Source organism: Manis pentadactyla, chromosome 13 (genome assembly GCF_030020395.1).
Source record: "Manis pentadactyla isolate mManPen7 chromosome 13, mManPen7.hap1, whole genome shotgun sequence".
Classification (NCBI taxonomy): Eukaryota; Metazoa; Chordata; class Mammalia; order Pholidota; family Manidae; genus Manis; species Manis pentadactyla.
This window is the reverse complement of record NC_080031.1, coordinates 53,267,062-53,555,419: the sequence shown is the minus strand read 5'-3', so window position 1 is coordinate 53,555,419 and position 288,358 is coordinate 53,267,062. Positions and strand designations below refer to the sequence as shown.

Here is a 288,358-nt window from a genome sequence, read left to right as displayed (position 1 = left end):
TCCATACTGCTTTCCACAATGGTTGAACAAGTTTACATTCCCACCAGCAGTGTAGGAGGGTTCCCCTTTCTCCACAGCCTTACCAACATTTGTTGTTGTTTGTCTGTTGGATGGCAGCCATCGTTAATGGTGTGAGGTGATACCTCATTGTAGTTTTAATTTGCATTTCTCTGATATTTAGTGATGTGGAGCATCTTTTCATGTGTCTGTTGGCCATTTGTATTTCTTTTTGGAGAATTGTCTGTTCAGTTCCTCTGCCCATTTTTTAATTGGATTATTTGATTTTTGTTTGTTGAGGAGTTTGACCTCTTTATATATTTTGGATGTCAATCCTTTATCGGATCTGTCATTTACAAATATATTCTCCCATACTGTAGGGATCCTTTTTGTTCTATTGATGGTGTCTTTTGCTGTACAGAAGCCTTTCAGCTAAATATAGTCCCACTTGTTCATTTTTGCTGTTGTTTTCCTTGCCTGGGGAGATATGTTCAAGAAGAGGTCGCTCGTGTTTATGTCTAGGAGGTTTTTGCCTATGTTTTTTTCCAAGAGTTTAATGGTTTCATGACTTACATTCAGGTCTTTGATCCATTTTGAGTTTACTTTTGTATACGGGTTAGACAATGGTCCAGTTTCATTCCCCTACATGTAGCTGTCCATTTTGGCCAGCACTATCTGTTGAAGAGACTGTCATTTCGCCATTGTATGTCCATGGCTCCTTTATCAAATATTAATTGACCATATATGTCTGGGTTAATGTCTGGATTCTCTAGTCTGTTCCATTGGTCTGTGGCTCTGTTCTTGTGCCAGTACCACATTGTCTTGATTACTATGGCTTTATAATAGAGCTTGAAGTTGTGTAGTTAGATCCCCCCTACTTTATTCTTCTTTCTCAGGATTGCTTTGGCTATTCGGGGTCATTGGTGCTTCCATATGAATTTTTGAATTATTTGTTCCAGTTCATTGAAGAATGTTGCTGGTAATTTGATAGGGATTGCATCAAATCTGTATATTGCTTTGGGCAGGATGGCCATTTTGACGATATTAATTCTTCCTAGCCACGAACATGGGATGAGTTTCCATTTGTTAGTGTCCGCTTTATTTTCTCTTAAGAGTGACTTGTACTTTTCAGAGTATAGGTCATTCACTTTTTGGTTAGATTTATTCCTAGGTATTTTATTCTTTTTGATGCAATTGTGAATGGAATTGTTTTCCTGCTTTCTCTTTCTTTTAGTTCATTGTTAATGAATAGGAAAGCTACAGATTTCTGTGTGTTAATTTTGTATCCTGCAATGTTGCTGTATTCCGATATCAGTTCTAGTAGTTTTGGGGTGGAGCCTTTAGGGTATTTTATGTACAATGTCATTTCATCTGTGAATAGTGACAGTTCAACTTATTTACCAAACTGGATTCCTTGTATTTCTTTGTTTTGTCTGATTGCCATTGCTAGGACCTCCAGTACTATGTTAAATATCAGTGGGGAGAGTGGGCATCCCTGTCTAGTTCCCGATCTCAGAGGAAAAGCTTTCAGCTTCTCACTGTTTGGTATAATGTTGGCTGTGGGTTTATGATGTATGGCCTTTATTATGTTGAGGTATTTGCCCTCTATTCCCATTTTGCTGAGAGTTTTTATCATGAATGGATGTTGAATTTTTTCAAATGCTTTTTCAGCATCTATGGAGATGATCATGTGGTTTTTGTTTTTCTTTTTGTTGATGTGGTGGATGATGTTGATGGATTTTCGAATGTTGTACCATCCTTGCATCCCTGAGATGAAACCCACTTGGTCATGTTGTATGATCCTTTTGATATACTTTTGTATTCAGTTTGCAAATATTTTATTAAGTATTTTTGCATCTACATTCATCAGGGATATTGGCCTGTAATTTTCTTTCTTGGTGGGGTCTTTGCCTGGTTTTGGTATTAGGGTGATTTTGGCTTCATAGAATGAGTTTGGGAGTATTCCCTCCTCTTCTATTTTTTGGAAAACTTTAAGGAGAATGGGTATTATGTTTTCTCTGTGTGTCTGATAAAATTCCGAGGTAAATCCGACTGGCCCTGGTGTTTTGTTCTTGGTTAGTTTTTTGATTACCTTTTCAATTACTTTGCTCGTAATTGGTTTGTTCAACTTTTGTGTTTCTTCCTTGGTCAGTCTTGGAAGGTTGTATTTTTCTAGAATGTTGTCCATTTCTTCTAGATTTTCCATCTTGTTGGCATATAGGTTTTCATAGTAGTCTTAATAATTATTTGTATTTCTGTGGAGTCTGTCGTGATTTTTCCGTTGTCATTTGTGATTCTGTTGAATTGTGTTGATTCTCTTTTTCTCTTAATAAGTTTCTCTAGAGGCTTATCTATTTTGTTTATTTTCTTGAACAACCAGCTCTTGGTTTCATTGATTTTTGCTATTGTTTTATTCTTTTCAATTTTGTTTATTTCTTCTCTGATCTTTATTATGTCCCTCCTTCTGCTGACTTTAGGCCTCATTTGTTCTTCTTTTTCCAGTTTCGATAATTGTGATATTAGAATATTCATTTGGGATTGTTCTTGCTTCTTCAAATGTGCCTGGATCGCTATATACTTTCCTCTTAAGACTGCTTTTGCTGCATCCCACAGAAGTTGGGGCTTTTTGTTATTGTTCTCATTTGTTTCTATATATTCCCTGATCTCTATTTTAATTTGTTCGTTAATCCGTTGATTATTTAGGAGCATGTTGTTAAGCCTCCATGTGCTTGTGAGCCTTTTTGTTTTCTTTGTAGAATTTATTTCTAGTTTTATACCTTTGTGGTCCAAAAAGTTAGTTGGTAGAATTTCAATATTTTTGATTTTGCTAAGTCTCTTTTTCTGGCTAGTATGTGGTCTATTCTGGAGAATGTTCCATGTGCACTTGAGAAGAATGTATATCCTGTTTCTTTTGGATGTAGAGTTCTATACATGTCTATTAGGTCCATCTGCTCTACTGTGTTGTTCAGTGCTTCCGTGTCCTTACTTATTTTCTGCCCGGTGGATCTATCCTTTGGGGTGAGTGGTGTGTTGAAGTCTTCTATAATGAATGCATTGCAGTCTATTTCCCCCTTTAGTTCTGTTATTTTTTGTTTCACATATGCTGGTGCTCCTGTGTTGGGTGCATATATATTTAGAATGGTTATATCCTCTTGTTGGACTAAGCCCTTTATCATTATGTAGTGTCCTTCTTTATCTCTTCTTACTTTCTTTGTTTTGAAGTTAATTTTGTCTGATATTAATACTGCAACCCCTGCTTTCTTCTCCCTGTTGTTTGCCTGAAATATGTTTTTCCATCCTTTGACTTTTAGTCTGTACATGTCTTTGCGTTTGAGGTGAGTTTCTTGTAAGCAGCATATAGATGGGTCTTACTTTTTTATCCATTCTATTACTCTGTGTCTTTTGATTGGTGCATTCAGTCCATTTACATTATGGTGACTATTGAATGATATGTACTTATTGCCATTGCAGGCTTTAAATTCGTGGTTACCAAAGGTTCAAGGTTAGACTCTTTAGTATCTTACTGCCTAACTTAGCTCGCTTATTGAGCTGCTATATACACTGTCTGGAGATTCTTTTCTTCTCTCCCTTCTTATTCCTCCTCCTCCATTCTTCATATGTTGGGTGTTTTGTTCTGTGCTCTTTCTAGGAGTGCTCCCATCTAGAGCAGTCATTGCAAGATGTCCTGTGTAGGTTGTTTGTGGGAAGCAAATTCCCTCAGCTTTTGTTTGTCTGGGAATTGTTTAATCCCGCCATCATATTTAAATGATAGTCGTGCTGGATACAGTATCCTTGGTTCAAGGCCCTTCTGTTTCATTGCATTAAATATATCATGACATTCTCTTCTGATGTTTAGGGTTTCTGTCGAGAAGACTGATGTTAGCCTGATGGGTTTTCCTTTATAGGTGACCTTTTTCTCTCTAGCTGCCTTTAAAACTCTTTCCTTGTCCTTGATCTTTGCCATTTTAATTGTTATGTGTCTTGGTGTTGTCCTCATTGGGTCCTTTCTGTTGGGAGTTCTATGTATTTCTGTGGTCTGTTCTTTTATTTCCTCCCCCAGTTTGGGGAAGTTTTCAGCAATTATTTCTTCCCACATACTTTCCATCCCTTTTCCTCTCTCTTCTTCTTCTGGTACCCCTATAATACGGATATTGTTCCTTTTGGATTTGTCACACAGTTTTCTTAATATTGTTTCATTCCTGGAGATCCTTTTATCTCTCTCTATATCTGCTTCTATGCGTTCCTGTTCTCTGGTTTCAATTCCATCAATGGCCCCTTGCATCTTATCCATTCTGCTTATAAACCCTTCCAGTGTTTGTTTCATTTCTGTAATCTCCTTTCTGGCATCTGTGATCTCCCTCCGGACTTCATCCCATATCTCTTGCATATTTCTCTGCATCTCTTTCAGCATGTTTATGATTTTTATTTTGAATTCTTTGTCAGGAAGACTGGTTAGGTCTGTCTCTTTCTCTGGAGTCTCTGTTATCTTGGTTTGCCTATAATTTTGTCTTTTCATTGTGAGAGTAATAGTTTTCCGAGCTGGGACAAGTGACGGCTGGAAGAACTTCCCTTCTTGTTGGTTTGTGGCCCTCCTCTACTAGGAGAACAGCGACCTCTAGTGGCTTCTGCTGGGTAGCTGGCACAGACAGGGCTTCTGCTTTCTGCCCGGCTGCTAAGGAGTTTGTCTCTGCTGTTGCTGTGGGCGTGGGCTGGCTCGGGCCACTGCTCCAAAGTGGTGGAGTCGCGTTGGAGGTGGAGCGACCGGGAGGCTATTTATCTCCATAAGGGACCTCCATGCTCCCTGCAGCCCAGGGGATTAGGGTGCCCAGAGATCCCTGGATTCCCTACCTCTGGATTAAGTGTCCTGCCCTGCCCCTTTAAGACTTCCAAAAGCACACGCCAAAACAAAACAACGACCACAAAAAAAAAAAAAATTTTTAATAAAAAAAATAAATAAAAAATGGCTGCTCGTTTTTCTTTATTCTCCAGCGCCAGCCTCAGGCATCTGCTCACCAGTCTTGCTGCCCGGTTTCCCTAGTATTGTGTTCCCTATCCCTTTAAGACTTCCAAAAAGTGCTCGCCAAAACAAAACAACATCAAGAACAAAAAGAAAAAAATGGCCGCTCGCTTTTCTTATGTCCTCCGGCACCAGGCCTCTGGTACCCACTCACCATTCTTGCTGCCCTGTTTCTCTAGAATCCAGGGCCCCGCCCCACACTGTGTCTGCGCTCTGGTCCAGATGGCTGGGGCTGGGTGTTCAGCAGTCCTTGGCTCCCTCTCCCTCCCGCTCTGCCTACTCTTTTCCCGCCAGGAGCTGGGGAGAGGGGCGCTCGGTTCCCGCCAGGCTGGAGCTTGAATCTTACCCTCTTCGTGAGGCGTTTGGTTCTTGTAGGTGTGGATGTGGTGTGGCTGTTTTCCTGTGTCCTCTGGTCTCTATTCTAGGAAGAGTTGTCTTTGTTATATTTTCATAGATATATGTGGTTTTGGGAGGAGATTTCTGCTGCTCTACTCATGCCGCTATCTTGGCTCCCTGCTCTCAGCTTTTTGAGACATTTATCAAACCAGGAAGTGTGGTCACCAGGTGTTGCATGACAACACTGTGGTACCATGGAAGTTTCCTGCCTGGGAACCCCGTTTGGTTATATGCTCTATCCTGTTGCCTGCAATAATTGACCGTTGATATCATGGAAATTTGCAATGTATGGATGGAGTCCAGAAAATCCCCATGTTTGCTTTGGACATTGGCATACCTGATAGTAGAACTTAGTGAAGATATCATTATACGGTATCCAGAAACTCAAATTCGGGCACTGAATGCTCAACAGTTAAGGCTGGAGCTCCAATATGAGGTAAATGACTTTGACAAAGGCAGGTGACACCAAACTTCATCATTTGATCTATCCTATTGTATGAACTGTGTAGAGGATGGTCTTATTTCTTCAAAGTTTTTAAAAATAAAATGCCGTTCAAGTAAAGACAAGTGCATAAACACATTGAGGTGTTTATAATAAAACTTTTTAACCCAAACACAAATTGTTTCATTAGTTCTATGTCTATCATTTTAATTGTTGTTTGTTATTTTCCTGTATGAATGTGCCAAAGTGCATTTCTCCATTCTGATGTTGATGAACATTGGAAATGATTACCATATCCCCTTTACAAGTGGCGCTGTTTCTCAACATCCTTGGGAATGTGTTTGTAACCCACATGCAGGTATTTCAGTTGGGTAAGTACAAGGGTGGAATTGTTGATTTATGATAACCATATATTCGAAGTTATTGGTTATCAATATATTTCTCACCAGTGGCATAAGAAAGTTCTGTTTGCTTCAGATCCTTCACACCATTTATCACATATCAAAAATGTCATTAAATTTGACATTTTGGGTAGAAATGTAATGGTGTGTCATTGTGGTTTTAATCTGCAATTCCTGACATACAATGATGGTCGATGCTGAATTGGAAGCTGTTGACCCCTTGCCCACATCCACGTATGTTCACCATTCTGCTTCAAAATGATGACCTCTTACTATAATCCCAGTGGGTATCATTCAGAGAGTTGTATCTAATCCTGTGAACACACTTGTTGCATTGTTAGCACAAACTGGGGATTCAGTGCTCCTAGGAAAACATTTCTCTCAACGACAAATAGGGCTAATAATGAGTGCATTGCTCCCTGGGTGAAGCAACTGAGAGACTTGTAGGTGTTGCCCAGAAATCGCCAGTGAGATTGAATTTAGATAGTTAAGAAGAAATTTTCTCACTTTTTGATCTATATTTGTTGGGTAAAATCTCAGATAATCCATCTTGTAAATACAAAAGTGAACAAAATATAAAATTTATCAGTAATCCACTATATTTTCCCCACTTTAAATATAATTTTTCCAACTTGTGGAAATCTAAAGCTATTTTTAACTGAGAAATAAAAATACTACTGGAGACCCTGATATGGAATTTAGGAAAGTGGAGTTTTAATTAGTCACGTGCAGGGAGCGGGAACTAAGAAAATCAAGTGGTGTTTACATGGGAGTAATCTGCCTTTCGGCTTCCCTGATGTGTGTGTGTGTGTGTGTGTGTGTGTGTGTGTGTGTGTGTGTGCGCGTGCGCACACATATACACTCCTGCCCTTTTGAGTGTATATGTTTTTTATATTTCGGTTTATATTTTGAATAGTAACCTTAATTTGGGGACAAGGCAGACAGCAGTTGTCACAGCTTAGGCACGTGAAATAAATCATGAATTGCCAGTAAGAATGTCACTCACAATATAAAGCTCTCTATGTTATTTTGCTGTTTTGTCTCTTAACTGGAGACCAATTTCTTTACCTATTTTTATTTAGTTTTTTAATCGGAAGTCTTCACTGTTTTTTTTTTTCTTGGATGACATGGAGAGTCTGCATCCTAAATGCAAGTAGGACTGTACATCCCGCTCCATTTATGCCCAAGGGAAATGACCTGAATGCTGCATTGGCTGATTTGAATGTCCACATCCATTACTCTTCAAAATCCCAGTGCTAAATGCAATTTAGTTAGTTTTCATTAAGAAAATTCATTTGTTATTGCTTTTAAGATAATGAGTACATAAGTTTTTTCAGTTCATATTTTTGTGGTCATAGTTTTATCTCTGTTAAGTCCTAGATTACATAATGATTCATAAAAAATTCTGATGGGAGAATCTTATCTTATTTTTAAGTTACCAAGAGAATTCATGTTAAGAAACAGCAAGGGTGTTTGTCATGTCCATATTCTAATAGGGAAAGACATTAAAATCACCAAGAGAATCAGCTTTGATGTTGAAATATTTAGTATAGAACTGTGAAAATTTCCATTTCTTCTCCTGCCGGTACATATTTCCCCTCCTCCCTCTGTTCTTTAGACTTTCTCCCACCATCTACTCTGTCTATCACTCCATATGATACTGTTCCCATAAACAATAGACTTGAAAGGATAAAATGCTATCAACAGTAGTATTTTTTGAGAGAGAAGTCTTCATCAGGGCAATCCTTTACACATACCATATCATTTCTGCCAGCACTCTGGAAACAAATTAAAATGCTACTAATTAACAAATTCCTGGGACCAATATGTAATTTGAATTTACAGTGGATTGAGAATGGAACATTTAGATACAGGAATTTTTGTGGAAAAATGGAAACACATAATTTATAATGGCATTATTTTTCCCTCCTGTTACTGAGGTATAGTTGGTGTAACATTGTATAAGGCTTAGGTGTACAAAATTATAGCTTGATATACATACATGCTGTGAAATATATGCCATCATAAGGTGGGCTTACATATCTATCACCCCTAGTTATGACACTATCCTTTCTCCACCGTGTTTCTTGGGTGTTTTATCAGATATTAGCTGTCCATCCGGGTATGCTCATATCTGGGATCTTGATTCTATTCCATTGGCCTATGTGACTGTTGTTACAGATTTTCATTAACTGGTACCATAATGTTTTGAATAATGTAGTTTTGTGATATAGTTTGAGTTGAAGAAGAGTTATGTCCTCTTTGATCTTCTCTCAGTATTCTGGAATTTAAGGTTCTGTTTTATTCCATACAATGAAGAGAGTTTTTGCTTCTATTTCTGGGAAAAGTGACATCAGAATTCTGGTAGGAATTACATAGGATCCATAGTTAACCTTGGGTAGTATTTACATATTAGCAATATGAATTACTTGAATATATTATCATTGGATATTTTACATGTATTTGTATATTTTAAATTTCTTTCATCAGTATTACACTTTACAAAGACTTACACTTTTCAGTAATGATCATACACTTCTTGGTTCAACTTATTCAAAATAAGTTTGTGTTGCAGTTTAAAATGGGAATATCATTTCCTTTATAGACAGCTAATTATTAATGTATCAAAATGCATTGGATATTTATATGTAGATTTGTATTCTGTGAGTTTAGTTTATGGGTTCAACGGTTTTTGATTGAATCTTGGGTATTTTTTTAATTATTCATGTCAATTTATTGATGTACATACAATAAAATGCACAAATTTTAGTGTACAGGTCTATAATTGGATAGTTTCAGATTGTTTCTTTGCTGTGAGATAAACAGTGAAAAGTAAAAATAATTATCTCATATGTTATGTTTATTCTCATCTAATGGATGATGTCCATTTTCCTTTAAGTAATTAAAAGTCGGATGCTCATATTTTATGAGCACCATTTTGAAATATTGACATTACTATGTATTTTGTGGTGGTAGAATCCACACTACTATGAAGAAAGTTTAAAATAGTGATTCCAGCACTATAACATCTCGGTCACCCTCCAGCACATCACCGACCTAGAGTGGTTTGCTCAGCCACCCAGAAATGTCAGGGTTTGTACCCAGAATACAACAGACCCAAGTACAAGAGTACTAACGTGTCTGCCTGGCTATAGGATGCCGTGGCAACCGCACACCCCTGTTCTGGGGTTGAAGAAGCAGCGCTCAGCCAGCAGCTACAGCAGCCAACTGAAATGATGGTTTCTTTGGAATTAGAGTCGATGCCATCATTTTGTTGCTGAGTCCTACATACCCCACTGCCAGCAGGTTTATTCTGTTTATATTTCTGACTTCCTGATGCCTCTTTCATGTATTATGGTTGCTGTCAGTCTAGTTTTAAAGTAGTCAACATAAGATGCCATATTATAGATACATAATAGTTACTAAAACAAAAAATTCATCAACTGTCTAGTGTGTCTTGTTATTTACAGGGGGACTGTTTGACACTTGAATATGCATCCACATGGCTGTTCAAGTGCCAGAAATGTCAAATGAGAATTTGTTCAGGAATTTGTCAACTAATTGGGTCAACTTTTCTCAGATGATCTTAAATTTCAAAGATGAGAGGATAGGTCAGAATTAGATTTCAGGGTGGTTGTTCAAAGAGTGTTACATTCTAATAAGGGGTGAAATACTAAACAAATATTTGAGTATTGGGAAACTAAAATAAGCAAATGGTTGAGTTTTTAAGATTTTATTCAATTTTATATGGCAATATATTTAAAAATATTCATGCATTTTTTTATACAATGTGGAATGGATTCCTTCATACCACATTCAAACTCTATGATAGGAAATAAAATGAGAAAACAAAACAAATATAATATTTATAATACTAAAGTAGTACTATTACTTTATTTCATTCCTCAGGACTATATGGATTTTCCCACAGTATAAAATCAAATGACATGCAGTTGACCTGCCACTACTATGGAGAGCCCTGGAATGCTGCAGATGATGTATTTCAGGGCAATGCTGAGCTTTGAGAAATGAATTGTTTCAGAAGCATGGCAGGAGACGTGCACAAAGCCTAGCTGATGTGGAACAAGTTACATATGATGAGGCAATCATTTCATAAAGATTTGAAAATGACTTGGAAAATTAATTACAGTCCAGAGAAGGAATTAACAGGATGTCTTTGAATAATGTACGAACAATTCAGTATTGATAAAGGAAGGACAGAACACAGAAAAGAAGAGAGAAGATATTGAATCCCAAGGTGAAAAGAGAGTTGGAAATGCAGAGAGAGACCATCTGACTGGGGACTAAACCTGGAAGGTACCTGGGATCCCCAGGTTGAGAAAAACTCTGGAGAAAATGATCCATGATTGTAGATAAAGCAAAGAATCACATAAGTGTTAGTGAACAGAGAAAACATTCCCATTTCTAGAGATGACAGGGAAATGGTATGAAGTAAGAAAGGTGCACCATCCTGTCAGAACCAGCTGCTCTCTAATCACACTGAACAGAAGGGCTAGTCTTTGAGGCATAGTCCAATTTAAGATATTTTAGTCTGTGTAATTGGGAACAACTGGTACCAAAAATACATGGAAGCTGATAAGGGGTGTGTGTGTGTGTGTGTGTGTGTGTGTGTGTGTGTGTGTTAGAAGATGTTGCTTTCAGTTTTGGAAATATAAAGTTAAGAAGACAATAATATAGTGAGCTGAATTAGATAACTAAATCAGAGATAGAGAAAGTAAGTCCTCTTCTTGGAGAGACAGGTAGATCTGAGAATGGACAGGGTTATCTAAAAAAGAGAAAAGAAGAGATCTATACAATCAGCAGAAGCCAAAATTGAAAGACAGGATAAGGGAAGTGATAATATTCTGGCGACTTATCAGCATAGGCAGTCTATCACAAGAGGCAAAGAAATAAAACAAACATCATGGATAGATGCTTAGACATAGATTTAAAGTGGATATAAAAATAAAGATGGTATAGGTATAGCTATAGATACGGAATTACACATGAAAAAAGACCCAAGTTAACTTAAAAATGGGCTCATGTTATACCTGTTATAATAGTGTAATTAATGTTCTCTGCTAGTTATGGAAATGTCCTTTTGGGGACAATACATTTTTAAGTTCCCCTTTGAGAGAGATAGACATACACCCATACAGATAGGTATGATTAAAATTATCTGTATGCTTGCATGTTTATAAAATACAGTGTATATGTAGGTATTTATTCTGTGCCAAATAAAAATTATTTCTATAAATTCTTCTCATCAATGTATTCTAAAATGAATATTGACTCATTCTGTTAGTGCTACAATTAATGTAAACATGGTCTATGACATAAGACCCTGCCGAGTGCCCCTTTCACCTCTGTGTTCCTCAAGCTGTAGATCATGGGGTTTAGCATTGGGGTGATAACCCCATAGAGCATGGCGATGAGTCTGTCCCTGTCTGGGGAGTGGTGACTTGAAGAGGGACGAATGTAGGTGAAGATAGCTGTGCCATAGAACAAACAGACCACCAGGAGGTGGGAGGCACATGTGGAGAAGGCTTTGTGCTTCCCTTCCACTGACTGGATCTTTAGGATGGTGGATATGATGTAAACGTAAGAGTTGATGGTAATTAGGAAGGCACTGATTGCCAAGATACCTCCTACAATAAAAACAAGCATTTCTGCCATGTAGGTGGATGAGCAGGAGAGGGTCACCAGTTGGGGGATGTCACAATAGTACTGGTTAACATGATTGGACTTGCAGAAAGACAGTCGGAAGGTGGACACTGTGTGGAGGAGGGAATTGAGAAACCCTGTTGCCCAGGTCCCAGCTGCCAGCTGTGCACAGTGACCCTTTGTCATGATGAGGGTGTAATGGAGGGGGAAGCAAATGGCCACGTACCGGTCATAAGCCATGGCAGCGAGAAGGAAGACCTCAGTCCCCGTCAGGGCCACCAGGAAATAAAGCTGCAAAGCACAGCCCAGGAAGGAAATGCTGTGATTCCCAGTCAGGAGGTTGTCCAGCATCTTGGGGACGGTAGCTGATGGGCAGAATATGTCTAAGAGGGACAGATTGGCCAGAAAGTAATACATGGGTGTGCGCAGCTTCTTCTCTGTCCTGATGGCCAAGAGAATGGCCCCGTTTCCCACCAAGGTGACCTGGTAGGTGATGACAAAGACAACAAAGAGAGGATAGCGAACCTCAGGGAGGTCAGAGAGCCCCGCGAGGATAAAGTGAGTCACGGGGGTGAGATTGTAGATGTCCATCTTCTCTCTCCACCGGTGTCTCTCTGGAGGGGAAGGAAGTCAACAAGCACAGGTTAGAGAAAAGACAAGGGAACTACTTATTAGAAATTTGAAAAACACTGTGTGTGGTTGGTGATGAGTATGTTAGCTTTATTTAATTAAAGATTCCAATTATTAAAACTGTTGTGAAAATCATTTTCTGATTTCATGCTGTTTCTTTCAATATTCATCTTCAGATCCTCTCACTAAGGAAGCCCTCTGAGACCCTGAGAAGACGTTTAACAGTTCACCTTCTCAGTAAAAATCATTGTGGACTTTTCCCCAGTGTTTGGGATTTCACAATTCAGTGAGAGCTATCTGTGTTTTCTTCACACCTACTTGGTCATTTACTTATTTTGCTTTGTAGTATCTCAGTGTGTATAATTTTATGCACTGTCTCAATTCTAAGCACCTCTAAGGCAGAAGCTATGTATTTTCCAAGGTATATAATTTTTTGCAATATACTTTTTATACAGTATTATGTTCATATTAAATGTATAACAGAGTGAGTCAATAATTACACACAATACAAGGTGCTTGCCAGAGTAAATGTAGATCCCCCTGTTACCCCAATATTGCTGTATTATTGGTCATATTATCTATGTTGCACTTCCATTCCTGTAAATAATTCATTTTATAATTTGAGGTTTGTAACTTTGTATCCCCTTCACCTTTTTCAGTCCTCCTCCTACCCCCTGATTTCACTTATATGTACAAAAAAAGGCCACAAACAATAATAAATAAATATTGGTATATATTTTAATAGCTGGTAGCAATGAGCAGACATATAAAAAAGAATAATTACCAAAATTTTTTGTGTGGAAAAGAATGAGTAGTGTGTCTCCTGCTTACACAAAATATATTGGTGAGAATAAATATGTAAATGCTTTTATAAATTAGAATCCTATTCATTGAAGTATGAATTTTAACATGATGTCTAGGATGACTGTATTTTTAAAAATTTATTTATCTTATAAAATGTAAACTAAGAAAACAAAAAGACTCATAAACACAGAGAACAGATTGCTGCTTACCACTGGCGATGCAGATGTAAATATGTGTAGGATGAGACGTACAAACTTTTAATATTAAGATAATTTAATCAGAGAGATGGAGGCACAGCACAGGCAGTAGAGTGCACGAAACTGTCATATAATTCCGTGGGGACACAGGAGCTGCGCTCACCGTGGTGAACATTTGGTCATGGGTACAATTTTTGGGTCACTTGGGTGTTCCTGTGAAACCAACATAATATTGAATCTCATCAATATTTCTTTAAAAAATTAAATTAAGAAATCAAATAAAACTAGGTCAGTAGTGTCTAAATGTGAGTGGAACTAGAAACAAATATATTCACATAATATTCAAATCCCATTGTCCTTAAAACAAATGTCAACATATGTGTAATTATTCAAGGATATATGAAGGTACAAAATTTTATATGATTGAAGCCCTTGTTCTTACTAAGACAATTTAATTTTTGAATTACATTTGTATTTACAATAATTTTAACTGAAGATCTAAAAATCATTACTTCTATATATGCTTCTGTCACTTTGAAAACTATATTTTTTAAATACCACATGTGCATAATAGGAAAACAGTTAAGATGATTATAAAATAAAATATAAACATTTTCAGTGGTTCAACCTCCATACTTATTTTATCTACTGGAAATTATTAAGAATATATTTGGTAAGATTAAATGTATAATATAAATGATACAAATTATCTGTAAAGATTTATTCATACAGATTAATCAAATTATTATCAATCATGTTTTTTGTAATACAGAATTTCTTTATATCCTTCCTTCTTTTCTTTCCTTTCTATTCTTCCTTGGTATCTTCCCTTCTCACAGCCTTTCTGCCAGCCTGTCTGTCTATCTTTTGAAAACTGCAGAAATTATTCTGGATGTCAATCTTTTCAAAAATTTTACTATTTCTTATATATTACATAAAACTAATAAAATATTGAATAGCTACCTGAGGGCTACTGCTCCTTAGCCTTACTTAGTTGAAATATAGTTAGTGTACACTTTATATTGTTTTCAGTGTACAACATAGTGATCTGACAATGTTATCCTTTGCTAAATGCTCACCATGAAAAATGTAGATACTATTTGTAGATACTATACAAGTATTCCACAATACCATTTATTATATTCCATATACTTTACTCTCATCCCATGGCTAATTTATTTTATAATTGGAAGCCTGCACCTCTATCTCTCCATGACCCACTCTGACCACACTGCCATCTGACCACACATTCCCCATGCTATATTTAATAAGAATCTCTGATGTTATTGTGGGATGGTTTTACTCTTCCTTCACATAGCCAAGATCTGTATCATGCTTTCGAGAAAAATCAAAGTATTTTCATGAAATTAAAGTCATGAAACTTAGGAAAGAAAATGATTATACTAACAACAATGTACTTGGATATAATTATTCAATCAGTGGGTGTTTAGTGAGTGAATAAGAAAGTGTGAAACAAAAAACATCTACCCTGTCAGTTCACAAAGATCAAGGCTTTACAGAAGCACAATTTCAGTTTTCTACATCTTTATATATTCAGTTTAAGAAAATTTTGTAGTAAATTTATGAAATTTTAAAAGGTACTATTACAAGAAAATTAATGTCTTGAGGCATTAAATATTAAATTGGCCAAGATTAGCTCTCTCATGGATACTATCCAGAGAACAGCTTTCTTAATTATATACCTTACCCCTTTGCCTGCGTTTAAAATGAAATTAACCTCATCTGAAGCTCTGTTCTTTTATCAAATGTTTACTTATTGGATTCACTATATGGAGAAAAAGTAAATTAGTTAATTAAGCAAAAATAATCTCTGATAAATCTTGAATTTTTTAAGATAGTTAAAATATTATCATTTCTTTAGTATAGTAATATCAAATATAATTACATTAAAAATTATGCACAGGAAGGTGTTTCTTATTAAGGCTCTATTGATAAAGAAGAAATGCATATCCTTCCTCTTTAACCCAGTGGATTGATAAGTAATCATTTAAAGCAGTCAAAAACGTCCTGAATTTCATCACTCTTCCTGCTTTGTTGAATCCTTACTGCCTGTTAGGTCCATGGACCAATATTTTAGGGGACACACATTCAGGTCTTTGGGTCAGAGAAATCCGTTTGATACAGCAGAACTTCACAGCCAGAGGATCTGGATGCACACTTGCATGTGGATGCACAATTTCTAGGGCTGAAATTAAACAATTACAAGCATTTATTTACACACACACTCTGTAATAGTAGAAATTCCACAACATTTATCTTCCCTGTTTAGTATTAAATTTTAACTAATTTATCCAAGGTATACATGTTAATACCATACTAACATCTTGACCAATATCAAATTATTGATTTTAGCTTAAAAAGTGCAGAATTTACTTCACATTTTCATTGCCTTTTCAGAGAGCTCATTCCCAATAAAAACATTCAACAGAGGGAAAGTAAAATAATCTGCCTAAAGGAAAAGAGGAACCAAAGCTAAAGCAAACTCCTCACTCACATACAGTGTGAATATTACAACTTATATTAGTTTATAGTAACCATGTTTTTCTTAGAAAAAAACAATAATTCGTCTAGGGAGAATATTATTGGCTTCTTCATAAATGTAAATTGTTACCACCCTAATAATTGGCCCTTGGAATATTCTAATAATAAGCACTTACTTATTTTATACTTATTCAATTTAACGTAAGTTGAAAGAAAGCTAAATTACAGAAGAGTAAAATTTTGTTTGTTGTAACTGTCTAGGTAAAATTTAACAAAGGATATTCAAGAATTGAATTGCAAGATAAAAGTAAACAGTTAAATAATGTTATGACATTTTTTCTGTAATCAGCTAAATCATTCTTTCAAAATATAATTATACCATCCACTTGTAAAAATTTGTATTTGTCATGCCAGACAAGTAAACTTTAACACAACCTTTACTCATTATTACATATCTTTATATCATTAGGACTATCCAAATGGAGTTTTGTTACAACACTTCAGGTCAAATTGAGCACAACTTCAAACTTATTTCAACCTGTAAAGTATAATACTTAAGTTGCTTTCTATCAGAATAATGATTTAATGTAAAACTAGTTTATATTCACTTAAAAATACATGTGTGCAGATGATACAATGTATATGTGCATTTAGTGAGTTTGGGTGAAGGGAGTATAAATATCCTATGGCAAAATGGTGTATTATGCCATTCCGATTTTTCTATATCTGTGTAACTGTTCAAGATAAAACATTAGGAAGAAATAAAGCATGAACATAAATATTACACTGACAAAAATGTGTTTCACAATCCAGCCCCTTGACCCCATTCCTATTCGATCTCCCTGTGATTGTAAAATTCTAAACTTTACCCTGTATTTTCATCTGGAAACATGCTATTTCCATTTACCCCAAGTAATTCAGCTAAATGGGCATCCTATGTTAACCATTTTTCTTTTATTTTAAATTTCTCTACTGATACATTAGAAGATTTGTAGTCTTTTTTATGTTTTTATGGCTTCTACTGTACTTTATGAAATAGATTTTATCTTCAATTGCTTTTTCTGTTACCTTCACCTTTTACAACTTCAGACAATAGAAATGGATACCCTATTATAATCAGGAACTGCCTATATATTTTCTCCGCTATCCTCTCAAATCCTCTTTTTCTCTCCTTTGTTGGAAGTTGCTTGACTAATGCATTCGTTGGAAACCATAACTTTGAATCAAAACACACCCATAAAAAATGTGGCTGAAGCAAAATTAGAGATTTTCTTTCACAGTAAAGAAATGGGTGAGATTCCACCATCAAACATGACCGGGCACCTGTAGGTTTCTCCTCAGCATTCTAAGCACGTGGCTCTAATTCTCAGGAATCAAAGCAAGTCTGGCAGCTGCATCCATCCCTGCACCCATCCACTGTAGCTCCAAACGTTTGCAATCAGTGGACGGCAGCCCCAGTCGTCGCATCCGGGTCCTAGCACCTGCATGGAGGAAAGGGCATGTGAGCTGCACTGAGACCCTTGGAAGAATGCTTTGTGGAAGCAGTTCTAAAAGTTTCTACTTAATGTATATTTGAAAAGGTCGTGTTATCTGGACACCTTCAGATGTCAAGGAGTCCTGGACATATGGTTTTCATTTGAGTCAAATCTTTGTAAAGCGACCAGCAGTGTCAAGACCTGCATATATTCTAAGTTCTTACTCATATACTTATACTAAAAAATTAGCATGCTCTCTATATACATACATATGCTTATACATATATATTTAATTTTAAACTGTATATATTCATATCCAGGCAGAAGTATTTGCTTAACCATCAGGCTTACATAACACATTACAATCTCCTTTAGTCTGACTTTTCATTTGTTAGTTTAGTAAATTATGAGTTGTCCACTAATATTTACTCTCTTTTTAATGATGGGCTTATGGTTGGAGAGGTAGAATTATCTATGCAAACCTCATCAGCAAAAAAGACATCCAGAATAATGGGTACAAGTTCCATTATCTTGTATTTAGATGGTCAATCTTATAAAAAGTTCAAGTTGATGCAATATAGCAAATTTGATATGTGTATATTCCATGTCATAATAGTAAACAAGGTAGGAAATTGAACACTACATTCTTATTTGTAATATGTTAATATTTGTATATTGTCAAAATAATTGCTTTTATGCACCTATGATTTAACATTTCGTTGTTCATAAATAGTTCCTTATCTATGATTATATATTCAACTCTTAGTTTTTTGGACCTGTTTCTCTGAATTTCTCCCTCAATGAATGGAACATTAAAGTTACAATTCTTGTTTAAGAAATAATAGCGATTTTCACTATTAAAATCACTACTAAAATAAAAGTACATAAAAAGAGTATGGAAACATAAACTCATGCTGCTTGTTTCACTCAGCGTTAATTCTTTTGGATTTCATACAAATTATTGCACATATTGTAGTAAATTTTTATTGCCAAGCAGTAACTTTTTATATATGTATCTTTGAAGAACATTTGTATTATTTCCTGATTTTGATGATTCCAAATAAATGGCTATTGATTGATATTGTATGCAGACTGGTATATATAATTTTATACTTCTCCAAGAAAGCTAGGGCTATGATTTCTGGGTCATGAGTATATGTTCACGGTATTAGAAACTGACCACATTTTTCAGATTAGTTACAGCATTTTACATTGCCACCAACAGTGCATGAGAGATTCAGTTGTTCATCCTCACACCCATTTGATATGGTCACTATGTTGTATTTTACTGCTGGTTCCATATGTAACCTTGATTTGCATTTCCATGTCTATTGATCCTGAACATCTTCTTTTCCTTACTTACCATTTATCACATCAGTGAAGTGACTATCCATTTTTTTAATTGTGTCATTTAGTTTATACTGGAATACAGGGTGATTTCTTTCTAATTTATTTTCATTAAACTATAGCAGAAATAAAATATTATATTGGTTTCAGTTATGCAATACTATGATTCTACAGTTAAACCCACTATTAAAACCTCATCCCAACTAGTACACTTACTATGTGTCAACATAGGAAGATGTTAAAGAATCACTGTATTCTGCATACTGCACTTCCAACTTGTGATCAACTTATGATTGAGATTTTGGGCCTATTTATCTGCCTCACCCACACTATCCACCCACACTAACCTCTCCCCCATGGTAACTTCCAGACCTCTCTCGGTGTCTATAAATCTACTTTTATTTTAATTTTGATTTCTTTTTTTTCCAATTCCATACATAAGTGATATCACACGGTATTTCCCTTTATCCACCTGGTTTACTTCATATAGCATAATACTTTCTGAATCCATCCATATGGTTGCAAATGGCAGGATTTCTTTCTTTTTTATGGATGAATAATATTCCATTGTGTATATGTACCACCTCTTCTTTATTCATTAATCTGATTATGGATGCTTAAATTAGGTTGCTTCCATATACTGGCTGTTGTAAACAACACAGAAATAAACACAGGGATGCACATATCATTATGAAACAGGGATTTTGAATTCTTTTCGTAAATACCTGGAAGTGGACTTACTGGGTCATATGGAATTTCTATTTTTAGTTGCTTAGGACTCTCCATATTTCTTTCCATAGTGTCTGCATCAATTTACATTCCCACCAGCAGTGCAGGAAGGCTTGCTTTTCTCCACATCCTCCCCAATGTTTATTTCCTGTCTTTTAGATAGTGGCCACTCTAACTGGCGTGAGATTAGAGCTCCTGTGCTTTGGTTTGCATTTCCCTGGTGACAGACAATGTGCCAATAACTGTCAGGAATGAAAATAAAATGAAACATTCCCAGATAAAGGAAAATTATTCATCATGAGAAGACTTATTGTAAAACAATTGTAAAATTATTAGAAACAAATTGGAAATTTTATCAAAAATAAATATGGAATAATAGAAGAAATGAAGAGTGGCAGAAAAGCTAAAGAGATTATATTTGCTTGAGTTCTTTGAAATAAGGTTGTCGATAAATTTCAAGAGCTCAAGTTTCTTCTGTAGGTTTACAATGGTTATATTTTAAAAACATAGAAAAACACAGAGAGGTAAGTAAAATGGCTTAGTTTTAGGTAAAATTCTACACTCAACTTAAAATGGAAATATACTATTTTGAGGTTATCTGTGAAAAAATGAACGTATGTCATGCAAAGAAATATTCCTTTTAATTTTGTTTTATCCTTATTGAAATATAATTGATATACAATATCATACTGATTTCAGATGTGCAGCATAATGATTTAACACACACACACACACACACACACACACATGCACGTTAATGTACATACCTAATGTTCACTATGAAAAGTGTAGTTTTCTGTCAACAGACAACAGAATTAGAATACTGACATTATTTCCCATCCTTTTTTCCATTCTTGTGATAAATTTATTTTATGATCAGAATGCTGTACCTTTTCATTCTCTTCACTGATTTTGGCAGTCTCCCCAACCTCCTGCTCATGACAATACAGACTGTTCTTTGTGTTCATTAGTCTATTTCTGTTTTGTTTGTTGTTTTTTGATTCCACATATAAGTTAAATCATGTGGTATGTGTCTTTTCCTATTTGACTTATTTAAATTGACATACTCTCTAGGTCCAACTATTTTACTGCAAATGACAGTATTGATTTATTTTATATTGTTGAGTTGCACACATCCCTTATTTTCTTCTTACATTCATTTATCAAAGGACACATATTTCTTCCATATCTTATTATTGTAAATTATGTCACAATAAGCATAGTAGTACATATGTAATTTTGAATTAGTGGTAGGAATATTCTGAAAATTCTCCCTCAAATTTCTGTGTCTATCACTGAAACCTGTGAATATGATGAGATGTCAATTCCATGACATTGTGATCTTATATGGCACAACTGACCATAAGATGAGAAAATTACCCTGCATTATCTATGTATTTTCAAAGGAATTTCATGATAACTTAAAATAAGAGAACTTTATTTTACTAGTATCAGAAGAATAAGTCAAAAGTATGTGAAATATGAGAATTATGACATGTTGCTCTCTTTGAATACAAAAATGCCACAAAGAAAGTACCATAAAAGTTAACATACAATAGCTATGAGAAGTATAGGCACACATGTCCTCAACAATGAGCAAATCATATCCACCAGCATACAGAAGGTGACAAATATCATTTACATGAAAACAACTGCATTTGATATCAGACTTATTGCAGAAAGACTAAATAATAGATGAATACCTAAATACTAGAATAAGGAACAAGGTAAAGATGTCAATCCCTATGAACCGCATTCAACAGTGTGTAGTATATGTCCTAGCAATTTAATAAGATTAGAACTGTAAACAGAACGATAGAATTATAAAGAAGAATATAAATGTTCCTGTTATGAGATAATATGACTTTCAATGTAAAACAATCAAGAGAAATCTGCACCAAAATTACCTCCTAGAATTAGTATCAGTTTAGTAAAGTCACAGGACAGGTTTTCAACATGAAAGTGCATCATATTTCTCCTTGGTAGCAATAAGAATTTGGTAGGCAAACAATACAGTTGACAATAACTCCAAAGCTAATTGAAATATCAGGTAATTATGTAAATAGGTTCAGGATCAGTATGATGGAAACCTCCAAATATCAGTGAAAGATATGAAACAATTAATTAAGCAGAAGGACATACCATGTTCATGAACTGTAAGAAAACACAATAAAGATTTTATTTCTTATCCTATTAATCTATGCTTTTTTCATAGTTACAGTCAATTCACAAATGGATTTTTATACATCTAGACAAACCGACAGTAATGCTTATGTGGACTGGACAGAGAAACTCTAATATATGAAACAATTCAAAAAATAAAAAGTTTGGATGTATCAGTCTATCCAATTTCAGACTTACTATGAGGGTACAATTAAAACTTTGGGGTATTAGTGAATAGATAGAGAAATAGGTCACTGGACACATGTACATAGTCCAGAAAAAGATCCATGCACATGTGGTCATTTGTTCATTGAGAAAGATACTATAAAGCAATTTAATGGAGACTGGTTACCAAATTAATTGAAAAAAGAAATCATAAAATTATAACACTATAAAGAAAGCACAAATAAAATTTTAACTACCTGATTACAGAGAATGCCTAAAATGACACCAAAGAAAAATTGATAAAATGACTGAAAAAACATACTTTATCAAAATTAAAATTCAGTGATCTAACAACTGCAAAGGCACAATCCAAGAAAGTAGTGGTTGTAAGCATAACTTTATTAAAATTTAAACATCTGCTCTCCAAAAGACAATGTCAAGATAATGAGAAGACAAGCCATGAATTAGGAGAAAATATTTTCAAAAGACATAGCTGACAAAGGACTGTTCCCTAAAACTACAAAGCACACTTACCACTGGGAAAATTAAACACACCACCAGTAAAAAAATAGTTCAAACATTGGTTTCAAGTATACAACATAATATTTGACAATTATATACATTATTAAATCCTCATCTAACTAGTACAGTTATTATCAATGTAGAAAGATACTATAAAACAATTGACAATATTCTTTATGTTGCTTAAGCAATATTTTTCAGGGGCATTCTTTGATTCATTGGTATTATTATTTTCAAATAACGCAATAATCAAGCAAATGCTAGCAATGGAGAGGAAAAGTGGATTTGAAAGGATGTAGAAAGAAATATATAGGGATTTTCTGGTTATAACCCAGTATCCACTTCTGTTGCCCAAAGGCCTAACAGGTAACCTAAAAAACTTAATGAAGTAAAAATCTATTTAATAAGTTCAATAGAAAAAATTAAAGATCTAAAAAGAGGTTTCAAATTAATGTGTGAATAAATAAATTTAAAAAATGAAAAATGGCTCACATAGATGCCCATATAGATCAATCAGAAATTGAATGTTTCTCAGTGAAAACAGTGGGTAAAGCAGAGTTTCACAGCCATAGGAAAGATTGAGTTGAAATGTTGGCATGGAGCTGCAGTGTGAAATTCAATTTTCTCAATGTCTTTTGTATGTTCATGTTTAAATTTTTCCTAATATTTTATTTTGAGCATTTATCCAATTACAGAAAATTGGAATGGTATAATGGACATCTATATACTCTTCACCTGAACTCACTAAATGCACATATATTGCTTAATCTACATGTATCTATTCTTAAAATTCATAGACATAAATTTTTTACATTAATCTATCATTCTGGTAGAAAAATAGTCAGCAATTATAGGTGGAAATAAGTTTGTAATTGCACTCAATTTGAGCCTGAAGGATTGTAACGACACCTTTCATGTGCATAGTCTAAACAGTAGAAACGTGTAATAATGCATAAAAATTGTAGTAAAGTTTACTTGTCTAACAATGAAAAATGCAAATTTTTATAAGTCAATGGTATAATTATAATTCGAAGAATGATTTAGATGATTACAGAAAAAAAGCATTATTTTACTCTTTATTTTTATATTGAAATTCTATTCTTGAACATCCTTTGATAAATCTAACCTTACATTACAACAAACAAAATTTTCACTCCTGTAGATTTCAGCTTTTTAAAATTTACATTAACTTGACCAAACATAAAATAAGTGCCTATTATTATTAATAAATTCTTCCTATTAGGTTGGTAGTAATTTATGAAGAAGACAAGAGTATTCTCTCTACAGTCCTCATTATTATTTTTACTCCCTAAGGGGAATATGGCTATAATATCAACTTTAGAATAAATTACAACATTCATCCAATATATACATGAGATTTCAGTTTGAATTTTGATGTTTCCTTTTATTGATTAGACCATTTCACTTTTTTTTTAATGCTTTATATCGGTAGCGAGTACTGTGAAACTGAAAAGACAATACAGATGTCTTAATTTCTGGACTTTTAAAGCTAAGATAAATAAGTAGGTATTTGTAAAGATGTTAATATGGTATAAAAATATATACATTTCAGAAATAGTTAACATAGACTATCAAATGGGTAAGACAAAGGGAATAATAAAAAATTTTGGATAGTTGATGTATAAATTAATGCCTGAAATTGTCTAACTAGAGCCCTAAATATTGTGCATGCCCAGTCAGGTACATACCCAAAATCCTGTTTATAAAATTCTGCTGTGTTAAATAAATTCTTCTGAACCATAGATGTGAATGTATGTTCCCTAAAAAACTAGTCCATGAGACCTAACAGACAGGAAAAATGTTACAAATCAAAAAGAGATACTAAATTTATAATAAATCAATAATAACAGAAAGACATTTTGATTACATTATAAGCAATCAATCCACTGAGTTTTTCAAAAGGAAGAATATAAACATCTTTAGAAATATAGATTTAGTAAGAACATCCTCCTATTTTTAAAGCAATTTAATATGTAATTATCTGTGATATTGACAAAATAATTATAAAATTTTAATTATCTTGTGGTCCAAGACTAATAGTGATTAATTTTGCTTCATTAATTAATGTTCTTTTTCTCTCAAAAGCAGATCCTTGAAGTAACTATTTACTAAAGGAAAAGGCTTCTTATATGTTCCATTCAGATTTGACCACATACAAATTGGTAAGTTATGTACATACAAGAGCTTGTTTTATGGATAATTCCCAAGAGGACCATAATCTTTGCCATATATCCCTTGCTATAACTCTCCTTATGTCAGACTGTTTATGAAAAGAAAAAGCAACTGATTTTAACATGTATTCTTCGTATACATATATGAATACAGTTACACCAATTAGTCTCACAAAGAAGGTGAGTAATTACTCTTCATAAGGATTTCTCTGAGTCTTTATTATATTTGCTATCACTCTCGGGTTAATAAGGAGTGTTATGGAACTTCTTTAATGCATTATTAGGAATACTATCACCCTTGCCTTTCTAATGAGGTGGCAAACACCTGTTTCATTATATTTGATTCACAAGAAAGGTGCTCTTAATGTGAACACAAGTTTTCTCCACAAATGAACAAACTCTGCACATTTTATGCCAAGAACAGAAGTTTGATTTAAAATTAAGGCAACAAAGTACAAAATTTAGAGTAGTATATTATTTGAAATAATGCATATTGATTATATAACCTGATGTAGAACTAACTTACGTATTTCTTAGAATGTTTTGGTTTATTTCTAATAATCCTTGTTAAACCAAGAGTCAAATTAATAAGTAGAGGTTTAAAGTAAAATGAACATTTCACGTAGAACTTAATATTTAATGCATCAAGATATTAATTTTTCTTGTAATAGAAAGTACCTTGAAAAATTTCAAAACTTTCTAAAATATTTCCAGAAAATGAATTTGTAAAGATGTAGAGAAATGAAAGTGTATTGCTCTGTAGAACTTTGACATTTGAGAATTTGTGAATTGACATGTAAATTGACAAGGTAGATTGTTTTTGTTTCAATCATTTTAATTCACTCACTAAAAACCTGCTGATTGAATAATGATATCCAAGCACTTTGTGGTTATTATAGTCATTTTCTTTTCCAAATTTCACAACTTTAACATGAAAATACATGTTCCTTCCCTCCCAAGCATGACACAGACCTGCTGTGCATTGAGGAAAGAATAAAATCATCCCCCAAGTAACATCAGAGTTCCTCTATTAAATATCACATGGGGAAGAGGGATGGGAGGGTAGTCAAAGTGGGTGAAGTGGGTAAAGAGGTGCAGGCTTCCAATTATAAAATAAATTAGCCACAGGGATAAAAGTACGGCACAGGGAATATAGTAAAAATTATTGTGGAATGTTTGTATGACACTACTTACAGATATTATCTACATTTATCATGGTGAGCATTTAACAAAGTATGAATTGTCAAAACACTATGTTAGACACAGAGACTAATATAACATTGTAGATTAACTATATGTCAATTAAACAAAGTTAAGGGGAAGTAGCCCTCAGGTAGATATACAATAGTTTAGGAGTCTTATAAGCTACATCAGATAGAGTAAGATTTTAAAAAGATTGCCAACCAAAATGAGTTCTGCAAGTTTCAAAAGACAGACAGACAGAAGGAAGGAAGGAAGGAAAAAAAGGAAGAAAGAAAAGAGATACAAAGAAATGTTGCATTAAAGAAAGCTGGTAGAAAATGATTTCATTCCGTTTGTAAAAATAAATCATTATATATAATTTGTATTACTTATACTATGCATTTTATCTGAGCAAATATATCATTAGCAATTTCCAGTAGACAAAATAAATGTGGAGGGGAACCATTGAAAATGAAGTTTGCATTTTATTATCTAATCATCTTCCTCTATCTCCGTCATCCATGTCTGATACTAAAAATCATATGGTTTACAATGTGACAGAACTATCCACAGAAGTATGGATTTTGAGACCTTCAGCTAGGTTGTTTTCATAGTCTTGCATTTATGATTATGAGGACTTTTTAAATACATACAAAAACAATTTAAAAATTAAAGGAGTTGATATGAACAAGAGCTTCAATCACCCATGATGTTTGTGGTCTCATATTTCCTTGAATCCACACATGTTGAAATGTTTGTTTTAAGGAGAGTGGGCATTGAGTGTCATGTGAATATATTTGTATTTAGTTTCATTCACATTTAGACACTAGCAACCATTTTATTCCTCCTTTATTCCTAAAAAACAGTATTGAAATATAGATGATTAACAATATTATGCTGGTTTCAGAAAACAATAAAGTGATCCAACAATTGTATACATAAAGAAATGCTCATCACAGTAAGTGTAGTTATCACAGGTCACCATAAATATATTGCTGTATTATTAGTTATATTACCTATGCTGTATTTTCATCCTTGTGACTAAATTAATAGAAGTCTGTGACTCTTTATCTTCTGCAACTATTTCACTTGCCTATCATGATAACCAGCAGTCTATTTTCTGCTTATGAGTCTATTTCTGTTTTGTTTTGTTTAATTTTATATACTTTAAATTTATCAAACTATACTAATTCTGGAAAATATCTGTTAAAATTAATACTCAAATGATTAAAATTCTAAGTCATAAAAGCATTTCCATATGTATTATTATGAACATATATACTTTGTCTAAGCAGAAGACACAACATTAATTCTTCTACACACACAAAAATAATTATTATTTTGTTATATGTCTATGTCTACTAGTTGCTAACAGTTATTAATATTAAATAAAATGCATATTTATTATTTAGTGGGGTTTGTGTTGTACATATAAGTGAAATCAGGAGGTGGGAAAATGGCAGAAATTGTGAAAGGGATGAAGAGGTAAAACTTCAAATTATAAAATGAGTTAGTCATAGGAATGGAAGTACAAATAGAGAATATAACCTATAATATTGTAATATTATGGTATGGTAACAGGGGATCTACACTTACTATGTGTCTTACTACTGAGTCACTCTGTTGTACAACTAAAGCCAATAAAATATGGTGAAAGAAGTATATTAAAAAATTATATACCTTGTAAAATACATAGCTTCTGCCTTCGAGGTACTTAAAATTAAGATAGTGCATAAAATTATCATGCTGAGATACTACAAAGGAAAATAAGGTAAATGACCAACTAGGTGTGAAGAACACACAAGTAGCTCCCACTGAATTGTGAAATCCCAAATATTGGTGAAAGGCTCACAAGAATTTTTACTGAAAAGATGAATATTTAAACATTTCCTTAGGGTCTCAGAGGGCTGACTCATTGTAAAGAACTGAAGTTGAGTATTCCAAAAACGACATGAAATGAGTAGGTGTTTTTAATAGTAGTTCTAATAGTTGGGCTCTCTAATTAAAATGGCTACCATATCATCATCAGCCATCCAAGAGTGACTTACCAAATTTTTAATCAATAGCCCCCTTGGCTTTTGTCTCCAACCCATTTTTTGCCTTCCTTCCCTCCAGAGACACTGCTGTGGAGAGAGGAGATGGACGGCTACAATCTCACCACCGTGACTCACTTTGTCCTCGCGGGGCTCTCTGACCTCCCCGAGGTGCGCTACCCTCTCTTTGTGGTCTTTGCCGTTACCTACCAGGTCACTTTGGTGGGAAATGGGGCCATTCTCTTGGCCATCGGGATGGAGAAAACGCTGCAGACACCCATGTATTACTTTCTGGCCAATCTGTCCCTCTTAGACATATTCTGCCCATCAGCTACTGTCCCCAAGATGCTGGACAACCTCCTGACTGGAAATCACAGCATTTCCTTCCTGGGCTGTGCTTTGCAGCTTTATTTCCTGGTGGCCCTGGCGGGGACTGAAGTCTTCCTTCTCGCTGTCATGGCTTATGACCGGTACATGGCCATCTGCTTTCCCCTCCGTTATGCCCTCATCATGACCAAGGCTCGCTGTGCCCAGCTGGCAGCTGGGACCTGGGAAGCAGGGTTTCTCAATTCCCTCCTTCATACGATGTCCACCTTCCGCCTGTCTTTCTGCAAGTCCAATCGGGTTAACCAGTACTACTGTGACATCCCCCAAGTGGTGGCCCTCTCCTGCTCATCCACCTATACGGCAGAAATGCTTGTTTTAGTGGTAGCAGGTATCTCGGGAATTGGTGCCTTCCTAACCACCTTCATCTCTTACATTTCCATCATATCCACCATCCTAAAGATCCAGTCGGTGGAAGGGAAGCGCAAAGCCTTCTCCACATGTGCCTCCCACCTCCTGGTGGTCTGTTTGTTCTATGGCACAGCCATCTTCACCTATGTCCACCCCTCTTCAAGTCACCACTCCCCAGACAGGGATAGACTCATCGCCATGCTCTACGGGGTTGTCACCCCAATGCTAAACCCCATGATCTACAGCTTGAGGAACACAGAGGTGAAAGGGGCACTCGGCAGGGTCTTATGTCACTGAGCATGTTTACAGTGAGTGTAAGAGTAAAAAATAATGACTCAATACTCATTTTAGAATAAATTTATAGGAAGAATTCATATAAAATAATTTTAATTGACACAGAATAAATATTTAAAGGCACATTGAAATTTATACAGATGCAAAGATAGACATAAATTTGATCTGTTAGTCTACATATGTATGTATGTATATGTCTATCTCAATCTAGTGAAACTTAATGTATGTCATCCAATAACAGAAATTTTCATGAGTAGCAGAGAACACTAATAAAGAAAGATAAACTGAGCCTTCTCAGTTAATTTGGATTTATGATCACATCTATACCCATAACCATAGCTATACCAATACCATCTATAAGTTTTTATATCTACTTTCAAATCTGTATCTAAATGTCTACCCATAGATTTTCTTCAATTCTTTGCCTTATGTGAGTGAATGCCTATGCCTTCTGTCCATAGCATTATCATTTCACTCACCCTGTCTTTCAGTTTTTGCTTCCACTCACTAGAAACCTGCTTTTCCCCCTTTTCTGGTGACCCTGCACATTCTCAGATCTGCTTGTCTTCCAGAGAGGACTTACTTTGTCCTTGATTTGGATACTTACTTCAGTTCAGTATATTACTGTCATCTTACCTTCAACGTGTTCAAAATCAGAAACAGTATCTTCTAACACACACACACCTTACCAGCTGCCATGAATTTTGGGTTCAATTTTCCCCAACTACACAGACTAAAATTCCTGAAAGTAGACTCTGCTTTGCCTTGAGACCAGATGTTCTGTTCAGTGTGACTAGAGAGCTGTTGGGTCTGAGTGGATGGTGTACTCTGCACACTCAATTCCCTTTTCCTGTCACCTCTGGAAATATGAATATTTTCTCTCAATGCTTCTTATGTGATATATTTTTTATCTACAATCATGGATCATTTTCTCCAGAGTTTTCCTCAACCCTGGAATCCCAATTACCTTAGAGATTTAGTCCCTAGTCAGATGGTCTCTTTCTGCATTTCTGTTTCTCTTTTTACTCTTTGGGTTCAATATCTTTCTCCTCCTCTTTTCTGCATTCTGTCCTTCCTTTATCACTTCTGAATTGTTCTTGCATTACTCAAAGACATCCTGTTATAACCCATTCTCTGGACTGTAATTAATTTTCCAAGTCATTTTCAAATCTTTATGAAATGATTGCCTCATCATGTGTACTTGTATCGCATCAGCTAGGCTGTGTGCACCTTGCCTGCTATGCTTCAGAAACAATTTCATTTTCCAAAAGTCAGCATTTTCTTGAAATATATCATGTACAGCATTCCAGGGATACTCATAGTAGTGACTGGTGCTGCAGTCGGGGACCGCAAAAATAAGAAACCGAGTCAGAATGACGTTTAATGCAGAGGGCTTAGACTTCCTCTGGACACTGAGTGCCAAGTCCGTGCTCCCGCGCTTTAACTAAGTTACAGCAAGCAAAAAGACAGGCATCGATTCATGAACATAGGATGAGCTTTTTCATCAAGCTAAACAACTGTAAACTAATCACTTCTTAAAGTTTCTTGTGTCCCGTAAAGTCATCTGGAAACGTGAGCCTCACGGTGTGCTCCTCATCTGGGTTTGCCTCAGAAAGGATCCCGAGAACTGTTTGCAGTTATTGTCACACAGCTCATGACTCACACCAGATTCCAAGAGGCAGCACCTATTGTTCTTTTCTCTCAGATTGGTTTTGGCTACAGATGAAGCTTAAGCAGGGACTAAATTGCAGCAAGGTTAACTGCTGGGATATCTACAGACAGGTCAACTGTCTGTCATTTGACTTTATACAGTGGGGAAATCCATATAGTCCTTAAGAAAGAAGTAATGTAATAGTGCTACTTTAGCATTTTAAATCTTATATTTGCTTTGTATTATTTCTCATTTTATTACCTGTCATAGAGTTTGCATATGGTATGAAAGAATCCAGTCCTCATTATATAAAATAATAATACATGGATTTGTTAATTACAAAAAGGAAATGGAGAGCATTCCATTAGATGAGAACAAACATATTAACATGAGACATTTACTTTTCTTTTTTTAATTTTTTTTATTAAAGTATGATTGATATACACAGTTATGAAGGTTTCACATAAAAAAACAATGTGGTTACTACATTTACCCATATTATTAAGTCCCCACCCACACCCCAATGCAGTCACTGTCCATCAGTGCAGCAAGATGCAAGAGATCAACTATGAGACATTTACTTTTATGTCTCAGCTTTTAATCCCACAGCAAGAAACCAAATTGACCATCCAATACAGACCCTGTACATAAAGATGTGTGCATTTTATTGTATGTACATCAATAAATAGACATAAACAAGAGAAAGAAAATCCTTAAGATTCAAGCAAAAACTGTTGAATCAGTAAACTAATAAAGTAAACTCAGAGAGTGCAAATACACATATAAATATCTAATGCATTTTGATAAATAAATAATTAGCTAGCTATAAAGGAAATGATATTCCCATTTACAATAGCATCACAAATATATTTTGAATATGTTTAACCAAGAAAGTATAACATCTGCATACTGAAAAGTATAAGACATTAGTGAGAGAAATTTAAAACATACAAATATATAAGATATCCCATGTTCATATACTGGGAGAATTCATATTGTTAACATGTCCATACCACCCAAAGCTATCTACAGATTCAAAGAAATTCATATCAAAATTTCAGTGTCCTTGCTTACTTAAATAGAAGTCAAAACTCTCCTCATCATATGGAATATAATAGAAAGAAAATAGACATCATTCTTCTTTAATTCAAACAATATTATGAAGCTGTGTTATTCAAAACAGTATGGAACCATTTTATAAAAGTGTATAATAACAGACACATAGACCAATGGAATAGAATTAAGATGCCAGATATGAGCATACACGTATGAACAGGTAATGTGTGATAAGGCAGCCAAGAAACATGACCGATAAAGGATAGTGTCATAATACAGGTGATGGACATGTTAGCCAACCGGATGGTGGCAAATATATCTCAGAATATATGTGTATCAAGCTATCATGTTTTACACCTAAGCCTTACACAGTGTTATATCGGCTTTATCTCAGTAATGCTAAGGAAAATGATGCTATTATAAATTATGTGTCTCCATTTCTCCACAATAATTCCTATACCTAAACGTTCCATTGTCAATCCACTGTAAATTCAAATTACATATTGTTCCCAGGGATTCATTAATAATTAATTAATTAGTAACTTCTTAATTAGTCTCCATGGTACTGGCAGATAAATGATGCACTAATGTGTAAAGGATTACTCCTGATGAAGATTTTCTTCCTTAAAAAATAATTTCTACTGTTGAAAGTCTTTTACCCTTTCAAGTGTGCTGCTTATTAAAACAGTATCAGATGGAGTGATAGATTAAGAAAGAAGCAAGGACAGTATCGAGCAATACGAGGTGGAGACAAATAAGAGCAAATCCAAGGAGAAGGGAGAAGGGGAAATACGCACCTACGGGAGAGCAAATGGACCTTCTGCATGTCCATAGTCACTATTTCAGCATCAAGACTATGAGTCTGTTAGTGGCTTTAATGTCACGCCCTGCTAGTATGTGGGCATGATAAACATCTGCGCTGCTTTTTCAACATGAATTCTCTTGGTAACTTTAAAATCCCATAAAAGTCTCCCATAAGAATTTATTTATAAATCATGATGCTTCCTAGGCATCATGACTAACTATGCATTTCTATGACTAACTAAATAACTAAATCTATGACTACAAAAATATAAAGTGAAAAAAGTAAAGTACTTATCAGCTTCAAAGCAATGAATATGGGTTTTCTTAATTAAAACTAAGTAAATTGCACTTAGCACTGCAATTTTGAAGAGTAAGGATGTCAACATTCAAACTAGCCAATATGGCATTTAGACCATCTCTTTTTGGCATAAATAGAGTGGGACTGTATGTTTCTAAGAGGTTTTACTTCAATATAGGGTCACATTCTCCATGTCATACAAACAAAATACTGAGGATTTCATATTCCCCCAAAACAAGATAAAAATATATAAGAAGTGGATCTCTGACCAAGAGATAGAAAAGCAAAATAAGAAAGAGAGCTTCATATTCTGTTACACTCTTACTGGCAACTCAAAACATGCCTATACTGTGACAATCGCTGTCTATGTCTTGTCTCCAAATTAAGGTAACTATTCAAAATATACATCCAAAAATAGAAAGTACATGCACACACAAGTGCAGGAGTACATAAGTGTGCTTGTGCACACACACACACAAACACAGTCAGTGAAATGAAGACAGATTGCTATGGTGAAAAAAACACTTCCTTTCCTTAGTCCCTGCTTTCTGTACCACACTTATTAAATCTTCACTCCCTTCCCTAAATTCCAGTGTCAGGGTCTCCATCTTCCTTCGTATTTCCCAGTAAGTCTTTCCTTCTTATTTCTCAGTTAAAAATAGCTTTAGCTTTCTACATGTTGTAAATATGGTAAAGTGGAGAAAATTAAGTGGGTTACTGATAACTTTTATACTACTTTTACTCATTTTTGTGTTCACAAGCTGAATTATCTGAGAATTTGCCCAACAGATATGGACCCAGTAGGCAGAAAATGTCATGTTGTCTAATTAGACTTAATCCCATTGGTGATTTTTGTGGAACATCTACAAGTCTCCGAATTGCTTCACCAGGGAGCAAGAAATTGTGTAATTGTTATCAACTCTATTTGTAATTGGGCAAGGTTTATCCTAGGGGCATTGAGTCCCCATTTTGTACAAACAATGGGACAAGCATGTTTTTAGGACCGGATGCTACTCTCAGAAGGACACTAGGATTACAGTAAGAGGTCATTTTGAACCAGAATGGTGAATATACAGAGATGTTGGCAAGAGGCCAACAGCTTCAAATTCAGCATTAACTACTATTATATCTCAAGGAATTGCAGTTTGAAACAACAATCATGAGCCATTACATATCCACCCAAAATGCCAAATTTAATGACAATGATAGATGGTGTGACGGATGAGAAGCAAACAGCTTGTATATGCTACTGGTGAGAAAATAGGTCAGTAACTGCTAACTTTGAATATATGCTTACCCCAAAATCAATAATTCCACTCCTTGTATTTACCCAACTGAAATACCTGTTGTGGTTACCAAGCACATTGCTGACTGTGTTGAGACACAGCATCGTTTGCACAGGGAGATGATAAACACTGTCAGTGTTCATCAGCATAGAATGGGGGAATACACTTTGGCATATTCATTCAGGGAAATAATATACAGTAATTAACATGATAGATCTAGAACTAACCAAACAATTTGCATTTGGTTTAAAAAGTTTTATTATGAATACCTCATTGTGTTTATGCACTTTTAGTTACTTGAATGGCATTTTATTTTTTAAAAATTTGAAAACATAACCATGTTCCACAGAGTTCATACAAAAGAATAGATCAAATGATGATATAAAAGGTAATTGTTGTAACATCTATGTTTATATGTGACATAAGGAAGAGAAAAATCTCAAAGATTTTTTCTATGCTTATGCTTCTGCTTAAGAGATTTACCAAAACTTTCTATAGAACTGATATCACCTTACATTTTCAAAGCTATTTAACTGCTATTGGAGTTCCAAACTTAATTGTTGAACACTTAGTGTCCTAGGTTGGCTTTCTGGATATCATATCTGATATCCTCACTAATTTCTACTATTGGGTATGCCAATGTCCACAGCAAACATGGGAATTTTCTGGATTCCATACAGACATTGCAAATTTCCACAGTATTGAGAACCAGTTATTGCAGGCAACAGGATAGGCCATATAACCATATGGTGTACCCAGGTAATAAGAATTCATTGGTAATATAGTGATGGCCTGGAACACCTGGGCAACTACCCTTCCTGGTTTTGATAAATGTCTCAAAAAGCTGAATGCACATGTCAGACTGTTCACCTATCCCGGACATTCTTCAACTTACATTGGAGAAAGGCACAGTAGGAGCAGCCACAGGAATCCTGTAGCACAGCTCAGGCCATTCCACTTCACCTGTGCCGTGTCACGAGGGATGATGGCATTGCAGTCGGAGTCACGGCAGTGCAGCCACACTCCATGCTCTCTCTTGGGATGAATGCAGCCTTAACTAAGTATGGAGTGAGCAGAGGAGATGTGTGATGGCTCTGGGAAGCGCAAGGCAGCAGGATAATTGTGCAAAGAAGACCAGAAATTGAACTACTAATGAACCAGTAGAAAGTTTCCAATATTTCCTCCACCTTTCTCTGGCACTGATGCAAGTTATTGATCCAAAATGTACAATCGGTACCAGACATTTACAGAGACATGTCTAAGATAGTCTTCCCACATCTACCTCAAGGACTAAGGAAACTCCTGATGTCCCAGAAACTATGTGGAATCTCCCCTTGCAGTTACCTGGGTCCTCCTGTGCCATCCTCCGCCAGCACACGTCTGCATGATGGAAATGAGAGCAGCAGTGCCCCGAGGACCAGGGACTCTTTATTATTCTCCAGAGATGCTGTGTTCTCCAAAGGATGTGAAAACCCTCACATTTTCTTCCTTTTCAGTTTTGCCACAGACATCATGTGTTAGTAGAAAATACATGGTAGAATAGGATATCCAAAACTCCTTCTTTGGGCATGAGACAGAAAATGGACATAAACGAATCAGTTTCCAGAAAGGTGGTAGAGCCAGGAAGCCTCAGGTGAGTGATGCCGTGAAACTGTGCAGGCGCTCATCTGACCCCAGAGAGGACAGTGAGGACGTGGAGTGCTGAGCTTGACTTCTAGACTCTCGGACTTCTCCCTGGATGACAGACATGGGAACCGACCCAGACAGCACTGCAAATACTCAATGAGAGGCAACAAAACCACAGCACAGAGGTGGCAGGTGAAAACTGCTGACATAAACCCACAGGATGACTTCAGAGAAAAAATGTTTTTAAAAAGACATTCAACATTCTCTGTAAGATTTAAATGAGACATCACAGTCTTTACAAACTACGAAGAACTGTGCAAAGTGAAGTCCAGAATTACCTGGTTCCTAAAGGAACAGAAATCTTCAAGTTCCCAAGGACAAAGCAACCACAGGAGTTGATGCTGAGATGGTGCCTGTTGGAATGTTTCCACAAAAACTTTAAAGAAGCTTTTATAAAAATGTTCCACCAGGTAAAGCTCATACATGCAAAGGTGTAGAAAACATAACAAAACAAGGAAATTTTAAAAAGACAAATAAAACACAAAGTACAAGTCTTAAAATGACTTATTAGTTGAACTCAAAGAGGATGAAGATCATAGAGGACATAAACAGGAAAATCTGTAAGATAGCTCACTAGAAAAAATCAAAATGAACAGCACTCAGGGAAGTTTGGGAAAAACAGCAAAGAAAAACAATCTGCCAGGATTATTCCTTGAATCATAGGAGGAGATGATAAAGAGCTCAGGAAGAAAATGTTTTAAAAGAAATTATAGCTGAAAACATCACAAATTTAGAAAACTGCATATACTCACTGATGCAAGCAGTTAAGAAAGCCTTAATTAGGCTTGATATCCTTGAAATCAATCAGAGAAAAATGACGTATTGCATGATGTTAAACAATGATTTAAATAATTATGAATTTGATCAAGTGTAGAGTACTGAAGAAAGTGACAGAAAATATGTATACTCTAATAAAATGTAGTTAATCCAGAATTCTCTACCCAGTCTCAATACCCTTCAGGAATTAAATTAAAATAAAGCATTCCCAGATAAAGGAAAATTAAGATGTTCATCATGAGCAGATTTGTTTTTAAACAATTTCTTATCAATTAGTTTGAACAGAATGGAAATTTCATCAAAAATGCATATGGAATATTAGAAGAAATGAAGGGTAACAGAACAGCTAAATAAACTACATTTGCTGGAGTTTCTTGAAAAAAGTTTGATGATAAAATACAAGGTAGAATTTATTCCATAGGTTTACAAAAGTTGCAAATGTAAAATCTTAAAAAAAATCAGAGATACATAAAATGGCTTATTTGCTGGTAAGATTCTACATTCTAATTAAAATGGAAAAATACTGATTCCAGGTTATCTGTGAAAATATGAGTGTATGTCGCTGTGCTAGGAAATATTCTTTTTATGTTTATTATATCTTTATTGAGATAGATTTGATATACAGCTTTATATTGTTTTCAGATGTACAACAGGGATTTGACATACATATGTGCGTGTGTCAAATCACATATATATATCAGATATTTATATTCTTAAATGTTCAACACATAAGTGTAGTTATCTCTCTTCATACAAAGAAATTAGAACATTATTGACTTTATATCCCATGCTTTATTTACATTCTTGTGTTAAATTTATTTTACAATGGAATGTTATACTTCTTTATTCTCTTCACCAATTTTGCTGGTCTTCCCATCCCCCTGCCCATAACAACCCACAGACTGTTCTGTATTTATAAGTCTATTTCTGTTTTGTGAGTTCATTTGTTCATTGTTTTTTGTTTCTACATATAAGTTAGATCATATGGTATTTGTCTTTTCCTGTTTCATTTGTCTCAATTGATATAATACCCTCTAGGTCCACCTATATTGCTGTAAATGTCAAGATTGAATTCTTTTATATGGTCGAGTTGCACACATGGCCCATATCTTCTTCCTATATTCACTGATCAAGGGACACTTATGTTGCTTCCATATTTTCATATTATAAGTTATGTCATAATAAGCATGGTAGTGCACATATAATTTTGAGTTAGTCATAGGAAATATTCTAAAAGTTTTACCCCAAATTTTTGTGTTTATCCCTGAAACCTGTGAATATGATGATATCACATCCATGACACTGTGATCTTACATGGCACAGTTGACCTTAAGATAGGAAGATTACTCTGCATTATCTATGTAGTTTCAAAGGAATTGCATGAGACATTAAAATAAGAGAACTTTCTTAGACTAGTATCAGAAGAGTAAGTCAAGAAGATGTGAAATGTGAGAATTATTTCACTCCATATTGCCAGCTTTGAATACCAAAACCCACAAGGAAAGTACCATAAAAGTAAACAAATAACTTTCAGAAGTATAGATACAAATGTCCTCAACAATGAGCAAATCATTTCTACATGTATAAACAAGGTGGCAAACATCATTTACACACCAACTATGGTTAATGCCAGACTTGCTGAGAACAGACTGAATGCTTTCCCCCGACAACAGGGAAGAAGTTAAGGATGTCAATCCCTATGATTCCCATCTGACATTGTAGTATACATCCTAGCAATGTAATAATACATGAACTGTAAACAAAAAACAAGAACTACAAAGGAGCTAAAGGGCACCTATTTAGGGATGGTAAGAGTGTCAATATAAAAAATCAAGAGAAATCTGCACCAAAATTACTTCCTAGAATTAATGTCAGATTGGAAAAGTCACAGGACACAGATTTTAAACATAAAAGTGCATCATATTTCTCTGTGCTAGCAGTAAGAATTTGGTAGGAAAACAATACCATTGATAATAACATAAAGCTAATTGAAATATCAGATCAGTATCTAAACAGGTTCAGAAACTGTATGATGGAAAACTCCGAATATGAGTGGAAGATAGGAAACAATGAATTAAACAGAAAGGCACATCATGATCATGGGCTGTAAGAAACAACACAATAGAGATTCGTTCCTTATCCTATTGATCCACACCTTTCTCACAGTTACGGTCAATTCACAACTGGCTTTTTATACATCCAGACAAACTGACAGTAATGCTTATGTGGACTGGGCAATGAAACTATTGTATATGAAATAGTTTTGAAAATTAATCAATTTGGATGCATCAGTCTATCCAATTTCAAATGTATTATGAAGGCATAGTTAAGACTTTGGGGTGTTAATGAAGGGATAGTGAAATAGGTCAGTGGACAAATGTACACAGTCCATAAAAGGATCCTTGCACATGTGGCCATTTGGTTTTTGACAAAGATACTAGGAAACAATTAAATGGAGACTGGCTGCCAAATTAATTTCACAAGGAGCCATAAAATTTAACACTCTTAAGATAAAACAAAAATAAAAATTTAGTTACCTGACTACACAGAATGCTTAAAATGACACAAAAGCAAAATAGATAAAAGGACTAAAAAACATACTTCATCAAAGTTGAAAATTCAATTATCTAGCAACAATAAAGGCACAACCCAAGAAATGGGTAATTTGAAGAATGATTTCATTAAAACTTAAATATCTGCTCTCCAAAAGACAATGTCAAGGTAATGAGAAAACAAGCCAGGAATTCAGAGAAAATATTTTCAAAAGACATAGCTGACAAAGGACTGTTCCCTAAAACTACAAAGAAAACTTTATACAACAGTCCAAAGACCTAAAAACAATACCAAGGATGATATACAGAAGACAAATACATCAGATTTACATTGCTGGCAGAAGTGCCAAATGGCACGCTTAGGGAGTCTGTTTGCCCACTTGTTACAAAACTTAACACACCCTTCCCATGTGCTGCTGCAGTTGTGCTAATTGGCATTTACCAAAAGGAGCTGAAAACTCATGTCAGCACAAAAACCTGCACACACATAGTTGGGAAGCTTAAATCATCAATGGCAAACTTGAGATCAACCAAGAGCTTTTGGAAGGTGAATTGATAAATAAATTGTGGTAAACCCAGATGACAGAATATTAATCATGGTGGAAGGAAATGATATATCAAGTCTTGAAAAGCCGAAGAATCTTAAAGCCACTTAAATTTAAAAAAGCCAATTTTGGAAGTGTACATATTGTATAATTCTAACTATAATTGATTTGTGGAGATTGCAAACAGCTGTGTCGGGCTGGTGGGAACTGAGTAGAACAGGAGACGTTCAGGGCAGTGAAATTACTTCATATGACCCTGTAATGATACACATAACAACAATGATGCACAATTTGAAGCACAGAGTCAGGGGTTTACGCTGTGTCTATATCAGTGTGTCAACAGCTCAGAGTTCAGTCCTCTTCTAGGGGCTGCTGGTAATGGTGAGGGATGTTCAGGTCTGGGCTTGGGGCTCTGTGGAAATCTCTGGGACTCCCTCTAAATTTTGCTGTGAACCTAAAAGGCTCTAAAAATATTGAACACAATAAAAAGAAATAAATAAATAGATTTATGCAAAGGGTGGTTATAAGACCATGACTTATAAGATGCAAGGGAAGAAAGTCTTAACAAATCACAATCTGACAATGGACATCTATTGAGAATAAATAAAAATTACCTAGTATTCAAGAAGTGTAATATAAATGATACCAAAAAGAAAAACACTTTACTAACATGATGAATGGATGGTAAATAAGCACATGAAGATGTTCAATAGCAATATACATTATTGAAATACACATTTTAGATAACATATGAGAACATGATTAAAATACAAAATATGGACAATGCCAAATGACTGTGAGGATGTACATTACCTGGAATTCTCACCCATTGCTGGTGGTAATATAAAAATGCTACAGCTTCTCTGGAAAATGTGCTCAGTTTCTAATGTAGAAATATACTCATGACCCAGAAATCACACCTGTAGAATTTTTAGAGAAATTAAAAAATCTTGTGAGAATAAAAATGTATGTGTGAATATTTATAGTCACTTTATTCAGAATCATCAAAATCAGGAAACAATCCAAAGGAACTTCAGGGATGTTTAGATTAACAACCTGTGATACACCTATAAAAAATTACTGCTTAGCAATAAAAATGTGCTACTGCTATGTGCAGCTAAATGAGTTCTCCACATGGCAAAACTGTAATGATGAAGAGACAGGTGGTTCCCAGGAGCCAGGGATTCAGGGAGGGTGTGGCTACCAAGGACTATCAGAGGGATAAGGGAAACCATTATGATTCTGATTATTGTGGTATTTACCAGAATCTAAACCAGTGACAAATTCATGGAACCAAGTATCAAAAAAGAATATTAATTTTCTTATAACAGTGTTAAGATACATAATTAAAAGAAGTTAAGAAGATTCCATGAGCTAGGTTTCCATTCTAGTTTTATGAATATTTACTTCAACAATGATTTTAGTAATGAAAATTGTTATTTTTAATTGTTATACTTTAAACAAGAATTATGACTTTAATACTCTCTTCTTTGAGGGAGAAGTGTGGAGAAGCAGGTACACCACCGAAGAGATGAATGTATAATCACAGTTAAGGAATTACTTCTGAAAAGTAAAATGTTAAACCATAGACTTATAAAAGATATCGATTTGACAATAGAAATATTTTCTTATTACAAGTAGGAATGTGTTGTCAATTTCCTACCTTGTTTATAATTGTAACATGGAATATATATATACATCAAATTTGCCATATTGCTGGAACTGAACTTTTTCTACGATCGATCCATCTACATACAAGAGAGAGTGACAACTGTAATCATTAGTCTGGAAGATGTTCTTGCTGATGATGTTTGAATAGGGAGTTTTATCTTCCTAACCCTAAACTCACTGTTAAAAAAAGAGTATTAGTGGCAACTCATAATTTACCAAAATAACAAAAGAAAGTCAGACTAAAGGAAGTTATAATGTGTTATGTAAGCCTGATGTTTGCACAAACACTTCAGTCTGGGGGTCATTATGTACACTTTAGAGATAATTATAGTAAATAATAACTAAACTATAAGAACTCAGCATACACACAGCCCTTGACACTGCTGGCTGCTGTTTAACGATCTGTCTCAGATACAAACAGTAGGCTCAGGACTCCCTGCCACCTGAGGGAGCCCAGAGCGCTCAACCCTTTGAAATACAAAGTATTTGGGTATTTTAAAAACTTTTCTCACAAAACATTTTTCAAAAAGGTTCAGCGCAGCTCCTACGCCCTTTCCTCTTTCCGGGTGTCAGGACCCTGACGCGGTGACCAGGGCTGCAGGCGGCTGAGTGTACCTGGCTGGGGCCGCGGTGGGTGTCCGCATGGAGGGGTGCACCACCATGCTCGCTGTGGTGGCCGAGAATGAGGGCCACGTGACCAGGATGCGGAGGAGAGACCTGGGGAAGCCCAGGTGCAGGGTCATGTGTGATGGTGCTATTTCACGCGTTTCTTTTCCTTTTTTTTTGTAATAGTTCTGTAATTTTATTTTTGCCAAATTAGTTTAGATAAACACAAATTTACTACCCTCCTACACACAATAATCACTTATTTCTCAAGATATATTACCAGGGTAAAAGCAGCTTCTTAGAGAAAAAATAAATTATGAACGCTAAATTTAAACACTCACCAAAAACAAGACCAGCCTGATTTCAGAAATGTTAAAAGTGGAAAGAAAAGTGCAACTTAGAATTGAGGAAGTAGTAAATAATACATCAGGGCTAGTTATCTTCAGAAGTTTGATCATAGGCTTTACAGACACCTTTATATATTGTGCTCTTCTTTATATATTATACATATGTTTGCATGTTAAAATTTCAATAAAAAATGTTCCATTAGTAGGCATAAATCCCACTTACATCATTTGCCTCAAGAACTTATTGAGTGTACAAAGCTAGGCTGAAATTTATCATCTATTTATGTCAGACGGGATTAAATTCAGAGGCACTATCTGTGTGTTCATTAATTTCTTTAGTGTGGAAGAAAAATATCTCTAATTTTGCTTAAGCAACACTTTTTCATATATTTTTAATTGAAGTTTAGTTGATATACAATATTAAATTTATTTCCAGTACACAACATAATTTTATGATTACATGCATTATTAAATCCTCACCCAACTAGTGTACTGACTGTCAATGTAGAGATTGCTACTGAACTACTGATTGTATTCTTTTGGTGTTTAGGCAACATTTTTGAGTGTATTCTTTGATTCAAAGGTATCATGATTTCTAAATAACACAATAATTAAGCTTATTACAGCAGAGGAGAGGAAAAGTGGATTTGAGAGGATATAGGAAGAAACATATAGGCATTTCTTGATTGTAATAGGGTATCCAATAGAAAATAAAATCTATTTCATAAAGTACAATAGAAACAATTTAAAGACTTAAAAAGAGATTGCAAATCTACTGCATTAGTAAAAGAAATTTTTTAACTGAAAAATGGCTCACATAGATGGATTCTCAGGATAAATAGAAATAAAATGTTTTCCAATGAAAACATTGGGTAAAGTGAAGAGTTTCATAGTCATAGAGAGTCATAGGGAGATTGAATAGAAATGTAGGCATGTGGCTGCATTGTTAAACTCATTTTTCTCAGTGCCATTTTTTTGTTCATGTTTGCTTTTTCCTATTATTTAATATTGAACATTAACACAATTCCAGAAAAATTGAAATGGTACAATAAACAGCTGTATACTCTTCACCTGAACTCATTAAATGCACATATATTGTTTGCTCTGCCTAAATATCTATTTTTGAAATTCCCAGGCCTAAATTAGCTTCATATTAATCCATTATTCTGATGGAAAAATTAGCAATTACAGGTGGAAATAAGTTTGAAATTGCTCTCAATTTGAGAATGAAGGGTTGTAACAAAAAATTTTTCATTTGGATAGTCTTAATAAAAACATTAAGTTATAATGTGTAAAGATTGTGCTAAAGTTTACTTGTCTAGCATGAAAAACGCAAATTTTTACAACTGTGTGCAGTATAATCCTACCTTGAAAGACTGATTTAGCTGATTACAGAAAAAATATAACATTATTTTACTATTTACTTTGACTTGAAATTCAATTCTTGAACATCCCTTGTTTAATCTTTCCCTGCACAGCTCCAACAAACAAAATTTTCATTCTCAAATGTAGCTTTTAAAAATTTACTTTAACTAAATACAAAATAAGTGTCCAGTATTATTATTAATAAATATGTATTATTAGGTTGGTAGTAATTTACACTTATGAAGAAGACAATAATATTCTCTCTAGAGTCCTTATTATTGTTTTTATACCCTAAGGGATAAGTGGTTATAATATCAACTATAGAATAAATGACAGCATTCACACTATATATACATGAGATTTCAGTTTTTATTTTATGCTTCTTTTCTTGGCTAGACCATTTCACTTTCTTTTCTTTAATCTTTTTTATTGGAAATGAGTTCTCTGAGACTGAAATGGCAATATAAGTGTATATTATCTTCTGGACTTTTTAAGCTAAGTAAGTGGGTGTGTACAAAGATTTAATATGGTATAAAATGTATACATTTGAGAAATAGTTAAAATTTGACTATCAGATGGGTAAGGTAAGTGGAAGAATTTAAAAGTTTACAGAGTTTGCCTCTAGGCAGATATAGTAAGAGAAGAAGAGAATCAACACACATCAACAGAATCAGAAATGAGAAAGGAAATATTACGACGGACCCCACAGAAATACAAACAATTATTAGAGAACACTATGAAAACCTATATGCTAACAAGCTGGAAAACCTAGGATAAATGGACAACTTTTTAGAAAAATACAACCTTCCAAGACTGACCCAGAAAGAAACAGAAAACCTAAAAAGACCAATTACCAGCAACGAAATTGAAGCAGTAATAAAATAACTACCCCAGACCAATATTCCTAATAAACATAGATGCAAACATACTCAACAAAATATTAGCAAACTGAATTCAAAAATACATCAAGAGGATGATACACAATGAACAAGTGGGATTCATCTCAGAGATGCAAGGATGGTACAACATACGAAAATCCATCAGCAATATCCACCACATAAACAAAAAGGACAAACATCACATGATCATCTCCATAGATGCTGAAAAGCATTCGTCAAAATTCAACATCCATTCATGATAACAAAACGGGTATGGACTGCAAGTACCTCAACATAATAAAGGCCATATATGATAAACCCACAGCCAATATCATACTGAACAGTGAGAAGCTGAAAGCTTTTCCTCTGAGATCTGGAGCAGGACAGGGATGCCCACTCTCACCACTGTTATACAACATAGTACTGGAGGTCCTAGCCATGGCAATTAGACAAAACAAAGAAATACAAGGAATCCAGATTGGTAAAGAAGAAGTCAAACTGTCACTATTTGCAGATGACATGATATTGTACATGAAAAACCGTGAAGAGTCCACTCCAAAACTACTAGAACTGATATCGGAATTCAGCAGAGTTAGAGGATACAAAATTAACACACAGAAAACTGTGGTTTTTCCTATGCACTAACAATGAACTAATAGAAAGAGAAATCAGGAAAACAATTCCATTCACAATTGCATTAAAAAGAATAAAATACCGTGGGTGGAGCCAAGATTGCAGCGTGAGTAGAGCAGCAGAAATCTCCTCCCAAAACCGCATATATTTATGAAAATATAACAAAGACAGTCTTCCTAGAATAGAGACCAGAGGACACAGGAAAACATCCAGACCACATCCACACCTGCGAGAAACCAGTGCCTCGTGAAGGGGGTAAGATACAAGCCCCAGCCCGGTGGGACCTGAGCGCCCCTCACCCCAGCTCCCGGTGGGAGAAGAGGAGTCAGAGCGGGAGGAAGAGGGAGCCCAGGACTGCTAAACACCCAGCCCTAGCCATCCGCACCAGAGGACAGACACAGTACATGCGTGGGGTCCTGGATACTAGGGCAACAGGACAGCAAGACCTCTGAGTGGGTACCTGAGGCTGGCGCTCGGGGACAAAGAAAAGTGAACAGCTTTTTTAAAAAATTATTTATTTCTTTAATTTTTTTACTTTTATTTTTATTTTTTTGCGAGTGGTTTTAGGATGTCTTAAAGGGACAGGGACCCCAAAACCGGATGGAAGCATCCTGGGACACTTAGTCCAGTGGAAGGGAATTGGAGGAACTCTGGGCACTCTAACCCCCTGGGCAGGAGGCAACACAGAGGCCCCTCACAGAGATAAATATCCTCCCGGCCACTCCCCCTACAATACGGCTCCACCATCTCGGAGCAGGAGCCCGAGGCAAACCACGCCCACAGCAACAGCAGAGATAAACTCCATAGCAGCCGAGCAGGAATCAGAAGCCCTGTCTGCATGCAGCTGCCCAGCGCAAGCCACTAGAGGTCACTGTTCTCCCAGGAGAGGAAGGCCACAAACCAACAAGAAGGAAAGTTCTTCCAGCCGTCACTCATGCCAGCTCTGCAAACTATCTCTATCACCATTTAAAGGCAAAATTACAGGCAGACAAAGATCACAGAGTCAACACTTGAAAGGGAGACAGACCTAACCAGTCTTTCTGAAAAAGAATTCAAAATAAAAATCATAAACATGCTGACGGAGATGCAGAGAAATATACAAAAGCTAAGGGATGAAGTCTGGAGGGAGACTACAGATGCACGGAAGGAGATTACAGAAGTGAAACAAACTCTGGAAGGATTTATGAGCAGAATGGATAAGAAGCAAGAGGCCACTGATGGAATAGAAACCAGAGAACAGAAACACATAGAAGCTGACATAAAGAGAGATAAAAGGATCTCCAGAAAGGAAACAATATTAAGAGAACTGTGTGACAAATCTAAAAGGAACAATATCTGTATTATAGGGGCACCAGAAGAAGAGAGAGAAAAAGGGATGGAAAGTGTCTTTGAAGAAATAATTGCTGTAAACTCCCCCCTAACTGGGGGAGGAAATAATAGAACAGACCATGGAAATACACAGAACTCCCAACAGAAAGGACCCAAGGAGGACAACACCAAGACACTTAATAATTAAAATGGCAAAGATCAAGGACAAGGAAAGAGTTTTAAAGGCAGCTAGAGAGAAAAAGGCCACCTATAAAGGAAAACCCATCAGGCTATTACCACACTTCTCAACAGAAATCTTACAGGCCTGAAGAGGATGGCATAATATATTTAATGCAATGAAACAGAAGGGCCCTGAACCAAGGATACTGTATCCAGCACGATTATCATTTAAATATGATGTAGGGATTAAGCAAATCCAAGATAAGCAAAAGTTGAGGGAATTTGCCTCCCAAAAACCACCCATACAGGGTATTTTAGAGGGACTGTTCTAAATAGGAGCACTCGTAAAATTAAACAGATGTCGCCAGACAAAATAAAATCACAGCAAAGAAAGCAGACCAACAAAATACTAACTAAAGTAAAAAAAAATAAAATCAACTACCCACTAACAGCAGTTAAAGGAAACACAAAAGAGCACAGAATAAAACAACCAACATATAAATAATGGAGGAGGAGGAATATGAAAGGAGAGAAGAAAAGAAACTCCAGACAGTGTATATAACAGTTCAATAAGCGAGCTAAGTTAGGCACTAAGATACTAAAGAGGCTAACCTTGAACCTTTGGTAACCACAAATCTAAAGCCTGCAATGGCAATAAGTATATATCTTTCAATAGTCACCCTAAATGTAAATGGACTGAATGCACAAATCAGAAGACACAGACTAATAGAATGCATAAAAAAGCAAGACCCACCTATATGCTGCTTACAAGAAACTCACCTCAAACCCAAAGCCATGCACAGACTAAAAGTCAAGGGATGGAAAAACATATTTCAGGCAAACAACAGAGGGAAAAAAGCAGGGGATGCAGTACTAATATCAGACAAAATAGACTTCAAACCAAAGAAAGTAACAAGAGATAAAGAAGGACATTACATAATGATAAAGAACTCAGAGCAACAAGAGGATATAACCATTCTAAGTATATATGCATCCAGCACAGGAGCACCAGAATATGTGAAACAAATACTAACAGAACTAAAGGGGGAAATAGAATGCAATGCATTCATTTTAGGAGACTTCAATACGCCATTCACCCCAAAGGATAGATCCACTGAGCAGAAAATAAGTACGGACAAGGAGGCACTGAACAACACAGTAGAACAGATGGACCTAATAGACATCTATAGAAAGCTACATTCCCAAAGCAACAGGATATACATTCTTCTCAAGTGAACATGGAACATTCTCCAGAATAGACCACATACTAGCTCACAAAAAGAGCCTCAGTAAATTCCAAAATATTGAAATTCTACCAACCAACTTCTCATACCACAAAGGTATAAAACTAGAAATAAATTCCATAAAGAAAACAAAAAGGCTCACAAACATATGGAGGCTTAACAACATGCTCCTAAATAATCAATGTACCAATGAACAAATTAAAATAGAGATCAAGGAACATATGGAAACAAATGACAACAACACAAAGCTCCAACTTCTGTGGGACGCAGCAAAAGCAGTCTTTCCAGAAAGAGGAAAGTATATAGGGATCCAGGAACACTTGGAGAAGGAAGAACAATCCCAAATGAACAGTTTAACATCACAATTATCTAAACTGGAAAAAGAAGAACAAATGAGGCCTAAAGTCAGTAGAAGGAGGGACATAATAAAGATCAGAGAACAAATAAATAAAATAGAGAAGAATAAAAAAATAGCAAAAATCAATGAAACCGAGAGCTGGTTCTTTGAGAAAATTAGCAAAATAGATAAGCCTCTTGCCAAACATACTAAGAGAAAAAGAGAATCAACACAAATCAACAGAATCAGAAATGAGAATGGAAAAATCACAACAGACTCCACAGAAATACAAAGAATTATAAAAGACTACTACGAAAACCTATATGCCAACATTCTGGAAAACCTAGAAGAAATGGACAACTTCCTAGAAAAATATAACCTTCCAAGACTGACCAAGGAAGAAACACAAAAGATAAACAAACCAATTATGAGCAAAGAAATTGAAATGGTAATCACAAAACTACACAATAACAAAACCCTGGGCCAGATGGATTTACCTCAGAATTTTATCAGACACACAGAGAAGACATAATACTCATTCTCCTTAAAGTTTTCAAAAAATTAGAAGAGGAGGGAATACTCCCAAACTCATTCTATGAAGCCAACATCACCCTAATACAAAAACCAGACAAAGACCCCACCAAAAAAGAAAATTACAGACCAATATATCTGATGAATGTAGATGTAAAAATACTCAATAAAATATTAGCAAACCGAATTCAAAAATATATCAAAAGAATAGATCATACACAGTGACAAAGTGGGATTCATCCCAGGGATGCAAGGTTAGTACAACATTCAAAAATCCAAAAACATCACCCACCACATCAACAAAAAGAAAGACAAAAACCTCATGATCATCTCCATAGATGCTGAAAAAGCATTTGAAAAAATTCAACATAAATTCATTATAAAAACTCTCATCAAAATGGGTATAGAGGGCAAATACCTCAACATAATAAAGGCCATATATGATAAACCCACAGCCAACATAATACTGAACAGTGAGAAGCTGAAAGCTTTTCCTCTGAGACCGGGAACAAGACAGGGATGCCTACTCTCGCCACAGTTATTTAACATAGTACTGGAGGTCCTAGCCATGGCAATCAGACAAAACACATAAATACAAGGAATCCAGATTGGTAAAGAAGAAGTTAAACTGTCACGATTTGCAGATGACATGATATTGTACATAAAAAACCCCAAAGACTCCACTCCAAAACTACTAGAACTGATATCGGAATACAGCAAAGTTGCAGGATACAAAATTAACACACAGAAATCTGTGGCTTTCCTATACACTAACAATGAATCAATAGAAAGAGAAATCAGGAAAACAGCTCCATTCACAATTGCATCGAAAAGAATAAAATACCTAGGAATAAACCTAACCAAACAAGTGAAAGACCTATACAATGAAAACTACAAGTCACTCTTAAGAGAAATTAAAGGGGACACTAACAAATGGAAACTCATCCCATGATCGTGGCTAGGAAGAATTAATGTCAAAATGGGCATCCTGCCCAAAGCAATATACAGATTTGATGCAATCCCTATCAAATTACCAGCAACGTTCTTCAACGAACTGGAAAAAAGAGTTCAAAAATTCATATGGAAACACCTAAGACCCCGGATAGCCAAAGAAATCCTGAAAAAGAAGAATAAAGTAGAGGGAATCTCACTCCCCAACTCAAGCTCTACTACAAAGCCATAGTAATCAAGACAATTTGGTACTGGTGCAAGAACAGAGCCACAGACCAGTGGAGCATATTAGAGACTCCAGACATTAACCCAAACATATGTGGTCAATTAATATTTGATAAAGGAGCCATGGACATACGATGGGGAAATGACAGTCTCTTCAACAGATGGTGCTAGCAAAACTGGACAGCTACATGTAGGAGAATGAAACTGGACCATTGTCTAACCAATTACACAAAAGTAAATTCAAAATGGATCAAAGATCTGAATGTAAGTCATGAAACCATAAAACTCTTAGAAAAAACATAGGCAAAAATCTCTTAGACATAAACATGAGTGACCTTTTCTTGAACATACCTCCACGGGCAAGGAAAACAATAGCAAAAATGAACAAGTGGGACTATATTAAGCTGAAAAGCTTCTGCACAGCAAAAGACATCATCAATAGAACAAAAAGGCACCCTACACTATGGGAGAATATATTTGTAAATGACAGATCCGATAAAGGCTTGACATCCAAAATATATAAAGACGTCACCCACCTCAACAAACAAAAAGCAAATAATTCAATTAAAAAATGGGCAGAGGAACTGAACAGACAATTCTCCAAAAAATAAATACAGATGGCCAACAGACACATGAAAAGATGCTCCACATCGCTAATTACCAGAGAAATGCAAATTAAAACCACAATGAGGTATCACCTCAAACAAGTAAGGATGGCTACCATCCAAAAGACAAACAACAACAAATGTTGGTGAGGATGTGGAGAAAGGGGAATCCTCCTACACTTCTGGTGGGAATGTAAATTAGTTCAACCATTGTGGAAAGCAGTATGGAGGTTCCTCAAAATGCTCAAAACAGACTTACCATTTGACCCAGGAATTCCACTCTTAGGAATTTACCCTAAGAACGCAGCACTCAAGTTTGAAAAAGACAGATGCACCCCTATGTTTATCACAGCACTATTTACAATAGCCAAGAATTGGAAGCAACCTAACTGTCCATCAGTAGATGAATGGATAAAGAAGATGTGGTACATATACACAATGGAATATTATTCAGCCATAAGAAGAAAACAAATTGTACGCTTTGCAACAACATGGATGGAGCTAGAGGGTATTATGCTCAGTGAAATAAGCCAAGTGGAGAAAGAGAAATACCAAATGATTCACTTATCTGTGGAGTATAAGAACAAAGGAAAAACTGAAGGAACAAAACAGCAGCAGAATCACAGAACCCAAGAATGGACTAACAGGTACCAAAGGGAAAGGGACTGGGGAGAATGGGTGGATAGGGAGGGATAGGGGGGGGAAGAATAAAAGGGATATTATGATTAGCATGCATAATGAGGGTGGGAGAAAGGGGAGGGCTGTACAACACAGAGAAGACAAGTAGTGATTCTACAACGATTTGCTATGCTGATGGTCAGTGACTGTAAAGGGGTTTGTGGGGGGGACCTGGTATAGGGGAGAGCCTAGTAAACATAATATTCTTCATGTAATTGTAGATTAATGATAACAAAAAATAAAAGAGAGAGAAAGAAAAGGGAGATTACTCCCTGATAGGATAAAACTAACTGCAAATCACTGATTAATGCATGCTTTAAATATCCGTAATTTTGATCATTTAAAGGGTGTGAAATGATTAGCTATGGAAGTACATTTTTCTGATAATATTCCTTTCTCTTAAAAAAAAGCAGTTTCTCTGCGGTGATCTCCAATAAGTTCTTCACAATGGTATAAAGGGCATATCAAAGTTTGGGCAAAGGGTTTGTTTGTGTTTATACACAGGATCAAAGCCTAATTTGGCTACCCAGAAAACGAATTAAGATATGATATGAAGAAGAACTTCCAACATCAACATTCTCTGGAAGAGTCATTCCAGATGATTATCATCAAAAAACTTCAACAAAGATCCTGGCGCTGTTCCAGTTGTAGCTGCATTCATCCCACCGGTTCCTGGACTTGCCATTGGAATGAAGAAGGAGATATCTAAGCTGGCCTGTGCATACAGTAAAACAACAAATTTGACTGGATCTATACTGTTGGAACTCAACCAAGAATTAGGAAAAGTGCAAATTGCAGTGCTCCAAAATCTTGCGACTATTGACTATCTACTGTTAAAAGAACATATGGGATGTGAACAGTTCCCAGGAATGTGTTGTTTTAATTTGTCTGATTTTTCTCAAAATATTCAAATTCAGTTAGACAATATCCATCATATCATTGATAAGTTTTCACAAATGCCTAGGGTGCCTAACTGGTTTCCTTGGTTTCACTGGATTGGCTGGTAATTGTAGGTCTGCTTTGGTTATGTAGCTGTATTCCTATTATGTTAATGTGTGCACGCAATTTAATTAGTAGTTTAAAACCTATAATGCTTATGTTACACTACAAGAAAATATGTCAAAGAAATAATCAATCTTCCCATGTTTTCTTCCATCTGCTACTTCTATAGCTTTTCTTCTTCCTTCCTAATTATAACACTTAAGTAGAATTCATGCCTCGTATCGAAATTACCGAGTATCATAATTCTTCCAAGTGGTAAAGATACCTCAAGACAAATGCTGGGCATAGAAGTACAGGGCATAAATATGCAAAGAAATAAAAAGCTAACCATTTCAAACAATAAGGCTTCTCTCTCACTTACCAACTTTACATTTCCCTGTATGGCCCCGGAAGATGGCTGGTTAGCCAGAGACGGGTAAGATTCCTCAAGGGAGGAACAACCTAAGACAGGCACAGTCGCAGGGGGGCCATCAGGTGAGAAATTGGGGATCAACAGAGGTGAGGCTTAGAACCTCACCCCCCCTGTTTTGAGAGAAATATTCTGCATTTGTGGATGTTTTGTTGCCCTTCTCTGTCTTGGATTAATACTTAGTCTATAGGCACACATCTGATCATCTACATTTCCCCTCTTACAGCACTAAACTATGTTTTCTACCTTTATCTTGCATCTGCCTACCACTTCGCATTTTATTAAAATAATAATAATAATAATAATGGAGAAATGTGGGATTCACATATAAATCAATTATAAAAATCAAATGAATCATCATATTTGACCTGATTGTTTATAGTTCATGATGCGTGATCAAAACCGATAGTTTCTGTGATGACTGCCCTTGCACTGTTCACCATATAAGAACTAATTCACTATGTAAGAACTTGTTCACCATGTAAAAACTTATTCGTTATGCTTCAGAAGATTGGAGACTGTTGAGAATTAGGCTTGGAGTGGATTAATGATTGTACATTGAGTCTCCTATACAGAATTTTATTGTTAACAACCATATGATCAATAAATATGAGAGATGCCTTTGCAAAAAAAAAAGGAGTAAAATACCTAAGAATAAACCTAACAAAGGAAGTGAAAGACCTATACCCAGAAAACTACAAGACACTCTTAAGAGAAATTAAAGAGGACACTAACAAATGGAAACTCATTCCATGCTCCTGGCTAGGAAAAATTAATAGAGTCAAAATGGCCATCCTGCCCAAAGCAATATACAGATTCAGTGCAATCCCTATCAAATCACCAACAGCATTCTTCAATGAATGGAACAAATAGTTCAAAAATTCATATGGAAACACCAAAGATCCCGAATGGTCAAAGCAATCCTGAGAAGTAAGAATAGAGTGGGGGGGGGGATCTCACTACCCAAATTCAAGCTCTACTACAAAGCCACTGTAATCAAGGCAATTTGGTACTGGCACAAGAACAGAGCCACAGACCAGTGGAACAGAATAGAGACTCCAAACATTAACCCAAACATATATGGCCAATAAATATACAATAAAGGAGCCATGGACATACAATGGGGAAATGACAGTCTCTTCAACAGATGGTGCTGGCAAAACTGGACAGCTACATGTAAGAGAATGAAACTGGATCACTGTCTAATTCCATACACAAAAGTAAATTCAAAATGGATTAAAGACCTGAATGTAAGTCATGAAACCATAAAACTCTTAGAAAAAAACATAGGCAAAAATCACATGGACTTAAACATCAGTGACTTCATGAACATATCTCACCGGGCAAGGGAAACAACAGCAAAAATATACAAGTGGGACTATATCAAGCTGAAAAGCTTCTACACAGCAAAGGGCACCATCAATAGAACGAAAAGGTATTCTACAGTATGGCAGAATATATTCATAAATGACAGATCCAATAAAGGGTTGACATACAAAATATATAAAGAGACCACACACCTCAACAAACAAAAAGCAAATAATACAATTAAAAAATGGGCAAAGGATTTGACCAGACAGTTCTCCAAAGTAGAAATTCAGATGGCCAACAGACACATGAAAAGATGCTCCACATCACTAGTCATTAGAGAAATGCAAATTAAAACCACAATGAGATATCACCACAAACCAGTAAGGATTGCCACCAACCAAAAGACAAACAACAACAAATGTTGGCGAGGTTGTGGGGAAAGGGGAACCCTCCTACACTGCTGGTCGGAATGTAAATTAGTTCAACCATTGTGGAAAGCAATATGGCGGTTCCTCAAAAAGCTCAAAATAGACATACCGTTTGACCCAGGAATTCCACTTCTAGGAATTTACCCTAAGAATACAGCAGCCCAGATTGAAAAAGACAGATGCACCCCTATGTTTATCGCAGCACTATTTACAATAGCCAAGAAACGGAAGCAACCTAAGTGTCCATCAGTAGATGAATGGATAAAGAAGATGTGGAACATATACACAATAGAATATTATTCAGCCATAAGAAGAAAACAAATCGTACCATTTGCAACAACATGGATGGAGCTAGAGGGTATTGTGCTCAGTGAAATAAGCCAGGAGGAGAAAGACAAGTACGAAATGATTTCACTCATATGTGGAGTATAAGAACAAAGAAAACTGAACGAACAAAACAGCAGCAGACTCCCAGAACCCATGAATGGACTAACAGTTACCAAAGGGAAAGGGACTGTGGAGGATGGATGGGAAGGGAAGGATAAGGGTGGGAAAAAAAGGGGGCATTACAATTAGCATGTATAATGTGGAGGGGGTACAGGGCGGGCTCTACAACACAGAGAAGACAAGTTGTGATTTTACAGTATCTTACTACGCTGATGGACACTGACTGTGATGGGGTATGTGGGGGGGACTTGGTGAAGGGGGGAGTCTAGTAAACATAATGTTCTTCATGTAATTGTAGATTAATGATACCAAAAAAATGTTAGTAGAGTGAATTAAATTGATTTATTTGGTGTTGTACAAACTGTGTATTCCTAGAAAAATACTATTTTTGTTTGTGGTGTATTATTTTTTCTTTGCTAATATTTTGTTAAGACTTTTGCTTCTCTATGTTCATGAAAGACACGGCTTTGAAGTTTTCTTAAGATGCCTGGTTTTGGTGTCAGTGTAAAACTGGCCTCATGAGTTTGGGGTGTTGCTCTTCCTCTGTTTTTTGAAAGTTTTTATACTGTTGCTACAATTTCTTCCTTAAATGTTTCATACAATTGACCATGGTGTAGTTTGTTAGTATAAAGCTATTGACTTTTCTTTTCTAAAGAAGTTTTATAAGTATGTCAATTCTCTTACTTGGTATAGATCTCTTCAAGAATTTCTATTTCTTATTGAGTCAGTTCAGATAATTTGCCCATTTCATTTATGTTATCAAATTTGTTGGCAAATGTTATTCATGATATTCTCTATGGTTCTGTATGGATATTTCCTCCCTCATTGCTGGTATTGGTAACTTGCACCATCTTTTTCTCTTATCAACCTAGTAAAGAGTCTAGTTACTGGTTAAAAACCTATGTGTGATTTTTCAGACCTAAATGAAGGTTTTACTTTGCAAGCCTCGTGGACGAAAACTGCCTTCCCTATGCCAGACTTGGCACACAAACAATGCACTGCAGTCTCTGACAGCACTTGAAGTCAAGACCTCAGGTGCCCCTGGCCCATGATGCTCTTTAACTAGGCTCTTCCTAGTCGTGGTGTCTTTATTCCTAGGCCTCTTTACCTGAGGCCCTGGGCAGAGTTCTCTTGGACACCTCTGCCCAGGCCATGTTATGCAGGAAACAATGGGAAACCTTGAAGAGATTTTTCCCTACCCTGTCTCAGTACCCAGTGCTTTTCCACTCCTACTCTTTCCCCCTCATCCCCTCTCCACCTCAAGAGTCCATAAAACTGCCAGAGCCTTTTATTTGGAGTTCCCTCAATAGATCCCCATGTCATGTCTGTACTGATCCACCTGATCGTCAGCAAGTGGGCCATTTCATCCACAAGGGCAAATGGTGTAGGGGGAGCTGGTGTTTCCTCTGGTTTTAGCCTCTTGATAATACCACCACAGCAAGTGATTTAAAGTACTTACTCTGTTAAATTTTTTACTTGTTACTTCAATTAGCTACTCTGACACCTAGCAGCTCTGTTCTTTTATCTCTCACAGCTGAGAGCTGAGCTCCTGACATTTAGGTTTCTCCATTTTACTGATCTTTGCAAAGAACCAGATTTTGGACTCACTGATTTTCTCTACTATTTCTCCATTACTATTTTCTTGGTTTCTGTTCTGATTTTTATAATTTTCTTTCTTTTACTTGCTTTGAATTTAATTTGCTCTACTTCCAGCTTCATAACATAGAAATCAGATAAATGATTTAAGACTCTTCTTTTTAAATATAAGCATTTTAAAGCTTTATTTATCCAAGAACTTTAGCAGCATCCCACAATATTACTGTTGCATTTTCATTTTCTAATTTCCATATGATTTCTGCTTTGATATATAAATTATCTGGAAGTGTATTGCTTAATTCCCACACAGTTGGGGATTTCCATATTTCTGTTACTGATTTCTAATTTAATTCCATATGGTCAGAAAATATGTTGTATGATTTCAATTAGTTTAAATGTATTGATACTTGCTTATGGGTTGGCATATGGTATATTCTGGTGAATGTTGCAAGTGCACTTGTAAAAAATATGCATTGTGCTATTGTTTGGTGAAGTGGTCTGTGTAAGTCAATTATATGATGTTCACTTGAGAGTATTGTTCAGGTCTCATTTACCTAGTTGATTTCCTGTCTACCTGTTATTGACTGCTAAGAAAGAACATTGAAAGCTCCAGCTAAAATTGTGGACTTGTCTATTTAATTCTGTCAATTTCTGCTTTATTTAATTTAGGGTTTTGTTGTTTTGTGTATATATTATTTACAATTGTTACATCTTCCTGCTCTACTGAGAGAGGACATTTATTTTCTAATGAACTTGAGAGAATGGGAACTAATGGTAGAAAAGTAACATTCTTTCATCTTTATGATTGTAAATCCAACAACGGATAAAAATTAACAAAGGTGTACATAAATACAATTTTTTTCCTTGTGTTCATAGGCTACTTCAGTATTATGTAGCAACTTTTATGAAGCAGATGTTGAGTCCAAATGCAAGTCACCAAAATTAAAAAAAAAACTAACTGAGGAAAATCTATGAAAGAACAAAAATTAAAGAAAAGTTTCTTATTCCTCTTTATCATCTGACTTAGACAAAACAGACAAGAGTGACAGATTATTCTAACCAAAGAAAAACTCATGAGATACTTTTTTTAAGATCTGATAAATAATTTTTCTAATTGTTTTCATTTACTAATTATTTTCAATAGAAGCATTATGTAACAAGGAGGCCATAGTAAAGAAAATGAAATGGTTCCTAAATATGGAAAATGCACAATTAGGAGAAATACAAATTAAAACTACATTGAGATATATTTTACCTAGACAAAGATCTAGAGGCAAAAATCAAATAGCTTTATAACACACTAAGGAGACATAAGTATAGGACAACTATCATATATTAATGGTGTTAATGTAATTGGTACAATTTCAATGAAGGGCAGTTTGATAATAAGCATCAAAACTATAAATGTATTTAAAGAGCAGACACAGTAAATCACTTCTAAGAATTTACCTTACAAATACAACCAAAACCATACAAAATACCTTGTAGTATTATTCATTGTGGTACTGTTTATAGATAGCAAATGTAGAAATTGCCCAAATATTGATTAATAGGGCACTGATTAAATACATCCTGGTACATACTCTGAATTTATAAAACAAAATGCAAAGGTCTTCATGTATTGAATGTGAAATTATCTCTAAGATATACTGCTAAGTGAAAAAAAAATGCAGTATGTAGAATAATGTATAAAACGCTCAAAGAAAAAAAACACTCTCCTGCACATACTTTCTTTGGTATACACATAAAATGTCACCAGAACAATACAGGCAAAACTGACAGCACCAACAACTGAGTGGCTAGAAAAAGGGGTAGAAACAAATTTTTTTCACAGAGCTGTTTCAGCACTGTTTGAATTCTGAAAAATGTGACTACATGACCAGTTCAAAAAATAAACACCTTTTTATCTTCTCTGTAATCTTAACTATTGAAGTAACATACTTCCACTATTTAAAATTTAGAAAGAATAAAAAGATCGTTTAAAAAAAAGTCTCTCCATAATTCCTGTTCCCCTTCTATCCAAATCTCAAACTCACCACCTCAACTCCTAGGTAAGAACTGACCAGAGTATCTTATATACAACTGACCCGTGAACAACATGAGAGTTAGGGGCACCAAACACCTACACAGTCAAAAATCCACATGTAACTTGGACTCCACCAAAACTCAACTATTAATGTCCTGCTGACCAGAAGCCTTACCGATAATAAAAAGTCAATTAACACATATTTTGTATATGTTGTTATATACTCTGTTCTTACAACAAAGTAAGTTAGAGAAAATGTTATTCAAATTGTTGCAGAAAATTTTTCCAGTATTTGAATTGAAAGAAATCCCCAAATAAGTGGACCTGTGAAATTCAAAACTGTGTTGCTCACAGGTCCAGTATATATACAAGCAAGCACGAATACCATTATTTCCCCGCCATCTGCATTTAATACAAGTACACCATGACTTTAATTACATAATATATTTTGATATTTTTTCCATTTTAGCATATAGGAAACTTTCTATTATTTTCTTTTCCGCAGATTATTGGATTGTATGCATAAACCACAGTTCATTTAACCAGTTTCTCATTGATGGACACTTGAGGTGTTTTTTATTTTTCACAATTCCAGGATGCTATTCAGCTATCAATAAATCAATCACCATATTATCACATAAGAAATGTTTATAGGTGGAGTATAGTTATATGAAGATCAAAGAGAGTACAATATGTGATATTACAGTGGTTTTTATAGACTTTATACTAGAAGAAAGTCACCTGTACCCCGCAAAAAAATGTTTCATGCAGCAAGCAGTAGTAAAGTTCAGATGTTGATAGTGCATATTTGGCATCCAGATCAAATGTGCTCAAATCCTAGCTGCTTTATATACTAGCTGTGCATCTTGGGTAAGTTATTAATCTCTCTGTGCCTGTTTCCTTGTCTGTAAAGTGAGAATTTTAACAGCTACCTCATAGTTGTTGTAAAGCTTAAATGAATTTTAAATGTAAAGCACTTGAAACAGTGGTTAGCACGTAGCTAATGTATAATTAATGCTAGCTCTCATTGTATATTTATAGGGAAACTATATTTGACATATAGGAAAGAAATAATTAAAGGAGTTATATTAGAGTAGTGGTTTTCAACTTCAGGGGAGAGTGGATAATCACGGTTCCCTATAAGAATCTGAAAACTATTTTCTTCCAAAAAAATATATACACAAACATTTGTAAATAATGCAAAAGAATTTAAAAATTACCTGAAGTCCCTCTGTTAAGAATACCAGAGTTTGAGGACAAATAAGAGAGGATGCAGTTAAGTAGGAGAAAAGATGAGAGAACTGGATAGGTTACCACATTTAGCCCTATATGGTAGTAGAAACAGTGTTGGACTAAGACTTGTAACTAAGTTAGGAAGGTCTAATATATTACTGTGGAGAGCAGGCTTATGGTGTCGCAACATGTACCAGGTACCATTCTCAGTGACTTCCCATCCTTAACAAAATTTCTGATTAAAAAATGTATTGTGAAACTCAAGGGTCTCCTGGCTATCTCCTAGCCAGAAACAAACACTGGATTTATTTTTATTAGCAAAGTAGCTAAATGTAGAAGATTAATATTGAAAAATTCCAACTTGGATTTTTACATTTTATCTATGCATTAGAAATATAATTTCTAAGTTGTTTTTATTTATAATAAACAAATAAAAAGACATGCACAGGAGACTTTGGAAGCATTCTCTTTGTCATGGGGCACAATAAAAGGGTGCTGCCTATCTTACTGCTCAAGACAGCGCTGGGTGCGCATCAAGGCAGTGACAGAGAGGCAAGGATCTGAAAGGAAGGGGCAATGTTGTCATTATTTTCAGATGGTGTGATCATAATGACACAGAAAACCTAAAAACAATCAACAGGCAAACTATCAGCACTGATAAGGGAGTTCAGCCAGTGGCGAATCACAGGAACACACAAACATAGTAATATTCTAAACCAGGAAGAAGTAATTTGAGAATATTACAAAAATAAGATACCATTTAAATAGTAACTAAAACCATAAAGCCTCTAGGATTAGCTTTATAAAGAATGTTCCAGATGTTAAGATGACAGCTTAAAAATTCTATGAAAGTATTAAAAAAGATATGAATAAAGGCACACACGGTACACTATGTTCTATATGTTCTATATGTTAATACCTTAACACCATATATTCTAACCAACTCTCATCTAACATCTTTTGGAAGAATTTTGGATGAAAATTTACAAATTGATTATAAAACATATATATGAGAATAAAGATCCATATACAGCTAACCAGAAAATACACTCTGCATGAAAGTGACATAAAGAAAAATGTCAAATCCACAAAAGTTAGTGTAATATTACATCCATCTATACCATACAATGGTTAATAGAAACAAACAGCTGTGAATAAAGTGTAAGAGCAAAAAAATATGTGTCCATATATTTATATATATTACACATTTTATATTATGTATCTATTTTATATATTACATACATATGTGAAAACAAAGATTACACAGACGACAGAAATCTAAACAGAAACAGAGTAAACATCTACTTATAGCTGTAATCCTGTTTTGCCATTTCAGTTGAATACATCCACTTAAATGGTCCATCCAACCCCTCAACTTAAATAAGTGCAAAATATTTTCAGGCCCCCACAAATATGCTCCCTATTTCCTCCTCCTGTTAACTGTCCCACAAAGGTTCAGCACCCCAGGCTCAAAACCCAAGTACAGCATGATTCTTTCTCCTCCCGTGACTCCCACGTGTTCAACTAGCCGTCATATCTTGACACTGTTCCACCTCTGAAAGCTCTAATTGCTTCCTATCCTCTTGTTTCTAATTATGTCCTTCCCCAACTAGCTTTTCTGTTTCCAGTCTCTCCATTCCTCACACCCCATAGTCTGTTTTATATTAGAATGAGGTTTTATCCTGAAATAAAATTTGAATCATGTCACATTTTTGTCCCACATCAATGGTGAATTCAAGATCCCCTACAACTTCACCTTTATCTTTCTGACACTATGTTGCACCTTTCTCCTTCATGCCTCCAAATCAATGAATTTATTGCTTCACTAAAGCACTACAGGCATTGCTGTACACCCAAACCCCAGACCGACTTTCCATGCCCAGTTCAAGACCTTCTTCCTTCAGGTAAGTTCCAGCTTATGGGAGGAAAATACCTTCCAAATAAAAACTAATGACAAAGTGAACCACAGGGTAAGAAGAACACAAAGAACTACAGCCTCTGGCTTTTAGATGTGAAGAAAGCAGCAGCTGATTAAGAAAGTAGTGGAGTGGTTTTCGGGTTAACCTTCTCCACGCTTGAGGATGTTCATACTTAAGTCCTCCCTTACTTGTGTTTCCCTTTCTGTGGTTTCAGATACCTGTGGTCTAGAAGCAGATAATCCTTCTCACCATTTGTCAGAAGGTCAGTAGTAGCCTAACACTACATCAAAATACCTGCATCATTCACCTCACTTCATCTCATAGCGTAGGCATTTTACCATCTCACAGCATCACAAGAAGGGTGAATACAGTGCAATAAGGTATTTTTATACACCACATACACACATCTCTTATTATGGTATATTGTTGTAACTCCTGTACTTTACTATTAGTTATTGTTGTTAATCTCTTACTGTGCCTAATTTATAAAAAATCTATCATATTGGTGGCGTGAGTAGAGCAGCGGAAATCTCCTCCCAAAACCACATATATCTATGAAAATATAACAAAGACAACCCTTCCTAGAATAAAGACAAGAGGACACAGGACAATATCCAGACCACATGCGCACCTGAGAGAACCCAGCGCCTCGCGAAGGGGGTAAGATAAAAGCCCCGGGCCGGGGGGAGCTGAGTGCCCATGCCCCCAGCTCCCGGTGGGAGAAGAGTAGGCAGAGCGGGAGGGAGACGGAGCACAGGACTGCCGAACACACAGCCCCAGCCATCTGGGCCAGAGTTCAGACACAGTACGTGCCCAGGGGGCCCTGGATGTTAGGGAAACAGGGCAGGAAGAACAGTGAGCGGGCACCGGAGGCCGGGTGCCGGAGGACATAAGAAAATCGCGCGACCATTTTATTTTTTTTCTGTTTTGTTTTGGCGAGCGCTTTCTGGAAGTCTTAAAGGGATAGGGCCCCCAATACTAGGGAAACAGGGCAGCAAGACCGAAGAGCAGATGCCTGAGGCTGGCGCCGGAGAATAAAGAAAAACGAGCGGCCACATTTTTTTTTTAATTAAAAAAAATTTTTTTTTCTTTAATTTAAATTTTTTTTTTTTTTTTTGGTCATTGTTTTGTTTTGGCGGGTGCTTTTTGGAAGTCTTAAAGGGGCAAGGTGGGACACTTAATACAGAGGTAGAGAATCCGGGGATATCTGGGCACGCTAACCCCTGGGCTGCAGGGAGCAGGGAGGCCCCTTACGGAGGTAAATAGCCTCCAGGCCGCTCCCCCTCCAACGCGACTCCACCACTTTGGAGCAGAGGCCTGAACCAGGCCACACCCACAGCAACAGCGGAGATAAACTCCATAGCAGCCCAGCAGGAAGCAGAAACCCTGTCTGCACGCAGCTGCCCAGCACAAGCCACTAGAGGTCGCTGTTCTCCCAGGAGAGGAGGGCCACAAACCAACAAGAAGGGAAGTTCTTCCAGCCGTCACTAGTCCCAGCTCTGCAAACTATTCCTATCACCATGAAAAGGCAAAGCTACAGGCCGACAAAGATCACAGAGACAACACCAGAGAAGGAGACAGACCTAACCAGTCTTCCTGACAAAGAATTCAAAATAAGAATCATAAACATGCTGACAGAGATGCAGAGAAATACGCAAAAGAAATGGGATGAAGTCCGGAGGGAGATCACAGATGCCAGAAAGGAGATCGCAGAAATGAAACAAACTCTGGAAGGGTTTATAAGCAGAATGGATAGGATGCAAGAGGCCATTGATGGAACTGAAACCAGAGAACAGGAACGCATAGAAGCTGACATAGAGAGACATAAAAGGATCTCCAGGAATGAAACAATATTAAGAGAACTGTGTGACCAATCCAAAAGGAACAATATCCGTATTATAGGGGTCCCAGAAGAAGAAGAGAAAGGAAAAGAGATGGAAAGTATCTTAGAAGAAATAATTGCTGAAAACTTCCCCAAACTGGGGGAGGAAATAATCGAACAGACCACGGAAATACACAGAACCCCCAACAGAAAGGATCCAATGAGGAAAACACCAAGACACATAATAATTAAAATGGCAAAGATCAAGGACAAAGAAAGAGTTTTAAAGGCAGCTAGAGAGAAAAAGGTCACCTATGAAGGAAAACCCATCAGGCTAACATGAGACTTCACGACAAAAACCCTACAGGCCAGAAGAGAATGGCATGATATATTTAACACAATAAAACAGAAGGGCCTTCAACCAAGGATACTGTATCCAGCACGACTATCATTCAAATATGATGGTGGGATTAAACAATTCCCAGACAAACAAAAGCTGAGGGAATTTGCTTCCCACAAACCACCTCTACAGAACATTTTACAGAGACTGCTCTAGATGGGAGCACTCCTAGAAAGAGCATAGCACAAAACAATCAACATATGAAAAATCGAGGAGGAGGAATAAGAAGGGAGAGAAGAAAAGAATCTCCAGACAGTGTATATAACAGCTCAATAAGCGAGCTAAGTTAGGCAGTAAGATACTAAAGAGGCTAACCTTGAACCTTTGGTAACCACAAATTTAAAGCCTGCAATGGCAATAAGTACATACCTTTCAAGAGTCACCCTAAATGTTAACAGGCTGAATGCACCAATCAAAAGCCATAGAGTAATAGAATGGATAAAAAAGCAAGATCCATCTATATGCTGCTTACAAGAAACTCACCTCAAACCCAAAGACATGTACAGATTAAGAGTCAAGGGATGGAAAAACATATTTCAGGCAAACAACAGCGAGAAGAAAGCAGGGGTTGCAGTACTAATATCAGACAAAATAGACTTCAAAACAAAGAAAGTAACAAGAGATAAAGAAGGACACTACATAATGATAAAGGGCTCAGTCCAACAAGAGGATATAACCATTCTAAATATATATGCACCCAACACAGGAGCACCAGCATATGTGAAACAAATACTAACAGAACTAAAGGGGAAAATACACTGCAATGTATTCATTCTCGGAGACTTCAACACACCACTCACCCCAAAGGATAGATCCACCGGGCAGAAAATAAGTAAGGACACAGAAGCACTGAACAACACAGTAGAGGAGATGGACCTAATAGACATCTGTACAACTCTACATCCAAAAGCAACACGATATACATTCTTCTCAAGTGCACATGGAACATTCTCCAGAATAGACCACGTACTAGGCCACAAAAAGAGCCTCAGAAAATGCCAAAAGATTGAAATCCTACCAACCAACTTTTCAGACCACAAAGGCATAAAACTAGAAATAAACTGTACAAAGAAAGCAAAGAGGCTCACAAACACATGGAGGCTTAACAACACGCTCCTAAATAATCAATGGATGAATGACAAAATCAAAATGGAGATCCAGCAATGTATGGAAACAAATGACAACAACAACACTAAGCCCCAACTTCTGTGTGAAGCAGCAAAAGCAGTCTTAAGAGGAAAGTATATAGCAATCCAAGCATATTTAAAAAAGGAAGAACAATCCCAAATGAATGATCTAATGTCACAATTATTGAAATTCGAAAAAGAAGAACACATGAGGCCTAAGGTCAGCAGAAGGAGGGACATAATAAAGATCAGAGAAGAAATAAATAAAATTGAGAAGAATAAAACAATAGCAAAAATCAATGAAACCAAGAGCTGGTTCTTCGAGAAAATAAACAAAATAGATAAGCCTCTAGCCAGACTTATTAAGAAGAAAAGAGAGTCAACACAAATCAACAGTATCAGAAACGAGAAAGGAAAAATCATGACGGACGCCACAGAAATAAAAAGAATTATTAGAGAATACTATGAAAACCTATATGCTAACAAGCTGGAAAACCTAGGAGAAATGGACAACTTCCTAGAAAAATACAACCTTCCACCATTGACCCAGAAAGAAACAGAAAATCTAAACAGACCAATTACCAGCAACGAAATTGAAGCGGTAATCCAAAAACTACCAAAGAACAAAACCCCCTGGCCAGATGGATTTACCTCGGAATTTTTTCAGACATACAGGGAAGACATAATAACAATTCTCCTTAGAGTTTTCCAAAAAATAGAGGAGGAGGGGATACTCCCAAACTCATTCTATGAAGCTAACATCACCCTAACACCAAAACCAGGCTAAGAGCCCACCAAAAAAGAAAACTACAGAACAATATCCCTGATGAAAGTAGATGCAAAAATACTCAACAAAATATTAGCAAACCGAATTCAAAAATACATCAAAAGGATCTTACACCATGACCAAGTGGGAATCATCACAGGGATGCAAGGATGGTACAACATTCGAAAGTCCATCAACATCATCCACCACATCAACAAAAAGAAAGACAAAAACCACATGATCATCTCCATAGATGCTGAAAAAGCATTTGACAAAGTTCAACATCCATTCATGATAAAAACTCTCATCAAAATGGGAATAGCGGGCAAGTACCTCAACATAATAAAGTCCATCTATGATAAACCCACAGCCAACATTATATTGAACAGCGAGAAGCTGAAAGCATTTCCTCTGAGATCGGGAACTAGACAGGGGAACTAGACAGGGATGCCCACTCTCTCCACTGTTATTTAACATAGTACTGGAAGTCCTAGCCACGGCGATCAGACAAAACAAAGAAACACAAGGAATCCAGATTTGTAAAGAAGAAGTTAAACTGTCACTATTTGCAGAGGACATGATACTGTACATAAAAAACCCTAAAGACTCCACCCCAAAACTACTAGAATTGATATCAGAATACAGCAAATTTGCAGGATACAAAATCAACACACAGAAATCTGTGGCTTTCCTATATACTAACAATGAACCAACATAAAGAGAAATCAGGAAAACAACTCCATTCACAATTGCATCAAATAAAATAAAATACCTAGGAATAAACCTAACCAAGGAAGTGAAAGACTTATACTTTGAAAACTACAAGTCACTCTGAAGAGAAATTAAAGGGGACACTAACAGATGGAAACTCATTCCATGCTTATGGCTAGGAAGAATTAATATCGTCAAAATGGCCATCCTGCCCAAAGCAATATACAGATTTGATGCAATCCCTATGAAACTACCAGCAACATTCTTCAATGAACTGGAACAAATAATACAAAAATTCATATGGAAGCACCAAAGATCACGAATAGCCAAAGCAATCCTGAGAAAGAAGAATAAAGTAGGGGGGATCTCACTCCCCAACTTCAATCTCTACTATAAAGCCATAGTAATGAAGACAAATTGGTACTGGCACAAGAGCAGAGCCACAGGCCAATGGAACAGACTAGAAAATCCAGATATTAACCCAGACATATATGGTCAATTAATATTCGATAAAGGAGCCATGGACATACAATGGCGAAATGACAGTCTCTTCATCAGATGGTGCTGGCAAAACTGGACAGCTACATGTAGGAGAATGAAACTGGACCATTGTCTAACCCCATATACAAAAGTAAACTCAAAATGGATCAAAGACCTGAATGTAAGTCATGAAACCATTAAAGTCTTGGTAGAAAACATAGGCAAAAACCTCTTAGACATAAACATGAGTGACCTCTTCTTGAACATATCTCCCCGGGCAAGGAAAACAACAGCAAAAATGAATAAGTGGGACTATATTAAGCTGAAAAGCTTCGGGACAGCAAAAGACACCACCAATAGAACAAAAAGGAACCCTACAGTATGGGAGAATATATTTGAAAATGAAAGATCCGATAAAGGCTTGACATCCAGAATATATAAAGAGCTCACACGCCTCAACAAACAAAAAACAAATAACCCAATTAAAAAATGGGCAGAGGAACTGAACAGACAGTTCTCCAAAAAAGAAATACAGATGGCCAACAGACACATGAAAAGATGCTCCACATCACTAATTATCAGAGAAATGCAAATTAAATCTACAATGAGATATCACCTCACACCATTAAGGATGGCTGCCATCCAAAAGACAAACAACAAATGTTGGCGAGGCTGTGGAGAAAGGGGAACCCTCCTACACTGCTGGTGGGAATGTAAGTTAGTTCAACCATTGTTGAAAGCAGTATGGAGGTACATCAAAATGCTCAAAACAGACCTACCATTTGACCCAGGAATTGCACTCCTCGGAATTTACCCTAAGAATGCAGCAATCAAGTATGAGAAAGATCAGTGCACCCCAATGTTTATCGCAGCACTATTTACAATAGCCAAGAATTGGAAGCAACCTAAATGTCCATCGATAGATGAATGGATAAAGAAGATGTGGTACATATACACAATGGAATACTACTCAGCCATAAGAAAAGGGCAAATCCAACCATTTGCAGCAACATGGATGGAGCTGGAGGGTATTATGCTCAGTGAAGGAAGCCAAGTGGAGAAAGAGAAATACCAAATGATTTCACTTATCTGTGGAATATAAGAACAAAGGAGAAACTGAAGGAACAAAACAGCAGCAGAATCACAGAAATCAAGAATGGACTAACAGGTACCAAAGGGAAAGGGCCTGGGGAGGATGGGTGGGTAGGGAGGGATAAGCGTGAGGGAGAAGTAGGGGAGCATTAAGATTAGCATGCATGGGGGGGTAGGAGAAAAGTGAGGGCTGTACATCACAGAGAAGGCAAGTAGGGATTCTACAACATTTTGCTATGCTGATAGACAGTGACTGTAAAGGGGTTTATAGAGGGGACCTGGTATAGGGGAGAGCCTAGTAAACATAATATTCATCATGTAAGTGTAGATTAGTGATACCAAAAAAAAAAAAAATAAGGGCATTTCCTGTGTGGTAACCTCCAATGAGTTCTACACAAGAGTATAAAGGGCATATAAAAGTGTAGGCAAAGGGTCTGTTTGTGTTTATACAGAGGATCAAAGCCTAATTGGGCTACCCCGAAAATGAACTAAGATATGATATGAAAAATAACTTCCAACATCAGCACTCTCTGGAAGACTCATGCCAGAAGATGATCATCAAAAAACCCCAACAAAGATCCATGCACTGCTACAGCTGTAGATGCACTCATCCCACCAGTTCCTGGACTTGCCATGGGAATGAGGAAGGAGATATCTAAGCTGGCCTGTGCATACAGTAAAACAACAAATTTGGCTGGATCTATACTGTTGGAACTCAATCAAGAAATAGGAGAAGTGCAAATTGTATCACTCCAAAATCTTACAACTACAGATTATTTACTGTTAAAAGAACATAATGGATGTGAACATTCCCCAGGAATGGGTTGTTTTAATTTGTCTGATTTCTCTCAGACTGTTCAAGTTCAGTTGGACAATATCCACCATATCATAGATAAGTTTTCACAAATGCCTAAGGTGCCTAACTGGTTTTCTTGGTTTCACTGGAGATGGCTGGTAATTACAGGTATGCTTTGGTTATGTAACTATACTCCTATTATGTTAATGTGTGTGCGCAATTTAAGTAGTAGCTTAAAACCTATACATGCTGAAGTTACTCTACAAGAAGATATGTCAAAGAAATAATCAATCTTCCCATGTTTTCTTCCGCCTGCTACTTCTATAGCTTTTCTTCTTCCTTCCTAATTACAACCCTTAAATAGAATTCGTGCCTCATATCAAATTTACCGAGTATCATAATTCTTCCAAGTGGTAAAGATACCTCAAGACAAATGCTGGGCATAGAAGCTACAGGGCATAAATATGCAAAGATATAAAAAGCTAACCATTTCAAACAATAAGGCTTCTCTCTCACTTACCAACTTTACATTTCCCTGTATGGCCCCGGAAGATGACTGGTTAGCCAGAGACGGGTAAGATTCCTCAAGGGAGGAACAACCTAAGACAGGCACAGTCGCAGGGGGGCCATCATGTGAGAAATTGGGGATAAACAGAGGTGAGGCTTAGAACCTCACCCCCCCGTTCTGAGAGAAATCTTCTGCATACGTGGATGTTTTATTGCCCTTGTCTAGCTTGGATTAACACATAGTCTACAGGCACACACTTGATCATCTACATTTGCTCTCTTACAACACTAAACTATGTTTTCTACCTTTATCTTGTATCTACCTACCACTTCAGCATTTTATTAAAAATAATATTAATAAAGAGAGAAATGTGGTATCCACATATAAATCAAGTATAAAAATCAAATGTGTATTCATATTTGAACTGACTGTTTATAGTTCATAATGCATGAGCAAAACCGAAGTTTTCTGTAATGGCTGCCCTTGTACTGTTCACCATGTAAGAACTTATTCACTATGTAAGAATTTGTTCTCCTTGTAAGAACTTGTTTGTTATGCCTCAGAAGATTGGAGACTGATGAAAATTAAGCTTGGGGTGGATTAATGATTGTGCATTGAGCATTGACTCCCCTATACAGAATTTTATTGTTGTTAACAACCATTTGATCAATAAATATGAGAGATGCCCTCACAAAAAAAAAAAAAAAGAAAGTATACACTTCCAATGGTAAAATAATAAGTAACCGGGATGTAATGAATATAGTCAAGATATTGTAACAGCTTGGTATGGTGATAGCTGGTACCTAGAATTGTCATGTATATAAATGTAGAATCACTATGTTGTACACCTGAAACTAATGTAATGTAATACTGTGTGTCAACTACCCTTCAATAAAAAAACGATTATCTACAAAAAAAAAAAAATCTATCATAGATATGCATGTATTGGAAAAAACATAGTATATATAGGGGTTTGATACTATCCACAGTTTCAGGCATCCATTGAGGGTCTTGGAATGCATCCCCTGTGGATAAGTGAGAACTACTGTATGCCAAAAGGAAAAACACTTTTAACTTGAAATATAAAAATAAATAACTGTGGAAGAAAATATCTAATGAATGAATATTTGAATTTGTTCAATATCTTATAATTCTAAATAGAATGCTTTGGAGACAAATGTAAAATGATAAAAAACAAAGACTCCAAACTATTTAATGCAATGGTTAATTACTTAAGGAGCAATTCACTACTTAATTCTGATATATTGCAGGCTTCAAAGACCCATAAATATGGTAAATTTCTTAATTCCCACATCAAATTCCCTGGAAACAAATGGCATATAAAGTCAGGATCATAGTCCTATAAGCACAGTTTGTTTTACTTACCTTCTGGTTTCCTAACCTGTCACTTTCTTGCCTACTGACATTGACCCACAGTTTTATGAAATAGATTAAACCAGTTCATTTATCCAAGTTTTAATATAACTGGCTACAAATTGAATATTTTGCTTTTCTAAAATTACATAAATGTCATCATACCTTCAAAAACCAGCTTTCTGACCAACATAATTTTTAAAAGAATTAAAAAATAGATGATGATTAGTGGTAAAAATGGCAATATGATGAAAATAAATAAATATATGAGTACCCTGATCCTCTTAAAATATTGAGTATTTATCACCACTGATCTAATCCAAAACTGCTCAAGTATCAAATATTAGTAATATTATCATAAAAATGGGCAGAAGCTTATAAATACAATTGTTGTTATTTTATTTATTCACTTGAGAATAATAATTTATTTATGTCCTTATATACTTGTATGACAGTTCTGTATAATGATATAAGTATTATACTATGTAAAACAGCATGTTTCAAAAAAAATTAGCTAACTGTAAAAGAAGGCTTCCTACTCTCTACCCCAAATTATACCTGGCAGCTAGGTAAATCTTCCCCAAAAAGGTGGTGTTGAAGAAGGCTAGTGATTCTGAGGAAAGGTAAGCAGAAGTCCTCTAAGTATTTTTCTATACATTCAGTAGCCCAAATAATAGGGCTAATCTAAAGTTAAAGAAGAAAATTTTAACAATTCGTTCTGTAATAGATAAAGCTTAAAAAATTATATTCATAATTTCAACAAAACCCAAACTTTAACTACTATATCTGATCTTAGAGCATAACATTATACACTCCTGAGTTCCTTCTTCATGGTATAACTTCCCTTTAGATAGTTCACTTATCATAAAGCTTAATTACACTTCATAAGACTTTTCCACATCACATGTATTCTGGAAAAAAATAAAATTAGTTTCATCAGTCATTGAAAATTACAAAATAATTTATACTGGAAAAAACACTTTTCAATAGAGTAGAATTCTGATTATGCCATTTTTCAAGCATGTAAATTTCAGTTCCTCAACATCTGTGTACAACAGTACACCTCTAGATTCACAATAAAATTGGGTAGGTGATTAAAGCCATTCCAACAGTTCTTTAAAAGACAGCATATAAATTACAAACTGTATGTGTAAGTGAACGTATGTAAATCATCTCTTTTGACCCTTTAATTCCCAGGCTTGGAAATTCTTCCTGCTAAACTAATAGGAAAAAGTAGCTATACACCCAAGACATTCACTGCAGCATTATAATAATGAAAAATTAGAAATGACCAACAAAAGTGAGGCAATTACCTAAATTATGACAAATATGAGCTAGATGAAAAAGTTTCTAATAATATGATGTGAAAAAAGTAAATTGAAGTATATATACTTATTATAGAGGCATAAATAGTACATGAATGAAATAGAAGAAGAAAATATGGACCATAATATTTTCTTTTACAATTTCCTTCAAATTCCTAGAATAGGATTTGTTAAAACAATATACTATTAAAAAAATCAGACTATGTTTCTTATAGAATGTACTGATAATTACATTAAATAAGTTTAGAAATTAAGCTTTATGATTCTATACTTTTTCTAAATTCAAACTTATCAATAATATTTCACACATAAAAGAAATGGGCCTGTTTTTACAGTCACTGAAATATTAGGGGTTGTTGAAAATTAAAGTATGAATTGGGATAAAGTAGTAATTTTGCTATGATGTCATTTATACATTAACTATACTTTTTAAACAGTAAAACATAAAAATTGAGTAAACACTGTGGGATATAAGAGTACCTTGAATTTTTAAGGCATTGTTAGTCTGGACCACAGGAGTTTGTTATTTCATGATACTTAATTTTTCTACAACCCCTCATTGTTCCTCACATGTCATTGTGCTCTCTTAAACTAGACTGTAAATTCCAAAATATCAGGAACTGTGCTTTGTATTTTTCATATCTCCTTTTGCATAACAAAAATCTGAGCAATAAATATGTGCTAACTGATGAAATCTGATTCAGTAATGTTGGAATTTCTGAGACTGGAAATTTCTGGATGTACCTCTTTTGAAAATTAATTCTTTGAATTAATTTAAATTACTTCTTGCTTTCTGCTAAATCAACTCAGCCATGATGTGTTATCATGTCAGAATTCCAAACTTTAAAAATGTTCCTGACTCTAAAACTGCTCACTTTGTCATGTGATCCACCCTACCATTGCCTGATTAAATCAACATCCTGCTGAATATCAAAACAGCAGCGTATTTATATTTTTAAAATGGATTAACCACAGTAATACACAGAGTTTACTTGAACTCAAAATGTAGAAAGCTCAAAAGAAAATATTACTATGATATTGCTGCTTATTAATCAATGTGACATATTTAGGTTTCTGAAACGATAAAATTCAGCCTAAAAGTTTCCTAAATTCAATAAAGTATTTTGAGTAAAAGATTAACAGTATGAGAGAGATTAAGGATGGTGGCATGAGAGGTGAGACAGGCCTCCTCCCAAAACCACGTATAATATGAAAATATAATTAATACAACTAATCCTGAAAAAGCAACAGGAAAGAAGGCTGCACCAGACTGCATACACCTGGAGAAAAGAACAGACCTCTAGGAGCAGGGTAACATACCAAAACCATATTCCAGCCAGATCCAAGCCCTTCCCCTACACCAACTCGTGGGCAGAAGGAAGAGAAATTGAGCAGGGAGGGAGTTGGAGGCCTAGGACTGCAGAACACCCAGCCCTTGAGATCTGCTCTGGGAGCACGAACCTATATTGCATGGTGTTCTGGATATTAATGTGGTTTGGAAAGCTAAAACAGGTGAATACCTGGAAAGACTGAGATTCCAGCTGCTTGTGGAAAACAGGGATCCACCTCTGGCTTCTCTGGGACAAAAGAAAGATGGGTAGTCTGGGAGGTTTCCTAACAGTGAATGGGCTGAAAAAAGGGCAAGGATTGCTCAGAGCTTACTGCTCAGGAGAAAGGAAAGGGGGACAAAATTGTTCGGGTGAACTAGTACGAGCAGGTTGGGAACTTTCAGAACCTTCAGGCACTCCATCCTTCTGGCTGAGTACACAGCTCCAAGGCTGCCCATGATACACAGCCTGCTACACCTTCCTGTTGGTCAACGCACACCGGCTCGCAAAACAGCAGCTTCAGTCTTCAGGCAAGGCCAGCCAGAGGGAATCCCTGCCTATGGCGGCTACAAATGCAAAGCACAGAGGCTTACACCTCTGTTCCTGGCCCACTTCACTGCAGCCAGGAAGCAGGAAACAGTTCTTTCCACCCACCAGGCAGTAGTGCCAATCCCCTGTGACCCCGATATCACTCCAGGGACTGAGAAGCACAAGAAAGTAGAGCTTCTGGGCACTAGAGCTCACCACCTACAAATATGAAACATCAAACGAACCTGGTTCAACCCAAAATCCCACTAACAACAGAAAGAGGAACAAGTGAAACTGAACTCTACAATCTCCCTGAAACACATTTCAAAATAAAAATCATAAACATGCTCATGGAGGTAAAGAAACATATTCAAGACCTAAGGGAAGAATTCTGAATGGAGATTCAATCATTACAGAACACAGTATCAGAAGTGAAATATACAATCGAGGGATTTAAAAGCAGATTAGATATAGTGTAGGAGACAGAAAATGGAAAAGAAATTAGAGAAGAGGAATACAAAGGAGCTGAAGCACAGAGAGAAAAAAGGATCTCTAAGAATGACAAAATATTGAGAAAACTGTGTGACCAATACAAATGGAACAATACTCACATTATAGGGGTACCAGAAAAAGAGAAAAAGGGAAAGTGTCATTGAGTAGGTAATTGCTGAAAACTTCCCCAGTCTGGGGAACGAGATAGTTTCTCAGAACATTGAGGTACACATATCTCCCAACACAAAGGACCCAAGGAAGACAACATCAAGACATACAATAATTAAAATGGCAAAGACCAAGGATAAAGACAGACATTTAAAAGCAGCTAGAGTGAGAAAAAAGATCACATACAAAGGAAAACCCATCAGGCTATTATCATATTTCTCAACAGAAACATTACAGGCCAGAGGGGAGTGGCATGATATATTTAATGCAATGAGGAAGAAGGGGATTGAACCACGAATACTCTACCTGGAAAGGCTATCATTTAAATTTGAAGCAGGAATTAAACAATTTTGAGATAAGCAAATCTGAGAGAATTTACCTGCCACAAACCACTTCCACAATACATTTTGGAGGGACTACTATAGATGGAAGTATTACTAAGGCTAAATAGCTGTCACCAGGGGAAATAAAACCACAGAAAAGTAGAACAATTAATGACTAAGATGCAAAATCAAATCAACTATCCCAAAGTCAATCAAAGGATAGGGAAAGAGTACAGAATATGATAACTAATATATAAAGAATAGAGAGGAAATGGAAAGGAGAAGAAAAAAAGAAGAACGTTTAGGTTGTGTTTGTAATAGTATATGAAGTGAGTTAAATTAGAGTGTGAGATAGTAAGGGACTTACCCTTGAACCTTTGGTAACCATGAATCTAAAGCCTGCAATGGCAATAAGTACATACCTATTGAAATTCACCCTAAATGTAAATGGTCTGAATGCACCAATCCAAAGACATAGACTCACTGAAAGGATAAAAAAAAAACACCTGTCTATATGCTGCTTACAAGAGACTCACTTCAAACCCAAAGACATACACAGACTGAAAGAAAAGGGATAGAAAAAGATATTTCATGCAACTAACAGTGAGAAAATGACAGGAGTTGCCGTACTTGTAACACAAAAATTAGACTTCAAAACAAAGAAAGTAACAAGAGACAAAGAAGGATATTACATAATGATAAAGGTTTCAGTCCAACAAGAGGATATAACTATTAAAACTATGCACCCAACACAGGATCACATACATATGTTAAAAAATACTAACAGAATTAAAGGGGGAAATAGAATGCAATGCATTCATTTTAGGAGACTTCAAAACTCCACTCACTCCAAAGGACAGATCAAACAGACAGAAGATAAGTAAGGAGACAGAGGCACTGAACAATGTATGAGAACAGATGGACCAAATGGACATGCAGGGAAGACTCCATCCAAAAAATCAGGATACATATTCTTCTCAAGCGCACATTGATCATTTTCTATAATAGATCACATGCTAGGCTACAAAAAGAGCCTCAGTAAATTTAAAAAGATTGAAATTGTACCAACCAGTTTCTCAGATCACAAATGTATGAAACTAGAAATAAATTACACAAAGAAAATGAAAAAGCCCACAAACAAATGGAGGCTTAATAAGATGCTCCTGAATAATCAATGGATCAATAACCAAATAAAAACAGGGATCAAGCAATATATGGAGACCAATGATAACAATAATTCAACATCGCAAAATCTGGGAAGTATATTTCAATACAGGCCTACCTGATGAAAGAATAACAATCCCAAATGAACAGTCTAAACTCACAATTAACATAACTAGAAAAAGAAGAACAAATGAGGCCCAAAGTCCATAAAAGGAGGGACATATAAACATTAGAACAGAAATGAATAAAATCAAGAAGAATGAAACAATTGAAAGAATCAATGAAAGCATGAGATGGTTCTTCAAGAAAATAAACAAAATAGATAAACCCCTAGCCAAACTTATCAAAAAAAAAAGAGTTTAAACACATAAACTGAGTCAGAAATAGGAAAGGAGAAATCATGAAGGACACCACAGAAATACAAAGAATTATGAGAGAAAACCATGAAAAATTATGTGCTAACAAACTGGATAACCTAGAAGAAATAGACAACTTTCTAGAAAAGTACAACCTTCCAAGCCTGACCCAGGAAGAAATAGAAAATCTGAACACACCAATTACCAGTAAGGAAACTGAAGTGGTAATCAAAATACTACCCAAGAACAAAACTCCTGGACATTATGGTTTCAGTGCTGAATTTAATCAAACATTTAGTGAAGACCTAATACCCATCCCCTTTAAAGTTTTCCAAACAGTAGAAGAGGGGGGAATACTCCAAAACTCATTCTATGTGTCCAATATCACTCTAATACCAAAACCAGGCAAAGACCACATAAAAAAAGAAAATTAGATACCAATAACTCTGATGAACATAGATGCAAAAATACTCAACAAAATATCAGCAAACCAAATTCAAAAATACATAGAAAAGATCATCCATCACGAACAAGTAGGATTCATCCCAGGGAAGCAAGGTTGGTACAATATTCGAAAATCCGTGAACACCATCCACAACATCAACAAAAAGAAAGACAAAAACCACATGATCATTTCCATAGATGCTGAAAAGGCATTCAACGAAATTCAACATCCACTCATGATAAAAACTCTCAACAAATTGGGTATAGAGGGCAAGCACCTCAACATAATAAAGGCCATATATATGACAAACCCACAGCTAATATTATACTTTACAGGGAGAAGCTGAAAGCTTTTCTTTTAAGATCAGGAATAAGGCAAGGGTACCCACTCTCTCCATTTTTATTCAACATAGGTCTTGAGTTCTAGGCTATGGAAATCAGACAACACAAAGAAATAAAAGGCATCCAGATTGGCAAGGAAGAAATTAAACTATCCCTGTTTGGAGATGACATGATATTGTACATAAAAAACCCTAAAGAATCCACTCTAGAACTACTAGATCTAATATCTGAGTTCAGCAATGTTCCCTGATAGAAAATTAATACACAGAAATCTGTTGCATTCCTATACACTAATGATGAACTAGCAGAAATAGAAATCAGGAAAAGAATTCCATTCATATTTGTACCAAAAAGAATAAAATACCTAGGAATAAACCTAACCATGGAAGTGAAAGACCTATACTCTGAAAACTACAAGACACCCATAAGAGAAATTAAAGAAGATACCAATAAATGGAAGCACATTAAATGCTCATGGATAGGATGAATTAATATTGCCAAAATGGCCATCCTGCCTAAAGCAATCTATAGATTCAATGCAATTCCTATCCAAATACCAACAGCACTCCTCAATGAACTAAAGCAAATAGTTCTAAAATTCATCTGGAACCACAAAAGACCCCGAATAGCCAAAATAATCATGAGAAGGAAGAATAAAGTGGGGGAATTACACTCCCTGACTTCAAGCTCTACTACAAAGCCACAGTAATCAAAGCAATTTGGCACTGGCACAAGAACAGAGCCATAGATGAATGGAACAGACGAGAGAGCCCAGATATAAACCCAAGCATATATGGTCAATTAATATACAATAAAGGAGCAATTGATATACAATGGGAAAATGAGAGCCTCTTCAACAGCTGTTGTTGACAAAACTGGACAGCTATATGCAAGAGAATGAAACTGAATTATTGTCTAACAACATACACAACAGGAAACTCAAAATGGATCAAAGTCCCATATGTAAGTCATGAAACCATAAAACTCCTAGGAGAAAACATAGGCAAAAGTCTTTTGAATACATACATGAGCAACTTTTCCTGACCACATCTCCTTGGGCAATGGAAACAAAATAAAAAAACAACAAATGGGACTACATCATGCTAAAAAGCTTTGGTACAGCAAAGGACACTATCAGCAGAAAAAAAAGACATCCTACAGTATGGGAGAATATATTTGTAAACGGCATATCTGACAAGGGGTTAACATCCAAAATCTATAAAGAACTCATATGCCTCAACACCCAAAAAACAAATAACCCTATTAAAAAGTGGGTGGAGGATATAAACAGATAATTCTCCAGAGAAGAAATTCAGATGGCAAACAGACACAAGAAAAGATGCTCCACATCGCTAGTTGTCAGGGAAATACAAATTAAAACCACAATGAGATATCACCTCACACCAGTTAGGATGGTCAACATAGAAAAGAATAGAAACAACGAATGCTGGTGAGGATGTGGAGAAAGAGAAACCCTCCTACACTGCTGGTGGTAATGTAAACTACTTCAATGATTGTGGAAAGCAGTATGGAGGTTCTTCAAGAAACTGAAAATGGAAATAGCATTTGACCCAGGAATTGCACTTCTAGGAATTTACCCTAAGAATGCAGGAGCCCAGTGTGAAAAAGACATATGTGCCCCTATGTTTATCACAGCACTATTCATAATAGCCAAGAAATGGAAGCAACCTAAGTGTCCATCAGTAGATAAATGGATAACGAAGATGTGGTACATATACATAATGGAGTATTATTCACCCATAGGAAGAAAACAAATCCTACCATTTGCAACAACATAGATGGAGCTAGAGGGTATTAGGCTCAGTGAAATAAGCCAGGCAGAGAAAGACAAGTACCAAATGATTTCTCATCTGTGGAGCATAAGAACAAAGCAAAAACTGAAGGAACAAAACAGTAGCAGACTCACAGAACCCTAGAATGGACTAACAGTTTGCCAAAGGGAAAGGACGGTTGTGATTGGGTGGGAACAGAGGGAGAAGGGTAACAAGGGGCATTACGATTAGTACACATGATGTAGTGGGGCGGCACATGGAAGGCAGTGTAGCACAGAGAAGACAAGTAATGATTCTATAGCATCTTACTACGCTGATGGACAGTGACTGCAATGGGGTCTGTGGTGGGGACTTGATAATGGGAGGAGTCTAGTAACAATAATGTTGCTCATGCAATTGTATATTAATGATACTATTAAAAAAAGATTCCTATGTGAGAGGTGGAAAAGGTATATGGGTTAAAGAAAGAAAAGAATCAACGGTGAGAGAAGCTGTGTAGGATAGTTGTTTTGTCTAGATTATAGTGTGTCTTAAACTTCTGGGGGAACATCCTGTTTGAGTATATGCTGGATGCTACCATCCTGTTTCTCAGCAAAACAAAACAAAAAATAGAGGGAAAGGAACCCAGATTAAGTAATCCTGGTATAAAGACTCTTTTAACAGAAATTCCACTAACTAAAATTTATACTAATTTTATTGATGATTTTTTTCCAGCACACCTAAACCTCATTATCAAATTAACTCTAATATCCCTTTGAAAAACTACAAGTACCCATATTTTTATTGCTCTAGGTGAGATTAAATCTGGCAAAAGTCTGTTTTCATTGGAATTATTGTACCTGAGGATAAGGAATCATAGGGATTGGATGAATGAGTGAGGCTGAATGAAGACAGAAAAGTAGGAAGAAATAAAAAGTGAGAGAAAAAGGGAAGGAAGAAGGAAATGGGAAAAAGGAGCAATGAACAATACAGAATAGTCACAGAAACCACAGTGATACATTTCATTACTCAAAAATACTGTGGTTGCCATTATTTACAATCTGCTATATACCTAACATTTAGATCTACTGTAGAAAAAGTTCTTAACATGAGACAAACCAACCTAGAGAATATCATTTTCATTCACTGAAATGATTCATATGGCTGTACATTTCTGACTTATGTTCTGATAACAATCTGTCTCATGGTAAATGTTAATACTTTTAAAAATAGCTAACAATTTTCAAATTGAGAAAGAAAATGGACAGAAGAGTTATCTAAATTAATTCATGATCCTTCCATCATAGACTGATAGTATTCTAATTTTCTGTCATTAGGTCTTATCTTAGCAAACAGTAAGATGAATAAATTTAGACCCAAATTATATCAGAAAATATTTTAAATGTGTTACTCTTTCATGACTAGACTAATTAAGGAAACATATTTAAACAATGACACAGGATAGAAATCTAATATATACTTGAAATGACAACAAAGAGTCCAAATATCAGATTAGAGTGCATTTAGAGAAACTGAAGTAACATTTAGAAAATAAAAAGATAATTGCAGAAGGCAGAATTATCCAAGAATCAACTAGGAATAAGGAGGGAAAATCATTAAAGGAAAATAATAGAAATCCATTTTGAGAACTTAGAATTTTAGGGACAGAACGACCCTCATAAATCATATGTTCAAAACCTCTCATTTACCTTTGAGAAAGCTGAGGTTCAGAGTTTTTATGTCTTGACCAAAAAAGGAATATGTCTGTTTAGGGGCCATGAACTTGGACTAGTACTCAGGTTCAATGGCCAACAATCAATATCCCTAATTAAGACATAACAAACTTTGTGATAATACTTCCTAAATTTGTGCACACATAACTGATTTGGAAGTAAACCTGTGAAAAAAGTAAAGGTTACTGAATTCATTTCAAGTATGTATAGTTGGTTTTCTCTTCTTTCTAAAAGAAGATATGATTTTAACAAAAAATTTCAATGAGGTTTAAAACGTTTTTAAAAGTCTTTATAAATCAAAAGGTTCAATTTAAACCACACCTATCACTTTTTCCTATAAACACTGAAGTGATTTTCTTATATCTTTCTCTAAGCCAAACCACACAGTCAATCCTTTGGTACCATTTATCCCATTTATCCTCAAGTCACTGAAAATCCTTACATTTAACTAAACTTGCATAATTTTTCTAACATGTTTACATAATTTTAACTTAAAAAGAACTCCTTTAAATTTTCTAAGAATATATATATATATATATATATATATATATATGTGCGTGTATATATATATATATGCGTGTATATACACACACACACACACACACTTGTTTTAACATGGGGAAAAAAGCAGTATTTAGAGAAGCATAATTAAGAAAAGGCTAGAATTCTTACATTTAGAAGTGGTGACTCAAAAGCCACCTTTGAATTGTGATTGGAGACAAGAACAAGAAGAACAGATGGCAGATAAGTAAAATAGGTAAGACATTTTATTGCAGATATTTTGTTATTTATTCACTTTGTTAGCCCAATTTTTATAACTTTTCTAAGTTGAAAGTTTGCAGCAAAAGCAAAACAAATCTGTCCAAATGTAAAGGGAAAAAGGCCAAGGTTTACAGACAGGTGTAGAAGACCTCACTGTGCAGGAAAAACATTTTTAACTTTTTTAGCCTGAAAGTGCTGCATTTTCTATTGAAATACTGTTAATAACTCATTTTGCCTTTCAAACACTTAATCTCACTCACTCATATCCCCAACTTGTATTAATTCACCAAACTACTAAATGATAAATTCAGGCAAGCCCAACACACTAACATTTTTAAGAGCTCCCATGTGTTTCCAGGCTGACCTATCTTCTTCACTGCATTTAACTCAAAGTGCCACAAGAGCTTGTGTGTACACTAGGCTAAAAGCACCCTCACAATGCAGGTGAAGTGGTCTAGAAGAGAAAAAGAAGATCATTATTTCTTCGGAATCTAGACATTTTTTACTCAAGCTAGTTCACGAATATATGCTTTCTTTGCATGTGTAACTGGTTTTCATTCAACAGGTAATAAAATTATATTATAATGCAATACTGGCTACTCAACAGATTTGGAATTATGAAAGCAAAGTTCCCTTGTTCATCCACAGAATATGTAAATGAGAAGAATTTAACACAGTGCAAAGTATGCTCTATTTTAGAAGACCAGAGTGCTAATGTCACTCAACCTCAGCATAGCTATGTAACCTTAGCAAATGCCCTTACTGGACATCATGTGCTTAATAACAATGTCTGGGAATCTGAATATTTAAAACCAATACTTCATCTATTTCTGTATGATAGAGATCTTTTAAAGAATAATATCATACACTATATCAGAACTTCTACAGTATAAAAGAAAAGAAAAGAATCCCAGTATTTTAGGTACTCTGAACTTAAAACTCAATGAAAACTCTTATGAATCAAAGAACAGTAGTAGCAATATGGAAAATGATTGGAGGCTTCTGGGACATATTAGGTACCAGTGGTAGATTAGCAATCATAACTAACATTTATATGTACCTAATAATTTAGAAAATTTCATTCAAATGGCTCACTTAATCCTCTTAACAATCTCAGTTGGGTAATTAAGCTTCAAAAGGATGAGCTTGTGATAACAAGGTTAATAAGCAACCAAGTCTGAACTTCAATCCATGCAGATCATTTTACTTTGGATTCAGTATTCCTTCTATTATATTTGCTGCTCCCCTATTAAATGGATACCACCACTTAATCAGTTGCTGAAGTCAGAAACTTACAGACATCCTTAATACTTTGCTGTCTCTTTCTCCCCACATTCAAACAGTGACCAAGTACTGTCAATCCTACTTTTACAATATTTCTCAAGTCAGTTCCAACACCCTGGACCAAACTTCCATCTTTTGTTGCCTAGATCTATAATTCCAGCCTAAGCAGCTGTGTTGGGGTCCCTAAGACCACTGCCATGTTTGGTGATTCACTAGGAGGACTCACAAGACTCTGCATATAGTCCTATAATTTATTACCAAAAAATGATACAATGTAAAAGCAGTAAACTCAAAAGGCACATTGGGTGATATCCAGATTAAATTTCCAGAGTCTTCTCCCAGAAGAGTCACACAGGACATACTAATTCCCCAGTAATTAACTGTGAAAGCATGTATGAAATATACACCAGGGAAGCTCATTAAGAGATTCAATGCCCAAGGTTTTTATTGAGGACAGGACTGGTAGGCATCCTCTGCTTAGCACATACCAAACTTCTAGATTCCTAGAAGAAAAGCAGATGTGTTCAGTATAAACCACATTGTACAGTATACGCATAGGGAGCCATTCTTATCAGTTCTGGAGATGGTGGAAACCCTCACCAAACCATAAAGTTCCCAGAGGCCAGTCAAGGCATCTTGTTAAGCAGGTTAGCAGTCAAGTCTTCTGTTAACTTCTTCCTGTGCAGTGGATTAGCTGCATCACTTTCTAGCCCCTTGCAATCTACATTTTATGATTATTACAGCCAGGTTGATTGTTTTTTTTTTAAATTGGCATCCTTCTCCTGGGACTCTGTATAAGCTGAAACATTCTTTGCTTCCTTGTAGCCTGAATAACCATTAAATTAGATGACATCTAAAAAGTCCCTTCCTAAGGAAAATCTCCCCTTATTTTAAGTTGTATGTGTGTCTCTTATCCATGTTGATAGGTTGAGATGGGGACTTGACATAAACTGAGCCAGTCAGAGTACCTACCTGGGACTTTTCTACCTGGAGGTAAAGGGAGGCTATAAAGATGTGTCTGGAAGTGTCAGAGGTCACACTCCAGACCTATGGTAGAGACTCTAAAGCAAGACTGAATGGAGCAGATCCACAGAGAGGAGAGACCCAGGATGGCAAAAACCCTGCCAGCATCCAAAGCCCTGGTTCCTGTTACCCCTGAGGCCACCCTCAACTCCTACAGGTCGGTCATGAGTCCATCACTGCTCTCCCTTTGCACTTAAAGCAAGCTCTGCATAGACAGTGTGATATACTGAGTTATAGGAAATACATTTTTGGGCATTCATATGATCAAACATCTATTTCCCAGGCATATTTGGTCTTCATCAACAGTTCCTGAAAACACTGCAGAGCCTTAAATGTAAAATGGGTGTTTTGTCATGTTAATGAGAGACTTTTGCACCCCCCACCCAAGGGCAGGGCTGCAGGCTGAATCAGCCAATGGCCAATAATTTAGTCCATCATGACTGTACAGGGAAGCCCTCACAAAAACCCCTGAGAAGAGCTTTTTGCTCTCTCTCTGTTTGGCTCAGTTGGATCTGGCTTCTTGGTCGGAGAGAGCTTCTATGCTTGTTGCATCAGAACACACCCACGTGTCAGGGAGCCAGGCCCCAGGCTCCAAGAGGACAGAAGCTCCTTTACTTGGGACCTTGCCCTGTGTATCTCTTCATCTGGCTGTTAACTTGCATCCTTTATGGAAATATCCTTTACTAAACTGGTAAACATAAGTGTTTTCCTGGGTTCTGTGAGTCACTCTAGCAAATCAATAGAACAGAGGAGATCGTGGAAACCTCCAATCTGAGGCCAGTGGGTCAGAAGCATAGGGAGCTGCCTGGGGCTTGTGCTGGCATCTGGAGTTGGGGGTGGGGGGCAGTCTTGTAGGACGGAGCCCTTAATCTGGGAATCTGGTGCTGTCTCTGTGCAGATGGCATTGGAATTAAGTTGAGTTCTCCAACAGCCTGCTGGTGTTCAAGAATTGCTTAGTATTAGTGTGTGTGGGAAGCCACCACCCCCTGCCACATACATATACACATTGGAATCGGGTCCAGGAACCTGAACAAAGTTATCTTACTATTACTGCTGTGTATAATGTTGTTATTGTTCTACATATATGTAGGGGAAAAAAACACAATTTCATCTGGAGTCAGATGAGAGGGACTCACAGATATCTAGATGTCCTTAATACCCAGGTACTTAACACATGCCAGCATATAAACAATGAGAACTTATAGTCTGGGTAAAGAAAAAGACAAATTGCTATAAGTGTGTAGAGAGTGTAATAGGAGCAAATAGGAGGAGGAACCAATCTAGACCAAAGGCAAGACACAAGGAGCAGAAAAAAGCTTCCCACCCGAACCAGGCGAGTTAGTCTTGAATGACGAGAATAAATAAACGATAATAAGGAAGGCAGGGATGGGATGAGGTAAGGGAAGGGAATTCCAGACAGAGGAAGACATTTGTACAAGGGGACAGAAAAAACCTAAAGCTTACAAGAACTGTAAGGTATCCAGTAGAACTAGAATATGAGTAGTGATTTTGGAGAGATGAAGCTAGAAAAGTAATTGTCATGCTGAAAACCAAAGGTTGCAAACTATAGGCTAACTGTCCAAATGCAGCCTGTACAGATGTTTAGTTTCCTTTTATCCTGTTTTGTTTTTAATTACTGACATTTAAAAAATTGGATATTTCTTAACAAAAGTCCAGAATTCCACTTACTCTTGGAAAACAGGAAGATGTGGACTATCCTGGGCTCAAATTCTTATATGCCAACAGGTATCTGGAGCTAAGTGGTAACTGGCCTTTTTAATCAAGCAATATTCTCCAGCGTGTAACAGTATCCCACTCCTAATTATATCAAACAAAAGACTATTCACAAGGAGTCAGAATATAACATTACTGTTAAGAATGAATTTAGGTTAGAAGCCAAGCTGTCTAGATTTAAATCCTGATGCTTCAGATCTTAGGTAAGTTGGCAAAAATACTAAAATCCTTTTATTTCCTCATCTGTTAAATGGAAATAATAATATAACCTACCTTAAAGGGATTAAGTAAAACAAGGTTAAACCCTTAAATGGTCAAACAGTGATTGGCAATGGCAATCAATAAATATCTGTTGTTGTTATTACTATTTATGTTGCATGATATCTACAGGCATTTGATTGTAGACTAGCATCTAGACTGGCCAAATAGAAGTCACTGACGCATTTTAAGCAGGACAGTGATAATATGAGGTTTACAATTTAAAATGTTCATTGCTGCTTCCTAGGAGAAAGGGACTGAAATTAGACAAGTGAACAGGGAAGGACACCTATTAGCAGATAACAAAAGTACTGTATATGTGAAATTAGATGGCCAAAACTAAGGAGGAGAAGTGATGATGGAGAATGGGTCAAATTAGAGAAATGTTTAGATTACAGAAGTATAGAATCTAGTAGACCTTTGGAGATAGAGGATGATGGTAGTCTCTTACTGCTAAAAAGAGTGGAAAGCAATAGCAATGACTAAAATGGAAAACAGGAATAGAGCAAATCTGAGTGGGAAGAAAATGAATTAATGTTTTGCATGTTGAGTTTTAATTGTATATAGGCATTTGTGTCTGGAGCTCACTAGGGAATTGTAGACTGAAGCTAAATATTTGGGAATCACCAGAGAATAGGTGAGTTGAAGCTATGGAAAAGAAGACAAAATTGAGAAGGGGACAGGAACTGAGGAATGACTCAAAGGGTGGTGATAAGGGGAGGTGAATGAAAAGGAGCCTGGAAAATGAGAAGAGAGACAGGAAGAGAACCACAAAAGGAGATGGTATCATCAAAGTCAAAGAAAGTATCTCAAGGCTTAATTAAATGTTTTAATAGGAGTAGGAGTCAAGACTGTGGCATGTGTAGGGCAGCGGAAATCTCCTTTCAAAACCATATATATTTTTGAAAATACAACAGATACAACTATTCCTAAAAGAGAGACCAGAGGATACAGTATAACAGCCAGGCTAAATTTACATCCACAAGAACTCAGCATCTCACAAATGGTGTAAGATACAAGCCACAACCTGGCGGGACCCAAGCACTCCCCTCACCACAGCTCCCTGGTGGGAAGAAAGGAGTTGTGGTGGGGAGGGAGTGGAAGTGCAAGACTGCTGAATAACTAGCTTTAGCAATCTGCACCGGAAGCACAGACACACATTGTATGGTGTGCTGGATATTATAGAAACGGAAAAGTAAAATCTGCGAGCAGGTCCCCACAGCTGGCTCACCTGGGACAAAAGAAAAGCAAGGGCTTTTTGAAAGCCTTAAATGCACAGGGACCCCACAGCTGGAAGGAAGTGTCCCAGCACACTCAGCCCAGCAGCTGGGAATCCTGGAGAAATTCAGGCACTCCAGACTCCAAGGAGGCAGCACAGCTCTGAAGCCCCTCACAGCAATAAACAGCCTGCCAGACATTCCCCCTCTGGTGCGGCACCGCTGCAGCAGCAGAGCAGCTGGAGTGGGGCCCTGCACACACACAGTGCGGTGGACCAGTTGGGTAGCAGCCAGGTGCAAGCACACAGTGTGAGAGCAGCTGGGGAGCAGGTGCACCCACAGGAACAACCTAGAATCTCCTCCTTGTGCTCAACTGTCCAGTCTAGACCCAGAGGCCACTGCTAATGTGCAGCTTCCCTGCACAGGCAGAGGAAACCAGGGAAAGGTGTGAAGGGGCACTGTTCTCACAGGAGAGCAGACCCAGTGCACCTGCCACTCCCAGCAGGGCTCTGGGCTTCCCTGACGGTGATCCCACCCACAGCAGCTTAGGGGATTAATCCAGAGGAAGAGCCAGGTGTGTGGGTAACTGACACAGGGAGTGGAGAAGGGCAAGGCAACCAACAAAAAGGAAAGGGCTTTGTTGTCCCAGATGACACACATACTACCTGCCTACAAGTACCTAATACCATGAAAAGGCAGAAGAATTTAGTCCAGTCCAGAATTACCCAAAACAACCCCCGAGAAAGGGCCTGGAAAGATAGATTTAACCAATCTTTCACAAAAATAATTCAAAATAAAGGTCATAACCATGCTGATGGACCTGCAGAGAAATATTCAAGAGCTAAAGGATCAAGTTGTAAGGGAGCATACAGAAATAAAACAATCTCTGGAAGGACTTAAGAGCAGTTTGGATGAGATGCAAGAGGCTGTTAATAGAATAGAAATCAGAGAAGAAGAACACAGAGAAGCTGAGGCAGAGAGAGATAAAACGATATCCAGGAGTGAAATAATATTAAGAGAATTGTGTGACCAATCCAAACGGAACAATATTCGTATTATAGGAGTACTGGAAGAAGAGAGAAAAAAAGGGATAGAAAGTGTCTTTGAAGAAAAAATTGCTTTAAACTTCCACAAACTGGGCGAAGAAACAGTCTCTCAGACCCTGGAAGCCCACAGAACACCTAAAACAAGGAACTCAAGGAGGACAACACCAAGACATATAATAATTAAAATGGCAAAGACCAAAGACAAGGACAGAGTATTAAAGGCAGCCAGAGAGAGAACAAAGGTCACCTACAAAGGAAAACGCATCAGGCTATCATCATACTTGTCAACAGAAACCTTACAGGCCAGAAGAGAATGGCATGATATACTTAATGCAATGAAACAGAAGGGCCTCGAACCAAGAATACTCTATGCAGCATGATTATCATTTAAACATGAAGGAGGGATTAAACAACTCCTAGACAAGCAAAAGTTGAGGGAATTTGCCTCCCACAAACCACTTCTACAGGATATTTTAAAGGGACTGCTCATTATGGAAGCATTACTAAGGCTAAATAGATGTCAACAGAGAAAATGAACTCAAAACAAAGAAAGCAGATCAACCAAATACTAACTAAAGTCAAAAAATAAAATCAACTATTCACAAAACAAGTCAAAGTATACACAAAAGAGTACAGAATAAAACACCTAACATATAAAGAATGGAGAAGGAGGAATAAGAAGGGAGAGAAATAAAGAATTATCAGACTGTGTTTATAATAGCTTAATAAGAGAGTTAAGTTATATAGTAAAGAAGCTAACCCTGAACCTTTGTTAACCACAAATCTAATGCCTACAGTGACAATAAGTACATATCTTTTAATAATCACCCTAAATGTAAATGGACTGAATGCACCAATATAAAGACACAGAGTAACAGAATGGATGAAAAAGCAAGACCCATCTATATGCTGCTTACAATAGACTCACCTCAAACCCAAAGACATACACAGACTAAAAGTGAAGGGACAGAAAAAGATATTTCATGCAAATAACAGGGAGAAAATAGCAGGTGTTGTAGTACTTCTATCTGACAAAAAAGACTTAAAAATGAAGAAAGTAATAAGAGATAAAGAAGGACATTACATAATGATAATGGGGTCAGTCCAACCAGCGGATATAACCATTATAAATATATATGCACCCAATACAGGAGCACTAACATATTTCAAACAAATACTAAGAGAATTAAAGGAGGAAATAGAATGCAATGCATTCGTTCTAGGAGACTTCAACACACCACTCACACCAAAGGACAGATCTACAAGACAGAAAATAAGTAAGAACACAGAGGCACTGAACAACAAACTAGAATCGATGGACTTAACAGACATCTACAGAACTCTACACCAAAAAGCAGCAGGATACACATTCTTCTCAAGTGCACAAGGAACATTTTCCAGAATAGGCCACATACTAGGCCACAAAAAAACCTCAGTAAATTCAAAAAGATGGAAATTCCACCAACCAACTTCTCAGACCACAAAGTCATAAAACTAGAAATAAATTGTTCAAAGAAAAGAAAAGATCTCACAAACACATGGAGGCGTAACAACATGCTTCTAAACAATCAATGTATCAATGACCAAATTAAAATAGACATCAAGCAATATATAGAGACAAATGACAACAACAGCACAAAGCCCCAATTTCTGTGGGACGCAGTGAAGGCAGTTCTAAGAGGAAAGTATATAGGAATCCAGCCCTACTGAAAGAAGGAAGAATAATTCCAAATGAATAGACTAAACTCACAATTATTGAAACTGGAAAATGAAGAAGAAATGAGGCCCAATGTCAGCAGAAGGAGGGACATAATAAAGACCAGGGAAGAAATAAATAAAATTGAGAAGAATAAAACAATAGAAAAAAGTCAATGAAACCAAGAGGTGGTTCCTTGAGAAAATAAATAAAATAGATAAGCCCCTAGCCACATTTATTAAGAGAGAAAAAAGAATCTATACACATCAACAGAATCAGAAATGAGAAAGGAAAAATTATGACAGACCCCACAGAAATTCAAAAAATTATTAGACAATACTATGAAAATCCATAAGCTAACAAGCTGGAAAACCTAGAAGAAATGGACAACTTCCTACAACAATATAACCTTCCAAGACTGACCAAGGAAGAAACAGAAAATCTAAATAGACCAATTACCAACAAAGAAATTGAATCAGTAATCAAAAAACTACCCAAGAACAAAATCCCTGTGCCAAATGGATTCACTGCTGAATTTTATCAGACATATAGAGAAGACATAATACCCATTCTCCTTAAAGTCGTCCAAAAAATAGAAGAGGAGAGAGTACTTCCAAACTAATTCTATGAAGCCAGCATCACTCTAATACCAAAACCAGGCAAAGAGCCCACCAAAAAAGAAAATTACAGACCAATATCCCTGATGAACATAGATGCAAAAATATTCAACAAAATATTAGCAAACCGAATTCAAAAATACATCAAGAGGATCATACACCATGATCAAGTGGGATTCATCTCAGGTATGCAAGGATGATACAACATTTGAAAATCCATCAACGTCATCCACCACATCAACAAAAAGAAGGACAAAAACCACATGTACATTTCCATAGATGCTGAAAAAGCATTCGACAAAATTCAGCATCCATTCATGATAAAAACTCAACAAAATAGGTATACAGGGCAAGTACTTCAACATAATAAAGGCCATATATGAGAAACACACAGCCAACAACATACTTAACAGCAAGAAGCTGAAAGCTTTTCCTCTAAGATCAGAAACAAGACAGGGATGCCCACTCTCCCAACTATTATTCAACATAGTACTGGAGGTCCTAGCCATGGCAATCAGACAAAACAAAGAAATAAAAGGCATCCAGATTGGTAAAGAAGTCAAACTGTCACTAATTTCAGATGACATGATAGTATACATAAAAAACCCTAAAGACTCGACTCCAAAACTACTAGAACTAATATCGGAATTCAGCAAAGTTGGATACAAAATTAATACACAGAAATCTTTGGCATTCCTATACACTAACAATGAACTAACAGAAAGAGAAATCATGAAAACAATTCCATTCACTATAGCATCAAAAAGAATAAAATACCTGGGAATAAACCTAAACAAGGAAGTGAAAGACCTATACCCTGAAAACTGCAAGACATTCTTAAGTGAAATTAAAGAGGACACTACCAAATGGATACTCATCCCATGCTCTTGGCTAGGAAGAATTAATATTGTCAAAATGGCCTTCTTACCTAAAGCAATCTACAGATTTAATGCAATGCCTATTGAAATACCAACAGTATTCTTCAGTTAACTGGAACAAATAGTTTTAAAATTCATATGAAACCACAAAAGACCCCTAATAGCCAAAGCAATCCTGAGAAGGAAGAATAAAGCAGGGGGTTCTTGCTCAGCAACTTTAAGTTCTACTACAAAGCCACAGTAATCAAGACAATTTTGCATTGGCACAAGAGCAGAGCCACTGACCAGTGGAAGAGAATAGAGAGCTCAGTTATTAACCCAAACATATATGGTCAGTTAATATATGATAAAGTAGCCATGGACATACAATGGGGAAATGACAGCCTCTTCAACAGCTGGTGTTGGCAAAACTGGACAGCTACCTGTAAGAGAATGAAACTGGATCATTGTCTAAAACCATACACAGAAGTAAATTCGAAATGGATCAAAGACCTGAATGTAAGTCATGAAACCATAAAACTCTTAGAAAAAAACATAGGTAAAAATCTCTTGGACATAAACATCAGTGACTTCTTCTTGAACATATGTCCCTGGGCAAGGGAAACAAAAGCAAAAATGAACAAGTGAGACTACATCAAGCTGAAAAGCTTCTATACAGCAAAGGACACAACCATTAGAACAAAAAGGCATCCTACAGTATGGGAGAATATATTCATAAATGACAGATCATATAAAGGGTTGACATCCAAAATATATAAAGAGCTCATGCACCTCAACAAACAAAAAGCAAATAATCCAATTAAAAAATGGTCAGAGGAACTGAACAGACAGTTCTCCAAAGAAGAAATTCAGATGGCCAACAGACACATGAAAAGATGCTCCACCTCACTAGTCATCAGAGAAATGCAAATTAAAACCACAATAAAATATCACCTCACACAAGTAAGCATCACCACCATCCAAAAGACAAACAAGAACAAATGTTGGCAAGGATGTGGAGAAAGAGGAACCCTCCTACTCTGCTGGTGGAAATGTAAACTAGTACAACCATTGTGGAAAGCAGTATGGAGGTTCCTCATAAAAACTCAAAATAGTAATACCATTTGACCCAGGAATTCTACTCCTAGGAATTTACCCTAAGAATGCAGCAGCCCAGTTTGAAAAAGACAGATGCACCTCTATGTTTATCGCAGCACTATTTACAATATCCAAGAAATGGAAGCCACCTAAGTGTCCATCAGTAGATGAATTGATAAAGAAGATGTTGTACACATACACAATGGAATATTATTCAGCCATAAGAAGAAAACAAATCGTACCATTTGCAACAACATGGATGGAGCTAGAGGGTATTATGCTCAGTGAAATAAGCCAGGCAGAGAAAGACAAATATCAAATAATTTCACTCATCTGTGGAGCATAAGAACAAAGCAAAAACTGAAGGAACAAAACAGCAGCAGACTGACAGAACCCAAAAATGAACTAACAGTTACCAAAGGGAAAAGGACTGGGGAGGATGAGTGGGAAGGGAGGGATAAGGTGTGGGGGGGAATAAAGGGTGCATTATAACTGGCATGTATACTGTGGGGAGGGGGCACGGGGAGGGCTGTATAACACAGAGAAGACAACTAGTGATTGTACAACATCTTGTAGACTGATAGGCAATGACTGCAATGGGGAATGTGGGGGGAACTTGGTGGTGCGGGGAGTCTAGTAAACATAATGTTCCCCATGCAATTGTAGAGTAATGATACAAAAACAAAAATAAATAAATAAAAATATGTAAATAAGTAAATAGATAAATAAATGTTTTAGTAGAAAGAGAAAAGTACAGAATTTGTCTAATACTAAGCACAAACAAAATGATCTTAATCAGGAAATCATTTAATGTTGCTGAGGAAAATCACTCTTGTAGCTTATTTTCATTGCAAACTATACAAAATTTTTTTTACATTAAAACAAAGTTAATGCATTTAAAGAAATAATACTTACCAGAGGCATAAATTTAGATTTTCATTGTAACAAAGTACTAACTTCTGTTTTCAGTCACTTTATCATAATTTTTCAAGTATTTCAAGTGGCAGTTTAAAGTCACAACATAAGTTCTCAAATTCTCTCACTCATTTAATAAATACTATTTATTGAATGCTTACAGTGTATGAAATCAGTACCTTTTAGGGACTTTAAAAGAACAAAGAATCACTCCTAAGAGGTGTGTATTAGGTCAACAGGCTGCTATCTTCCAAGGCTGCAAAGGAGCAAAGCCCTTCAAACAAAATTATCAGAATTTAAAAAGGAGAAAAAAATTAGACATCTACTCTCAGCCATAGTGTTTTAAAAAACAACAAAATAAAACATCCACTATGAAACCACCTGAGGGTGAACATAGGCTGATCACTGCTTAATTGAAATGCCTTAGAAGCAAAACAGGCTGTAAACAGTGGCACCGATTCTAAGCTGTATAAGGCCACTATGGCAGCATAGGGGGAGCAGAGAAGCATTGCACTTTCAAGGCTGCTCAGTAATAATGAAACAGATAATGTAAGATATATAAGTATGGCACAGTAGAAATATCAGCATATGTCTTGTTAACAAGTAAATTTTTCCTGAGAAACACAAATGAAAATTGTATTTTTTACTTCCTATTCTAAACTGCTATGAGGATTGAACTACTAAATATTTTAGGTGCCACATCCACTTCATTGTATTTCAGAAGATCAAGTCATGAATTTTGTTATTTATATGCAATTTATCATTTAAAGAAATTTGAAATACTATAACTCATGAAATTAAAATATTTTAGATACCATGTGTAAATCTTTGACCATATTTTTGATTAATTTCCATCAAGATAAAATCCAAAAAGAGAAATAAAAAGGTCAAAGGGTACTGACATTAACTGAGACAACACCACAACTGGAATGATGCCAACAAAATTTGAGTAAACCAGAGTTTCTTCAGTAAGGCATAAAAACATGATGAGAAATTTTAAAAAGTTGGGCAACTAAATATTTAGTAAGTACTCTCCTTATGCAATAGCATTTCCACTGGATTTTTCAAGAGTAATCCAAGGAATCTATAGTCTCCTGGGGGGAGGCAGTTATTCAACAAACATAAACTTACTTGCTTGTCTATAGGTATTGTGCTTAGTGTTGGTGATAAAAAAATGAAGACAAACAGGATTCAGATGCTTGCATAAATTCCTTTCCCATAAGGTGTTTTACAGTTTAATGCAATACAAAATGCTTCAGGTTTCTTTTAGGACAAGGTAGAGTATATGTAAAATAATAAAACCCTAAGAGGAAAAACAGGTGAGAAAATTGAATATCATCTAAGGATGTTATTAGACAATTTTTTCCTAAAATTACCATGAAAAATTTTTGTAAAAAAATTACTATCCCTCTGTTTCCATAAGGCACTTTGCACATATCCATGCAAACATCAAATCTTCTTAGTCTTCCTTCTTATGATCTGAGTTTCATGTGCTCTGACTCTCTCCAAAAAGTCTAGTCTACAATAATAATCAATCTGTGGTGTGTTTTGTGTGATATGCTCGAGTCTATTTTCTCTTTAATGAGTGAAAAACCCAATCAGTTTAAAAAGACTTTCTTTGCCTTAATCAACACAGCACAGAGAAAATATCCCAAGTCCATCTAACAAAAAGATAGTTAAAGTTGTTCCTTTGGGTATACTTCAGGGCAGTTATGGCTTGGGTCTGATAAACTGCCAACATCTTCAAAAAACGTTGAATAGAAGTAATCACAATATAAGATATAAAGATTCAAATCAAAGCAATAGCTTTCTTGAGTTTCAAAACAGAAAATAAGCAATTTACCAGAAAAATAAGACAATTATACGTTTAACTTATCCATTCAGGATACGTTTACAGAGCATATTTATGTACCAGGTAGGCACTAGGGATACACATAAAATGATCCTGGGGAATTGGTAGCTTAGAGAAAGAGCTATTAAAGAAAATCTACTATTTTGACTGTGAGACAAGTATCAAAAATAGAAGTCTGGACAAGTTTTGGGAAAGGAAAAAATGGACAATTAATCAAAAGGCTTCTAGGAAAGGGTAACATACAAGGTAAAAGTACCACCAGGAGTTATTAAGTGAAATAATAGAGAAATGGCAAACATCTCACATTTCTACCTTAAAAACAAAAAGTAACCCCTTTGAATATATCCATATAGCTTCTGCTTTCGCTCCATGTTCATTCTTGACAGTTCTATCTCTGTTCTCTTATCTTTCTCTCATTTTCCATCCCTTTGTAATCTGCATCTGATTCTACAACTACACAAGGCCATTTTCTTATTGTTACTCCTTATTACAGAACTATTTATTTGTCCATAACCAGGAATCCTCAGGACAATTTGTAAATAACTCACTTTTAAGGGTTAAGATCCTTTTGAAAATCCAGTAAGAGCTATGGAGTTATAAAAATGCACAGACACATACCAAGTTTTCCTATATTACTTTAGAAGATAAATAGATTCCTTGAAACCCACTAATAAACCCACAGATTTTTAAAAAGCCTTGGTCTGAAAGAAGCTATTAAAGGCTGTGGGGCCAACACAAACCAAACACGTGTTTAAATAGTTGCTGTACACTAGGGCTGAGAGACATCAGATTTGTTAAAATATATGCACTTATAATAAAGCTAAAAAACAAAAAAGCAATCTTTTGGAGGATGCTTTAAAAATCACTCACTTTTCAAGAACTGGTAAATAGAAAATCAAGTATTTAAATTGCTTTCCTATACCAACTTTACCAGTGGATGAACAAATAGTGATACGGAAGAATTTCTTTATTAAGAATTCCACCTAACAAATTAAATAAAGAACAAATCCAGGCAATCACCAATAGCCTCTAATGTCACAAAGAGAGAAACTGGAAACTGTTTCCTGATGAAAGTATGTGTCACCATCCATGAGATAGTTCTGCAAAAAGAGTTATGAAAATGAATCCAATTCCCTAGATCTATTTATGTCTATAGGAAACACATGGGGGCAGATCATGTTATTACATGATACCATGGGGATACATTAGCAAAATGCAGACAAAAAACCCAGATTCTTCCAACAAATAAGATGTAAGGGAAAAAAAGGCACTGGGAGAAAACCAAAAGATTTAAAAGAGAAACAGCGAAATCCAATGTGCAGGCCTTGTTTGAATTCAACTGTAAGAAATCATTTATAAGAAGCAACTACAGAAGTCTGAACACTGACTGAACATTTAATGATATTAAGGCAATGTGTCATTTTTACAAGGGTTCATAGTATTGTGGTTATGTTTATTCAAAGAATCTCTCTCTTTTACATATATACTAAATAAAGACTATGGATAAAATGCTATCATTTCTGAGATTTGCTTTAAAAATCCAGGGTAGGAAGGAGGCTAGACTAGGTGAAAAGCATAAATGAGAGGATTGGCCATGAGTTGATAATGGGTGGGTGCATGTGGACTCATTAAACACTGTGCTTTATTGTTATATATATCTCTGAGATACTCTAAAATAAAGTTTCTTTTTAAAACCTTGGTATATAAGAAAGCAAAAATTAGATGTTTCATTTCTTAAAGTGAATGGCAAATAATAAGCATCCTTCCAGCTTATTGGGGCTTGGAAACAGAAGATAATCTATAATCACCAGTACCAGTTGTTCCACAGAATCTTGGAATCTCTGCCCTAAAAGGCATGACTTGGACAGAATCATGAAGCTCCTCAGTGACAGGTGGGAAAAACCAGCAGCATGATCTGAACCAGAGTAACTGACCCATCCCAAAAAAGATGATGATTTCATATTTTAAATCCTGGAGGTTCAGAAAGAAGGAAGAGTTTTAGCCAAAGAGATACAAATTTTATGTGGAACTTCCAAGGGGGCTTTTTAAAAAGAGGGTAAAGCTCCTCTTTCGCCTCTCCATCCTGCTGCTTTAAGACTGTGGTGGCTGGAAATCTAGCTGCTGCTATCTAGGAACACGAAGCAGAGATGCACCATAAGGAATACAGTGCCATAACACAGAAGGACCTGACCTTCAGACTTCTTTCTACATGAAAGAAATAAACTTCTCACTCACTTAAGCTACTGTGTTATTTGGGGTTTCTTCTCTTTTATATACAGCCAAACCTGACCCGAAGTTATAAAAAAAAAAACACATGAATACCTGAAAAACAGTGATGTATCAGAAGTTGTTTAAAAGCTTATTCTTTGGAAGCCAGTAATGTGATGGGTATTATAATGAAGAAGGTACAAGGACATAAAAAGAGATGAAAGGAAAATAAATAGTTGTCTTTAATATATTAATTCAAGCTTCTAATGGGACAATTGGTGTAAAAAAACTGAACATAGTACTGAACACTGCAAAGCTTAAGGTAGGTTTTTGTGTCACCTAGTTTCAGTTAAACCAGGGAAGCATTTAACATTCCAATATATACAAACAGTAATATTTCCTTCTCTTTCCTTTCCTTTTCTAATAAATACCAGTAACCAAATACATATTCTTAGAATAAAATCACAGGTACAGTAAAGACCACAAATTGTTAACTTCATGTCAATAGGGGGTAGAAAAGAAAATTTTACATAACAACTCTACCTTCCCTAATCTACAAATTCCCACCTTCGAAAAAAAAGTTATCTGAGGAAAATTAAAATAACAATATAATCAAGTTCTGAACTTCCTAGAAATCAAAAATAGATCTATACCCAGTTAAATATAAAGTTAAAATAAAGTTATCTATCCAGCTCCCAATATGTGACAGACTGAAAAAATTTAATAAAGAATGGCAATTTTTTTTCTGGTCCTAGATTTTTAAAAAGTGCTCGTCACTGCAATGATGGCAAGTGACATATTGCACAATGTGTTTCAAGTTGTTTTATAAAAATTCAGATCATCCAATCTAGAATTATTATGAAGTTTTAAGAAATAATATAAATCATTGGCTTTTAGAAGTAATTCTAATTTGACTAAAGTTAATCACTGCTAAATATTTAGCTCTCTGGTTCCCCAAAGGCAAAGTCCATGTTTTATTCAGCTTTGTATCTCCACCACCTGGCAAACAAGCATAACCACCTGGCACATAGTAGGTACTCATTAAATATTTTTTGAATCAAGCAATGACTTTACAACCAACTAGTAAATACTTGCTATTAAACAGAAGGAACAAAATAGCAGTAGACTCATGGACACCGAGAAGCAACTAGTGGTTACCAAAGGGAAGGAACTGGGGAGGATGGGTGGGAAGGGAGAAGGGGATTAAAAGGCACTGTAATTCACAATCACAATATAGGTAGGTCACGGGGACAGTAGTACAGTACAGAGAACAATTAATGACTCTAATTTCTACTATGTTGATAGTGACTGTAATAGAGGGGGTGAGGACTTGATAATATGGGGGGATGTTGAACCACTGTGTATTTGAAACCATCAAAAGACTATATATTAATGATACTTTAATTTAAAAAATAAGATAAATAAAAAATATTTGCTTGATTAAATCTGCCTACCACTTTTTAAATGACTATAGTTACTAACAGTATTATAAACATTTATGTATGTTTTCCTGAATCTGTTCTATTCATTTAACTATTATTAAATTACATAAATCAATTTTCTTGACATATTTTAGTAAATAATTTTAGGATGTGTTCCTACTGAATTTAATTTACTAGGTTCAGTTAATTCAATGTATTATACCCACTTTCAGCATTAACTTCACCTTCTGTTGAGACATAGTGCCAACAGTTATCTAATGATGGGGAAGATACACCAGCTACAGAACTCAAACACTAATATAATATGTCCTTTACAATTACCTGAAATATTTTTCTCTTTAGATAAATACTGATTATGGAAATAAAATTACTTCTATATATCAAGTTTCTCTCACTTTTAGCCTCTCAGGTTTGTGTAATAATTATGCTTACAAGTAAAATGTATATTTAAATAAAATAGTTAACTATTTTGAAGACATTATAAAGCAAAGCAATACTTTATATATTTCAAAACGTTACTACTACTAGTATAATTAGAAGAGCACAGTCAAGGAAACCAGCATAACTCCAAAGCAACTATTTCCTTAAACTAAGGAAAACTAAGCAGGGTAACACAAAAAACCTAAACAGTTTATACTTTTGCAATGAGATGAATTTCAGTAAGGCCCCTTGATAGGTTTATACTTTCAAGTGTGCAAAATAAATGATGAAATTAATACACATAGCCAAACCTCAAAAGGGAACATTCAAAAATATCTAGTTTGGCAGTCTCTCAAGAAGTTAAACATAGAATTACCATGACCCAGCAATTCCATTTTTAGCTATGTACACAAAAGATTGAAAACAGGTATTTAAACAAAAACTTACATATGAGTGTCATAGCAGCACTCCTCACAAAAGCCAAAAAGTAGAAACAATCCAAATGTCCATCAACTGATGAATGGATAAGATAAACAAAAGTAGTATATCCATACAATAGAATATTACTCAGCCATAAAGAGGAATGAAGTTTGACACATACTACAACATGGATGAACCTTGAAAACCTTTTACTAAGTGGAAGGGGCAAGACATGAATGGCCACATATTGTTTAATTTCATTAATATGAAATATTCAGTGTAGGTATATCTACACAGACAGAATGCAGATTAGTGGTTTCAAGGCTTGGGGGAAGAAGGAAATGGGGAGTGACTGCTTAATGGGTTCAAAGTTTCTCTTTGGGATGATGAAAATGTTCCTGTACTAGATAATGGTGATGGTTGCTCAATATAGTGAATGTACCAAATTGTACACATTAGAATCTTTAAAATGGTGAATTTTATGTTTTGTGAATTTTATAATTAAAAATATTAATCCAAAATTCACAGTTATAGTATAAATAATTATGCTTGTTTCTAATGACATTATTCAACTCTTTACAGAATACCAGAATTTGCATATCAATTTGCCTGTACTTAAAATAAATGATGCTTTTCATACCCACAGATGTTCTTTGTGGTGTAACTTATAATGTAGCATAAGAACATAGTTTTCTACTAAAGAAGAATGGTTAATTATTTGATAGAATTTTATTTCATTGAGGTATAGTTGTTACACATTATTAAGTTGGTTTTGAGTATATCACACCATGGTTCAACAGTTACACACTTTATTAAATCCTCACCACAACTAGTGTAGTTACTACCTGTCAACACAGAACAATGCTGCAGACCCACAGGCTATATTCTCCATGCTTCACTTCCATCCCGATGAAAAAATTATATTTTGATTGAGATTTCTGTGCCCTTTCCTACCTTTCCCACCCACTCCAAACCCTCCCCCAGGGTAACCATTAGTCACTTCTTAGTGTCTCTGAGTGTACTGCCATTCTGTTCATTTTGTTTTGTTTTTGTATTCCACAAACAAGTGAAATCATACGGTATTTGTCTTTCTCTCCCTGGCTTACTTCACTGAGCATAATACCCCCTAGGTCCATCCATGTTGTTGCAAACAGCAGGGTTTCTTTCTTATGGCTGAATAATATTCCATTGTGTATAGTAACCACACCTCCTTTATCCATTTGTCTATCGATGGACACGTTGGTTGCTTCCATATCTTGGCTACTGTAAATTATACGTCAATAAACATAGGGGTGCATATATCTTTTAAAATCAGGGACTTTGTTTTCTTCCAGTAAATTCCCAGAAGCAGAATATTGGATTGTATGGTTGTTTTTTTTTTAGTTTTTTGAGGAACCTCCATTTTGCTTTCTGTAGTAGCTGTGCCAATTTACATTCACATAAACAGTGTGGGAGAGTTCTCTTTTCTCTGCATCCTCGTCACCACTTGTTATTTCTTGTCTTTTGGGTAGTGGAGAGAGGTGATATCTCACTGTGGTTTTGATTTGTATTTCCCTGATGATTAGCGATGTGGATCATCTTTTCATTTGACTGTTGGCCATCTGTACTTCTTCTTTGGAAAAAATGTCTGTTCATGTTCTCTGCCCATTTTTTAATCGGGTTATTTGGGTTTTTTGGTGTTCAGTCATATGAGTTCTTTATGTATCTCAGATATTAACCCCTTATTGGATAAATCATTTATAAAAATATTTTCCCATACTCTAAGATGCTTTTTTGTTCTGTTGATGGTGTCCTTTGCTGTACAGAAGCTTTTTAGTTTGATATAGTCCCACTTGTTTACTTTTGTTTTTGTTTCCCTTGCCCGGGGAGACATATCCAGAAAAAAAAAAATGCTCACACTTATGTTCAAGAAATTTTTGCCTATGTTTTCTTCTAAAAGTTGTATGGTTTCATGTATTATATCTAGATCTTTCCAGTTTACTTTTGTATATGGGGTTAGACAGTAATCAGGTTTCATTCTCTTGCCTATCGCTGTCCAGTTTTCCTAATACCAGTTATTGAAAAGACTCTTTTCACATTGTATATTCATGGCTCCTTTATCATATATTAATTGACCATATAAGCATGGGTTTATTTCTGGGCTTTATGCTGTTCCATTGATCTAGGGGTCTGTTCTTGCACCAGAACCATACTATTTTGATTACTATAGCTTTGTAGTTGAGCTTGAAGTAAGGAGCATAATACCCCCAAACTTGTTCTTCTTTCTCAAGATTGCTTTGGCCATTCAGGGCCTTCTGTGGTTCCATATGAATCTTAGGATTATTGCTCTAATTCACTGAAAAATGTCATAGATATTTTGATAGCAATTATACTGAATCTGTAAATTGCTTTGGGCAGGATATCCATTTTGACAATATTAGTTCTTCCTATCTATGAGCATGGGATAGATTGTCTCTTATTTGTGTCTGCTTTAATTTCTCTCATGAGTAGTTTATAGTTTTCAGAGTGTAGGCCTTCCATCTCCTCGGTTTGGTTTATTCTTCGGTACTTTATTATTTTTGATGCAATTTTAATGGAACTGTTTTCCTGATTTCTCTTTCTGCTAGTTTGTTGTAGTACATAGGAATGCAACAGACGTCTGTATATTAATTTTGTATCCTGCAAGTTTGCTGAGTGATACAATATTACAAGCATCTCAAAAGGAAAACTACAAAGACTATGGAACAATAGTTCAAATGTTGCTAATATAATGTTAATGCTGTTAGTGTCATAATATAATAACATCATAATATTATGATAACTAAAAATGATGGGATATCACATTTTAAATAACTGTGATTACTACTATATCAAAATATGTATGTATCTGGACAGGGTAGAGGAATTAAGGCTAACATTTTGCTCTTTTTTTCATATTTTTGTATAACCACTTTTTTTTAAACAAAGGTTTTCAGAGTCATTTCCCCATGTCTTTTCCTTACACCTTATTATTGACTAAAAGGTGAAAAGAATAGAACTACAAGGGAAAAAAAATCTTTACTTGTCATCTTCTTTTGATATATATGATTACTATTTACTAATAATAGGTAAACAATAATGTCATTTACCTCAAAACATTTCCATCAGACTGACTGCTATATTGGTCCTCAAAACATTTCCATCAGACTGACTGCTATATTGGTCCCCAACATTTTTAGAATATTCAGCATATATACTATATAATTCAAGAACCTTTATTACAAAGACATATCTTTGCATAAGGGTTGTGGCACCATTAAGATCTGGATGAGCAAGAGGGATGTAACGTCATGGTAAAGGATTGGAACCTCAGGCTGTTGTTCTTCATTTCCCTGCCTAAAAGAAAAATGCAGAACCACTTTAGGTAGTACTGTACATATTTTCTAATTTCATTTTATATTTCACATACATGCCTTTGGAACTGAAATGAAACTTTCATGAGAAACTGAGAACTCTCAAAAGAAAAAGTTAGGGGCTGCATTTTTTTCCTCAAAATATAATCTTTTGGATCCCTTTATTTCTTCGATTCTCCCTAAAGTAAAAAAACTACATAGAAAATTTATTAGGTCTTACTAAAGTAAACAACTGGAATATTTTACCTTGACTTGAGTCTTTCTGATCTCTTATGTTACAGAAATCAAATGAAGCATTAAATGGAACTTAAAATTAGTTTCACCACAAATGGGGTGGCACATAAGATGCTTGCTATCATAAACTTCACACTAAGGAGTAAATTTCACATTATGAAAAGAACAAATACAATTCACAAAGAAGTTACACTGAAAAGTCTTGGTTAATATGTTGTTTAAAAGTTGTTTCAACTGTATATACAACAACCATTTGATCAATAAATATGAGAGATGCCCTCTCAAAAAAAAAAAAGTACACACTTTCAATTATAAAATAAATAAGTAACCGGGATGTAATGTATAGCATAAGGAATATAGTCAAAATATTGTAACAACTTTGTATGGTGATAGCTGGTAGCTAGAATTATCATGTATATAAATGTTGAATCACTGTGTTGTACACCTGAAACTAATGTAATACTGTGTGTCAACTACCCTTCAATAAAAAATAATTATCTACAAAAAAACTTTATAATTAACATAAAGTTCAAATAAAATCTTTAACATTTATCTTCAAAGTTTCAAAAAAGATAATAATAACCAAAGCAGAACTTAAAATATATTATAAAAGGCAAAGGATTAAACCTTAGGAATGTCGTACTATGAAAAACTTAGGATATAATGTAATGAAGCTTATTTTGTTCTCAAATTTTTTAAACTTCTTTAGAAGGTTAAAGTTTTTGATCATAGGTTTAATTTTTAATGTCAAAGAACAAAAATAAATCTTAAGCTTCCAGAATTAGCTAAATTCTAAAGCTACCCTTCTGACTAGACTTGAGATGAACAAAAATCGCTCTTTTTATTAGGTCCATCATTCAACAAATACTTACAAATTACTTACTATATGTCAGGCACTGAATACACTGGTGAATAAACTAAAACCTGGTGCTATGAAGTTTATAACTGCCAGAGGAAGACAGCTCTCTGAATATCTCTATTCTCTACAAATATCCCATTAATTTACTTGTCTTCCTCTCTGAAGTCAGCCTTCCATTAATGCTAATGGATCCTACTCTTTCTTGCCTTTCGAGTCTCTCCAGCATCTCTGCTTTGCAAGCCCAAAAGTTTTTTTAAAAAAAGAATCTGAATGGAGGGGCACCACTTCTTCACCTATTATTCAGATCCCCACAGAAATTGTTTTCCACATGGTCAACAACGATCCTATAACTGAAAATTTAATGGACATTTTTCAATCCTTATCGTACTGATCCTCAACTTTGGATATAGCTGAACATTCTTGTCTGGAAAATTCTCTTGGCTTTGTGAAACACTCTCTCAGCTTCCCTTCTACCTTTCTGTTTACTCCACTTTAATCTTCTTGATAGGTTCTTCTCCTCTGACCAGTAGAAATAGTGCTGTTCCCCAAGGCTCCAATTATCACTCTAGTTTAGTATGAAGGACTCTTTTTGAAAGATCCTGTAGCCCATGACTTCAATCACCAGCTGTATCCCAAGTCTGTATCTCTAGCCATAACTCTCCTGAACACTCTATCTGAATATCCACTTGTACATTTGACAGACAGATTAACCTCAACATGCTTGAAACTAAACTCATCATCATTCCATTTTATCCACACATGCAATCCCATCCGAGTCATAATCAATATGCTCTCCCTGTTATAGTCTTAGTCTTGATGTGGCTTGTTTATTATAATTTTTAGTATTCAGCACATGCCTGAAATGTAATAAAAGTATAATGAATAAGTAAACTAGAAACTTGGGACATCCCAAACCCATATCCTTTCACTCGCCCCATATTTAATTGGCAGTAAGACCTAATGACTCTGCCATCCCTATGGCTGTTTAAGTATTCAATCTCCCCTAATTTTATGTCCCTCAAATTCATCCTTTATACTGTTAGTACCCTGAAAAAAAAGCCTCCATAGGAACTGTATCTTGTTTGCCATTATTTCCTAGATGTCCAGATTTTAAAAATTAATAAAAACTAGCTGAATAAACAAATAAATGAAAAATGTGTGTATGTATGTATGTATGGATGGATGGATGGATGGATGGATGGATGGGCAAAAGAACAAACAGGTGGCAAAAGAAACAAAAACTAGACTAGCTTAGCTACACTAGAGCATAATGAGACTGACAAAACAAACCAAGGGAAGACACATCATAGTAAATTACAACCTTACTGATACCAGGGCCCATAAGTCCTACACATTATCCTTTGTATTTCAGTGGTTTTATCACATTCTCTTTAATGAAATTAACTAAATAACTCAAAAGGAAATATGCAGAAAGGGTGAAAAGACCCGAACAAAGGGGCGAAAAGAGTAAGAGGAAAGTAAAATTGAAAAACCCTTGCTGTAATATGGATAAAAAAGAAAATGGTAATAATAAACAAGTCCTTTAAAAACTAAATAAAAATGATTTCGGATTATCAAATCCTACATTATAAATTTAACAGCTGATTAAGACTCAGATTTATAAGGAACTGTATGGATCCATTTAAACCAGGCCAATCTCACCCTTACACAAGGATCCACTTTACTGCACAAAAATCAAAGAGGCTTGAGAACTTCTTGCATCATAACCTAAAGACCAACAAATTACAGAGCTTTCAGATACAGAAAAGCATTCCCAAACAAGTAAATTAAATATAATTTCTTAAAATAGGGATATTACAAGCAACTGAAAAGCTTAAAGAACTAACAATTCTAGATTTTCATTTCTTATTATGTCAACAGTTTTCTATAATAGAATCAATCTTTCTCAGAATTGGAGGTGGATTATTTGCTTTTCATTATTATTGCAGTGTCATTCAAATTTCATTTAAAATCATTCTAAATCCCCCTGTGTGTGGAAATCTATACAAAAATTATATCCTATTATGGTTATTCATACACTCGTTAAAAATTTAGCAACTTTTATATTAAATACAATTAAGAATGTATAATTGACAAGTGTTTCAAACTACAATGACACCAAAAAATGAAAGAATGGGAAAGGTTTGAGGAGACTGTCTACTATAAAGGTAACTAATTTTCCCAGATTAATTTATGAGTTTAAAATACTTTCAATCAAAATCACAAGTATTTAGAAAATGGTTCTAAAGATCACCTGGAAAAATAAGTGAGAATAGCAAAGAAAAACTGGGAGATGAAGGAAAGAATGAGAGGAACCTAGCCCAACTAGAGGTATACACATATTTCCTCAGTTAGTAAACAGCATGGTTTTGTCACAGAAATAGGCTTGTAGGTCAACACAACAAAGGGAAAAGTCTCTAGTAAGAACTACAATAAACACACACTTAGTATATAAAAAAGTAGGATATAAAATTGCTAAAATTTAGCCAGATATTTTAAAACAAATATTAAATCTTCACCCACTAGTACTGATGAAAATTAACTTTGAGTAGATTATGCATTAAAAAAAAATCATCCCATAAGAAAATTCTACAAAGAATATATAAGTAGATATGGCAAGTCCTAAGATGGGAAACATTATAAAACTGGTTATAAAGGTAAACATCATTATCTTGGAAGGGATAGATATGCATTTTAAGTATCAAAATAATCAGGAAAAACAAGAAATACAAGGTCTGATTGGTTTGACTACATGAAAATTTTAAACTTTAATATGCCAAGAAAAATAACTATAAAATTAAAAAGCAAAACATATTTTTGGGAAAAAATCTCAACACCTATGATAGTTTAATATTTTTAAGGTACAAAGAATCAATCAAATAATTTTTTAAAATAAAATGCCAACAGAAAAATGGATAGATTTTCTGAATAGATCATTCACAGAGTATATACAAATAGCTAATAAACATGAAATATTTGCATAAAGTTAACTTCACCAGAAATTAAATAAATTTATATTGTGATCCCATTTTACCTACCAAATTAGCCTCTAAAAATTTTTTTTAGGTGGTAATATGCAGATTGACAAATGGAGACATTCCTACACTGCCTGTGAAAGTTTATGTATACCATATTTCTGGAAAGTATTGTAGCACTATGTAACACAGTACTTGACACTCAGTGAATATTTATAAAATTAATGACTGAAAATATAAAACATTTATATGCTTTCATGTTATTCTGCAATTTCTGGAGTCACATCTAAATGTTAAGAACTGCTTAACACATCATCTGATATTATGCTGGAAAAGGAGAAGCAATTTAAATCAATAAATAAGGACATCATTTAAAGAATTTTAATGATGTAAGAATTTGGTTGATATGTGTGAATTTTAAAAAGCAGATTCTAAAACATATAGTATGATTCAAATAGTATTTTAAAATCCATAATATACACACAGAAAAAAAGGGACTGAACAGAAATTTATGAAAATGTTAACAGTATTAGGGGAATTCTGGAAAATATAGTTGATTGTTTTCTCTCATATTTGCTTTCACTTTTATGGTTCATTTGTTTATTAAATTATAATAAATTAAATGTAACATGTACGTTATAAGATTTTAGAGTATTTCACTTTTTTCTTCAATATTTTTGTATATTCTTAACACTATACAATAAATACAATTTTTATTATCAGAGAAAAATTTACAAAAACAGTAACCTAGAGCTTATTGGCTACTAAGATAAAAACAACCATTCTGAGGACACAGAAATGGATCTTTCCTGGCACATGGTAGGCACATAATCAGAATAAATGAAAGAATGGATATACCCCACTGTAGAGAAAAGAACCAAAGATTTTGACTGTGGGATTTAGTGCCATCATTATGATACTATCCTTTAAAATGTTTAATATTTTAAAATATGAAATTGTTTCTATCTCTTAAATCTTTTAGGTAATCTTAAAATCCAGACTCTAAAACTGTAAACTAGTAGACTCTATGGATGATAAGAGGAAATGGACAGATTAGAGTTAATAGGCCTAATTTTACCATTACATTTTAAAAGAAAGTAATTATCAATACAGTTAAATTAAAAGGAAATAAGGAAATAATTTTCTTGAGGATTACTGGAAAAAGGATATATTTGAAACTCATCAAACATAGATTTTTATATTGGAAAAGTACTAAGTGAAAATTGAAAAAGATACTTTAATTTTTTAAGAATCTAAGATTCAGATATGAAACACAGATGACATATTACAATAAATTATATTACAAGGTAGAGAACTAATGAACTATAAAATGAGAACAAATGGAGGGGTTGGGGAGATTATGCACAAAAATCAACCAAACTTTCTTGAAATTCCTGATTTCTTTGTTCTAGGAAAGGAAGCACCCAGTAAAAATTAAGAACTTAGGTTCTGGAATGAGAAAGATTTGATTCAAATGCCAGCTATCCCTTAACAGCTTTGTGCCCCTAAAGAACATGTTAACTAATGTTCTAAACCTCAGGTTCCTCTTCTGTAAAACTTGGAATATAATGGTACCTAATGCATACAGTTTTGGTGAAAAATGCCTAGCATGAAGTAAGCACCGGGTACGTGTTCACAGCTTTACCACTATCCTACTGAGTACTACATCGCAGGACTTGAGAAGAATACATCCCAGCAATCAGTATCATGGAAAGCACAGGACCTATCCTGTTCTTTAAACTTTAATTCACTGATACTATACTTAATAAACCTTTTGTTTGCTGATTATCTTTAGACTCAGAGTTAGGCATTCTCATATGTTATTTGCAAACCCTCCCTGTCCTTGAGTTTATAGTCTACAGAGGAAAGAAAATCACTAATATCAAGAAAAGTGACTTTTCTTAGCTGTAACATGCAAAATACTCATAGCTTCCCAATTTTGTCTATAAAGAAAAAACACACGCAAAATTTTATTTTGGCTTTTTTTTTTTTGAAAAGTAAGAGGGTATACAAATAGCCTCAAAGCAGTTCCCCACAAGATTCTAACTACAAAGGAAAAAATATTACAGTGGAAAAACCCTGGCAGATACAATGTTAGACAAATGATGGGAGTTATTTCATAAATAACAAGACAAATCAGTAACATGGGCCTATTGATATGATACACTAAAAAGAACGCAACATTACTGCCATGGTATTTCTGCCAAAAGTTTATAACCTGAATGTAACCATAAGAAAATATCACACAAAAATAAATTTACAGCTGAGCTCTTCAAATAAAAGAGTCAATGTCAGAAAGAGAAGAAAAAGTCAGGAACAAAGGAAATAAAACATGGTAACTATATGTAAGCTCAATCTTGAATTTTCTTTCCATTGACTTTGCATTTCTCAGAACATTACAGAAACAACTGACAAAATCTGAGTACGTTCTGTATAAGGTAGGGGTCAGTATTAATTATTTCTCATATAAATATCCAATTAACTCATCACCATTCATTATAAAGACTATGCTTCCCCCACAGCTCCTCATTGTCATCTATGATATTTTCAGATATGTGTGGGTTTGGTTTGTTCTGTCTTAACAAGTAAATATAATTTAGTTTCATTTTTTCATTAAATTTATCATTGATATACAATCTTTTGAAGGCCTCACATGAACAACATTGTTGTGTCAATAGTCACCCATATTATTAAGTCCTCATTCCCCCATTGCAGCCACTATCAGCATAGTAAGATGCTACAGAGTCATTACTTGTCTTCTCCGTGCTTATACAAATTTATTTTTTCATCCTCCCTTGATTATACAAGTAGTGGCATAAAGTACACATTTTCTGCTCCCAGATTTTTCTCTTAACATTGTATTGGTGTTGATCTTTCCATATCAGTATACAAAGTACTTTCTCACCTTTCTTTTCTTTTAGTTCTATTTTAATTTACTATTGTAGAAAAGGCAAAGTAGTAGGACATTTGATAGCTAGCTATATGGAAAAAAACTAAATTGTATCCACTTCTTATATAACACATTATGAAAATTTCCAAATGATTAGAGATCTAAATGTAAAAACTGAAGCCATGGAATTATTAAGATATGTCTGATACGGGTTTAAGATCCAAAATATATAAAGAACTAATATAACTCAACAGCAAAAAAAAATCCAATTTAAAAATGGGAGGAGGATCCAAATAGGCATATTTTGAAAGAAGACATATAGATGACTAACAGGGCATCAACTTATTTCTTTGAAAATTCATAAATTGGAAATAATTAAGCTAATATATTTAAGGGTAACCAAATACCTGATATGGACAACACTTCTTTATAAAAAGATTTAAGCTAATAAATCAAAAGGAAGCCTTTTTGTTGTTTATTTTGTTGCACCTAATGAAATACTGCATTTAGGCAAGAATCATCAGGGCTTGCAAAAATCATTAGGTGAAAGGCTGATGGGGAACTTTACAATAGAGGGATTAGACTAAGGCTACCTGAACCCACTGCTTAATTCTGACATAAAAAGAGAGACAACTAGCCATTATGTGCCTCCATTTGAATGTTTTATCTGAATAAAAACTAATGGGATTCTTTAAAATTTTTTCTCACTTGATAGGAATTTTTAAGCAATTTTTACAAAAGGTATAATGGCCTTCAACTTTTATTAAATATTTCTGTGTTTACAAGGAAAAGCACACTTTTATGAAGAATTGCAATCTATTTTTACACTTATTTTTCAAAAACAGTTTTAATTTACTTTAATTTTTTAATAACACTTACTGTGAATTCATGTCTTCTAGGAACTGTGTAAGCTTTCTCCAGGAATTATATTCACAATCAAGACTATAGAGCCACATGTACAAGGCTAATACATGGAACAGCTGATCTAAATAAATTGAAGAAAAGGTAAAATGCACACAATTCCTACAGAAAAAAATTCAGAGACAATTTCCAGCTAATTCATAGGGAAATGTTTCCTATCTTTATAATTCAACAAGTTTAAGTACAAATTATTTCATGCTCTCTTTACAGTACACTGAAATGTAGATCCAAATAATTTCTACTAGAATCTGAACTGTCCTTATGCTCAATCTTAACACAGGAATGTTTTTCTCATCTCCTGTCGAAGACCTACTTTTCCTTGGCTTTATGGTTCAGCTTTGACAACTTGCAAAACTCTTACTATCATGGTCACCTCATAACCAATATTATTATTATTTTCCATACCCTACCCTAAGTTATATGGACAATAACATCCATATAAATCACTGTTAGGTGAATTTCTCTTTTTACCTAATATTTTCTCTGAAATTCTCTTTAGACTGAATTGTGACTTCATCATCTTTTGATTCAACATAAAGAAAAAGTAATTGAAATAAAAGTATTTAGAAGAACTTACTCTGGCTATTTTCATTTCTTCTATCTAAACCATAATAATCTACCTGTCTTAACTTTCAACAAAATTCTGCTCACACCATTTAGAAGAAAAAATTTTATTAAAAATATTTAAATTATTCAGGAAAAAAAATCCTGAATTTTGCTTTCATATCACATCTTTTTTTTGGTATAAAGGACATGATGAATTAAATTATTTTACCACAAATACTCAAAAATATTTCTGAATCAAAAGACATTTTCTAGAAAGTCAGATGACAAACAGTTCTTGACATACGACTGAAATTAATTCTTAAAACCAGAAGGAAAATAGTTAGCCATATGGCACAAGCATATTGTCCTTTATTCTCTAAATTAAAATAATCAAAACTAAACAAGATTTTGTTTCTCTGAGCACTTAACTTAGAAATCAACGATATTTAAGATTAACTTAAGATCCATCAGTATTCTTCTTCTATGTTGGTGGTATATGGTAGTGGTGGTGGTAGCAGTAGGTGTTACTTTGGGAAGCTATTGAAAGGCATATGAGAGCTCTAAGATGAACAAAATAAATGTTCTTCTACTCTGTGGGGCACGGTAGAGGACACAGGAGGTGGGCGGGAGAGCTGAATCTTAACACTCTACACACAAATTTACGTTTCAATCTGATCTGTCTATAACAAACAGAAAAATCCAAATACTTCACCCTGCCTCACCTCTGTCTCTAAGTCAGTGTATAGTCTATAATCATCTTTTAAAATTTCTTTATCCCATTAACAGCTAACAGTAGCTCAGCATCTATCATGTGCCAAGCACTATTTAATAATCACTTTACACAGGTTATCTCAATTAATTTTCACACAAATTCTACCAGGTTAAGTAATAGTGTTATCTCCTGCTGTGAGACAAGTCTCCCAAATTTCTAGTTTTTCCAGTAACCTGGTTCCATTGGTTCCACTGATTACAGTGAGAACAAGAGTCATTGTTAGTAGAGAAATAATACAATGAAAGATATATTGATCATTTCTATTTTATTTCAGTTCAATCACACATAAGAGACTGCTTGGATCAAGCATATACTATTTAAAGGGTCTTAAAACCTAAAAATATTTTTAAAATACCTAAATTCCTTTTGCAGAAAAATATTAAATCAAGTTGCAAGATGGGGAGCTTTGCAATTTGTTTATATAAGTGTTAACAAAATCAACGAGCTTTAAAACATATCTCCTTTCAAAATCAATTACCTTAAAGTACCTAATTAAATCAAAAGCATAGAAGTTGCAGTTTTATTAACCTGTTTCACACTGAAAATCACAGCCAGCATACAAATAATGTTGCAATCTGCCTATTTTCCTAGCCTCCACCATAATTAAAGAAACATAAATGTTAGAAGGAAACTTTTTACCTTTTTATATTCCATCCTCCTGCAGGTGAGGAAATAGGCCAAGAGAAAGGAAGTACCTTGCCAAGTTATCATAGTATTTACAGGAAAAGCTTAAAAATAGAATTCGAGATTGGCTACTTCCTAGTTCTTTCTATCACTCCCAGTCCAGTTCTCCTTGGAGTTTTTATAATTAAAAGAATAGTACAAAATTCCTTTTTTAATACACACACACACACACACACACACACCCCTTTCTATTCCTATGAAAACCCTGAGGCATCTTCTAAAGCTATTCAAACAATATATGACAAAAGTCTTTGGTATTGGCTTTAACTAGAACTGAAGAATAACAACATATCTAACAAGTTATATTTACTTTCCAAAAACACTCCTAGAAATTGCAGATAACTTCAGTAGGAAACAGAATTGGCCAAGTAACAATCAATACCTTTTACTGTGTTTATACAATGCACTGTTTTCAAAATTTAGTCTGAGACCTATTAGCAAGACTAAACTTTAATATTCAGTTAGCTGCAAAAATATCTCTAATACTAAACAAATATTGACAGTAGTACACACAGGATAAGGAAAACCCTAAGATCATAATCAAAAGGTTAAAAACTAAAAAATAATGAGAAGATGTATTGAACTTCAACTATGTGCATGGTATTAAAAAGTTGAAAATAATCATATTAAGAAAGTATATTATTAAAATTTGAACAGTAGTAAAATAAAAGGATAACTCCTTCTCTGGAAGGACACATTTTAAAGCTCTAAAGTTTGATCTATATTTATAAAAGAGTTTGGAAATAAGAAACATTATTAAATTAACTTCTGGGTGTGTTGTGCTTTCAACACACATATAGGAGGCACCACTGTCTAGCAGGAGCCAGCAAGTTCTGAATTTGAATCCAAGCTCTGTACTGGCCCTATGTGTCCTAGGGAAAATCACCTTAGTCTTACTATCTGTCACATGGGGTTAATATCACCTTTCTGGCCTGTTACATAGTGAGAGCGATTACCATAATAGCATACATTTGCAGTGTATAGACAGGTATGCTTACATACATGTATATACATATGGTTTTTGAGATTAAATTCCAAGTAGTAAATTTAATACTTATAAACTTGAGATATTAGAACTAAAATTAGAGATTATAACTACAGTAGAAACATCAGGTATCCACATGAAACTACCACTTAAAAGAAAATATTAACATGCATTTTTAACTCTTTCTCACTCCTCCCCGGAACTATTGGTACCACTCTTCCCTGGTTCTCCCCCATTTCCTTCTCAGTTACTTTTACACACTCTTCTTCCTCTACTGAACCCTAAAAGGTGGCATTCTCTGTAAGAAAGGATAAGGAATTTCTTCTTAGTCCCCTTTCCCTCTTACTCTACACACACTACTTCACTTAAGTTCAACTTCTACTTCTACCTATAAGTTTACAATTCACAAATTTCTCCAGCACTTCAGATGTTCAATAGGTACCATAAAATCAATATACCCAAAACTAGGCTGATTGAATAGCCCAGCCTAGCTCCAATGTTCATTTCCTTTTATAGTCCCTGCTCAAGTTAATGACATCACTGCCATGCAAACATCCAAGGAAAAACTTGGGAGCCATCTTCCGCATCCTTATCCTCCATAGCCAACTGGTTACCAGTCCTACTGGTCCTGCATCCTATGATCCATCCTCTGCTCCACTCCACTGTGACCATCATTTCTCAGATGGATTACTCAACTGAGTGCTCACGTAGCTTTACATCTTAAGTTGTACCACTGTTAAAATTTACTTAAGGTAAAATTAACTGGGTTGCATTTCCAGACCACTGAGGATTTTAGTCCTATCAATACAGTTATCACTGGTTAAATAATTTTCAGTGAAAAAAATCTCAAGTAGCCAAATGACTTTCTGAATTACCATGAGGAAAAAAAAATCTCAGTTTCTCTGTAACTGAATAATGAAAGTGAGGAAATGTTTCTGATCCATTTACCCAAGAGGTGAATGTAACAGGTGTGGGTATCCTCTCTCAGCAGAGTCAGCTTCCCCTGGTTCCTCTACACACCCATGTGAAATCAGCCATGGAAAGATAGGAGGGAGCTCCTCAACTGAGGTCTGGGAACAACTCTAAGGAGGAAAGATCTGCAGCTCTCCTCTTGGTTCCCAAGAAATAGGAGGCTCATGCCACTGGGTGGCAGGAACTTTCCGCATGCCACTCCTCCCCACTCCAGGAAGGGCAGGGCAGGGCAAGCAATAAAGTGGCAGTCATGGTAGAAATTTTAAAGGTTTAAAATTTTTGTAATAATAGTAATAAAAATAAAGTAATATATATAAAATACTTTAATTCATAAGATATATAGCATCAGATAATACCATTTGAACCTTTCATTAATCATGGTATGTTAGATAATCAACACAGGTATCATCATCCCCATTCCCACAATAAGGTAAAATGTGAGGGGTGGGGAGGGGCACAATTCTGCTTCCAAATATAGGTAGCCCCAGGAAGTGTAAAGAAACAGGCCAGTTCTTAGGATTCCTAATTTACTTCTTACCAAAGAGGGCACACTTCATGAATCTAGGTCTGATTGGAGCACCTCATTTAAAACTGAGGGACAGAGAATAGAGTTCTACTCACACTGAAGAAAAAAGGAGCTGGATGCCTTGTGCCTATGCCCTGACAGCAGAAATTATTATATGGTACCTAGGTCCTGGAATATGCAAGTCATGAATGATGAATGCAGGGAGTCTTGGTTTCCTGGGCCACAAAGCAAAGGACCTTCAGAAAGACTAAAGAATTGTCAAAGCCACAACTCTGATCCCAAATATTAAAGCTAAAAATTCCCTGAAATTAACCAAACAGATGAGCTATATCAGTCTTTGGAAATAAATCCCATTCTGTCTTTTCTAACATCATCTCTTAACAGATTGAAAGACTGTTGAAATCTTATTAAAAAAAAAGAGTTAAAAATTAACTTTCATCTTGCTTCTGGTCTCATCACCACCACCACCACCACCACCACCATCACTAATTTGATAATGGTAGTGTTGAAATAGCAGAAATAGTAATGGTCGAGATTACAATCTATGAAGACTTAAATATGCACTGTAAAATTGAGGTCTTATATAACAATCTTCTGGGTTGAGGACCATGAGGAACACAATCGATGAGGTGAAAAAGCTCGCACCTAAACCATGTCTACCATAAATAATGGTGTCAGGAGGCAAACTCCACATTTTTCTATTAATTTATGCACACTGACTTATAAAATTTGGGGGACAAACTCTCCACTAGTTATGAGGTAACAAAAAGAACAGAAGTTGTGATTAAACATATTTGCAGAATTCATAATTTTTAAATCTGAAAACAAAAACTTAGTAAACCATATATACCAGAATTTTACCAGTGTTCAAGAATAAGGTTAGACTACATAAGAGCAATTTTGGGATTTTACTCAACAAGACCTTTATACAGCCTTACTGCAGGGTGAAATTAACATCAAAATAATCTTCCATACTCTGAACTCACAAAAAATTCACTCTTTGAGCAACTAAAGCTACTTTAATTTGCCTGCACACATTTAAGATGGATTGCATTCCATGAAAAACAAATACAGGGGTCAGTTTTTCATATTTGCATCATTTCTTGATAAGATTGTAAATTATATCACAAATAAGTTAGAGCTCCTCAAATGAAAATGTCAGAGAGAGGGTTTGCTTACTCTCTCTTAACTAAAGTTTCATTTTTAAATCTCTGCATAAAATCATGAAATCCATTTGTGATACAAATTGAGACTTCTTAAAACTACAGTAATAAGCAGAAAGTCTCACCCAACCATGTGCAAAGATGCTTTTTTATCTAAAGATAACGTTTTAAAACTTATCCTTTAATGTTAATAATTTACCAAATGACATATCTTTCCTCCAGCCACTGGTTTCAACAATTACTACATGAGAAATACACTAAGAATGTTATAGCAAAAAAGTGTTGAAAGCCAAATTACTTGAACGAAGAAATTCACTGAGTAATTTTAATAATATATTCCTTTTTTTAAGGTATCATTGATATACAATCTTACAAAGATTTAACATGACCAACATTGTGGTTATTAAATTCACCCATATTATTAAGTTCCCCTCCACACAAACGCAATTGCAGTCACTGTCCATCAGCACAGTAAGATGCGAGATTCACTACTTGTTCTCTCTGTGGTGCACTGCCTTCCCCGGGACCCAACGACACTGTGTATGCTAGTTATAATATCGCTTAATCCACTTCTCTATCCCTCTCCACTCACCCATCCCACCCCCTTCCCCTTGGTAACCACTAGACCCTTCTTGGAGCCTGTGAGTCTGCTGCTGCTTCATTTCTTCAGTTTGGCTTAATTGTTACGGTCCACAAATAAGTGAAATCATTTGGTGCTTGTCTTTCTCCGCTTGGCTTATTTCACTGAGCATAATACCATCTAGATATATCCACGTTATTGCAAATCGTAGGATTTCTTGTCTTTTTATGTCTCAATAATATCCATTGTGTATTATGTACCACATATTCTTTATCCATTCATCTACTAATGGAAACTTAGGTTGCTTCCAAATCTTGGCTGCAGTAAATAGTGCTGTGATAAACAGGGGTGCATATGTTTTTATGAATCTGGGATCTTTTTTCTTCACATAAATTCCTAGGAGTGGAATTCCTGGGCCAAATGGTATTTCTATTTTTAGTTTTCTGATGCACCTCCATATTGCTTTCCACAACCATTGAACTAATTTACATTCCCACCAACAGTGTAGGATGCTTTTCTGTTCTCCACCTGCTCACCAGCATTTGTTGTTCCTTGTCTTTTGGATGGTGGCCATCCGGTGTGATTTTAATTTGCATTTCTCTGATAATTAGCAATGTGGAGCATCTTTTCATGTGCCTGTGGCCATCTGAATTTCTTCTTTGGAGAATTGTCTATTTAGATCCTCTGCCCATTTTTAATCAGTTTATTTGCTTTTTGGGTGTTGGGGCATGTGAGTTCTTTATATATTTTGGAAGTTAACCCCTTACAGATGCATCGTTTGCAAATATATCCTCTATACTATAGGATGCCTTTTTGTTCTACTGATGGTGTCCTTTGCTGAAGAGAAGCTTTTTAGCTTGATGTAGTCCCATTTGCTCATTTTTGCTTTTGTTTCCCTTGCTGAAGAAGATATGATCATGAAAAAGTTGCTCACGTTTATATTCAAGAGATTTTTGCCTATGCTTTCTTCCAAGAGTTTTATGGTTTCATGATTTACATTCAGGTCTTTGATCCATTTTGAGTTTACTTTTGTGTATGAGGTGACACAATAATCCAGTTTCATTCTCTTACATGTAGCTGTCCCGTTTTGTCAACACCAGTTCTTTAAGGGACTGTCATGTCCCCATTGTATATACATGGCTCATTTATTGTATATTAATTGATCATATATGATTGGATATATATCTTCACTGTATACCCTGTTCCATCAATCTATGGGTCTGTTCTTGTGCCAGTACCAAATTGTCTTGATTACTGTGGCTTTGTAGTAGAGCTTGAACTCAGGGAGCATAACTTCCCCATCTTTATTCTTCCTTCTCAGGATTGCTTGGCGATTCAGGGTCTTTTGTTGTTCCATATTAATTTCTTTTCATTAAGGTATTATTGATATACACTCTTATGAATATTTCACATGAGAAAACAATGTGGTTACTACATTCATCCATTCATCAAGTCCTCACCCATACCCCAATGCAGTCACTGTCCATCAGTGTAGTAAAATGCCAGAGATTCGCTGTTTGCCTTCTCTGTACTACACTGCCTTCCCTGTGACCCCACACACAATGTGTACTAAACATAATTCCCCTCAATCCCCTTCTGTGTCCCTCCTGACCTGCCCTCCCACATCCCTCCCCTTTGGTAACTGCTAGTCCTTTCTTGGAAGTCTGAGTCTGCTCCTGTTTTGTTCTTTCAGTTTTGCTTCTTTGTTATACTCCACAAATGAGGGAAATCATTTGGCAATTGTCTTTCTCCACCTGGCTTATTTCACCTAGCATAATATCCTCCAGTTCCATTCATGTTCTGGCAAATGGTAGGATTTGTCTTTTTTCTTATGGCCAAATAGTATTACATTGTGTATATGTACCACCTCTTCTTTATCCATTCATCTACTGATGGACACTTAGGTTGCTTCCATTTCTTGGCTATTGTAAATAGTGCTGCAATAAACATAGGGGTGCATGTGTCTTTTTGAATCTGAGAACTTGTATTCTTTGGGTTAATACCTAGGAGTGGGATTCCCGGATCAATTGGTATTTTTATTTTCAGTTTTTTTTAGGAACCTCCATATTGATTTCCACAATGACTGAACTAGCTTACATTCCCACCAGCAGTGTAGGAGGGTTCCCCTTTCTCCACATCCTCAGAAACATTTGTTGTTGTTTGTCTTTTGGATGGTGGCGATCCTTACTGGTGTGAGGTGATATTTCATTGTGGTTTTAATTTGCATTTCACTGATGATTAGTGATGTGGAGAATCTTTTCAAGTGCCTGTTGGCCTTCTGAACTTCTTCTTTGGAGAATTGCATGTTCATATCCTCTGCCCATTTTTTCATAGGGTTATTTGTTTTTGGGTGTTGAGACATGTGAGTTTCTTATATATTTTGGATGTTAACCCCTTGTCGAATATGCTGTTCAAAAATATATTCTCCCATACTGCACGATGCCTTTTGTTCTGTTGATGATGACTTTTCCCTTACAGAAACTTTTTAGTTTGATGTAGTCCCATGAGTTCATTTTTGCTTTTGTTTCCCTTTCTCGAGGAGATGGTTTCAAGAAGAAGTTGCTCATATTTATATTCAGGAGATGTTTGCCTATGTTGTCTTCTAAGAGTTTTATGGTTTCATGGCTTACATTCAAGTCGTTGATCCATTTCAAATTTACTCTTGTGTATGGGGTTAAACAATAATCCAGTTTCATTCTCTTGCATGTAGCTGTCCAGTTTTGCCAACACCATTTGTTGAAGAGGCTGTTATTTCCCCATTGTATATCCATTGCTGCTTTATCATATATTAAATGACTATATATTGTTGGGTTTATATCTAGGCCGTATAGTCTGTTCCATTGGTCTGTGTGTCTGTTCTTGTGTCAGTACCAAGTTGTCTTGATTACTGTGGTTTTGGGTAGAGCTTAAAGTCAGGGAGTGTAATCCCCCCAGCTTTAGTCTTCCTTCTCAGGATTGCTTTGGCTATTTGGGGTCTTTTGTGGTTGCATATGAACTTTAAAACTATTTGCTCTAGTTCGTTGAAGAATGCTGTTGGTATTTTGATAGGGATTGCATTGAATCTGTAGATTGCTTTAGGCAGGATGGCCATTTTGACAATATTAATTCTTCCTAGCCATGAGCACGGGATGTATTTCCATTTATTGGTATGTTCTTTAATTTCTCTCATGAGTGTCTTGTAGTTTTCAGAGTACAGGTTTTTCATTTCCTTGGTTAGGTTTATTTCTAGGTATTTTATTCTTTTTGATGTAATTGTGAAAGGAATTGTTTTCCTGATATCTTTTACTGCTAGTTCATGGTTAGTGTACAGGAATGCAACAGATTTCTCTGTATTAATTTTCTATCCTGCAACTTTGCTGAATTCAGATATTAGATTTAGTAGTTTTGGTGTAGATTCCTTAGGGTTTTATAGGTACAGTATCAGGTCATCTGCAAACAGTGATAGTTTAACTTCTTTCTTACCAATCTGGATGCCCTTTATTTTTGTGTTGTTTAATTGCTGTAGAGAGATCCTCCAGAACTAGGTTGAATAAAAGTGTAGAGAGGGGACATCCTTGTCCTGTTCCTGAACTTAAAAGAAAGGCTTTCAGCTTCTTGCTGTTAAGTATGATGTTGACTGTGGGTTGTCATATATGGCCTTTATTATCTTGAGGTACTTGCCCTCCATACCCATTTTGTTGAGAGTTTTTATCACGAATGGATGTTGAATTTTGTCAAATGCTTTTTAGGCATCTATGGAGATGATCATGTGGTTTTTGTCCTTCTTTTTGTTGATGTGGTGGCTGATTTGATGGAATTTCAAATATTGTACCATCCTTGTATCCCCGGAATAAAGCCTACTTGGTCATGGTGGATGATGTTTTTGATGTATTTTTTAAATCGGCTTGCTAATATTTTGTTGAGTAGTTTTGCAGCTAGGTTCATCAGGGATATTGATCTGTAATTTTCCTTTTTTGGGGTGTCTTAGCCTGGTTTTGGTATTAGAGTGATGCTGGCCTCATAGAATTAGTTTGGAAGTATTCCCTCCTCTTCTACTTTTTGGAAAACTTTAAGGAGGATGAGTATTATGTCTTCAGTAAATGTTTGATTAAAATTCAGCAGTGAAGTCATCTGGTCCAGGGATTTTCTTCTTAGTTTTTTGACTATCCATTCAATCTCGTTGCTGGTAATTGATCTGTTCAGATTTTGTTTTTTTCTGGGTCAGCTTTGGAAGGTGGTATTTTTCTAGAAAGTTGTCCATTTCTTCTAGATTATGCAGCTTTTTAGCATGTTATTTTGCATTGAAATCTCTGATAATTCTTTGTATTTCTCTGGTGTCCTTCATGATTTTTCCTTTCTCATTTTTTATTCTGTTTATGTGTGTACACTCTTTTTTTCTTGTTAAGTCTGGCTTGGGGTTTATCTATTTGATTTATTTTCTTGAAGAACAATCTCTTGCTTTCATTGATTCTTTGTATTGTTTTATTCTCCTCAATTTTATTTATTTCTGCTCTAATCTTTATCATGCCCCTCCTTCTACTGAACTTGTGTCTCCTTTGTTCTTCTTTTTTCTAGTTTCATTAATTGCAAGTTTGGACTGTTCATATGGGATTGTTCTTCTCTCCTGTGGTAGGCCTGTATTGCAATATACTTCCCTCTTAGCATGGTTTTCGCTGCATTCCACAGATTTTGGGGTTCTGAATTATTGTTTTCATTGCCTCCATATATTGCTTGATCTCTGTTTTTATTTGGTTATTGATCCATTGGTTATTTAGGGGCATGTTGTGAAGCCTCCATGTGTTTGTGTGATTTTTTGTTTTCTTTGCAGGATTTATTTTTAATTTCATACCTATGGGGTCTGAAAAGCTGTTTGGTACAATTTCAATCTTTTTTAATTTACCAAGGCTCTTTTTGTGGCCTAGTATATGATCTATTCTTGAAAATGTTCCATGTGCACTTGAGAAGAATGTGTGTCCTGTTGCTTTTTGGTGGCATGTTCTATAGACGTCTCTTAGGTCCATCTGTTCTAATGTGTTGCTCAGTGCCTCTGTCTCCTTACTTATTTTCTGTCTGGTTGATCTGTCCTTCTATTGAGTGCTGAGTTCAAGTCTCCTAAAATGAATGCATTGCATTCTATTTCCCCTTTCAATTCTGTTAGCACTTTTTCACACTTTTGGGTGCTCTATGTTTGGTGCATGGACATTTCTAATTATTATATCCTCTTGTTGGACTGAACCCTTTATCATTATGTAATGTCCTTCTTTTGTTTTCTCTTGTGACTTCCTTTGTTTTGAAGTCTTTTTTAATCTGATACAAGTACTACAACTCCTGCTTTTTTCTCCCTATTTAGCTGCATGAAATATCTTTTTCCACCCCTTGATTTTTAATCTGTGTAGGTCTTTGGGTTTGAAGTGAGACTCTTGTAGGCAACATATGTATGGGTCTTGTTTTTTTATCCCTTCTGTTACTTTATGTCTTTTGTTTGGTGCATTCAGTCCTTATATTTAGGGTTATTATCGATAGATATGTACTTTGCCATTGCAGACTTTAGATTTGTGGTTACCAAAGGTTCAAGGGCATCTTCTTCAGTATCTAACAGTCTAACTTAACTTGCTTATCATGCTATTTCAAACACAATTTTAAATATTTTTTTCTCTGTTTTCTTCCTCCTCCACTCTTTATATACTAGGTGTCATACTCTGTAATCTTTGTGTATCCCTTCACTGATTTTGAGGGTAGTTGATTTAATTTCCCATTTGCTTAGCAATTAATTGGCCTACTTTCTTTACTGTGGTTTTATTTTCTGTGGTGACAGTTATTTAGCCTTTGGAGCACTCCCATCTAGAGCAGTCCCTCCGAAATGCACCAGAGAGATGGTTTGGTTTCTGGGAGATCAATTCCCTCAACTTTTGCATTTCTGGAAATGGTTTAATACTTCCATCAAATTTAAATGAAAATCTTGTCAGGTAGTGTATTCTTCATTTGAGGCCCTTTTGTTTCATTGCATTAAATGTATCATGCCACTCCTTTCTGGCCTGTGAGGTTTCGGCTGACAAGTCTGATGACAGCCTGATGGGTTTTCCTTTATATCTAGTCTTTTTTCTCTCTCTGGATGCTCTCAATACTCTGTCCTTGTCCTTGATCTTTGCCATTTTTATTATTATGTGTCTTGGTGTTGTCTTCCTTGGGTCTCTTGTGTGTTGGCAGATCTGTGCACCTCCATGGCCTGAGAGAACATTTCCTTCCCCAGATTGGGGTGTTTTCAGCAAATATTTCCTCAGAGACACTTTCTGTCCTTTTTTACTTTTCTTTCTCTCCTTCTAGTACCTCTGTAATATGAACATTGCTCCTTTTGGATTGGTTAAACAGTTCTCTTAATACAGTTTCATTGCTAGAGATCCTTTTTTGTCTCTCCACCTCAGGTTCTTTGTATTTCTGTTTCCTAATTTCTATTTCATTAATCATCTCCTTTACCTCATCTTATCTGCTTTTTATATCCCTCCATTGTATGTTTCATTTAGATGCTATATTTTTCAAAGTTTCTGTCTTTTGTTGAAAACCTCCCTGAGGTCTTGAAAATTTTTCTGTTGCTCTGTGAGCATGTTTATGATTTTTATTTTGAAATCTTTATCAGGAAGATTGGTGATTCAGTTTCACTTAGCCTTCTTTCTGGTGTTTGAGGGATTTTGGTTTGTACCAGGTTTTTTGCCATTTCATATTTCTAATGAATCCTACTGAATAATAACTTTATGTAGGCAGTGGCTTCTAGTGCCCAGAAGCTCTACTCTCTAGAGTTGTCCAGCCCCTGGAGCAAAGGTGGGGGTCACAGGTCCACAGGGCCAGTGCCTTCTGGGAAAAAGACCGCTTTCCCATCTTCCTGGCCACAATGCCTGCCTCCAATGCCAGGGCCAGTGGGCCAAGAGTGCAAGATGGATTCTTCAAGCTACACCCTTGTTGGTGCTGTAGATGGGGCTGTCATCTGGATGGCCTGGGATGATGGTGGGGTCAGCAGGTTTGTGAACTAGTGCTGGCTGGGAAGAAGGAGCCACAGGCTGCATATTGCACTGGGTAGGCCTTGGCACTGCGTTGCCAGCTAGGGGGATGAAGTGCATGGGGCTTCTGAAAGTTCCCAATCTGCTCTGCTGAGTGTGCCAGGATGATTTTGTGCACCTGTCTTTTCTCCTGGCAGCAAGCTCTGATAATCCTTGTCTCTTTAGCAGCCGTTTCGCTGTTAGGAAGTCTTTCAAAGTACCTGCCTTTCTTTTGTCCCAGCATACCCAGTTGTGGTACCTGTTTTCCACAAGTAGCTAGAATCTAGTCTTTCTGAGTATTCTGCCTGTCTTTGCTTTCCAACCCCTCTAATCTCCAGAGAATCATGTAATGTGGGTTCATCCTCCCAGAGCAGATCTCCAGGGGTGGTTATTTAGCAGTCCTGGGCTTCTACTCTCTCCCCCCATCCATTTCTCTTCCTCCTGCTCGTGAGCTTAGGTGGGAGAGGGCTTGTGTCACACTGGATCACAGGTTTCTTTACCCTTTCCATGAGGTCTTCTCTTTTTCCCGTATGTAAGCTGTCTGTTGCATTCTTCTTTCTGATCACTCTTTCATTATTAGTTGTATTTGCTGTATTTTCTTGTTATACATGGTTTTGCGAGGAGGTTTCTGTCTCACTTCTCAAGCAGCTGTCTTGTTTAATCCCCATAAGACATTATTCTTAATAAAAATTTTGCCTTCAGTTTTTCCATCACTTTGTCCTATATCAGTTGCTAACCAAGTTGGTAGTACTTACCAGTATATACACCAATATTTAACAAAAACTCTGAGTTCACTTATATTTCAAAGGCTTGTTTATATCCCATGTCTACCATAATCTTCACTCATTTTACCAGCTAGATATGATCCCAAACCTCCAAATTTCCTAGAACTTTATGCATATCCCTCTTTAGAACTTAACACTTTCTACCTTATAATAAATGATCTAGAACCAGCATTATCTGCTGAACCCAAGGTCCTTAAATCTGATCTTCTAGTGGATAAGCAGGAGGTCTAGGCCTCTGAAGCAGGACTCAGTAGCAGAGCTATATGTCGGAACTGACACAGGTGGTGCACAGCAGAAGCGAGGAAGAAACAGTCACCAAACTGGTGAAAAATAAGGAAGAACAAACTGGTATTCAAGGAAGAAGGAATCAGGACTTGAGAAAATATCTGAAGGAGTGGCCCAACACAAAAATAGGATCCACAGAGAAAGGCTGGTAAGAGAAAACAGAGAAGGTCATAGGAGGGTTAGTATGGCAGAGCCTGGAAAGATCCCATGGCAACAGTGTAGCTCAGTCCTTGACTAAGCCCATTGGTTAAGGCCCTAAAGGTTCTGCATCCTTTGGAACACTTAAGGGGAAGGAATATGTCTTAAAAAACTGAATTTAGAGTCAGAAGAGCTGGGGTGAAGTATGAGCTTGACATTTTCTAGCTGTATGACTTGGCAAGGCAATCACTCTGAACTTCAGTTTCCTTTTCTACAAAAGAGAGAGAGATTAACACCTGTTCACATGGTCATTCTAAAGAATAAATAATTTATGTGAAAGTACTTTACAACTTTAAGAATACAAATGTAAGGTATTATTAAAATACCAGAGTATTCTGCTATGTAAATTAATTTTGCTCATTTTTTTTAATGTGGAATATTTTGCAGACCCATATTTAAGAATGAACTTTTTTTATGATTGGATAGTGATCATTTTACCATAAAACTTAAAAAATCTATTTGAATATAAATGTGTTGAAGGGTATTGTTCCACTATAATATTATTTGATTTCTCAGTATGAATTTAGCTATTATATTTTCTGCTTTTATTATGCAGAAAGAACAATCCTTGATCTCCTGTCCACCTCTGACCCCTCTTCACCCCATCCCTGTGGATGTGTGTGTGTCTATTAATCACCTGTCAGGCCTCTGAAGCCGTTCCAGACAAAATTTATTAAATCTTACCTTGACTAAACTAACCTTCAATTTCATCAAGAAGTTGTGGAGTATTCAAAAAATCTAAGTTCCCTTTCATTTGTTTAATTAGTGGATCATTTTCAGTCTTTTCTCAAAATATTATGAAATTTTAAAAAGACACATTTAAAATGACATAGTTAATAAAAGGTAATGGAGAGCAATGAATGGGAAGAGGAAAATACTGACATATGAGGAATCTCTAGAGAAAAGACAGAAATTTTTGTTTAATAGTACCATTAAAGTTCTACTGGAAGATGAAAAAAATGAGATATTTGACCTATCATCCTATGAAACACCATCCATTTAAGTTCTGGTGTTCAATGTAAATGAGGTTTGAGTTAAGCATGAGTGAAAAACAAGTGCTTAAGTTTATACACTTGCAAAAAAATAGTGGGATTTTATACAATATATTCTACATACATGATTGCTTTTATAAGTATTAGGATAAATAACACATGAGCTATTGAACAATAAATCAGATGAAAATGAAAGAAGACATTATGTTGTGAATCCTAAACAAATAAACTTTTCTTTGTCCATCATACCTCAAAAAGTTGGGGGAAAAAAAGAACTAGTATTAGTTAATAAGAAAAGAAAAGAAAACTAAAAACAGTATTAACTTATATTTAGAATGAGCTTCATCACTACTTTTTCTATATTGGTACACTGTAATCTCTTATTACCTAAGGGGAAAATAAAAAGAAGAAATCTGAAAATAACTATCAATTTAATAATTTAAATTAAAAATTGAGGATGATGACTGAAGTGGCTGCTGCTAGAATTTTACTACTACTTTAGGATTCTGAATAAATTAATAATTTACAAGCCTCTGAATAAATTTGAATAATTCAGAGAAAATAAATAAATGAAAGAGTGTTTGAACATAAAACTGAAATTCCCTTACTAAATGCTTCCTAATGTAACATTTTCTGGAATATTATCATCCAATGCAAAGCATCAAGTATGAATAAATCAACAAGAAAGAATAATTTATGTAAGTGCAATGACAGTTTCAGCTAATTCAAACAGACTTTGAAGCTAAAGCCCTTAGCAGTCAGCATCTTCCCCTTTATTTAAAAAATAATACTAAATCACTGATTAAGCAGAGTTTAAGTGTGTACATCAAAGGATCAATAAAGACTGAATACTCAGTAAAAAATAACTTTCAAAACCTTAAACTTGTAGGAATCAAGTGATAACCCCAAATAAAATATCAAAATCTAATACAACTGATTAAATATTTTAAAGAAACTCAGTTGAAATCGCACAGAAGTCTGTATCTTTATGTTAGAAAATGCAAGATGTTTTTGATCAGTCTTTTGCTTTGAAATCTTTCCAAAATTTAAAAGATATATATCTTCTAAAAATATACTAATTTTAAAAAGTATTAGTAATATTTAATAACTAATAATTTAATACTTAAGAAAACATGTTCAATTTTTAGAAAGAATACATTATTTGTTTTAAATAATTTTTATTTCCTATACCAATCACATTAGTTAATATTTTAATGTCAGTGATTTGGGACCAGTAACTAGCTGTATACGACATTGAATAATATTACTCCTAGTATTCACACTAATTCTCTAAACAATGACTAATTAGTGATATTATCAAAACCATACTCATGAAAAATCTACTTCAAGTTCTAAATGGCATTTCTCTCAAATTTACCCTTACAAAAAGTATTGAATCATCATGCTCATTTTATAATATATACTCATAAACAAAAGCAAACATCCACAATTTTAATATATTTTATGTGCACATCAAAATACAGTACACTTTCATTAATTAACAGCAGCTATATCTACAGGAATGTTTAGGGAACAGAAATTGTCTTTATAAAAAGATATTCTTAAATCCACACAATTTAAAAATTCTTCAAAACAATTTATGTTTGAGGACAATTACAGCTGAGAATACTACATTATTTTTTATTTTGAACCAATGTAAATCTGATTAGTTAGTATGACATCAATTTACTGAGTAATCATAGTATAGAAAGAGCTAAATATTCATATGACTCTTTTAAGTACAAGATTAATCATTTAAAGCATAAAATCACTAGTAAAACTGATTATAACATAAAGGTAAGTTGAAAATATAACAAAAAAAACTTTGCCTGTATATACTTCAAAAGTGATGTAATTAGACATTTTAAGAAGGTAGCTCTCTTCAATACTTACTTAAACAAGACCTTTTGCCAGCTGTGCTTGCACCACCTGAGCACAAATTTCCTCCTGGATGAATTAATTCAAGTTCCAAACTGGTTCTGTAAGTAAAACATTAAAATATATCTTAGTCATTAGGCTGAAGCAATATTTTAAAATTTATTTTATTGATATGTCTGAATCAACCCAAATAGTAAAGTTCTTCAACTTTATTATTTGCTGAAGTATAGTATAAGCATATCAGTAATAATGATATTTTATGTATTTAGAACTAAAAAGGGAAATAGTTCATCTATCCTTACTTACATGTTCATATTTATACCTGCATAACTGCACACATTATGGGGTAATTGTTGCAAAACCACAGCTGTTGGCAAGTACTAGAATGTAGGCCTTAAGAAAAAATGCTGTAACACATTTCATAAACCTGCATATGAATCAGATGAAAGCATTTGCACTCCAACTGTTAGCCACTAATTAGGTAGTTTCTGTCACATAAGACACAAAGGCATACCAATTTGCCTAGCAGAGAAATGGTTGTCACTCACTGGAGCTTAGATAGTATCTAGAAATCAGCTTTAAGAAACAAAATCACTAAAACTAAAGTAGCTATGAACAACACATTTAATTAAAGACAGTCTCTTTTATGGACCTCTAATATTACAGTTTAATTAAAATATACTGTGTAACTATTAACACTGCTAAACATCAGTACCGTTCATACAGATCTGAATTTATAATACTTAGTGATTATTAGCTTACAGGATAGAAATAATTGTTAAATTGACATTTCAAAAATCAAATTGATGCAGAATTCACAGATTTATACAAAAACAGTAACAGTAAAATAGCCAATTTTACCAAAATAAATGAAAATTCAGAAACATAAGTTGTATTTTTACTTCAACTAATAAAAAACACACATTTACTTGCCACAATTAAAGATGAATAAGCTAGTTTATATCGAAGATATGAATTTAACAGTAGTGGTTAGACATCCCCCATCTTAACAACAAAAAAGGGCAAAGTTTCAAGCTTGCACTTTGCAAGTGAATTCAAGAAAGATAACATGTTTGATTTAAAACAAAACATTTTGAACTGTTTTCATTTTATTTTGAACACAGAATGTCTGAAATGTTATTTTCATGTATTTACTTACAAATACAAACTGTTAAAAATAATATTCCTAAGTCTGTATGTTTGCCACCCATTTCTGAAGGAATGCTTTAATGCTCTGTACTGGGTGGGGGGGACAATTTAATATTGATAATTTTCCTGCTCAGAGCTCCATCTGGTTGCTGCCGATAAGGGCATCTGTGTGACCAGGGAATTTTCCACCCTTCAGGCGATTCGCATTGCTCCCTGAACTTCTAAAAACCTACCAGCAAGGAAACAGCGACAAGGATTTCATATCAGTGGACAGAAAGCGAGCGGAGACCAGCATGTGTTCCTTCATCAAGGGGAATATAATTGAGAACAATACATTTTGTTTTCACAAATCTTCTGTTGCCTAATCTGTAGAAAAAAATTAATGGCTATATTGTCTTATAAAAACTAAGATTCCTAGATAGTACTTTTAAAAGAGCTACAGAAAAATGATCAATTTCTATAAATGAATGTCAGAACCAGAATGCCAACCTTATTTCAACCTACTTTGCAAAAATATTCATTTTAATATAAATACAAGAACAATTCTGCTTATTCAATCATCAAGTAAGATATTTTAAAGGATGACAAACATGTTACCATGAATTTTATTTTAAAGAATAACTGAAAGAAAACTAACTACTAAATGTAATTATTTATGATTATGGTTGGAAGATCTCCAACACAACTTTTCATGTGAGTTAAAAACACAAAAACTACCTATCCAAAGGATAAAACTCTGTATGTCAGAGGCCCTACCCATCAGCTTGCCCATATTTCATTTTATCAAAATTGTTCCTTTGACACTTCCTGGAGGAAAGAAACACAACTGCCTCACATGCCCCACGTCTGATTTTCCCTCACAGCTGAAAATCCCAACACATTCTTTGGCTCCTGTCCCCCTGGATGGATGCTGTAAAAATAAGATGCCCTGGGAGCAGGAGTGTTCTGGGCCTTTTTGTTCTCAGAGAAAAACAGACTCTACTTTCTGTATTTTCTAACACAAAATCCTTCAAATTAGTTTGGAAGGGAAAAAAAGAGAAAATGTGTACATTGGAAAGAATGACGAGAAAGACTGCTTCCAGATTCCCATAGTGGCCACCTAGAAACCCCAGACAAAAACTCCTCCATGTCCCAGCTTCTACTTACATGACCAAGGTCTGCTTTTCCCTTCTACCCCCATGTCGGTACTAACTTCTATTTTAAGAGCTATAATTTGAAAAAGAAATGGGTATGTATACGTACACACACACAGAGACACTGAGACACATACTGGCATAGTATCCATTCAAGGCCTGAGCTTACCACCTACTGTCTGAACCAGTTACTGGTTTTCAGAGAAAAAAATATCTTCATCCATACAAGACTCAGCTCAAGCTAACTCCTTCAGGAGTTAGCAAGAACTAACTCCTTCTTCTTAGGACAGGAAATAAGCACTTCCACATATTTTATATTTCAATTTGCTCATTTTTGCTTCTGAAGATCTTCAGCACTTTGTCAATATGGTATAGTTTTTTAACAAACTATATTCCATTTTACACAGATTGGTGTTTATTAGTTTTGTCTGTCCAACCAAATATAAATTCCCAGAGAGCATAGACCATTTCAGGTAACAGCTTCTAAATCCCTGATGGTAACTAGCAAATTATTCAAAAAATTCTTAGGAACTGACAACAACCTCTTTGTTTTGATATGTAACCAATGATAAGATTCTCTTTAGTCCCCACTTCATTTTTTCTTTTGATGATCCTTCCTTCCATTCCCTTAAACCCAGCGGTGAACCAACAAGAGAAAGGGGTAGGGAACAGGGGGAGATAATTTGTTTTTACAAAATAAATTTTTAGTTTTAAAAAGGATTCATAATTTGGTATTCTAGCTAGCATTCCTTTTATTTCACATATAGTTTAGTTTAAACTTACAATTTAATTAATGTATAAAGCAAGGTCCATTCATTCTACTGAGTCGGTCACCCACTGTGATTTAAAGATGTTTCCCCATCTACATCTCAGCTACTTATGTTTTATTTTCTTTCCATTTCCATGTTTCTGACTATATGAAGGCCAAGTGCTAGTCACCAGTACCTCTAGGCTGTATGTAACTTTCATACAAAACCCTTGGAAAAATCAGTGGCATTCTTTGTTTCAATAATGAAAAACTGAATTGGCATTGAAGTAAGGAAAGCTTTCTACTCTAAAATTAACTTCCCATAATCCATTTGAATGACACATATTTGCAACAGAAGGTTTTTTAGAAATATGTTAAAACTTGAATATAGTGATTTTAATTAATTTTTATACCACAAAATGATATCATTCTGACAAATTCTTCTCTGCTACCCTCAGAAAATCTTCCAAGGTTTCAGCATGCAAATAAAGTGAGATAGAGATACATATTGTCCTACAAAAAAAAAAAAAAAAAACAGCTCTAAAACAATCACTGAAGAAAACAGCTTTACAGGCTAGTTTAAAACAATCACTGAAGAAAACAGTTTTACAGGCTAGTTACCCAATAGAAATAGTTGGTTTCTAAACATCAAAGAATTTAGCTCTGAAAGAGCAAACAAAGTTATTTATTCACTTTGGAGTATTCAGTTCTGGGAAACTAGAGATGTATTCCATTCAAATTACTAATTTCAAATACAAACACACAGACAGCTAATGAAGTACATTTTAAAGAGTCATATTTAGTTCAAAATTTAAATAGTTAAAATTAAGTTCATTTCAGAATATTTTATATAATCATGATCTGTAATCATGATATTTTATGAAATAAGGTTATATGCTAGGCATAAAATAAAGACCTGGTTACCTAGCTTGCAAAAACTACATCGTATTCAAATAGGATACACATACTTCTTTCTTTCAATTCATGTTTTTGTTGACTCTTCAGTCAATTTGCTTTTTGTTTTCTTTTTAATGATTAAGGAAAACTTAACAGAAGGCACACAATCTCACTGTGAGAACCCTGCAATGAATGGTCTGGGTAATTTTAATTTTAACCAAAGGATAATGAGGTTTTTAAAGGTTTTAAACTTTCTCTTTTAGACTCATTGCGTTGCTGCTTTATACTTTATCGTTAGGGATCAGAGAAGAATTGGAGAGGGGAGAACACATTTTGTTTCTCTACATACACCCATAGTAAATGACATTTGATATCTGTCCCTGCTTTTCTATAAAAGAAAAACTGAAAAGTGCTGAATCAAAGTCTCCCATTATCACAACATGCTTTCTTCTATAAAATATATATTTAAACCAAGAAACAGGAACTTCCACTAAACTAAATTTAAATCAAATTATTTGATATATCATGCTATAGAAAAAGTTCCATGCACAGATCATTTCCATTCAACCAGGATTTTCTTATAAGGTCAATCTTAATAAAAGGTCCATCTTAATAAAATTAAAGGCATAAATACATAAGCAACATAAATGTGTGTGCATGTAACGTGTATAGCATAACCGAGGTAGTCTTCAGTCATATGAAAATCTTCTATAACATTGCCGTAATACTGTACATAAATTTTGTACAACTTGAAACCTTGGAAAAATTAAATTCTATTCAATTTAGTTTTCACATGAGGTATATTTTGTTCCAAGTATGCAACTGGTAACTCTCCAGAAACAAAATGTTAAATTAACCAGTACAACTTCCCCCAAATATTGTTTTTATTTATTCACAATAAAAACAATAGTCCAGGAATGGCAGACTGGAAAGTTATATTCCCATCCATTAGATCCTTTTACATCAATCTGTATCCAGCATTCACATCCTTAGACCAAAAGTTAATGTTTCCTTATGCTGAGCTGTAACTTGCGTGCTGCAGTTTCCCTAAGTCTGATTCCATTTTTCCTGGGTTCTAAAGACTACATATACATAGTTCATCTACTCTTTTGTTACCCTCTGTTCTGGGAATAAGGCAGAGAATGTCCATGATGAATTGCATGCACGTGACCTATAAAAAGCTGAACACAGGAGAGGAAAAAGGATAGTAATTGAAAGAAAACTAGACCTTTATTCAAGATTTGAATTCCAGTCCTATTCTACCAGTAACTTGCTGCATGACTTCAAATCACATTATCTCTCTTCATTTTACCTATTATGTAATAAATAGTACTTGGACAAAACATAAAGTATGTGTCTAGAGATATCCAGGGGTCTGCAATGCTGATGCTGGCAGAATATGTTTTTAAGTTCTTAATTGTGCCTACTTCTCCCCAATTTCATTTTTGTTATGGTTCTCATTCAATTAAGTTTTCTAAAATTCCTATTTGGAACTGTTTCCTAGGTACTGAACACATATTCAGTCAATCAGACTAATCCTACTGAATTTGAAAAATGAAAAGTACTTACCTTTGTTTTCTTGAGCCTGCTGCTGGCTACTAATAGAAGCTTAGAATGTGCCAGTTCTCTTGCTTTTCTCCCTTACCTGATTTTCTAAACTACCTGCAGTATTTTTGGATATTACTAGATTTTTCACTAGCTTAAATGAAACAAAGTAAGATCTTCTTATTTTTTTATTTTAAAAATAAATTAAAGTGGTTTACATATTACAATCTTTTAATTCTCAGTATTACCACTTTTGGGCAGTACTTCATTAGGGATTTCTTAACAACACACCGTATATATAATATTCCCATGCGTTGAGGTAGGTATCTGTCCCCAAATGCTACTAATATATTTTTTCCCACATATCTTATAATGTTTAATAAAGCTTAACCTAATAGCTCATTAAAATAAAAACTTCAGAAAATGAAGGAAGACTACACTTTCATACTTTTAGGAGGTTTTAAAACTAGCCATAATGTCTACCAACATTAAAAAAAGGCATCCTTTCTTCAAATAAATATGAATGAAAATAATAAAACCAATTACTTCTAGTAACTAAATATAGAAGTGTATAGTATTATTACCTACCTAGCAACAGAATACATAAAGAGAAAATCATTGTCTGGCGAGCCTGGGGTCTTGCTATAGTCTCTGTATTTCTTCTGAGTGGTATTTTTGATGTCTTTCATTACAGATTCCATTTCTTTACTTAAGTTGTTTTCTGACTGCAAAAAATGCAAACATACATGTAAAGTTTATTTATATTCATTTTCTCATATAGTTTAACAGTACAATGTTTATCATATGAAAACACTAAGAAATTAAAAAGTCAAATGTACATTAGCTATCTACTATATTTAGTGCACAAAGGTAAAACAGATCAAGAAACATTTTCTCTTATTTTAGAGATCTTTCATTATAATTCTACATTGTGATTGGTAACACTATAATCCAACCATGAACTAACCACATAAATTTATATCCTAAACAAATAAGTGGATGTCTTTAAAAATATATTTTAGGACAGTTTCCATATTTATAAAAAACCAGACTTTCATTTGAATTCATTTTTCAAAGACTAATATCAATATCCCTTACTTTAAGCCTATTATTAACACAAAATTTTCAGTTTATGAAGAAAAAAATCACACACACTCTAAGAACAGTCTTCAACTGAGAAAAGGAACTGCCAGGAGAGAAAGCTTTCTGAGCAGATTTCAATGATGAATTTCTGTTTCAAAAGTCAAATATTCATAGCTTTCATTAATTTACTCCATAGAATAGACACAGCTGTCACTTCTCTCAGGGACCATATCATAGATCTATAATGAAGGTGAAATATTTAAGAATTTAAATCAAATAAACAAATCTTACTGGATGAGATTAAAGAGGAGTTCACTTACACCAAATCCCACAGTAAAATTGACTGACTTACGGTAAATGGTTCAATCAAGTATACAATTATTTCTCCAATACAAAGATATGCACTCCCACGTGTGTAAATCTATAATTGCCCACACATAAAGTATGCATGTGTGTGGAAATATATCATCTTAATCTAATGTGCCTAATTCGTATATTTTTATGTATTTAGATTGTGCTTTACATTGCAAGGTACATATATGTAATTTGTTTGTTTGGCTTTGTTGTTAAATATTTCAACATATTAAAGGAGTGTAACCATATCTAAGCTGATAGGATTTTATGATCTGGAAGATATATATTAAAACTATAACAATTCAGAATATGGAAAAGCATATCCCTTAGTTCTAATGCCTTTGGTTCTATAATTTGTTCTGTTACTCTTATTTTTGTTTTTAATAACCACAAACAGAGGAGAAAAGCCTCTAACAGCAATTTCTACTAAATGTACAAAGTTCTGCAGTAATTTAGAAACAGAACGAAAATGAAAGCTGAAAAGCAGAGCTGAGTCAACCAGGATATTTCAGCCTCACACTGATGCTTACTGGGAAGGCTCCCGGCCGTCCCTGCAGCTCCTCCACTTCCTGTATGAGATCTTGGATGCTTTTGTTACTAGGACGCTGCCAAAGGTTATTTTTCACATTGCTTCCAGAATAACAAGGAAGGACACTGTTAGCAAACTGCCTGCAGAGAGGACACGTGAATTCTCCTTTGTCCACTGAGAAGCCCTGGAGAACCTGGTCATTCTAAAAAATGAAATAAACTTACGGATGTAAGATGAACACCATTCCACAAAGAAAATTGACACCACTACCTTTTATAGTAAATAAAATGAATCGCACAAAAGAGATACATCTAATATATGTCATAAAAACACAAAGTCTCTTATTTAGTTGCTCTTCATTCAGGATAAGACATTCAAATCATCATGCAATCAATCTGAAATGTGGATTTTAGATAAAGAATAACTCAAGAAGTAGGCCACATTAAAGTGGATCTCTTTCCTCTTACTACATGCCCCTGTTTTCACAGTCTACAATCACTACTGGGAAGATTCTCCTAGTACCCATATTCTTTGAAATAGGATAGACAGTGTTTGAGAGTACATTAAGGCTAAACAATGTGCTGTGTCATTTAAGGTGTCTAATTGCTGAATTAAACTGACTGAATTTTATGCAGTGGGTTTAGGTTTAATTGATAGGGGGAAGATTTAGTTAAATTACTCAGAACATAAGTGTGATAGGAGGTGAATTAATTTAATACCTCTACTTCACATGCTTCTGATAGCAAGAGGAAGAAAAATAATTTTTGGGACAGATATATAATGTGCACACACTTAGGAGGAAACTCTTGCTCATAAGAGATGGCAATGTATGCTGACTAAACAGACAACTTAAGGCAGGAATTCTGCCTGCTACATCTGTTCCTTTCTTTTGCCTGACACCACCCCTCATCTACTTTGCAATTTAAGAATATTGCTATTGTGTAGTCCTAACATCTATATTAATCTTTTCCAGGTAGTCTGTCTCTTATTTTGCCACTGGCCAAATGCTTTATCTCAAAACTTGTATTTAATGCACTGATGTATATGTATGAATCCTACAATATGAGCATTACTACTAACAAGACAAAAATAATGAGAGAGACTGACACAAAGAAAAGAAAATGAATTACTGCCTATGGTTACAAAGGTAGTTAATGACATCAGAATGAACTTAGGTTTCCCAACTCTTAACTAGGTGCTCATTTGACTATATTTTGGATCTCAAAAACTTTTTCTAAAAAGAACTGAATTCTATTTTTTTTTTTACCTTCTGACATTTCTTCAAGTCTTTAAAAATGTGACACCATGTCTTTTTAAATCCACTTCTACAAACATTTACTAAGCTCCTATCATGTGTCAAATGCTGTGATGACATAAAAAAGGAAGACACATCTTCGCTTAAAAGTATCAACCAATTAAAAGCAAACAGAAACAAAAATATTTTAATAAGAGTGTAATAAATACAACAGAGAAAGCTTCCCAGAGAAGGAGACTTGTGAGCTAAGTTTTAAAAATACACAAGAAGAGTGTTTTTAGAAGGTTGGGGCAAGGATCCTGGTCACTGAAGGACATTCTGTGTTAAGTTTCCATAGGGCCTTAATTTTAAAGAAGGCTAGATCCTCCTCTTTGCCTTGATTGACAGGAGGTTGTTTCTTGAAGCCTCCCCACAAGCCCTCTCAACTAGGCATTACTCATTCCCCTACATCTGTCACACCTCAGTGTCCTTCTCATCTCCAGTGCAGGCTGGAGATTATTACTCTTGCATTGTTCTGTCTTTGCGGCTCATTTTATTTAATGATACCACACTTTTCCTTCATTTTCACTGAAATCCATTGCCCTCAATTCCTGAACACTTTGGTGCCTAGATCAGTTTTCCTCTTCACTCCAAACCTGCCATCCTCCTGTGCATGTATATATGTCTGTATGTGGTCAATCAATCTTGTATCTTAGTCGGTCAGCTCTTTGACCTCACCAAATTCTATAGCTGTGGCCTCCTACTCCAGAACCTATTACTATGACCATCCCCTTGTCCTGCAATGACCTCCAATTGTCCATATCTGGAAATACAAAATTCAAACATCTTACATTCTGATTGCCAACTCCCCCTATTGCCTATAGTCCCTCCTTTTTCTCCCAGTTTATCAGGACTTTCCTACCCTGCCTAAACAACATGATCTACCATTTCAAAAACTCTCGTCAATGCTTCTCGTTCCCCATCCATATGTCCTTTTATCACATGTATCTAACAAAACTTTCACACAACATTAATCCAATGTATGACTTCAATTCTGCATGCAAACTGAGTGCTGTTAGAGAAAATTGAAATAACTTCTTGTTATAACCTGTTTCCATCCTCAACTAAGCCATGAATAGTGCCTGGCAATCTTCCCTTACATCTTCTGAAGCACTCTCTAATCCCCATTTCTAACCACTTCACTAGTCAAGTCCCTTCACCTACCCAAGCCTTGCCCCTTTTTACTAGAATAGAGCTACATTTCCTACCTCAGAAAGAACAAAGTCATGCAACTCCTTCAGATTCCTCAAATATCAAATTAATCACTCCCATCAGCCCTTCCATCCACATTCTTCTTTCTACCCCCTTTGCTGGCAATCTCCTAACTAGTCTCCCAACCATACAACTGCAAATATGATCTATGTAATGTGAGACTCTTTTTCCTAATCACAGTTTTTCAAGGATCAACATTGTCTCTCACAGTAATTACTTTTTGTTTGTATGCTCCACATGCATTCTCTCACCAAGTCCAGAAGACTCTTCTGTTAAATATATTTCAAATCTATAACCTCTTCACTATCTCCACTGCCTTGACTAAGCCTGAGCCACCATCACCTCTTATCTTCTAAATGATATCACCACATTCTTTTTACTCTCCTGCAATCCCACAGCAATCCCTGCAATATATACAACTGCTGCAATGGCCTTTCTGAACATGTCTAATTTCTGCTTACGAGTCTTTAAAAGCTCTCTGTAAATAATCTGTCTGAAGTCCAAATTCTTTACAGGGACCTCAAGGCACTTTACAATATGACCCCTACTTACTTCCCCCGTCTTCTCTCTCATCACTCAAGCACCTTACTTCATCAAATGTTCCAACACTTGGCAGATGTTCTAATAAAACCCTGTGCACGCTTCATAATACTCAGCACATACACTGCAACAGTTTATTTCTGTCGCATATAATGCATACTAAACTACTTTAAGGAAGAAACTGTCTTTTCACTGCTGTATTCCCAGTGTCTATCATGGTATCTGGAACACTGCAAGCAATGAATAAATATTTGTTAAATGAACAAATTGGATACAAAGGTATGAAAAATGCATAATGTGCTTAGTGAGCTATTAATTAGCTTATTAATGCTGAGCTGATGGAAGATAAAGGTAAAGTAATAGGTAAGCCCAGATCATGGAGTGCTGTGAATGTCATTCAGAGAAGAGTGAACTTTTATCGTGTCAGGAAGAAGTCAGCAAAGGATTTTTAAGCCAATGACATGTCATCAGATTTACATCTTAGAAAGATCTACCGTACTGAATAAATTAGACTTGGAGTAAAGAAACTGGTAAGAAAGCAATTGCAGAAGTCAAAATGAGAGATGAAGGCATATACAAAAAGCCTAAGTGGGAATAACAAAGACATGATATAATCAAGTAAAATTTAGAAGATAGAATCAATAGAATTTGGTAAGTGACTGAATGTGAGAGGTAAGAAATAGGGAGGGAAAAGCAGAAATCCACTGTTTCTGAGTTAGGGATCTAAGATCAGAGTAGAAAATGCTGTTAGGAAGACGATCTGAGAGAAGGAGAAAGACTGCAGTTACAAGGGAATGTAAGGTCAAGCGAAGGAATTTTGAATAGCAGGGACTTGAGTGTCTTTATGAGCTGAAAAGAAGGAACAGAGTAGGCAGAAACTGGAGATACAGAAGAAAAATAGGTTACCTACTGATAGATCAAGGCCTCTGAGGTGATGGGGAAAATGTAGTAGTAAAGTATTAGCAGAAAAATTATTCCTGAACAGAAGAAGGAATACTGCCTCAAGGAGTAAAAAGGAGAGGTTTGGTTGGGATGCAGGGACATTTATCAAGAACAGAATAATAAGGCAAGAAGCTGAGGTAGTATGTGAGAGACAACAATCTCTCCTTGGGTTTAGGCAAAGAGTCTGGGATGAGGGAGGGAAAGATTTGCAATATTTGCTGAGGAAAGAGAAGAGAGAACTGATCAAAGACAGGCAAATGAATTGATAAGTAGTATGTACAGGCCAGGATCCTAGTCTAAGCTACTATTATAGGAAAGTACAAACTTGTAGAGGTACCAGTTCACTTAGTTTTATAATTTTACTAGCAGGACTAGCTGCCTCGGTCTAGAATCAAAGAAGGTAGATTTAATGACCAGTATTAAGAACAGGATGGGGATAGTACAAGAAAGTAAGTTTAGGGAAGAGCTAATGCTAGGAAAAATGCAAAAGGGTTTAAAGGACTAGAGAGCTTCATGTAAGAAGCAAAACAAACATTTGAGAGTGAAAAATGAGAATGTGAAGAATAATCATATAATAAGAGGATATGGTAGGGCATTAAAACTTAGTATTTTAAAGCTAGAGTAGCAAAGTCTAAACTTATAGTTACAGAAGTCAGTTGCTAAAGTGAAGTAAAAAAATGAAATCCCTGAAGTTGTAGAGGCAAGGAACTCTCAGGCTGGATAGTTCAAACAGTGAAAAATCACTCAAGAGGAAATGGGATGTATTTGCTGTAAAAATATCTAATACCTAGAAAGATACATACCACCAGAAATGTTTCACTCTACTTACCCGTAAAGATTCCATGTAAGATTTATGACAGTCTGTATGCAATGTGTAGCCACGTGTCTGTACATAAACACGACTTTCCCAGCCAACTGATACTGCCAAGAGACAAGAACTCTTAAAAAAAATAAAAAGAAAAAAGAAAAATACAATTAATTTTAAATAAGTTTAAACAAACCTAAATATACCCACATAAACCTCTGAATGATTTTTTATTATACTACTGTGAACTTTGTATTTTTGTGACAGAACACTTGACTTGACAGCCAGCCCTAAGCCAGTATCTTTAAACTTGAAACTTCATGAAGTTATAGCTTCCTAATATCTCTGTACATAATGAAAGAAAAATTTTCTATTAGTCTTTCTCCACCCCATAAAATACAAGCTCCCAATGTTATACCACAGTTCAGTGTGAACTATACTGCTGCTGATCACTTGACATGGTCTACGTGGTATTTACCCACTCTACAGCAGCTGACACTAACAGCTTTCTTTGCCTGCCTATTTCCCTCTGGCTTCTACAGTGCTACTCTCTTGACTTTTCTCCAATTTCTTTAACCATTTAGTTTACACCTCCTTTTAAGACTGTTTCTTTGCCTGCCCCTTCAATGTTTATATTCCTCAAAGTTCTATTCTTAGTGCTACTCCCTTCTCCTTCAAACTATTTTCCTTTCCCTGAGTGATTTAATCAGTAAATTTAACTATCTTCCAAGCCTACATCTCAACAGAACTCAAAAAAAGAAACTCAGCTGCCAACCAGAAATCTCCACTGTGATGTCCTTCAGATAATATAAAACCAGTGTGTCAAAAACTTGTCATTTTCTCCATGCATCTTTCTATTCATTTTAGTTAAAAAACTCTACAATCTATTAAGTCACCAAATCAGAAAACTAAGAGTTATTTTCTATAATCACATCCTTTCCTTACACTAATACAACTATATGTATTAGTTCTCAAGCCACAGATTTTGACCTCTATTCATTCCCACTATAACATTCAAGTCTGTATCATTTTTTGTGGGGGAGAGAGTTCTTTAAAATAAAGTTCCTTAACTGGTCTCCTTGACTCCAATTTCTGCTCTCCATGATGTGTCCTCCACACATCTTATTAAAGTAAAAATGTGCTCATAAGAATAGCCCTACAAAGTATCTTAACATTAACAAGGGTTTCATATAATATGCACAAAAAAGAGACCAAGATTATGTAATCAAAATACATATCATTTTGAAAGTTAATTGCCTTCTTCTCCTCCTTTCCTGCTAATTCCTTCCCTTTAAACCTATAAACAGGCTTAAACTTTTCTTCCTAAAATAATTTTCTTTGAATTTTCCTTTAGCCTCTGTCAAATGGCATTTGGGCCTGAACTTGACTTCACCTCCCTGAGTCTGTAGTACGTACATGGCCAAGCCAGAGCAACATTAGGCCCAAGGTCTGACATGAGACCACATAAGAAGAAAGATTTGAGAGCCATAAAAACGGAGTAAAACTTTATATTTTACTTTTATGTTGAAAAGAAACATATGGTAATATAAGATGACCAAATTATTTTTAAACAATAGTAAACAAAGTTCCAACATTAAATCAAGACTCGTCATAAGCATCTAAGAGTTGAAATTATTACACGGTGAAAAATGCCTTCCCAGTTTATTTAAAGATGTGCAGCAACAGAAATAAAATCCTCACAGCAGGTGGGCCAGTTTTTAATGTTAAAAATCAGAAAAACAACAGGAGACCTGTTCATCTCTGCTTTATGCTTCAGAGCTGCTTGAAGTAGAAGCAGATACTCGTATTAGTTCATTTTAGAATAGTTGGTAGTCAGTTAATAAACAAGCTGTTCTCTTTTGCAATGTCTTATGAAAATGTAATTAATCTTTTTAATTAAAGCAGTTAGCTTCTAAAACTGAAAATAGCATGTCATTTGTCTATGCAGCTTTAGATTTCTTATTTGAAATCTGCTACCGTCAAAAAAAAGCATGAAAACACTTACTAACATGAGACAAATATTTTAGGAAGATTTCAATGATATGCCCAGCTACTGCTGTGCTAACTGCTTAACACTACATCTTCACAACCTCAATGTTTATTAAAACCTTGTGGTATTATCCTTGTTTACAAAAAAGGAATGAAAAGTTTACCAAGATCACTCAGTTATAAGTGATAGAGACCAACTTCAAACCCAAGTCTATCTGACTCTAAAGTTCAGGTTCCCTTGCTACTACGTCACCTCTTTCAAATAAAATGCTTCTAGTGTCCACCATAAATTCACAGTCTTCCATGACTAAAATTCTACATGTCAACTTTGTAACATTTGATCTGAGGAAAGAAGAATCTACACCGTGTAATTCCATAATCAGGACCAGTGCCCTTTGGTACTGCTCTAAGCAGTATCTCTGGCTACAAAACTCTGATAATCTATGCTAGAGTAATTCAAGAAGAAATCCAGTAAGCATTTATAACACACGTACCATGTGCTAGTCTCTGAATGGAATATAAATCCAATACAAGAAATGGCCCTAAACGTCCAGAGGTATGTAGTCCAGGGAACACACCATATATACATACAATAACCATTATGAATGTACATAAAAGTATTAATACAAGAATAGACTCTCACAATCACTAGCAGAAATATAACAGAGAATCAGACAAGTTCAGAGCCTTTTTACAAAAAAGATTTTTTTCTAAAAATGAGTAACTATCCTTGAAGCAAAAAAGGATACTACTGTTTCTCTCTGTCATTAGATCACTCCTTCCCTCAAAATTATTTTACTCCTAGGTCTGTATCATATTTTGATTGAATCAAGTTATTTTTCTTTCTATTTGGCTTTAGGATTCACTTTTACTCATTTACTCTAAAGTGATTCAAAATGTTAAAATTAAAACCAAGGTTATGACAGGAAACTAAAATCTAAATGAAGGTTGTAGTAAATTTCTGCAAAAGCAGAACTTAGCACAACTGTACAATTATCTTTAAAATGAATATATCTCTTAGTGTCGAAAAATAAAATAATATATATAAGCTTTCAAAAATTCAAAGGAATAATCAAGAAAACAGTGTTAGGAATGTTAGGTAGAAAGACAGACACGAGCCACCAGAAAAGGGAAAGACAAGGTTCAAAGAAGAAGCTGCCCAAAAACGCTGCCCAGGGAGGGGGTTCCATGTGGAGACAGCAAAGGCTTTGCAGGGAGATAACTTCCTCCCCTCCCCAACCAGACCACAACAGAATAAAAATGCTCTCTGAGAGGGGTGACTATAAAGAAGGACCTATAAATCAAATAATCCCACCTTGCCAGTCAAACAGGTGCCTCCCAAATCAGAAAACTAAGAGTTATTTTCTATAATCACATCCTTTCCTTCCACTAATACAGAACCAGAATTCAATAGACAAGCCTCCCACCTAACAAATCGAGGCCTTTATCTACCTTGACGCTGGCCCACTCCTCCCTTGGAGTATATTCAAATAAAACTTGCCCTCTGCTTTGCTACTGTGTCTCCGCCTTTCAATTCTTCCTGCAAGTGGGGACAAGGACTCAGGAGAATGCACTCAACCTGCAACAAATGTATGAAAGACATCCTTTTTCAAAATAATGAAAATTTCATTTAAAAGCTTCTGAAAATATGTGGAAGGATAATCCTTATTACCTAACCCAAACTGCATTATAAAGCCTAACCTGAGCCCTCCTAAATGGGCTACCTTGAATATCAAAAACAACACTTTACATTTACACTGACCTTTATGATGTATCAAGGGATCTAAAGAAATTTCTAACCTGGTGGATTACTGCATCAAAGACCACAATATGCCCTATTTTGCAGATAAGGAAATTGAGCCCTTCCGTGTTTATATAGCCTAGCTCATATTGCTAAGAAATGGAAGAAGCAGAGTGACAACCCACTTTTTCTGATCTGGGACTCTATAATCTATACAACACCTCTGTAGCTAGAGACATCATCTCCTCAAGAATCCACCAAATTTTTTCTCCTCTGTCCACCCAACTGAACCGTACCACTCTGACTGTTAACATCACTAGGCCAATTCCTGTTTATCTGATTAAGTAATCTTTCTTCCACCTATACTACTAGTTTCTTATAATTAATCTAGTGTATTGTGAGCAAGAATCTCATTAGCTAACCAAAAATAATGTTGCACTTTTTTTTAAGCATTTTAAGTTATTATTGTATGTTTACTTAATTCAAAACACAGTAGATTCAAAAAAAAAAAAAACAGGTGAAAGAACACTTCATTTGATAATCTACTCAGGAAACACTAGAAGTGGTATGGAAATTTTACAAAGAAGTTAACAATGCTTTTGCTACTAAATAAATAAAGTTGATCTTCTGAGGTTTAGGACGCCTGAGTGCTAGAGCCCCTAGGTAAAAAGAGCTGGAAAAAAAACAAGCTCACAACAAGAAAACAGAAAAGCATGAATTAAATCTGACCCTACTTTACATTTTAGAAGTATCATAATGAGAGAATACTCCGTCATCCTGGCAGGCACCAGTGCCACATGCCTGCAACCAACATTAACACCCCAGAGAGTAAAGATCCTGGTCACTAAAGGGAGTGAATCACACAAAGTTATCATTCCATAGGATTAAGGTAGGAATGAAATGTCAAAATAACCTTGCTCAATCCAAAATCCCTAAAACACCAGAGAGGAGAGTGAAACCAAGATAACCAATCTTCTCAATAAAGATTTCAAAGTAAAAATCATAAACATGCTCACAGAGCTACAAAAACATATTCAAGATCTCAGGGACTATTCAAGACAGACATGGAGACTTTGAAAAATACAATAGCTGAACTGAACCATACAATGGAAGGACTTGAAAGCAGATTACAAGAGTGACAGGAGACTCAATGGAATACAAATTACAGAACAAAGAAGCTGAGGCAGAGAGAGAAAAAACGATCTCTAGGAATGAAAGAATATTAAGAGAGCCATGTGACCAATCAAAAAGGAACAATATTCACATTATAAAGATACCAGAAAAAGACAGAAGAAAAGGGATAAAGAGGGTCTCTGAAGAAATAATCATTGAAAACATCCCCAATCTGGGGAAGGAAAGTCACACAGACCATGGAAGAGCACAGATCTCCCAACAAAAAGGACTCAAGGAAGATAACAGCAGGATATACAATATTTAAAATGGCAAAGATCAAGGATGAGGACAGAATATTAAAAGCAGCCAGAGAGAGAAAAAAGATCACATACAAAGGTAAACCCATCAGGCTATCATTAGACTTCTCAACAAAAATGTTACAGGCCAGAAGGGAGTGGCAGGATATATTTAATGTAATGAAACAGAAGGTTCTTGAACCAAAAATACTCTACTCAGAAAGATTATCATTTAAATTTGAAGAAGGGATTAAACAACTTCCAGATAAGCAAAAATTGAGAGAATTTACTTCTTCCACAAACCATCTCCACACTGTTCCTAAGGCTAAATAGCTGTTACCAGTACAAACAAAACCATAGTAAAGAAAGTGGAACAATTAATTACTAAATAAATGCAAAATTAAATCAACTACCAAAGTCAGACAAGGGATAGACAAAGAGTACAGATTATGACACGTAATATACTAAATCTGGAGGAGGAAGAAAAGGAGGGGAAAAAATAACATTTAGATTGTGTTTGTAATAGCATTACATGAGTTAAGTTAGACATTGAGATAGAAAGAAAGTTACCCTTGAACCTTTGGTAACCACAAATCTAAAGCCTGCAATGGCAATAAGTACATACATATTGATAATCACCCTAAATGTAAATGGTCTGAGGGCACCAATCAAAAGACATAGAGTCACTGAAGGGACAAAAAATAAGACCTGTCTATATAATGCCTACAAGAGACTCAGTTCAAACCCAAAGACATACACAGATTAAAACTGAAGTTATGGAAAAAAATATTTCATTCAACTAATGGAGAAAAAAGCAGGCATTGAAGTACATGCATTCAACAAAATAGACTTCAGAAAACAAAGTAATGAGACAAAGAACACATTAGATAATGATAAAGGGGTCAGTCCAACAAGAGGATATAACCATTATAAATATCTGTGTACTTAACAAAGAAGAACTCAAAAATGTGAAACAAGTACTAGCACAATAAAAGAGGGAACTAGATTGTGATGCATTCATTTTAGGAGACTTCAACACATCACTCACTCCAAAGGACAGAAAAACCAGACAGAAAATACGTAAGGAGACAGAGGCACTGAACAACACATTACAACAGATGGACCTAATCGACATCTACAGAACACTCCACCCAAAAGCAACAGGGTACACATTCTTCTCACCTGAACATGAAACATTTTCAAGAATAGATCACATACCACAAAAAAACCCTAAAGAATCCACCCCAAAACTACTAAATCAAACATCTGAATTCAGCAATGTTGCAGGATACAAAATTAACACATAGAAATCTGTTGCACTCCCATATACTAATGATTAACTAGCAGAAAGAGATATCAGGGAAACAATTCCATTCATGATTGCATCAAAAAGAATAAAATACAGAGGAAAAAACTTAACAAAGGAAGTGAAAGTCCTATACCCTGAAAACTGTAAGACAATCTTGAGAGAAATTAAAGAAGATACCAATAAATGGAAACACATCCCATGTTCATGGATAGGAAGAATTAATACTGTCAAAATGGCCATCCTGCCCAAAGCAATCTACAGATTCAGTGCAATCCCTATCAAAATACCAGCAGCATTCTTCAATGAACTAAAGCAAATAGTTCTAAAATTCATATGCAACCACAGAAGAACCCGAATAGACAAAGCAATCATGAGAAGGAAGAATAAAGTAGGGGGAATTATGCGCCCTGACTTCAAGCTTTACTACAAAGCCACAAAAATCAAGACAGTTTGGTATTGGCACAAGAACAGACCCATAAACCAGTGGAACAGAATAGAGTCCAGATATTAACCCAAGCATATGTGCCCAATTAATATACAATAAAGGCACCATGGATATACAACGGGGAAATGACAGCCTCTTCAACAGCTGGTGTTGTCACAACTGGACAGCTACATGCAAGAGAATGAAACTGGATCATTGCTTAACCCCATACACAAAGTAAACTCAAAATGGATCAAAGACCTGACTGTTAAGTCATGAAACCATAAAACTGTTAGAAGAAAACAGGCAAAAATCTCCTGACTATAATCATGAGCAACTTCTTCCTGAATGCATCTCCTTGAGCAAGGGAAACAAAAGCAAAAATGAACTTTTGGGAATACATCAAACTAAAAAGTTTCTGTACAGCAAAGGACACCATCAACAGACAAAAAGCCATTCTACAGTAAGGGAGAATATACTTGTAAATGACATATCTGACAAGGGGTTAACATCCAAAATATATAAAGAACTTACACACCTCAACACCCAAAAAGGAAAGCAAATAACCCAATTAAAAAATGGGCAGAGATATGAAGAGACAGTTCTCCAAAGAAAAAATTCAGATGGCCAAAAGCACATGAAAAGATGCTCCACATCACTAATCATCAGGGAAATGCAAATTAAAGCCCCAATGAGATATCACCTCACACCAGTAAGGATGGCCAGCATCGAAAAGAGTAAGAACAACAAATGCTGGCAAGGATTCGAAGAAAGGGGAACCCTCCTATACTGTTGGTGGTAATGTCAACTAATTCAACCATTGTGGAAAGCAATATGAAGTTCCTAAAAAAAAAAAAAATAGAAATACCATTTGATCCAGATTCCACTTCTTGGAATTAACCCAAAGAATACAAATTCTCAGATTCAAAAAGACATATGCACCCCTATGTTTATTGCAGCACTTTTTACAGTAGCCAAGATATGGAAGCAACCCGTGTTCATCAGTAGATGAATAAATAAAGATGTGGTACATACACACAATGGAATACTATTCAGCCATAAAAAAAGAAACAAATCCTACCATTTGCAGCAACATGGATGAAGCTTGAGGACATTATGCTCAGTGTAATAAGCCAAGCAGAGAAAGGAAAGTGCAAAATGATTTCCCTCATTTGTGGAGTATAACAATGAAACAAAACTGAAGGAACAAAATAGCAGCAGACTCAGAGACTCCAAGAAGGAACTAGTGGTTAAAAAAGGGGAGGGATGTGGTAGGATAGGTTGGGAGGGAGGGAGAAGGGGATTAAGGGGTATTATGTTTAGTACACATGGTGTGGGGGATCACAGGGAGAACAGTGCAGCACAGAGAAGGCAAATAGTGACTCTGTAGCATCTTACTACACTGATGGAGAGTGACTGTGAAGGGGTATGTGGGGGGGACTTGGTGAAGGGGGGAGCCTAGTAAACATAATGTCCTTCATGTAATTGTAGATTAATGATACCAAAATAAATGAATGTATAAAGATGTAGAGAACTGAAATTGGGCAGCTTTACAGCACCTTGACATTTGAGAAGGTGGGTGTTTTTGTTCAGTCATTTTCATTTAGCCACTAAACAGCTGCTGATTGAATTATATCCAAACACTTTCTGGTCAGTACTGTAATTTTCTTTCCTAAATATCATGACTTTAATATCACAGAAATACATTGTCTTTTCCTCAAAAGCATGATACAGACCTGGGGTGGTTTGAGAATATAAAAGATAAAATCATCCAAGTAACATCAGTGATTCTTGCTTAAATATACATCACATGGAGAAGAGGGACGGAAGGATGGCCTAAGTGAGAGAAGGGGTCAAAGAGGTGCAGGCTTCCCATTGTAAAATCAAGTTGCCACAGGGATGAGCACAGCACATAGAATATAGTCAATAATATTGTGGAATATTTGTATGATATTATCTACAGATATCTACATTTATCATGGTGAGCATTTAGCAAAGTGTACAATTCTCAAATCACTATGTTGTACACTGAGACCAGTATAATATGTACATTAACTATATTTCAATTAACTTTATTTCAATTAAATTTAAGGGGTAGTAGCCCTCAGGAAGATATTCAAGAGTCTATTAGTTTAATGAAACATAAGAGAAATAATAAAATAGAAAAATTTGTCAACTGAATATTTTCTGCAGTTTTCAAAAGACAAATGGGTGGAAGGAAGGACAAAAAGAAACAAAGTAAGAAATCAGAAGATGGATAAGAAGGAAATAATGAAATATTGCATTAAAGAAAGGTGGTAGAAAATTTTATTCCATTTGTAAAAGTAAATCATTATATATAAATTTGTATCATTTGTACATTTTATCTGAGCCAATATATCATCTGTAATTTCCAGTAGACAAAATAAATGTGGAGCCAGAAGCACTGAAATGATGGTTATATTTTATTAGCTAATCATCTCCCTCTCTGTCATACACATTTAATACTAAAAAAGTAGTTTTCAATGTGACAGAACCATCCATAGAAGTACTGATTTTTAGACCTTCAGCTAGGTTGCTTTTATAAATAGTTTTGAACATGAATATAAGGACTTAAAATACATACAAATGTAATTTAAAAATTAAAGGAGTTACAATGGCCAAGAGCTTCCATCACACCTAATTCTGTGATCTCATATTTCTTTGAACAATTAGACACATGCAGAAATATTTATTTTAAGGAGAATGGGAACTGAGTATCATGTGAATATATTTGTTTCTAATTTTCTTCATACTTAGGCACTATCAAACATTTTATTTGTCCTTTATTCTTTAAAATTTTTTATCGAAATAGATGATATACAATATTATGTGGTTTCAGATGAACAAAGTGATCCAATAATTGTATACATCACCAAATGCTCATCATGATGTGTAGTGATTATATGTCACCAAAAATACATTGCAATATTATTAGTTCTATTACCTATGCTGTACTTCCATCCCTGTGACTAAATTATTTAATACATTGAAATTTGTAATTCTTTATCTAATGCACCTATTTCATTTGCCCCTGTCCATGGTAACCAGCAGGCTATTCTCTGTGTTTATGAGTCTGTTCCTGTTTTCTAGCTTGTTTAGTTTATACTTTGTATGCTACATAAGTTTATCAAACTATACTAATTCTGGAGAACACCTGTTAAAATTCATTCTTAAATTATTGTGATTCTATTATAAAAAACATTTCCATGTTTATTCTTAACAACAGATACAATTCATCTCACCAGGAGATGCACCATTTATTCTTCTGCACCTATACAAAAAAGTAAATTATTCTTTATTGTATGTTCATTGGTGAAATTTATTAAAATTGTTTACCATGTATTTGTTTTTTATTGTTTGTTTTTTTGTACTTAAAGTAAAATGGGGGTGTGAAGATGGTTGAAAAGGTGACAGAAAAAGAGGTACAGACTTCAAATTATAAAATGAATTGGGCCTAGGAATGGAAGTGAAGAAAAAGGATTATAAAATATAACACTGTAATATGGTGGTTGGTAGCGGGGTGTACATGGACCATGGCAAGAATCGCTGGGAATGTGGGTAAGTACTGAGTCACTGTGTTTGTTGTACATCTGAAACCAATATAATATTGTACATGAAAAATATCCCCCCAAAATTACATACATTATAAAATATATAGCTACTGCGTTTGAGATACTTAGAATTGAGACAGTGCATAAAATTGTAAACATTGAAATAATAAAAACAAAATAAGGTAAATTCCCATCAGTTTCAAGAATCCAAAACAGCTATGTCACTGAGTTGTGAAACTTCAAATGCTAGTGACAGGTCCACAATGGTTTTAATGAGGAGGTGAATTTTTAAACATCTCCAAAGTCTCAGAGGGCTTCCTCGTGGTAAGGAACTGAGGATGAGTATTCCAAGGAAGAGCATGAAGTCAGGAGATGTTTTTAACAACAGATCCAATAAATGGAATCTTTAATTAAAATATAAGTAACATATTCATCACCAAGCACACACAATGACTTGCCAAATTTAGAATCAATAGTCCCCTTGACTTTTTTTCTCTAACCCATTTTTTGCCTTCCTTCCCTCCAGAGAGATCCCCGTGGAGCTAGGGGGTGGATGGCTACAATCTCACCACCGTGACTCACTTTATCCTCACGGGGCTCTCTGACCTCCCCGAGGTGCACCATCCTTTCTTTGTGGTCTTTGCCATCACCTACAAGGTCACCTTGGTGGGAAACGGGGCCATTCTCTTGGCCGTCTGGATGGATAGGAAGCTGCACACACCATGTATTACTTTCTGGCCAGTCTGTCCCTCTTAGACATATCCTGCCCATCAGCTACTGTCCCCAAGATGTTGGACAACCTCCTGACTGGGAATCACAGCATTTCCTTCCTGGGCTGTGCTTTGCAGCTTTATTTCCTGGTGGCCCTTGTGGGGACTGAGGTCTTCCTTCTCGCTGTCATGGCTTATGACCGGTACGTGGCCATCTGCTTCCCCCTCCGTTACACCCTCATCATGACAAAGGCTTGTTGTACCCAGCTGGCAGCAGGGTTTCTCCATTCCCTCCTCCACACAGTGTCCACCTTCTGCCTGTCTTTCTGTAAGTTCAATCGGGTTAACCAGTACTACTGTGGCGATCCCCCACTGGTGTCCCTCTCCTGATCATCCACCTACATGGCAGAAATGCTTGTTTTAGTGGCAGGAGGTGTCTCGGGAATTCGTGCCTTCCTAACCACCTTCATCTCTTACATTTACATCATATCCATCATTCTAAAAATCCAGTCGGTGGAAGGAAAGCACAAAGCCTTCTCCACCTGTGCCTCCCGCCTCCTGGTGGTCTGTTTATTCTATGGCACAGCCATCTTCACCTACATTCGTCCATCTTCAAGTCACCACTAGCCAGACAGGGACAGACTCATCGCCATGCTCTACGGGGTTATCACCCCAATGCTAAACCCCACGGCCTACAGCTTGAGGAACAGAGGTGAAAGGGGCACTCAACAAGGTCTTATGTCACTGAGCATGTTTACACTGAGTGTAACAGTAAAACAGGAAAAGTCAGTAATCCTTTTAGAACACATTTATAAGGAGAGTTCATAGACAATAATTTTATTTGACACATAGAATACACTTATTCACACTGAAATTATAAACATGCAAACATACACATGATTTTAGTTTATCTGAAAGCCTACATATCTATATATGCATATGTTGTATCTCAATCCAACAGGAACTTAAAGTATATAACCCCAAAATAAACCTTTTCATGAGTAGCAGAGAATACTAGTTACAGTAATATAAGAATAAACCGAGCCTATCTTTTAAGGTAATTAGAATTTATGTTCATAGCCATATCCATAACCATAGCTAAACCAATACTATTTTTATATCTACATTTACATCTATATCTAAATGTCTATTCATAGATGTTTGTTTTTCTTCTTTTCTTCATGTGATTGAATGCCTGTGCTCTCTCCATAAAATTATCCTTTTGCTCATCCTGTCTTTTTTTCTTCTACTTACTATGTATTTATCTGCTTTTATCCCTCTTTCTGTGACCCTGTACATTCTTAGATCTACCTGTCTATCCAGAGAGGACTTATTTTATCTCTGATTTAGTTATCTAATTTAGTTCAGTAAAGTACTCTCATCTTACTCTCAACATGATCAAAATTGAAAGCACCATTTTCTAACACAGACACACACACACATACACAAACCACAAACACTCCTTATCAGTTGCTGTGTATTTTTAGTATCAGTATTCTCCAGCTACAGGGACTAAAATCCCTGAAACTAACCTCTCATTTAGATATAGTAACCATTATGGAGAAATGGACACACATAATTTATAATTGTATCATTTTCCCCACCATTACTGAGATAGAGTTGACATATAATGTTGTATAAGTTTTGGTGTGCAAAATGATAATTTGATATATTTGTTGCAAAATATTTGACACCATAACGTTGGTTAACACATCTACCACCTCTATTTTATGACACTATCCTTTCTCCATTGTGTTTCTTGGCTGCCTTATCAGATATTAGCTGCCCATATATGTATGTTTACTTCTGGCTTTTAATTCTATTCCATGGGTCTATGTGTCTAGTATAAGGTTTTGTTGGCTGGTACCACACTCTTTTGCATAATATAGCTTCATAATATAGTTTGAGGTAAAGAAGAGTGATACCTACTCTGTACTTTTTTCAGTAGTGTTTGTAACTTAAGGTTCTTTTTTATTCCATATGATAAGAGTTTTGATTTCTATTTATGTGGAAACTGACATTGGAAGTTTGATGGGAATTGCATTGAATCTATAGATAACTTTGGGTGGTGTGTACATTTTAACAATATGAATACTTCTTATACATGATGGGATATTTACATGTATTTGTATCTTTTTAAAATTTCTTTCATCAATGTCTAATAATTTTCAGTTTATTGACCTTACACTTCCTTGGCTAAATTTAGTCTTAGTATACTTTTGATGCAATTGTAAGATATGTCTCATATCTTTTATACATAAATTATTAATGTATCAAAATGCATTAGGTATTTGTATGTAGATTTGTATCCTGTGAGTTTAGTTTTTTTGTTTAATACTTCCTGGTGGAATCTTAGTGATTTTCTGTCTCTTGTTTATGTCAGCTTTTATCAATGCACATACACTAAAATGCACATTTCTTACTGCACAGATGGAAGAATTTTGATGTTTATATGCTCATGTAATGATCACCCAGATTAGGATTAATAATCTCATTAATTTTCCCCTTTGAACTATTTCATCCAATCCCCTACCTTCCTCCACTATGTCAACCACCAGTCTCTTTCCTGTGCCTATGAGTCTATTTATAACGTGTTTGTGTTGTTTTTAGATTACACAGGTAAGTGAAATCCTTCTGGTGTGAAAATGATATTTTTTCTTCTTTCTCTCTGAGACTTATTTCATTTAGCAAAATACCCTCTAGGTCAATCCATGTTGTTGAAATGCAAAAATCAATTTCTGGGTTTTTTTTTCGTCTTAAGTACTTTTCTACAAAAAATACATCATCTACAGAAACAACATTAATACTTCTTTCATTATTTGGATATTTGTAAATTTTTGTCTTGCATAATTGCTAGGATTCCAATGTTTTGTTGAATGAAAGTCACAAAAGTCAGAACCTTTTTGAGATTTTTGCATCTATGTTCATCAGGGATATTGACGGCAGTTTTCTTCCTTGTAGTTTCCTTATCTTGCTCTGTATCAGGGTAATTATGTCCTTGTGAAATGGATTTGGTGATGTTCTCCCCTCTTAAAATTTTTGCAAGCCCTTGAGAAGTATTGGTATTAATTCATTAATGATTACTAGAATACACTAATAAATACATTAGTCCTAGGAGTTTTCTATTTTTAAGATTTTATTATTAATGGTTCAATCTTACTATTGGTCTGTTAACATTTTCTATATTTTCATGATTCCCTCTTGGTAGAAAGTGTTTCTAGGAAATGTATCCATTTGTTCTTGTTTAGACCATTTTTAGGCATGTAATTGTTCATGTTAGTCTCTTATGATCCTTTGTAATTCTGTAGGATTAGTTGTAATGTATCTTTTTACATCTACTATTGTATTTTTATATTTTGATAGCCTAGTTAAAATTTTATTTATCTTTTCAAAGACTCATCTCTTAGTTCTCTTTTTTCCTACTTAAAACACTATTGTTTGATGACTTTCCTTTTTGCTATATTGTATTCCTTTTTCTGTGTTTGTATATCTATTATAGGTGTGTGTTTTGTACTTACCATGTGTTTTATATATGACATGTTACATAAATAGCAGCCTATGTTATTTTGTTAGTTGCTTAATTTTGAATACCTTCTAACAGCCTACATTTCTGTTTCCCCCTCCTCCACTGAATATATAGATATAGATATAGATATGTATATGTCAACTTTATCACCTTTAACTTCAGGATTCCTTCAAATAATCTGCAAAAGTAGTTGATTTTGCTACTTTTGTATTTTAACTTTCAAACCACATTCAAAAATACATTGAAAAGATCATTCACCACGATCAACTAGGATTTATCACAGGGAAGCAAGGATGGTATAATATCTGAAAATCAATCAATGGGAAACACCACATGATCAAAAGGAAGGACAAAAATCATCTCAACAGATGTTGAAAAATCTTTTGACAAAATTCAACACCCATTCATGATAAAAACTTTCAACGAATATTAAAAAGGACATGTATTTCAGTATTATCAAGGCCATAGATGGCAAACCCACAGCCAACATCATACCATACAAATAACCAACAGGCACATAAAAAAATACTTCATATCACTAAACATCAGGAAAATGCAAGTCAAAACCACAATAGATGTTACCCCACACACCAGTCAAAATGGCCACATTGCAAAAACAAGTATTGGCGATGATGTGGAGAAAAGGGAACACTCTTTTTGGTGCAGTCACCATGGAAAATTGGTGAAGACATGGAAATCAGTATACTACAAATAAAATACTACAAATAAAATACTACAAATAAAAATCACCTATGACCATCAATTCCATTTCTAGGAATTTACCCAAAGAAAACAAAATCACTGATTTGGGAAGATGAATGCGCTCCTGTGTTGCCAGCAACATCACCTACAATAGCCAAATGTGGGAGAAACTAGCATGTCTATCAGTAGACAGATATATGTAATGATATTCGGCCATAAAAAGAAAGAAATTTGGTCATTTGCAACAACATGGATGGAACTAGAGGTCATCATGCTGAATGAAACAAGCTAGGTGGAGAGAGACAAATACCATATGTTTTCACCTATATGTGGAATCTAAAAACAAAACGAAGTGAAATTAAATTGAATTGGTAATGAAAAACCCCCAAGAAACCAAAGTCCAAACAAAATGAACCAAATAACAATAGGCATAGACACTGAGAACACACTGATGGTCCCCATGCGGGAGGGTCTGGGGTGGGTGGGTGAAACGGGTGAAGATGATAAAGAGGCACAAAATCTCAATCATCGTATAAATTAGTCACAGGGATTAAAGTACAGAATAGGGAAGCTAGTCAATAGTTCTATAACATCTTTCTGTGTAGACAGACTCTACACCAGTTGGAATGAACATTTAATAATGTAGAAAATGATTAAATCAACTAAGTAATATACTATAAATCAATATAATACTATACATCAACTATACTTAAATTAAAATTATTTTAAGTTTTGTATAGTACATTCATAATCTCACAGAAAACAGAGTAACCCATTATGTTCATAAGAGTTCAATGGTTTCTTTTACACAATAAGAAGAAACCTTATTTGCCATGATTTCATGTTTATAAAAAAAGACAGAAAATTGTAGTCCTTTATTTTTCTTCTTCTAACCATTATCCAAAAATCTTTCTATTGTTGGCCAAAACCTGAATTGGGCAAAAAATGTGAGATAGCTACTGTTTTTTAAGAGATAATTATATTTCAGGGTGGTTTGTGTAACACAGATGTGACACCATCACCACAAATAATATTACATTCAAATAAAAGGTAAAATATTAAGCAAACATATGAATATTTGTTAAAATAGACAACTAGTTGTGTTTTTAAGATTTTATTCAATTTTATATAGTATTACATTTTAACAAAATCTTTGGGTTTTTATACAATGCAGAACTGAATTTTTAAAACCACATGCAAACTCTGTTAGAATAAAATGAGGAAAAAAAACAAAATAAATATCAGGTTTCTAATAGTATAGTTGTATTATTACTTTGTTTCTTACTTCAAGTCTTTATGGATTTTTCCACTGTGTCTAAAATCAAGTAACAGTGAGCTGCCACTGCTATGGGCAACTCTGAAGTATCATAGAGGATGTGTGTCTGGGCAATGCTGCGTTTGGGAGAATTTAATTGTTTCCATAAGACCGCATGCAAAAGTTCACATACACTGTCTGATGTGGCACAAGTTCATATGATGAGGCCATTATTGTGTAAAGCTTTAAATTGAATAAAAATATCAATAACATACAGAAAAGGAAGTAACAGGATTATTCTAAATAATGTAGGACCAATCACTAGTGCTGTGATCACATCACATAATGACAATGGAGGACAAAGTGCGGGTAGAGGAGAAGAGAGGATAGGGGATGCCATAGACCGAGGAGAATCAGAAGTGCAGAGGCGGTAGATATTCACAGTGACCACCTGACTGTGGACTAAATTCCAAAGTTGTTGGGATTCCCAGTTTATTAGGAAAACTATAGAGAGAATGATACATGATTGCAGATTAAGCAGTGTATTACATAAACATAGAGAAAACGTTACTTTTTCTGAGGTGACAGGAAAAGGGAATGGAGTGAGAAAGTTTCACCATTCCCTCAACAACAACAGCTGTCTAATGACCCTGAAAAGAAGTGCTGGATTTCAAGGCAGAGTCTAGTTTCAGAGATTTTAGTCTATGTACCTGGGGAAAACTGGTAACAAGAATACATGGCAGCTGATTAGAAGGTGTGTGTGTTTGTGTGTATGTTAGAAGGTGCTTTCAGTCTTGAACATGTTGAAGCTAAGAGGGCAGTAATATTTTAAACTGAATTAGATATCTAAATCAGACAGGAAAAGACAGTGCTCTCCTTGGAGACACAGGTTTTACTGAAAATGGATAGGGTCACCAGAAAAGGGGGAGCAGCAGAGGAATACAGAGTGAGTGGGAGCAGAAGCTGAAAGACAGGGTGAGAGAGATCATAACGTTAGAGAGACGTATCAGCCTAGGCAGCTGGTATCACAGTGGAAAGAAGGGAAAGACCTGTGGATAAATGTTCAGATATAGGTTTAAAAATAGACATAAAATATACAGATGACACAGGTATAGGTACAGATATGGATATGGATGTGGATGTGAACACACACCCCAGTTAAATGAAGACACGCTCATTTACACCTCTTACTTGTGTGATCATTAACAGTTCTCTGTATACACCTGAAAATACCTACTTTTGAATGATACACTTTACGTTTCAATTGGAATGAGATAAAGATGCATACAGATATAGGTATAAAGTTACATGTATCTGTGTATCTATAAATTTATGTGTATTGTATGTATGTTCTGTAACAATTGAAAATTACTTTCTATGAATTTGTCCTATTTAAAAGTAAGCATTAAGACATTCTCTTTTACTGTTGCATTTCCTGTAAACATGCTCCATGACAGAAGACACTGCCGACTACACCTTTCACCTCTCTGTTCCTCAAGCTGTAGATCATGGGGTTTAACATTGTGGTAATAACACCATAGAGCATGGGGATGAGGCTGTGGCCAGCAGGAGAGTGTCCACCAGAAGAGGGTTGCATGTAGGTGAATGTGGCAGTGCCATAGAACAAGCAGACCACCAGGAGGTGGGAAGCACATGTGGTGAAGGCTTTGCGCTTCCCTTCCACAGACTGGATCTTCAGGATGGCAGATATGATGTAAATGTAAGAGATAAATGTGGACAGGAAGGCACCAACCCCCAAAATCTCTCTTCCCACAAACACGACCATGTCTATCAGGGACTTGGATGAGCAGGAGAGGGCCACCAGTAGGGGGATGTCACAGTAGTACTGGTTACTCTGATTTGACTTGAAGAAAGACAGGCAGAAGGTGGACAGAGTATGAAGGAGGGAATTGAGAAACCCTACTGCTCAGGTCCCAGCTGTTAGCAGGGCACAGCGAGCCTCGGTCATGATGAGATTGTTTCGAAGGGGGAAGCACATGGCCACGTACTGTTCACAAGCCATGACACAGAGAAGGAAGAATTCAGTCCCTACCAGGGCCACCAGGAAATAAACCTGCAAAGCACAGCCCAGGAAGGAAATGCTGTGATTCCCAGTCAGGATGTTGTCCAGCATCTTGGGAACAGTAGCTGATGGGCAGAATATGTCTAAGAGGGAGAGACTGGCCAGAAAGTAATACGTGGGTGTGCACAGCTTCCTCTCCATCCCGATGGCCAAAAGAATGGCCCTGTTTCCCACCAAGGTGACCTAGTAGATGGTGGCAAAGACAACAAAGAGAGGATAGTGCACCTCGGGGAGGTCAGAGAGCCCCATGAGGATAAAGTGAGTCACGGTGGTGAGATTGTAGCCATCCATCCCCTCTCTCCATGGGGTCTCTCTGGAGGGAAAGAAGCCAACAAATGAGTTAGATTAAAAAGCCAAGGAGCCCAGTGATCAGATTCAGAAATCTGGTGTGTAGTTGATATGAATCGTTAGCTCTATTCTAATTAGAGACTTCAGTTTTTAGAACTACTGTTTAAAATATCTCCTACAGCAGTTTGTTTCTTGAAATTTTCATCTTCCAATCCATTTCAGGACATAGCTCTCTGGGACCCTAAGGAGATGTGTAAAAATTCATCTCCTCAGTAAAAGCCATCATGGACCCTTCACCAGTGTTTGGGTTTAACAATTCAGTGGTAGCTTCCTGTGTGTTTGTCACACCTCCTTGGGCATTTCCTTGCTTTGCTTTGTATTATCTCATTGTGCACAATGTTATGCACTATCTCTATCTCAATTGTACATTCCTTAAGGGTAGAAGCCATGTATTTTGCATGGTGGGTAATTTTAATAATTATTAAAAACTAGCAAACACATAATAAAATAAAAATTATCTAAATAAGTTTTGTGTGAAAGAATGAATGATGTGGCTCTTTCTTAGACAAAGTGTAAGTATTGATAACAATACATATGGAAATGTTCTTACAGATTCTTAATCATAACCAGTTAACTATGAAATTTAATAGTTATTTTCCATAATTATTATACTTTAATAAATAAAATGTGTCTATAAAATATAAACAAAACCAAAGAACAAACAAGCAAAGCAGAAAAAGACTAAAAAACACATGGAACAGATTGCTGGTTACCATGCAGAGTGGGGAGAGCAGGAGAATTAGGTGAAAGAGATAAAGAGGTACAAACTTCAAATCATACATTGAATTTGTCACTGGGATGACAGTATAGCGTGGTGAATATAGATAATATTGTTATGTCTTTGGTGGCAGATGGTAACTACACTTACAAGGGTGAGTATCAGTAGTACATAGAGTGGTCAAATCACTATGTTGTTCATTTGAGAGCAATACAATATTGCATATCAACTGTACTTCAAAATCATATTTAAAAAAGGAAGGATACAGCTTTGTTGATAGTGTCTAAAGGTATCCCAAACTAGAAACAAATATGTTCATATTATATTTAATTCGTATTTTACTTAAAAGAAACATTTGATCATGTTTCTAATTATTTAAGGAAATAAAGGATTTTCAATATTATATATGATTGAAGCTGTTGGCCATAACTTTTAATTTTTGAATTGCAATTGATGTATTTTAATGACCCTCATAATCATATAGTTCAAGAGAACTTCTTAAAATCACTTCAACTGAAAGTCTAAAAGTCAATATTTTTGTGGATTATGTCTTCACTTTGAAAACTGTATTTGTTTTTTAATATCAAATGTGTATAATAGAAAGGGGATATGTGATAAGAAAATTAAATTTTAAAGGAATTTTCAATGGCTCCCCCTCTATATTTACTTTTGCCTCATGGAAATTGCTAATGATTTCTTTCCTCAGATAAAATGCATAATATGAATAATACAATTATATGTGTTGATATGTTTAAAGATATGGAATGAAACTTTTCTATCACAAGTTTTTCCACGTAGTAGTTCTTTATATTAATTTTTGATTGTTTTTAATAAAAACAGCAGAAATTATTCATTAGCAAACTGTTTTCAAGTTTAATATTTTATTTATACTTCACAAAACCAATAAGCTCTAGAACATCTATTTGTGAACTATTGCTCCTTACCATTTTTTAAAACTGAAATGTATGAGGGGCATTATTATATCGGTTTCAGGTCCACAACATAGTGGTTCTATATTTACATATATCACTGAATGCTCATCACAGTAAGTATAGTTACCATTTGTCACCAAAGTTACTAAATATTATTGACTGTATTCCTTTTGCCATCCTTTAATCCCTGTGATGAATTTATTTTATAGTTGGAAGATAGCAATTATCGCCTGACCCAACTTTGCCCACATTCTCACGGTCCTCTCCCATGTACTATTAAATAAGAATCTTTGATATTACCTTGGGGATGAGTTTATTCTTTCTTCAAGCAGGACCAGGTCTGTTTCATGCTTGGGAGGAAAATAAAATTTTTTTTCTTGATATTTAATCATGAAATTTAAGAAAGAAAATCACTATATTAACCACAAATTGCTTGGATATCATTATGCAAGCTGGTGTCTAGTGAATGAATTAAAATGTATGAAACAACATCTAACTGGTCAGTTTACAAATTCTCAAATTTCTAGGTTCTACGGAGCTCTACAATTTCACTTTTCTGCATCTTTACATATTAATTTTTGAAAATGTTGCAGTAAATTTATGAAAGTTTAAAAGGTACTTTCTAATACAAGAAAAATTATACCTTGTGACATTAAATATTGTTCTATATGAAATGTTTATTTTCCTTTGAACTCACACTTATTAATTTCACTCTTGGTTTTAATATGGATTATGGCAAATAAGTCAAAATATCCTGATAAATATGTAACCTAGTTCTACATCAGTTTCCTTAATCAATATACATTCCTCAAAACACAATAAAATTTCCAAATATTTATTACTTCATTGTTCACATTTTAAATCAAACTTCTAGCATATAGAGTTTGTTCATTTGGGAAGAAAACTTGTATTCATATTAACAATACCCTTCTTTAAAATCAAACATAATGAAATCTTAATAATTTGCATCTCATTAGAAAGATGAATGGTACTTTTCTTGATAACATATTGAAGAGGAAGAACTTTTATAACATTGTTATTAACCCGAGACTGATAGCACATATACTAAAGATTCCAACAAATTCTTAGGAAGTGCAATAGCTCACCTCTTCTGTGAGATTACTTGGTGTAAACATAAGAATATGAGTATATGAAAAACACAAGTTGAAATCAAGTTTTTTTGTTTTTCATTTTGTTTGGAAACAGTCAATCATATAATGAGAATTGGAGGAAGGGATGTGGAGCTAAGATTATCTTTCTCTTGGAAATTATCCAGAAATCAAGCTTTCTTATTATGTATATAACTTACCCTTGTGCCTATGTTTAAAATGAAACAAACCACATATGAAGCTCTCTCTTCTACATCAAATAGTTTATGTCAAGGATCTAGTATGTGTCAGAAATGAAAATTAGTTATTCAAGCAAAAATAATCACTGAGAAATCTCAGATCTTAAAATAATTAAAATGTTATAATTACTTCAGTATGTCAATATCAAGGAAAATTACAAGTAAAATTTCTTTATGAATAGGGGGATATGCCTTATTGAGGCTATATAGATAAGGAAGAAGTGAGTAGCCTTCCTTTTTAACTAAGTGGATTGACAGCTAAGATTTTAAAGCAATCAAAAATGTCCTTCTACACATCCTTATTGCATATTAGGAGTCATGGACCATTCTTGTAAGGAACATACATTCAGGACATTCAGTCAGAAAAATTCATTTGACACAGCAGAATTCTGCATACAGAGAATCTGGATACACACTTACAGGGGGATGAAAAATTTCTAGCAATGAAATTAAACAATTGAAAGCATTATTTACACATATACTGCATAATATTTAAAATTTCACACCCTTCATCATACTGGTTTAGCATTCAATTTTAACTAATTTATCAAATGTATACATCTTTACACCATATTAATATCTTTACAAATATCAAATTATTTACACTAAGAAGTCCAGAATTCACCTTTCATTTTCAATACCTTTTCAGTGTGAGAGTACTCAGTACCAATAAAAACTCTAAACAGTGAGAATGCAAAATGATCTTGCCAAATAAAAGGAAGCTTCAAAATGAAAAGAAAATTTCTTACTCATACACAGTATGAATATAGTAACTTATTCTATAGTTGAAATGATGTCCTGTTTTCTCTAAGGAAAAATATTATAGTAAATACTCTATAGGGAATATTCTTGTCTTCACAAATATAAATTGCTACCAACCTAAAAATGGGGACTTAATAATAATAGGCACTTACTTATTTTATGTTTACTAAATTTAATATAACTTGAAAAAAAGCTAAATTATAGAAATAAATGAAATTTTGCTGTAACTGTTTAGGATAAGAATAAACAAGATGGGTCAAAAATTGAATTGCAAAACAAAAGTAAAGAGTAAAGTAATATTATGAATTTTGTTTTATAATCAGTAAAGTAACTCTCAGTTATATGACTGTACTATCCACTTACATAAATTTGCATTTTTCATGCTAAATAACTAAGCTGTAGCACAATCTATTCATTATATGCATCTATTCAAGAATGCATTATTCACTTGTTAGTATTGTTAAGACTATCCAAATGAAAAGGGTTTTTTTTTTGTTTTAAGATTTCATGCTCAAATTGAGTGAAATTTCAAATTCTTATGAAACTACAATTCCTAAATTGTTTCATCTCAGAACAATGGTTTAATGTAAAACAAATTTAGATCTAAGAATGTTAAAAACACACATCTATAAATTAAAAATATACATGCACTCAGTGAGTTCAGGGGAAAGATATACAGATGGTCATTATGCCATTCTCATTTTTCTGTAACTGTATCACTTTCCAAGGTAAAATCAAACATGAACATAAAAAACGAATTGAGAGCCAACATGGTGGCGTGAGTAGGACAGTGGGAATCTCCTCCCAAAAACATATATATATTTGAAAATATAACAAATACAACTAATCCTAAAAGAGAGACCAGAAGACACAGGACAACATCCTGACTACATCCACATGTGCGAGAGCCCAGAGCCTGGTGAAAGGGGTAAGATACAACCCCCGGCCCGGCGGGACATGAGCACACCTCCCCCCAGCTCCCGGCGAGAGGGAGAGGGAGCTCAGGACTGCTAAACATGCAGCTCCAGCCACCCGCACCAGAGCACAGACACAGTGCATGCTTGGAGTGATGGAAACTAGGGAAACAGGGCAGCAAGACCTCTGAGGGGGTGCCAAAGCTGATGCCCCTGTGAAAAAGAAAAGCCAGTGCTTCTTGAAAGTCTTAAAGGAAGATGGATTTAACATCTAGACAGAAACAACACAGGTCACAGCACAGTGGCTGGAAATTACAGGGAAACCGGGCACACTAACCGCCTGGGCAACATCTCTGAGACCCCTCACAGGGGTAAACAGCCAAACAGCATGCCCACCCCCATCCATTAATGCTCCGGGCACTGCGAAAGCAGAGAAACAGCCTAAGGCAAAACGCCTACAGAAAGGAAAATTCCTACAATTCGGCCAGACAAGACACAAAGACCCAGCCTATACACAATTACCCAACACAAGCCACTAGGGGTCGCAGTTGACCCAGTAAAGAAAGGTCAGTAGCAAGTGAAAAGTATGGCCCTCCCAGCTGACAGTCAATAGCACCTGTCAACATGAAAAGGCAAAAAAATATGATCCAGACAAGACTAACCCAGACAGCTTCAGCATCTGCTACATCTTCCCTTGAGAAGGAACCTGGGGCGATAGACTTAGCCAGTCTTCCTGAAAAAGAATTCAAAACAAAAGTCATAACCATGCTGATGGACTTGCAGAGAAATATGCAAGAACTAAGGAAGGAGAATACAGAAATAAAACAAGCTCTGGAAAGACTTCAAAACAGAATGGACGAGATGCAAGAGACCATTAATGGACTAGAAAACAGAGAACATGAACGCAGAGAAGCTGATGCAGAGAGAGATAAAAGGATCTCCAGGAATGAAAGAATTCTAAGAGAGCTGAGTGACCAATCGAAATGGAACATTATACGCATTATAGGGATACCAGAAGAAGAAGAGAAAGAAAAGGGGATAGAAAGTGTCTTTGAAGAAATAATCGCCGAAAACTTCCCCAAACTAGGGAAGGACATGGCCTCTCATACCACAGAGATAGACAGAACTACCATGACAAGGGATCCAAGGAGGGCAACACCAAGACACATAATAATTAAAATGGCAAAGATCAAAGACAAGGACAAAGTATTAAAGGCAGCCAGAGAGAAAAAAAAAGGTCACCTACAAAGGAAAACCCATCAGGCTATCATCAGACTTCTCAACAGAAACCCTACAGGCCAGAAGAGAATGGCATGATATACTTGATGCAATGATACAGAAGGGCATCAAACCAAGACAACTGTATCCAGAACGATTATCATTTAAATATGAAGGAGGGATTAAACAATTTCCAGACAAGCAAAAGTTGATGGAATTTGCTTCGCACAAACCAACTCTATAGGACATCTTACAGGGACTGCTCTAGATGGGAGCACTCCTAAAAAGAGCACAGAACAAAACACCCAACATATGAAGAAGGGAAGAGGAAGAATAAGAAGGGAGAGAAATAAAGAATCATCAGACCATGTTTATAATAGCTCAACAAGCGAGTTAAGTTAGACACTAAGATAGTAAAGAAGCTAACCCTGAACGTTTGGTACCCACAAAATTAAAGCCTGCAATAGCAATAAGTACATATCTTTCAATAATAACCCTAAATGTAAATGGACTGAATGCACCAATCAAAAGACACAGAGTAATAGAATGGATAAGAGAGCAAGATCCATCCATACGCTGCTTACAAGAGACTCACCTCAAACCCAAAGACATGCACAGATTTAAATCAAGGGATAGAAAAAGATATTTCATGCAAATAACAGAGAAAAAAGCAGGTGTTGCAATACTAGTATCAGACAAAACAGACTTCAAAATACAGAAAGTAACAAAAGATAAAGAAGGACATTACATAATGATAAAGGGCTCAGTCCAACAAGAGGATATAACCATTATAAATATATATGCACCCAATACAGGAGCACCAACATATCTGTAAACAAATAATAACAGAACTAAAGGAGGAAATAGAATGCAATGCATTCATTCTAGGAGACTTCAACACAACACTCACTCCAAAGGACAGAACCACCAGACAGAAAATAAGTAAGGACACAGAGGCACTGAACAACACACTAGAACAGATGGACCTAATAGACATCTACAGAACTCTACATCCAAAAGCAACAGGATACACATTCTTTTCAAGTGCACATGGAACATTCTCCAGAATAGACCACATACTAGGCCACAAAAAGAGCCTCAGTAAATTCCAAAAGATTGAAATCCTAGCAAGCAACTCTTCAGACCACAAAGGCATCAAACTAGAAATAAACTGTACTAAGAAAGCAAAAAGGCTCACAAACACATGGAGGCTTAACAACACTCTCCAAAATAATCAATGGATCAATGACCAAAACAAAATGGAGATCCAGCAATATATGTAAACAAACGACAACAACAGCACTAAGGCCCAACTTCTGTGGGGCACAGCAAAAGCAGTCTTAAGAGGAAAGTATATAGCAAACCAAGCATATTTAAAAAAGGAAGAACAATCCCAAATGAATGGTCTAATGTCACAATTATCGAAATTGGAAAAAGAAGAACAAATGAGGCCTAAGGTCAGCAGAAGGAGGGACATAATAAAGGTAAGAGAAGAAATAAATAAAATTGAAAAGAATAAAACAATAGCAAAAATCAATGAAACCAAGAGCTGGTTCTTCAAGAAAATGAACAAAATAGATAATCCTCTAGCCAGACTTATTAAGAGGAAAAGAGAGTCAACACAAATCAACAGTATCAGAAATGAGAAAGGAAAAATCACGACGGACCCCACAGAAATACAAAGAATTATTAGGGAATACTATGAAAACCTATATGTTAACAAGCTGGGAAACCTAGGAGAAATGGACAACTTCCTAGAAAAATACACCCTTCCAAGACTGACCCAGAAAGAAACAGAAAATCTAAACATACCAATTACCAGCAACGAAATTGAAGTGGTAATCAAAAAACTACCCAAGAACAAAACCCCTGGGCAAGATGGATTTACCTCGGAATTTTATCAGACATACAGGGAAGACATAATACCCATTCTCTTTAAACTTTTCCAAAAAATAGAAGAGGAGGGGATTCTCTCAAACTCATTCTATGAAGCTAAAATCACCCTAATAACAAAACCAGGCAAAGACCCCACCAAAAAAGAAAACTACAGACCAATATCCCTGATGAACGTAGGTGCAAAAATACTCAACAAAATATTAGCAAACCGAATTCAAAAATACATCAAGATGATCGTAAACCATGACCAAGTGGGATTCATTCCAGGGATGCAAGGATGGCACAACATTCAAAAGTCCATCAACATCATCCACCACATCAACAAAAAGAAAGACAAAAACCACATGATCATCTCCATAGATGCTGAAAAAGCATTTGACAAAGTTCAATATCCATTCCTGATAAACACTCTCAGCAAAATGGGAATAGAGGGCAAGTACCTCAACATAATAAAGGCCATCTATGATAAACCCACAGCCAACATTATATTGAACAGCGAGAAGGTGAAAGCATTTCCTCTGAGATCGGGAACTAGACAGTGATGCCCACTCTCTCCACTGTTATTTAACTTAGTACTGGAGGTCCTAGCCACGGCAATCAGACAAAACAAAGAAATACAAGGAATCCAGATTGGTAAAGAAGAAGTTAAACTGTCACTATTTGCAGATGACATGATACTGTACATAAAAAACCCTAAAGACTCCACCCCAAAACTACTAGAACTGATATCGGAATACAGCAAAGTTGCTGGATACAAAATCAACACACAGAAATCTGTGGCTTTCCTATATACTAACAATGAACCAACAGAAAGAGAAATCAGGGAAACAACTCCATTCACAATTGCATCAAAAAAATAAAATACCTAGGAATAAACCTAAAAAAAAAAGTGAAAGACTTATACTTTGAAAACTACAAGTCACTCTTAAGAGAAATTAAAGGGGACACTAACAGATGGAAACTCATCCCATGCTCGTGACTAGGAAGAATTAATATCATCAAAATGGTCATCCTGCCCAAAGCAATATACAGATTTCATGAAATCCCTATGAAACTACCAGCAACATTCTTCAATGAACTGGAACAAATAATTCAAAAATTCATATGGAAACACCAAAGAACCCGAATAGCCAAAGCAATCCTGAGAAAGAAGAATAAAGTAGGGGGGATCTCACTCCCCAACTTCAAGCTCTATTATAAAGCCATAGTAATCAAGACAATTTAGTACTGGCACAAGAACAGAGCCACAGACCAATGGAACGGACTAGAGAATCCAGACATTAACCCAGACATATATGGTCAATTAATATTTGATAAAGGAGCCATGGACATACAATGGCGAAATGACAGTCTCTTCAACAGATGGTGCTGGCAAAACTGGACAGGTACATGTAGGAGAATGAAACTGCACCATTGTCTAACCCCATATACAAAAGTAAACTCAAAATGGATCAAAGACCTGAATGTAAGTCATGAAACCATTAAACTCTTGGAAAAAAACATAGGCAAAAACCTCTTAGACATAAACATGAGTGAACTCTTCTTGAACATATCTCCCCGGGCAAGGAAAACAACAGTAAAATGAATAAGTGGGACTATATTAAGCTGAAAAGCTTCTGTACAGCAAAAGATACCATCAATAGAACAAAAAGGAACCCTACAGTATGGGAGAATATATTTGAAAATGACACATCCGATAAAGGCTTGACGTCCAGAATATATAAAGAGCTCACATGCCTCAACAAACAAGAAACAAAAAACCCAATTAAAAAATGGGTAGAGGAACTGAATAGACGGTTCTCCAAAAAAGAAATACAGATGGCCAAAAGACACATGAAAAGATGCTCCACATCGCTAAATACCAGAGAAATGCAAATTAAAACTACAATGAGGTATCACCTCACACCAGTAAGGATGGCTGCCATCCAAAAGACAAACAACAACAAATGTTGGCAAGGCTGTGGAAAAGGGGAACCCTCCTACACTGCTGGTGGGAATGTAAATTAGTTCAACCATTGTGGAAAGCAGTATGGAGGTTCATCAAAATGCTCAAAACAGACTTACCATTTGACCCAGGAATTGCACTCCTAGGAATTTACCCTAGGAATGCAGCAATCAAGTATGAGAAAGACCAATGCACCCCTATGTTTATCGCAGCACTATTTATAATAGCCAAGAATTGGAAGCAACCTAAATGTCCATCGATAGATGAGTGGATAAAGAAGATGTGGTACATATACACAATGGAATACTACTCAGCCATAAGAAAAGGGCAAATCCAACCATTTGCAGCAACATGGATGGAGCTGGAGGGTATTATGCTCAGTGAAACAAGCCAAACGGAGAAAGAGAAACACCAAATGATTTCACTCATCTGTGGAGTATAAGAACAAAGGAAAAACTGAAGGAACAAAACAGCAGCAGAATCATAGAACTCAAGAATGGACTAACAGGTACCAAAGGGAAAGGGACTGGGGAGGATGGGTGTATAGGGAGGGATAAGGGGGTGTGTAAAAGGTGGGTATTAAGATTAGCATGCATGGGGGGTAGGAGAAAGGGGAGGGCTGCACAACACAGAGAAGACAAGTAGTGATTCTACAACATTTTGCTACGCTGATGGACAGTGACTGTTAAGGGGTATATAGGGGGGACCTGGTTTATGGGAGAGCCTGGTAAGCAAAATATTCATCATGTAAGTGTAGATTAATGATAAAAAAAAAAAGCAGTTCCTGTGTGGTGACCTCCAATGAGTTCTCCACAATTTTATAAAGGGCATATAAAAGTGTAGGCAAAGGGTCTGTTTGTGTTTATACAGAGGATCAAAGCCTAATTTGGCTACCCCGAATATGAACTAAGATAAGATATGAAAAATAAGTTCCAAAATCAGCACTCTCGGGAAGACTCATGACAGAAGATGATCATCAAAAAACCCCAACAAAGATCCACGCACTGCTACAGGTGTAGATACAATAACCCACCAGTTCCTGGACTTGCCATGGGAATGAAGAAGGAGATATCTAAGCTGGCCTGTGCATACAGTAAAGCAACAAATTTGACTGGATCTATACTGTTGGAACTCAACCAAGAATTATGAGAACTGCAAATTGTAGTGCTCCAAAATCTTACAACTACAGACTATTTGCTGTTAAAAGAACATATGGGATGTGAACAGTCCCCAGGAATGGACTGTTTTAATTTGTCTGATTTCTCCCAGGCTGTTCACGTTCAGTTGGACAATATCCACCATATCATAGATAAGTTTTCACAAATGCCTAAGGTGCCTAACTGGTTTTCTTGGTTTCACTGGAGATGGCTGGTAATTACAGGTATGCTTTGGTTATGTAACTGTACTCCTATTATGTTAATGTGTGTGCACAATTTAATTAGTAGTTTAAAACCTATACATGCTGAAGTTACTCTACAAGAAGATATGTCAAAGAAATAATCAATCTTCCCATGTTTTCTTCTGCCTGCTACTTCTATAGCTTTTCTTCTTCCTTCCTAACTACAACCCTTAAATAGAATTTGTGCCTCATATCGAATTTACCGAGTATAATAATTCTTCCAAGTGGTAAAGACACCTCAAGACAAATGCTGGGCATAGAAGCCACAGGGAATAAATATGCAAAGAAGTAAAAAGCCAACCTTTTCAAACAATAAGGCTTCTCTCTCACTTACCAACTTAACATTTCCCTGTATGGCCCCGGAAGATGACTGGTTAGCCAGAGACGGGTAAGATTCCTCAAGGGAGGAACTACCTAAGACAGGCACAGTCGCAGAGGGGCCATCAGGTGAGAAAAAGTGGGACCAACAGAGGTGAGGCTTAGAACCTCTCCCCCCTGTTCTGAGAGAAATCTTCTGCATACATGGATGTTTTATGGCCTTTGTCTAGCTTGGATTAACACATAGGCTACAGGCACACACCTGATCATCTACATTTGCTGTCTTACAACACTAAACTATGTTTTCTACCTTTATCTTGTATCTACCTACCACTTCAGCATTTTATTAAAAATAATAATAATAAAGAGAGAAATGTGGTATCCACATATAAATCAAGTATAAAAATCAAATGAGTATTCATATTTGAACTGTTTATAGTTCATAATGCATAAACAAAACCGAAAACTTCTGTGATGACTGCCCTTGTAATGTTCACCATGTAACTTATTCACTATGTAAGAATTTGTTCTCCATGTAAGAACTTGTTCGTTATGCTTCAGAAGATTAGAGACTGACGAATATTAGGCTTGGGGTGGATTAATGATTGTGCATTGAGCATTGACCCCCCTATACAGTATTTTATTGTTGTTAACAACCATTTGATCAATAAATATGAGAGATGCCCTCACAAAAAAAAAAACAAAAAACGACATTGAGAAAAATAAGTCTCATGATAGAGGTCCTTGTTCCTATTCAATCTCATTATGATCGTAAAATTCTTAACTTTACCCTGTGTTTCATTTGGTAATGCAGTTTCCATTTACCCAGGGTAATTCAGCCATATGGGCATCTATGACACTTTTCATGTTTTTAAGTTGCTGATTCATTAGAAGATTTCTAGTCCCCTATTTTAAGGATTCACATGTCTTTTATCTATGAAATAGATTGTAACTTAATCTGCTTTTTATGCTCCCTTTACCTTCCAGGTCTTTGGTCTGTTGAGGTGGATATCCTGTGATAAAATGATCAGGAAAAAGACACCCCTCAAAAAGTGTTGATTAAGCAAATTCAGTTATTCTTCCTCTTCCACATGAAAGCAATGGGTGAAACGCCAACTTCACACATTACCAAGCACCTGGGCCCCCTGCCTTCCCTTCATCACTCTAGGCACGCGGCTCTTACTCGCAGGCATCAGGCGTGGGGCAGCTCCACCCGCCCCACGCCCACTCTCCGCAGCGCCAACCACACGCACTCAGCGGATGGCGGCCCGGTCCCGGCGCCAGTGTCCAGGCGCCTGGGAAGAGGGAAGGGAATCGTCTTGCCAATGGGTTTCAGCCCCGGGCAAGTTCGCTGTGAATTCAATGGGACCAAAGAAAATCAGAGCAAACGTTGTTCGGGGTGAAAGGGTTTGTTTCCCAGCGGGTTCTCCTGGCGGTCCCCCGCCTCCGCCCCGAGCACTGCGCAGAGCTCTCTCTCTCTCTATAGCGCAGTAATAGCTCATTGCCTGCAGGCGTGGAAGCGGTAGCCTAGCAACAGGCCCGTTACCTCATCACGTGGTTTAAGTTCCGTGAGGATCCTGGCCATAGGAACCCCAACTGTCCTACAGAATGTGAGTTGTTGAGCCACTTGGAAGAATGTTTTGTGAAAGCAGTTTCAAAATTTCCATTTACTCTACAGTTGAAAGGGTTGAATGATCTGTGCCACTCAGGTGGCAGGGGGCCTGGATATGTGGTTCTTATTTGAGAGAAATCCTTGAACTGCAAACAGTGTCAAGAGTTGCATATATTATGAGTTCTTACTAGTTTACGTATATGCAGAAAAGTAACCAAAGATTATATATATCTTTATAAATGGCATGAAGGCTGAAGTATTCAACTAATATTGGGCTTATATAACAATAAAAACCACCTTTAGTCTGAGTTTTCATTTATTATTTGGCAAATTATGAGTTGCCTCCTAATATTTACTCTGTTCTTAATGATTTATACGGGGTGGGGAGATGGAGCCCCCCATCTAGATATCTTCAGCAAACAATACTTACTGACTAATGGGTACATTTTCCAGTTTCCCTCTTATCTGGCTGGATCAATCTGGTAACGTTTAAGTGAATGAGATGTAGACTAATATGATGTGTGCATATTCTATGTCATAATTATAAACAAGGTAGGAAACTGACTTTTACATTCCTATTTTCAGTTTGTTAAATATATTGTCAAATTAATAAGCTTCATGTGCCTACAATTTAATATTTTAATATTCAGGAATAGTTCCTAAATTTTGATTATCCATTCACCCTTTGGTAGGTGGACCAGCTCTCCAGATGACTCCCTTGAAGAATGGAGCATTATGGTTACAATTTTTGTATTAAAAATAATTATTATTTACATGATTGAAATTATTCTTGAAATAAAAATACATTAAAAAGGCCATAGAATTATTGCTCATTGAATTCTCCTCACTGGTTTATTTTTTTTCTAATTAACGTTACCATAAAATTAGCAACTGTTCTATTCTTCAGGTCTGAATTTTTTTTAACTTCTTTAGACTCTTACTACTGCCACTGCTTTAAGAATGCACAACCATCCCCCAGCCCCCTCTGCTAGTCCGTCACCCCCACACCCTCCTTCCCACCCAGGCGCCGGGCAACTCCCGTCGTCTCTTCATCCCGTAGGGTTTCCATCTGGAGAACGTCTTGTGCACCGAGTCAACAGTACGCAGCCTTCTGATGCCGCTTGTTTCCCGCAGGGTCATTCTTTGGGAGGCCCCAGGTGGCTGCGCGTATCCACAGCTCAGTTTCATCCTTAAGTAGTATTCCAGTTTATGGATCTCACAGGCGTTCACCGAGTCTTCCCTGAGGACGTTTGGATTTTCTCCTGATTTGGGTGATTCTCAATAAATCGACTATAACCACCACGTACTGATTTGGATTTAAACCCTAGGCTTCATTTCCCTCAGATACAGAGTGGTGTGATTTCTGGGTCATATGGTGAGTCTATGTTTACACTATTAGAAACTGACCAAATTTTTCAGTCTCTGTGCCATTTCACATTGCCACCAGCGATGGTGGGGACTTCCAGATGCTGCAGTATCCCCCCATCATTTGGCATTTTCAATGTATTCATATTAGACATGGTATGCTGTTACCTTAAACTTGCAATTTCATAATATCTTTTGATATTGAATATTTTCATGTGCTTATTTACCATTCATTTATCCTCTAATTAAGTGTCCACTTTTTAATTTTGACTTTTATATTTTTTGAGTACTGAGTGATATTTATATATTCTCAAGTTCATTGTCAGAAAGTGATCTGCAAATCATTTCTTCCACTGCACATGTGCTGTCATTGTCTTACCATCTATCACAGATATTTGTTTATTATTTATATTCTTACTGAATTAAAATTTTAATGCCATTTCAGCTTCTCAGAAAACTTGAAGGGAATTGCAGAGAATCCCAATGCTCTTTACCCCCATCCAGGCATAGACCATCCCTTTACCAGCATCTCCCCACCAGAGTGGCAAATTTGTTCCTCTTGATAAATCTAAACAAAATCTAAACATAATCCTGCAAAAAACTGCTTTTATACTGTGGATCACTGTTGCTGCATATGCATCATCGTAGAATCATATGAAGTAATTCAGTTCCTATAAACTGTGCCTATTCAGCCCTATGCCCTCACAGCCTATGGCAACCCCTGCATGTGTTTCACTGTCTCTACCATGCTGCTTTACCTAGAATCTCTTGGAGTTGAAATTATAGAAGTTGTATTCTTTACACATTGGCTGCTTTCACTTACTAATATGTCCCTAAGGTTCTTCAATGTATTTCAAGGCCTACTATCTCATTTTTTTCAATCACGAGTAGTATTCTGATGTCTGGATGTACATGAATGTATTAACTATTCACTTACGAAAGGCACCTTGGCTGATTCCCTTTGACAACGATGAATAAAGCTCCTATAATTACCAGAGGGCAGATTTTTTGTTGATGTTTTCAGCTCCAAAGCACAGTTGTCATATCATATGGTAACAGGTGTGTTCAATTTTGTGAGAAACCGTCGAACTGCCTTCCAAGGCGGCTGTGCCATCCTGCGTTTCTGCCCCAGTGAGTGAGCCCCACACCCTTGCTGGCACTGGGCACTGCCAGTGTTGTAGGTTCATCTCTCCCACCAGGTGCGTGGTGGTATCTCAGTGCTTTCACTTGCATTTTCCGAATGACATACAATGTGCAGCATCTTTTCATTTGCTTATTTACAAAGTGTATGTTCTCTATGCTATAGTGTGCTATACTCTTTGGACTCTTTTTTATACTAGGTTATTTTTTTCTTCAAATTTAAGTGGTTCTTGTATTTTTGGAGGACAGGCCTTTGTGAGCTAAGTGTTTACAACATATTTTCTCCTAGTTCATGGACTGCCTTCTCATTACCATGACACTGTATTTTGGGGCAGTAGAAATTTCAAATTTTAATGAAGTTCTGCTTACATACTTTGTGCCTTTCAGTGTCATTAGATCATTTATTTCTCAATGTTGATGAAGCACTTTTTCCCCTTTTATGGATTTTGCATTTGTATCCTGTTAAGCACTTTGTGTCATCATGTCATTATATTTTCTTGTGCTTTATTCTAAAGGTTTTATAATTTTGTGGTTTCTTTTTAATTGATTTATGAAATCTGAGTGCTAGGTAACAATTCCATTTTTGCATGTGGATGTCCATACGTTCTAATGACAATTTTCAGAAGACTAACCAGCATCCATTGAATTGATTTATATATATGTTTCTCAAAAAACAAATGGCCACACATGCATGAGTCCATTTCTGGACTCTGTACATTTGTGCATCGACGTGTTTGTCTATACCTCCCTGAACACCAGAGAGTCTTAATTACTTTACCCTCGGCAGAAGTCTTGAAAATGGATAGAATGACGCAACCAAGTACATTATTTTTCAAAGTTACTTTTTCTATTACATTTTAGTTGCCCAGCACATATAAAACTTACATTCAGTTTTCCAAGATGTACGTAGGTCAACAGGGATTTGACTGGAATTTTAATAAAGGAATGGATCAATAGGGTAAGAAATTATATCTTTATTGTTTCTGGTGGTCCAGGAACATGGCATGCCTTTCCATTTAATAAGTTTTATGATATCTTCCAACAACATTTGTATATGGAACCAACTTATGATTGAGGTTTTGTGTCCCTTCGTCCCACTATTACCTCACCCAACCACTCCAACCCTTCACCCATTGTAATCAGTAGTCACTTCTCTGTCTCTGAATGAACTGTTGTTTTGTTCATTTTGTTTTGTTTTGTTTTTGGATTCCAGAAACAACTGAAATCATATAGTATTTGTCTTTTTCTCCCTGACTTATTTCACTTACCAATACCCTCTAGGTCGATCCATGTTGTTGGAAATGGCTGACCACCTGAAGAGAAATATTTCAAGAAGAAATACAGATGGCCATCAGGCACATGAAAAGATCCTCTATGTAGCTAATCATTAGAGATGATCAAAAGTACAATGAGCTATCACCTCACAGCAGTTAGAAAGGCCACTAACCCAAAGTCAAGAAATAATGTGTTGTTAAGGATGTGGAGAAGAGGTAAGCCTCCTACACTGCTGGAAGGAATGTAAATCGGTGTAACCGCTTTGGAACACAGAATGGAGTTTCCTTACGAAGCTTAAAATATAAATACCATACAAACCAGCAACTGCTCTTTTAGGAATACAACCAAAGGAAACAAAACCTTGATTCAAAAATATATATGAAATCCTTTATTTATTTTAGCATTATTAAAATAGCCTAAGTTCCTATATATAAATGGATACAAAAATATGTAGTACACACACACAAACACAATGGAATATTACTCAGTCATAAGCAGTAATGAAATCTTGTCAATGCAACACTATGAATTCATCTAGTGGACATTACACAAAGTGAAAGAAGTCAAATGGAGACTACTGATGTGACTTTGAGCCACATTCTAAATTAACATTTTTTATGCTTCCTCCTCCACACTTTATTTATAAGATGATGTAATCTACATCTCTGGGGTATCCCTTGACTAATTTTGTCTACAGTTTATTTTACTACTGTTTCCTTAACTTCAAACATGTTTGGGAAACAATTGGTCTACTGTCTTTACTGTAGGTTTGGGTTTCCTGATGAAAAATATTTGGACTTAAAAACATTTCCATCTAAAGGAGTCCCTCTATCATATTTTGTAAGGTAGGTTTAGTGGTGCTGAATTTTTTCAATCTTCCTTTATCTGGGACACTTATAATCCAGCCTTAAGTTTTGAATGATAACCTTGCTGGGCAGAGAATTACTGGTTGTAGTTTCTTTCCATTCAGTACCTTCAATATTTCATGCCACTCACTTCTGGCCTGTACAGTTTCTGCTGAAAACTCAGCTAATACATTTAGGGAGTTTCTGTATAGGTAACTGTGTGCCTCTCTCTTGTTGCTTTTAAGATTCTCTCTTTATCTTTAATCTTTGCCATCTTAATTATTATATGTCTTAAGTGTTGTCTTCCTGTGATTCATTTTGTTAGGAGTTCTCTGTACTTTGGGAACCTAGATGTCTTTTTCTTTCCCTAGATTGTGAAATTTTCCACCTATATTTCTTCCAAGAGACTTTCTGAACTTTTGTCTCTCTCTTCTTCTGGGATCCCTATTATGGAAATATTGCTGTGCTTTTAGCTGTCACACACCTCTATTAGCATCTTCTGGCTTTAAGAAATTCCTTTTCCCAACACAAAGTGGACTCATGTTCATGGAGCAGATATCCAAGGCCAGGTGAGCTGGGTTCCTGCATGTTTATCTCGTCCCCACTCCATTCCTCTCCCTCCTGCACGTGGGCAGGAAAGGGGGCAGGGCATGGGTCTCAATCAATCATTTTTTTAAAACTTTGAATATGCTTTATTATGCCACAAATTCCCAGGAAACATAAGAAATGTTCTCTAAATGGGACTAAAAATTTCACAAATACTAGCACTTTATTGACAACACCCAAGTTTTCTAAGGTAGTGTACATATTGTTATCTTTTAAAAAAAATCTCAATGCTTCTGATAAATATTAAAGGGAACTTGTAGCAGATCCTACTTTACTTTTCAGTGTCAGTGTAAAAACCTATATGTAACATGAAAATATGTGTTAAGGACGGAAGGGCTGCTTGTGAACCGCTCTGTCTCAGTTGTCAGGCTCTTGTGTTTGAACTGGGAACCGTTATGTAAAAGATCACTGTTGGAAAATTTTCCCAATAAACTGAACAAAAGGAAAAATTTTTGTAACAAATCAGTCTTAAAAAGCATTAATAACTGGTGTAATTTTTAAAGGGAAAATGAAATATTCCTTTAATTATATTTGCATTAAATAGTAAATCCAAATCTTTTACTGAAAAATAAATACATTAATATATTTTATGGGTGAATACTAACAGCATTTTCGCAAGGTCCAAAGTGTGGAAGGGCAACTGGGCAATACTAGCATTTCCTAGGTAAGGGTAGCCAAAGGGGGATGAGTATCTTGCAAGTGAAGCTGGGGCCTGGACCTGGCGCAACATGTGGCACGTGGGCAGCAGATCACTGCTCCCATGCCAGGAAATATTCTCCAAAAAGGAGGCTTGAAGGCAGCAGTTCTGCAGCTCTCTCATTTGGTAATCTAATAGGGAACTTTCTGATACATATACATGGATATATGAAACCAGAGACCAGGTTAATTATTAAATAAACTGAGGGGAAAAAATGCCAGTGGTTAAAATGATGTTAATTGCAGAGTCTCCAATGGAAGCCACAGCAGGAAAGAGGTTGTAAGGGCAGCTGGTTCCAAACCCCGATTACGGTCAGAGTCACCAGGTGGCAGGCTTTAGGAATTCTGTCCAGGGTCTCAGCCTAAGCCTATCTATGAACTACAGCCAGGGAATGCTTCTCAAGCAGCACAAGTGATTCGGATGATCAGCCAGAGTTGAAACTTTGAAGTGGAATGTGGGGGAGCCAAGCTAGGTCACTACAGATATTTAGAATCTAACATCTGATATTTTTCAATTGTTCCACATTTTTTCTAATTGTCTCGCCTTCCCTATTTTTCTAATAGTGAATATTGAAGGGGCTTACCTAGTGAAGAAAAGAGTCAATAGGGCACCCCAAATGGATTTTACCACGTAAGACCACTCATGTACATTAATTAAGCAAAACTATCGTATACTATTTGAGACTCAATCATAAGGCAGATATTTCTTACTGTTACAGTATTTTAAAGACAGGGGTCTCCTTATTCAACATGATGATGTCATCGAGACAACTCTAAACATTAATGATATTTAATAGAAAAGAAAATCTGTGTAATTCTGCAAAATAAATGTTTTTATATATCCAATATTAAGAAGGCAATCCGCTAAATGTGAGGTAGGGGAATACTTCTCTCACATGAGAACAACAGTGGCCCAGTGTTCCTCTCCAAGTTAGAAATTAAGCAGAGTGTTTCAGTACTATTTGTTTATGTACTGTTTGGTTAATATAAGTACAAATGTTTTAAGTGTGGATGAATATTTTGGTTTTTATTTTAATGCATAAGATAATTTTAAAAATGGGTTTTTTCCTTATACATTGAAATTGTATACATTCTCCAGCTTGTGAATATAGAACTTTTTAAATACCCATGCTCACTTATAAACTTTGGTATAATAGAAAAGGTAGTACACCTTTATAAAAAATGTTATATTCTAATTATAAGTGTATGCTTTTCAGAAGTTACAGTGATTTAAAATTTTTTAAATATTCAAATACAAAATAGCACATTTTAATTTACTATAGCATAATTCAAGTGTTATCTTAAATTTTCTATTCAGCCAACTACTAGTACATATTAACTAACTTTTTATAATAGCTTTCCTTTTTAAAGATGACTGTTACACAAAATAGTGTGATTCTCTATTACCCTAAATTGCTTATAATTTGAAATAACAAATGACAGAAAACAGAGACCTTTATGATTAAATCATGAACACATAAAAGGTTGCTCACAGCAGCAATAAGGCATTTGCAGATAACTCCCCACAAGTATTTGAATTTATGTAAACAAAGACTATGTATATTCCTTATGGGAGAAAATACATTACCTTAGATAAAATATATTCATACAGTTTTGAAAACCATATATTACCTGAATACCACACAAAACCAAAAGACGGATAATCTATTATTTTAATAACTGAAAGATGTTATTTATTTGTGAAATAGGGTGATGAGTTTTCAAAACTAATAATGAAACAGAAATATTTTGAAAATAAACATCCACTATTTTCTAGAAATAAATATACTTACTTAATGTAAGGCAGCATAGGAATTTTGTCCTACCACTAACCATAACATTCAATCAGTAGTTTAAAATTTTTTTTTCCACATTGAGCCGTGAATCTTCTACCTTGTTAGCTGCCCAACAAGTTTCACAAGAATTTTATTCTCCTGCTTCAGTTGTTCATTTTCATCTTCGATGTCATCTAGGTCTCTATTTAACAAATCAATTTCTTCTTTGAGTTTTCCGATCATTTCCTCTTCATCTTGCATTAGACCCACAAGTCTTCAATTTTCTTGCCTTTCTCTTACTACTTCCTTTTCAAGATCTTCAATGTTCTTGCCCAATGTGCTACTTGAGACCAAACCACCTGAGGCGCTGGCATCCCGGCTGTATCTGCTGCACCCACTTCTCTCTGTTAGGGGAGACCTACGTGAGTGTCTTCCTCAGAGGCCGTGGCTGCGCTTTTGCACCTGCCTGAAGCCGCTGCAGACGCTCCTGTAACGGACCTGAGCTGCCCGGGTCTGACACGCTCCCGGCTTCCTTCCGCAGCGCGACGTGCTGTGGAATCGCCGCCCCCGCCTCCGTTCTCTCCGCCTTGCTCCGGCACCGTCATGTTCACTCGGGCATCGGCCGCTGGGCCGCCGACCGCGCCGGGAGTGCACCGCCTCTCCCGCCGCTCCCGCGCCCCGCCCCTCCGGCGCCGCGCCCAGCCCAGCCCCTCCCGCTCCTCCCTCGCCCCACGCCCCGCCCCGCTCTTCCTGGCGCCCTTCCGCCGCTTCGCGCCGGGGGACCCGTCCGCGCGCCCGCGGCGGCCGGGGGCGGGCGGCTCAGCGCCGCAGGGCCGGCAGCGCGGTTCTCGCCCCCCGAGCCGGAGAGGCAGGCGCGGCGGCGCCGCCCGGGACGTCGTCGTGGAGCCCGCTGTCCGCGCGGCGGCGATACCCACGGCACCGCGGGGGCTTCCCGGCCCGTCGCTCTCCGTCCGTCCCTTTTTGGCCTTTTGCGCTTTGCAGTGCGGTCCTCTCCTCCTCACTGGGGATAGACGACGGCTTCTGCGGTCTTCAGGTCATTTCTCAGTTTAGTTGTATTTTCCACAGTTGCCTCCTTGGAGTGTGCATGCAGGGGTGTTTCTGCCTTACTTTTCAACTCCACCATTTTTCCGCACACCCTCTACAGTCATAAGCTTTAGCCCAGTAAGTCCCGGGATGCCAACCAGATTTATGAATAAATCCCCATGGGAGAATCTCAGATGAATTTAATGTTGCCGAGATAATTCATGTTGGAAAATAACATACATCTATCATATGTGGTTTTATAGGATAATTGGTAAAACTACCAACAGGTTCATTGGTTGTTAAAAAAAATTTATTTTAGACCCTGTTCCTAAATTTCCAGTTTTTTAACTCTAGTTACATATTTCCCCTCCACCTTTCTTTTCTTTGATTTTGCTTCTTATTCTCCTTTCTTAATCTCCATTTCTCCATCATCTTTCCTTTCTATTCCTTACTACCTCACCTCATCTGTTATTATTTTCATAAAGAGTAAACTTTAAAAGATAAAATACTTTCAATAGAAGAAATCTATAGATGGTTTTGGGTAGTCTTGGCATTCTAACAATACGAATTCTTTCAGTCTACGAACATTGGATATTTTTACATTTATTGGTGTCTTTTTGCATGGCATTCATTGCAATCTTATAATTTTCAGTGTACTGGTCTTACACCTCCTTGGTTAAATGTATTCTAAATATATTTTTGAGGCTACTATAAATGGAACCATTTCTCTTATACATAGTTCATTATCAGTGTATAAAGATGCAATTAATTTTTGTATGAAGGCTTTTTTCATGTTAGTTTACTTATTTCATTTACTGATAAAAATTTTGTCAAAAAGATTTTCTGGTTCTTATTTATGTTATTTTTGTTTCTGTGGTAAATACATAAAGATGCATGAATCTCAGTGCATTGCTCAGTGAACGTTTCTATGTGAGGACATTCATGTGACCATCACCAAGATTAAGGTATGAAATAATCTCACAGAATTTTTTCCTCCTTCACCTTTAACACCCATTCCCTCACTCAGCTACCCAGTGGCAAACACCTATGTGTTCTCTCTGTCTCTGAGCCTGTTTCTGTTGTGTTTGTTCCTTTCTTTCTTTTTGAGATTCCACATAGAGGTGAAATCTTGTGGTGTTTGTCTTTCTTTGTGTGACTTACTTCACTTAGCATAATATAATCTGGGTCTGTCCATGTGGTCACAGAAGGCCAACTGCACAGTGAGATAAGACCACACCAGTCAGAGCGGCTAACACCACCAACACACAACATAACATGCTGGAGAGGATGTTGAGGAAATATAATCCTTGTACCCTGCAGGTGAGAATGCACATGGGTGAAAACAGTGGAAAGTTTCTCAAAAAACTCAAACTACGTATATGATATGATCCAACAATTCCACCTCTGAGAATAGACCTGAGGAGGTAATCACTAATTTCAAAAGTGATATGCACTCCTATGTTCATTGCAGTGTTACTTACAATAGCAAAAATACAAAGCAACCTAAACCTACATGCCCATCAATAGATGAATGGAGAAAGATGTGTAACATATATACAATAGAAAATTACTCAGCCATAAAAAAGAATGAAACCTTGCCATTTGCAACAACATGGAGTGACCTAGAAGGTATTAATCTAACTTAAAAAAGACAGAAACAAATTACTACTTGATTTTACTTATATGTGGACTGTTAAAACCAATCAATAAATAGACAGGAACAGTCTCACATAAAGGACAGAATGTGGTTGCCATGAGGGGGGGATGGATTAAATCTTGAAAGGGGGAAAATGAATGAGAATGGTAGAAATCTTGATTTGGGTGAAGGTTACATGAGTGTATACACGGGTCAAAACATGAGTCAATATAAAAATAATTAAAAACAAAAATTTTTACTTTTATAGTATAATGGAAATAATATAATTCAGAAAGTTAAAAAATAAAAATAAAACTGCCAATTGAAACAAAACAATATTATAATCACATCTTTCTAGGATATAAATATATCTGTTCTGCATTCTGTCTCATTCATTAGCCTGCATATCACACAGACAGCGCAGCCTAGGATGTCCTCAGCCACCTCACTCAAGGATGACCCTACAGAAAAGCACAATAAAATTAAGTGGTTGTAACACCTGCAAGATGGTAGAATAGGGGCCTCCCGCCTCCTTCTACGTAGAGATGCACTAAATATACAGTGACACAAAGATCTGTTATTTCTGAGATAAACCCAGACTCTAGTTGAGGGACCCTCACACTTTCAGCAAATGAGAAAATACCAGTATAAAAATGGGTGGGGGAGCCAACATGGCGGCTTGAGTAGGACAGTGGGAATCTCCTCCCAAAAACATATATACTTTTGAAAATACAACAAACACAACTAGCCCTACAAGAGAGACCAGAAGACGCAGGACAGTGGCCAGACTGCAGCTACACCAGCGAGAAACCAGCGACTGGTGAAAGGGGTAAGATACAAGCCCCGGCCCTGCGGGACCCGAGCGCCCCTCCCCCCAGCTCCCGGCGGAAGAAGAATAGGCAGAGCGGGAGGGAGATGGAGCCCAGGACTGCCGAACACACAGCCCAAGCCATCCGGGCCAGAGCGCAGACACAGTGAGTGCCCAGGGGGCCCTGGATACTGGGGGAACAGGGAGTAAGACCTCTGAGCGGGTGCCGAAGCTGATACCCCTGTGACAAAGAAAAGCGGGGGCTTTTTGAAAGTCTTAAAGGGACAGGGACTTAACAGCTTGACGGAAACAACCCAGGTCACAGTACAGCAGCTGGAAATTACAGGGAAAACGGGGTGCACTAACCCCCTGGGCAACAGCTCTGAGACCCCTCACGGAGGCAAACAGTCAAGCAGGCCCCCATCCATTACCCCACCAGGCGCTGCGAAAGCAGAGAAGCAGCCTGAGACAAATTCCGCCCACATAAAGGGAAATTTCTCCCTTCCGGCCAGGCAAGACACAAAGACCCACACTACACGCAATTACCCAACACAAGCCACTAGGGGTCGCAGTTGTCCCAGTAAAGAAAGGCCAGTAGCAAGTGAAAATTTTGGCGCTCCCAGCTGACAGTCAATAGCACCTGTCAACATGAAAAGGCAAAAAAATATGATCCAGACAAGACTAACCCAGACAGCTTCGGCATCTGCTACATCTTCCCCTGAGAAGGAATATGGGGAGATAGATTTAGCCAGTCTTCCTGAAAAATAATTCAAAACAAAAGTCATAACCATGCTGATGGACTTGCAGAGAAATATGCAAGAACTAAGGAAGGAGAATTCAGAAATAAAACAAGCTCTGGAAGGACTTCAAAACAGAATGGACGAGATGCAAGAGACCATTAATGGACTAGAAAACAGAGAACAGGAACGCAGAGAAGCTGATGCAGAGAGAGATAAAAGGATCTCCAGGAATGAAAGAATTTTAAGAGAGCTGAGTGACCAATCGAAAAGGAACAATATGAAAATATAGGTATTCCAGAAGAAGTAGAGAGAGAAAAGGGGATAGAAAATGTCTTTGAGAAATAATTGCTGAAAATTTCCCCAAACTAGGGGAAGAAATGTCCTCTCAGACCACAGAGGTACACAGAACTCCCAAGACAAGGGATCCAAGGAGGGCAACACCAAGACACATAATAATTAAAATGGCAAAGATCAAAGACAAGGACAAAGTATTACAGGCAGCCAGAGAGAAAAAAAAGGTTACCTACAAAGGAAAACCCATCAGGCTATCATCAGACTTCTCAACAGAAACCCTACAGGCCAGAAGAGAATGGCATGATATACTTAATGCAATGAAACAGAAGGACCTCGAACCAAGACTACTGTATTAAGCACGAATATCATTTAAATATGAAGGAGGGATTAAACAATTCCCAGACAAGCAAAAGTTGAGGGAATTTGCCTCCCACAAACCACCTCTACAGGGCATCCTACAGGGACTGCTCTAGATGGGAGCACTCCTAAAAAGAGCACACAACAAAACACCCAACATATGAAGAAGGTAGGAGGAGGAATAAGAAGGGAGAGAAATAAAGAATCATCAGAGTGTGTTTATAATAGCTCAACAAGCGAGTTAAGTTAGACAGTAAGATAGTAAAGAAGCTTTAAAGTAAAGGTTTAGGGTTACTAAACCTTTGGTAACCACAAACTTAAAGCCTGCAATGGCAATAAATTCATACCTTTCAATAATCACCCTAAATGTAAATGGACTGAATGCACCAATCAAAAGACACAGAGTAATAGAATGGATAAAAAAGCAAGATCCATCCATATGCTGCTTACAAGAGACTCACCTCAAACCCAAAGACACACACAGACTTAAAGTCAAGGGATGGAAAAAGATATTTCAAGCAAACAACAGAGAGAAGAAAGCAGGTGTTGCAATTCTGGTATCAGATAAAACAGACGTCAAAATAAAGAAAGTAACAAAAGACAAAGAAGGACATTACATAATGATAAAGGGCTCAGTCCATCAAGAGGATGTAACCATTATAAATATATATGCACCCAATACAGGAGCACGAACATACCTGAAACAATATTAATAGAACTAAAGGAGGAAATAGAATGCAATGCATTCATTCTAGGAGACTTCAACACACCACTCACTCCAAAGGACAGATCCACCAGACAGAAAATAAGTAAGGACACAGAGGCACTGAACAACACTCTAGAACAGATGGACCTAATAGACATCTACAGAATTCTACATCCAAAAGCAACAGGATACACATTCTTCTCAAGTGCACATGGAAGATTCTCCAGAATAGACCACATACTAGGCCACAAAAAGAGCCTCAGTAAATTCCAAAAGATTGAAACCCTACCAACGAACTTTTCAGACCACAAAGGCATTAAACTAGAAATAAACTGTTCAAAGAAAGCAAAAAGGCTCACAAACACATGGAGGCTAAACAACACGCTCCTAAATAATCAATGGATCAATGACCAAATCAAAAAGGAGATCCAGCAATATATGGAAACAAATGACAACACAACACTAAGCCCCAACTTCTGTGGGACACAGCAAAAGCAGTCTTAAGAGGAAAGTATATAGCAATCCAAGCATATTTAAAAAAGGAAGAGCAATCCCAAATGAACGGTCTAATGTCACAAATATCGAAATTGGAAAAAGAAGAACAAAGGAGGCCTAAGGTCAGCAGAAGGAGGGACATAATAAAGATCAGAGAAGAAATAAATAAAATTGAGAAGAACAAAACAATAGCAAAAATCAATGAAACCAAGAGCTGGTTCTTCAAGAAAATAAACAAAATACATAAGCCTCTAGAAAGACTAATTAAGAGGAAAAGAGAGTCAACACAAATCAACAGTATCAGAAATGAGAAAGGAAAAATCACGACGGACCCTGCAGAAATACAAAGAATTATTAGAGACTACTATGAAAACCTATATGCTAACAAGCTGGGAAACCTAGGAAAAATGGACAACTTCCTAGAAAAATACAACCTTCCAACACTGACCCAAAAAGAAACAGAAAATCTAAACAGACCAATTACCAGCAACGAAATTGAAGCGGTAATCAAAAAACTACCAAAGAACAAAACCACCGGGCCAGATGGATTTACCTCGGAATTTTATCAGACATACAGGGAAGACATAATACCCATTCTCCTTAAAGTTTTCCAAGAAATAGAAGAGGAGGGGATACTACCAAACTCATTCTATGAAGCTAACATCACCCTAATACCAAAACCAGGCAAAGACCCCACCAAAAAAGAAAACTACAGACCAATATCCCTGATGAATGTAGATGCAAAAATACTCAACAAAATATTAGCAAACTGAATTCAAAAATACGTCAAAAGGATCATACACCATGACCAAGTGGGATTCATCCCAGGGATGCAAGGATGGTACAACATTCGAAAGTCCATAAACATCATCCACCACATCAACAAAAAGAAAGACAAAAACCACATGATCATCTCCATAGATGCTGAAAAAGCATTTGACAAAGTTCAACATCCATTCATGATAAAAACTCTCAGCAAAATGGGAATAGAGGGCAAGTACCTCAACATAATAAAGGCCATCTATGAAAAATCCACAGCCAACATTATATTGAATAGAGAGAAGCTGAAAGCATTTCCGCTGAGATCGGGAACTAGACAGGGATGCCCAGTCTCCCCACTGTTTTTCAACATAGTACTGGAGGTCCTAGCCACGGCAATCAGACAAAACAAAAAAATACAAGGAATCCAGATTGGCAAAGAGGAAGTCAAACTGTCACTGTCACTATTTGCAGATGACATGATACTGTACATAAAAAACCCTAAAGACTCCACCCCAGAATTACTAGAACTGATATCGGAATACAGCAAAGTTGCAGGATACAAAATCAACACACAGAAATCTGTCGCTTTCCTATATACCAACAATGAACCAATAGAAAGAGAAATCAGGAAAACAACTCCATTCACAAATGCATCAAAAAAAATAAAATACCTAAGAATAAACCTAACCAAAGTGAAAGACTTATATTCTGAAAACTACAAGTCACTCTTAAAAGAAATTAAAGGGGACACTAACAGATGGAAACGCATCCCATGCTCATGTCTAGGAAGAATTAATATCGTCAAAATGGCCATCCTGCCCAAAGCAATATACAGATTTGATGCAATCCCTATGAAATTACCAGCAACATTCTTCAATGAACTGGAACAAATAATTCAAAAATTCATATGGAACCACCAAAGACCCCGAATAGCCAAAGCAATCCTGAGAAAGAAGAATAAAGTAGGGGGGATCTCACTCCCCACCTTCAAGCTCTATTATAAAGCCATAGTACTCAAGACAATTTGGTATTGGCACAAGAACAGAGCCACAGACCAATGGAACAGACTAGACAATCCAGACATTAACCCAGACATTTATGGTAAATTAATATTTGATAAAGGAGCCATGGACATATAATGATGAAATGACAGTCTCTTCAACAGATGGTGCTGGCAAAACTGGACAGCTACATGTAGGAGAATGAAACTGGAACATTGTCTAACCCCATATACAAAAGTAAACTCAAAATGGATCAAAGACCTGAATGTAAGTCACGAAACCATTAAACTCTTGGAAGAAAACATAGGCACAAACCTCTTAGACATAAACATGAGTGACCTCTTCTTGAACATATCTCCCCGGGCAAGGAAAACAACAGCAAAAATGAACAAGTGGGACTATATTAACCTGAAAAGCTTCTGTACAGCAAAAGACACCATCAATAGAACAAAAAGGAACCCTACAGTATGGGAGAATATATTTGAAAATGACACATCCGATAAAGGCTTGACGTCCAGAATATATAAAGAGCTCACACGCCTCAACAAACAAAAAACAAATAACCCAATTAAAAAATGGGCAGAGGAACTGAACAGACGGTTCTCCAAAAAAGAAATACAGATGGCCAAAAGACACATGAAAAGATGCTCCACATCGCTAATTATCAGAGAAATGCAAATTAAAACTACAATGAGGTATCACCTCACACCAGTAAGGATGGCTGCCATCCAAAAGACAAACAACAACAAATGTTGGCGAGGCTGTGGAGAAAGGGGAACCCTCCTACACTGCTGGTGGGAATGTAAGTTAGTTCAACCATTGTGGAAAGCAGTATGGAGGTACATCAAAATGCTCAAAGCAGACCTACCATTTGACCCAGGAATTGCACTCCTAGGAATTTACCGTAAGAATGCAGCAATCAAGTATGAGAAAGATCAGTGCACCCCAATGTTTATCGCAGCACTATTTATAATAGCCAAGAATTGGAAGCAACCTAAATGTCCATCGATAGATGAATGGATAAAGAAGATGTAGTACATATACACAATGGAATACTACTCAGCCATAAGAAAAGGGCAAATCCAACCATTTGCAGCAACATGGATGGAGCTGGAGGGTATTATGCTCAGTGAAACAAGCCAAGCAGAGAAAGAGAAATACCAAATGATTTCACTCATCTGTGGAATATAAGAACAAAGGAAAAACTGAAGGAACAAAACAGCAACAGAATCACAGAACTCAAGAATGGACTAACAGGTACCAAAGGGAAAGGACTGGGGAGGATGGGTGGGTAGGGAGGGATAAGGGGGGTCAGAAAAAGAGGGGTATTAAGATTAGCATCTGTTGCAGGGTGGGAGAAAGGGGAGGGCTGTACAACACAGAGAAGACAAGTAATGATTCTACAACAGTTTGCTACGCTGATGGACAGTGACTGTAAAGGAGTATATAGGGGGGACCTGGTATAGGGCAGAGCCTAGTAAACAAAGTATTCATCATGTAAGTGTAGATTAATGATTAAAAAAAAAAAGCATTTCCTATGTGGTGACCTCTAATGAGTTCTACACAATGATATAAAGGGCATATAAAAGTGTAGGCAAAGGGTCTGTTTGTGTTTATACAGAGGATCAAAGCCTAATTTGGCTACCCCAAAAATGAACTAAGATACGATATGAAAAAGAACTTCCAACATCAGCACTCTCAGGAAGACTCATGACAGAAGATGATCAGCAAAAAAAAAAACTCCAACAAAGATCCACGCACTGTCACAGGTGTAGATGCACTCACCCCACCAGTTCCTGCACTTCCCATGGGAATGATGAACGATATATCTAAGCTGGCCTGTTCATACAGTAAAACAAAAAATTGGACTGGATCTATACTGTTGGAACTCAACCAAGAATTAGGAGAAGTGCAAATTGTAGCACTCCAAAATCTTACAACCACAGACTATTTATCGTTAAAAGAACATATGGGATATGAACAGTCCCCAGGAATGGGTTGTTCTAGTTTATCTGAATTCTCTCAGACTGTTTAAGTTCAGTCGGACAATATCCACCATATCACAGATAAGTTTTCACAAATGCCTAAGGTGCCTAACTGGTTTTCTTGGTTTCACTGGAGATGGCTGGTAATTACAGGTATGCTTTGGTTAGGTAACTATATTCCTATTATGTTAATGTGTGTGCACAATTTAATTAGTAGTTTAAAACCTATCCATGCTGAAGTTACTCTACAAGAAGATATGTCAAAGAAATAATCAATCTTCCCAGGTTTTCTTCTGCCTGCTACTTCTATAGCTTTTCTTCTTCCTACCGAATCACATCCTTTAAATAGAACTCATGCCACATGTCGAATTTACCGAGCATCATAATTCTTCCAAGTGGTAAAGACACCTCAAGACAAATGCTGGGCATAGAAGCCACAGGGCATAAATATGCAAAGAAGTAAAAAGCTAACCTTTTCAAACAATAAGGCTTCTCTCTCACTTACCAACTTAACATTTCCCCGTATGGCCCTGGAAGATGACTGGTTAGCCAGAGACGGGTAAGATTCCTCAAGGGAGGAACAACCTAAGACAGGCACAGTCGCAGGGGGCCATCTGGTGAGAAAATGGGGAGCAGCAGAGGTGAGGCTTAGATCCTCCCCCCTCATGTTCTGAGAGAAATCTTCTGCATACATGGATGTTTATTGCCCTCGTCTAGCTCGGATTAACACATAGTCTACAGGCACACACCTGATCATCTACATTTGCTCTCTTACAACACTAAACTCTGTTTTCTATCTTTATCTTGTAACTACCTACCACTTCAGCATTTTATTAAAAATAATAATAATAGAGAAATGTGGTATCCACATATAAATCAAGTTTAAAAATCAAATGAATATTCATATTTGAACTGACTGTGTATAGTTCATAATGCATGAACAAAACCGAAAACTTCTGTGATGACTGCCCTTGCACTGTTCACCATGTAACTTATTCACAATGTAAGAATTTGTTCTCCATATAAGAATTTGTTCGTTATGCATCAGAAGATTGGAGACTGACGAAAATTAGGCTTGGGGTGGATTAATGATTGTGCATTGAGTATTGACCCCCCTATACAGAAATTTATTGTGGTTAACAACTATTTGATCAATAAATATGAGAGATGCCCTCACAAAATATATATATATATAGATATAGATATAGATATAGATATAGATATAGATATAGATATAGATATATAAACACACTTCCAATTGTAAAATAAATAAGTAACCGGGATGTAATGTATAGCATAAGGAATATAGTCAAAATATTGTAACAACTTGGTATGGTGATAGCTGGTACCTAGAATTATCATGTATATAAATGTTGAATCACTGTGTTGTACACCTGAAACTAATGTAATGTAATACTGTTGTCAATTACCCTTCAATAAAAAAAAAAAAAAAAGGGTGGGGAAATCTGAAGCATAATCATGTCAAACAGCGAGCACATTATAGTCAGAGGGAACTGTCATCTTCCAACTCTCCCTGAGGACAGCACAGTCAGTGTCCCTACTTATGTAGTTAAACATGAAAGGAATGGCTTCCAAATCCCATAGCTTTAAGAGCCGAGTAGTTTTGCACTCATGAGCCCCAAAGACCACACTAAAAAGGGATGTCTTTAAATACACATGGAAACACATCCTGCGGCAACCTTCCTGGCCTCAGTGCAGAGGGAGCAGGCAAAAATGCTCAGCTCCCAGTTTCTCCCTGGGACAAGTTAGATGGCTTATTATCCCAGTTACTTCCTGCGGGTCGGTTTCTAATTATCTTGCATTCTGAATCTGACTACAATCCTCCTTGGAGCCATAAAGGGTTGTGATATCTTCTCAGGCCTCCTCACCCAGGACTATTCCAACAGCAAAACCAAGTCCAAGCTTCTCCCTTAAAGGAGTGTGTCCGAATATCAAGAAGCCCGACCCTTATAGCTGCCACCTTACAATCCAGCTCAGAGAGCCAATGGGCTTGGCATTCTTGAGTGTCCCAGGACTACCTTCTACAAAGAGGCCCTTGTTAGCAGAAGTGCAGGCACTTCCCTTAGATGTCCTCACAGGCACTGTTCAGAAGGATAGGAGGTAAAAAGCTCAGCCCCCAGCATCTCCCTCAAAGGGTTTTGACTGCCTGCTTTCCCAGGTGTCCCCAAGGGAGACAGTTCGACAGCCCATATGGAGGAGGTTACTGGGCTCCTCTAGGAACCTGGGAGGCCTGTGGAAATTTCTCCAAACTTCCTCCTGCTTGCATGCTCTGTGGATAAAAACAAAAGTTTCCAAGGAAAGGAGCTTGTCCACACAGCTAGTGCCCCAATCTTATGGCTGTCACCTGAGGAAATGGGTTCCAAGTCACCAATTCCTGAGGCTGAATGTGGGTCCTGAAATTGCAAGTGCTCTGGGACCACATCAAAATAAGAGGCAGTTTAAAAGAGAAGTGTGACATATGATGTAGGTGGGCAGGACCCGGGGAAGGAAGTATAACACAGAAAAGACAAGTACTGATTCTATAGCATCTTACTACACCAATGGGCAGTGACTGTAATGGGGTATGTGGTAGGGACTTGATGGTAGAGGGAGTCTGTTAACCTTAATATTGTTCATGTAATTGTACATTAATGATAGCAAAAAAAGCAAAGTGCGAACAACTTTGACAGCTATCCCCCATCTCAGCAGAGAAATAGGTGCAAAAACATAAGGCCAACAATTTCTCCCTGGATGAGGATTAGCTGATGCATGACTATAAGTTAACTAAACTGCACCTGGGAGTGATGGGGAAGATAATTATTTCTCCAGGAACTTGGTCCACTGTGTGGGAGCTTCCTTCCAGCTCACCCAGCAATTAAGTCTCCATATTCTCCTTGAAATGAACTTGTCCAGCACCTACCAATCAGCGTTAATGGCCACAAGCCAAAGACTGGATCCTGGATCCTGGATCCCCTATCTTAGCCAGCTAATGGTGCTCAGCATTCATGAGACTCCATGACCACAGAGAACAAGGAGGTGGTTTTATACAGATGCACAAGTGCTCCTAGGGGCTATTCCCATAGATAGTTACAGAATGAGTAGCAAAAATCACCTAGCTTATAGTATCTCACATTGGGAGCAAGAGTGGTCCCCTAACATCTTGAATATCCCAGTGGCTGTCCACCATCAGGCTTCTAATTAGCCTGCGTCAGGGAGCCCATCGAGCAGGCCACTATCACACCTTCTGGAACCTGAATGTATGTATAGGTATTTATGCTGCTTCTGAGCACTGAAAGACTTTGGCACACCCTCATCTCCTGGGAACTGCATTAAAAAAGAGACAATGGTTTGGACATATGCAAAATTTCATAGGTACCTATAATCTTGGGCCCGGCTGAATGGTGAAGTTTATCCTAAACAATGCTAGCATTCAAGGCAGGGAGAATTGGCTCTTTTTAATGCACAAAAAGCAAAACAATGAGGAAGGGAAAATGAACACATTAGGGAATATATGTCAAAACAAAAGCAAGGTAATTTACCATAAACCAAACTTACTGAAATAAGTATAAGTGATTGATATAACAGATAATAAGGTAATATGTATGACCTCAACATCACAGCACCCAAACATATAAAGAAAATATTAACAGATCAGAAGGGGAAAGGCAAGCAGTAATAATAGTAGGATACTTCAATACTCCCGCTTTCAACATCTTTCTGTTGACAGTAACCGCATGAGTTGGGGTGAGGATATAACAATGTGGTAACTGGGGAACCACTGTGCTGTATGTTTGAAACAAATACAAGATTGTACATCAATTGTACTTCAGGACAAAAAAGACAGAACCACTGAATAGACATTGTTTTCCACAGTTATAGTAGCCCACAGATCCATGAACAGGTGCTCGGCATCATTAGCCATGATGGACATGCAAACAGGACCACCTGCTGCCGTCACCTCACGCTTGTCAGAAGGGCCATCTCACAGCTATAAGAGGTGACCAGTGTCGGCCCAGGTGTGGGGAAAAGGGGCCATTGTGTGCTGCTGGTGGGAATTCAAATTAGTAGACACTACGGATAACAGTGTGGAATTTCCACAAAAATTAAAAATAGATCTAAATGATCATGCAGTCCCACTCTTGAGTAACCCAAAGAATATCCACACCCCCATATTCAGTGCAGTATATTCACAATAGAAACTACATGGAAACAGCCTAAATGTCCATCAGCAGATGAATGGATAAACAATACATGTATAATGTATTATTACTCAGCTATGAGATGAAGGAAATTCTGCCATTTGCAATAACTTTGATGTAACGTGAGGGCACTATGCTAAGTCAGAGAAAGACAAACATTTTCTTTATCAGCTATATATGGAATTGAAAAATGCTGAACTGATAGAAAGAGATTGGTGGTTACCAGAGCTCAGGGGACGGGAAATGGGCAGATATTGTTTAAACGGTACACACTTTCCATCTATAACAAGTTCTGCACATGTAATGTACATCATGGTGATTGCAGCTAATAATAATCAAAGCTAATAAACATCAAAGAAATAAGGATAATTATGAAATGGATTGGAGGTGTTTGTGAATGTTATGGTGGCAATGATTTAAAAATATATAAATGCATCAATCAACCTTAAACAATATCCTATGAATTGTATCCCTAGAAAACTGAAAAATTTATGTGAACAATGTAAGTTAATGGTGCTGATTGAAAAATCAATGCATAACTTTTGACTCCCTGAAAACTTAACTATTGTCTTACTGTTGACCCAAAGACTTACCAATTTAGACAGTAACAGTGAAGTCAATTAGCACAGACTTTGTATTATATGTGTTATATATGTATTCTTACAGTAAAGTATGCTAGAGAAAAGAAAAAAATCCAATTGATATGAATGTCATAAGTGCTTTCCATTTTAATTACTGAAAGAAATCTTCACATAAGTTGTGGGTAAAACTGCAATATTTCCAGAATATCTCGCCTGGTCATAGTAGTGCATCTCCATACCAAAAGGTGTTTCCAAGGGGTGGAAAGAAGTAGTCCATCTCCATATCAGTAGGTAATTACAAGGTGGAGTGAGGAATATCTGGATCAGAGAGGTTGGGTGGGACACCCTTCCTCAGCAGCCAGGCCACAAGAGACACTGGCAAGCAGAGTAGATGACTGCTTATTAGTAATAAATGGGTTTCTCCCACTTTATTTCTCCCTTTGACTGATTTCAGTTTCAAAGATATTTTGCCTCGAGACTTTCCCCTCATAGTAACACCATTGGAGTTTAAACCCATGTTCATTAAGGATCCACTGTAACCCTCATGATTTGAGGCACCACATAGGCAAAACACACAAGAAATTCCCGTTCCAATACAATAATTACATTTATTCATATTGAATGTGGCTGTTTGTATGTGTTTTTGTCTTCTGTTTTTAATAAATGTTACTATAAAACAAATTTGATTATTTCTTTGTTTAATTCAGATAAATTGGTGATAGTTTATGAAAATATAACTGTGGGAAATTTTGTGGGATGCTGCCACAATGGTTCTAAAAGGAAAGTACTTAGTAGTAGAGGCCTGCCTCAAAAATAAAGAACAATCCCAAATAAACAGTCTAAACTCACAACAACATAAACCAAAAAAAAAAAAAACAGGAAGAAATGAAGCCCAAAGTTAGAAGGAGGGGCATATCAGAGAAGAAACAAATTGAATATAGAATAATAAAACAACAGAAAAAAGCAGTGAAACAAAGAACTGATTCTTTGAAAACATAAACAAAATATAGAAAACCCTAGCCAGACACAACAATAAAAAAGAGAAAACACAAATAAACAAAATCAGAAACAAAAAATAGCAAAACTGAATGCAGAAATACAAAGAACTACAGAATTCTATGAAAAAATATATGCCAATAAAATGGAGAACCCAGAAGAAATGAACAAATTCCTATAAAACAATAACCTTCTGAAGACTGTCCCAGGAAGAAAGAGAAACTCTGATCAAAACAACTACCAATAAACAAAATTGAATTAATAATCAAATAAATCCCAACAAACAAAATTCCAGGAATTTATGGCTACCAAGCTGAATTCCATCAAACATTTAAAGAGAAAAATGCTCACTATTCTTAAAGTATTCCAAAAAGTAGAAGAGGAGAGAATACTTCCAAACTCATTCTGTCAGGCCAGCATCACTCTATTACCAAAACCAGAAAAATACACTAAAAAAATGAAAAGTATAGATCAATATCCCAAATGAACATTGGATAAAAAAAAATCAACAAAATATGAGCAAAGCAAATTCAAAAACACATCAAAAGGATCATCCACCATGACCAAATGGAATTCATTCCAGGGATGCAACGATTGTATGATATTTGTAAACCAATTACTATGATACAGAACATTAACACAAAGAAGGATAAAGGCATATGATCATCTCTATGCTGAAAAAGCATATGAGAAAATTCAACATCCATTCATGAAAAAAACTCAACAAAATGGGTATTAAGGGAATGTATGTTAAAATAATAAAGGCTGCCTTATATACAAACCCACAGATAGCATCATACTCAAAGTTAAAATGCTGAAGTCTTTTCCTCTAAGATCAGGAGCAAGACCGGGATCCCATTCTCACCACTTTTACCCAACATAGTACTGGAGGTGCTAGCCGTGGCAATCATACAACACAAAGAACTAAAAGGCATCCAGATTGCTAAGGAAGAAGTAAAACTGTCACTATTTGCAGAAGACATGATACTACATATAGAAAACTCTAAAGACTCCTCCAAAATAATATTAGAACTAATACCTGCATTCATCAAAGTTACAGGATACAAAATTAATATGCAGAAATCTGTTCTAGTCCTATATACTAAGAATGAAGTAGCAGAAAAAGAAATCAAGAAAACAATTCCATTTACAATTACATAAAAAAGAATAAAATACTTTGGATAAACCTAACTAAGGAGGTAAAAGACCTATAATATGGAAAATATAAAACACTCATGAGATAAATTAGAGAAGACACAAGCTAATGGAAATCTATTGAATGCTGATGCATAGAAAGAAGTAAATATTGTCAGAATGGCCATTCTATCCAATGCATTTACAGATTCAATGCAATCCCTATCAAAATACTAATGGAATTTTTCAATGAACTAGAGAAAATAAACATAAATTCATATGAAACCAGAAAAGACTCCAAGAGCCAAAGAAATCCTGAGAAAGAAGAACAAAGCAAGGAGGATTATGCTCCCCAACTTCAAGCTCTACTACGAAGTCACAGTAATCAAAACAATTTTATACCAGCGCAGACCCATAGATGAATGGAACAGAATAGAGAGCCCAGATATAAACCCATGAATATGTGTTCAATCAGTATATGATAAACCACCCATGAAAGTACGAGAAAAGAGAGTCTCTGAAATAACTTGGCTTTGGAAAATTGGAGGGCTACATTGTATGAAAGTGAAACTGGGTTTACTGTCTAACACCACACACAAAGGTAAACTTAAATTTTATTAAACACCTAAATGTGAGAGATGAAACCAACAAACTCTTAAAAGACAACATAAGCATGCACATTCTCTTTCTGTACATATCTCCCTGGGCAAGGGAAATAAAATCAGAAAGGAACAAGTGGACTGCAGCACACTGAAAATCTTCTGTACAGCAAAGGATACCATCAACAGAACAATAAAATAACCTGCATTATGGCAGAATATATTCATAAATGATTTATCCAATAAGGGGTTATCTTCCAAAATATATAAAGAATGCATATAATTCAACATCTAAAAAAATATAAAGCAATTAGAAAATGGGCAGAGGATCTGAATACATTTCACCAAAGAAGAAATACAGATTGACAACAGACACATAAAAGATGCTCAACATCGCTAATTATCAGAAAAATGCAAATGAAAACCACAATGAGATATCTCCTCACACCAGGTAGAGTGACTGCTATCTAAAAGACAAGAAATAACAGACATTTGTGAGCATGTGGAGAATAGCACACCCTCTTATGACACTGGTGAGAATGTAAATTGGTGCAGCCACTGTGGGAAGCAGTATGTAAGTTCCTCATAAAATTAAAAATAGAAATACCATATAACCCAGTAACTCCACTTCTAGGAATTTACAGGAAGAAAACAATCTTTATTTCAAAAAGATATATGCACCCCTATGTTTATCACTGCATTATTTACAATAGCCAAAATATGGAAGCAACCAAAGTGTCAATAGCAGATGAATGGATAAAGAAGAACAGTACATATACACCATGGAATATTATTTAGCCAAGAAAGAGAGAATTCCTGCCATTTGAGACAACATTAATGAATCTAGAGGTAATTATGCTATGTGAAATATACTAAGTAGAGAAAGGCAAATACCTTCTGATTTCACTTATTTGGGGAATCTAAAAACACAACAAAAAAGGAACAAAATAGCAGTAGATTCACAGACATTGATAAATGACTGGTGGTTACGGTGTGTGGAAGGCTTTGGATGGGTGGGTGGGGAAGGTGAGGGGGCTGAAGGGCACAAACATTCTTGATCACAAGCTGGTCACAGGGTTGGTAGTACAGCATGGAGAATATAGCCATGATTCTGTCACATCTTCCTATGTTGAAAAACGTAAATTCACTAGTTGGTGTGAGGATTTAATAATATGGGTAACTATGGAATGAGTGTGTTTTACACTTGAAAACAATATAAGATTGTATATCAACTATATTTCAATAAAAATACAAAATAAAATCAGAAATATTATAAAAAATTTGCCTTGGGTATATTAAATGTCTTGTATTATTTTAAAGAACTTGCTTTCTAGTTCTAGCTTATTGACTATTTTTATCATAATAGTGTATAATTTTTATATAATTCATTTTTTTAATCTGTTGCAATTTTTTTCCCTTCATTCTATTTTTGTGTTTTACATTGACTGATTTTATTGCCTTGAAAAACCTTTGCAATCCTAAACTAAATCCCTAAACATTGTCTTACGGTGTATATTCTTGGTTTCAAACACTTGTATTTTTTGAGCATTTTCATATTAACATTCATAAAACATATTACTTTGCTGTGTTCTTTTCTCTTGATACCATTTTCTATCTTTATTGTCAGTGTAATTCAGGCATTGTACAAAGAACTAGGAAGTTTTCTTGTCAATTTTTTGTTTTCTCTTTTCTTTTTGATGATGTAGAGCACCATTGATCTTAATTCTTAAATATTGGTTAGACCATGCCAGCAAAGATATCATCTGATTTGTACTGGTTTGGTAGAGAGGTTAAGTACTAACTCAATCTCTTGTGTTATATGTCTACTAATATTTTATAAGTGTTCTTGTGCCTATAGTAGTAATATACGTTTTTTGGGGAATTTGTCAATTTCATCTAAATTATCAAATGTGTTGGCAGTTGTATGTTCATAGCATTCTCTTGTAATCATTGAATTTTTCACCCGCCCAATTGTAATAGTGCCCCCATTTTCTTTTTTGCTGTTATTTGCATCTTCTCTCTCCTTTTTTAGTCAGTCCAATTAGAGTTTGTCAACTTTGTTGATCTGTTCATTTTTTAATGTAGTAAAATTCACAAAACTAAATTTAATATCTTAACAATTTTTAACTGCATAGGTCAGAGTTCCTACAACATTCCTACTGCAGGGAAACCATCATTATCCATCCCATTACGTTTATCATCTGGGAAACCTGAAAACCCATTCAGCCCTGACTCCCATGCTTTTGTCCTGACCACTGACGATCATCAGCCTACTTTCTGTCTGTGATTTTACTACTGTCAGTATCTCATATAAGTGGATTCATGTAGTGTGTGTTTTTGTTACAGACTTATTTCCCTTGGAATCACATTCTCGAGGTTTATCCATGTTGTACTCTATGACATAATTTCCTCCATTTTTACTGTTACAGAGTATTCAATTTTAGGTATGTGCCACATGTTTTTATCCACTCATCTGTGGGACACATGACGTTTCCATGTTTCAGCTGTTGTGGATAATGCTGATGAAAACATGCACACAGATCTCTCTTCATGAACTGGCTTTCCATTGTTTAGATACATGCCCAGAAGGGGAATTGTTATATCATATGGTAATTCTATTTTTATATTTTTGTTTAAAAAATAACAAATAACCTTTGTTAAAGTCTTACACTGTTTTCCATGGTGTTTGTGCCATTTTATGTTCCTGCTAACAGGAAATATTTCCTTATTTCTCCACATCCTCATCAACAGTCAGTATTATGTAATTTTTGCTTTGATGGCTCATTATAATTTTCACTTGTAATTCCTTAATGTCAAGTGATGTTGGGTATCTTTTCTGTTACTTTTATTTGTTTATGTTCTTGAAGAAAAGGCTCTTCTAGTCCCTTGCCCATTTTTGACTGAGTTCTTTCTGCTGTGGACTTTTGGGAGTATCTACATATTCTAAGCATTAATCCCTTGTCAGACATTGATTTGCAAATATTTTCTCCCATTTTGTCACTTACCTTCTTACTCTGCTGTCATTCTCTTCCATTTGCAAAATTTAAAAATTTTTCATGAAGTCCTATTTGTGGATTTTTTTCTTTGTTGTCCTTGCCTTGATGTCATATTCCACAAATTATTGCCAATGTCAAAGACATTGCCATTAAGGTTTTGGCATTTTTTGAAGAGAATTTAAAAAATATTTTTAGATTCTATATTTATGTTTTTCATAATTTTTAGAAAATTTTTGTATATCATCCACTTTTAGTCTTACTGATTTTCTCTATTTGTCAATTCACTGTTTTATCTTTTCCTTAATCTTTGTTATTTTCTTCTTCTGGCTTAAAGCTCTATTTGTTTCTTTCTTTTCCCTAGTTTCCAAGGTATAACTTCAGTTTATTGATAAAAGATCTCTTGTCTTTTTAATATAGTTCTTGAAAGCTGTAATTTTCTCTCTGAGCTCTGCTTTAAGTGAATTCCATGAGTATGACAGGCTGTTTAGTTTAATTTTTATAAAATTATTCTCTAGGAGGCAAGATGGCGGCATGAGTAGAGCAGTGGAAATCTCCTCTCAAAACCACATATATCTCTGAAAATATAACGAAGACAACTCTTCCTAGAATAAAGACCGGAGGACACAGGACAACATCCAGACCACATCCACACCTGCGAGAACCCAGCGGCGGGAGGAGAGGAGTCAGAGCGGGGAGGGAGAGGGAGCCCAGGATTGCTGAAGGCCCAGCCCCAGCCATCCAGACCAGAGTGCAGACACAGTGCATGAATGGGGTCCTGGATACTAGGGAAACAGGGCAGCAAGAATGGTGAGTGGGTAATGGAGGCCGGCGCCAGAGGAAAAAAGAAAAGTGAGCGACCAATTTTTGTTTATTTCTTTTGTTGTTGTTTGTTTTGGCGAGTGCTTTTTGGAAGTCTTAAAGGGACAGGGACCCCAATACTAGGGAAACAGGGCAAAAACACCAGTGAGCAGGTGCCTGAGGCTGGTGCCGGAGAATAAAGAAATACGAGCGGCCATTTTATTTTTTCTTTTTTGTGGTCGTTGCTTTGTTTCGCAGGGTGCTTTTTGAAAGTCTTAAAGGGGCAGGGCGGGATGCTTAGTTCAGAGGTAGGGAATCCAGGGATCTCTGGGCACTCTAATCCCCTGGGCAGCAGGGAGCACGGAGGCCCCTTATGGAGATAAATAGCCTCCTGGCCGCTCCCCCTCCAACGCAGCTCCACCATTTTGGAGCAGCGGCCCGAGCCAGGCCACGCCCACAGCAACAGCGGAGAAAAACTCCATAGCAGCCGGGCAGGAAGCAGAAGCCCTATCTGTGCACAGCTACCCAGCACAAGCCACTAGAGGTTGCTGTTCTCCCAGGAGAGGAGGGCCACAAACCAACAAGAAGGGTAGTTCTTCCAGCTGTCTCTCGTCCCAGCTCTGAAAACTATTCCCATCACCATGAAAAGACAAAATTACAGGCAAACCAAGATCACAGAGACACCAGAGAAGGAGACAGACCTAACCAGTCTTCCTGACAAGGAATTCAAAATAAAAATCATAAACATGCTGACAGAGATGCAGAGAAATATGCAAGAGAAATGGGATGAAGTCCAGAGGGAGATCACAGATGCCAGGAAGGAGATTAAAGAAATGAAACAAACTCTGGAAGGATTTATAAGCAGAATGGATAAGACGCAAGTGGCCATTGATGAAATAGAAACCAGAGAATAGGAATGCATAGAAGCTGACAGAGAGAGATATAAAAGGATCTCCAGGAATGAAACAATATTAAGAGAACTGTGTGACCAATCCAAAAGTAATAATACCCGTATTATAGAGGTAATAGAAGAAGAAGAGAGAGGAAAAGGGATGGAAAGTATCTTGGAAGAAATAATTGCTGAAAACTTCCCCAAACTGGGGGAGGAAACAATCGAACAGACCATGGAAATACACAGAACCCCCAAGAGAAAGGATCCAAGGAGGACAACACCAAGAAACATAATAATTAAAATGGCAAAGATCAAGGACAAGGAAAGAGTTTTAAAGACAGCTAGACAGAAAAAGGTCACCTATAAAGGAAAACCCATCAGGCTAACATCATATCTCTCGACAGAAACCCTACAGGCCAGAAGAGAATGGCATGACATATTTAATACAATGAAACAGAAGGGACTTGAACCAAGGATACTGTATCCAGCACGACCATAATTTAAATATGATGTCAGGAATAAACAATTCACAGACAAGCAAAAGCTGAGGGAATTTGCTTCCCACAAACCACCCCTACAGGGCATCTTTCAGGTACTGCTCTAGATGGGAGCACTCCTAAAAAAAAGCACAGAACAAAACACCGAACATATCAATAATGGAGGAGGAGGAATAAGAAGGGAGAGAAGAAAAGAATCTCCAGACAGTGTATATAACAGCACAATAAGCGAGCTAAGTTAGGCAATAAGATACTAAAGAGGCTAACCTTGAACCTTTGGTAACCACGAATTTAAAGCCTGCAATGGCAATAAGTACATATCTTTTAACTGTCACCCTAAATGTAAATGGACTGAATGCACCAATCAAAAGACACAGAGTAATAGAATGGATAAAAAAGCAAGACCCATCTATATCCTGCTTACAAGAAACTCACCTCAAACCCAAAGACATGTACAGACTACAAGTCAAGGGATGGAAAAACATATTTCAGGCAAACAACAGCGAGAACAAAGCAGGGGTTGCAGTACTAACATCAGACAAAATAGACTTCAAAACAAAGAAAGTAACAAGAGATAAAGAAGGACACTACATAATGATAAAGGGCTCAGTCAAACAAGAGGATATAACCATTGTAAATATATATGCACCCAACACAGGAGCACCAGCATATGTGAAACAAATACTAACAGAACTAAAGGGGGAAATAGACTGCAATGCATTCATTTTAGGAGACTTCAACACACCACTCACCCCAAAGGATAGATCCACCGGGCAGAAAATAAGTAAGGACATGGAAGCACTGAACAGCACAGTAGAACAGATGGAGCTAATAGACATCTATAGAACTCTACATCCAAAAGCAACAGGATATACATTCTTCTCAAGCGCACATGGAACATTCTCCAGAATAGAACACATACTAGCCCACAAAAAGAGCCTCAGCAAAATCCAAAATATTGAAATACTACCAACCAACTTTTCAGAGCACAAAGGTATAAAACTAGAAATAAATTCTACAAAGAAACCAAAAAGGCTCACATACACATGGAGGCTTAACAGCATGCTCCTAAATAATCAATGGATCAACGAACAAATTAGAGATCAAGGAATATATAGAAACAAATGACAACAACAACACAAAGCCCCAACTTCTGTGGGGTGCAGCGAAAGCAGTCTTAAGAGGAAAGTATATAGCGATCTAGGCACACTTGAAGAAGGAAGAACAATCCCAAATGAAAATCTAACATCACAATTATCGAAATTGGAAAAAGAAGAACAAATGAGGCCTAAAGTCAGCAGAAGGAGGGACATTATAAAGATCAGAGAAGAAATAAACAAAATTGAGAAGAATAAAACAATAGTGAAAATCAATGAAACCAGAAGCTGGTTCTTTGAGAAAATAAAAAAAATAGATAAGCCTCTAGCCAACTCATTAAGAGAAACAGAGAATCAACACAGATCAACAGAATCAGAAATGAGAATGGAAAAATCATGACACACTCCACAGAAATACAAAGAATTATTAAAGACTACTATGAAAACCTATATGCCAACAAGTTGGAAAACCTAGAAGAAATGGACAACTTCCTAGAAAAATACAACCTTCCAAGATTGACCAAGGAAGAAACCCAAAAGTTAAACAAACCAATTACGAGCCAAGAAATTGAAATGGTAATCAAAAAACTACCCAAGAACAAAACCCCCGGGCCGGATGGATTTACCTCGGAATTTTATCAGACACACAGAGAAGACATAATACCATACTCCTTGAAGTTTTCCAAAAAATAGAAGAGGAGGGAATGCTCCCAAACTCATTCTATGAAGCCAACATCACCCTAATAACAAAACCAGGCAAAGACCCTGCCAAAAAAGAAAATTACAGACCAATATCCCTGATGAATGTAGATGCAAAAATACTTAATAAAATATTAGCCAACTGAATTCAAAAGTATATCAAAAGGATCATACACCATGACCAAGTGGGATTCATCCCAGGGATGCAAGGATGGTACAACATTCGAAAATCCATGAACATCATCCACCACATCAACAAAAAGAAAGATAAAAACCACATGATCATCTCCATAGATGCTGAAAAAGCATTTGACAAAATTCAACATCCATTCATGATAAAAACTCTCAGCAAAATGGGAATAGAGGGCAAGTATCTCAACATAATAAAGGCCATATATCATAAACCCACAGCCAACATTATAAGGAACAGCGAGAAGCTGAAAGCTTTTCCTCTGAGATCGGGAACTAGACAGGGATGCCCACTCTCCACACTGCTATTTAACATAGTACTGGAGGTCCAAGCCACGGCAATCAGACAAAATAAAGAAATACAAGGAATCCAGAAAGGTAAAGAAGAAGTTAATCTGTCACTATTTGCAGAAGACATGATATTGTACATATAAAACCCTGAAGACTCCACCCCAAAACTACTAGAACTGATATCGGAACACAGCAATGTTGCAGGATACAAAATTAACTCACAGAAATCTGTAGCTCTCCTATACACTAACAATGAACCAATAGAAAGAGAAATCAGGAAAACAATTTCATTCACAATTGCATCAAAAAGAATAAAATACCTAGGAATAAATCTAACCAAAGAAGTGATTGACCTATACTCTGAAAACTACAAGACACTCTTAAGAGAAATTAAAGGGGACACTAACAGATGGAAACGCATCCCATGCTCGTGGCTAGGAAGAGTTAATATCGTCAAAATGGCAATCCTGCCCAAAGCAATATACAGATTTGATGCAATCCCTATCAAATACCAGCAACATTCTTCAATGAACTGGAACAAATAATTCAAAAATTCATATGGAACCACCAAAGACCCTGAATATCCAACGCAGTCCTGAGAAAGAAGGATAAAGTAGGGGGGATCTCACTCCCCAACTTCAAACTCTAGTATAAAGCCATAGTAATCAAACAATTTGGTACTGGCACAAGAACAGAGCCACACACCAGTGGAACAGACTAGAGACTCCAGACATTAACCCAAATATATATGGTCAATTAATATTTGATAAAGGAACCATGGATATACAATGGCGAAATGACAGTCTCTTCAACAGATGGTGCTGGCAAAACTGGACAGCTACATATAGGAGAATGAAACTGGACAATTGTCTAACCCCATATACAAAAGTAAACTCAAATGGATCAAAGACATGAATGTTAGTCATGCAACCTTTAAACTCATGGAGAAAAACATATCAAAAACCTCTTAGACATAAACATGAGTGACCTCTTCTTAAACATATCTCCCCGGTCAAGGAAAACAACAGCAAAAATGAATAAGTGGGACTATATTAAGCTGAAAAGCTTCTGTACAGCAAAAGACACCATCAATAGAACAAAAAGGAACCCTACAGTATGGGAGAATATATTTGAAAATGACAGATCCGACAAAGGCTTGATGTCCAAAATATATAAAGAGATCACATGACTCAACAAACAAAAAACAAATAATCCAATTAAAAAATGGGAAGAGGAACTGAACAGACAGTTCTCCAAAAAAGAAATACATATGGTCAACATTCACATGAAAAGATGCTCCACATCACTAATAATCAGAGAAATGCAAATTAAAACCACAATGAGGTATCACCTCACACCAGTAAGGATTTCTGCCATCCAACAGACAAACAACAACAAATGTTGGAGAGGCTGTGGAGAAAGGGGAACCCTCCTACACTGCTGGTGGGAATGTAAATTAGTTCAACCATTGTGGAAAGCAGTATAGAGGTTCATCAAAATGCTCAAAACAGACTTACCATTTGACCCAGGAATTCCACTCCTAGGAATTTACCCTAAGAACGCAGCAATCAAGTTTGAGAAAGACAGATGCACCCCAATGTTTATTGCAGCACTATTTACTATAGCCAAGAATTGGAAGCAACCTAAATGTCCATCAGTAGATGAAAGGATAAAGAAGATGTGGTACATATACATAATGGAATACTACTCAGCCATAAGAAGAGGGCAAATCCTACCATTTGCAGCAACATGGTTGGAGCTGGAGGGTATTATGCTCCGTGAAATAAGTCAAGTGGAGAAAGAAAAATACCAAATGATGTCACTCATCTGTGGAGTATAAGAACAAAGGAAAAACTGAAGGAACAAAACAGCAGTGGAATCACAGAACCCAAGAATGGACTAACAGGTACCAAAAGAAAAGGGACTGGGGAGGATGGGTGGGTAGGGAGGGATAACTGGGGTGGAGAAGAAGGGGGGTATTAAGATTAGCATGCATGGAGGGTAGGAGAAAGGGGAGGGCTGTACAACATAGAGAAAACAAGTAGTGATTCTACAACATTTTGCTATTCTGATGGACAGTGACTGTAAAGCGGTTTATAGTGGGGGCCTGGTATAGGGGAGAGTCTAGTAAACATAATATTCTTCATGTAAGTGTAGATTAAATATTTAAAGAAAAGAAAGACAATGGGGCTTACTCCCTGATAAAATAAAACTAACTATAAATCAACGATTAATGCATTCTTTAAATATCCTTAATTTTGATCACTTAAAGGGTGTCAGATGATCGGCTATGGAGGTACACTTTTCTGATAATATTCCTTTCTCTTAAAAAAAAAAAGCAGTTCCTGTGTGGTGACCTCCTATGAGTTCTACACTATGGTATAAAGGGCATATCAAAGTGTGGGCAAAGGGTCTGTTTGTGTTTATACAGAGGAGCAAAGCCTAATTTGGCTACCCAGAAAATGAACTAAGATACAATATGAAGAAGAACTTCCAACATCAGCACTCTCTGGAAGAGTCATACCAGAAGATGATCATCAAAAATCCTCAACAAAGATCCAGGCAATGCTGCAGTTGTAGCTGCATTCATCCCACTGGTTCCTGGACTTGCCATTGAATGAAGAAGGAGATATCTAAGCTGGCCTGTGCATACAGTAAAACAACAAATTTGACTGGATCTATACTGTTGGAACTCAACCAAGAATTAGGAGAAGTGCAAGTTGTAGTGCTCCAAAATCTTATGTCTAGAGACTATCTACTGTTAAAAGAACATATGGGATGTGAACAGTCCCCAAGAATGGATTGTTTTAATTTGTCTGGTTTCTCTCAGACTGTTCAAGTTCAGTTGGACGATATCCACCATATCATTGATAAGTTTTCACAAATTCCTAGGGTGCCTAGCTGGTTTTCTTGGTTTCACTGGAGAAGGCTGGTAATTATAGGTCTGCTTTGGTTATGTAACTGTATTCCTATTATGTTAATGTGTGTACGCAATTTAATTAGTAGTTTAAAACCTATACATGCTTAAGTTACTCTACAAGAAGATATGTCAAAGAAATAATCAATCTTCCCATGTTTTCTTCCATCTGCTACTCCTATATCTTTTCTTCTTTCTTCCTAATTACAACCCTTAAATAGAACTCGTGCCTCAAATTGAATTTACTGAGTATCATAATTCTTCCAAGTGATAAAGATACCTCAAGACAAATATTGGGCAAAAAGCCATAGGGCATAAATCTGCAAAGAAGTAAAAAGCTCACCTTTTCAAACAATAAGGCTTCTCTCTCACTCACCAACTTTACATTTCCCTGTATGGCCCCGGAAGGTGACTGGTTAGCCAGAGACGGGTAAGATTCCTCAAGGGAGGAACAACCTAAGACAGGCACAGTCACAGGGGAGCCATCAGGTGAGAAATTGGGGATCAACAGAGGTGATGCTTAGAACCTTACCCCCCTGTTTTGAGAGAAATCTTCTGCATCCATGGATGTTTTATTGCCCTTGTCTAGCTTGGATTAACACATAATCTACACGCACACACCTGATCATCTACATTTGCTCTCTTACAGCACTAAACTATGTTTTCTACCTTTATCTTGAATCTACCTTCCACTTCAGCATTTTATTAAAAATAATAATAATAACAATAATAATAAGGGAGAAATGCGGGATTCACATATAAATCAAGTATAAAAATCAAACGAATATTCATATTTGTCCTGATTGTTTATAGTTCATAATGTGTGATCAAAACCGAAAGTTTCTGTGATGACTGCCCTTGTACTGTTCACCATGTAAGAACTTATTCACTATGTCAGAATTTGTTCACCATGTAAGAACTTGTTCATTATGCTTCAGAAAATTGGAGACTGACGAGAATTAGGCTTGGGGTGGATTAATGATTGTGCATTGAGCATTGAGTCCCCTATACAGAATTTTATTGTTGTTAACAACCATTTGATCAATAAATATGAGAGATGCCCTCTCAAAAAAAAAATTATTCTCTAATTTCACTAGTAATTTCTTCTCTGACGCTTTGGTTTTTCTGAGAGTGTAGTTAATTGTCATATATTAATAAATATTTGAGATTTACTTCTTTTTTCTTCCTAATTTTATCCTATTGTCATCTGAGAAGATACTTTTAAAAATAATATTTAAATGTTAAAGTTGTTTTAATGTATAAAATATGATAAATCATGTAAAATGTCTCATGTTCATGAGAAAAATAAGTATTCTATTTGGAGATGGAATGTTATGTCTATATTACTCATGTCTAGTTCATTTATAATATTGTTCAAGCCTTCTATTTCTTTGTTGATTTTCTATTTAGGTGTTCTATCCACTTTTGAGAATAGTATATTGAAATATTCAACTTCCTTGTACAGCCATCTACTTCTCCTTTTAGCTCTGTGAATACTTGTTTCATTCTTTTGTAGGCTCTGTTATGTGGTGCATAAAAATTTATAATCTTCATATCTTGATGAATTAAAATGTTTATTAGCATGTCATTTACTGTTTTCTCTCATAACAATTTTGCTTTAATTATATTAGATATTAGTATTGACTTTCAAGTTCTATTTTGGTTACTATTTTCAAAGTATATCTTAATCTATCCATTGGTTTTCAACCTATTTGTATCTTTAGGTCTAACGTGAATCTCTTATAAACTGTGAATGGTTGGTTCCTGTTATTTTTAACTTTTTATTATTCCAATTTCTGTCTTGATTGTGTAGCTTCATTCTTTTATACTTAAAATAATTTTCAATAGAGTTGAATTCACTTCTATTATTTTGCTACTTGTTCTCTGTACTTCCTCTGCCTTCTCCCCCTTGATTCCTCCAATACTGCCTGTTTTGTATTTCATAAATTTTTTAGTATACTACTTTTATTCTTTCCTTTTCTTTTTCCATTCTGCATATTTTCAAATTGTTCACTAATGTTTACAAAGGGGAATACAAATAATGTCTTAAATTTGTACCAAGGAAGTTTGAATTTGTATCAACAGGTTCAATAGCATGAATTAATTATCTTCTTATCCAGCTCCTTCCTCCCATAATTGTGTTATTACTGTCTTAAATAAACTTTATACACTGTATAGTCATTAACATAAATTTATTGCCATTGCTTTATGCTTTTGTCATTTAAATAATATAGGACACAAATAATGTATTATAAGTCAACAAAATAATACTAGCTTTTGTACTAAAAAAAGAATCCAAAGATGTAACTCCACCAGGAAGGACCGTGTTTTGTACTTCTTGTGACTAAGGTGTACATTTCTGACTGTGATTGATAATGTTTATAATGTTTTGTTGAAATCTGGATGTTTTGAACATTGTACTGTATTGACTCCAGAATAATGTTCCTTCTTTCTCACTGGATTGGTGAAGTTAAGCACATTTTTCATCACATGCTGGCCAAGAAGCTATTTAAGAGTAGTTATTAAAACAGTGGTTACACCAAGCTTGTCCACTAGTGAACCACAAATGTCAAACAAAGCATACATTCGTGTTTCTTGAATGGAACAGTCCTTATTACCTAATTTGGCATCTACAGCCTACAGTACAAACATACATCATATTTCCATGTATACCTGATATGGGATGGGGAATTGGGGTTGATCGCCCCCATGTAAAAAATGAAACTCACCAAAATTTACCAGCCTTGTTCTTCATCAAGCATGTTCCAGAATGCCGCAAGTGGTCGACTAGGGTCTGGTGCTTGGAAATAGTTATTTCTAACAAACGCCTTTAGCTGAATATTTATTCTTTGGTGGAGGGACTGACTCCTGGGGCTCTGCACTCTAGTGTCTTCCATGATATAGTTTTTGCCTTGTATTTTTCACGATATATTTCCAGGGATAATTTTTACTTATCTATCTACTGTGAAGATATGTAAAAATACATAATTCTTATGGAAGAATTGTCTTCTAGCTTGTATTATTTTAAGGAGAAATATATTTTGCCTTCATATTTATTCTATATGTATAGCAGTTCCTTTTTTCTTCTATTTGTGTCTTTTCTCTTTTAGATTTTCCCTTTATCACTTGTTTTGAATCATTTCATTATTTTTTGACTTGGTGAAATTTTCTTCATGTTTCTAGTGTTTGCAATGCATTGTTCTTAGAAATGTGAATTTAACATAATCACATTTGTAGAAATCTGTCCATTATTTTTCAAATATATCTCTGCCATTATTCTTTACTCTTCTTTTTTTAAACTACAAATTTACATATCTATATACAATGATATGTCTATATATCTATATACACACGCACACACACACACACACACACACACACATATATATACGTTCATATATAACTATATATCTTCATTCAGTTGACATTTTTCTAGTTTCCCAAATGATTTATGTCTTATTTTGTGTAGTTTCTATTCATATGTCTTCAGGTTCCGGTACTACATTCTTCAGTGTATAACCTACCATCATCCCTATCCTGTGTATACTAAATTTATTGTCTATAATAAATAATTTATAATTTACTTATATATAAATTATTACCTATAATAAATAAATTATATGTAATATATGAGAGTGACAGACCTATTAGGTTAATTTCCAAATATTTTATGATTTTTCTTACTATTGACAGTGGGGATAGTTTTATCAGATAATTCATTGTTGATATATAGAAATGTGATTTAATTGAATGGTTTATATCTTTCAATTTTACTCTATTATTTGATTAGATAAACACTTTTGTGGAAGAGTCATTAGGCTTTTCTGTATATAAAATCATGTCACCTGCAAACAAAGACAATTTTACCTTTCTTTTTTTCTGATTTAAAGTCCTTTATTCCTTCTTTCCAGCTGGTGGTGAAAGTGGATATTCTTTTATTGTTCTTGATCTTAGAGGAAAAGCTTCAACTTTCCCCACTGATTATGATTTTAGTTGGGGCTTGTCATAGATGGTATTTATTACGTTGAAGTACATTTCTTCTCTATTTCATTATTAGTAGTTTTTTTAATGGATCAATCTTGTCTTTTATAAAGTGATCTTTTTCTGCATCTGTTGAGATGATCATAAGATTTTATGTTTTACTCCATTAATACAATGTATCACATTTACTGATTTCTGTACTTTAGTAATTCTTACACCCTAGGGTTCAAACCTAATTGATCCTGGTGTATGATCATTTTAATATGTTATTGAATTAGTCTGCTAATAAATTTTGGAGAATTTTTGCATGCATATTTATCTGAGAAATTGACTTTTATTTTTTTTATAGTAGTGTTCTTAACACAGTAACCCTGGCTTCATAAAATGATATTGGAAGCTTTCCCTCCTCTTAATTTTTTGAAAGATTTTAAGAAGAATTGATATTATTTCTTTTTTAAGTGTTTGGTTGAATTCACCCGTGAAACTATTTATTCCTGGGTTTTCATTATTGGCAAGTTTTTATTACTCTTACTCATGGATCTGTTCAGATTCCCTATTACTTCATGGTTAATTGTTGGTAGATTACGTATTTCTAGGATTTTTCCATTTTTGTAGGTTGTTTAATTTCTTGTCATATATAGTTATTCATAGAAGTGTCACGATCCTATTTCTATAGTATCACTTACAATTTCTCATTTATTTGAAATTTTACATATTTTTTTCTTGTCTATTTTTCTAGGTTAATGTACTTTAAGGTTATTTTGGTATACCTTCTCAAGGTCCAACTGTTTTGTTAAACTTTCCTGTTCTTTTCTTGTCCTGAATTTATGGCTGCTCTAATATTTATTGCCTTCGTTCTGCTTATTTTTTAAATCTATTTTGTTATTTGTTATATAAAGTTTGTTTATTTAAGATTTTTTTCTTTATCTATGAAATTATTTCTGTTAAGTTCCTTGTTAGATCTGTTTTGCAGCATCCTATGAGTTTTAGTATATTGTATTTCCATTTTCATTTGTCTCAAAATATGTTTATTTTATTTTGATTCCTTCCTTGGTCTATTTTGTGTTCAGGAATGTTGCATTTGGTTTTCATTGACTTTTGAATTTTCCAGTTTTCTTCCTGTTATTTACTGTAGTTTCATTACACTGTTTAAAAAAGATACTTGGTATTATTTTAGTCTTCTTTATTTTGCTAAGAATTGTTTTGTAATTAATATATTATTTATCCTAGAAGGTACTTAACCTATGATTTATTCTATGTGTGCTTGAGAAGATTTTGTACTATGTTTCTGCCTGATGTAATGGTCTACATATGTCTCATATGCTTCCCAACAGGCAGTATCAAACAGCTATGCTGCTATGACCAGTATCCTTAACTTGGGAACATGGGATGCATATACAATACAATTTTTGTGCCTGGTCTTCTAATAGAAACAACAGTGTTAACTCTTTATTCATTTAGCTTGATTGATTATTTCCTTTATGCCTGATGTTTTCTTGCTTTACTGCATTCCTGTTATTTTGGATTCCAGAAATTATTCTTTTTAATTTTCATGTCCTGGATATATATTTGTATTCCTATGAACTGACTTCAGAATTTTTCTGGGATACAGGCAATTATTTTGAACCTGCTTTGTACTTGTTGCTGTGACTTGTTAGGCTGCTCTGAAGCAAGGTTCAGTGTTGGTCTAGTTATTTTAAACTATTGATCCAAACCCTTACTGCATATAAAACAATCTGAAATGAATTCTTCAGTTTTGTTGTTTGTAAAAACCAAGACGCACAAACTGTATGGGCCTGGGAACTCATCCTCACATTAATTCAAAAAGGGAGATCTTCTCCTGAACCCCGCACATCTTTCAATGAAGCTTTCTTCCCTTCACTGCTCTTCTTGGGGACATCAGTAACTTTCCTCCATCTCCCCTGCTCAGGGAGTCACTGGAGACCCTCTCCTATGTCCTTTTCCACACAGTGACCTTATTTTCTCTAAATTTATCCCATAGATTTCTATCACTTTGTGGCAGTTTTGTCTGTTTATCATTTTTTATTAGAACTCTTCATGGGTCAGCCATCAGACACTGTCCTAAGCATTACATTAGAAGCTTAAATCGTGCTATAATAGTAAGTTTCCTTTCTCATTCTATGGCTTTCAATTTTCAAAGTTATTGCATTAGCCATTAATTGTGATGATTTTGAGACTTTCAGAAAGTTTCTCTTAATTTTGTTATTACAGTGAGAGTTGAACTCATTGATGCAGTTTCACTTCACATTTTTAACACATATTTTATATTGTACATATATATTATATAGTGATTTAGCCACCAGTGATTCATAAGCCATTTTGGGGAGCTTATGTTTTCTTAAATTTTACAAATCCCTATTCTAAATTTATCTCCTAAAAATCATACTCTTGCCAGTCTAATTAATCTCAATGGATTGGCCAAAATGCCTATGGAAAACAAGGCGTGGAGGACCTGCACCTTTTCAGGAGGCTGCAATTACTTCCCCTGAGGATTGTCAGAGATACAAGTACAGCTGTGTAATTCAGAAAGCGTTCACCAAACACTTCAGACAGGCCTGAGACACATGTATTTTTGTGGCTTAGAGCACAAACACATCTCCAAGAAAGAACTCTCTGTATGATGCTCACTGAATTGAACTGAAGAGTAATGAAATTCGGCATTTCATCAGTCTGTCTGCACAAGTGCTCATTGCAGGAAGAGAGACCTCACATCTCATTCTTCAGGGATATCTGTTTTTGCTCTTCATGGTTATTTCCTTATGGGATTGCAGTTTGATTGTTTTATCAGATTGAGGAAAACCAAATTGCCATGGTACAGTGATACCATTCAGTATTATTAGCATTTTCATGTTTTCCTATAATAAAAGCCTTTCATTTTATCAATTTATTACTATTTCCTAATTGTATAACCATTAGGCATGTGATATGCATAGTTAAAGTCTATAAATCAAGTCATTTCAGGGCTTGTAGATCATATGAAGAGTTTTGTCCTCTCAAATTTCTGCTTGTAGGAACATCTTACCACTATATCCATAGACTACAAGTTGCAAGAGCATGTTAGTGAACATGGAGAACTTCACCCTCTTCAGGGAATTCCTCCTCATGGATATCTCAAGCTCCTAGAAACTCCAAGTCTTGCAAGGTCTACTGTTTTTAATGATTTACCTGGGAGTCCTAGCTGGAAATTTTCTCACTTTTACCATCATTGTTATGGACACACACCTTCACTCCCCAGGGTACTTCTTTATAGGCAATTTATCCCTCATAGCTTTTGGTTCCATCTCAGTTACTGTCCCCAGTTCTATTGTAAATTCTCTAAAAGGCAGTGAACTGATTTCTCTCACAGCTTGTGCTGCTCACAACTTCCTATTTATTTTCTTTGGGTCCATAGACATCTTCTTCCTTGTGGTCATGTCCTATGACCACCATGTGGCCATTTGCCACCCTCCGCACTATGGGCTCACCATGACCCCACGTCTGTGCACACAGGTGGCAGGTGTTTCATGGGCCAGTGGGCTGGTCTATTCTGCTGTCCACACAGGGATCGTGTTCAGGATGCCCTTCACAGAATCCAATGTGATCCATCAATGTATTTGTGATGTGCCTCAAATCATGCACTTATCATCTTCAGATGTTCAATTTTCTGAGTTTGTGGCCCTTGCTAAGTGCTGCATTTTTTTACTCTTCTCTGTCATTTTTTTCACCTCATATGTTCACATTATTTTAGCTGTGCTCCAGAGGAATTCTGTAGAAGCCCAGAACAAAGCCCTATTGACATGCTCCCCACAGATAGCTACTTTTATTCTGTTTGTAATTTCTGGATTATTTGCTGTATAGGGTCCTGTCTCAAATGTGTCAACCATTCAAACCCAGCTCATGGCCATGTTCTACACTACAGAGCCCCCTTCACAAATCCTACCATTTTCAGCCTGAGAAACAGGGAGATAAAAAGTGCTTGGGGAACAGTGTTTAATAAATAGGTGCAGATCCCAGGAAGAGCTTTTCTTACTGGAAATTAATATTTCAATAATCAATTTGGGAAAATAATTATACCACACAAACTGTATTATGTTAAAGTATTATTCATTTATTTTTATTAAAAAATGGAGAATAACGTATACATAAATTACTAGTAATCATATGAACAAAAGTTTTGTTTGAATAAAATGAATGATTATTTCTTACACCCACTCTTTTGAATGCAATTTATGTGGTATGTAGTGAATTATTGTTTATATTCCCACTGTTTTGTAAGTCATAAAGGCCTGGAACAATATGAGTTATTTCCCCATTTATACATAGATTTGGTCACAAATATTTGATAAAACTCATCTAATTGTAAAAGATGCCTTGTATTACATTTTTCCAAAGAATAATAATTTTTCTCTTTGATACTTTATGTCGGTATAGGATTTTTTGCATAAACACAGTCTATAATTTTATGAGAGAAGAGAGAAATATCTCTATTTAAAAAGGCTGTTCATGTGCATAAACATAAAATAAAATCAATTTCAGAATTCCCATTCATCAGAGTTAACATCAAAGAGAACGAAGATATTTGGTACAAATGCTTCACAAGCAGATAATTACTTTATTGTAGCCATAAAAAATCAAATGGACAATGCACACAAATAGTGTGTGGAGAACACACAATGTTAGCATAAGAAACACAAACTTCTGATAATGTTCTAATGCATAACATAAATAATATTTATAGGATGAAGACTGAGAGCCTGGCCATAAGGGAGTTTAATGAAGTCACTTATGTTTCTGTACATTGAATGTGGATAACACATGATGGCTAAGGTTTGGAGAATCCAAATTCAGGACAGTAAAATGAGTGACAATTCATATCACAGAGAAAAGTACAGAGTGGAACACACATGAACAATCCTGATCAGATAGAAAATAGATTTTCCCCTCAAAATCTTAGAAAGTCTTAACTCTGGATGAATTTTACTTGTATAATGCTTATTTCAGTGATGAGTTAAATATTTTTGTTCCAGGAGTAGAGGGGAATTTATAATTAGGAAAAAGGATGTTTGCTATTTCCATGATGCTTTGATATATAGATAACAACATGCTAATCTCAGAATTAAATCTTAAAATTAACAAAGTTTTGTGGTCATTGTTACAGACCCTAATTGAGGAAAACCCACCAGCTGTTCTCTTTCAAATACAATTGCTGCTAGGTCTGAATTTATATTAATATGTTTATCAATGTATCTGTGTTTTGTTAATTCAAATAAAAGTTACTAAAAAGTGTCACTTTCTGTTTTGATTTGTTTAACCCCAATTGGTCACTGAAAGCTGCTTAAGTATATCTGTTCCTTCTGTACTTATAGCATTACACCTCATAGCACGGGTCACACATTATTTATTCATGCCCTTATCCATAAGCACCTTAGCTATTCTAACTCCCATCTTACTGAAGAATTTTGTTTCTAAAAATATCTTCACCCAAGATTGGTATATACACACAATGGAATATTAACCCATGAGAAGTAAACAAATCCTACCATTTGCAACAACATGGATGGAGCTGGAGGGTATTGTGCTCAGTGAAATAAGCCAGGCAGAGAAAGTAAAGTACCAAAGGATTTCAGTCAATTGTGGAGTATAGCAACAAAGCAAAACTGAAGGACCAAAACAGCAGCAGACTCACAGACTCCAAGAAAGGACTAGCGGTTACCAAAGGGAAGGGGAGGGAGAAGTTGGGTGGAGAGGGAGAAGGGAATTGTGGGTTATTATGATTGGCACACATGGTGTGTGTGTGGTTCACAGGGAGGACAGTGTAACACAGAGAAGACAAGTAGTGACTCTGAGGCATCTTACTACACTGATGGACAGTGACTTCAATGGGGTATGGTGGGGGGCTTGATAATATGGGTGAATATAGTAACCACAATGTTTTTCATGTGAAACCGTCATAAGAGCGTATATCAGTGATACCTAAATAAAAATAAAATATCTTCAGCCGTTTATACTCCCCTCAGCACGACACTGTGAGTTCTTGCTAAAGTGGAGTATAACAACAAAGCAAAACTGAAGGAACAAAACAGCAGCCGACTCACAGACTCCAAGAAGGGACTAGCAGTTACCAAAGGGGAGGGGAGGGGGAAGTGAGACACAACTTTCCAATAGTTGCCACTCTTGCAATTATAAAGTTTCATCTCATTTTCATTTGTTTCATTTCAGATTGCTAGTGTATTAGAAGTCCTCATAACTTACAAGAATGTAGAAATTATCTTATGGGCATTTTAATGTACTTTTCTGCCTATTTTTATTGTATTTCTGGACATATTACTTTGATTTGAAAGTGTTATTATTGTATATTTAATGTATCAATAGAAGCTATTTTTCAATTAGAAAAAATCTGTTTTCCTCTGTTTATTTAAATTTTGACCCTATATCTCTGAAGAATTAAATTTTCTTTTAATATCACAATATACTGTTTCCTGCATCATTTCTGTTTCAGTAATGTTTGTGGAGCTTATGCTGACCTAAGATTCCAAAGGAATCTCTGTTTCTAGTATTTTTTTGTATCTTTTAAACTGTCTTTTAGTAGCATCTAAGCTTTCTATAATATATGATGATGAAGGTATACTATTAGTAAATTGTACCTAAAAATTTAAAAAGTAAAAATATTATGTCAAAATCAATAATGCTTTAAATTTACCAATACAATTGTTACTATCAATGTTACTACTATTATACCTAGTCTGATAGAGTCCAAATCAGGAGACAATTTGTGATTATAGCTCCACCTCATCTCAGAATGGCAGAAACTCTAGTTTTGCTTATACTTTAAAAAGGTGATGTTTTTCTTCTGGCAGAATCATCACAGAAATACTTGGAATTCTGACCTTACAATTATTATATTATTTAATCATCTGTTCAAATATATATTTAGTCATGGAAGTAATCCACATTAATTGTAAAATTAGAGTATACAAGGCAATATAGATCATGCTATCAAAAAGTTGTTTCAAATCTCCTTGAAAATAATTCTATATTCCATGTCTATAGCTTAAGTTCCAGTTTTAAATGACACTGGGCAGTTCCATTGAATAAGCTGGATCAATACAGTGCTCATAGAAAACACTCCTGGCTCCTGGAAAAATACATTTAATAACAGACCTCACTAACCCTGAATATGTGCTGGTTACATCCTTTTCCATTTAGATTGGGAGAAATGAGCATATTTAGCTTCTTTAGGTTTTTTACTCTACAATACCTCAATCTACTAGCTCATCTGTAGGCCTATAAGGAATTTTGGCTTTAGAAATAAAAGGACACAGAAGGACCAAAATGATTACTATGCTGGTCCCTAACTGCCTGAGACTCCTGAGGGTGTGAAACAATGGACATTTGATAACCTATTTCCCAATGGTGTACATTTGTTTTTCATAAGCCAATGTAATTTTATTTATATAGACTTATTTATACTTTTAAGACCCTACAGTACTGATGTATAATTCATATGTCATTCATTAATATAAAGTATATATTCCTGTTTTAATTCAGAGTTGTACAACCAACATCACAATCAATTTTGGAACATTTTCTAATCACAGAAAGAAACCCAACATGCTTTAGGAGTTACTCCCAAGTTCCTCAAACTTCTTTTAATTCTAGGGAATCATTAGTCTACTTTCAGACTCTATGGATTTGCCTATTTGTATCTAATATATAAATGAAATCATACAATATGTGCTTTATAAATTGCCTTTTTAAACTGAGTGTAATGTTTTTCAGGTTTCATTCAAGTTATAGGATGTATCAATGAGTTACTTTTCCTTCTTGTCCAATAGTATTCTAGTACATGAAAATACTCTAATTTCTTATTAATTTATCAGTCAATGAACATTTTAGTTACTTCTACTTTTTTGGTCATTATGAATAATGCTATTTTAAACATTCACATACAAATTTCTTGCAGACATATGTTTTCTTTTATCTATATACCTAGGACTGGAAATACTATGTCATATGATAACTATATTTAATCATTTGGAAACTGCAAGCCTGTCTTTCAAAGTGGCAAAACCATTTCATATTCCCACCGAAAAGATGGGTTGCTCAAATTTCTCTACATCCTTATTAACATGTTATGCCTATTTGCAGATGGCATGATTTTCTGTATAGAAAACCCTAAAGAGACTATACCAAAAAGCTGTCAGAGAAATTTGCATTCAGTAAAGTTATATATTAAATAAATGCACAGAAAACAGTTACATTTCTATAACTTAAAACAAAGTATCTGAAAGAAATTTAAAAAGCAATCTCATTTACAATGGTATAGTATTGAAAAGCAATAAATTACTTAGAGATAGATTTAACCAAGGAGATGAAAGACCCTATACAATAGAAACTATACGGCCTTGATCAAAGAGATTGAAGAAAATAGTGTCTATCAATAGATGCATGGATAAAGAATATGTGGTACATATACACAATATTCAGTTATGAAAAGAAAACAAATCCTCCCATTTACAACAACATGGATAGATCTAGAGGGTATTATGCTCAGTGAAATAAGCCAAGTGGAGAAAGACAAATACCATATGACTTCACTTACACATGGAATCTAAAAATGAAATAAAATGATCAAAACAGTAATTGACTTATATAAATGGAGGAAAGACTGGTTGTTACCATGGTGGAGGGCTTGGGGTGGGTGGGTGGGTAAAACAGGTGAAGGGGATAAAGAGGCACAGAATCACAATATAATATAAATTAGTCACAGGGATGAAAGTATAGGATAGGTAACATAGTCAGTGGTTCTACAACATCTTTCTATGTTGACAGACACTAACTACACCAGATGGAGTGAGGATTTAATAATATATATGACTGCTGAACCACTGTGTTGTATACCTGAAACCAACATAATGTGTGCCAAATGAACTTCAATAAACACAGAGCAACAAGACACATGGTCCTCAGCATACATCACAGAGTTAGAATCATCTATGTCCCCCATACTCTCTGGTAGACAGAAAAAATTCTGTTAGACCAGATATTCAAAAGACTTAAAAATTACCTTCCAGGAACCAGATACAAATGGTTGAAACTTTCTTTAGACATGTGTATTCTTTTCTACGCAGTATAATACTAATCATTCCTGAAAAGACATTACACTTTTTATCTTGTGAAGAGAACATTCCAGGTCCACTCTCCTAGCTACCCTCACACAGAGAGCATAGTATTGTTAACCAGTTCTAGTTAGGCTCGCACACAGTTCTAGTTAGGCTCGCACACAGTTCTAGTTAGGCTCGCACACAGTTCTAGTTAGGCTCATGGAGCTCCGTTGCAGAGCGGGGAGAACACAATGGTAGTGCCACGCCTCCCAGGTGTTTGGACAGTGGTGTGTGTAATTAGCAGCCTGTCCCTCAGGTTGCAGCTGTGATGATGATGCCGGGGTTCTTGTTCACAGAGTCCAAGAATGAACTTTGCACTCAAAGTAGGAGAGCAAGTCAGAGGCTTTTATTTGGAGATAAAGTGAGACCGTAGAGCTCCTGGCTCATGCTAAGAGGGGAAAAGAGAGCCCTGGGTGGTGCATTGTTTAGGGGATTTATATGCAGTTGAGAGACAAAGGGCTAGGGATGCAGACCTGCTAAGTGGTCACAAAATGTTTATATTTGAAGAGACATTTTTTTTGTTAGTTTTATAGGTTATTTACAAGAAACATACTGCTCTTATTTCCTCCCAGGATAGCAGCTTCCTGGTCTGGGGGCGTATCAATCAAGAGTGCCTGCTTTGCTTCCAAGGTGAGCTGACTTACTGTCTGCTGGTTAAAGAGTATGTTAACAAAGTTACTTTTAACAATTGGGTTTTAAAGTGCAACCTTCAGGATGGAGTCCTTCCTGTTTTTACTAGGTTGTTTACTAGGTGCTGGAAAATCAATTGCCCAGGTTGCAAATTACTTGATTAGGGCTGGAGGAGGAAAATCAGCACTTGGGTAAAGTCAAAAAAACAAGCTGGGCCCCCCAGCAGTCTACAGCAAATTCCGCGTCATCTTGCTTTGTCCCCCCACCCAGGCCCTCACCCCTCTCTGCCTCAGCCCATGGTCCCCGTCTCAGTGAAGGCTAATAGAGGACAGTGGTCTTGTATGGTTAGCAGTCTGCCTTGCAGTTGCTGCTGCTAAGCAAATAAGTGCCTTTTTAGGAAGGCTGAGCTCCAAGTGCACTGCATCCTGGAGGCCGGAGCGAGTCACGACTCCAGTCACTGTCCAGCGGGACCCACCCCTAGCCCACTGGCTCCTAGAGCCACGCCTTCTGAGGTGGACCCAGCAGCAGCCACAGAATCCCGGATGTGTCCCCAAAAGTCAGAGCAAGGCCGAGGGCGGGCAAAGACTGCTTCCAGGGGCTCGGCGGCCATTCCGAAACCCGCCCCTTGGTAAAGCTCCGGAACAGGCACACAGGCCTCCTTCTGGAGGGTTCCTGGTGGGTGTCAGCCTGGCACCCACGGTGACCTGGCGGCGGGAGCCAGCCGAGAACCGTCTCCTCGGAGTCTTCTGGACAGACAGCCCTCCAAGGATTCCAGGGCCGGGCGGCCCCTGCGTGGCAAATGAAACCCCGCCCACAGGCGAGTACGCGCTTCCCCCGGAGGTCCCGGCGAGCTGCAGCCCCGCGGAGTTAGCGGGTTTGCATGATGCTCCCTGAAAAAAGGAAAAAGATACTCGTCTATACAACAACCGCGATGGCGGCCGCCCGGATAGAGCGTCAAGATGGCGGCCGCCCACATACAGCGTTAAGACGGCGCCCGCCCGGTTAGAGCGTCAAGATGGCGGCCGCTTGCGTATAGCGTCAAGACGGCGCCGGCCTGCGTAGAGCGTCAAGATGGCGGCAACCCAGGTGGAGAGTCAATACGGAGCCCGCCGGGTTAGAGCGTCAAGACGGCGACTGCCCGGCTAGAGCATGAAGGCGGATCGCTCGCGGTCAAGATGGTGTTCACCCAGGAAGAGAGGCTGTGGCCAGCCTGCGGCCCCGGGTGTGTCCTGGCTCGGGTGCCGGCCCCTCGGACTGAGCCCGGCGGGTGAGCAGTGAGCCTCGTCCGCAGAGAGTCCCAGCGCTCCTGGATCAGCGGCCGGGTCGAGTGAGTCCCGCGCAGCCTTCCCAAGCTGTGAGCCTTCTCCTCGAGGGCTGGTTCCCAGGGCGCCATGTTTGTGGCGGTGTGTCCTCAACGGTGCTTCCCGCCGCAGCTCGCTTCCCAGCCCGCGTTTGGCTGCCTGGCCCTCGAAAGGCCAAAGCTCGAGGGACCGGGGACGGTGAAAGGGAAGGCTGCTCTGTTCAGGAGGCTGCAGCCAGGAAGGCGGCGGCCTGGGCCCGGGGCTTCCTCTGCGGGCCTTTCAGCGCGAGAGCTTTTCTGAGGGGCCGGGGGGGCCGGGGGCTCCAGAGGGCTCTGCCCAGGATCCGCAGCCGCTCAGGCCCGCGGGCAGAATTGCTGGCGTCAGGGAGACTGTGTGCTCACAGCTGGGTCCGGAATAGCGTGTCTTTGCCTGTTTGCATGGCGGCTCCGGGTGAAACTGCTGAAACTCAAGGTCTGGCTGGAGGGCCTCATGGAGGGAGAGGTGTCACTCTGTAGCTTGTTTCCAAGCAGAGTGAGTTGGGCTTTGTGAGAGCCTCTGGCAGCGGCAGGTCTTAAACTTAGCAGCGCTCTATGGGGTTCAAACTCTTCGTGTTAAGAGAGAAGCTCTTGACTGGACTGCCCGCCCCAGAGTGGGTTCATGGCGAGACCATGTCCCAGCCTCTCCTGCCCGCTTCCACGCGGCGGTCTCTTACTAGCCCCATAATTAGGAGTGCTTAGTGTGCAAGTGTGTTTCAGAAATTGTTGTTGCACCAGGACCTGCAGATTCTGTGTGTCTATGGAAATAGGTGAGCGCGTGTCTTCCTATGTCCCCAGAAACCCTACCATAAATGGGTGAATTTTGTCAAAAGCTTTTTCTGCATCTGTTGAAATTATTATATGATTTTTAATCCTTCATTTTATCAAGCCATCCCTGAAATAAATCTCCCTTTATTAGGGTGCATTTGAAAAGAATATGTGTTCTGCTGTTGGAAGGACTGCACTCTGTGTATCTGTTAAGTCCATCTGATTAATATGTCATTTAAAGCCAATGTTTCCTTATTGATTTTCAATCTAGGTGATCTGTCCATTGACATGAGATATTAAAATCCCCTACTATTATTGTATTGCTGTCAGTTTCTCCCTATATGCCTGTTAACTGTCACTTTATATATTTGGGTGCTGCTACATTAGGTGCATAAATACTTTTAAATGTTATACTTTCTTTTTGGATTGATCCCCTTATCATTATGTAATGCCCTTGTCTTTTTTACAGTCTTTGGTTTAAAGTCTATTTTGTCTGATATAATTACTGCTACCCCATCTCCCTTTTCATTTCCATTTGAATGGAATAACTTTTTCCATAACTTCACTTTGAATTTCTGTGTATCTCTAGATATGAAGCCAATCTTTTGTAGAGAGATGGGTGTTGTTTTTATCCATTCAGCCATCCTATGTGTTTTGATTGGGGCATTGAGGCCATTTACATTTACCGTAATCATTGATAGGTATGCACTTAACTGCAGTTTTGTTGATTGTCTTCTGATTGGTTTGATAGTTCTTCTCTGTTCCTTTCTTCTTCTCTTGCTCTTTTGTGGTTTGGTGTTTTTCTTGAATGTTATGGCTGGATTCCTTTTGTGACTGGACAGTGCATTGTGGATCTCCTGGGTTCTTGTCTTGAAGGAAAGAATTCAGTTTAGAGACCCAATAGACAGCTGCAGGGTGTTTTTATTTAGCGAAGCAAAAGACAGTACACTCCTGAGACAGAGAAGCAGGCTGACCCCAAGGGTGGGTAGCCACTCATTGGCCTTTTCATTGTGTCTTCTATGGGTTTTATTTGGTTTCCTCCCTCCCATTTTTTCATTCTCACACTGTCTTTCGGATGTCTTGTTTCCTCCTCTTCAGCCTCTTTGTACAAGTTTGTGTTTGTCATTTTTTCCCATGAACGTCCAAGAGAGATGCATGGTGGGGTCAAAACTTTAATGTAAACGATACAATAATGATATGGTGGCTTCAGGGTCATTAACAACAAGGTGTGTGTGTGTGTGTGTGTGTGTGTGTGTGTGTGTGTGTGTGTGTGTGTGTGTGTGTGTGTGTGTGTGTCTGTGTGTGTGTGTGTGTGTGTGTGTGTGTCTGTGTGTGTGTGTGTGTGTGTCCTCTTCTCAAAAGAAAGAACTCCAGATACAGAGTTAAAGCCACAGGAGTTTTTAATTTGAGGTTACCAAATGAATCTCCGTCTCACACAGTCTGGACGTATTTCAAACTGCTGCTTTTGCACTGGTCCCAGGGTGAACAAGTTTATGTTGAAACTTGAAATCAGAATCTCAATTTCCTATAGCCTTTTGAGTCTCCTTGAAATAAGTCCCATTGGTTTTCAAAGCAGATGTTTTGGGGGGTCATCTTTCTAGTACAGGTCCCAAAGATTGTGTACCTGACATAGGGCACACACCCCTTGCTCCGTGGAGAGCTCCGCATGTGTGAGCTCCCTCCTCACTGTGGGTCACTGTCCTGGAAGGAGGGCTGTTGGCGAGACTGACTCTGCCACTCCTTCTATCTCAGGGTGGCCCTTTCATCGTCTGTTCAGAGGAGCTTACCAGTCTTCTTTTCTATTACCTCCGTAAGTTTCTACTCCTCTCATTTTTTCAGTTCCAGAACACTTCTTTTTTGTGTCCCTGGAATGGGCCAGCCATGCTCTTGGGAGACTTGGCTCCTCTCTCTCTTGGTACAGTGTTTTCATCTCATGTCGGGATTCCATATTGTCTCAGTTCCTTCAGGTCTTTCCCTGCAAAGTCACAGTGAAACCTTCCCTGGCTACCCAATCTATAATTTCAGTCCTCTTCCAAAATGTCATATCCCCCTCTTTTTTCTTCTTAGCTTCTAACACTATCTTTACACTATTTCATTTCTTTATCTTGATCATGTCTTTCCCCAAAAAAAGAAAATTTATGTCTTTACTACTGTATCTCTAGGAGTTCATTGAATAGTGTTAAACAAATGAATAAAGGGATTATAGATTTTTTCGACTTTATTTTCCAGCTATTGTATTTAAATATAATTGTTTCCCATTAGATTTTGAACTTTTCAATAAGTTTTTTTCCACAATCTGATGTTCGTATAGCCTTCTATACCACTTAATTTTATTGATGTGTTACTTTCCCTATTTTCTTGAAGCTAGTAAGTCATTTAACACTTTTCTTCTGATCATTGCTTTGACCTAATCACCATCTTCATTTAATCTAGTCTTTATACTTTTTCAGAAAGATCCGTGGAACATTAAAATAGGCCATTGGAATTTTGGGCATGGTTGTAGCTTATGGATTTGCTGGTCTTCATTGTAGGTATTAGGTCCGGGCCTTTTTTTATTGTCAAATACCAACTCTCAATGTCTTAAGGTTTTTCTTTGGAGCTGGTGAGATTCCCTGGAGAGGAATTATCCACTCTAGTACTTAAAAGGCATAACTTTAACTGCTGGTATTCTCAGGCCAAGTAGAGGGAAGGACATTGTAACTTACCATTTAATAGGAAGAATTTCCTTTAATCTCTTTCAGTCTAGTTTCCACGTCCTCACTGGTGTCCATGTGTTTCCCAGTTCTGCATCTCTCTTGTTAATCTCTCCAAGAGGTAAATTCTGATTTTCTTCTAAGGAGGGAGAACATTGATTTTTTATCCACAGGATAGGACAGAGGATCTGTAGCCCAGTTTCAGGGTGGCTGTTCCTCCAAAGTCCTTAATTTTTCTCTGATTCTTCAGTGTTTGCTCTCTATTATTTTCCTGGCTAGTCTAAAGTTTGGTTAAGTCATCTAATACTAGTATATCCATCTTCCAAATTTTATATTTAATTTCTGTAATCACCTTTCCTGTTCTCTGTCCTTTTTGGCTTATGCATTTTTGTTTCTTAAATCTCTTTACTGCAATTTCAGGAGGGAGCAGAGAAAAACACATTTCAATTACTTCATTTAAAATAGTAAAATTATTTAAACAGTTCTGGTTTTGCATATGTCATGAACAATTTGTAGTATACTTTATATGTAATAATTTCCAGTTAAATTCAGAGCAATAGAATTTGGGCCATTCAGTTTCTTGTATTCCTTTATTTATAAGAAAGGAGAGTTAACACAATAGAGTAGAAAAATGAAAGCAGCGTGACTTAGGATATGTAAAGGCCAGGATCTGAGCTGTGAAGATGCCATTTACTCTGTCTCTAGGCAGTTCTTCACGGTTCTGGGTCTCCATGTCCTTCCTCCTGAACTGTTTTAGGTTTAGAGAAGTGGTTCCTAAGATCATTCTTAAATAGATATTTTATGTTTTATTAATATAAATAGGATTCCATTGGTTTGTGTATTTTAGCATAGATTCCATGGGATCACTCCCCAAATATGTAAGTTGATTATATTGTGTAACCACTTAATTGATATTTCTGACTCCATTTTTTTATTACACGTCTTATGATGTAGTTATGACAATTTGCCTCCCTACAGCAATACTGAAAGAATTTAATCAGACTCAGCTAAGTTTTGCTGTGCTCACAGGCCCTATTGAAGTTATTTGTCAGATAAATATGGAAATCATTAAAGCAGGATAATTACTTAGAGATCATTGACCCAACTTTCTTCTATTACAGATGATGAAACTTAAGAGAGTATAGTGAAAAGGACTGCTCAAGATCAGTGAGATTTAATTCCATCTAATGATTTAATTCCATCTACTGACAAGACCCTGAACTGAATTATTCCAAATCATGACCCGATCAGGATTCTGTCACTGTTATAGTCTGTTTGTCATATTATGTTTTTGTTCTGTTTCATTGCACACAGTGATTTTAAATAGGTGTCACTGATGTCCACCTTTTAAATTGGTAAAGTAGCCTCATAGCTTATTAATTCTTGTAAACACTTTATGTTTTTCCATTATTGAGTTCTAATTCAGTACGTTAGTCTTGAGCATCTGTTATTTTACTCCCAAAATGTAGTAAAAGGGAGCTATCAAAAATGACAGAATGTCATCATCAGAAATTTCAGATGACAGATAGCTGAAGAAATGAGAATTCTTGTTGAAACATTAAACCTGTCCCTTTTAGATTTATCCAATTAGTTCAATTAGAACTGCAATAAAGAAATAACATTTTAGCATTTTTATTGTCCAGACTTTATTAATTGCCAATTTGATGTAGTGTAAAGTGATGTCTTTACTTTAAGACTTTGTTTTATTAAGAACAAAAGGTGTCTTCTTCAGGAGTCAGTATTTTCAATAATATGATAACAGCTATAGTGGTTAGGGGTGGGCTGGGAGGTATTCAGTTTTATTTAAAATTAAATTTGTGATGTAATTTACCAGAGTGGAGCTCTTCTAATGCTCATCTGCAAGATTTCTTTCTTGCATGTTTTTAAGCAATTTGTGAATTCCATCAGGAATGGCACTAAAAATGTTAGATTAGGAATTAATATGCACCAGTAAACTTACTTAATTCCATTAAATGTCTGAGGTACCTAATTAGATTCTGCATGTTGGTTAAGAAGCCTATACATTTAGAAAGCTTTTACATCAAAATTCTTAAATTCCTAAATATAAACTTCCATCTTTGGCTACAGGAACAGTTCTGTTGATGTATTTTGCTCTTCAAAGTTAGGGGGGAAAGGCCTCCCCCACCTGGCCTCACAGGGGACAAGGGAATTTCTTTGCCTGTCCGGTCTGCCCCAGAGGCGTTGAGACCGTGCGCTCCTCCCCCCGCCCCCTGCCCCCTGCCCCCGGAGCAGCCCGGCGCCGCCGCCGCCGCCGCCGCCGCCGCTGTGCAGGGGCCGTCCCAGCGCGTGGCCTCCCGGGCAGAGGACAGGGATGGAGGCCGAGGGCCTGGAGGCCGAGGAGGATAGGTCGGCGGGCCCCCCAGCTGTCGCTGGCGGAGCCTGAGTGCGACCTCCGGGACCCGACAACCCGCCGGCCGCGGCCGGGCCCTGGGAGGAGGAGCGTGGGCATCCGCGGAGGTGCCCGCCGGCCCCGAGCCCGCGCCGCGCCCCGCGCCGCCTACTGGGCCGGCCCCCCAGTGACAGCCGCCTCTGGCCCAGCGTCGGGGAGCCCGGCCCCGGGCGCGTGCGGGGCAGCGGCCGCGCGGGAGGAGCCGAACCGCCAGGCCGCCTTGCACGCCCCCGCCGACAGACAGACCCCGCCCCCCTGGGGAGCGCTGGCTCCCTGCTGCAGCCCGTCCGGTTCCAGCCGTGCTGGCCAGGCGCACGGCTTCTGTGGCGCCCTTGCAGGGCTCCGCTGTCAGAGCCCATTTTTAAGAAGCATCAGGGCAGCATCCGCTGTGATTGAACGCTTTGTTTTTTAACTAAAATATTGGCTGACTTAATCTCTCGCTTCTCTATCCAAAGTGGTGGCCAGATGACAAATCTGTTTGAAAAACTCTGGTCCTTTCTCTCTAGGCAAGTGTTTGCTGCCAGTGAGTAATGCGCTCCACTCTGAGGGTCCCGCAGGAGGTCCTGACACATTTTTTAAGCCCTGAACCTGCGCTCAAGGGTTCCCCAAATTATCCCAACTGTCAGTCGACCGCTCTGAAGGGAACAGCAATCAGATGCGGTAGCTCTTGAGTGTTTACGGAAACTGTAAGTGTCACCTTCTGAGAACCAGCTGCTCTCCACAGGCGGGGCCGGCGTGTGCTCTGTACCGCCGCCTTCTGGCCGGTAGCATCCTCATTGCCTTCCACCTGCATAGTCCCCCTTCATTCGCCTTTTGAGTGCTGGCGCCCCAGTGCTGGGGACAGCAGTGACCATTCACCTTACAAAGCCTATCCTGTATAGACCATATGTATGGGCTCTTTAGGCACAGTTCTTTCAAGTCCTACTTTTTAAAATTCTGATCCTGGTAAATCTAGGAATTGCATACCTGTAAGTTTAAAACTCCAGCATTGCAGAAGGGGGCGTGTCTTCCTCCCTGAGTTCCTGGCTTCTGGGCTTCCCCTTCACAGACACAACCAAGATTCCAGGCTCTTGTATATCATCCTGGTTACTGGCTGTGCATGTGCAAGCACATGTGTATATACTCTCCACTGGGTTTACACAAACTGTGGGAACACTGAGCTAAAGCACGGAGATGACAAACATGGTGCACAGGGAACTTTAGATTTTAGATAGTGCTGTGCACAGGGAAAGACAGAAAATGATGACAAAGTCTAGAGCAGGGGACCTAGATTGGCCCTTGAGGTCCCAAGATCCAAACTTTCTTCATAGGAATTAGTGCAACGCAGTTGGTTCAATCAATTCCTGCTCCCATCTCCACCCTCAGGTGCTTATTGTCAATATTGTAGTGTATTTTGGCATGAAGCATTGCATTTGTGTTTTGTTTGTTTCTTTTCTATGGCATTTCCATTGATGTTTTGAGTTGGCTCTATGGTAGAGTTAAGTGACTTTTTCAGGAATGACTCTTGTAATAATTTTTTTTATGCACATTTGACAATTTCTGCCAGTTACTTTTACACTTGAAAACAACTTGTCTGCAGATCATACTGCAGTATTACACCTTCTTTTTCTCAACATCTGCAGGTACTCTACTATTTCTCTACTATTTTCAAGCAATGTATGTTGCTTTATGGAAGAGTAAAGCCAGCTTGATGTTTGGCACTTGCCATGACTTGCTTTTCCTCTTAGGATACCTGAAGAATTTTGTTTTATCCTTTAAGGAAAAAAAAAAACTGCAATTTAGGTATTTGTGGTTTCAGGTCTTCATTGCAAGGGGTATTTTACTGTGGCATATCTTGCATAATTGTCTGGTTTATTGGCTAACCTTTTTATTGTTACGTTACATCATTTCACCTTTCTTTTTTTATCTGTCTTCTCATTGTGTATTTGTCCTTCCCTTTATAACTGCTCTCAAGTGGATATGTCAGTTTTTCAGTTGGAAGATTTATTCTGTTATTCTGTTTTTTTCTGGTCTTAAGTTGTTTATTCATCCTGTTTGACCTTGTTTAGCTTTTTATACCCCCCCCCTTTCCATTTTTATTTCTTTGCTTTGGCTTGTCATCTTGTCTTGACGCCCTTATTGTACTGAAGGCAGTTGCCAGTTCTATGGCATGAAGAATGCTAATGTACTTCTTTGTCTATTCCTTGGGTTACATTTTTCAAACAGGGTTTTTTTTTCTTTATTTTATTCAACTTTGTTTTCCTCGATATGTTTACCAAGTTGCTATGCTCTCTTTTTTTCCTATTGCTCTTATTTAATTAGAGATTTCCATTCTCACTCAGCCTATTGTATTTTACTGCTGGTGAATTTACTCAGACACTCCCTGTGCTTGTCTTGGTGTGGGAGCTGAGAAAAAAATCATTCTCCACTCACCCCCTTGGAAAAGAAGTCAACCTCCTCATCCCTGGAACCTGTGAATATGTTACTGCAAGTGTCAGAAGAGCCTTTTTAGGTGGGATTTATTTCAAGGTTTTAAAAAGGGCAGATTATCCTGGATTGCCTGTGTGGGGATGATGTAATCACAAGAGTTCTTATGGGAGGAGGTAGGGGAGAGAGAGAGAGAGAGTGGCCATGTGACAGTGGAAGCGGATATTGTGATATATTCTAAAAATGAAGGAAATGAAGGTGTGCCAACAATGTAGGCAGCCTCTAGAACCTGGAAAAGGGAACAGATTCACCCCTACAGCCTCCAGGTGGGACCAGTTCTAACATCTTGATTTTAGGCAGTAAGACCCATAATGGAGTTATGATCTCCAGAACTGCAAGATAAGAAATTTGTATTTTAAGCCCCTTACACAGTGGTAATCTGCTGTAACAGCAATAGGAAGCTCATACTACAGGCTATCTTTAGAATAATCATTTCTCTTAGTTCTAGACCTAATCTGAACCATTTTATTTTTGAGAAAGATTTTTTCTGTCTTTAGTTAATTACTGACTACTAACTTAAGAATTCTCCTTAGTCACTAGCTTATGGTTATTTCATTGATTTATATTTTCTTTTTGTTCCTGATCTCCAATTTCTTCTTGATGCCCTGCCCTATAGACATATAGTATAATGGGCTTGGCTTTTATTCTTGGAAATGTATTCTGTTGTATTTATCAACCTTATGTTGCTTATCCTTCTTTTTGAGTTAGAAACTAAAATGCCACTTCCCTTCCCTTATAAATAATGCTGTGAATATCACCCTTGTAAAGATCATGTTACAGAATGAGATTATAGGCTCATAGGTTATATGTATATTTAATTTCATTAAATGTTGGCTAATTGTTCTCCAACACAGCTACATAGGTCGATACTTCATTTTATATCATGAAGGTTCCTTTTTTAATCCATATCCTTACAATTATCTGTATAGGTTGATCTAATTTTTACCAATTTGGTATGTGTAAAATAGTATCTAATTTTTGGTTTGGGTTTTTCCAGTAGCTGACAAGGCTGAGACTGTCTTGGGAAATGTGCCTACCGTTTAGTGGCTGCAAGAGTCCGAGCCCATGTGCGTGGAACAGCGTGAGGCAGGACCTGCTTGAGGTAAAGAAGGCTGAAGCTGGCTGGATCACTGCCTGGCTCTAGAGCAACTGCTTAGTTTGAGGGAAATACATATTTCCCGTCAGGGAGCAGACAGTCAGTGGGAAGTTGGAAGTAGAATGGAGCTGACTAGAGTTCAAGCCCTGTGCAGAGCCCATTGGTTTCCAGGAGACTGGGGCCTAGAACTGAAGCTGGAGAATGAAGTCGTCATGCTTGACAAGCACAGGATTCACGATGAGGGTCATGGGATGTAAAGCCAGGGGTTTCCTATTTCCCTGAAGGCTCTGGGGAAGTGACGGGGAAGAGAGTTTCAAAAGAGACAATGGGTTGTTGAAATACATGAGCCTATTCCCTATAGTGGGGAAAATTCAATAAATGCTGGAGCTGTGTGGGATCACAGGGTGTTTGCAAACCCACTATACATACACACCTCACATACAACTTTTATGTGCACATACTATATGGCACTGCTAAGATACGACAGTTACCATGTTATATGGGGCAGGAATGTTCTAAGCCTGGTTCAGGTAATGCCTTATTCTCACCCTTGGGGAAATTTAGCAATGTGGTTACCCTAGATACATAAAGTAATGATCTTTTGTTTAATCCACATCATTGGTTCCCAAGTTTTGATATGAAGTGTAAGAAAAAAATTCAAGTTGATAAGAGTTTGTGTTGGGTAAAAGGGCCCCCCCCGCCTTTCAGTGGTTTGCTCTGATGCCCGTGTCAGAATGCTCTGGATCCCTGTCTCACATCATAATGGCCCTCCTGGTGTACTTAAGCACCGGCCAGTCCAGTGAGTGACTGAGTGCGGAGAGAGCCTCTCTAGTTGCTTGTTCTTGGATAGTGAGTGCGGAGAGAGCCTTTCCAGTTGCTTGTTGTTGGATATACTTGAACCCCTGGCAGCAGAGTTCCAGGGAGGAAGGCACACTTCTCTGAAGTGCTGAGCCATGAAGCATAAACGGAAAAGGAAACATCTTGAAACCACACGTTCCCCTAAAGCTGCCAGGATGTCAGGAGGTGTGTCAGTGATATTCTCTGAGCATTGGGGATCTAAAAACTGTCTTCTAAAGAAAAAGAGCAAGGATTCCTACTTATGGGAGAGAAAGGGCAGGAAGGCTGGAGGGAGGAGAAGTGTGGGTGCGCCGGTCTTTCTAAGGGATCAGATCATCTGAGGGTCAAGAGCAGGTTCCTGTGATTAGGTACTTGTCTCTGTGTCATAGGACCTGTGTTCCCTACATTGTGCCGCTCTCAGTTACTGTATCACAGATGTAATGATTCATTACTATAACTTTTCTTATATAATGTATTTCCCTTTGTTTCTTTTTTTACAAAACTGAGGGCATTTGTTAAGTGGATATTGTTATACGTTTTCCAATAATACTTTTTCCAGTTTATGAAGAACATGTGGCTCATAGAGGTAAGTAAATAATTAGGAAAAACGTTTGAGAACCTAAAATTGGAGGTGCAGGGATGAGAGTGTGAAGTCAGTAGAAAGTGACTTGATTTCTTAGATTGTGTCCAACATGAAGAGCTTTCTTTCATTGTCTCAGAGCATAGAGATGTAAATGTGAGGCTCCTTTATGAAATGTAAGGAAGAAACCAGCAGGACACACACACGCACTTGCACACATATGTACATACCATACCATTTAACCACGATGGTTGAATTGAGAAAGTTTGGTTCTCTCTAGAAAAAATGGGAAACTGAAACAGTTGTGACTATGAGGTTTAAAAAGTAAACAAGTCCTATGAGGAATAGCCAGTGCTCAGCAGTGGGAGGGGACAGATCAGGACCAGAACCGAGGGTCCCAGTGGGGGCTCATGAAGGGAACGTGACATTTGGGTTTCAGCAAACCCCAGTGGGGCCTTGGGGGGAGGCTTGGTAAGTGAGTCTGTCTGCAATTCAGCTTCAATACAAATAGTGCGTGTTCAGAGATGTATTTTGTGTAAACTATGAAGCATGTAAAACACATTCACACCAATTCGCACATAGACACATATATAGCGTAAGTAAGCCAAGGGGAAGACAGTAATTTCTAACGTAATGCCTTTCTTAATATGTACCAGGTCCGAAAGCAACGGAAGCTGCTGCTGCTGCTTCAGAGTGCGTCTCCTGTGTCCCTTGTGAGAACAAGCCTGCTGGTGCTGGTAAGAAGGGACTATTGAGTGGGATACAAAGGACAGTGGGGATCTAGGCAGAGCCCAGAGATGAGCTGAGTGATTCTGCTCATGAGTCAGCACAAGGCTGCACAGTACAGAAAGAAACTCAAAGTGCGTCTCCATCTTCGTTAATATAATCCCCGGCAGAAGTAGTAAATTCCAAGGGAAAATACTTAGAAGGATTGGAGCGAGCCCAAGGAGACAAGGGGAGAGCAGTGAGGTATTTGAGGAAATGGTGGAAGAGGGCCTAAGGGGATGAGGTGTATCAGAGAAACATGGAAGAACATGTCGGTATGAACTGGGCAAGGACAGGTTATTTTACCAAGAAGGTGTAACAGCACTAATAGCCTAAAGCAGGCACTACGTCATAGGATCCTCAGGTCCTGACCTGAGTATAGACACACCTGGTCCAAGACCCCAGCACAGAGGTACCTTCTTATAGCTGATGTTCTCAAGTTCAACCCTATACAGACCCATCAGTACCCACTGTCTTCATCATTCACTTCCTTGTCATCTTTCACATGCATCTAAGTTCTCTAATCTGTTTTCGTCCCAACCAAAGACTGATAATTCCTCTGATTAACAAAGTGCTGCATTAGTTGTCCCTATGTTTTAATGTTATGTAAATAGGAGTGCACAACACATGCTTTCCATCTACTTCTTTTCACTCTCTGTACCTGTGTTTGTAATCATCATCCGTGTTATATGTGACTGTAGTTCGTTCATTCTTGGCATATAAATAGTGTCTTTATTGATTATACTTTATGAGCATTTGGGTTACATTTCAGTCTAGGGTTACTCTAAAAGGAGATATTCTGAAAATTCTATTACATGTTTTTGCTATATGGACATATGTCTGTTTGGTGAACACCTCTGAGTTAAAGTGCTAGGCTTTAGTGTCCATATTCTATCTCAACTCTTTAGACCTCAATCTTTCAATATTTTACTTTGTAATGCAATCACATGTTGCTCTACATTTATTCTTGCACGCTCTTTCCTGCGCCCTCACTTACGTTGGAATCAAACAGTTCTGTATTCTGAAAACTCATATTCTTTCTCTTACAGCCATTGATTCTCATATCCTTCTGTTCTTTCACTGTTACTTTAGATTTCACAGATACATTAATTCCACTAGTCTCAAAGAAAATACTCCCAATAATTCTGTTGCACATCTAAGCCACCTAACAGCATGTGAAACATGCACACACAAATCCATAATCGTAGGACACGCAGTCTGCACACAGAGATACGTGCTGACCTAAAACACAGACACAAAGCACACATACCATTCTAACGCACACAGGACTCACTCCATATTCAACTGTGCAAACACCAGATCAGTCACACATTAAACCCTAACCTAGTTTAAACCATCAGGTTAAGAATTTATGCACACAACGCACATGACATTCATCACACCATTCTGCTGCAATGTACGCACGATGCACCACACCTGACGCATTCATCGGAGATGAAGGTCATTTTAATTCGCTGAGGAAAAGTGAGCTTGGTCAGCAAAACAAAGACAGTGACTAATAATATCAAATAAATTCTGCAAAGATAAAAATTCACCAATTGTTTTGTGTGAGGTTGTAAATCTAGGAGGGGGAGTGCAAAGGGCACACACACACACAAAAAAATGGTAGAGGAAAGCAACTCGTACCAAAAGTCTTAAGCAAGGTGAGTGAGTGTGAGGAGCCTGGACTACAGGGTCCAGAGAGTAACCCAGAAAGCTGTAATAGGCCCATTCTCTGTCCAAGCCAAAGATAAATGTTTAGGGCAAAATCAGTATTTCCATGAGGGAGGGAAAGTAGGGATAGTACATTAGGAGGAAGAGTAGGAGGAAACAGAAATGGAACCAGCTGCTCTGTTACTTCGCTCCATTTTCCAGGAGTCTCAAAGCTCCAGGCATCGGGTGCACCGCCTTGGTATTTGGAAGATGAAACTGTGGGTCCCGAGAAAAATAATGGACCCTGTGAATCCGAATACTACACATCTGACTCCTCTCTTGACTCAGTCTCTTGTGCTGGTGAGTAAAAGGGAAGAGCTACTAAAGTCTAGGCCAATCAGACCTGTAGAAGTCTAGGTCAGTGTCTCTGCTCAGCCAGAGAGAAAGGTATACTTTGGGCCCAGTTACAATCTTCTCCTCTGCAACTTGGGAGCCTAGGGCTCTGTTTCCCTGCCATCGAAAGGAATTCATTTCAAATACTTCCTTAATTTAATCACATCTTCAGAGTCCCATTGGCCTCATAAAGTTAATATTCATAGGTTCCAGGGAATAGGATACAGGCATGTTTGGTGGGTGGGGGACATTATTCAGACTATGACAATGAAAACATAATGTGTTTAACCCAATGACATATGTAGTCAGGTAAACCGATACTAAAATATTTTATCTCACCTGTACTCTGTGTAGCAGCACAGGTCCAAGGCACACTGCAAGCATGTCCATAGAGACAATATATGCATTTTAAACCCACCTAGCTATTAACAGTTTGGCAAAATTAGAAACCATTGTGTACTTGTATTTTGGAGCTCTTGCCAGAAAAGAGACTGCAGTCTCCGTGTATGCCTGACACAGAGAAATCGAAATGTATGGATTGGATGAAAGAGTGGCTATATCTCGAGAGTGGATTCAAGGTGGTGGCGTGAGAGTGTGTATCAGTCTTACCTTATGGAAAAAAAAAACTTGGAAAAGCAAAAAAACAAGATTGGCTATATTTCTTTACTTTCGTTCAATTTAACAGAGATCTTCAAGAAACAAAAGCATATTGGAGAGCCTGGTAATCTTCCCCAGAAGGAATTAGAAAATACCTCTACCTCAGATTACCCCTCCTCTCTCTCTGACTACGAGAATAGCGGTAAGTAAAGGTGTTTAACCTGGAGGCGGGAAAGGGACGTGTGAGAATGGCCCAGAGATCAGCCTGAGATTCCCTGGTCGACGACTTAGAAGCTGATACAAACCCCTGTCCAGACATGAGAGAACACCGAAAGATGACAACGTTTCTTTCTGCTCTCGGTGAGAGTCAATGCATGTACATAAGGCACCAGCTTGAGATTCAAGGGAAATCTCAACAAGGACAAGTGCCCAAAAGTGCAAGGGTATCAGACAGGGCCGTATTGGAAAAGGTAGCGAAGCTGACAGAGTGACAGAGAAACGGGCAGACTAATTCAGGCTGAACCTGAGCAGATGTGCTCCACTGGTCACAGTGTCACAAATCTCTCAAAATCAGCTGGAGGGAGCCAGGAAGGTCCAGAATGAAACACCCACGCAGGAACCCGTAGTTTCCTCATGTCTTACAGAGGAGAGCAAAGCTCCTTCATGTGCGTCCTCTCGTGCATGAAGAGTGGCCGCAAATTTGAAAGTGGCCCCTCAGTTCTTGCCTCCACCCACCTCCTGTCCTCATAAGCACACAGGCACGATACTCCATCACACCCACAGCTGCTCACACTCACACGCACACACCTAAGCTGATATCCACATGTTACACCATCACACCCTCACTTTTCTGCACATACATTCCTCTGATTTGCTCTGACCTCATTCCTTCAGTACATGGTATTTGACCCCGCAGATAATCCCACTCTTGTAGCACTCTATATTTCACACTAATAGGGCATGAAACCATCACAAATGTGTAACAGCCACTAAAACTCCTCTCTGTTCCTAGGCTGTTAGTCCCTTCACATAATCCCCAAATTCCACCATCCCATCTGGTGATCTCCCTTCTATCTAGCGTTCATGTGGCCTCTCTGTTACACTTTGTGGTCTCAACACATCTCAGAAAGTTACTGAAATCCTCACAGTCTTTCCTATAAACCAAATAGATATTATGTAACTACTGAAACTTGCACAGCACATGAAGAACAGGTTATTCATAAATACATAGAAGATACACTGCCTCCATAAATACAAAATTATGCTTCATGTCACCCAGCATACCACACCACCTTCACACATCCGGGCCATCTCATCTCTAAACTCACAACCTAAACTTGTTGAAGAAACATGACAGGCACATACACATCAAACTATACTTGCCAAACTTGGTATGCACATGAGCTCTCTCAAAAAAACAACACGAAGTTTTCCTTTCCCCAGAGCAACGTTACCCACCAGACACTCTCTAACTACCTAAAGGAGAAATTTTTGAGAAGTAAACATTGGGTTGCAGGTGTAACTGAAATTTTTAAACAGGGGAAGGGGCTGAATATGTTTGTTATTTTGTCAGGAATAATGATTTACCTACTTATTAAGTTTGTGAATTTAAAGGCATAATCTAGTTACTGGAAATGTAGAGGGAAGCTTCGTGTTGCTGATGAGGATGATAAGCTCACAAAGGTTGGACAGGATGAGTAGCTGAGCTGCTCATCCCAATCCCTACGTTCCCCTCAAAAAGAGGAAAGGGCTTCAGGGAAGAGGAAGTAAGACTGAGGCCTCTGTGGAGGGACAAATTGGGGGTGTGCTTTCAAGGATAGGACAGTTCCCCATGTGCACACTGGGACAGCTGTGAGTGAGGCAGCGGGCTGTGCTGATAACAGTGTGGGAATTCAGTTACCACCTCTTCCCTAAAATCAGCACAAACACTCACTCACTCACTCACTCACGCACTCACACACTCACGCACTCACATTCCTCCATACCAGGTACCAGGTACAGCCACATTATTCCTTTTCACTTTCTTATATGCACAAGCCTTCATTCCAGATGCGTCTTTCCCATTCTCTACAAGTGTTACACAGATACACGCTTGCGCCTTCCCTCCTCACGCAGTCATTCTCAGACTCTGCTGTCTACAGACTGACCCATAAATAATGTACACCCTTTCACACTGGTAGCTTGTTTTAGCTCCCTCAGAGCCAGCGTACACGCTCAAAAACTCCTAATGCCCTGATGGGAATGCACTTTCATGTGCAGTCTTTCTTTTCCATGTACCACCTCACCCGTAAAACCTTCAGCTCAAAGCCTTCAGCCCCTCAGGGAGCTTGTGCTTCTGGGGAGCCCCGGCACACTTCCTCCAACACACTCTGTCTTAACTGTCTCACAATAAGAATATGTACCACCCCTGTTCATGTGTATTGTCTCACCACACACACATGTACACCGTCATTCACCACCCCCTTACCCATGTGAGAAACACTCAACAGCTATGTCCCAGAACATACATAGACCTCCACACCCTCATTCCCACAGAATCACACCACAAACATACTTCAGATAAAGTATACCATGCGTGGCATTCTTTGACTTCATGTGTACTTGGGGGCCATGTGCGTACATAGGAATATTCTCATGACCGTCGCAACTCCTACAGACTTCACACACTTACTCCAATTTTCTTTTTTGAAACTTCTTTTCCCAGAAGTCACCGAGTTACCTGAAGATGTTCCTCGTGTTGGGGCCCTTGAGATGACTCCACCCCAGGTCTGGGAGGAGCGGGAAGCTTCCTCCTCCTCCTCCTCTCCCTCCTCCTCCTCTCCCTCCTCCTCCTCTCCTCCCTCCTCCTCTCCCTCCGCCTCCTCCTCTCCCTCCTCCTCCTCTCCTCCCTCCTCCTCTCCCTCCGCCTCCTCCTCCTCTCCCTCCTCCTCCACCTCCTCCTCTACCTCCTCTCCAGTCCCTGTGAGTCAGCAGGGTGAGTCCTCTCTGTTCCCACAACACATGGACACAGCACCCATCAGGGAAATTTATTACCGGCGTGTCCTTCTGAAAAGAGATGTGACTGTCTGGTGGGGTGGGGTGGAAGTGTTGGAGCCCACCTCTAAAAAGACCAAACTGGTGCAGTGTGTTTTTTCTCAAGTGGCCCAAAAAACATCTGGGGCGTTTTTAACACCAAAAAGCCAGAATACTTTTCTGAGAAGACCCTCTTATGTGTCTCCACCGAAACGCCTCACTGACATGGAGTGCAGCTCGTATAACAACGCCCTGCAGGGGAGGGAGCCGGCTGGCAGTGCAGGGGAGCCTCCAGCCCAAGAGGGCTCCAGGGCCAAGACACCCCAGGGGCTGGGGACCCTGGACAGCGGCTTCAGGTGCCTGGGCTGCTGCCTGGTTTTCCACAGCTTGGAGGTCCTGCAGGCACACGTGGAGAATGCAGCCCGTGAGCGCTTCAGCTGCCACGTTTTCAACCGTGCCTTTGCTCAGATGATCAGCAAGTACAAGAAGAGAGCCCGAGAGCTGGGAGGAGAAAATCAGGATGAGAACGTTTCCCTGCCAGACCAAAAACGTTCTCGCAGTAAGACATCCTCCTGCAAGTAAACAGACGTTTCAGGCCCCAGAAGAGTGAAAGTGAAGCAGGCCAGCCTCTACTGAGCCACCACTACTGGCCCTTTCAGCTCCTCTTTTTTGAAGGACTTGGCTGGTTTAGCTGTTACTTTAATTGATTAAGCATCCTCACGAACCCTTCAATAAATCATTTTGCCTCAATTAGCCAGTCTTTTACTGTTGTTTGTAATCTAATGTATCTTCATGGATGCAAATTAGCTTTAACATGATAATTTCTTTTTAATCATTGACATGGTGTAGGGTAGAAAGGAGTAGCACACTATAGTCTTCTCAGTTTGTACTGAAACAATTAGGGGTATATACTTACACTTGGTATGTATACTATGTTCTTAATTAGTTAGGAAGCTGTATTGAAAAGGTTTACATATGTATACAAAAAAATTGGACTTCAGTAGAGTAGACCTGGGCTTAAATTCTTTACCGACTCTTAGCAGTTTTGCACACTTTTGGGTCAGTGCTCTCGTCTTCAAAGAGGAGAGAGTGTTACCTAAAATAATGGGAATTGTGAAGGTAGCAGACACAGGTAAAAGCACCTAGTACAGTGACTGGCATAAATGGAGGCTGGAAATAATTTCTCATTCCTTTTTGAGATTTGTTTTCCTTACCTCTGAGAATCAGCAGTTTGATTATGATGTGTCTGCATGGGGTCTTTAATTTCTTTAGTTTATATTATCTAAGATTTGCTGAACTTAAAAAAAACCCTTTTAAATGTTGACATAAACTCATAAGAAGTTGCAGAAACCCCATGAGGCAGCTCCCCCAACGTGATCACAGCGCATTATCTGAACAAGAAAATTGTTTGGAAGAACACCGTAGGCCAGACTACAGACCTTCTTCAGATTTCACTTCTATGGCAGGTGTCATTCTGCTTATGTTTTCATGTATATTTCTATGACATTTTACTATGTATAGATTTATATGCCCATCATTGTAATCAAGATAAAGAGATGTTGTCCTCAAAGCAAATCCCTCATGTGGCTCTTGTTACATCTGTCCTTCCTTTCCCTAACTCTGGGTGACCACTTACCTAACTCCCCATCTCTATTTTTCTTCTCACATCAAGAATTTTATATAAATGGAGTCATTTGGTATATAAACTTGTGAGATTTTTATGTTTTTTGTTTCAAACATAATTCCCTTAAGAGCCAGCCAGGTTGTTGCATATATTGATAGTCTATTACTTTTATTGCTGAGTATTCCATTTCATGATGTAGAACAGCACAGTGTATCATATATTCAAGGGCATTATGCTGTTTCACATGATTTTTGATTATAGGTTTAGCTGTGACATTAGTGTCGAGGTTTTTGTGATAAATTGTTCTCGTCTTTTTCATACAAATGCTTAAGAGTGTTAGTGTTTGGTCATAAGGTAAGAATGTATCTTTTTTAAAAACTGTTCACTAGTTTCCATAATGACCTTACCATTTCTGTATTCCCACTGATGTATGAGTAATTCTGTTTGCCTGCATCCTCATCAGTATTTGATAGTGTGTTTTTAAACCATTTTAACAGAACACAGTAGTGTTTTGTGTGGTTTTAACGTGCGTTTCCCTAATGACTAGTGTTGCTAAGCATCTTTTTCTGTACTTGTCATTTGCATATTTCCTTTGTGAGTTGTCTGTGTAAGCTTTTGGCCCGTCTATTAGTTGGGTTGCTTATTATTGATAGAGCTCTTTATATGTTCTGGATATGAATTATTTGTTGTATATGTAATTTGAAGTTATTTTCTCCCAGTTGGTGGCCTGTTCTCATTCTCTTGACATGGTTATACACAGAACAAACATTTTCAATTCTTATGAACCAGACATACCAGCTGTTTTCCTGTATGGAGACTGCCTTTGGTGTCATGTCTAAGAACTTGTCACCTAACTCTTAAGTCCCAAAGATTTTCTCCTCTCTTCTCTTCAAGTTTATAGTTTTAGATTTTACATGTAGTTCTGTATCTGATCCACTTCATTTTTGTATGAGGTGTGAGGTTTAAATGGATAATTTTTGGTTTCTCATGTCCACTTATCCCAGCACCATTTTATAAAAAAGGCTCTTCCTCCTCCACTGAATCACTTTTGTAACCTTGGTCAAAAAATCATCTTGTCACATTTGTATGGGTCTGTTTCTGGTGCTGCCACTCTGTGTCACTGTTCTTTGTGTCTATCCCATGCTGTACTGTTTGCTGTAGATACTGGTGAATGTCTTAAAAAGCGGGTGCTGTGATGCTTACAACTTCCTGCTGCTTTTCCAGTAGTGTTTTAGCCATTCTAATTCCTTTGTGTTGCCACATAAAGTTTAAGGGAAACTTGTTAATTTATGTGGAAAAAAATCTTGGTCTTTTAAAAGGGTTCACATTAGAACACACAAATCATTTTGTCAAGAACTGACATCCTCAGTCTGTTGGGCAGTCCAAGCCATGAAAGTGACTTCTCTACATTTATTTGGGTCTTTGCTTTCTTTAATCAGTACTTGAATTTCTCATTATATATATCCTGTTCATGTGTTATAAAACTCACTCACTGAGCTTCATGAATCTGTACATGCATCTGTCCCAAATTTGGAAAACTTTGGCCATTATTTCTTCAGTTATTTTCTGGATGAATTTTAGAACTTTGGGTGCCCCACAGTCCTTGGAGACTTTATTCATTCCTTTTTACAATTCTCTTCAGATTGGATTTCTACTTCCTTGCCTTCAGATTCAGTGTATCTTTCCTTTGCAGTCACAGTGCTACTGTTTCTGATTCATTTTCAGTATTATAAGATTATGAGCACTTATGCTGAGAGTGCAAATTCCGTATCATTTTATGGGTGGGCGGTTTCAATGTCAGTTAAGTTTTCAAAGCCTTGGTTACCCTTTAGAGCCATCCTGCGCATTTCCTATGCAGGGGTTAGTCAGGGACTTGGCCCCAAATGAATACTCAAATGTTTTTTTCATTCATTTTCAGTTTTTTGTACAGTTTGTTTGAAGCTGAATTGGAAATAATGAGTCTTGCAGGTCTCTTAGTCATTAAATGCCCTTTATATTAATCTTATCTGCACTAATTGGTGCAGAGATAAGATTAATTCTGCAAAGTGATACATTTGAAAGTTTCCCAGCAAATTTTATTAAATGGGCAAAGAGAACATCATTTCTTACATGCTACCAATTCCATTTTTTGACATTTACCATTCTTATTTTCTATATGATAATCTGTTTATGGGTTGCATTAATTTGATCTTTTCCATTTGCCTATATAAGTCCATGTCTATATCCTTTTGAGATTCAAAATCCTTCCACGCTTGGCTTCATTTTCTTCCTCAGTTTCAGCATATCTAGTATTCAGTATGGTGTAAAATAAAATTTTAAGAAACAAATCTTCTCTGCAGAGGCTACCACAGAATGATTTAAGTATGGAAAATTATCTGTTTAGTGGACTAAGTAGAGCTCTTTAGTTTTTTACATGTTGAACATTAAGTCCCATTTTAAAACAGTTCTATATTATAGTGTACCTTCTGAAATGTAGTGTTTTTATATTGTATAACTTTTCCTAATTTGTGGCATAAAATTTTTTAAATACATTTGCCATTACAGATAGAATAGCTTAGAATTGTTTCTAGCTTTTGTTTAATTTTTAGAACTCAACACTATGAAGAAATCAGTTTTCAAACCATGAAAAGACATGGAGAAACCTTAAGTGCATATTACTAAGTGAAAGTAGCCAATCTGAAAAGGCTACATACTGTATGATTCCGACTCTGACATTCTGGAAAGGGAAAACTAGAGAGACAAGAGAATAGTGGTTTCCCACAGGAAGGGAGAGGAAAAAGATGAATAGCCAGAGCACACAGGATTTTTAGGGCAGTGGAAATACTCTGTGTGGTATTTTAATGTCAGATATATAATACCCATAGACTGTATGGGTTCATACAACAGGAAGAGGTTATTAGTTTTGTCTGTCCAACCAAATATAAATTCCCAGAGAGCATAGACCATTTCAGGTAACGGCTTCTAAATCCCTGATGGTAAATAGCAAATTGTTCAAAAAATTCTTAGGAACTGAAAACAACCTCTTTGTTTTGATATGTAACCAATGATAAGATTCTCCTTAGTCCCCACTTCATTTTTTCTTTTGATGATCCTTCCTTCCATTCCCTTAAACCCAGCGGTGAACCAACAAGAGAAAGGGGTAGGGTACAGGGGGAGATAATTTGTTTTCACAAAATAAATTTTTAGTTTTAAAAAGGATTCATAATTTGGTATTCTCACTAGCATTCCTTTTATTTCACATATAGTTTAGTTTAAACTTACAATTTAACTAATGTATAAAGCAAGGTCCATTCATTCTACTGAGTCGGTCCCCCACTGTGATTTAAAGATGTTTCCCCATCTACATCTCAGCTACTTATGTTTTATTTTCTTTCCATTTCCATGTTTCTGACTATATGAAGGCCAAGTGCTAGTCACCAGTACCTCTAGGCTGTATGTAACTTTCATACAAAACCCTTGGAAAAATCAGTGGCATTCTTTGTTTCAATAATGAAAAACTGAATTGGCATTGAAGTAAGGAAAGCTTTCTACTCTAAAATTAACTTCCCATAATCCATTTGAATGACACATATTTGCAACAGAAGGTTTTTTAGAAATATGTTAATACTTGAATATAGTGATTATAATTAATTTTTATACCACAAAAAGATATCATTCTGACAAATTCTTCTCTGCTACCCTCAGAAAATCTTCCAAGGTTTCAGCATGCAAATAAAGTGAGATAGAGATACATACTGTCCTACAAAAAACAAAAACAAAAAAAAACAGCTCTAAAACAATCACTGAAGAAAACAGCTTTACAGGCTGGCTTAAAACAATCACTGAAGAAAACAGTTTTACAGGCTAGTTACTCAATAGAAATATTTGGTTTCTAAACATCAAAGAATTTGGCTCTGAAAGAGCAAACAATTATGTATTCAGTTTGGAGTATTCAGTTCTGGGAAACGTATTCCATTCAAATTACTAATGTCAAATAGAAACACACACGTCTAATGAAGTACATTTTTAAGAGTCATATTTAGGTCAAAATTTAAATAGTTAAAATTAAGTTCATTTCAGAATATTTTATATAATCATGATCTGTAATCATATTTTATGAAATAACGTTATATGCGAGGCATAAAATAAAGACCTGGTTACCTAGCTTGAAAAAACTACATCCCATTCAAATAGGATACACATACTTTTTTCTTTCAATTCATGTTTTTGTTATCTCTCACTCAATTTGCTTTTTGTTTTCTTTTTAATGACCAAGGAAAACTTAAGAGAAGGCAGACAATCTCACTGTGAGAACCTTGCAATGAATGGTCTGGGTAATTTTAATTTTAACCAAAGGATAATAAGGTTTTTAAGGGTTTTAAACTTTCCCTTTTAGACTCATTGTGTTGCTGCTTTAGACTTTATCATTAGGGATCAGAAAAGAATAGGAGAGGGGAGAACACAGTTTGTTTCTCTAGATACACCCATAGTAAACGACATTTGATATCTGTCCCTGCTTTTCTATAAAAGAAAAACTGAAACATGCTGAATCAAAGTCTCTCATTATCACAACACGCTTTCTTCTATGAAATATATATTTAAACCAAGAAAGAGGAACTTAACACTAAACTAAATTTAAATCAAATTATTTGATATATCATGCTATAGAAAAATTCCATGCAGAGAGCATTTCCGTTCAACCAGGATTTTCTTACAAGGTCAATCTTAATAAAAGGTCAATCTAAATAAAATGCAAGGCATAAATACATAAGCAACATAAATGTGTGTGCACATAACGTGTATAGCATAACCAAGGTAGTCTTCAGTCATCTGAAAATCTTCTATAACATTGCCATAATACTGTACATAAATTTTGTACAGCTTGAAACCTTGGCAGAATTAAATTATATTAAGTTTAGTTTTCACATGAGGTATATTTTGTTCCAAGTATGCAACTGGTAACTCTCCAGAAATAAAACATTAAATTAACCAGTACATCTTCCCCCAAATATTGTTCTTATTTATTCAAAATAAAAACAATAGTCCAGGAGTGGCAGACTGGAAAGTTATATTCCCATCCATTAGATCCTTTTACATCAATCTGTATCCAGCATTCACATTCTTAGACCAAAAGTTAATGTTTCCTTATGCTGAGCTGTAACTTGCGTGCTGCGATTTCCCTAAGTCTGATTCCATTTTTCCTGGGTTCTAAAGACTACATAGTCATAGTTCATCTACTCTTTTGTTACCCTCTGTTACGGGAATAAGGCAGAGAATGTCCATGATGAATTGCATGCACGTGACCTATAAAAAAGCTGAACACAGGAGAGGAAAAAGGATAGTAATTGAAAGAAAACTAGACCTTTATTCAAGATTTGAATTCCAGTCCTATTCTGCCAGTAATTTGCTGCATGACTTCAAATCACATTATCTCTCTACATTTTACCTATTATGTAATACATAGTACCTGGACAAAACATAAAGTATGTATCTAGAGATATCAGGGGTCTGCAATGCTGATAAGTTCTTAATTGTGCCTACTTCTCCCCAATTTCATTTTTGTTATGGTTCTCATTCAATTAAGTTTTCTAAAATTCCTATTTGGAACTGTTTCCTAGGTACTGAACACATATTCAGTCAATCAGACTAATCCTACTGGATCTGAAAAGTGAAAAGTTCTCACCTCTGTTTTCTTGAGCCTGCTGCTGGCTACTAATAGAGGCTTAGAACATGCCAGTTCTCTTGCGTTTCTCCCTTACCTGATTTTCTAAACTACCTGTAGTATTTTTGGATATTACTAGATCTTTCACTAGGTTAAATGAAACAAAGTAAGATCTACTTATTTTTTTATTTAAAAAATAAAGTGGTTTGCATATTACAATCTTTTAATTCTCAAGTATTACCACTTTTGGGCAGTACTTCAATAGGGATTTCTTAACAACACACTGTATATATAATATTCCCATGCGTTGAGGTAGGTATGTGTCCTCAAATGCTACTAATATATTTCTTTGCACATATCTTATAATGTTTAATAAAGCTTACCCTAATAGTTCATTAAAATAAAAACTTCAGAAAATGAAGGAAGACTACACTTTCATACTTTTAGGAGGTTTTAAAACTCACCGTAATGTCAACCAACATTTAAAAAAGGCATCCTTTCTTCAAATAAATATGAATGAAAATAATAAAACCAATTACTTCTAATAACTAAATATAGAAGTGTATAGTATTATTACCTACCTAGCAACAGAATACATAAAGAGAAAATCATTGTCTGGTGAGCCTGGGGTCTTGCTATAGTCTCTGTATTTCTTCTGAGTGGTATTTTTGATGTCTTTCATTACAGATTCCATTTCTTTACTTAAGTTGGTTTCTGACTGCAAAAAATGCAAACATACATGTAAAGTTTATTTATATTCATTTTCTCTAATAGTTTAACAGTACAATGTTTATCATATGAACACACTAGGAAATTAAAAAGTCAAATGTACATTAGCTATCTACTATATTTAGTCCACAAAGGTAAAACAGATCAAGAAACATTTTCTCTTATTTTAGAGATCTTTCATTATAATTCTACATTGTGATTGGTAACACTATAATCCAACCATGAACTAACCACATAAATTTATATCCTAAACAAATAAGTGGACATCTTTAAAAATATATTTTAGAACAGTTTCCATATTTATAAAAAACTGGACTTTCATTTGAATTCATTTTTCAAAGACTAATATCGATATCCCTTACTTTAAGCCTATTATTAACACAAAAATTTCAGTTTATGAAGAAAAAAATCACACACACTCTTAAGAAGAGTCTTCAACTGAGAAGAGGAACTGCCAGGAGAGAAAGCTTTCTGAGCAGATTTCAGTAATGAATTTCTGTTTCAAAAGTCAAATATTCATAGCTTTCATAAACTTACTCCACAGGACAGACACAGCTGTCACTTCTCTCAGGGACCATATCATAGATCTATAATGAAGGTGAAATATTTAAGAATTTAAATCAAATAAACAAATCTTACTGGATGTGATTAAAGAGGAGTTCACTTTCACCAAATCCCACAGTAAAATTGAGTGACTTACGGTGAATGGTTCAATCAAGTATACCATTATTTCTCCAATACAAAGATATGCACTCACATGTGTGTAAATCTATAATTACCCACACATAAAGTATGCATGTGTGTGGAAATATATCATCTTAATCTAATGTTCCTAATTGGTATATTTTTATGTATTTAGATTGTGCTTTACATTGCAAGATACATATATGTAATTTGTTTGGCTTTGTTGTTAAATATTTCAACATCTTAAAAGAGTGTAACCGTATCTAAGCTGATAGGATTTTATGATCTGGAAGATACATATTAAAACTATAACAATTCAGACTATGGAAAAGTATATCCCTTAGTTCGAATGCCTTTGGTTCTATAATTTGTGCTGTTACTCTTATTTTTGTTTTTAATAACCACAAACAGAGGAGAAAATCCCCTAAAAGCAATTTCTACTAAATGTACAAAGTTCTGCAGTAATTTAGAAACAGAACGAAAACGAAAGCTGAAAAGCAGAGCTGAGTTGACCAGGATATTTGGGCCTCACACTGATGCTTCCTGGGAAAGCTCCCGGCCGTTGACGCAGCTCCTCCACTTCTTTTATGAGATCTTGTATGCTTTTGTTACTAGGACGTTGCCAAAGGTTATTTTCCACATTGCTTCCAGGATAACAAGGAAGGACACTGTTAGCAAACTGCCTATAGAGAGGACACGTGAATTCTCCTTTGTCCACTGAGAAAGAAGCCCTGGAGAACCTGGCCATTCTAAAAAATGAAATAAACATACGGATATAACATGAACACCATTCCACAAACAAAATTGACACCACTACCTTTTACAGTAAATAAAATGAATCGCACAAAAAAAGATACATCTAATATATGTCATAAAAACACAAAGTCTCTTATTTAGTTGCTCTTCATTCAGGATAAGACATTCAAATCATCATGCAATCAATCTGAAATGTGGATTCTAAATAAAGAATAACTCAAGAAGTAGGCCACATTAAAGTGGATCTCTTTCCTCTTACTACATGCCCCTGTTTTCACAGTCTATAATCACTACTGGGAAGATTCTCCCAGTACCCATATTCTTTGATATAGGATAGACAGTATTTGAGAGTAAATTAAGGCTAAACAATGTGCTGTGTCAGTTAAGGTGTCTAATTGCTGAACAAAACTGACTGGATTTTATGCAGTGGGTTTAGGTTTAATTGATAGGCGGAAGATTTAGTTAAATTAGTCAGAACATAAGTGTGATAGGAGGTGAATTAATTTAATACTTCTACTTCAGATGATTCTGATAGGGAGAGGAAGAAAAATGATTTTTGATACAGATATATAATGTGCACACACTTAGGAGGAAACTCTTGCTCATAAGAGACGGCAATGTATGCTGACTAAACAGACAACTTAAGGCAGGAATTCTGCCTGGTGCATCTGTTCCTTTCTTTTGCCTGACACCACCCCTCATCTACTTTGCAATTTAAGAATATTGCTATTGTGTAGTCCTAACTACTATATTAATCTTTTCCCAGTAGTCTGTCTCTTATTTTGCCACTAGCCAAATGCTTTATCTCAAAATTTGTATGTAATGCACTAATGTATATGTATGAATACTACAATATGAGCATTACTACTAACAAGACAAAAATAATGAGAGAAACTGATACAAAGAAAAGAAAATGAATTCACTGCCTATGGTTACTAAGGTAGTTAATGACATCAGGATGAACTTAGATTTCCCAACTCTTACCTAGGTGCTTATTTGACTATATTTTGGGTCTCAAAAACTTTGACTAAAAAGAACTGAATTCTATTTTTTTTACCTTTTGACATTTTTTCAAATCTTTAAAAATGTGACACCATGTCTTTTTAAATCAACTTCTACAAACATTTACTAAGCTCCTATCATGTGTCAAATGCAGTGATGACATAAAAAGGGAAGACACATCTTCACTTAAAGTTATCAACAAATTAAAAGCAAACAGAAACAAAAATATTTTAATAAGAGTGTAATAAATACAACAGAGAAAGCTTCCCAGAGAAGGAGACTTGTGAGCTAAGTTTTAAAAATACACAAGAAGATTGTTTTTTGAAGGTTGGGGCATGGATCCTGGTCACTGAAGGACATTCTGTGTTAAGCTTCCATAGGGCCTTAATTTTAAAGAAGGCTAGATCCTTCTCTTTGCCTTGATTGACACGAAGTTGTTTCCTGAAGCCTCCCCACAGGCCCTCTCAACTAGGGATTACTCACTCCACTACATCTGCTACACCTGAGTGCCCTTCTCATCTCCAGTGCAGGCTGATGATTACTCTTGCATTCTTCTGCCTTTGCAGCTCATTTTATTTAACGATACCATACTTTTCCTTCATTTTCACTGAAATCCATTGCCCTCAATCACTGAAGACTTTGGTGCCTAGATCAGTTTTCCTCTTCACTCCAAGACCTGCCATCCTCCTGTGAATGTATGTATGTCTGTATGTGGTCAGTCTTGTATCTTAGTCAGCATTTTGACCTCACCAAATTCTATAGCTTTGGCCTCCTACTCCAGAACCTATTACCATAACCATCCCCTTGTCCTGCAATGACCCCAAATTGTCCATATCTGGAAATACAAAATTCAAACATCTTACATTCTGATTGCCAACTCCCACTATCACCTTTAGTCCCTCCTTTTTCTCCCAGTTTGTCAGGACTTTCCTATCCTGCCTACACACCATGATCTACCATTTCAAAAACTCTCGTCAATGCTTCTCATTCCCCATCCATATGTTCTTTTATCACATGTATCTAACAAAACCTTCACACAGTATTAATCCAATGTATAACTTCAATTCTGCATGCAAACTGAGTGCTGTTAGAGAAAATTGAAATAACTTCTTGTTATAACCTGTTTCCATCCTCAACTAAGCCATGAATAGTGCCTGGCAATCTCCCCTTACATCTTCTGAAGTACTCTCTAATCCACATTTCCAACCACTTCACTTGTCAAGTCCCTTCACCTACCCAAGCCTTGCCCCTTTTTACTTGAATAAAGCTACATTTCCTACCTCAGAAAGAACAAAGTCATGCAACTCCTTCAGATTCCTCAAATATCAAATTAATCAATCCCATTAGCCCTTCCATCCACTTTTTTCTTTCTACCCCCTTTGTTGGTTATCTCCTAACCAGTCTCCCAACCATACAACTGCTAATATGATCTATGTAATGTGAGACTCTTTTTCCTAATCAGTTTTTCAAGGATAAACATTGTCTCTCACAGTAATTACTTTTTCTTCATATGCTCCACATGCATTCCCTCACCAAGTCCAGAAGACTCTTCTGTTAAATATATTTCAATTCTCTAACCCCTTCACTATCTCCACTGCCTTGACTAAGCCCGAGCCACCATCACCTCTTATCTTGTAAATGATATCACCACATTCTTTTTACTCTCCTGCAATCCCACAACAACCCCTGCAATCTATACAGCTGCCACAATGGCCTTTCTGAACACATCTTATTTCTTCCTAAGACTCTTTAATAGCTCTCTGTAATAATCTGTCTGAAGTCCAAATTCTTTACAGGGACCTTAAGGCCCTTTACAATATGACTCCTACTTACTTCCCTAGTCTTCTCTCTCATCACTCAAGCACCTTACTTCATCAAATGTTCCAACACTTGGCAGATGTTCTAATAAGACCCTTTGCACACTTCATAATACTCAGCACATACACTGCAACTGTTTATTTCTGTCGCATGTAATACATACTAAACTACTTTAATGAAGCAACTGTCTTTTCACTGCTGTATTCCCAGTGTCTATCATGGTATCTGGAACACTGCAGGCACTGAATAAATATTTGTTTAGTGAACAAATTGGATACAAATTATGAAAAATGCATAATATGCTTAGTGAGCTATTAATTAGTTTATTAATGCTGAGCTGATGGAAGATAAAGGTAAAGCAATAGGTAAGCCCAGATTATGGAGTGCTGTGAATGTCATTCAGAGAAGAGTGAACTTTTATCGTATCAGGAAGAAGTCAGCAAAGGGTTTTTAAGCCAATGACATGTCATGAGATTTACATCTTAGAAAGATATAATGTAGTGAATAAATTAGACTTGGAGTAAACAAACTGGTAAGAAAGTAATTGCAAAAGTCAAAATGAGAGATGAAGGCATATACAAAAAGCCTAAGTGGGAATAATAAAGGCATGATATACTCAAGTAAAATTTAGGAGATAGAATCAACAGAATTTGGTAAGTGACTGAATGTAAGAGGTAAGAAATAGGGAGGGAAAAGCAGAAATTCACTGTTTCTGAGTTAGGGATCTAAGATCAGAGTAGACAATGCTGTTAGGAAGACGATCTGAGAGAAGGAGAAAGACTGCAGCTACAAGGGAATGAAAGGTCAAGCAATGGAATTTTGAATAGCAGTGACTTGAGTGTCTTTATGAGCTGAAAGGAAGGGACAGAGTAGGCAGAAACTGGAGATACAGAAGAAAAATAGGTTATCTACTGATAGATCAAGGCCTCTGAGGTGATGGGGAAAAAGTAGTAGTAAAGCATTAGCAGAAAAATTATTCCTGAACAGAAGAAGGAATACTACCTCAACGAGTAAAAAGGAAAGGTTTGGTTGGGATGCAGAGACATTTATCAAGAACAGAAAAATAAGGCAAGAAGCTGAGGTAGTATGTGAGAGACAACAATCTCTCCTGGGGTTTAGGCAAAGAGTCTGGGATGAGGGAGGGAAAGATTTACAATATTTGCTGAGGAAAGAGAAGAGAGAACTGATCAAAGACAGGCAAATGAATTGATAAGTAGTATGTACAGGCCAGGATCCTAGTCTAAGCTACTATTATAGGAAAGTACAAACTTGTAGAGGTACCAGTTCACCTAGTTTTATAATTTTACTAGCAGGACTAGCTGCCTGGGTCTAGAATCAAAGAAGGTAGATGGAATGACCTGTATTAAGAACAGGATGGGATAGTACAAGAAAGTAAGTTTAGGGAAGAGCTAATGCTAGGAAAAATGCAAAAGGGTTTAAAGGACTAGAGAGCTTCATGTAAGAAGCAAAACAAACATTTGAGAGTGAAAAATGAGAATGTGAAGAATAATCATATAATAAGAGGATATGGTAGGGCATTAAAACTTAGTATTTTAAAGCTAGAGTAGCAAAGTCTAAACTTATAGTTACAGAAGTCAGTTGCTAAAGTGAAGTAAAAAAATGAAATCCCTGAAGTTGTAGAGGCAAGGAACTCTCAGGCTGGATAGTTCAAACAGTGAAAAATCACTCAAGAGGAAATGGGATGTATTTGCTGTAAAAATATCTAATACCTAGAAAGATACATACCACCAGAAATTTTTCACTCTACTTACTTGTAAAAATTACATGTAAGATTTCTGACAATCTATATGCAATGTGTGGACACAGGTCTGTACATAAACACGACTTTCCCAGCCAACTGATACTGCCAAGAGACAAGAACTCTTAAAAAAAAAAAAAAGAAAAAGAAAAAAGAAAATACAATTAATTTTAAAGAAGTTTAAACAAACCTAAATATACCCACATAAACCTCTGAATGATTTTTTTATTATACTACTGTGAACTTTGTATTTTTGTGACATAACACATGACTTGACAGCCCTAAGCCAGTATCTTTAAACTTGAAACTTCATGAAGTTTTAGCTTCCAAATATCTCTGTACATAATGAAAGAAAAATTTTGAATTAGTCTTTCTCCACCCCACAAAATACAAGCTCCCAATGTTATACCACAGTTCAGTGTGAACTATACTGCTGCTGATCATTTGACATGGTCTACGTGGTATTTACCCACTCTACAGCAGCTGACACTAACAGCTTTCTTTGCCTGCCTATTTCCCTCTGGCTTCTACAGTGCTACTCTCTTGACTTTTCTCCAATTTCTTTAACCATTTAGTTTACACCTCCTTTTAAGACTCTTTGCCTGCCCCTTCAATGTTAATGTTCCTCAAAGTTTTATTCTTAGTGCTACTCCCTTCTCCTTCAAACTATTTTCCCTGAGTGATTTAATCAGTAAATTTAACTATCTTCCAAGCCTACATCTCTCCAGAACTCAAAAAAAACTCAGCTGCCAAACAGAAATCTCCACTCTGATGTCGCTCAGATAATATAAAACCAGTGTGTCAAAAACTTGTCATTTTCTCCATGAATCTTTCTTTTCCTTTTGGTTTAAAAACTCTACAATTTTTTAAGTCACCAAATCAGAAAACTAAGAGGTATTTTCTATAATCACATCCTTCCCTTACACTAATACAGCTATATGTACTAGTTCTCAAGCCACAGATTTTGACCTCTCTTCATTCCCACTATAACATTCAAGTCTGTATCATTTGTTGTGGGGGAGGAAGTTCTTTAAAACAAAGTTCCTTAACTGGTCTCCTTGACTCCAATTTCTGCTCTCCATGATGTGCCCTCCTCACATATTTCTAAAGTAAAAATGTGCTCATAAGAATAACCCTACAAAGTATCTTAACATTAACAAAGGTTTCATATAATATGCACAAAAAAGATACCAAGATTATGTAAGCAAAAAATATAGCCTTTTGAAACTTAATTGCCTTCTTCTCCTCCTTCCCTGCTAATTCCTTCCCTTTAAACCTATAAACAAGCTTAAACTTTTCTTCCTAAAATGATTTTCTTTGAATTTTCCATTAGCTTCTGTCAAACAGCATTTGGGCCTGAACTTGACTTCACCTCCCTGAGTCTGTAGTACGTACATGGCCAAGCCAGAGCAACATTAGGCCCAAGGTCTGACATGAGACTGCATATGAAGAAATATTTGAGAGCCATCAAAACTGAGTAAACCTTTATATTATATTTTTATGTTGAAAAGAAACATATGGTAATGTAAGATGACCAAATTATCTTTAAACAATAGTAAACAAAGTTCCAACATTAAATCAAGACTCTTCATATGCATCTGAAAGTTGAAATTATTACACAGTGCAAAATGCCTTCCCAGCTGATTTAAAGATGTGCAGCCACAGAAATAAAATCCTCACAGCAGGTGGGCTAGCTTTTAATGTTAAAAATCAGAAAAACAACAGGAGACCTGTTCATCTCTGCTTTATTCTTCAGAGCTGCTTGAAATAGAAGCAGATACTGGTATTAGTTCATTTTAGAATAGTTGGTAGTCAGTTAATAAACAAGCTGTTCTCTTTGACAATGTCTTATGAAAATGTAATTAATCTTTTTAATTAAAGCAGTTAGCTTCTAAAACTGAAAATAGCGTGTCATTTGTCTATGCAGCTTTAGATTTCTTATTTGAAATCTGCTAGGGTCAAAGAAAGCATGAAAACACTTACTAACATGAGACAAATATTTTAGGAAGATTTCAATGATATACCCAACTACCGCTGTGCTAACTGCTTAACACTACATCTTCACAACTTCAATATTTATTAAAACCTTGCGGTATTATCCTTGTTTACAAAAAAGGAATGAAAAGTTTATCAAGATCAGTCAGTTATAAGTGATAGAGACCAATTTCAAACCCAAGTCTATCTGACTCTAAAGTTCAGGTTGCCTTGCTACTACGTCACCTCTTTTATATAAAATGCTTCTAGTGTTGACCATAAATTCACAGTCTTACATGACTAAAATTCTACATGTCAACTTTGTAAAATTTGATCAGAGGAAAGCAGAATCTACACAGTGTAATTCCATAATCAGGACCAGTGCCCTTTGGTACTGCTCTGTACTCTTTTCTGCTCTGAGCAGTATCTCTGGCTACAAAACTCTGGTAATTTATGCTAGAGGAATTCAAGAAGAAATCCAGTAAGCTTTTATAACACACGTAGCATATGCTACTCTCTGAATGGTATATAAAACCAATATAAGAAATGGTCCTAAATGTCCAGAGGTATATAGTCCAGGGAGCACACCATGTATACATACAATAACCATTATGAAAGTACATAAAAGTATTAATACAAGAATAGACAGACTCTCACAATCACTAGCAGAAATATAACAGAGAATCAGACAAGTTCAGAGCCTTTCTACAGAAGAGATTTTTTTCTAAAAATGAGTAACTATCCTTGAAGCAAAAAAGGATACTAATTTTTCTCTCCATTATTAGAACACTCCTTCCCTCAAAATTATTTTACTCCTAGGTCTGGATCATATTTTGATTGAATCAAGTTATTATTTTTTTCTATTTGGCTTTAGGATTCATTTTTACTCATTTACTCTAAAGTGATTCAAAATGATAAAATTAAAACTAGTGTTGTGGCAGGAAACTAAAATCTAAATGAAAGTTGCAGTAAATTTCTGCAAAAGCAGAACTTAGCACAACTGTACAATTATCTTTAAAATGAAGATATCTGTTAGTGTCTGAATAATAAAATAATATATATAAGCTTTCAAAAATTCAAAGGAATAATCAAGAAAAAAGTGTTAGGAATGTTAGGTGGAAAGACAGACACGAGCAGCCAGAAAAGGGGAAGATAAGGTTCAAAGAAGAAGTCGCCCAAACTCTGCCCAGGGAGGGGGTCCCGTGTGGAGACAGCAAAGGCTTTGCAGGGAGATAACTTCCTCTCCTCCCCAACCAGATCACAACAGACTAAAAATGCTCTCTGAGAGGGGTGACTATATAAAAGGACCTATAAATCAAATAATCCCACCTTGTCAGTCAAACAGATGCCTCCTAACCAGAATTCAATAGACAAGCCTCCCACCTAACAAATGGAGGCCTTTATCTACCTTGACACTGGCCCACTCCTCCCTTGGAGTATATTCAAATAAAACTTGCCCTCTGCTTTGCTACTGTGTCTCCGCCTTTCAATTCTTCCTGCAAGTGGGGACAAGGACTCAGGAGAATGAACTCAACCTGCAACAAATGTATGAAAGACATCCTTTTTCAAAATAATGAAAATTTCATTTAAAAGCTTCTGAAAATATGTGGAAGCATAATCCTCATTACCTAACCCAAACTGCATTATAAAACCTAACCTGAGCCCTCCTAAATGGGCTACCTTGAATATTAAAAACAACACTTTACATTTACACTGACCTTTATGATATATAAAGTGATCTAAAGAAATTTCTAACCTGGTGGGTTACTGCATCAAAGACCACTATATGCCCTATTTTACAGATAAGGAAATTGAGTCTTTGAGTGTTTATATAGCCTAGCTCATATTGCTAAGAAATGGAAGAATCAGAATGACAACCCACTTTTTCTGATCTGGGACTCTTTATAATCTATACAACACCTCTGTAACTAGAGACATCATCTCCTCAAGAATCCACCAAAATTTTTCTCCTCTGTCCATCCAACTGAACCGTACCACTCTGACTGTTAACATCACTAATCACTAGGCCAATTCCTGGTTATCTGATTAAGTAATCTTTCTTCCACATGTACTACTAGTTTCTTATAATTAATTTAGTGTATTATGAGCAAGAATCTCATTAGCTAACCAAAAATAATGTTGCACTTTATATTTTAAGCATTTTTCAACTTATTATTGTATGTTTACTTAATTCAAAACACAGTAGATCCAAAAGAAAAACAGGTGAAAGAACACTTCATTTGATAATCTACTCAGGAAACACTAGAAGTGGTATGGAAATTTTACAAAGAAGTTAACAATGCTATTGTTACTAAATTAATAAAGTTGATCTTCTGAGGTTTAGGATGCCTGAGTGCTAGAGCCCCTAGGTGCAAAGAGCTGGGAAAAAAAACAAGCTCACAAGAAACCAGAAAAGCATGAATTAAATCTGACCCTACTTTACATTTTAGAAGTATCATAATGAGAGTATACTGTGTATCTTTAAATAAAGTAAAAGAAGGCAAAAATCATCATAAAATATTTGTATATCAAAAGCTTTTATAAATATTTACATTCCATTGAACTGAATTTGTATGCCTCATAATAAATAATGTTCAAAACAAAGGTATAACATCTATAACCTGAAATTTTTATTTATTGTTTACAATCCATTTCTTTTACTTTTTAAAGATTTCTATTTCCTTACAATCCACACATTAAGTTTTATTCTAAGAAACGTCTAGATTCCAAATTAGAATGACATTTTGTAGAAGAAAAAATGTAGAATAACACTCTGGAGAGAAATAACCAATTTTTCAGAAAAAAATGCATGTGAAAAAAAGATTACTTACATCCTTAAAATAATGCTGTAATAATGAAAGCCTCACGTCATGAAGAGCTGCACATGTGTCCCAAGGGTAAATCTGCTCCTCTTCAGTGACAGGCAGCTTTTTTGACTCAATGTTGTCACAGCATTGCCCCAAAATTACATTAACAACAGAGATAAGTGCTCACTAAATAACAAACTTATATACCTGAGTCACCAAGAAAAGTTGTTATTTACCTCCAGCTACTTTAATTTTTTCCACTATTAGAATATATTTAAAGACCTAAAGTGGTATTCTAATATTCTTCTATACAGTAAATAAAGCTTCAAATATACAAATTTTTAAAAAATAACACTGAAATATCAGTATGAACTCTGTGGATGGATGTAGGGGTGGGTGGATGGATGGATGGATGGATAGATGGATGTATGGAGTGACTGACGATGGTTTCCAAAATCTGTCTACTGAAAAAATCTAGAAGTTATGACTCTCCAGTATCAGTAAACTTCCTTCCTAAATATATTATTTCTCACTAACAGGAAACAGTTATCCTTGGAGAAAAAGCTGAGTACAGGGCTCGGTAAAAGCACAAGGTGACCTGTAATTGTGTGTAATAAAGAGCAAGGAAGTATTCAAACATGGAGTGGTCAGGGCACTAAAGCAATTTCAATTGGCCAAATTTGAGAAAATTTGAGCATTAAAAATAATGATAATAACAGATAACATATTCACTAATTCAGTCAAGGATTCCAAGTAAAAGGGGGCAAGGATAAATTATTAGAGTCAAACTATAGAGTATCATCATATAGATTACCTATCACCTTAACCAAGTAATCAGACGCTGTTGGCATCACCAACAATAGGACAAACTGGCACTATGAGACTCCTGATATGACAAAATGGGAAGGAACATAATTTATACAATGCCATTACCAAAATTGGTAATGGCATTTAACTTGAATCCAGTGATAAGGAAATAATCACACAAATCTAGAAAATGAGACACTCTACAGAACTGGACTCTTGAATTTTTTTAAGAAGTGGTAGTAAAAACTGTTTTAGATTAAAGGGGACTAAGGAAATGACAAGCAAATGCAATGCATGATTATTTTTTTGGCTTTTGGACCAAAAAAAAATCCACTACAAAAAAGAATTATTAGGACAACTGGGAAAATTTAAATATAGAAATAGATGATATTATTAAATTTATTTGATACGATAATGGTATTCAGTGGTTATAAAAACAATACCCTTGGGGAGAGCAGGAAAGATTATAGCATGAGAAGTGAAGTAGAAATAATCTCCAAAACCACATATAACATGAAAACACAGCAAATACAACTAATCTTGAAAGAGTGACCAGAAGGAAACAGCAACAGACATTATATCTGGGGAAAATAGAAGACCTCAAGGAAAAGGGTAAAGTAGCAAAGCCACAATTGGGCAGAACCCAAGCCCTCTCCCCAAACCCAGCACACAGGCAGGAGGAACAGAAATGGAGGAGGGAAGATGTAGAAGCCCAGGACTGATAAATACCCAGCCCTGAAGATCTACTCTAGGACCACGAACCCATATTGCATGGTGCTCTGGAAATTAAAGGGGTTGGAAAGCAGGGACAGGTGGAACACTTGGGCAGACTGAGATTCCAGCCACTTATATAGAACAAGTACCCAAAAGCAGCCACTACAGGACAAGACAAAGGCAGATGCACTGAAAGGCTTTCCAACAGTGAGAGGGCTGCTAAAGGGGCAAGGATTACACAGCGTTTGCTGCTAAGGAAGAAGGATAGGTAAACAAAATAATCCCAGCACACTCAACCCATCAGGATGGGAACTTTCAGGAGTTTTCAGAGCTCCATCCCCGTCTGACAAGGCAGCCTCGAGGCCCCCCACCACCATAAGCAGCCTGCCACTCCTTCCTCCTGGCCAGCACCTGCTCACAAACCTGCTACCCCCGCCATGGCGCTGGGTCAGCAGGAGGGCAGCACCCAATAGAGCAGCTAAAGGGGTGTAACGCAGAGGCTGCTCCCTGCATGCTTGACCAACTGGCCCTGGCAGTTCAGGCAGACACTGTGGTCGTGAATCAGGAAAGAGCTCCGTCATCCTGGCAGGCACCAGTGCCACATGCCTGCAACCAACATTAACACCCCAGAGAGTAAAGATCCTGGTCACTAGAGGGAGTGAATTACACAAAGTTATCATTCCATAGGATTCAAGTAGGAATGAAATGTCTAAAGAACCTTGCTCAATCCAAAATCCCTAAAACACCAGAGAGGAGAGTGAAACCAAGATAACCAATCTTCTCAATAAAGGTTTCAAAGTAAAAATCATAAACATGCTCACAGAACTACAAAAACATATTCAAGATCTCAGGGACAATTCAAGACAGACATAGAGACTTTGAAAAATACAATAGCTGAACTGAACCATAAAATGGAAGGATTTAAAAGTAGATTACAAGAGTGGCAGGAGACTCAGTGGAATACAAATTACAGAATAGGAACACAGAGAAGATGAGGCAGAGAGAGAAAAAATTATCCCTAGAAATGAAAGAATATTAAGAGAGCCATGTGACCAATACAAAAGGAACAATATTCACATTATAAAGATACCAGCCGAAGAGAGAGGAAAAGGGATAAAGAGGGTCTCTGAAGAAATAATCATTGAAAACGTCCCCAATCTGGAGAAGGAAAGTCACACAGGCCATGGAAGAGCACAGATCTCCCAACAAAAGGACCCAAGGAAGATAACACCAGGACATACAATATTTGAAATGGCAAAGATCAAGGAAGAGGACAGAATATTAAAAGTAGCCATAGAGAGAAAAAAGATCACATACAAAGGTAAACCCATCAGGCTATCATTAGACTTCTCAACAAAAATGTTACAGGCCAGAAGGGAGTGGCAGGATATATTTAATGTAATGAAACAGAAGGGTCTTGAACCAACAATACTCTACTCAGAAAGATTATCATTTAAATTTGAAGAAAGGAATAAACAATTTCCAGATAAGCAAAAATTGAGAGAATTTACTTTCTTCCACAAACTGTCTCCACACTGTTCCTAAGGCTAAATAGCTGTTACAAGAACAAACAAACCCATAGTAAAGAAAGTGGAACGATTAATTACTAAACAAATGCAAAATTAAATCAACTACCCCAAAGTCAGACAAGGGATAGACAAAGAGTACAGATTATGACACCTAATATTCTAAATCTGGAGGAGGAAGAAAAGGAGGGGGAAAAATTAATGTTTAGATTGTGTTTGTAATAACATTATATGAGTTAAGTTAGACTATGAGATAGAAAGAAAGTTACCCTTGAACCTTTGGCAATCACAAATCTAAAGCCTGCAATGGCAATAAGTACATATGTATTGATAATCACCCTAAATGTAAATGTTCTGCAGGCATCAATCAAAAAATATAGAGTCAGTGAAGGGACAAAATATAAGAGCCATCTATATAATGCCTACAAGAGACTCAGTTCAAACTCAAAGACATACACAGACTAAAACTGAAGTTATGGAAAAATATATTTCATGCAACTAACGGAGAAAAAAGCAGGCATTGCAGTACTTGTATTCGACAAAATAGACTTCAGAAAACAAAGCAACAAGACAAAGAAAACATTAGATAATGATAAAGGGGTCAGTCCAACAAGAGGATATAACCATTATAAATACCTGTGTACTTAACAAAGAAGCACTCAAAAATGTGAAACAAGTACTAACACAATTAAAGAGGGAAATAGATTGTGATGCATTCATTTTAGGAGACTTCAACACATCACTCTCTCCAAAGGACTGATCAACCAGACAGAAAATAAGTAAGGAGACAGAGGCACTGAACAACACATTACAACAGATGGACCTAACAGACATCTATAGAACACTCCACCCAAAAGCAACAGGGCACACATTCTTGTCAACTGAACATGAAACATTTTCAAGAATAGATCACATACCACAAAAAACCCTAAAGAATCCACCCCAAAACTACTAAATCAAATATCTGAATTCAGCAATGTTGCAGGATACAAAATTAACACACAGAAATCTGTTGCACTCCCATATACTAATGATTAACTAGCAGAAAGAGATATCAGGGAAACAATTCCATTCATGATTGCATCAAAAAGAATAAAATACAGAGGAATAAACTTAACAAAGGAAGTGAAAGACCTATACCCTGAAAACTGTAAGACACTCATGAGAGAAATTAAAGAAGATACCAATAAATGGAAAGACATCCTGTGCTCATGGATAGGAAGAATTAATACTGTCAAAATGGCCATCCTGCCTAAAGCAATCTATAGATTCAATGCAATTCCTATCAAAATACCAACAGCATTCTTCAATGAACTAGAGAAAATCATCCTAAAATTCATATGGAACCACAAAAGACCCCGAATAGACAAAGCAATCATGAGAAGGAAGAATAAAGTAGGGGGAATTATGCCCCCTAACTTCAAGCTCTACTACAAAGCCACAGTAATCAAGACAATTTGGTATTGGCACAAGAACAGACCCATAGGCCAGTGGAACAGAGCAGAGTCAAGATATTAACCCAAGCATATGTGCTCAATTAATATATGATAAAGGAACCATGGATATACAATGGGGAGATGACAGCCTCTTCAACAGCTGATGTTGGCAAAACTGGACAGCTACATGCAAGAGAATGAAACTGGATCATTGCTTAACCCCATACACAAAGTAAACTCAAAATGGATCAAAGACCTGAATGTAAGTCATTAAACCATAAAACTCTTCAAAGAAAACAGGCAAAATCTCCTGAATATAATCATGAGCAACTTCTTTCTGAATGCATCTCCTTGAGCAAGGGAAACAAAAGCAAAAATGAACTTATGGGAATACATCAAACTAAAAATTTTCTGTACAGCAAAGGACACCATCAACAGACAAAAAGCCATTTTACAGTAAGGGTGAATATACTTGTAAACGACATATCCGACAAGGGGTTACCATCCAAAATACATAAAGAACTTACACACCTCAACACGCAAAAAGCAAAGCAAATAACCCAATTAAAAATGGGCAGAGACATGAAGAGACAGTTCTACAAAGAAGAAATTCAGGTGACCAAAAGTACATGAAAAGATGCTCCACATCACTAATCATCAGGGAAATGCAAATTAAAGCCCCAATGAAATACCACCTCACACCAGTAAGGATGGCCAGCATGGAAAAGACTAAGAACAACAAATGCTGGCAAGGATTCAAAGAAAGGGGAACCCTCCTATACTGATGGTAGGAATGTCAACTAATTCAATCATTGTGGAAAGCAATATGGAGGTTCCTAAAAAAACTAAAAATAGAAATACCATTTGACCTGGAAATCCCACTCCTTGGAATTAACCCAAAGAATACAACTTCTCAGATTCAAAAAGACATATGCACCCCTATGTTTATTGCAGCACTTTTTACAGTAGCCAAGATATGGAAGCAACCTGTGTTCATCAGTAGATGAATAAATAAAGAAGATGTGGTACATACACACAATGGAATACTATTCAGCCATAAGAAAGAAACAAATCCTACCATTTGAAACAACATGGATGAAGCTTGAGGACATTATTCTCAGTGGAATAAGCCAGGCAGAGAAAGACAAGAGCCAAGTGATTTCCCTCATTTGTGGAGTATAACAATGAAACAAAACTGAAGGAACAAAATAGCAGCACACTCAGAGACTCCAAGAAGGAACTAGTGGTTACCAAAGGGGAGGGATGTGGTAGGATGGGTGGGGATGGAGGGAGAAGGGGATTGAGGGGTATTATGTTTAGTACACATGATGTGGGGGATAACAGGGAGAACAGTGCAGCACAGAGAAGGCAAATAGTGACTCTGTAGCATCTTACTACACTGATGGAGAGTGACTGTGAAGGGGTATGTGGGGGGGACTTGGTGAAGGGGGGAGCCTAGTAAACATAATGTCCTTCATGTAATTGTAGATTAATGAAACCAAAATAAATGAATGTATAAAGATGTAGAGAACTGAAATTGTGCAGCTTTACAGCACCTTGACTGACATTTGAGAAGGTGGGTGTTTTTGTTCAGTCATTTTCATTTGCTCACTAAACATATGCTGATTGAATGATATCCAAACACTTTCTGGTCAGTATTGTAATTTTCTTTCCTAAATATCATGACTTTAATATCACAAAAATACATTGTATTTTTCTCCAAAGCATGATACAGACCCGGGCTGGTTTGAGAATATAAAAGATAAAATCATCCAAGTAACATCAGTGATTCTTGCTTAAATATACATCACATGGAGAAGAGGGACGGGAGGATGGCCTAAGTGAGAGAAGGGGTCAAAGATGTGCAGGCTTCCCATTATATAATAAAGTAGCCACAGGGATGAAAGCACAGCACTGGAAATATAGTCAATAATATTGTGGAATATTTGTATGATATTATCTACAGATATCTACATTTATCATGGTGAGCATTTAGCAAAGTGTATAATTCTCAAATCACTATGTTGTACACTGAGACCAGTATAATATGTACGTTAACTATATTTCAATTCACTTTATTTCAATTGAAGTTAAGGGTAGTAGCCCTCAGGAAGATATTCAAGTTTATTAGTTTAATGAAACATAAGAGAAATAACAAAATAGAAAAATTTGTCAACTGAATGTTTTCTGTAGTTTTCAAAAGACAGACAAATGGGTGGAAGGAAGGACAAAAAGAAACAAAGTAAGAAATCAGAAGATGGATAAGAAGGAAATAAAGAAATATTGCATTAAAGAAATGTGGTAGAAAATTTTATTCCATTTATAAAAATAAATCATTATATATAAATTTGTACTATTTGTACATTTTATCTGAGCCAATATATCATCAGTAATTTCCAGTAGACAAAATAAATGTGGAGGCAGAAGCACTGAAATGATGGTTATATTTTATTAGCTAATCATCTCCCTCTCTGTCATACACATTTAATATTAAAAAAAGTAGTTTTCAATGTGACAGAACTTTCCATAGAAGTACTGATTTTAGACCTTCAGCTGGGTTCCTTTAATAAATACTTTTGAACATGATTATGAGGACTTAAAATAAATACAAATGTAATTTAAAAATTAAAGAAGTTACAATGGCCAAGAGCTTCCATCACACCTAATTTTTGTGATCTCATATTTCTTTGAACAATTAGACACATGTTGAAATATTTATTTTAAGGAGAATGGGATCTGAGTATCATGTGAATGTATTTGTTTCTAATTTTCTTCATACTTAGCCACTATCAAACATTTTATTTGTCCTTTATTCTTTAAAATTTTTTATTGCAATAGATGATAAACAATGTTATGTTGGTTTCAGATGAACAACAAAGTGATCCAATAATCGTATACATTACCAAATGCTCATCATGATGTGTAGTGATTATATGTCACCAAAAAAATATTACAATATTATTAGTTCTATTACCTATGCTGTACTTCCATCCCTGTGACTGAATTATTTAATACATTGAAATTTGTAATTCTTTATCTAATGCACCTATTTCATTTGCCCCTGTCCGTGGTTACCAGCAGTCTATTCTCTGTGTTTATGAGTCTGTTTCTGTTTTCTAGCTTGTTTAGTTTATACTTTGTATGCTACATAAATTTATCAAACTATACTAATTCTGGAGAGCACCTGTTAAAATTCATTCTTAAATTATTGTGATTCTATTATAAAAAACATTTCCATATTTATTCTTAACAGATACAATTTGTCTAACCAGGAGATGCACCATTTACTCTTCTGCACCTATACAAAAAAGTAAATTATTCTTTTATTGTATGTTCATTGGTAAAATTTAGTAAAATAATTTACCATGTATTTGTTTTTTATTGTTTGTTTTTTTGTACATAAAGTAAAATGGGGGTGTGAAGATGGTTGAAATGGTGACCGATAAAGAGGTACTGAATTCAAATTATAAAATGAATTGGGCATAGGAATGGAAGTGAAAGAATGGGTTATAAAAAATAACACAGTAATACGGTGGTTGGTAGCAAGGTATACATGGACCATGGCAAGACTTGCTGGGAATGTGGGTAAGTACTGAGTCACTATGTTTGTTGTACATCTGAAACCAATATAATGTTGTACATGAACAATATCCCCCCAAAATTACATACATTGTAAAACATATAGCTACTGCCTTTGAGATACTTAGAATTGAGATAGTGCATAAAATTGTAAACATTGAAATAATAAAAGCAAAATAAGGTAAATTCCCATCAGTTTCAAGAATCCAAAACAGCTATATCACTGAGTTGTGAAACTTCAAATGCTAGTGAGAGGTCCACAATGGTTTTAATGAGGACGTGAATTTTTGAACATCTCTTTAAAGTCTCAGAGGGCTTCCCCATGGTAAGGAACTGAGGATGAGTATCCCAAGCAAGAGCATGAAGTCAGGAGATGTTTTAAACAACAGGTCTAATAAATGGAATATCTAATTAAAATATAAGTAACATATTCATCACCAACCACACACAATGACTTGATAAATTTCTAATCAATAGTCCCCTTGGCTTTTTTCTCTAACCCATTTTTTGCCTTCCTTCCCTCCAGAGAGACTCCCGTGGAGAGAGGGGATGGATGGCTACAATCTCACCCCTGTTACTCACTTTATCCTCACGGGGCTCTCTGACCTCCCCGAGGTGCACTATCCTTTCTTTGTGGTCTTTGCCATCACCTACCAGGTCACCTTGGTGGGAAACGGGGCCATTCTCTTGGCCATCTGGATGGAGAAGAAGCTGCACACACCATGTATTGCTTTCTGGCCAGTCTGTCCCTCTTAGACATATTCTGCCCATCAGCTACTATCCCCAAGATGCTGGACAACATCATGACTGGGAATCACAGCATTTCCTTCCTGGGCTGTGCTTTGCAGCTTTATTTCCTGGTGTCCCTGGCGGGGACTGAGGTCTTCCTTCTCGCTGTCATGGCTTATGACCGGTATGTGGCCATCTGCTTCCCCCTCCATTACACCCTCATCATGACAAAGGCTCGCTGTGCCCAGCTGGCAGCAGGGTTTCTCCATTCCCTCCTCCACACAGTGTCCACCTTCTGCCTGTCTTTCTGCAAATCCAATCAGGTTAACCAGTACTACTGTGATGACCCCCCCTGGTGGCCCTCTCCTGCTCATCCACCTACATGGCAGAAATGCTTGTTTTAGTGGCAGGAGGTGTCTCGGGAATTCGTGCCTTCCTAACCACTTTCATCTCTTACATTTACATCATATCCACCATCTTAAAGATCCAGTTGGTGGAAGGGAAGCACAAAGCCTTCTCCACATGTGCCTCCCGCCTCCTGGTGGTCTGTTTGTTCTATGGCACAGCCATCTTCACCTACATTCGTCTTCAAGCCACCACTCCCCAGACAGGGACAGACTCATCGCCATGCTCTACTGGGTTATCACACCAATGCTAAACCCCACGACCTACAGCTTGAGGAACACAGAGGTGAAAGGGGCACTCAGCAGGGTCTTATGTCACTGAGCATGTTTACAGTGAGTGTAAGAGTAAAACAGAAAAGTCCGTACTCATTTTAGAACACATTTATAAGGAGAATTCATAGACAGTCATTTTATTTGACCCATAGAATACACTTATGCACACTGAAATTTATAAACATGCAAACATACACATGATTTTAGTTTATCTGAAAGCCTACATATCTATATATGCATATGTTGTATCTCAATACAACGGGAACTTGAAGTATATAACCCCAAAATAAACCTTTTCATGAGTAGCAGAGAATACTAGTTACAGTAATATAAGAATAAACTGAGCCTATCTTTAAGGTAATTAAAATTTATGTTCATAGACATATCCATATTCATAGCTAAACCTATACTATTTTTATATCTACATTTACATCTATATCTAAATGTCTTTTCATAGATCTTTGTTTTTCTTCTTTTCCTCATGTGATTGAATGCCTGTGCTCTCTCCATAAAATTATCCTTTTGCTCATCCTGTCTTTTTTTTTTTTTTGCTTTTACTTACTATGTATTTATCTGCTTTTCTCCCTCTATCTGTGACCCTGTACATTCTTAGATCTACCTGTCTGTCCAAAGAGAGGACTTATTTTATCTCTTATTTAGTTATCTAATTTAGTTCAATAAAGTACTCTCATCTTACTCTCAACATGATCAAAATTGAAAGCACCATTTTCTAACACAGACACACACACACATACACAAACCACAAACACTCCTTATCAGTTGCTGTGTATTTTTAGTATCAGTATTCTCCAGCTACAGGGACTAAAATTTCTGAAACTAACCTCTCATTTAGATATAGTAACCATTATGGAGAAATGGACACACATAATTTATAATTGTATCATTTTCCCCACCATTACTGAGATAGAGTTGACATATAATGTTGTATAAGTTTTGGTGTACAAAATGATAGTTTGATATATTTGTTGCAAAATATTTGACACCATAAGGTTGGTTAAAACATCTACCACCCCCAATTTATGACACTATCCTTTCTCCATTGTGTTTCTTGGCTGCCTTATCAGATATTAGCTGCCCATATATGTATGTTTACTTCTGGCTTTTAATTCTATTCCATGGGTCTATGTGTCTATTATAAGGTTTTGTTGGCTGGTACCACACTCTTTTGCATAATATAGCTTCATAATATAGTTTGAGGTAAAGAAGAGTGATACCTACTCTGTACTTTTTTCAGTAGTGTTTGTAACTTAAGGTTCTTTTTTATTTCATATGATAAGAGTTTTGATTTCTATGTATGTGGAAACTGACATTGGAAGTTTGATGGGAATTGCATTGAATCTATAGATAACTTTGGGTAGTGTGTACATTTAAAAATATGAATTCTTCTTATACATGATGGGATATTTACATGTGTTTGTATCTTTTTAAAATTTCTTTCATTAATGTCTAATAATTTTCAGTTTATTGACCTTACACCTCCTTGGCTAAATTTAGACTTAGTATACTTTTGATGCAATTGTAAGATACATCTCATATCTTTTATACATAAATTATTAATGTATCAAAATGCATTAGATATTTGTGTGTAGATTTGTATCCTGTGAGTTTAGTTTTTTTAATACTTTCTGGTGGAATCTTAGTGATTTTCTTTCTCTTGTTTATGTCAGTTTTTATCAAGGCACATACACTAAAATGCACACTTCTTACTGCACAGATGGAAGAATTTTGATGTTTTTATACTCATGTAATGATCACCCAGATTAGGATAAATAATCTCATTAATTTTCCCCTTTGAACTATTTCATCCAATCCCCTACCTTCCTCCACTATGTCAACCACCAGTCTCTTTCCTGTGCCTATGAGTCTATTTCTAACGTGTTTGTGTTGTTTTTAGATTACACAGGTAAGTGAAATCCTTTTGGTGTGTAAATTATATTTTTTCTTCTTTCTCTCTGAGACTTATTTCACTTAGCAAAATACCCTCTACGTCAATCCATGTCGTTGAAATGCAAAAATCAATTTCTGAGTTTTTTCTTTGTCTTAAGTATTTTTCTATAAAAAATACATCATCTGCAGAGACAACATTAATACTTTTTCTATTATTTGGATATTTGTAAATTTTTGTCTTGCCTAATTGCTTGGACTACAATGTTTTGTTGAATAGAAGTCACAAAAGTCAGAATCTTTTTTAGATTTTTGCATCTATGTTCATCAGGGATATTGACGACAGTTTTCTGCCTTGTAATTTCCTTATCTTGCTCTGTATCAGAGTAATTATGTCCTTGTGAAATGGATTTGGTGATGTTTTCTCCTCTTAAAATTTTTGCAAGCTCTTGAGGAGGATTGGTATTAATTCATTAATGATTACTAGAATACACTAATAAATACATTAATCCTAGGAGTTTCCTATTTTTAAGATTTTATTATTAATGATTCAATCTTAATATTGGTCTGTTAACATTTTCTATATTTTCATGATTTACTCTTGGTAGAAAGTGTTTCTAGGAAATGTATCTATTTGTTCTTGTTTAGACCATTTTTAGGCATATAATTGTTCATGTTAGTCTCTTATGATCCTTTGTAATTCTGTAGGATTAGTTGTAATGTTTCTCTTTACATCTACTATTGTATTTTTATGTTTTGATAGCCTAGTTAAAATTTTATTTATCTTTTCAAAGACTCATCTCTTAGTTCTTTTTTCCTACTTAAAACACTATTGTTTGATGACTTTCCTTTTTGCTATATTGTATTCCTTTTTCTGTGTTTGTATATCTATTATAGGTGTGTGTTTTGTAGTTACCATGTGTTTTATATATGACATGTTACATAAATAGCAGCCTATGTTATTTTGTTAGTTGCTTAATTTTGAATACCTTCTAACAGCCTACATTTCTGTTTCCCCCTCCTCCACTGAATATATAGATATAGATATGTATATGTCTACTTTATCACCTTTAACTTCAGGTTTCCTTCAAATAATCTGAAAAAGCAGTTGACTGCTACTTTTGTATTTTAACTTTCAAACCACATTCAAAAAATACATTGAAAAGATCATTCACCACGATGAGCTAGGATTTATCACAGGGAAGCAAGGATGGTATAATATCTGCAAATCAATCAATAGGAAACACCACATGATAAAAAAGAAGGATAAAAATGATCTCAGCAGATGTTGAAAAAGTATTCGACAAAATTCAATACTCATTCATGATAAAAACTTTCAACGAATAATAAAAAGGACATGTATTTCAGCATTATCAAGACCATAGATGGCAAACCCACAGCCAACATCATACCATACAAATAACCAACAGGCACATAAAAAGATGCTTCATATCACTAAACATCAGGAAAATGCAAGTCAAAACCACAATAGATGTCACCCCACACACCAGTCAGAATGGCCACATTGCGAAAAACAAGTGTTGGCAAGGATGTGGAGAAAAGGGAACCCTCTTTTTGGTGCAGTCACCATGGAAAATTGGTGAAGACATGGAAATCAGTATGGAAGTTCCTCAAAATACTACAAATAAAAATCACCTATGACCATCAATTCCATTTCTAGGAATTTACCCAAAGAAAACAAAATCACTGATTTTGGAGATGAATGCGCTCCTGTGTTGCCAGCAACATCACCTACAATAGCCGAGATGTGGGAGAAACAAGTATGTCCATCCTTAGACAAATGTATGTAATGACATTCGGCCATAAAAAGAGAGAAATTTGGTCATTTGCAACAACATAGATGGAACTAGAGGTCATCATGCTGAATGAAACAAGTTAGGTGGAGAGAGACAAATACCATATGTTTTCACTTATATGTGGAATCTAAAAACAAAACAAAGTTAAATTAAATTGAATTGGTAATGAAAAACCCCCAAGAAACCAAAGTCCAAACAAAATAAACCACATAACAATAGGCATAGACACTGAAAACACACTGATGGTCCCCATGCGGGAGGGGTTGGGGTGGGTGCGTGAAATGGGTGAAAATGATAAAGAGGCACAAAATCTCAATCATCGTATAAATTAGTTACAGGGATTAAAGTACAGCATAGGGAAGCTAGTCAATAGTCCTATAACATCTTTCTGTGTAGACAGACTCTACACCAGTTGGAATGAACATTTTATAATGTAGAAAATGATCAAATCAACTAAGTAATATACTTTAAATCAATATAATACTATACATCAACTATACTTAAATTAAAAATATTTTAAGTTTTGTATAGTGCACCCATAATCTCACAGAAAACAGAGTAACCCATTATTTTCATAAGAGTTCAATGGTTTCTTTTACACTTAATAAGAAGATACTTGATTTGCCATGATTTCATGTTTATAAAAAAAGACACAGAAGATTGTAGTCCTTTATTTTTCTTCTTTTAACCATTATAAAAAATCTTTCTATTGTTGGCCAAGACCTGAATTGTGCAAAAAATGTGAGAGAGCTACTGTTTTTTAAGAGATAATTATATTTCAGGGTGATTTGTGTAACAGATGTGACACCATCACCACAAATAATATTACATTCAAATAAAAGGTAAAATATTAAGCAAACATATGAATGTTTGTTATCTAAAACAGACAACTAGTTGTGTTTTTAAAATTTTATTCAATTTTATATAGTATTACATTTTCACAAAATCTATGGGTTTTTATACAATGAAGAACTGATTTTTTAATACCACATGCAAACTCTGTTAGAATAAAATGAGGAAAACAGCAAAATAAACCTCAAGTTTCTAATAGTACAGTTGTATTATTACTTTGCTTCTTACTTCAAGTCTTTATGGATTTTTCCACTGTGTCTAAAATCAAGTAACAGTGACCTGCCACTGCTATGGGCAACTCTGAATTGTCATAGAGGATGTGTGTCTGGGCAATGCTGCGTTTGGGAGAATTTAATTGTTCCCATAAGACTGCATGCAAAAGTTCACATACACTGTCTGATGTAGCACAAGTTCATATGATGAGGCCATCATTCTGTAAAGCTTTAAATTGAATAAAAATATCAATAATATACAGAAAAGGAAGTAACAGAATGATTCTAAATAATGTAGGACCATTCACTAGTGCTGTGATCACATCACATAATGACAATGGAGGGCAAAGTGCAGGTAGAGGAGAAGAGAGGATAGGGGATGCCATAGACCGAGGAGAATCAGAAGTGCAGAGGGGGTAGATATTCAAGGTGACCACGTGGCTGTGGACTAAATTCAGAAGTTGTTGCGATTCCCAGATTATTAGGAAAACTATGGAGAGAATGATACATGATTGCAGATTAAGCAGTGTATTACATAAACATAGAGAAAACGTTACTTTTTCTGAGGTGATAGGAAAAGGGAATGGAGTGAGAAAGCTTCACCATCCCCTCAACAACAACAGCTGTCTAGTGACCCTGAATGGAATTGCTGGATTTCAAGGCAGAGTCTAGTTTCAGGGATTTTATTCTATGTACCTGGGGAAAACTGGTAACAAGAATACATGGCAGCTGATTAGAAGGTGTGTGTGTTTGTGTGTATGTTAGAAGGTGCTTTCAGTCTTGAACATGTTGAAGCTAAGAGGGCAGTAATATTTTAAACTGAATTAGATATCTAAATCAGACAGGAAAAGACAGTGCTCTCCTTGGAGACACAGGTTTTACTGAAAATGGATAGGGTCACCAGAAAAGGGGGAGCAGCGGAGGAATACAGAGTGAGTGGGAGCAGAAGCTGAAAGACAGGGTGAGAGAGATCATAACGTTAGAGAGACGTATCAGCCTAGGCAGCTGGTATCACAGTGGAAAGAAGGGAAAGACCTGTGGATAAATGTTCAGATATATGTTTAAAAATAGAAATAAAATATACAGATGATACAGGTATAGGTACGGATATGGATATGGATGTGGATGTGAACACACACCCCAGTTAAATGAAAAGAAACGCTCAGTTACACCTCTTACTAGTGTGATCATTAACAGTTCTCTGTATATACCTGAAAATACCTACTTTTGAATGATACACTTTATGTTTCAATTGGAATGAGATAAAGATGCATACAGATATAGGTATAAAGTTATATGTATGTGTGTATCTATAAATTTCTGTGTATTGTATGTATGTTCTGTATCAATTGAAAATTACTTTCTATGAATTTGCCCTATTTAAAAGTAAGCATTAAGACATTCTCTTTTACTATTGCATTTCCTGTAAACATGCTCCATGACAGAAGACCCTGCTGACTGTACCTTTCACCTCTCTGTTCCTCAAGCTGTAGATCATGGGGTTTAACATTGGGGTAATAACCCCATAGAGCATGAGGTGAGGCTGTGTCCAGCGGTAGAGTGTCCACCAGAAGAGGGTTGCATGTAGGTGAATGTGGCAGTGCCATAGAACAAGCAGACCACCAGGAGGTGGGAAGCACATGTGGAGAAGGCTTTGTGCTTCCCTTCCACAGACTGGATCTTCAGGATGGCAGATATGATGTAGATGTAAGAGATAAATGTCAGGAAGGCATCAATCCCCAAAATCTCTCTTCCCACAAACACGACCATGTCTATCAGGAACTTGGATGAGCAAGAGAGGGCCACCAGTAGGGGGATGTCACAGTAGTACTGGTTAATCCGATTGGATTTGCAGAAAGACAGGCAGAAGGTGGAAACAGTATGAAGGAGGGAATTGAGAATCCCTGCTGCCCAGGTCCCAGCTGTGAGCAGGGCACAGCGAGCCTTGGTCATGATGAGATTGTATTGAAGCGGGAAGCACATGGCCACATACCGGTCACAAGCCATGACACTGAGAAGGAAGAATTCAGTCCTGACCAGGGCCTCCAGGAAATAAACCTGCAAAGCAGAGCCCAGGAAGGAAATGCTGTGATTCCCAGTCATGATGTTGTCCCTCATCTTGGGGACAGTAGCTGATGAGCAGAATATGTCTAAGAGGGACAGACTGGCCAGAAATTAATACATGGCACAGCTTTCTCTCCATCCCAATGGCCAAGAGAATGGCCCTGTTTCCCACCAAGGTGACCTAGTAGATGGCGGCAAAGACAACAAAGAGAGGATAGCGCACCTCGGGGAGGTCAGAGAGCCCCAAGAGGATAAAGTGAGTCACGGTGGTGAGATTGTAGCCGTCCATCCCCTCTCTCCACAAGGGACTCTCTGGAGGGAAGGAAGCCAACAAATGGGTTAGATTAAAAAGCCAAGGAGCCCAGTGATAAGATTCAGAAAACTGGTCTATATTTGATATGAATCGTTAGCTTTATTCTAATTAGAGACTTCAGTTTTTAGAACTACTGTTTAAAATATCTCCTACAGCAGTTTGTTTCTTGAAATTTTCATCTTCCAATCCATTTCAGGACATAGCTTTCTGGGACCCTAAGGAGATGTGTAAAAATTCATCTCCTCAGTAAAAACCATCATGAACCCTTCACCAGTGTTTGGGTTTCACAATTCAGTGACAGCTTCCTGTGTGTTTGTCACACCTCCTTGGGCATTTCCTTGCTTTGCTTTGTATTATCTCAATGTGCACAATGTTATGCACTATCTCTATCTCAATTTTACATTCCTTAAGGGTAGAAACCATGTATTTTGCATGGTGGGTAATTTTAATAATAATTAAAAACTAGCAAACACATAATAAAATAAAAATTATCTAAATAAGTTTTGTGTGAAAGAATGAATGATGTGGCTCTTTCTTAGTTAGACAAAGTATAAGTATTGATAACAATACATATGGAAGTGTTCTTATAGATTCAGAATCATAACCAGTTAAGTATGAAATTTAATAGTTATTTTCCACAATTATTACACTTTAATAAATAAAATGTGTCTATAAAATAAAAAAAAAACAAAGAACAAACAAACAAAGCAGAAAAAGACTCAAAAACACATGGAACAGATTGCTGATTACCATGTAGAGTGGGGAGGGCAGGAGAATTAAGGTGAAAGGGATAAAGAGGTACAAACTTCAAATCATACATTGAATTTGTCACCGGGATGACAGCATAGCATGGTGAATATAGATAATATTGTTATGTCTTTGGTGGCAGATGGTAACTACACTTACAGGGGTGAGTATCAGTAATACATAGAGTGGTCAAATCACTATGTTGTTCATCTGAGAGCAATACAATATTGCACATTAACTGTACTTCAAAGTCATATTTAGAAAAGGAAGGATATAACTTTGTTGATAGTGTCTCAAGGTATCCCAAACTAGAAACCAATATGTTCATATTATATTTAATTCTTATTTTACTTAAAACAAACATTTGATCATATGACTATTTAAGGAAGTAAAGGACATTCAATGTTATATATGATTGAAGCTGTTGGCCATAACTTTTAATTTTTGAATTGCAATTGATGTATTTTAATGATCCTCATAATCATAAAGTTCGAGAGAAGTTCTTAAAATCACTTTAACTGAAAGTCTAAAAGTCAATATTTTTGTGGATTATGTCTTCACTTTGAAAACTGTATTTGTTTTTTAATATCAAATGTGTATAATAGAAAGGGGATATGTGATAAGAAAATAAAATTTTTAAGGAATTTTCAATGGCTCCCCCTCTATATTTACTTTTGCCTCATGTAAATTGCTAATGATTTCTTTCCTCAGATAAAATGCATAATATGAATAATACAATTATATGTGATGATTTGTTTAAACATATGGAATGAAACTATTTTATATCACAAGTTTTTCCATGTAGTAATTTTTTATATTAATTTTTGATTGTTTTTAATAAAAACAGCAGAAATTATTCATTAGCAAACTGTTTTCAAGTTTAATATTTTATTTATACTTCACAAAACCAATAAGCTCTAGAACATCTATTTGTGAACTATTGCTCCTTACCATTTTTTAAAACTGAAATGTATGAGGGGCATTATTATATTGGTTTCAGGTCCACAACATAGTGGTTCTATATTTACATATGTCACTAAATACTCATCACAGTAAGTATAGTTACCATTTGTTACCAAAGTTACTAAATATTATTGACTGTATTCGTTTTGCCATCCTTTCATCCCTGTGATGAATTTATTTTATAGTTGGAAGTCAGCAATCATCTCCTGCCCCAACTTTGCCCACATTCTCATGGTCCTCTCCCATGTACTATTAAATAAGAATCTTTGATATTACCTTGGGGATGAGTTTATTCTTTCCGCAAGCAGGACCAGGTCTGTTTCATGCTTGGGAGGAAAATAAAAATTTTTTCTTGATATTTAATCATGAAATTTAAGAAAGAAAATCACTATATTAACCACAAATTGCTTGGATATCATTATGCAAGCTGGTGTCTAGTGAATAAATTAAAATGTTAGAAACAACATCTAACTGGTCAGTTTACAAATTCTCAAATTTCTAGGTTCTACAGAGCTCTACAATTTCACTTTTCTGCATCTTTACATATTAATTTTTGAAAATGTTGCAGTAAATTTATGAAAGTTTAAAAGGTACTTTCTAATACAAGAAAAATTATACCTTGTGACATTAAATATTAAGTTCTATATGAAATGTTCATTTTCCTTTGAACTCACACTTATTAATTTCACTCTTGGTTTTAATATGGATTATGGCAAATAAGTCAAAATATCCTGATAAATATGTAACCTAGTTCTACATCAGTTTCCTTAATCAATATACATCCCTCAAAACATAATAAAATTTCCAAATATTTATTACTTCGTTGTTCACATTTTAAGTCAAACTTCTAGCATATAGAGTTTGTTCATTTGGGAAGAAAACTTGTATTCATATTAACAATACCCTTCTTTAAAATCAAACATAATGAAATCTTAAGAATTTGCATCTCATTAGAAAGATGAATGATACTTTTCTTGATAACATATTGAAGAGGAAGAACTTTTATAACATTGTTATTAACCTAAGAGACTGATAGAACATATACTAAAGATTCCAACAAATTCTTAGGAAGTGCAATAGCTCACCTCCTCTGTGAAATTACTTGGTGTAAACATAAGAATATGAGTATATGAAAAACACAAGTTGAAATCAAGTTTTTTTGTTTTTCATTTTGTTTGGAAACAGCCAATCATATAATGAGAATTGGAGGAAGGGATGTGGAACTAAGATTATCTTTCTCTTGGAAATTATCCAGAAATCAAGCTTTCTTATTATGTGTATAACTTATCTTGTGCCTATGTTTAAAATGAAACAAACCACATATGAAGCTCTCTCTTCTACATCAAATAGTTTATGTCAAGGATCTACTATATGTCAAAAATGAAAATTAGTTATTCAAGCAAAAATAATCACTGAGAAATCTCAGAACTTAAAATAATTAAAATGTTATAATTACTTAAGTATGTCAATATCAAGGAAAATTACAAGTAAAATTTCTTTATGAATAGGGGGATATGTTTTATTGAGGCTATATAGATAAGGAAGAAGTGAGTAGCCTTCCTTTTAACTAAGTGGATTGGCAGCTAAGATTTTAAAGCAATAAAAAATGTCCTTCTACATTTGATTTGGCACATCCTTATTGCCTATTAGGAGTCATGGACCATTCTTGTAAGGAACATACATTCAGGTCATTCAGTCAGAAAAATTCATTTGACACAGCAGAATTCTGCATACAGAGAATCTGGATACACACTTACAGGGGAATGCAAAGTTTCTAGCAATGAAATTAAACAATTGAAAGCATTACTTACACATACACTGCATAATATTTAAAATTCCACACCCTTCATCATACTGGTTTAGCATTCAATTTTAACTAATTTATCAAATGTATACATCTTTACACCATATTAATATCTTTACAAATATCAAATTATTTACACTAAGAAGTCCAGAATTCACCTTTCATTTTCAATACCTTTTCAGTGTGAGAGTACTCAGTACCAATAAAAACTCTAAACAGTGAGAATGCAAAATGATCTTGCCAAATAAAAGGAAGCTTCAAAATGAAAAGAAAATTTCTTACTCATACACAGTATGAATTTAGTAACTTATTCTATAGTTGAAATGATGTCCTGTTTTCTCTAAGGAAAAATATTATAGTAAATACTCTATAGGGAATATTCTTGTCTTCACAAATATAAATTGCTACCAACCTAATAATGGGGACTTAATAATAATAGGCACTTACTTATTTTATGTTTACTAAATTTAATGTAACTTGAAAAAAAGCTAAATTATAGAAATAAGTGAAATTTTGCTGTAACTGTTTAGAATAAGAATAAACAAGATGGGTCAAGAATTGAATTGCAAGACAAAAGTAAAGAGTAAAGTAATATTATGAATTTTGTTCTATAATCAGTAAAGTAACTCTCAGTATATGACTGTACTATCCACTTGCATAAATTTGCATTTTTCATGCTAAATAACTAAGCTGTAGCACAATCTATTCATTATATGGATCTATTCAAGAATGCATTATTCACTTGTTAGTATTGTTAAGACTATCCAAATGAAAAGGGTTTTTTTGTTGTTTTAAGATTTAATGCTCAAATTGAGTGCAATTTCAAACTCTTTTCAACCTACAATTCCTAAATTGTTTTATCTCAGAGTAATGGTTTAATGTAAAACAAATTTAGATCTAAGAATGTTAAAAATACACATCTATAATTTAAAAATATACATGCATTCAATGAGTTCAGGGGAGAGATTTACAGATGTTCATTAAGCCATTCTCCTTTTTTCTGTAACTGTATCACTTTCCAAGGTAAAATCAAACATGAACATAAAAACGACATTGAGAAAAATAAGTCTCATGATAGAGGTCCTTGTTCCTATTCAATCTCATTATGATCATAAAATTCTTATCTTTACCCTATGTTTCATTTGGTAACACAGTTTCTATTTACCCAGGGTAATTCAGCCATATGGGCATCTATGACACTTTTCATGTTTTTAAGTTGCTAATTCATTAGAAGATTTCTAGTACCCTATTTAAGGATTCACATGTCTTTTATCTATGAAACAGGTTGTAACTTAATCTGCTTTTTATGCTCCCTTCACCTTCCAGGTCTTTGGTCTGTTGAGATGGATATCCTGTGATAAAATGATCAGGAAAAAGACACCCCTCAAAAAGTGTTGATTAAGCAAATTCAGTTATTCTTCCTCTTCCACATGAAAACAATGGGTGAAATGCCACCTTCACACATTACCAAGCACCTGGGCCCCCTGCTTTCCCTTCAGCACTCTAGGCACGCGGCTCTCACTTGCAGGCATCAGGCGTGGGGCAGCTCCACCCGCCCCACGCCCACTCTCCGCAGCGCCAACCACACGCACTCAGCGGATGGCGGCCCGGTCCCGGCGCCAGGGTCCAGGCGCCTGGGAAGAGGGAAGGGAATCGTCTTGCCAATGGGTTTCAGCCCCGGGCAAGTTCGCTGTGGATTCAATGGGACCAAAGAAAATCAGAGCAAACGTTGTTCGGGGTGAAAGGGTTTGTTTCCCAGCGTGTTCTCCCGGCGGGAGGCCGAGCACTGGCCCCCGCCTCCGCCCCGAGCACTGCGCAGAGCTGTCTCTCAATAGCGCAGTAATAGCTCATTGCCTGCAGGCGTGGAAGCGGTAGCCTAGCAACAGGCCAGTTACATCATCAGGTTGTTTTAAGTTCAGTGAGGATCCTTGCCATAGGAACCCCAAATACCCCACAAAATGTGAGCTGTTGAGCCACTTGGAAGAATGTTTTGTGAAAGCAGTTTCAAAAATTTCCATTTACTCTATACTTGAAAGGGTTGAATGATCTGGGCCCACTCAGGTGGCAGGGGGCCTGGATATGTGGTTCTTATTTGAGAGAGATCCTTGAACAGCAAACACTGTCAAGAGTTGCATATATTATGAGTTCTTACTAGTTTAAGTATATGCAGAAAAGTAACAAAAGATTATATATATCTTTATAAATGGCATGAAGGCTGAAGTACTCAACTAATATTGGCCTTATATAACACAATAAAAACCACCTTTAGTCTGAGTTTTCATTTATTATTTGGCAAATTATGAGTTGCCTCCTAATATTTACTCTGTTCTTAATGATTTGTATGGGGTGGAGAGATGGAGCCCCCCATCTAGATATCTTCAGCAAACAATACTTACTGACTAATGGGTACATTTTCCAGTTTCCCTCTGATCTGGCTGGATCAATCTGATAACGTTTAAGTGAATGAGATGTAGACAAATATGATGTGTGCATATTCTATGTCATAATTATAAACAAGGTAGGAAACTGACTTTTACATTCCTATTTTCAGTTTGTTAAATATATTGTCAAATTAATAAGCTTCATGTGTCTACAATTTAATATTTTAATATTCAGGAATAGTTCCTAAATTTTGATTATCCATTCACCCTTTGGTAGGTGGACCAGCTCTCCAGATGACTCCCTGAAGAATGGAGCATTATGGTTACAATTTCTGTATAAAAAACAATTATTATTTACATGATTGAAATTATTCTTGAAATAAAAATACATTAAAAAGGCCATAGAATTATTGCTCATTGAATTCTCCTCACTGGTTTATTTTTTTTCTAATTAACGTTACCATAAAATTAGCAACTGTTCTATTCTTCAGGTCTCTGAATTTTTTTTAACTTCTTTAGACTCTTACGACTGCCACTGCTTTAAGAATGCACAACCATCTCCCAGCCCCCTCTGCTAGTCCGTCACCCCTACACCCTCCCTCCCACCCAGGCCCCCGGCAGCTCCCGTTGTCTCTTCATCTGTAGGGTTTCCGTCTGGAGAACGTCTTGTGCACCGAGTCAACAGTACGCAGCCTTCCGACGCCGCTTGTTTCCCGCAGGGTCATTCTTTGGGAGGCCCCAGGCGGCGGCGCGTATCCACAGCTCAGTTTCATCCTTAAGTAGTATTCCAGTTTATGGATCTCACAGGCGTTCACCGAGTCTTCCCTGAGGACGTTTGAATTTTCTCCTGATTTTGGTGATTCTCAATAAATCGACTATAACCACCACGTACTGATTTGGATTTAAACCCTAGGCTTCATTTCTCTCAGATACAGAGTGGTGTGATTTCTGGGTCATATGGTGAGTCTATGTTTACACTATTAGAAACTGACCAAATTTTTCAGTCTCTGTGCCATTTCACATTGCCACCAGCAATGGTGGGGACTTCCAGGTGCTGCAGGATCCCCCCATCATTTGGCATTTTCAATGTATTCATATTAGACATGGTATGCTGTTACCTTAAACTTGCAATTTCATAATATCTTTGATATTGAATATTTTCATGTGCTTATTTACCATTCATTTATCGTCTAATTAAGTGTCCACTTTTTAATTGTGTCATTTATATTTTTTGAGGACTGAGTGATATTTATATATTCTCAAGTTCATTGTCAGAATGTGATTTGCAAATCATTTCTTCCACCGTACATGTGCTGTCATTGTCTTACCATCTATCACAGATATTTGTTTTTTATTTATCTTCTTACTGAATTAAAATTTTAATGCCATTTCAGCTTCTCAGAAAACTTGAAGGGAATTGCAGAGAATCCCAATACTCTTTACCCCCATCCAGGCATAGACTACCCCTTTACCAGCATGTCCCCACCAGAGTAGCACATTTGTTCCTCTTGATAAATCTAAACAAAATCTAAACATAATCCTGCAAAAAACTGCTTTTACACTGTGGATCACTGTTGCTGCATATGCATCATCGTAGCACCATATGAAGTAATTCAGTGCCTGTAAACTGTGCCTATTCAGCCCTATGCCCTCACAGCCTATGGCAACCCCTGCATGTGTTTCACTGTCTCTACCATCCCGCTTTCCCTAGAATCTCTTGGAGTTGAAATTATAGAAGTTGTATCCTTTACACAGTGGCTGCTTTCACTTACTAATATGTCCCAAAGGTTCTTCATTGTATTTCAAGGTCTACTATATCATTTTTTTAACCATGAGTAGTATTCTGATGTCTGGATGTACATGAATGTAGTAACTATTCACTTACGAAAGGCACCTTGGCTGATTCCCTTTGGCAACGATGAATAAAGCTCCTATAATTATCAGAGGGCAGATTTTTTGTTGATGTTTTCAGCTCCAAAGCACAGTTGTCACATCATATGATAACAGGTGTGTTCAATTTTGTGAGAAACCGTCGAACTGCCTTCCAAGGCAGCTGTGCCATCCTGCGTTTCTGCCCCAGTGAGTGAGCCCCACACCCTTGCTGGCACTGGACACTGCCAGTGTTGTAGGTTCATCTCTCCCACCAGGTGCGTGGTGGTATCTCAGTGCATCCACTTGCATTTTCCCAATGACATACGATGTGCAGCATCTTTTCATTTGCTTATTTACAAAGTGTATGCTCTCTATGCTATAGTGTGCTATAGTCTTTGGACTCTTTTTTATACTAGGTTATTTTTTCTTCAAATTTAAGTGGTTCTTGTATTTTTGGAGGACAGACCTTTGTGAGCTAAGTCTTTACAACATATTTTCTCCCAGTTCATGGACTGCCTTCTCATTACCATGACACTGTATTTTGGGGCAGTAGCAATTTCAAATTTTAATGAAGTCCTGCTTACATACTTTGTGCCTTTCAGTATCATTAGATCATTTATTTCTCAATGTTGATGAAGCATTTTTCCCCTTTTATGGATTTTGCATTTGTATCCTGTTAAGCACATTGTGTAATCATTTTCTTATATTTTCTTGTTCTTTATTATATAGGTTTTATAATTTTATGGTTTCTTTATAATTTATTTATGAAATCTGAGTGCTAGGTAACAATTCCATTTTTGCATGTGGATGTCCACACGTTCTAATGACAATTTTCAGAAGACTAACCAGCATCCATTGAATTGATTTATATATATGTTTCTCAAAAAACAAATGGCCACACATGCATGAGTCCATTTCTGGACTCTGTACATTTGTCTATACCTCCCTGAACACCAGAGAGTCTTAATTACTTTACCCTCAGCAGAAGTCTTGAAAATGGATAGAATGACGCAACCAAGTACATTATTTTTCAAAGTTACTTTTTCTATTACATTTTAGTTGCCCAGCACATATAAAACTTACATTCAGTTTCCCAAGATGTACGTAGGTCAACAGGGATTTGACTGGAATTTTAATAAAGGAATGGATCAATAGGGTAAGAAATTATATCTTTATTGTTTCTGGTGGTCCAGGAACATGGCATGCCTTTCCATTTAATAAGTTTTATGATATCTTCCAACATTTGTATATGGAAGCAACTTATGATTGAGGTTTTGTGTCCCTTCATCCCCGTATTACCCCACCCAACCACTCCAGCCCTTCCTTCACCCATTGTAATCAGTAGTCACTTCTCTGTCTCTGAGTGTACTGCTGTTTTGTTCATTTTGTTTTGTTTTGTTTTTGGATTCCATAAACAACTGAAATCATATGGTATTTGTCTTTTTCTGCCTGACTTATTTCACTTACCAATACCCTCTAGGTCCATCCATGTTGTTGCAAATGGCTGACCAGCTGAAGAGAAATATTTCAAGAAGAAATACAGATGGCCATCAGGCACATGAAAAGATCCTCTATGTAGCTAATCATTAGAGATGATCAAAAGTACAATGAGCTATCACCTCACAGCAGTTAGAAAGGCCACTAACCCAAAGACAAGAAATAATGTGTTGTTAAGGATGTGGAGAAGAGGTAAGCCTCCTACACTGCCGGAAGGAATGTAAATTGGTGTAACCACTTTGGAACACAGAATGGAGTTTCCTTAATCTTAAAATATAAATACCATACGAACCAGCAACTGCTCTTTTAGGAATATAACCAAAGAAAACAAAACCCTGATTCAAAAATATACATGAAATCCTGTATTTATTTTAGCATTATTAAAATAGCCTAAGTTCCTATATATAAATGAATAGATACAAAAATATGTAGTACACACACACACACAATGGAATATTAGTCAGCCATAAGCAATAATGAAATGTTGTCAATGCAACACTATGAATACATCTAGTGTACATTACACAAAGTTAAAGAAGTCAAATGGAGACTACTGATGTGACTTTGAGCCACATTCTAAATTAACATTCTTTATGCTTCCTCCTCCACACTTTAATTATAAGATGATGTAATCTACATCTCTGGAGTATCCCTTGACTAATTTTATCTACAGTTTATTTTATTACTGTTTCCTTAAGTTCAAACTTGTTTTGGAAACAATTGGTCTACTCTCTTTACTGTAGGTTTTGGTTTCCTGATGAAAAATATTTGGACTTAAAAACATTTTCATCTAAAAGAGTCCCTCTATCATATTTTGTAAGGTAGGTTTAGTGGTGCTGAATTTTTTCAATCTTCCTTTATCTGGGACACTTATAATCCAGCCTTAAGTTTTGAATGATAACCTTGCTGGGCAGAGAATTACTGGTTGTAGTTTCTTTCCATTCAGTACCTTCAATATTTCATGCCACTCACTTCTGGCCTGTACAGTTTCTGCTGAAAACTCAGCTAATACATTTAGGGAGTTTCCATATAGGTAACTGTGTGCCTCTCTCTTGTCACTTTTAAGATTCTCTCTTTATCTTTAATCTTTGCCATCTTAATTATTATATGTCTTAGTGTTGTCTTCCTGTGATTCATTTTGTTAGGAGTTCTCTGTACTTTGGGAACCTAGATGTCTTTTTCTTTCCCTAGATTGTGAAATTTTCCACCTATATTTCTTCCAAGAGACTTTCTGAACTTTTGTCTCTCTCTTCCTCTGGGATCCCTATTATGGAAATATTGCTGTGTTTTCAGCTGTCACACACCTCTCTTAGCATCTTCTGGCTTTAAGAAATTCCTTTTCCCAACACAAAGTGGACTCATGTTCATGAGTCATATCCAAGGCCAGGTGAGCCGGGTTCCTGCATGTTTATCTCCTCCCCACTCCATTCCTCTCCCTCCTGCACGTGGGCAGGAAAGGGGGCAGGGCATGGGTCTCAATCAATCATTTCTTTAAAACTTTGAATATGCTTTATTATGCCACAAATTCCCAGGAAACATAGAAATGTTCTCTAACGGGTCTAAAAATTTCACAAATACTAGCACTTTATTGACAACACCCAAGTTTTCTAAGGTAGTGTACATATTAATGTTATCTTTTAAAAAAATCTCAATGCTTCTGATAAATATTAAAGGGAACTTGTAGCAGATCCTACTTTACTTTTCAGTGTCAGTGTAAAAACCTATATGTAACATGAAAATATGTGTTAAGGATGGAAGGGCTGCTTGTGAACCGCTCTGCCTCAGTTGTCAGGCTCTTGAGTTTGAACTGGGCACCGTTATCTAAAAGATCACTGTTGGAAATTTTCCCAATAAACTGAATAAAAGGAAAAATTTTTTTTAACAAATCAGTCTTAAAACTGGTGTAATTTTTAAAGGGAAAATGAAATATTCCTTTAATTATATTTGCATTAAATAGAAAATTCAAATCTTTTACTGAAAAATCAATACGTTAATATATTTTACAGGTGAAAACAAACAGCATTTTCGCAAGGTCCAAAGTGTGGAAGGGCAACTGGGCAATACTAGCATTTCCTAGATTAGGGTAGCCAAAGGGGGATGAGTATCTTCCAAGTAAAGCTGGGGCCTGAACCTGGCGCAACATGTGGCACGTGGGCAGCAGATCACTGCTCCCATGCCAGGGAATATTCTCCAAAAAGGAGGCTTGAAGGCAGCAGTTCTGCAGCTCTCTCATTTGGTAATCTAATAGGGAACTTTCTGATACATATACATGGATATATGAAACCAGAGACCAGGTTAATTATTAAATAAACTGAGGGAAAATAATGCCAGTGTTTAAAATGATGTTAATTGCAGAGTCTCCAATGGAAGCCACAGCAGGAAAGAGGTTGTAAGGGCAGCTGGTTCCAAACCCCGATTACGGTCAGAGTCACCAGGTGGCAGGCTTTAGGAATTCTGTCCAGGGTCTCAGTCTAAGCCTATCTATGAACTACAGCCAGGGAATTCTTCTCAAGCAGCGCAAGTGACTCTGATGATCAGCCAGAGTTGAAACTTTGAAGTGGAAGGTGGGGGAGCCAAGCTAGGTCACTACAGAGACTTAGAATCCAACATCTGATATTTTTCAATTATTCCACATTTTTTCTAATTGTCTCGCCTTCCCTATTTTTCTAATAGTGAATAATGAAGGGGCTTGCCAAGTAAAGAAAAGACTCAATAGGGCACCCCAAATGGATTTTACCACGTAACCACTCATGTACATTAACTAAGCAAAACTATCGTATACTATTTGAGATTCAATCATAAGGCAGATATTTCTTACTGTTAATGTATTTTAAAGTCAGGGGTCCCCTTATTCAACATGACAATGTCATCAAGACAACTCTAAACATTAATGATATTTAATAGAAAAGAAAATCTGTGTAATTATTCAAAATAAATGTTTTTATATATCCAATGTTAAGAAGACAATCCCCTAACTGTGAGGTAGGGGAATAATTCTCTCACATGAGAACAACAGTGGCACAGTGTTCCTCTCCAAGTTAGAAATTAAGCAAAGTGTTCCAGTACTATTTCTGTTTATGCACTGCTTGGTTAATGTAAGTATAAATGTTTTAAGTGTGGATAAATATTTTGGTTTTTATTTTAATGCATATGATAATTTAAAAAATGGGTTTTTTTCCTTATACATTGAAATTGTACACATTCTCCAGCTTGTGAATATAGAACTTTTTAAATACCCATGCTCACTTATAAACTTTGGTATGATAGAAAAGGTAGTACACCTTTATAAGAAAAGTTATATTCTAATTATAACTGTATGCTTTTCAGAAGTTACAGTGATTTAAAATTTTTTAAATATTCAAATACAAAATAGCACATTTTAATTTACTATAGCATAATTTAAGTATTATCTTAAATTTTATATTCAGCCAACTACTAGTACATATTAACTAATTTTTATAATAGCTTTCCTTTTTAAAGATGACTGTTTCACAAAATAGTGTGATTCTCTATT

At 36.4% G+C, this 288,358-nt stretch overlaps 3 protein-coding genes and 2 pseudogenes across 3 annotated transcripts; 2 read left to right on the top strand and 3 right to left on the bottom strand.

Moving 5' to 3' along the window:
- Positions 1-11,566: 11,566 nt before the first annotated feature.
- LOC118935017 (olfactory receptor 5V1-like) lies at positions 11,567-12,508 on the bottom strand. The gene has a single exon (XM_036931023.2). The coding sequence runs from the start codon at positions 12,506-12,508 to the stop codon at positions 11,567-11,569; it is 942 nt and encodes a 313-aa protein (XP_036786918.2).
- A 15,455-nt stretch (positions 12,509-27,963) lies between these two features.
- Positions 27,964-28,890, top strand: LOC130680491 (olfactory receptor 5V1-like). The gene has a single exon (XM_057491138.1). It carries the CDS (start codon positions 27,964-27,966, stop codon positions 28,888-28,890), a length of 927 nt encoding a protein of 308 aa, XP_057347121.1.
- A 42,210-nt stretch (positions 28,891-71,100) lies between these two features.
- On the bottom strand, positions 71,101-261,051 carry LOC130678899 (E3 ubiquitin-protein ligase UBR3-like; annotated as a pseudogene).
- A 6,509-nt stretch (positions 261,052-267,560) lies between these two features.
- Positions 267,561-268,466, top strand: LOC130680194 (olfactory receptor 5V1-like; annotated as a pseudogene).
- A 6,240-nt stretch (positions 268,467-274,706) lies between these two features.
- LOC130680193 (olfactory receptor 5V1-like) lies at positions 274,707-275,321 on the bottom strand. The gene has a single exon (XM_057490467.1). The coding sequence runs from the start codon at positions 275,319-275,321 to the stop codon at positions 274,707-274,709; it is 615 nt and encodes a 204-aa protein (XP_057346450.1).
- Between the last annotated feature and the right edge of the window lie 13,037 nt (positions 275,322-288,358).

Coding starts and splice junctions, on each gene's coding strand:
- LOC118935017 (XM_036931023.2), bottom strand. CDS start 12,508: ATGGACATCTACAATCTCACCCCCGTGACTCACTTTATCCTCGCGGGG.
- LOC130680491 (XM_057491138.1), top strand. CDS start 27,964: ATGGACGGCTACAATCTCACCACCGTGACTCACTTTGTCCTCGCGGGG.
- LOC130680193 (XM_057490467.1), bottom strand. CDS start 275,321: ATGAGGGACAACATCATGACTGGGAATCACAGCATTTCCTTCCTGGGC.